Raw genomic sequence first — 261,960 nt, 5'->3', positions numbered from 1 at the left:
AAAGAAGGGGAAAAAAAAGTTAGCCCAGCAGGCAAATCCAAGAGACTCTTATCTCCAGTTAACCAGCCAGAAGTGAAGTTGTGGCTCAAGTGGTAGAGCCCCAGCCTTGAGAGGAAAAAAGCTAAAGGACAGCACTCCAACCTTAATTCAAGCCACAATACTGGAAGGCCAAGGGAGGGAGAGGTGGAGGAGGGAAGGAATGAGGAAAAATTAAAAGCATAAAAGTCTAGGGGTGGGCTGGGAATGTGGCTTAGTGGTAGATTGCTTGCCTAGCATGCATAAGGCCCTGGGTTCGATTCCTCAGTACCACATAAACAGAAAAGGCCAGAAGTGGTGCTGTGGATCAATAGAGCACTAGCCTTGAGCAAAAGTCGCTCAGGGACTGCTCAGGCCCTGAGTTCAAATCCCAGGACTGGCAAAAAAAAAAGTCTAGGGGTGTGACTCAAGTTTTAGAGCACCTGTGGAGCAAGATCAAGATTGAGGACTCAAATTCAAATGATAGTACCAAGAAAGAGATAGAGTGAGAAAAGGAAGGAAGAGAGGAGGGAGGAAGAGAAAGCACACACTTTTAATCCTAGCTGCTCAGGAACTGAAATCTGGAAGATAGAGGTCTGAAGCCAACCCAGGTAGAAAAGTGAGACTCTGCCTCTTAATTAACTAGCAAAATGCTGGACTGGAAACAGGACAGGACTCCAGTGGTAGGGTGCCAGCTGTGAGCAAGAAAGCCAAGCTCAAGGCCTTGAGTTCAAGCCCATCTCCCCCCCCCAAAAAAAAGTTGGGGTTCTGGGACTGAGTTTCAGGTTTGGGGAACCTAACTTCTTCTTTCTAGGGCTTTGGGCTTCTCACCAATATGCCAACACTATAATCTGCTATCTCCACTTTTCACAGATCTAGGATCTATACCCCTTGTAGGCACACTTGTCCCAAAGACTGGGAAAGCAGAAGAATCCAACCTAGCCCCTTGTCACCCCCCAGCAAGGGAGGCCCCAGCCTCTGTCCCAGAGCCCAACCTTGTTGACAAGTGATTTTTGGAGGGAAAAAGTGATTTCTGTGGGATCTCACTCTGCCCAAGAAAAACAAGCCACTGACTCTCCTGGGTCTCTGTCCCTGTCTCTCTGTCTGTCTGTCTCTCTCTGTCTCTGTCTCTGTCATCCACACACACAGTTTTTTTTCTTCCTTTTTATCCTTCTTTGGAATTTTCTTTCAAGCAGAAAATAAAAACATCTCCCACAGATCGGCTCCAGCTTTGAAACCTTCCCTCTTCCATCCCCGCCCCCTTAACATCCCACATCAGTATTAAGGCAAACAAGCTTGAGGGGCCCTCCTCTGCTCCCCTCTTCTTTCCCCTCACCCCGGGGACTGGAGCCCCCCCCCCCAACTTCCTCCAGTGACTGCACATCCAACCTCAAGAACCTTCTTCTACAGCCAGTCACTGGTGACACACCCATGTAATGCTAGCCACTCACAAGGCTGAGATCTGAGGATCGTGGTTCAAAGCCAGCCTGGACAGGAAAGTCTATGAGACTCTTACCTCCCCTGAAGCACCAGAAAAAACAAAAAGCGCTGTGGCTCAAAGTGGTAGAGCCCTAGCCTTGAGCAGAAGAGCTCAGGGACAGCACCCAGGCCCTGAGTTCAAGCCCCAAGACTGGCACTTCCACTACCAACAACAACAAAAAGTAAAATAAGGGGCTGGGAAGGTGGCTCAGTGGTAGAGTGCTTGCCTTGCATGCATGAGGCCCTGGGTTCCATTCATCAGCACCACATAAGCAGAAAAAGCTGGAAGTGGCGCTGTGGCTCAAGTGGTAAAGTGCTAGCCCTAAGCTGAAGAGCTGAGGGACAGTGCCCAGGCCCAGAGTTCAAGCCCTATGACCAACCCCAAAAAAAAAAAAAAGTAAAATAAGATTACTTAAACACAAACACTATGTTACTATGACAATTGGTGACCAAGACAAGGACTGCCATGTAACTACCAGGAGAGTAGCGTGTGCCTCTCGCATGGACCTGCTGAACAAAATGAAAGACAGTGAGGTCCAAGGATCCTGGTTCAAAGCCAGTCTGGGCAGGAAAGTCTGGGAGACTTTTTTTTTTTTTTTGGGTCAGTCCTGGGGCTTGAACTCTGGGCCTGGGCACTGTCCCTCAGCTCTTCAACTCAAGGCTAGCATTCTACTGCTTGAGCCACAATGCCACTTCTGGTTTTCTAGTGGTTTATTGGAGATAAGAGTCTTAAGGACTTTCCTGCCCAGGCTGGCTTTGAACTGTGATCCTCAGATCTCAGCCTCCTGAGTAGCTAGGATTACAGGGGTGAGCCGCCAATGCCCGGCTCCGTGAGACTCTTACCTCCAATTAACCACCAGAAAACCAGCAGTGGTGCTGTGGCTCAAGTGGTAGAGCATTCGCCTTGAGACAGTGCCCAGGCCCAGAGTTCAAGCCTCATGACCAACAAAAAAAAAAAAGGAAAGACAGGACAGCAAAATATTTAATCACACTACCCTCCACAAGCAATTTAATACACAAATAGTTTATTTCCAGAGTTTCTATTTATTATATTCAAACTGTGGGTAACAAAACACGAAGTAGAGCCTGGGGCTAGGGAGCACTGTTATAAACGGAGAGCTCTAAAGTGCTTCATCTTGATTACTTGCACAGCAACACTAAGCTGGCGGCCTGTGGGAGAAATGCTTTACATGGGCAGAGCCAGGAACAGACCAGAACCTCTTTCACTCACCCCACCCCAGAGAATCTGGGAATGGAACCCGCTAGGTTCTGCCCACACTGGAGAGAGGAGGGGCAGAAAGTTAATGAGGAAAGCCTGCTACTACTGTACCCTGGCCTCCCTGGGGGCTGGGGCTGGGGCAGGCTGTGGGCCCTCCCTACCCCCACACCAGCTCACACTCCACACACTGGCCCAGCCTCTGGCATCCCAGACATAAGGTATGGGTCCTAGGGGGAGTCAAGGTAAGAATGGGCCCATTGGCCTTGGCCTCCAATAGAAGTCCCTGGCTTTTGTTGTGTCTCTGGCTGCTCTGATATGTGATTTCACCCCAAGCTGCGGCCTTCAGCCTGCCTGCAGCCCCTCAGAGACTCTCCTGCATGCTCAGCACCCATGCATGCACACACATCCATGAATACCCTGCATGCACCCACTTGTACATTCCTGAAAACAAAAAGGTTATGTGGCTGTTGAATACACCTTGAAGTGGGGGATGGTATACCCCAAAACTATGTCCTCCTAGAACCTCAAAACAGGTCTGGATTTGTTGTGGGTTTTGTTTTGTTTTTTGTGGGGGGTTGTTTTGTTTGTGTGGGTACTGGGGCTTGAACACAGGGCCTCACACTCTTCCTCAGCTGTTTTGCTCACTTGAGCTCTATCACCATTACCAGCTTTTCGGTGGTTCAGTGGAGATAAGTGGCTTTGAACTGAGATCCTCAGCTTTCAGCCTCGTGTGTAGCTAGGATTGCAGGCCCTCTGGATATCAGGGCATCTGGCTGCTCTCCTGGTCAGGGCTGGCATATCTGATTGGCCTCTTTGGTGGCCCCAGATGGAGCCCCTGAGAGCCAGCTCCTGCAGGCAGGATGTTACACAGAAGGTGTTTTACATAAACACTTTTTTGAACCAAATTTCATTTTCTCACCCAACAAGAGCCTGGGAGAAGAGGCCTGGACTCTGGGGTAGGGGAGGCAGGCATCTGCTCCTGGCTGGCTGGGCTTTTCCTTCATCTCCAGCACTCTGTCCTTTCTTTCTTTTTTTCTTTCTTTTTTTGTTTTTTGGAGGTGAGAAGGTAGGAAGATTGAGACAGAGTCTCACTTTGTAGCCCAGGCTGAGCCCAAATTTACAACCTTCCTGTTTCAGCCTCCTGTGCTAGGATTATAGACATGCACCACCACATTTGGCCCTTTTTTTTTTTTTTTTTTGCTAGTACCGGGACTTGAACTCGTGGCCTGGAACCCTCACTTAGCTTTTGGCTCAAGGCTGGTGCTTTGCCATTTGAGCCACACTGCCACTTCTGGCTTTTTGCTGGTTAACTGGAAATTAAGAGTCTCAGAGACTTTTCTGCCTGGGCTGGCTTCAAACTGCAATCCTCAGATCTCAGCTTCCTAAGTAACTAGAATTACAGGTGGGAACCACGGGCTGGCACCCAGCTACCTCAGCCTACTAAGTGTCTGAGGGGACATCCATCCTCCAAGGCTCTGTGATTGGGGACCAGGGCAGGGAAGGTGTTGGTCTCCCTTATCAGGAGCTAGGCCCACCCTGCCCCAGTCAAGACCCCAGAAACCATGATGGCCACCAAGCCAGATGTCCCCAGACAGGTCCCAGGCTCAGGAGAGCCACCTTTGCCATCCAAATCTCACTTCCCTCTGCAGCCTCTTTAATTTGCTTTCTATAGAAAAGAAGCTAATGAAGATGGCGGAGATTTCATTTAGGAAAAGAGCAGGTCTCAGCATTTTGCAGGCATTGGCAGACAGAGAAGGATGGGCACCAGGAAGGAGGAGGGAGGGAAGAGTGGGCCGAGGAAGAAAGGGGAGAGGGAAGTGGTGGGGGGAGATGAGAGGAGAGAAGAGCAGGAGGAGGGGGAGCATTGGGCTGGAGTCCTGCTGGTTCCCTGCCTTCCTCCTCGGATCTGCAATCAACACAATGTGGCCAGCAGCCTAGCTGCAGGGCTTCGACAAGGTCAGGGAACCCTGACAAATGTAGGCATTATTCTGTATCCCCTGTATATACCTGATTTTCAGGGTCAAATGCCTTCTCACCAGAGATGATTCTGAACCCCAAGTTACACAAAAGCAACTCCTATCATTGCTCCCCTCCCTACTCAGTGCAAGCTCTTGGTATGAACTCAAAGAGGGGAGAACTGACACAGGACCTCACAGCGGGAACTTGCGGGGAGAGACACCTCACTTCCCAGTCTGCAGACATGGCTGGCCGCAGGGCCTAGAGGCTGGGAGGGTGGCACCTGAACACAGGTACCTCTCTCCCATCCCCACCACACCTATAACTTCAACAGGCTCTGGTGACACCTGCTGGCCAGGAATGCCATCACCATGGCAATGCCACTGGCATTGAGTCTCCCACCCACCCCCACCTCTGCCCTGCAAGGCTCCAAGGGGGAGAGGTCACCCTGGGGAAGGGGTTTGGGCAATGAGTGACAGGCTTCTTCCAGAACAGCATTCCCTGACACTCATGGTGTCCATTACTCCCTCTCCCTCCTCAGTGACAGAGCGAAGGGGTCCTCAGGTGCTAGTGGCTCACATCTGTCATCCTAGCTACTCAGGAGGCTGAGATCTGAGGCATCTAGGTTCGAAGCCATCCTGGGCAAGAAATCAGAAGTGAGCTAGGCACGCTTTTAGCTTTTATTGATCAAAGCTATCACTCTACCACAGCTCTATTTCTGGCTTTTTGGTGGATCCTTGGAGATAAGAATCTCATGAATTTTTTTTCTGCCCAGGCTGGCTTTGAACCGTGATCCTCAGATCTCAGCCTCCTGAGCAGCTAGGATTATTGCCAGCTCCAGACTTGTCTGGCTCCTTTAGGTCAGGGCCAAAGGGACAGTATTCTGCCTCTGCTGCCCTGTGGTGTGTCACTTCCCCCACACACACACACATACACATACCTTCCCCCAGCCTACTGGTCATCTCTAATCTGAGATAGAATTTACATGTCAGGATTTCTTCGGGAATCTTCTTAAACCCAAGCCCATCTTGTCAGGATTAGTTCTACTAATCTGCAGATCCACTTAGCAGTTACCCCCGCCCCCAACCTCAACGTGTCCCAACCGAGAGTGCCAGGGGACACAGTGGCCCAATCCTCCTCCCCAGAGGACCTGCTTCTCCCAGGGGGAGGAGACCTTCAAGACTTGTTGAAGCCCTACTGTGCACTGAGCACCTATTGCATGCCTGGTGGGGTTGCAAGCACTTTTTTTGTCATCCCAGGTCTTTTCCACGCAGCCCTGTGTGGTGGAGCTGTGACTTCACTTCACACAGAGGTAACTGCGGACTGAGGGACAGCTTGCCTGCCACACAGTACCCCAGCACGCTTCCCTTCCTTTCTCTCCCCTCCCCTCCCTTCCCATTTTGCGTTTTTCTGAGATAAGAGTCTTGCTGTGTAACCCAGGCTGGCTTCAAACTCACAATCCTGCCTTGGCCTCCCTAGTGCTAGGGTTGAAGATGAGCCCTATTTTCTTTGTCTTTCTTCCCTCTCTCCCTTGCTTCCTCTTTGAGATTGAACTCAGGCCTCATGCTTGCTAGAAAGGCATTGTTTGGTTTTGTTTTTCTTATTTGGTAGAAAGAATAAGTTCTTTTAGGGTGTCAGTCCTGGGGCTTGAACTCAGGGATTAGACATTGTCTCTGAGCTTTTGTGCTAAAGGCTGGGTGCTCTACCACTTGGTCTCCACTTCTGGCTTTTTGGTGATTAACTGGAAATAAGAATCTCATGGACTTTTCTGCCTAGGCTGGCTGAGAACCGCAATACCCAGATTTCAGTCTCTTAAGTAGCTAGGATGACAGGCGGGAGCCACCAGGGTGGGCCTTCAGCCTCCCAGCAGCAGCTGCTTCCTGGGGCCAATGTGGGGGCACATGGCTTGGTGAAGCTGCTGTCCTCAGAGGACGTGTCCTGACTATGTCGCTTGGTCCTCCAGGACAATGCTCACTTAACACCCCACCAGATTTCCATCCTGCAATCCAGGGAGCCCACGTGTGGAAGGCAGCCTGGGAGAGCAGGGAGAGACACCGGCAGTGATTCTGGGGGATGCTTTCCTTGCAGCAAAATGAATCAGAATTTATGTAAGGTAACCCGGGCTACCTGCCTCCTTTAGAGGTGGTACTCTCAAGTGCAGTAAATTCCTGAGTAGCAGTGCAGAGTTCTATTGGGTACTTGTATAAAGTACTCTCAGGTACTAATGAGAATGCTGCAGAGTACTGTTGGGTACTTGTGTGAGGTACTGTTGGGTACTAGTCCAGTACTAGTGCAAAGTACTCCCAGGTACTTGGTACTGTTGGCGAGTACTCTCAGGGAACACCCTCAACTCAATGTTCTTGCCAGCCACTGGCATTTCTGATGCAAGAAGCAACTTGTCCAGCCTCATCTTTCAATTTGGCAGGAACATAGTCCAGCAGCTCCCACCCCATCCTTAGAAGGGTCAATCCTTACCTAAAATCCACGCTACTGTTGCTCTTTTTTTTCCCCCAACTATACTAAATTCCCTTCATTGTTGAACTGTTTTGAACTAGTTTTGTGGGGTTTTTTTTCTTAATATTTGCTACCAAATATATCCTGTTAACAAGGACTGGGAGCTGGGCACCGGTGACTCACACCTATAATCCTAGCTACTCAGGAGGCTGAGATCTGAGGATCACAGTTCAAAGCTAACCCAACCAGGAAAAGTCTGTGAGACTATTATCTCCAATAAACCACCAGAAAACTGGAAGTGATGCTGTGGCTCAAGTGGTAGAGCACTCACCTTGAGCTGAAGAGCTCAGGGACAACACCCAGGTTCAGAATTCAAGCCCCACAGACCAGCAACAACAAAAAACACAAAAAACTCAAAAGAGTAGGAGGGAGTTCCTACAGAGACACAATGTAGCAAATGAAGCTTCTTCAGAAGCTGCCCAGAGTGGCCTCCATCAACCGGAGTGAGCAGTTGGCTTCCTAGGAGTCCAGGCCACATCCTGGTGGAATGCCAGCCAGGCTGCCACCATGGAGCCTTCTCCATCCAAGTCTGTCATGGTGGAGTTGCCAACTCACTAAGCACCAGGCGCAGGGCTGGAAAACCGCCTACAAGTTAAAAGGGATTTCTTTCCAACAGACATTGCTGGGATGGATTTGGTCCTTATCTTCCCTTTCCAGAATGAGTGCTGTTCATTTCACTTCTGAAAATTAACACACACAACCCTAAACCCAATAACAGAAAAACAGGTGGGGCTCTTCAGGATTGGCGGAAGGTTTTTCTGAGAGCTGAAGAGTAAGTAGCTGGTTGTCTGGGCAGCAGAGCAGGGACTCTTCTTCTAAAAGGGTTTCACCTACAAGTATTTGGGGGTCAGGAGCAGAGCAAAGATGACGTCAATTAAAAAGACAAACAGGGGCTGGGAAGGTAGCTCAGTGGTAGAGCGCTTGCCTTGCATGCCTGAGGCCCTGGGTTCGATTCCTCAGCACCACATAAGCAAAAAGAAAAAAGCCAGAAGTGGCGCTGTGGCTCAAGTGGTAGAGCACTAGCCTTGAGCTGAAGAGCTGAGGGACAGCGCCCAGACCCACAGTTCAGGCCCCATGACCGGACCCAAAATAAATAAATAAAATAAAATAAACAAAACAAACAAATCCCGGGCACCAGTGGCTAATGCCTGTAATCCTAGCTATTCAGGAGGCTGAGATCTGAGGATCCTGTTCAAAGCCAGCCCGGTCAGGAAAGTCCGTGAGACTGTTATCTCCATTAAACTACTAGAAAACCGGAAGTGGCGCTGTGGCTCAAGTGGTAGAGTGCTCGCCTTGAGCTGAACAGCACAAGGACAGCGCCCAAGCCCAGAGTTCAAGCCCCACAACTGACCAAAAAAACAAAACAAAACAAACAAAAAATAACAACAACAATAAGATATCTTCATGGAGCACAAAAGCCAGTGCTGATGGTTGGGGCATTTCAAAAGCCAATACAGCTGGGTGCTGGTGGCTCATGCCTGTAATTGTAGCTACTCAGGAGGCTGAGATTCTAAGAATCAGGGGTTGAAACCAGCCCAGGCAGGACAGTCTGTGAGATCCTTATTACCAATTAACCACAAAAAGCTAGAAGTGGAGCTGTGGCTCACATGGTAGAGTATGCTCAAGGCTACTTGAGCATAAAAGCTTAGGGACAGACAGTACCCAGGCCCTGAGTTCAAGCCCCAGAACCGACACACAACACATACAAGGATGGCTGCAGCACTGCCGCACACTCATATAGTTTTGAAATGAGGCCTCAACACACCTCCTGGATGGTGGGCTGTCACTCCCTTATCATGAATGTGGCAGACCCTGGGACTTGCCCTTCTTCTGGGTGACACGCAAGGCTACAGTGTGTCCTCTGGGCTTTCTTAGGATGCATGCTGCAAGGAAACATGAGCGCTGCATGGAGGAGCGATGTGGGGTGTTCCAGCCACAGACAAAGTCACAGTCATAAATATCCACCACCAGATGCATGAGTAAGGATGCTTCTAGAAGACTCCAGATTGTAACTGTCGGGTCACTGCCAGCTGGGGATCCAGAGCCAAGGCAAAGGCAGCCAGAGTGTCATGGAATGCTGTCTTGCATTGTGACCTTGGGACATCTGGTCACAGAGCAGCACTGGGTGTATTTCATGGCTGTTTCTCTTCCCCATCCCTAAAGACAGTCAGTAGTGTGCCTCTGAAATAAGGACACATCATAACACAGGCATCCATCCAGTTACTCAACCAAAATGGTGAGGATGTAAAAATAGCCAAGTGCCAGTGGCTCACACCTGTAACCCTAGCTACTCAGAAGGCTGAAATTTGAGGAGTGTGGGTTTTTTTGTTTGGTTTGTCAGTCGTGGGGTCTGAACCCGGCCTGGGCACTGTCCCTCAGCTCTTCAGCTCAAGGCTAGTGCTCTACCACTTGAGCCACAGCACCACTTCCAGCTTTTTCTGCTTATGTAGTGCTGAAGAATTGAACCAAGCAAGGCAAGCACTCTGCCATGAGCCCTTCCCAGCCCCGAGGATTGTGGTTTGAAGCCAGACCAGGCAGGAAAGTCCACAAGACTCTTTATCTATATATCTATAACTAACCAGAAGTGGTGCTGTGGCTCATGTAGTAGAGTGCTAGCCTTAGAGCAAAAATAGCTCAGGGATAGCACCCAGGCCAAGTTCAAATCCCAAGACCAGCACCACACACACACACACACACACACACACACACACACACACACAAACACAGAGTAAAATATAGCTCCACGTGTTCAATGTAGGTAGGCAGGGGCAGCTGGCTCAGCCCTATCTGCCTTCAGTCTGTGACCACACTGTCTCCAAGCCACACAGAGTGCTTGGGCAGTGCACAGCCAGCACCATTGGCCCAGCCTCCCCATGCCCTTACCTCCAGCCTGGCCTTGACACCCAGGCTCTTCCCACCCACCCACCTTGCCATAGCTCACTCAGCTGTCACCGATGTCCCCACTGCCCTGGGGGCATCTGGTCACAGTCTGGATCTCAGGCCTCCATCCCCACATTTTGGGCCCTCAGCCCCCAAGCAAAGCACCTGCCACCCATCTTGGGCGCAGGGAGAGGACCCCAGGGGAAAGGTCAAGGCAGGAAGGACCACTCAGCTGCCTGGCTTTCTAAATCACACCCACTTTATTTGACATTTCCCACATGCCACAAATATACATGAGAATACCCACCCAGGATGTAGCTGTCAGAGGACATCCAATTTGGGGATGAGGGGGGGTCAATGGGAGGGGACCACTGCCCACACGATCCCGCAGCAGGGCAGGGACAGGGAGGCCAGGCCTCAAAAGGCAGGGGTGGTCAGTTAGCACCTGGTCACCAGATATGGCATCACCCCGGGGCCGGCTGGTCTAGGCAGAGTCATTGTGAGTCACAGTAAAGAGGCTAGAGAGGGATGCCATGGCTGGCTGCAGGCTGAGTGCCACTCATATATATATACATATGTGTGTGTGTATATATATATATATATATATATACACACACACACACACACACACACACACATATATATTCTCTCTCTCTCTCTCACACACACACACACACATACACACGCCACATACACACCTTGCTCCTCCAACCTATGGCCTTGAATGGACTTGACCAGGCATCTGACACTGTGATGTCAAGCGTCAGGCCACTCCTGTCAGCCACATGCCATTGGTGGGCTGGACCCACAGCTGCTCTTCATTCCTGTGGAAACTTGTCCGTTCATCACACCCACTAGATTCTAGAAGTTTCAATCCGAACCCTGCACCCCAGAGGCAGGTGAGAGCAGTGTAGGAGGCCCCCAGCATCATGGTCAGGGCCACTGAGGACACAGGCAGCTGTGGCTAACCCCCCCCCCACCCAGTGCGGCACAATCCTCATTAAACCTGGGCCTAGTATGGGCCTGTACCCCTGTAGGGACTCTGAGGACAGCTTATGGGCAGGGCAGAGCCTGTCCCCACTGCTGAAGGTGAGATGCACTCCTCATTCTGGACAATAAGGCTTCTCACCATGGAAATAAGGAATGGCACCCCATGGCAGGATTGGGGCCTGAGGACCATGAATCCCTCATGGGGCAGGTCAGAAGCCCAGAGGTGGCCAGACCAGAGGGCGGGGTGGAGGCCCCAGGACTCCTCTCTACAAAGGAACACATTCCTGCCTCCCTAGTTTCTCACACACACACACACACACACACACACACACACACACACACACAAATGACAGATGCAAACATGGGTACATGCATGTGTCCACACACCCAGGCACTGGTGTGTCTGTGCACACACACACATGTAGACACCGACATGGATGCCAACACACACACTTGAACACATGCATGCACATGCAAATATAACCCATTCAGACAGGCACATGCACACACATGTACACATGTGCATGCATGCACACTGGTGCATGGGGCTCCATGTATGTGCACACGCTCAGATACACAGGCACAGGCATGTGACATGACTGAGCTTTCTGGGCAGGCAGCATATGGCTCGCCCTTTAACAGCCCAGTCCTGCCAACTGGGGACCATGAAGGTGGGTTCCTTTTCCAGCACAAAACGCAGCAGATTATAAATTGCAACTCACACGGGTGCCAAAATAGCACTTAGCGAAAATAAGCACGTTATTAACATCTGGTGCATCCCATCTTGGGTGTGGAAGGAGCAGAAATTCTCACTCTAATTCCAAGGATGGTTGCAGGGAACACTCACATATAAGATCTACTGGGGCGGGGGGGGGGGGTACTGCTCCCTAAGGAGGTGCACAGCCCCTTCCCAAGGAGGAAGCAATGGCTCAGTAGACCAAGCAGAGCCCAATGAAACAACAGATCCACCCTTTGGATAAACTTGAAAAGGAAAGAAGGGCAGAGGCCAGGGCTGCCAGGCAACCTTCTATCCATCTGCCTCCCTCCTGGGCTGCACCCCTGCCTGCAACCAGCCACACCTTCACTTTGGGGACCAGTGATCTGAACTTACAGTGACCTCAGGGACCAGCTTAAAGCTATAAAAGAATGACCTGCCATTGCGATGGGGATATGGTGCACCATCTTCTCGCTGTGGGGAACCCTGGCCTGGCCCTCGGGATGCCTGTCTTGCAGCTGGCAATAGCAGGAAGAATGGGACAGGGCTGTGGCTCCCAAAGGCAGCGTGAGGGCCATAGAGGACCATGAGGTGAGGGCTCCAGATCTCCCTGGCTAGTGGCAAAGGCCCTGGTGCTGGGACAGCTGGGGGCATCCTGTGTCCCAGAAAAGTCATGACTCAGCAGGCAGAAAACCAGGGTAGAAGAGGGGGACCTTGTACTTGTGAGCCATCTGCACCCACGAGCAGAGCCTCAGAACAAAAGCCAATGGAGACAACACAGAAACACAGACAGAAGGACCAGAAGGGCAGGAGGGGTTGACCAGAAGTGCATGGGGGATGGGGCAAGCAGGCCAAGGGCTGCATCCCTTTTGCTATGGCCCCTGAGGTACTGGCTGTGAGCGAGGCCCACTGCAATGACCCTGCCTCAACAGTGCACACTGCCCATGCGGGAGCCATTGCTAAGGGGACCAGAGTATAAGTCTGCGTGGACTGGACCTGCGCACGGCCCCCTGGGAATTCCCTCGCTAAGGCCACCAGCTCCAGCGGTGGTGCTTTGCCCCAGCCCCCTACTTCTGCTCTGGGGTTATTCTGACAAATGCTAATGTGCACACTTCCCCAGCATCGTGGTGCTGGGACCCATTGGGGAGCTGAACCCCCCCCCCCCGCCCACCCCTTCACTGCCATGTGTGACGCTCCCAGAGCCTTCGGTTTGGCCAGGGAAGGTGCCATCCAGCTATCCTTGTCCCAGGGAGCCATGGGCAACCAGCTGTTCTAGTCCCCAGTGGGGATGGGGGTAGAGTTACAGGCCTATAGCGAGGCACAAGGCAGAGATGGGACTGAGTTAAAATGAGTTTTTTTTTTTTTTGGTGTGTGTGTGTGTGTGTGCGTGTGTGTGTGTGTAGAGCTGGGATGAAACTTAGGGCCTTGTGCCACTGGGCTGCAGACCCTCCCAGAAATGTGTCTTGATGGAAAAGCACACTCCAATCCACAGCCACCGACTCATGGGGCTGACCCAGCTTCCCCGCCCTCCCCCAACCCCCGCTCCAGCAGGCCATGGTAACCCATGGTAACCCAGAGCCCCATGGCAGGAGGCCATGGTCACTAGAGCTGAGGGACATGGAGGCTGCAAGGAGGGGACACACTGCCGTCCACCCCCCATCTGTCATCCCCCAGACTTCATGGGTGGGGGAGCACAAGAGGAAATGGGGTATCAGGCGGCCAGGGTGGGGTTGCAGGATGCCAGGAAGATGCTGTCCTCTGTGACATGTCCCCAGGGCCAATGCAGGGCGATGAGGAGGGCCTGTCACCACCACAGGTTTGGCGGCTCCTCAGCCACTCTGCTCTTGAACAAGGTGACCTCGTCCAGGTGCACCATGGGCACGTCGCGGATGACGTCGGCCAGGCCCTCGTGCAGCAGGGGGAAGATGACGACGTTCAACGCGGGCCTCTCAGCCTGGAAACTGAACCCGAGATGGAGAAGCCTGAGCAGGGCTGGCCACAGGAGGCATCAGGGAGCTGCTCATGCCTACCAGGCCTCACAAGCCCAGGGGTGTCTGTAGGAGTCACCCAGGCCCAGGGGCCATCAGGAGCTGCAGAGCCCTGCGTGTCACCCCCATCCCATATCTGCCACAGAGAAGCACCTAACAGTGGGTCTGTGCAGGAGCTATGGGCATGGCCTGGGGTGGCCCAGAGCTCAGTGTCACAGGAGACCCGGGAGGCAGGGGGGTGGGGAGGAGTGGCTAGATAGGGTCCTGCTGGCACAGGTGCCCTGACACCTGATGCTGGGCCCCATCCTGAGAAGCCAGGCCAGGCCTCATGGTGAACAGATCCTCACCCTGACCAGCTGTGCTGGGGGGGAAGCGCCACAACCAATCACGCATGCTCAGACTCAGGGCCCCATGCAGGGGATGGAGACAAAACCAAAATATCCCAGGAAACCAGACATGGCTCTCTGAGATCTCAGGCCCCGAGACACTGTGGCTGCAGGAGGCAGCAGCCCCTCCTCTGTGGTCCTGTCTAGATCACACAGGGGTGCCATGAGGAGCCTGACCCCCATCTTGACCCATGGAACCACCTGTACCCCTGCTCATCCTGGGTGAACTCAGCTGACAGTGTGGTGGGGAGAGGCAGTGGGCTGAGACTCGGGCATGTCTCCACTCACTGGCTTTGAGGGTGCAAGGCTATTAAACCTCAGAAGTTGCATAAAGCAGGGTCTCCAGAAGTCATCAGGAGATGACCAGGAGACCCCCCAGGGTGTGGACATAGGGCTCTCTCCAGCCCAGCCATGAGCCTGGCAGGAAGTGCTCACAAGTAAGAGGTCCCAAGGAGGCCACAAAGGTCCCCTTGGGGGTCTCCATGCAGGGCAAGGTCTGAAACACAGGGGCAAAGCTGGCAGTAGGGGAAGAGCCAGGGTGGGGCCAGGTTCAAACCCATGGCTTGGCGGGTGGGCGAATGCAGAAGGCAGCCATGTATTAACTTGGTTTCCTAGGTCAGCCAGCAGTGGAACCTGCTGGGGTGGCCACTGCACAGAAGCAAGGTCAAGATGGGTGGAAAAACTTCTGCCTCATGAAACCATGCAGGCCTTATGGTTTCTTGCTCACTGAGGCATGTCTCCAAACACTACCATGGAGACCCAGTTTTGGCAAGGAAGGAGGGGTCCACGTAGGGGTAAGATGCAAAAGAAATCTGAGCCAAAGGGCTGGGAAGGTGGCTCAGTGTAGAGCGCTTGCCTTGCATGCATGAGGCCCTGGGTTTGATTCCTCAGCACCACATAAGCAGAAAAAAAAAAAAAGGATAACTAGAGCAGGGTTGGGAAGGTGACTCAGTGGTAAAGTGCTCGCCTAGCATGCATGAAGCCCTGGGTTCAATTCCTCAGCATCATATACATAGAAAAAGCCCAAGTGGCTCAAAGTGGTAGAGTGCTAGCCTTGAACAAAAGAAGTTCAGGAACAGTGACCAGGCCCTGAGTTCAAGCCCCAGGACTGGCAAAAAATAAAAAAAATAATAATAATAATAACCAGAGGGGCTGGGAAGGTGGCTCAGTGGTAGAGTGCTTGTCTTGCATGCATGAGGCCCTGGGTTCGATTCCTCAGCACCATATAAGCAAAAAGAAAAAAGCCAGAGGTAGTGCTGTGGCTCAAGTGATAGAGTACTAGCCTTGAGCTGAAGAGCTGAGGGACAGCGCTCAGGCCCAGAGTTCAGGCCCCACGACCGGACCCAAAAAAAAATAAATAAATAAAATAACCAGAGCAGTACTGGTCACAGTATCTCAAGCTATAATCCCAGCAACTTGATAGGCAGAGATCAGGGAATAGTGGTACAAGGTCAGCCAGGGCAAAAAACTTAAGAGATCCCCATCTTGGGCTGGGAAGGTGGCTCAGTGGTACAGTGCTTGCCTTGCACGCATGAGGCCCTGGGTTCGATTCCTCAGCATCACATAAGCAAAAAAGGAAAAAGCCGGAAGTGGCGCTGTGGCTCAAGTGGTAGAGTGCTAGCCTTGAGCTGAAGAGCTGAGGGACGGCACCCAGGCCCAGAGTTCAGGCCCCACGACCGGACCCAAAAAAAAAAAAAGAGATCCCCATCTTGACCAATGGATAGGTATCATGGATCACGCCTATCATTCCAGCCAACAGAGGCTTCAAAGCAAGACCCTATGCGGAAAATTACCAATACAAAAAGGACTGGATGGGTGGTTCAAGTGATTAGCATCTGCCTAGCAAGCATGAAGCCATGAGCTCTGAGTTCAACCCCCAGTACTACTAAAAAGAAAAAAGAAACTGAAGAATAATAAAAGCAGAGAGAAAAAAGGGGTGCTGCTAAAGTAGTAGAACACCTGTCTGACAAGCATAAAGCTCTGAGTTCAAATCTCACTATTACAAAAAAAAAGAAACAAGAAGCTAGGTGTGGGAAGGGTCAAGTGTTTTTTTCAGGTGCCCCTTGAAAAAAACAGAATTTTTGCCAGTGACAGGCAGAGGGACCTGGCCCTGCTGGCCGGGCACAGGAAACCAGCAGGACCACATGCCACCCAGTGAATGACAGAAGGCCCGTGGTCAGGGACATCCTAAACTTAACAGTTCTGTGTGCTTTTTTTTTTTTTTTTTGGGGGGGGGGGGATTATGGAGCTTGAACTCTGGGCCTGGGTGCTGTCCCTCAGCTCTTCAGCTCAAGGCAAGCGCTCTACCACTTGAGCCACAGCACCACTTTCAGTTTTCTGGTGGTTTAATTGGTGATAAGAGTCTCAGGGACTTTCCTGCCCCGGCTGGCTTTGAACTGCGATCCTCAGATCTCAGCCTCCTGAGTAACTAGGATTACAGGTGTGAGCCACCAGAGCCTGGCTTCTGTGTGCTTTTGAGGCAGAAAAAGGGTGCAGGGAAGAAAGGCAGTAGGAAACAGGACAAGAAACTTAAAGCTGCTTTTCACACCCTCCTTGTACAAGGTGGGTCTGGGGAGGTGCTGGCCACAGCTGGGCAGCTGAGGGCCATGGCGCCATCTGCTGGGACCCTACAGAACAGCAGCTGGCCCAGCTGGACTCCTGAGACCTGGGGACCAGGGAGAAAAAGGAAGGCTTCTGCAGGCCCTGAGTCTGGGCCCACAGCACTTGTTCCTGGAGACCCCACACACCAAATTGGAGGGCCTGCACTTACTCCATCTGAGGCCAGCTCAGACTGGCCTCAAACTCATGATCCTTCTTACTCAGCCTCCCAAGTGCTGGGATCACATGCCTGGCTCCTCTCCCTTCTGACATGAATCCTGTCTTTCCTGATGACTCCTGGAGTTTCAACTTCTCACTTCTTGGAGCCTGTTTCCCCATCTGTGAGCTGGGGCTTTCCTGGAGTTTGGACAACATAGCCCCTGGCTTGAGGAACAGTGCCTGCTCACAGCACACCCCCTGGGCATTGTAGGAACACTGGCAGCTGGCTGGCCCTGCCACCCCTCTTAACAAGCGTCCTGTGTTTCCAGATGCTGTGCTGCGGCAGAACAGAAAGAGAGCCCAGGAGGACTGCTCCCCTTTTGCCCAAGAGTCCACATGGCCACGGCCAGCCTCAGGTCACTGAGCACCACTCCAGGACCACCATGGCACTTCAGGTGTCCCTGTGTCCAGAAGCCACTAAGCCCAGTGAACCTAGCACCACACAGGGCACAAAATGTACACAGACAGATACTGAGTGCCAGCCTCAGAAAAGCAAGGGTCTGAGAGGATGCAAAGATGCTGGGCGTGCTGGCACAGGCAAGGCCCTGTGTTCCGTCCCAAAACTGGAAAAAAAGGTGCAAAGTACTTAACATTCGGTGGGAGGCGCCACACACCCCGGGGAAGGCCAGGAGCCGGGAGCTGCTGGCCACAGGAAGACCAGGAGGCTTCCAGGAGAGGAACTCTCCACCAGGCCGGTGAGCCAGCAGGCCCAGGCAGCAGCACAGCAGACACCATTGTGTGAATGGACCAGGAACAGGCAGCAAGGCCAGGGATGGCACCTAGGCCTGTCACTGTGCTGGGAGGATTCTGAGGATCAGAAGGAAGGCAGCCACCTGGACTGAACTTCCTGGTGATTGTTCTCTGCTTTGGAGAAGACAGCCAGATTACAGAAGGGAAAAAAAATCCAGCAACTTCCAAAACAGGTTCCCAAGGTGTGGGGCGAAGCAATCCCCCTTATAGGCTGGGTCTGATATTTTGTCACTGGCAGTACTGAGGACTGAACTCAAGGCCTTGAGGTTGCTAGGCAGCCGCACCGCCATTCCTTTCTACTTTAGGTATTTTTCAGGTAGGGTCTTGTGCTTTTGCCCTGCACCAGACTCAGACTGTCATCCTTCTACTTATGCATCCTACATATCTGGAATAACAAACATGAACCACCATGCCTGGTTTGTCTGTTGAGATTGGAGGGGAGGGGGGGAGGAGAGGAAATCTATTTGCTTGGGATGGCCTAGAACTGAGATCCTCTGGATCTCCTCCTCCAGAGTAGCTGGGATTACAGGTGTGAGCCAACATACCCATCCAACTCCTGAAGGGAGCCAACAAGTCTGGCCTAAAGTCCTATAGCAGCCATATCCACTAGGGAAGGGGCTGCACCAGGCTGCAGCCCCTCATGCTAGGTCTCTCTGCAGTGGAGGGCCCCGGGCCTCTGCTCTCTGTACAATCACACAGGGAGCACTGCAGAGCTAGTGTTGTGTAGCCGTGCGAATGCTGCACCTCAGCAAACGTCAGCTGCGTCTTCTATCACAAAGACACCCAGACACGGAGCAGCCAGGGGACAGGCTGTGCCAGACCTTCCTCACCAGCCCCTAGGGCTGCTCCCACCCTAGAGCTGGACACGTCAGTATCTGGAATGAAGGGAGGTCAGGGACACAGCAGTTCTGCTGTCCCTCATGGCCCCAGCAGATATAACACCACCACCATCACTGGACACCAAACACTAAAAATGCCACAAGGAAGCCAGGCCAAACTGCCTCACTCCTGTAATCCTAGCTATGTGGAAGGCTGAGATCAAGAGGATCCAGGTTCAAAACCAGCCTAGGCAATAATTCAGGAGATCCCATCTCAACAGAAAGGGCTCAGCATAGAGGTACACACTTACCATTCCAGCTATGGCCACAACTGTAAAATAGGAAGACCAAAGTTCAGACTTTCCCAAGCAAGAAGTGAGACTCCTATCTCAAAAATAATTAATCAGGCTGGGCACCAGTGGCTCACACCCGTAATCCTAGCTACTCAGGAGGCTGAGATCTGAGATCACAGCTCAATGCCAGCCTGGGCAGGAAAGTCTGTGAGACTCTTATCTCCAATAAACCACCAGAAAACCAGAAGTGGTGCTGTGGCTCAAGTGATAGGGCACTAGCTTGAGCTGAAGAGCTGAGGGACAGCGCTCAGGCCAAGAATTCAAGCTCCATGACGGACCAAAAAAAAAAAAAAATAATAATCAGGCCAGGTGTCAGTGGCTCAAGCTTGTAATCCTAGCAACTCAGTAGACTGAGATCTGAGGAACGCTGTTTGAAGCCAGCCTTAGCAGCTAAGTCTATCTTCAATTAAACACCAAAAAGCCAGAAGTGGCACTGTGGACCAAGTGGTAGAACACTAGCCTTAAGCAGAAAAGGTCAGGAACAGTGCCCAGACCCTGAATTCAAGCCCCAGGACAGGGGTGAGGGAAACCTTTAAACCCTACTTGAAAGCAAAAAAACAAGGCTGGAGGCATGACTCAAGTGCTAGAGCATCAGCCAAACAAGATCAAGTGTGAGATCCTGAATTTAAATCCCAGTTCTGCCAAAACCAAAAAACCTGATCAGCTGAGCATTGCTAAAGAGCCAAAGTGAGCTGAGGAGGGCCATGGACTGGAGAAGGCTCAGGAGGGACATCCCCATGAGTGGCACAGGTCAGATCTAAATGCCATGCCAGGACAGAGAGGTGTGACACTTTCAGGAAGCTGCAGGACCTAAGAGGGCTTAGTAGACTACATCATTGTGTTGTTTTGATCACCATATGAGGGATAGACAAATTTTCCAGAATTACTTAAAAAGACAAAGTGGCTGGAGCCAGGCACCAGTGGCTCACGCCTGTAATCCTAGCTATTCAGGAGGCTGAGCTCTGAGGATTGCGGTTTAAAGCCAGCCTGGGCAGGAAAATCCATGAGACTCCTTATCTCCAATTAACCACCAGAAAACTGGAAGTGGCACTGTGGCTCAAAGTGGTAGAATGCTAGCCTTGAGCAAGAAAGCTCAGGGACAGTGTCCAGGTCCTGAGTTCAAGCCGCACACCAACCAAAAAAAAAAAGTTATTGGAGACTTCAGTGTAGGCAAATACTTAATTTTTGTACCTAATGGGGAAGTGCTTGAACCATTCTAAAGAAGAGATCATTGGGAGCTGGGAATGTGGCTTAGTGGTAGAGTGCTGGCCTAGCATGCATGAAGCCCTAGGTTCAATGCCTTAATACCACATAAACAGAAAAAGCCAGAAGTGGTGCTGTGGTTCAAGTGATAGAGTGCTAGCCTTGAGCAAAGGAAGCTCAGGGACAGTGCATAGGCCCTGAGTTCAAGCCCCGGGACTGGCAAGAGAGAGAGAGATCATTGGGTGCTGATGGCTCATACCTATAATTCTAGCTACTTAGGAGCCTGAGATTTGAGGATCAAGTTACAAGCCAGCCTGACCACGAAAGTCCATGAGACTCTCATATCCAATTAACCACCCAAAAGCCAGAAATGGAGCTGTGGCTCAAATGATAGAGCACCAGCCTTAAATGAAAAAGCTCAGGGACAGTGCCCAGGCCCTGAGTTCAAGCCCCAGTACTGGCACAAGAAGAGATCAGGGCTGCAGGCCCACTCCGTCTGGGGACCATGGTGCTGTGTAAAGCACCCTGACCACTTGGAGGCCACCCAGGACTACTCACCTGCGGAGGAGAGACTGCTGCAGGCTCTTGCAGGTGGCCAGAGAGTCACCAGTGAACATGTGGCACACGACAACATGCAGGCAGCGGGCCATGAAGGCCAGCACAGCGTCGGGCTGCAGAGTGCCACTGCGGGACACAAGGCAGAGGCGCTGCAGGGAGGCGCAGTGGCTGAGTGCCTGGAAGAACTGGGCATTGGCACTCAAGTAGGGCTGCTCCAGCCTGTGGGAGAGAGGGCAGCGCGTAAGACACAAGCTGGGCTCCTGCACCCCACCACGCTGCCACCAGGGAGGGCTTGTGGGGGAGGCCTCAGTGCCCTGAGTCTCCCATGGAAATCCTGACTTTGGGAGACCCAGAGGGCCCCCCCATGCAGTGAGCCAGCTGGAAGCCACAGGCTCAAGGCCACCAGCTCCAGGTATGCATACCAAAAATAAATTCTAAACTGAGTACCAGTGGCTCACACCTGTAATCCCAGCTACTCAGGAGGCTGAGATCTGAGAATCGCAGTTCAAAGCCAGCCCCAGAAGGAAAGTCTGTGAGACTCTTACGTCCAATAAACTACTCAGAAAAAGCCTGAAGTAGAGCTGTGGCTCCAGTGGAATGGCACTAGCCTTGAGCACAGAGAGGCTCAGGGTCAGCACCCCAGGCCCTGAGTTCAAGCCCCAGGATGAGCAAAAAAATAATAATTTTTTTTTGGGTCAGTCATGGGGTTTGAACTCTGGGCTTGGGCGTTGTCCCTGCACTCTTCAGCTCAATGCGAGCACTCTACCACTTGAGTCACAGCACCACTTCCAGTTTTCTAGTGGTTTACTGGAGATAAGAGTCTCACAGACTTTCTTGCCTGGGCTGGCTTTGAACCATGATCCTCAGATCTCAGCCTTCTGAGTAACTAGGATTACAGGAGTGAGCCACCGGTGCCTGGCTTTAATTTTTTTTTTTTTTTTTTTAAGTTCAGATGCCAGCGAGGCCTGTGGCAGTGGGTTCTGAGATGCGCCCAGAATGTGGTGGCCCATGGGCTCCTGGGGGATGAGGATCAAAGAAGTAGTAAAGTGGGTTGGGTGGCTTGGAGTACACGGAGGGCCAGCTAGAGCCAGAGGGAGGGGAGAGAGGCCAGCCAGTCCCCTAGTTCCATGCAAGCCCAGGCCCTGTGAGGGCACCCTCATCTGGAAACAGGGTCTCTGCAAATGTAATTGAGATAACTAGAGGTTAGCTCCATACCCAGTGGCTGGTTCTTGATAAGGCCAAGACTCAAGCACAGTGGTGCATACCTGTAATCCCAGTACTCAGGAGACAGTGACAAAAGGATCAGAAGTTTGAGGGCAGATTGGGCTATGCAATGCAGTAGCTACATCAAGTCAAGGAAAGTTGGCCACGTAAAAATGGAGGCAGAGCCTGGGGCAAGGGCCAAACAAGGCCCACTGGGCCTGGCACCTCTGGCCAGAAGCTAGAAGGCACAGGAGAGGCTCCCTCACAGGCTCAGAAGGAAGCAGTCCTGATCCTCAAGTCTGTTCTCACCTGTCCCCAGTGACCCCAGGACCCCAGGTCAGACTCCAAGGAAAGTCAGGGCTGAAGGCACTACCAGCAGAGAACAATGTGTATCTCATACACTGAACATTGAATGGCCCATCCCCTGGACGGCAGGGCTGCAGCCATCATGGCTCTGGCAGGCCCCACATCAAAACAGAAGCCGGTGGCTCAAGCCTGTAATCCTAGCTACTCAGGAGGCTGAGATCTGAGGATTGTGGTTCAAAGCCAACCTGAGCAGGAAAGTCTGTGAAAGTCTTATCTCCAATAAACTACCAGAAAACCAGAAGTGGTGCTGTGGCTCAGAGGTAAAGTGCTTGCTGAAGAGCTCAGGGACAGTGCCCAGGCCCAAAGTTCAAGCCCCATGACTGACAGACAAAAAACAAAACAACAACAACAACAACAAAAAAAAAAAAACAGAAAAAGCCAGCTTGAACTGGGTGTTGGTGGCTCACACCTGTATTATCAGCTGCTCAAGAAGCTGAGATCTGAAGGTCACAGTTTGAAGCCAGTCCAGACAGGAAAGCCCAAGCAACTTTTTTTTCTCCTTATGGGGGGGATGAGGGGGTGTAGTGGGGCTTGAACTCTGCCTCTTCCATCTTGGACAGCAGGTGGCGCTGTAGGTCTGAGCCACCACCTAGGTCTCTCCAGGATGACAGGGCTATAAAAGCCAGGGTGGTGCCAGGGTGTGCACTCCGAAACCTGTTTTCAAAGAGACAGCACCTTTCTTTCTTCCTCTTGCCACAGGCTCTGGGGGAGCCTTACCCTTGGGCTGCTGGCCTTGCTCCTTCCAGGTCAGTCTCTACCTTCCTGCCTGACTTTCCAACACTGCCCCTATGGAGTGACTTTGCAGCCCCTCCCCGTGCACCCCCCCCCCCAGGTCCAGGGCACCAGTAAGTGTTCAGACCCCAGCAGGCCTTCAAAGTGCTCCCAGGGCCATGACAAGCCCAGTTGCTATGGCTCCCAGCTTCCACCCAGCACAGTCTGGTTCTGAGGTGACTGGGCAGCACCCTCCCTGCCCCCACCACCAAGGCAGGCTTGGTCAGGCGTGGGAAAGCAGGCACCCTTCTCTGCCCGCCAGGTGTGCCCAAGCCCACAGCCAGTGAAGCCTGTCCTTGCGGCAGCTCGGAAGCTGGCAAACACTCGGGTCCAGGACAGCAAGGCCAAGCACCGCAGTAGCCAGTGGGGCGGCCTGGGATATCATTCTGTGGCTGTGGGAGCCACTCTGTTCTGTGCACCAGGCTCCAGGAGCTGTGGTGGGACTCAAGGGGCGACCCCCCCCCCCACCATGCTGTACCCTGGCCACAGGAGCCACATCCCAGAACCCCTGTCTCCCCAATCCATACCCAATGATTGTGAAACTAGGCACGGCTGTGCTGTGCTGCGCTGCCTAGCAGCAGCTGAACCTAATGCTGGACTTGCAGGGTGGGGACACATAATGAACACAGCAACTTGCTGGGATCCCCACACAAGCCCGGGCTTTTGCACCCTTGAAGAGCAGCTGGCAGTCCCTGGCCCATCCAGGGAGGGCCCACCTTCCAGTGCCCACTCCATCCCCAGTTCCTGATCACTCCAGTGCAAAGCCGAGGCTCCTGTTGCTGTGCTCTTGGCAGTCCACAGCCACCTGCCACTGTGTAGCGCAGGGGACTAGCATCCTGCGTGGGCTTTGAGCTGGCGGGGCAGGGAAGTGGGATGGCCACTTGGCATGCTCTGCCTTTTAGGGAGCTGGCTGCCGTACTTCATATCTGCTGAGGATTTTGTTGTTTTGTTTTTCCAGTCCTAGGGCTTAAAATTCAGGGCCTGGGCACTGTCCCTGAGCTTCTTTTGTTCAAGGCTAGCACTCTACCACTTGAGCCACAGCACCACTTCTGACTTTTTCTGTTTATGTGGTACTGAGAAATCAAACCCAGGGCTTCATACACCACTAAGCCACATTCCCAATCCATATCTGCTGTTTTGTTCTTGCTTTTTTGTGGGGGTCGGTACTGGATCTCAGTACTTTTTTTTCCCCCCTAAAGCCTAGCACTGTACCACTAGAGCCATAATTCTGTAACTCTATTTCTGGCTTTTCAGTGATTAGACCATAGTTTCATGCTAGGCTGGCTTTGGATTAGGATCATCAGATCTCAGCCTCCTGAGGCCAGGACAATCAGGGCAGACACAAGAAGACAGGGGGGACACCAGACAGGAAGCAGGAAGTGGGCAGGATTTGGGAAAGGTGGCTGCAGGGATGGATGCAGGAGAGGAGGAAGGGGGTCAGGAAGTGGTGCAGGGGCAGGGTACTGCACCCAGCTCTCACATTTCCTCTCCAGATGGAAGGGCAGCTGGAACTGGCGAGACTTGTAAGGTGGGGGGAGCATGGACCCCACAGTCCAGTTCACAAGCATCATGGGAGGCAGAGGACCTGGTGTGGATGCCACCCCTCCCCTATATCCACTCAAGCCCAGGTCTAAGCTATGACCCGGGACAAGGGGCAGACAATTCCGACAACACCTAGGCTTCAAAGCCTGCAACTATTTGGACAGCTGGGCTCTGGCCCCGGGCTTCAAGCCCCAGTGCCAACAGGACCCAGGCAGCCTCAGTGTGACCAGGTTCCAATGACAGGGCAGGGCACAGGCAGTTGTGGAAAGTTCTGGGTCAGGAGCAGGACAGGACGAACGAGCTTCTGCTCAGACCTGGCATACTTCCTGTCATACTGTGACAAAGGACATGCCTATGCCCTATGAGGCCTTGGGGCCTAGGGAAGGGCAGGACTTCAGTTCTGTTCCCAGCTTCCTGCCTTAGTGACGTGGGCTACAGAAGGCACCAACCTCCAGGGAGGGGATAGCCAGCTCAATACCTGGCCCCCAGCAAATGCTGTCTGTCTGTCCGGGGAAACAACAGCCAGGCTCTAAGTGCCTCTTAGCCTGGACTAACTGTGGCCCCGTGTTGCCTGACGGCCTGCCCCAGCAGTTGGGCCTGACAGAAGGAGACGGAGTTCCCAGGCTGCCCTTGCAGCAGCCTGCACCTCAGCATGCACCACTAACCACATCACCTATGTCTGTCCAGATTTTCTAATACATCTGAAGCTGGTGGATACTGGGGAAATACTGAAATACTGGAAAGGAAGCCTTTAACCCTGCAGCACAGTCCAACATCCAGCAAGAAGCCCTCCCAACACTTGGGTCCAGGATCACCAGGAGCCCCAGGCCACAGCCTAGGAAGGAGGCCTTGGAGGCTCAAGCCTATACTTCTTGCAGGCCTCATTCCTGGGAGTCCACATTGAGCTTCTAAACTCATCTGTCTTCTCCTTTTTTTGTTGTTGTTGTTGCCATTCCTGGAGCTTGAACTCTGGCCCTGAGCACTGTCTCTGAGCTCTTTTTTTTTTTTTTTTTTTTTGGGTCCGGTCGTGGGGCCTGAACTCTGGGCCTGGACGCTGTCCCTCAGCTCTTCAGCTCAAGGCTAGTGCTCTACCACTTGAGCCACAGCGCTACTTCCGGCTTTTTCTTTTTGCTTATATGGTGCTGAGGAATCGAACCCAGGGCCTCAGGCTTGCAAGGCAAGCACTCTACCACTGAGCCACCTTCCCAGCCCTGTCTCTGAGCCCTTTTTGTTCAAGGCTGGAGCTCTGCCACTCCAGCCACAGCACTATTTCTGGCTTTTTGCTGGTTAACTGAAGGTAAAAGTCTCACAGACTTTCCTGCTCAGGCTGGCTTTGAATTGCAATCCTCAGATCTCAGCCTCCTGAGTAGCTAGGATTACAGGTATGAGCCACAAGCACCAACCCTGTCCTCCCCATCTTTTGATCCCTGTGGGACACCGGTACCCCCTCCACCCCTGGGTGAAGTAGTACTCAGCTTGTTACCACCTGCCTCTCCCACTTTGTCTCCCCATCGCTCTGGCCTCCTACAGAGTCCAGGCTGCTCAGAGCCAATTGGGTTTAGGTGATTTTTCAATCTGTGCATACTACAAATCATCCCCAACCTCAACCCCATAGCTCCCAGCTTACTGCAACACATCCTCTGAGAATCACCAAGTCAAGGGCCCTGGGTTCAAATCCTGACCACCACACTTTCTGGATCTGGTGTCCAGGAACAGTGGCCTCCACTAGGCAGAATAGTTAAGAGTTACGGAATGGGAGAAGCCTTAGCAAAGTAGATCCCAGGAACTAGCAGATAATTGCAAGGACCTGAGCTCAGAGGTGCATGCTGTGCACTGAGGCTGTGCCTACCTCTGAGGCCCGGAGGACAGGCTGAGGCAGGTCCTGGAGTGTCAGACACATCAGGTCTGCAGGCCAGCCCCAAGTTCCTCCTACCACCCTCCCGTAGGCCTCCAAAGGGCCAGCAGAGGCTGGGGAGGCCCAGGCCCTCACCTGAGGTCCTTCAGCTGCCTGCAGTGCGTCAGCATGCTAGAGAGGGCAGGCATGTAGACTACCTTTCCCATCATGCCCAGGTTGGCCAGTGAGAGAGACTGCAGCTGCTGGCACTGCAGGCCAATGTTTACCAGCCCCGAGCCCGTCAGGAGCCCCGGCAGCTGGGCCAGCGTCAGATGCCGCAGGAAGGCCAGCTGGCCGATGGCAGCCACCTCAGAGTCCCCAACATTCTGCGCCCGGCTGCAGGGTGGAAGGGAGTTACGGATGGCGGGCTCATTGCGTGGCATGGCTGAGGAGAAGTTGGAGCCAATGAGCTCCAGGTGTTCCAGAAAGTGCAGGCTCTTCAGCAGAGACCAGAACACAGAGGCTGGCTGGGGGGCCGCTGGGCCCAGGAAGGGGCCTGCAGAAGTCTGCACTCCGATGCGCACCTTCTTGCCAAAGCCCCGGGGTGCAGCGTGCATTACGGGCTGGGCAGGTGGGCCTCGGGCTGAGTCAGCAATGGAGCAGACGGGCAGGGAGAGTGAGCGCAACTGGCCAAGGCGGGCCAGGAGCTGGCAGAGGTGCCTGCCCAGGCCGTCGGAGCTGTGGTGGTGGGCAGCGGAGAGGTTGAGGTGCCGCAGATTGCAGCAGGAGGCCACCAGTGTCTCCAGAATGCTGCTGTCAATGTCATCCTCAGCCTTGCGGAGCAGAGAGTCTGGGGACAGGCAGTGGACGCAGCCACTGAGGTTGAGGCTGGCCAGGCTGCGCAGGTCCTTCCCACCATTGATGACACGCTGGATTAGGTGGCCACCAGACAGAGTGCAGCGGCTGAAGCTGAAGTAGAAGGGGTTGTTGAACTTCATATTTTGGAGGAGGGCTGAGCCATTCAGCCAGGACCGGGGCAGCTGCAGGGCATCCAGGGCCACGTTCCGGGCCATGGATTCCAGGAGGTTCTTGGTGGCCCCACTCTCAGCAAAGCTGCCTGGGACAGAGATGAGGAAGGCATGCAGGTTTTCTGGTGTGCGGTCGCTGAGCACAGCCAGGTAGAGGCGCACCACCTCCTGGTTGATGTAGCCAGGGGCCAGGCGCGCGTAGAACACGCGCAGGTTCTGGTAGTGGGGCACATTGCTCTGGCCCACCATGAGCTGGCCTGAGAGCACAGCGCCCTCACGTGTGCGGTCCAGGATCTCAAAGTAAAGCAGCAGCTTGTGCAGGCTGGGGCAACAGGGCACCACACCATAGGAGGGTGTGAACAGCGTTTGTTTGAGCTCCCGCACGCGGCTCAGCGTGGCCCGGCACTCACTGCTCAGTTGGCTGGCGTCAAAGCCAGGATTCACATCAATGGCCAGCGAGCGCAGGTGTTCCAGGGCTGACAGAACCTTGGAGAGGCGCAGGGACGTCAGGTGGCAGCCTGAGAGGTTCACCCTGACCAGGTTGCGGCACCGTGCCACATGCTCAATGGTGGAGCCGGACAGCCAGTAGCAGCCAGCCAAGTTCAGCTGCTGGATCTCCTGGCCAATCTCCTTCACCAGCTGCTTCACCTTGTCCTCGCTGGCCTGCGGGGCAGAGATGGGGCAGGAGAGGAAGGGAAGGAGTTGGAGCCACAGCAAGGGCCTCAATGCATGGATACCTCACGCTTTCAAGCAAGCCCAGGGCCCACAGGTGCTATGTGTGGCTGGGGGTGGGGGGGGCGCGGGGGAGCTGCCTGCCCTCCCTTTCCCTCATCCTTGGGGATGGAAAGTGGTACAGCCACCATAGGAAGCAGTTTTCTAGCCATGTGTAGTGGTGCACACCTGTAATTCCAGCACTTGGGAGGCTGAAGCAGGAGTTTGAGGCCAGCCTAGGCTATGTGGTCGAGACTCCATTTCAAAAAAAGAAAAAGAAATACACAAATAAATAAAAAAACACTGCTGGGCACCATTGGCTCACGCCTATAATCTTAGATGCTCAGGAGGTTGAGATCTGAGGATCACGGTTCAAAGCCACCCTGGGCAGAATGTCCATGAAAGTCTTATCTCCAATTAACCACCAGAAAACTGGAAGTGGTGCTGTGGCTCAAGTGGTAGAGCACTCCCCTTGAGCTGAAGAGCTCAGAGATGGTGTCCAGGCCCAAAATTAAAGGCCTATCACTGACATTAAAAAAAAAAAGAAGGGCTGGGAAGTTGGCTCAGTGGTAGAGTGCTTGCCTTGCATGCCTGAGGCCCTGGGTTTGATTCCTCAGCACCACATAAGCAAAAAGAAAAAAGCTGGAAGTGGCACTGTGGCTCAAGTGGTAGGGCACTAGCCTTGAGCTGAAGAGCTGAGGGAGAGTGCTCAGGCCCAGAGTTCAGGCCCCACAACCGGACCAAAAAAAAAAAAAGAAAAGGAAAGAAAAGAAGGGCTGGGAAGGTAGCTCAGAGGTAGAGTGCTTGCCTTGCATGCATGAAGCCCTGGGTTCAATTCCTCAGCACCACATATGCAAAAAAAAAAAAAAAAAAAAGCCAGAAGTGGCACTGTGGCTTTAGTGGTAGAGCACTAGCCTTGAACTGAAGAACCCAGAGAGAGAACCCAGGCCCAGAGTTCAGGCCCCACAACCAACCAAAAAAAAAAAAAAAAAGAAAAGAAAGTGGGGTTGGAGTATAGCTTAAAGGCAGAATACCTGCTTGGCATGCACAAGGCCCTGAGTTTTGTTTTTTGTTTTTGTTTTTTGTGTTTTTTTTTTTTGGGGGGGGGTCCGGTCATGGGGCCTGAACTCTGGGCCTGGGCGCTGTCCCTCAGCTCTTCAGCTCAAGGCTAGCACTCTACCACTTGAGCCACAGCGCCACTTCCGGCTTTTTTTCTTTTTGCTTATGTGGTGCTGAGGAATCGAACCCAGGGCCTCAGGCATGCAAGGCAAGCGCTCTACCACTGAGCCACCTTCCCAGCCCAAGGCCCTGAGTTTCTGACCCAGCAAAGAAACAAAGATAAAAACAAAACACTACAGAAAAACTGGGCACCAGTGGCTCACACCTGTAATCCTCACTACTCAGGAGGCTGATACCTAAAGATTGCAGTTCAAAGCCAGCCAGGACAGCAAAGTCCGTGAGACTCTTATCTCCAATAAAACTGCTCAAAAAAGCCAGAGTGGGCTAGGAAGGTGGCTCAGTGGTAGAGCGCTTGCCTCGCATGCATGAGGCCCTGGGTTCCATTCCTCAACACCACATAAACAGAAAAATCTGGAAGTGGTGCTATGGCTCAAGTGGTAGAGCACGCGCCTTGAGCTGAAGAGCTGAGGGACAGCGCCCAGGCCCAGAGTTCAAGCCCCATGACCAACCAAAAAAAAGAAAAAAGAAAAAGCCAGAAGTGTCACTATGGCTCAAGTGGTAGAGTACTAGCTTTGAGCAAAAAGAGGCTCAGGGAATGCCACCCAGGCCCTGAGTTCAAGCCCCAGGATCAGCAAAAACAACAACCACATAGGAGGAAGCAAGGCAAAAGTCTCAGCTGCTGGCTGGGTGTCTGAAGCTCCTATATGTAATTCTAGCTACTCAGGAGGCTGAGATCAAGGTTCAAAGCCAGCCTGGAGCCTGGCATGGTGGCTCACGCCTGTAATCCTAGCTACTCAGGAGGCTGAGATCTGAGGATCACAGTTCAAAGCCAGCCTGGGCAGAAAAGTCCATGAGACTCTTATCTCCAATAAACCACTCAAAAACCAGAAGCGGTGCTGTGGCTCAAGCGGTAGAGCGCTTGCCTTGAGCTGAAGAACTGAGGGACAGCACCCAAGCCCAGAGTTCAAGCCCCACGACCGACAAAAAAAAACAACAACAAAAAAGCCAGCCTGGGCAGGAAAGTGCATGAGACTCTTACCTCCAATTAACTACCAAAACTCTGGAAGTGGCGCTGTGGCTCAAGTGGTAGAGTGCTTGCCTTGAGCTGAAGAGTGCAGGGACAGCACCCAGGCCCAAGTTCAAGCCCCAGGACAGCCACCCAAAAAACAGTCTCAGCTACAGAAAAGTGGACCACCCCCCAGAGCCTCCTCCAGCTACTCCCGGCACATCTAGGCAGAGGCCTCTCTCACTCCAGAGCCACGCAGCTCACTCAGCTGCAGCAACCCTCTACTTTTCTTTCATCTGAGTAAATACTCCTCAAAAGACTGGCTGGGGCAGGGTGTGGTGGTGCACACCTGTCACCCCAGCTGATCAGGAGGCAGGGGTAGGAGGATCACAGTCTGCTACCACCTGAGCACAAATGTGAGACTATCTGAAAACTAAAAGCAAAAGGACTGGGGGCGTGGTTCAGGAGGTAAGCAAAGGCCCTGAATTCAATCCTCAGTACTAAAAAAACCAAAACAATCCTAGCTACTCAGGAGATGAGATCTAAGAATAGAGGTTCAAAGTCACTGGGCATAGGAAAGTCCGTAAGACTCATCTCCAATTAACCACCAAAAGGCCAGAAATAAAATAATAAACAAAAACAAAAATAGAAATCCCTGGCTTGGACTGGCTTAGGGAGACCTACATCCAGCCACTTATAGGTAGACACTGCCGTCTACAGCACCACCCTCTGATAAACAGGCTGACTGAGCTTTGGTGCAGGCTCTTTGATGCCTGGATTCCCTTGCTATCAAGGTCTCCTCTGGGACTGTGGGCCACAAGACAGCAGTACTTTCCATCCTCCTGAGCACCTTGCGCATGGGCGCTGAGTGTGCCACTTCCTTTGCAGGGCCAAGCATCAGATTTAAATGCAGAACAACAGCAATCCTCACTCACTGCCATGTATACTGCCACACAGGAGAGCCATGGTCCACTGATGGCAAAGCCTAAGCCCCAGTGGCTCCCATCAGCCACGACTCCACTCCTGCCAGCCTCCCACTTTCCCTCCAGAGCCTCTTCCACAATTCCACAACCTCCTCCCCCAGGGACCAAGCACGTAGCTCCCAGCCCTCAGTGCCCCAAAGCTCACCTGATAGTCCTTCTGCAGCAGCACAGTGTGGACCAGACTCTTGTCCAGGCACAGCTCTGCGAGCTTACGGCAGGTGGGCCGCACATTCAGCACCAGGTCTGTGCTGGGCACGTGGCTCAGGATGTGCAGGAGGATCTCATCAGAGAAGCCCAGCAGGTGAGCATCACCCACTACCTCAGCTGCCACGGGAGGCGTGGCAGCATCGTTGGCCATGTCCTGAGAATAAAGTGAGGGAACAGTCAAGTTTCCACCGGATCCCAAAGGGCAGCCGCCAGCCCAGCCTTGTCAGGCACAGAGATAAGCCAGACCTGAAATTCTCCAAACTCCTTTTAGATTTACACACAACACAAAAAGACCAGGGCTGGGAAGGTGGCTCAGTGGTAGAGTGCTTGCTTCGCATGTATGAGGCCCTGGGTTCGATTCCTCGGCACCACATAAGCAGAAAAAGCCGGAAGTGGTACTGTGGCTCAAGAGGTAGAGCGCTAGCCTTGAACTGAAGAGCTGAGGGACAGCGCCCAGGCCCAGAGTTCAGGCCCCATGACCAACAACAACAACAAAAAAGACCAGAAACACAAGAGCTTTTCAAACTAGTGGCTTCCACAGTCAGCAACAAATGTTGTTTATTTTTGTTTGGTTGGTTTGGGTTTTGTTTTTTTTTTGTTGGCCATGGGGCTTGAACTCTGGGCCTAGGAGTTGTCCCTGAGTTCTTCAGCTCAAGGGGAGCACTCTACCACTTGAGCCATAACGCCACTTCTGGTTTTCTGGTGGTTTACAGGAGATAAGAGTCTCATGAACATTTCTGCTCAGGCTGGCTTTGAACCGTAATCTTCAGATCTCAGCCTCCTGAGTAGCTAGGATTACAGATGTGAGCCACTAGCACCTGGCTGCATTTTCTTTTTTTTATGTCAGTGGGGCTTGAACTCTGGGCCTGGGCACTGTCCCTCAGCTCCTCAGCTCAAGGTGAGCACTCTACCACTTGAGCCACAGCACCACTTCCGGTTTTCTGAGTGGTTTATTGGAGATAAGAGTCTCATGGAGTTTCCTGGGAGTTTCCTGCCCAGGCTGGCTTTGAACTGTGATCCTCAGATCTCAGCCTCCTGAGTAGCTAAGATTACAGGTGTGAGCCACTGAAGCCCAGCTTTGTTTTCTTGTTTTTGATGTTTTGTTTTCTTTTGTTTTGCTAGTACTGGGGTTTGAACTTGTGGCCTCAAGCTCACTCAGGCTGCTTATTCAGGCGGTCCTCCCACACTTGATACACACTTCCTGCCCGGCTTTCTGCAGATTATTTTGGAGATGGGAATCTCAGAGTTTCCTGTCTAAGCTGGCTTGGAACCACAATCCTCATATCTCAGCATCCTGAGTAACTACGATTACAGGCATGAGCCACCAGCACCTGGGCTGCGTTTTTGGGGTTTTATGAGCCATGCTATGTAGCCCAGGCTGACCTGGAACTTCAGCTCTTCCTGCACTCACCTCCTGAGTGCTGCGATTACAGACAGGTTCCACCACATCTGGCTACCCACAATCATTTCTACCACCTTTCCCAACAACTGTGTCTCCAAGGCCCTCCTACACTCCATCCTGCCCCTTCTGCCTTTCTGCTTTCCATGTGTGTCTGTGCGAATGGAAGGCCTGAGTTTGGGAAAGCTTCTGTGCTGCCGTGGCAACTGTGCTGCCTTGGAGAGAGCACAGGTCTGCACACCCCAGCGCACCAGAAGGCTTCCTGTCCCACCATGGTGCCCAGTTACCACAGCATGCCACAGCATCCAGGACATTTCATGCCTACTTTTCTTTTTTTTTTTTTTTTTTAATTTTTTTTGGGGTCCGGTCGTGGGGCCTGAACTCTGGGCCTGAGCTCTGTCCCTCAGCTCTTCAGCTCAAGGCTAGCGCTCTACCACTTGAGCCACAGCCCCACTTCCGGCTTTTCTTTTCTGCTTATGTGGTGCTGAGGAATCAAACCCAGGGCCTCAGGCATGCAAGGCAAGCGCTCTACCACTGAGCCACCTTCCCAGCCCCATCATGCCTACTTTTCTACTGTCAGAAACAGAAGGCACAATGTACACCAAAGAACACAGCCAGGTTGGAAAGACACTACCACAAAGGTCACTGGTGCTGGACACAGGTGGGATGTGGCTCAGCAGTACAGCATTTATGGGGCATTTGAAAGGAGGGGATTTGATCCCTGACTCTCCCCTCTCTCTCTCTCTCTCTCTCTCTCTCTCTCTCTCTCTCACACACACACACACACACACACACACACACACACACACACACATACACACACACACACACGGCATCATATAACTTCCACGGGTCCAAGACCACAATGAAGCTTTCTTCTTTTTCTTAATGCCACCTAGAAATTACAAGGACTCAGAGAAAGTGCTCCAGTGCCAGGAACTGAGTCCAATTGATTTCACCCAGCCTCAGCACAGCCCCTGTCATCTCTCTCCCCACATCCCACATCCACGTCTGTGGGGTGTGGAGAAGGAGGAGACGCTGCCCCCCCCCTCCCCAGGCCTACTGCTGGAGGCCAGCTCCAACATGCAGGCTGGGAACTTGTGTCCATCCCTGGCTGCTTGCCCAGCCTGCAAGCCACCATCCCCTGAACTCAGCCTTCTGCGACAATGCCTATAAGTCAATGCACCTTGCTCCCTGGCCAAGTGGCAGGCTCTGGAGAGGCCATGAGCTAAGGATGTGTGCCTAGAGGGAATTCTTAACCCAGAGATTGCCCACCTCCATGCATATCAAAGCAAGTACTGGTTTCCATTTGTCTCCTAGGAGGGTGGGGAAACTGAAGCAGTCCCCTTAAACCCTATGTAATATGGCAGCCCAGAGAAGCAGTGTAACAGGCAGAGCTGACCCAACGTGCTCAGAACTTTCCTCGTGAGAGGATGCCCAGCGACTATTTTCTGGAGTCTCTCAAAATTCCACTGTAGGGGTGAGGGGCAGCCCAGAACTGACTTTCATCTCCCCATAGAGCCACCCAGCTAGAACCAGACCATGGGAAAAGTGGTTTCAGGAGTCAGTGATTTGCTAAAGTCTCTGTAATTTTGCTCTGTTTCCAAATAATGGAGAACTGAAAGCTTGGGGCCTGCAGGGAGGACAGCCTCTCCCAGATAGGACCCTCACCTGTTGACCACTCAGGCATCCAAAAAAACCACAGAATATGCAAAAAAGCAGGTGCAATGTCTAGGGTGTGCTTTGAATCATCTAAAAGGTTAGATTACTTAAGAGATGAGGAGAGGGGGACAAAAGAAATAAGACCACCAGGCACCAGTGGCTTGTAATACTAGCTATTCAGGAGGCTGAGATGTGAGGATCACAGTTCAAAGCCAGCCCAGGCAGGAAAGTCTATGAGATTCATCTCCAATTAACCACCAGAAAAATGTAAGTGGAGCTGTGGCCCAATGGTAGAGCACAGGCCTTGAGTAAAAACAGCTCAGGTACAGTGCCCAGGTCCTGAGTTCAAGCCCTGTGACTGACTAGAAGAAGAAGAAGAAAGAAGGAAGAAGAAGAAAAGAAGAGGAAGAAGAAGAAGAAGAAGAGGAGGAGGAGGAGGAAGAGGAGGAGGAGGAGGAGGAAGGAAGGAAGGAAGGAAGGAAGGAAGGAAGAAGGAAGAAGAGGAAGAGGAGGAAGAGGAAGAAGAAGAAGAAGAAGCAGAGATCTGAGGATCATGGTTGAAAGCCAACCTCAGCAAGAAAGTCTGAGATTCTATCTCTAATAAATGACCAAAACAGCCAGAAGTGGAGCTTTGGTTCAAGTAGTAGAGTGCTAACCTTGAGCAAAAGCATATCATGGACAGTACACAGACCCTGACTTCAAGCCCAGGAAGAGGAATAAGAAAGAAAGAAGACCACTTGCAAACAACCACTGCATAGGCTATGGCTAAAGAGGAAAGATGCTCCCATGCAAGGATGTCATGATGTACACCTGCTGTAAACCCAGCAGTCAGGAGCCAAAGGCAAGAGATCACATATTTGAGGGCAGCCTGGGTTACATAGCAAGGCGATAATAATAATAACAGTAATAAATAATCATAGTAATAATAGTGTAGTGATTCATGTCTATAATACTACTCAGGAGGCTGAAATCTGGAGTATTGAGGTTCCAAGCCAGCCCAGGCAGAAAAGTCTACAAGACCCCATCCCCAATTAACCAGCATTCAGGCTGGGTGCTTGTGGCTCATGCCTATAATCTACTCAGAAAGCTGAGATCTAAGGATCATGGTTCAAAACCAGCCATGTGGGAAAGTCCATGAGACTCTCATCTCCAATTAACCAGCAGAAAAATGGGAGTGGAGCTGTGGTTCATAGTGGTAGAATGCTAGCTAGCCTTGAGTGAAAGAGCTCAAGGACAGCATTCAAGCCCTTAGTTCAAGCCCCATGACCAAACACAAAAAAGATGGATTGAAAATGTGGCTCAAGTGGTATAGCATCAGCCATGAATAACCAAGCCAAGCAAAGGTAAGGCCCTGAGTTCAAACTACAGCACTTTCAAACAACAAAAGGTTCCCCTACGCTGGCACTGGTGGCTCATGCCTGTAATCCTAACTACTCAGGAGGCTGAGATCTGAGGATGGAGGTTCAAAGCCAGCCCAGGTAGGAAAGTCCGTAAGACTCTTATCTCCAATTTACCACCTGAAAACTGAAAGTAGAGCTGTGGCTCAAGTGATATAGCGCTAGCCTTGAACTGAAGAGCTGAGGGACAGCGCCCAGGCCCAGAGTTCAAGCCCTACTACCAACCAAAAAAAAAAAAAAGATTCCCCTACCATTTCTTCACAGATGTATGAGTTCCACATTATAAAATACATTCCTAGCCGGGCGCTGGTGGCTCACGCCTGTAAGACTGTGAGACTCCTATCTCCAATAAACCACCAGAAAACCGGAAGTGGCGCTGTAGCTCAAGTGGTAGAGCGCTCGCTTTTGAGCTGAAGAGCTGAAGGACAGCGCCCAGGCCCAGAGTTCAAGCCCCATGACCGACCAAAAAATAAAAAAAAAAAAAAAATACATTCCTAGAGAGACGTGAAGGGATGTGTCTTCCTCCACTCTGACTCTCTGACCTTCGCTTATCTGGGTGGCATTTTCTGAACTCCCAAAAAGCAGACTTTTTTACCTTCAAACTTTGTGCACACAGTGAGCCCGCCACTCAAGGGTTAGCACTGTTTCTAGGATCGTCAGCACAAAAGCATCCTCCAAATGGACATGATGGTACACAACTGTAATCTCAGCTACTCAGTAAGCAAAGAGCAAGAGGATCCAGGCCAGCCTGGGGTAAAAAGTGACACACCACCCATCTCAACCAATTATTTGAGTGAGGTGGTAAGTGCTTGTCATTCCAGCTAAGAAGGAGGCATTAGATAGAGGATCTTGGGGCTGGGAAGGTGGCTCAGTGGTAGAGTGCTTGCCTTGCATGCATGAGGCCCTGGGTTCGATTCCTCAGCACCACAAAAGCAAAAAGAAAAAAGCCGGAAGTGGTGCTGAGGCTCAAGCGGTAGAGCGCTAGCCTTGAGCTGAAGAGCTGAGGGACAGCGTCCAGGCCCAGAGTTCAGGCCCCACAACAGGACCAAAAAAAAAAAAAAAGTAGATAGAAGGATCTTAGTCCAAAGATGGATACCAGGTAAAAACATGAAACCCTATTTAAAAATAACTCAAGCAAAAAAAAAAGGCTGGGAAGTGTGACTCAAGTGACAGAGTGCCAGCTGAGCAAGCAAGCCAATGAAGCACAAGGTCCTAGGTTCAAAACAAAAAAGAACTAAAGCGAGGCACAATAGCTTGTGCCTGTAGTTTCAGCTACTTAGGAGGCTGAGAAAGGATCATCTGAGCCAGTCTAGGTTTGATACTGGCCTGAGTAACATAGTGAGAAAAAATATAGAGAGAGGTGGGGGGAGGGGGAAGGAAAGGAGAAGGAGGAGCAAGAAGGAAAGGGGAGAGAAGGGGTGGGAAATGAAAGGAGGGGAAGGCAGGGAAGGGGAAAAAAAGAGCAGGGAGGGAAAGGGAGGGAGAGAAAAGAGGAGGGAGAGGAAGGGAAGGGGAGAAGAGAAAGAGGGAGAGGAAGAGGGGCAGGGAAGTTACCCAGGATGCCAAGAACAGCCTGATCATACCCACACATGCTTGTTTTTTCAAGGAAGTTCTCCATTAAGACCAAGTTACCAGAACCCAACCCTCACTCTGGTCATGAACACATACTAACTGGGATCTGCCAACACAGCAATGCTATGCCAGAGTTGGTAGAACTGGAGCTTTCTAGCCCTTCTATCCAGCATCTTCAGTGTGCACGTGGGCACACACCCCCTTCCCTGTCAATGAGAAAGCCCACGGGAGAGGGGGTGCTTCTAGACCAAATTCATTTAACATCAAAGAACCCATCAGCACTTCCCACTCATTCCCCCACGCATCCTACCTCAAACGTTCTGAATAAAACACTTGAACTTCTCACTGCCTGAACCCAGGGAAGCCCCCGCCCATCTCAGCCCCAGCAGATGACAGATGTAAATCCAGAAACACGATGTCACTGGTCTGTACAGCGTTTGGAGCAGGAAATGCAGAGTAAGCCCTAAGTCCCCCTAGGAAAAGAAATGGTTTGCCCTCCTTTGCTCTCCCCCATGACAAGCAAGCGAAGGCTGGGCGCCAGCCAAGCCCAGAGACACCCCCCCCCCCCCAAGAAGGAGGAACGGACGACGTATACCTGTGAGAACCAAGCCAAGACACCAGGGCCATGGGGAAATGGCCTGCAAACTCCGGAAGGGGTGGGGGTGGGGGGACAAGAAGAGAGCCACCCTGGCGACCGCGGCCAGCCTGTGCTTCGGAGGCCGGGCGAGGGGCAGGGCAGTCCAGGAGGCGCCCGGATCAAGGCCAGGGCCAAGAAGGAAGGAGGGGGGCATCCGGATGGGAAGAACCGAGGCAGGCCCAGGTCGCCCAGGCAGGAGCAGACAGGACAGGGGCGTTGTTCTTACCTCCTCGGGGCTGGCCATGTCGCGAACGGGCCGTGCTGCGGCCTCTGGAGCCGCAGCCCCAGGGCCTCTCGCCTGCCAGGTTAGGGATGCTCGAAGCCGGCGCGTCCGCCGCTCCACAGAGACCCCGGCAAGGGGCGGGTCTTCCCATCACTTCCGGCGCTCACGTTACGTACTTCCGCTAATCCTCAGGAGAGAGCTATAGAACCGCCATGTTGGGGGTGGCACCGGCCGGGAAACTGCTAGGTAACGGAAGGAACTAGAAGCTCCCTAACTGTCCTTAACTACCCCTTCGAGCTCGTTCTCCAAGCTACACAAGGCCCTCCTGGTTTTGCATGACCCCTTCCAGCCATACCAGCCTTCTTACCGGTCCAGCACTCTCCCGCAACCAGCCGCTAGACCTTTGTATTTGACCTTCTCGCTGCGGCATTCACACATCGCCTGTCTGTCAAAGCCACCTGTCCGTCAAAAAAACCTCCGTCACTGCGCACGCGCTAAGGTCGCCTGGAAGCGGAGGCGGGGAATGCGGTCGGAGCACCGGTGTGTGCATGGATGCAAATAACAGGAAGCCCCTTTTCTACAATGAACAGGCACTACGGGCTAGGAAAGTGGCTCAGTGGAAGAATGCTTGCCTCGTATGCGTGAGGGTTCGATTCCTCAGCACCACGTACATAGAAAAAGCCGGAGGTAGTGTTGTGGCTCAAGTGGTAGAGCGCTAGCCTGAGCTGAAGAGCTGAGGGACAGCGCCCAGGCCCAGGGTTCAGACCCCACGACCGACAAAAAATAAATAAATAAAAACTACACATAAAAAGCCGGAAGTGGTAAGAGGCTCAGGGGCAGCCCTCAACCCCTTCTTTTTTTTTTTTTGATCCACTCGTGGGGCCTGAACTCTAGGCCTGGGCGCTGTCCCTCAGCTCTTCAGCTCAAGGCTAGCACTCTACCACTTGAGCCACAGCACCACTTCTGGCTTTTTTTTTTTTTTTAATCTGCTTATGTGGTGCTGAGGAATGGAACCCAGGGCCTCACTCATGCAAGACGAGCGCTCTACCACTAAGCCAACTTTCCAACCCAGCCCCCAACCCCTGAGTTCAAGCCCCAGGACCGACAGAATAAATTTAAAAAAGAAATAAGAGCCGGGCGCCGGTGGCTCACACCTATAATCCTAGCTACTCTGGAGGCTGAGATCTGAGGATCGCGGTTCAAAGCCAGCCCAGGGCAGGAAAGTCCGTGAGACTCTTATCTCCAATAAAACCACAGAAAACAGGAAGTGGCACAGTGGCTCAAGCGGTAGAGCACTCGCCTTGAGCTGAAGAGCTGAGGGACAGAGTTCAAGCCCCAGGACCAACAAAAAGAAAAAGAAAGAACTAGTTGCCAGTGGCTCACATCTGTCATTCGAGTTACTCAGGAGGCTGAGATTTGAGGTTGCAGTTCAAAGCCAGCCTAGGCAGGGAAGTCTGGGAGAATATCTCCAATTAACTAGCAAGGAGTCAGAAATGGAGTTGTGGCTCAAGTGGTATAACACTAACCTTAAGCAAAAAAATTATTGTTGAGACCCTGAGTTCAAACAAAACAGTACCGGGGTGGGGAGTGTGTGGTAAGAACTAAGCCAGAATATGAGTATTGACTTCTAGGTAACTCAAAAGTATGCACAGGTTTGCTAGGCCTGCCCTAGTTTGTAACTCTTGTAGCTGTGGAAGCTAGATGTGTGAAACAAAGGGTGGGGGAGCTATACTCACTCCAAAGGCTTAGGAAAGATCCTTTCCTTGCTTCTCCCTAGTTTCCAGTGTTTACAGGCAATCCTGAGTCTTTGAGGTGCAGTTGCATCCCTCCAAGTTCTCCCTTAGCCTTCGCCTGGCCTTCTCCTCACTGAGTGTCTCTGTGTCTTGAACCCAGGACATGTACAAGGCCCTGGTTCAGTTTTCTATTCACAGCAAAAACAAAGACCAAAAAAAAGAAAGAAAGAAGAGGGGCTAGGAAAGTTGCGCAGTGCCTAGGAAGCAAGAGACCTTATGTACCAGCCAAAAAAAGAAAAAAGGAAATACTTATTACAAGTAGATTAATGTTTGTAATCAGGGCTGGGAAGGTGGCTCAGTGGTAGAGTGCTTGCTTTGCATGCATGAGGCCCTGGGTTCGCTTCCTCAGCACTGCATAAGCAGAAAAAGCCAGAGGTGGTGCTATGGCTCAAGTGGTAGAGCACTAGCCTTGAACTGAAAAGCTGAAGGACAGTGCCCAGGCCGAGTTCAGGTCCCACAACCGAGAGAGAGAGAGAGAGAGAGAGAGAGAGAGAGAGAGACAGACAGACAGACAGACAGACAGACAGACAGACAGACAGACAGACAGAGACAGAGACAGAGAGAGAGCCAGCCTGGCCAGGCTTTGGAAGGCCAGCAGCGTTCTGGCCCCAGGCAGGAAGGTGGGGCTAAATGATTCCTAAGAGAAACTGGACTGGAACCTCTGGAGCCTCTCCTTACCAAGGGCCTATTTCTCAAACAGGGCTGAGGACTCTGGCAGGCAGCTTTCTGTGTCCCATTCCATCTTGAGGGTTGGGTTTTATCTCCTGGCCTCTGTCCCCAGACAATCCATGCCTCTGACACAAGCCACACTCCTGACAGACACATGCCATGCACACCCCCACATCACTCTGACCTGTGAGGTCAGCTCCAGTGTCCTTTGCTCAGGAAATGTCTGGGCCTTCTTCCTCTACCAGCAGTGGCTCCACCTCCCCCAACCAGCCCTGTCCTATGATCCTTCATTACCTTTTGTCCAAAAAAGGCAAAATCACAGCTTTTCCTTTTAAAAAAAAAAAATCTGGATTTTTGAGCAGGGCGTGGTCATCATCCTAGCACAAGGGAGGCAGAGACAGAAAAATCTAAGGTCAGCCTGGCCTGAAAACCAATCTGTATTGGTTTAGATTCCTACAATTTACAGATGACACCTGTTCCTGTGGCTTTGCTCCAGGCTCTCCTTATTTGCCCACGTTCAACGTCCTGTCCTCTACCCTTCCAGCTCCATTTACTTAGTGCCTGCTGAGGGTAGGGACACACGTGGGTGAGTGAATCAATGGGTCCACAGAGTGGGCAGATGGAAGGATGGATACTCAGGTGGCCAGGGACTCGTTTCCAATGACAACTCATTCAGGGAAGCCCCAAGACCAGCCCAGTTGACACTCCACTGTCCCATCAGAACTGTCCTGTTTCCCAGATACCTCTGGTAATCTTACAGCTCAGAAGGGTCCATGGCTGCTGGCTAGCTTGTGCACACAGATGATCTGTCTGGATTTGCCAGGTGTCTGTCACACAAGGCCACCCACATAGGACCTGAGTCCTTCCCTCTGCTGGGAGCAGCCAAGCCGCTCAGAACACAGCTGACCCACCAGCAGCTAGCTGGTAGCCTGTATCCTTTCTCCTTTCCTTGTTAGTGGGCCAGGCTGGGACACCGAAGGGAGTCACAAAGGCCTTGGTTTGCTCAGTTCCCCAAGGTAAGCAAAATTATCTCTGGGGGCCTTGTGAACGTGCAGAAAGAGTTCCAGGAGCATCCTGGACAGCATAAGGGTAGGATAACAATTGGAGAGCTCTATTACCCACTCCACTTCTAAGGGGTGGTATCACCCATTCACCTTACCACACTTCTCCCTGCCCCCCCCACACCCAGCTAAGTCCCAAGGCCAGCTCCCCACCTGAGCTGCCATCATAATAACCTCAGCTTCCCCTCCCCCAGATTGCATCCCCACTCCCCTATCCAAGTCACAAAACCACAGCTGTTTTCAAGATGTGCACTTTTATTGAACTGGTCTCAAGTCAGTGTACAGGGGAGTCCTGGCCACTTTCACACCTCAACCCACTCCCAGGGAGATTTGAAAAGCCTTCGTTCATACATCTCATGTTGAGGGGGGGGACAAAAAGGGAGAGAAGGGTCACCATGGCTGACCATTCAAAAGAAAACAAAATAAAAAAAGTATTAAGGCGATTAAAAAAATGTCGCATTACACCATGTACACGAAAGCAATGTTGTCTCTCCCCTGAATGGACTGGGTGAGGGAGGGCTGATAGGCCACCCTCCTTCCCAGGAAGGAGGAGGCTGGGGTGGCTTTTGGGAGGGTGAGGGACTTCCTGTAACAATGCAATCTCACAATATTTGGAATGACTATTTAAAAAAAAAGACAATGTACAATCAAAGTCCTGGCCACATTGTAGAACTTTGGGGGTTGCTTGCTCCTGCTCCTGCTGCCACCTTCACCGTTCCAGTTTTTAAATCCTGAGTCAAAAGCGCCAAAAGAAACAAAATTAAAAAAAAAAAAAAAAGAAAAAAAATGAAGCCATGCCAATCTCATCTCGTTTTCTGCGCAAAGTTAGGTAATTTTTTTGTCAAGAGAGGGTGTATCGCAGCTAGGTAACAGTCCGCCTAGAAGCACTTGCGGTGCACGATGGAGGGGCCGGACTCATCGTACTCCTGCTTGCTAATCCACATCTGCTGGAAGGTGGAAAGGGAGGCCAGGATGGAGCCACCGATCCACACAGAGTACTTGCGCTCAGGGGGAGCAATGATCTGCAGGGAGAAGGCAAAAAAGCAACAGTTATGAATAGTGCTGACATGGTCAGGCCCACAGGAGGACCACCAGGTCCCAGATCAGGCTAGCCATCACCCACCTTGATCTTCATCGTGCTGGGTGCCAGGGCTGTGATCTCCTTCTGCATCCTGTCCGCAATGCCAGGGTACATGGTGGTGCCACCAGAGAGCACTGTGTTGGCATACAGGTCCTTGCGGATGTCCACATCACACTTCATGATAGAGTTGAAGGTAGTTTCATGGATGCCACAGGATTCCATACCTGAGAGGAAAGAGGAGCCACACATTCAACCTTCAGAGTAGACCCAAGGGGTCAATGCTGGGTTAAGAACAAACTAGGCCAAGTGGACTTACCCAGGAAAGAGGGCTGGAAGAGTGCCTCAGGGCAACGGAAGCGCTCATTGCCAATGGTGATCACCTGCCCATCAGGCAGCTCATAGCTCTTCTCCAGGGAGGAGGATGAGGCAGCGGTGGCCATCTCCTGCTCGAAATCCAGGGCGACATAGCACAGCTTCTCCTTGATGTCACGCACGATTTCCCGCTCGGCTGTGGTGGTGAAGCTGTAGCCTCTCTCGGTCAGGATCTTCATGAGGTAGTCTGTCAGGTCCCGGCCAGCCAGGTCCAGACGCAGGATGGCGTGGGGGAGGGCATACCCCTCGTAGATGGGCACTGTGTGGGTGACCCCATCACCGGAGTCCATGACAATGCCAGTGGTTCGGCCAGAGGCATACAGGGACAGCACAGCCTGAATGGCCACATACATGGCTGGGGTGTTGAAAGTCTCGAACATGATCTGTAGGAATAAAGATAGAGCTTGTGATGCTCTGGAAGCCACTAGGGGTGGCCAGACGAGCTTGAAGACATGCAGTGTGCAAAAAGGGAAAAAAACACAGCTAAGGAAGTGCTGGAGAGGCTCAGGATGGGGTTTCTATTCAGGCCTACTGTGCACCTACTGAATACACATTCCAAGGCCATCAGCCTTATTAGCTTTCTCACACGAGCCTGGTTAGTAGCTATACCACCCACAGGGTGGGCTTTTAAACACCTAATTGAAAAGGCAAACACGAGAGAAAGAGCTCATCTGGAAAAAAGCAAATAGAACCTGCAAAGTCCCAAAGGAGGCTCAGGGCAGAGAAGAAAGGTCCTATGGAGAACAGCAGAAGAGAGATCACATGAGAAAAGGGCGTGGCACAGAAAGGCGGGGCGGGGCAAGATGAAGGTGAGCTCAAAGAAAGACAGCGGTGACTGACCTGAGTCATCTTTTCACGGTTAGCCTTGGGGTTCAGGGGGGCCTCGGTCAGCAACACGGGGTGCTCCTCGGGGGCGACACGCAGCTCGTTGTAGAAAGTGTGATGCCAGATCTTCTCCATGTCGTCCCAGTTGGTAACAATGCCGTGCTCGATGGGGTACTTCAGGGTCAGGATGCCTCTCTTGCTCTGGGCTTCATCACCCACGTAGGAGTCTTTCTGGCCCATGCCCACCATCACGCCCTGCGGAGTGGAGAGACGTCCTCCTCAGCACGGGTGGTGTCCCTGGGTGGAGACCCTTGTCCAAAAGCCCCGAAGCCCCCATCTGCGGAGGGTCCACCCGCTGCGAGCCACCTACCTGGTGCCTTGGGCGTCCCACGATGGAGGGGAAGACCGCGCGGGGGGCATCATCGCCCGCGAAACCGGCTTTGCACATGCCGGAGCCATTGTCGACAACGAGCGCAGCAATATCATCGTCCATGGTGAGCTGCGGGACAGAAAGGAGCGCGGTGACCGCGGGTCCCGGGCGCGGCCACCCCCGCCCTGCCCACTTCCGGTGCGCCGCGGCCTCAGACCGCCAGGGGGCGCCGGCGCGCGCCCGGCTCGGGGACAAAGGAAGCCGGGCCAGGCGCGTTATTACCATAAAAGGCAATCGCTAGTCGGAGGCGGTTCCGTGGCGCGCGGCAGGAAGCCAGGCCCCCGCCCCCTCCCCACCAGGCGCCGGCCCCGCCCCCGCTCCGTTCAAACACCGCCGGGTGAGCGGGCGGGCGCGCGCAGCGGCCACACCCAGCGGCAGTGAGCACGCGCAGGCGCCTAAGCGCCGCGGGCACCCCACCCCTTCCGGACGCCGGCCCCGCCCTCACCCCAACCCTGGGACGTAGTCGCCGCCAAGGGTCTCAACGCAAGCGCACTAGCGCCGCGGACTGTGTCGCGCAAGCGCAGTGGCGTCCCTGCCCCCACCCGGCCCGACCGGCCTCGCCGCGCCCGCAGCCAATTCGGACAAAGACCCGAGAGGCGATCGGGCACCTCTCTACAACTCCCAGCCACCAGCACTGGGCATCCCCGGGAGGGGAGAGCATGCAGAGCCACCTGCATACCGAGCGAAGCTCCAAATGCAAAAACACCGTGTTTCTAAGTATTCACTCCGCGGCCCATCTAGACAAGACACCCCCCCCCCACCCCGACCCCAGCTCCACACCGGGACCCGAGCCTACCCCGGGCGTCCACGCCAGAGCTTGACCCCGGGCGTTCACACCGGGGCAAGAGCCGGACCCCGGGCGTCCACAACGGGGCCAGAGCCGGCCCCCGGGGTCCGCTCCGCAGCTCGCCCCCCCTCCCCTTGCGCCCCACGGCGCTGGGCACTCACGGTGGGCCGCCGCCCTTCGGGCCGGGTCGGGCCTTACCTAGGTGTCGGTGCGGACGGGCGGCGGAGTGAAGAGTCTGCGCTCGCGGCTGGACGCGGTCTGGACAGTGGCAGCGCCTCGCGCCGCCGGGTTTTATAGCGCGACGCCGCGGCCGCTCGAGCCATAAAAGGCAACTTTCGGAACGGCGCGCGCTGATTGGCCGCGCGCCGCTCACTCACCGGCCTCGCCGCACAGTGCAGCATTTTTTTACCCCCTCTTCCCCTCCTTTTGCAAAAAAAAAAAAAAGCGAAAACGAGATTGAGGAAGAGGAGGAAGAAGAGTTTGGGCCACCCTGGGGTGCTGGCCCCCATGGGCCCCAGGCTGTGCGCACGGACCCTGCCCTGCCGCCCTGTGCCCCCCCCCCCCCCCGCGCCTGGTACCAGACCTGGCCTGATCATCTGGTGCCCCCCACCCATCACGGGCCCCTCGGGGTGTCGGTGTCGCACGATCGCGGTGTGCAGTCAGGTGGGCGAGGGTCAGCATGGATGCTGGATTGACCTGAGTTTTTAATTAAGGTGCATGTGAGCCCTGAGTGGTCAAGGCATCGTCGCCCCCCCCCCCCCTTGGCTAACTGTGGCTTAGCCCGGGCAGGGTGGGGCGGGGGCCGGGGTCCTCGTTGCTGGGACCCATGTGGCCAAGTGTGAGATCTGGTGTGAAGCATCTACTTAGACCTGGAGGAGTGGGTAGGGTGTGGTTGGTGGAACCAGAGGGCTTTGATTAGGATGATTAGGATCAGTTATCACAATAACTTTGGACAAGTAATCTGGGGGACAGGGCCGGCTCCAGGTGTGGAGGCCCTTAGAAGTACCCTGAAAAGTCCCCAGTCCACCATTGCCCTAAAGGCCCAGGAAAAGACATTGCTCTAGCAAGAAAACTTAGGGAACTAGGGACTGCTGCCTGGTCACACCCAGCCAAGACTAGGCCTGGGCCGTTAGCTGGTGGCCTTGGCAGCTGCCAGCCTCTGCTGGGCTCGGACTGGCTGAGCACAGCTCTGGGCCTGAGCCCACCACCATCCACAGTCTCTGTCATGGAGCAGCACAGCTGAGCTCCTCCCAGGCCATCTGGAGGTGTGAGACTCTTCGGAGGACAATGTATTAGCAGAGTTGGAGGCAGGGAATCACTAAACCACCCAGAGAAGACCCTCTCTGTGACATCCGTTTTGTTTTGTGTGTGTGTGTGTGTGTTTGCCTGTCATGGGGCCTGAACTCTGGCCTGAGCTCTGTCCCTCAGCTCTTCCTCAAGGCTAGCACTCTACCACTCAAGCCAGAGTGACACTTAGACTTTTTCTGCTTATGTGGTTCTAAGGAATCGAACCCAGGGCTTCATGCATGCAAGGCAAGCACTCTACCACTGAGCCACCTTCCCAGCCCCTTGACATCCATTTTGTTTGCTGAGCAAGCATCAAACAAAACCCAGAGGGGCTAGGAATGTTTTGTGCCAGAAGTTGGGGGCCTGGCAAGGGAAGCTGAACCCACAGTTTGCAACAAGGGCCCAAGGGACACCAGAGAGACAGCAGAGATGACAAGAAGCAAGGATCTTGCCAGCAGAAAAATGGCAAAGGAAGGGTGCTCCAGGTGAGTCCAGGGCCTCCTCAGGGCTTAGCCACAGGCAGGTGCTCCAAGGAGCTTGTTCATTCAGACCAGCAAGGGGCCAGTCCATATATGGACTCAGAACAGTGGCCAGGAAAGAGGCTGGACCAGGGCTGGTGTCAGGCACTTTGAACAATGCAGAGGCCACAGCTGAGTGGGAAGTGACACCCCTCCCCCCCCACACACACACACCCCTAGAACACAGTGGAGGCCTTGGTGCCTAGTTCCCACAGAGCTGGAGAAATTTGACAAAGCTCCCCCAGTCACCACCCTGGGCCCGGGCAAACTTTCCCAGCTAGTTTACTCCCTGCCTCCAGGGGACGGGACTGCTCTGGCCCTGGCCTTGTATCTCTCCCTTTTTGGGCGTCTTGCCAACTGCCAATTGTAGGACCTGTCAGTCCTGCAATTCACTACTGAGGTAAAGGTGCCCCCCCCTCCCGCCTACAACCTGTTGATGAGGGCTGCCTGTGACTGTTCACCAGCTCCTCCCCACTCCATGGTGGGGTGTCTGGGGGGATTATGTTGCCCACCAGGGTTGTAGTATGGAGTAGGAAGCTTCAGGCAGTTTACATGGGAATTGGAACAGACTTGATCTCCAAGCTGGACCTGTGCTTCGACTTTTCTTCTCAATCAAAGGCAAGCTGAGGAGCAGGAGCTCCAACCCCACCCGGCCTCTGGCTAAGACAATTCTGATCAGGCCTACTGGTTTATGACTTCCTCATTTGCAATAGCTGTTGGCTGATGCTCTCCAATGCATCCTCCAAGGCCCATTTCAGAAAGTCCACATGGGGAGCCATTTAGCATTTGCAACATAAAATATGTGTTCTTTCACACTTCAGAGAGCAAAGCACATTCATTTTTTTTTGGGGGGGGGTGCGCATGCGCATCTACTGGGCCTTGAACTCAGGCCTGGTTGCTGTCCCTTAGCTTTTTCACTTCAGGCTGGTACTACAAGGTTTGAGCCACACCTCCTCTTACGGCTTTTTAGTGGCGATAAGAGTCTCTCATGGACTTTGCTGCCATTTGAAACAGCAAACCTCAGATCTCAGACTCCTGAGTGGCTGGGTAAAGTTCTTTGAGCGTCTCCATACCACGTTACCCACATCACACACACACCCCAACTCCTCCCTAGTCTCAGCTCTGTTAGATAAATAAATGACTCACTCCCTTGGGGGTCCTCAGCCTGCAGGAAAGACCCCAAAGCAAATGGCAGATTGGAGGATGAGGGGGGTGGGGGATGCTGAGCCTGGAGTTGAATAGAGAAGCCAAAGAGAGAAAGCAGGGGGCTGATGGGATGGGGGGGGAGGTAGACAAGGAAAAGAGGAAGTGGAGGAAGGGGGAGGCGAGGGAGAGGAAGTGAACTGGCTCTTCCTCACTAGGGAACTTTGCCCTTGCAAGGAGTTTTCACAGTTGTGGCTGGGCAGGAACAGGGTCCAGCCGGGCTTAGCCAATGAGAGGCTGCCAGCCCCTGCACTTTCTTTTCTCCCTACTGCCTCCCCGGTCTTGCTCCAGCTGTTCCCCCCCCCCCCCCAGGACCTCAGGGCAAGGGAACATTAACTGTGTACACTCTACTCCCTGGGCTCACACCAGGCTACCTTGCCTGGGGCATCAGTGGAGGGGAGGTGGGGCCTAAGCTCTCTTTTTTTTTTTAAAGAAGGAGAAAGAAACTGCAGTGAAGACTTGAGTTCATCCCCTCTTCCCCAGGTTTCTTGTATACAGCTGGTAGTCCATGAGGAGGCTCACAAAATAAATAAGGGAGGGCCTAGAACATTCCATATGCCAACACACACACACACACACACACACACACACACACACACACACCCTTTATTTATTTATTTATTTAACATGTGAGGAAACGTGTAATGGGGCTCATTTAAAAAAAAAAAAAAAAAATCCCAGAGCTTGAAGTCCAGTGGAAAGGCCTCTACACTCAGCGCTACCCACTCTGGGGCAGAAGCCTGGCCTAGGCCTGGCAGAAGAGGGGGTTGGGGGGGTGGCCTTCCCTGGTAAAGTGACTTCTGGAATGTCCCCAGGGATTTGGTCCAAGAGCTGCTTCAAAGTAAGAATTCCTGGCCCCACCTCACTCCTTACCAGAAAGAATGGCCCCTTAGGACCTGGGTCACACAGCACACAATGATGTATGGTGTGGGGTTTTGAGCTAATCTTAAATTCCTCTCTGAGCTTTGGACCTGGGGGATACAGAGGTGGGAGCTGAGCATGGAGTTCCTCCAATCTCCTGCCCAGTTATTCATCCTTAGGGTAGTTTCAGGCTGCCCCTTCTCAAGACCCCTGAGGTGACAAGTAACACAGCTAGGCTCATCCAGCTTAGAGCTGGGGGCATACACAACTGCTAAACCGGAAAGGCCTTTCCTTCAAAGTAGTTCCTGGATCATGCAATACCTGCGTGCATCCAACAGGCCAGTAGCAACTAGCCAGGCATGCTTTCCTCAGTTTTCCAGGAACTGTTTCAAGCAATGGGAATAAAACAAGGACAATCCATGAGACCAACCTCAAATGATACAAGAGAACTAACTTGCTGGTGCCAGAAGGGAAAGCAATTTTTTTCCTTAAAAAAGGTCTTTGGGGGCTGGGAACGTGGCTCAGTGGTACAGTGCTTGCCTTGCATGCCTGAGGCCCTGGGTTCGATTCCTCAGCACCACATAAGCAAAAAGAAAAAAGCCGGAAGTGGCGCTGTAGCTCAAGTGGTAGAGCTTTAGCTAGGAGCTGAAGAGCTGAGGGACAGCGCCCAGCCCCAGAGTTCAGGCCCCACGATCAGACCGCCCCCTCCCCCCAAAAAAGGACTTTGATGTTTCCATATTGAGATTGAACTCAGGCCCATGAGCTTGCTGGGTAGTTTCTATACTGCTTGGGTTATGCTCCCAGCCCTTTTTTTGCTTGTTTTTCTGTTGTATTGGTGCTTGAACTCAGGGCTTTGCACTCACCCAAGGCTAGTACTCTACTACTTGAACCACAGCTTCAAGTTTGTTTTTTTTTTGTAGGTCGTGGGGCTTGAACTCTGGGCCTGGGCACTGTCCCTCAGCTCTTCAGCTCAAGGCGAGCGCTCTACCACTTGAGCTACAGCGCCACTTCCGGTTTTCTGGTGGTTTGTTGGAGATAGGAGTCTCACGGTCTCTCCTGCCCAGGCTGGCTTTGAACCGCGATCCTCAGATCTCAGCCTCCTGAGTAGCTAGGATTACAGGCGTGAGCCACCAGCGCCCGGCTAGCTTCAAGTTTTAATAGCTAATCACAGATAAAAGGACTTCACAAACTGGATTGGCTTTAAATTGTTATCCTCAGCTCTCAACAGCCTCAGTAGCTAGGATTACAGTCATGAGCCACCAGTCTCTGGCTTTTATTTATTTACTTATTTATTTTTGTCAGTCATGAGTCTTGAACTCTGGGCCTGAGCACTGTCTCTCAGCTCTTCAGCTCAAGGATAGCACTCTACCACTTGAGCCACAGCACCACTTATGGTTTTCTGGTGGTTAATTGGAGATAAGAGTCTCACAGACTTTCTTGCCCGGGCTGGCTTTGAACCGCGATCCTCAGATCTCAGCCTTCTGAGTAGCTAGGATTACAGATGTGAGCCACTGGTGCCTAGCTTGGCTTTTATTTTATTTGTTTGTTTATTGTCAGTCACGGGGCTTGAATTTGGGTCTGGGCGCTGTCCCCGCATTTTTCAGCTCAAGGCAAGCGCTCTACCACTTGAGCTACAGTGCCACTTCCAGTTTTCTAGTAGTTTGTTAGGCTGGCTTTGAACAGTGATCCTCATAGCTCAGCCTCCTGAGTAGCTAGGATTACAAGCATGAACCACCAGTGCTTCCTTCACTTTTATTTTTGAGACAGGTCTTACCATGTAGCCCAGGATAATCTTAAGTGGGAATCCTCCTGCCTTAATCTCCTGAGTACAGGGAATCAGAATGTAGGTGGGGGGGCACTACTATGGCTTCTTTTTGTCGGTACTGGGATTTGAACTCAGGGCCTTGGGCTTAAGCTGGCACTCTACCACTCAAACCACTTTGTCAGTCTCTGAAAGAAGTTCTTTTGAGCAAGTAATCAACTATCAGGGACTTGAGTCTTGAGCTGGTCCAGCATCCAGACCTAATCACTGGCCTGGAGCTTACAGGCGGCCGCTGAAGCTTGTTCCTACCTGGGCCTCCTGTCCTTGGCAAAGGAGAATCCCTACTTCATCGGCATGGGGCCCTTCTGATATTTCTTGGGAACAGTTTTTTATAAATCCTTAAAAACTCCCCTCGATCTTGTTCCCCTGGGGCATTAAGAGAAACGGGGACTTCCCAGACTGACTTATTTCAGTACATTATTCAGAAACAAAAAATAAGCTGGCCTGGGCTTTCCCTGAGCCCACACCACAGGCTAATGTGCTCTACCACTTGAACCACAGTTCCACTTCCAGCTTTTAATTGGAGATAAGGGTCTCTTGGACTTGTCTGTCCCAGTTGGCCTCTAACCATGATCCTCAGATCTCAGCCTCCTGAGTATTACAGGATTACAGTGTAAGCCACCAGCACCCAGCAACCCTAGAGGCCCCAAAAGCAGCAGGCTTCTACCAAGTTGATCAAGCAGGGGTAGTGGAGAAGCAATAGGTTTACATTTAGGCCAAATTAGGGGAACATAGTCACCCACTGCATCCCAGGCTGTGTTTTGAGAGCCCCTAGCACCCAGGTGAACAGCCAGCTGTGATCAGGGAGGTGGCATCTGAGGACTGGGTTGTGTGGGCAGTTTGTGCCCTTCCTGACACCTTTGTGATTGCCCTCAGGACTCAGAAATGTCCTCTGGGAAAGCCAGGCTCCAGTGGCTTACAAATCCTAGCTACGGGCTGGGAAGGTGGCTCAGTGGTGAGCACTTGCCTTGCATGCCTGAGGCCCTGGGTTCGATTCCTCAGCACCACATAAGCAGAAAAAAAAAAAAAAAAAAAGCCAGAAGTGGCGCTGTGGTAGAGAGCTAGCCTTGAGCTGAAGAACTGAGGGACAGTGCCCAGGCCCAGAGTTCAGACCCCACAACTGGACCCAAAAAACAAAAACAAATCCTAGCTACTTAGGAGGCTGAGATCAGAGGATCACAGTTTGTGGCTAGCATAGACAAGAATGTCTGTGGGACTCTTATCTCTAATTAGCCAGCAAAAAGACAGAAGTTCAGGTCTGGCTTAATTGGTATAACACTAGCTAGCCTTGAGCAGAAAGAGCTAAGAAAGTGCACAGGCCCTGAGTTCAAGCCCCAGTACTGGCATAAAATGAAAGAAAGAGAAGGAGGGATGGAGAGAGAAAGAAAATTAAGTTCTGCTGCATGCTGGAGGCTTACTCCTATAATCCTAGCTATTAAGGAGGTAGAGATCTGAAGATCACAGATCAAAGCCAGCTGGGGCAAAAAAGTCCATGAGACTCTTAACTCTAATTAATCACCAGAGAACCAGAAGTGGTGCTATAGCTCAAAGTGGTAGAGTGCTAGCCTTGAACAAAAGAGCTCAGGGGATAGAGCCCAGGTCCCATGTTCAAGCCCCAGGACCAGCAAAAAAGTCCCTGAGATGAAGTACAGGTACAGAAGGGTGGGAAGGAAGGAGTTTGAGGCCCTGGTCCTGGGTGGAGCTGGGTAGACAAGGGTATTTTAGGGCCTGGTAGGTGGGCACCAGCTGACTCACCAGCAGCTTGCCAGACTGACTTCCCAGCAGAGCTTCCCATCCAGTGGAGAGCCCTCAGGGCCTACTACCCTGTAATTGGGAATCTCCCCGTTTCTCAGATGAGCAAATGAGGGCAAGTGAGGATGAGCCTGAGCTCTGAAATTATATAACACAGCCACTGGCCATTGCAAGAAGGGACCAGACCCCTGCCATCCAGGACTGGCACTCAGCCCACATCCATGTGAAACTCAAGGTTCCCAGTCTGAGTCCTGGGGCCTCCTTGGGCTCTGTCTTCCCAGGAGACAACCAAGGCTCAGCCAGTGCTGGCTCCTCCAGCCTTGGGCCTGGAGCCAGCTCATGTGGAAACCTGACCCGACATGGGCACCGTGCTACGTGAACCAGGCCCAGAAATCTCAGCTCACTGGGAAGCTGAGCCAGCTGCTGTGGGGAGAGGGGGGCTAACTGGCCCAACTCTTGGGGTTTCCTGATGTCCCCACCTTACTGGCCCCATGCCAGCTGCTGGGGACTCAAGCACTCCCACACTCCAGTGCACTGACTCCTGGGACCCAAGGCCAGTATGTCCTCACACTCTGAGATAGGGCCTGCACTCTTTCAGATAAGACCTCACAGGAGATTGAGGTCAGGAAAGCTGCCCACAGGCCTCCCTCTCCCCCTTGCCTGCTGCCCACCTGGGCTTCATACAAAGCAACTTTCTTGGCACATTGGCTTTTATTGGGGGCCATAGGCAATGGTTTTGGGGCCCCCATAAAGACTTAACAACTCCATTCAGAGATATGAGGGTGTCATGGGCATTGGTGGATCACGCCTGTGATCCTAGTTCCTCAGGATCACAGTTTGAGGCCAGCCTGAACAGACTCTCTCTCTCCAAAATAATGAAAATAAATCAGGGTAAAGGTGTGGCTAAAGTGGTAGAGTGCCAGCCTTGAGCAAAACAGCCTGGGGACAGCACTAGACCCTGAGTTCAATCCCGCCCCCTCCCACCCAGTACTAGTAAAAATGCAAAATGAAATAAACCTAAGCTGGGTGCCAGTAGCTCATATCTGTAATCCTAGCTACTCAGGAAGCTGAGATCTGAGGATCCTGGTTCAAAGCCAGCCCAGGCAGGAAAGTTCATGAGATTCTTTTTTTCTCTTTTTTATTTTTGTCAGTCATAGGGCCTGAACTCTGGGCCTGGGCGCTGTCCCTCAGCTCTTCAACTGTAGACTAGCACTCTACCACTTGACCCTCAGCCCCACTTCCGGCTTTTTCTGTTATATGGTGCTGAGGAATCGAATTGAGGGCTTCATGCATGCAAGGCAAGCACTCTACCACTGAACTACCTTCCAAGCCCCAGTTCATGAGATTCTTTGTTTTTTTTTGTTTGTTTGTTTTTGGGTCCGGTCATGGGGTCTGAACTCTGGGCCTGGGCGCTGTCCCTCAGCTCTTCAGCTCAAGGCTAGCACTCTACTACTTGAGCCACAGTACCACTTCTGGCTTTTTTTCTTTTTGTTTATGTGGTGCTGAGGAATCGAACCCAGGGCCTCATACATGCAAGGCAAGCGCTCTACCACTGAGCCACCTTCCCAGCCCTGTTTTTTGTTTTTTTTTTTTGGACAGTTGTGGGGCCTGAACTCTGGGCCTGGGCACTGTCCCTCAGCTCTTCAGCTCAAGGCTAGTGCTCTACCACTTGAGCCACAGCGCCACTTCCGGCTTTTTGCTTATGTGGTGCTGAGGAATCGAACCCAGGGCCTCATGCATGCAAGGCAAGCACTCTACCACTGAGCAACCTTCCCAGCCCCTCATGAGATTCTTATCTCCAATTAACCACCAGAAAACTGGAAGTAGAGCAGTGGCTTAAAGTGGTAGAGCACTAACATTGATCTGAAGAGATTAGGGTCAGCACCCAGGCCCAGAGTTCAAGCCCCATGATCAACAACAACAAAAACTAAAAGAAAGAAAGAAAGACAAACCTAGACTTTTGGGAGCCTCCTTCCCCCCAATTTTCCTTCTGTGAACCAGTTCCAGGCTCTGTCACTTATTTACTGGACATCCTTGGAAAGTAACTCAATGTCTCTAAGCACATAGAGACCCTGTGGGAATGGCATAGAGAGATGGGGCCTGCCACAAGACAACCTAGACACCCCACAATCCCCACTGATCTACCACAGGCCCTGAGATGGGCAGAGGCTGGCCAGTACCAGGGTTGTTGGGGACCAGGGGGAGGGGAGGAGACTCTGTGTTTGGGGGGAATCCAAGAGGAGACAAGACCTTGCTCACAAGCTCTGATAGCTGGTTCTCTTCACCCTGAGCTAACAGGAAAAGGAAGAGAGAAATGTTGGGGAACAAGGCCTTCCTGCCTGCCTAATTTCTCTCCAAATAGAGCTGGGCCTCCCCAAGTTGGTGTCCTGGTCTTGAATGTGGTGTAGAGGCTGGGTGCCAATGGCCCATGCCTGCAATCCTAGCTACTCAGGAGGCTGAGATCTGAGGATCACCATTCAAAGCCAGCCCACACAGTGAAGTCCATGAGACTCTTATCTCCAATTAACCACCAGAAAACTGGAAGTGGTGCTGTGGCTCAAGTGGTAGAGCACTAGCTTTGAGCTGAAGAGCTCAGGGACAGTGCTCAGGCCCAGAGTTCAAGCCCCATGACTGACCAAAAAAAAAAAAAAAATGTGGTATAGAGGGTGGCTGGCCTGGAGTTCCACTGGCACCCGCCCACCCACTGGTTGCGTGCTCTCATTGGCCCACTTGCTTGTCACACATGGAACAGGGAAGAGAGTAGTTGTCATGTTGAAGTTCCCCAAAGCTTCCTTCAGCCTTCTAGAATTTTCCACAAAGGAATACTGTTACCATTGGGCATGGAGTAAAGGGGGAAATGAGGGTGGCAGGATTGAATTAAAGATGGGCAGACACTTGTTTTTATGGACTTTTTTTGTATATATGAGTGTGTGCTGGTTCTGCAGCTTGAAATCCCTGAGCTGCTTTTGTTCAAGGCTAGTGCTCTACCACTTGAACCACAGCTCCACTTCCAGCTTTTTTTTGTGTGTGTGTGTACTTAATTGGGAATGAGAGTCTCACAGACTTTCTTGCCTGGGCTGGCTTTAATCCATGATCCTCAGATCTCAGCCTCTTGAGTAGCTAGACTTACAGGCATGAGCCACTAGCACTAGTGTTAGGAAAATGGAGGAGAAAAGAAAGAAACAGGCCGGACTCAAATCTCAACAGGCTAGGACTATTTATTGCCAGCAAGGGACACAGCCTTCCCTCCTATATGGAGGTTGGGGATGGGGGGGGGGAGGGGGAGGGGAAGGAGGGAGGGAGGCAGGCAGGCAGGCAGGGCTGGAGTCAAGGTTTTTATATGCGCAAGGAGACGGGTTACATGAGTTTAGTATAGGGGGTGACTGCAGGTGTGGGCAGAGAATAGGGGAAGTATTCCCTTATCCAAGGTCTCAAGCTTTTTTAATGTTCAAACAGCTCTACATCTGTCATGCCTAGACAGTTTGACCTTCACATGATACAGTTTTTAGTCTTCCAGCCTCTTAACTCTTTCCTGGCCTCACAGCTTGGCCTCAGAGCCTTACAGGCTAGGCCCCCCATGGAATGTTTACAGCCACACTCAAGTCGGAATGCCCAGCCTGTGTCAGGCAGCCTGCCCATGTCTTTGGTGAGTTGCCTGGTATCTGTATGTACCTGGGAAAACAGGGTGGGGGTCAGTCCTTAATATTCCAACTTTGGATACATAGAAAGAATGGGCCTCCTGCTTCAGCCTCCCAAAAGCTGGGATTACAGGCATGTGCCACTATATTTACCAAATATATACTTCAGACAAAAGGATATCCAAATTGTTATTACACATAAAAAAAAATATGTGCAAGGATCTGAATAATTTGGGAACTGCAAACTTAAACCACACTGAAATAGTGTGTTGCACCCACCAGAATGGGTAAAATGTAAAAGATGGACAATAACAAGTGGTAGTCAGGATTACAGCAACTGGAACATTTTTTTTTGGCTGGTTGGGGGGCCTGAACTCTGGACCTGGGCGCTGTCTCTCAGCTCTTCAGCTCAGGGTAGCGCTCTACCACTTAAGCCACAGTGCCACTTTCAGCTTTTTTCTGCTTATGTGGTGCTGAAGAATTAAACCCAGGGCCTCATGCATATAAGGCTAGCACTCTACCACTGAGCCACCTTTCCAGCACCCTGGAATTTTTTATACCCAGCTAGCCAGTGTTGGTGGAAAACTAACTTGGAGAACTCTGTATAGTATTCTTAAAATGTAGTTGGGCACTGGTGGCTCATGCCTGTACGTCTAGCTATTAAGAGGGCTGAGATCTGAGGATCTCAGTAGAAAGCCAGCCAAGGTAGGAAAGTCCATGAGACTCTTATCTCCAGTTAACCACCAGAAAACCAGAAGGGGAACCATGGCTCAAAATGGTAGAGTGCTAGCCTTAAGTGAAAAAGCATACGGACAGTGTCTAGGCCCTGAGTTCAAGCCCTGTGTTCGACAAAAAGAAAGGAGCCAGGTGACTGTGGCTCACACCTGTAATCCTAGCTACTCAGGAGGCTGAGATCTGAGAATCCTGGTTCAAAGCCAGCCCAGGCAGGACAGGCTGCGAGACTTAACTTTAATAAACCACCAGAAAACTGGAAGTGGCGCTGTGGCTCAAGTGGTAGAGCACTAGCCTTGAGCTGAAGAGTTGAGGGATAGAGCCCAGGCCCAGAGTTCAGGCCCCACGACTGACAGAAAAAAAGAAAAAGAAGGAAGGAAGAAGGGAAGGAAGGAAGGAAGAAGGGAAGGAAGACATATTCATAGTAGTTCCTAGCTCAGAACAGGCCAGTGCAGTAGAACAGAAAGAGCCAGAGAAAGGACAGACTTGGATCTGAATCACAAGGATCAGAGTCCAGGACTGTCTGTGTTGTCTCTCAGGAAGCCAGTATCCAGTCCTGTCCAAGTCAGTGTCCTAGGTGTGGGCCTGACCTGGCACAGATCACATCCTAGGGGTGACTTGGTGACAGGATGCTGAGCTTGAGGCAGGGCAGGGCTAGGCCGCTTCAGGCCTCACACCCAGCCAGGATGTTGGCTAAGGGACCTGGGGGTGTGTCACAGGAAGTTCTCTGGTCTATGAGCCAGGGCTGACTCAGTCTCTGGTAATACTCATAGGTCAGACTCCAACCTGTACTCCAGAGGCCCTGAGGGGAAACAACCAGATTTGATATCCTGAATGTGTGAGAAGCTGACCAGAGGGGAGGGGCTCCTCAGCCTGGGGGTGCTAGCAAGGGCTCTCTAGAGGAAGGGATTTTTTTGAGCTGGGTTTTGAAGTTTGAATAGGAGTCTCCCAAGGAAACAAGGGGCCAAGGTTCACTTGGCTGCCATGAACTTGGGCTCTGGAACCAGTAGGGTCAAGAGACAAACCCTCCTGAGGCTGAGCATTGGCAGACACAACTGTATTGAGCCCATGCCAGAGATTCAGTTCTAGGATTACCAGGAAAAAATGTGGCAGAGCCAGGTGCTGATGGCTCACACCTGTAATCCTAGCTACTCAGGAGGCTGAGATCTGAGGATTGCGGTTAACAGCCAGCCCAGGCAGAAAAGTCTGTGAGACACTTATGTCTAATAAACCACCAGAAAACTGGAAGTGGCGCTGTGGCTCAAGGGGTAGAGGGCTTGCTTTGAGCTGAAGAGCTGAGGGACAGCGCCCAGGTCCAGAGTTCAAGCCCCACAAGTGACTAAAAAAAAAAAAAGAATTTGGCAGACACTGGAAACCAGATTAAATACTGAATGCTGGGGTACTTCAGTGACTCCACAGCCCAGAGCTGGACAACTGTTTCTTATCAGCCCCAGCCCGGGCTCAGAGAAGAAAGTGAGCCATGGCATCCCACAGAGAGAATCTGGGGCCAAGCCAGGGCAGTGTGGAGACTAGAGATGCCACTGAGTACCTAGGAACAAGGGTGTTTGTTCTGCTAGGGACTTTGGCTCTGGGACTTTGCTCTGGGCAGCCCCAGAGGGAGGGCGTGTGAGCAGGAAAGGGGCAGGGCTGATATTTCAGGAGATGGCTCTGAAATTATGAAATACCCCAAAAGAGCAAGAAACAAAGTCCATACCTCAGACTTCAGAGTTCTCTTGGTCTGCAGCCAAGTTCCAGTTATTTGTGTTCTTGGCACTAGGGTTACAGAAATACAACCATAAGCACCTGCACTGTGCCTCTAATGAGCTTTGACTTTTGAGAGGCTGTATAGATTGATCTGGTTTCCATGACAACCCAGAGGCAGCGTGGGGTGGGAGGGGACAGATCTCCTGTAGTTTCGGCCTGTGATACGTAGGCCTGGGGTGTGAAGCAGAATTGTTTTCTTTCTCTGTGTGTGTGTGTGAGTGTGTGTGTGTGTGTGTGTGTGTGTGTGTGCATGCATACGCATGTGCTCCAGACCTGGGGCTCAAACTCAGACCCGGGTTCTGTCCTTTGGTTTTTTTGCTCAAAGCTAGTCCTCTACCACTTGAGCCACTTCCTGGCTTTGTGGTGGTTCACTGGAGCGGAGTCTCATGGACTTTCCTGCCTGGGCTGGTTTTGAACCACGATTCTTAGATCCCAGCCTGAATAGCTGGGACAACAGGTGTGAGCACCCTCACTCTGCCTGCAGGACTGTTATCACTTGGAAGGGGCAGGATGCTACTTCCTAACTGGGTTTCTTCTCCCTCCCCTTGGGCATCCCAGGAGGCACAGGCCCTGGCTGTGATTCTCAGGTCACACTGGCCAGGAGAAGGAGACTAAGATGGGCCTTGTCTCCTGCCTAGGTGGCTCCGAGCCAGGCATGTGACCCAGAGCAGGTCTTGGTCTCCCTGGGTCTGTGGGATGGAGGTGTCCAGTGCTCAGAATGGCATCCATGTTGAACCATTCCAGCTCTTCATTTCTGCCTTACTCCCAGGGAGGAGCACAGGCCACACATAGCCTCCAGGGCTGAGCAGAGAGGAAGAATCTGGACCAGTTGATTTCTGGGAGCTGAGCTTCCTGTCCAGTTCCAAGCCCATGAGGCCTCTGAAGCCTAGGGGAAAGGACACAGGGCAGAGGGTGGAGACAGGAGTGTCATCTCCCAAGCATTATCTAGACTTACTCATATGGTTACCCAGCGGCGCCAGCCTGGGGCTCAGCCCTCTGCAGGCTGGCCTCCCTCACCTGCCCCCACTCCCCATCACCTGGCCCAGGGGCAGGAAGCAGGTATCTGCCAGCCTCTGAAAAAGAGGCTCCGGGTTCCAGCTCAAACTCAGGTGTAGCAACAGGGGAGCCAGGACTTGGCTACACCCCTCCCTCTAGTCACATTTCCCAATGTCCAGAGCCCCTCTGCCACAGCCCCTGAAACTTAGGAATTTCTAGAGAAATTGCAGGGTAGAGAGCAAGCCTAGAATGTGCTTGACTTTGGGTGTTTAAAAAAAAAAATGCTGGGGTGGGCACTGGTGGCTCATGCCTGTAATCCTAGCTACTCAGGAGGCTGAGATCTGAGGATCACAGTTCAAAATCAGCCCTAGCAGGAAAGATTGTGAGACTCTTATCTCCAATAAACCACTCAGAAAACAGATAGGGGCACTATGGCTCAAGTGGTAGAGTGCTAGCCTTGAGCTGAAGAGTGCAGGGACAGTACCCAGGCCGAGAGTTCAAGCCCCATGACCAGCAAAAAAAAAAAAAAAAAAAAGCTGGGTGCTAGTGGGACTGGCACAAACACTCACTCTCCCCACCCCCCACAAAGTCAGCCTGTCACAACTCATAGTGTTAGCAAATGAGCTCCCTTCCCATAGCTTAGTCCACTCCTTCCCTTCTCCACAGCTTAGCATGCTCCCTTCCTAGGCAACACTAGGCCCCTGTAGTAAAGGCAGTAAATAATCAACTTCCAGCCCCCTTTACCTTGGGATGGCACTTCTCTGGGGGCAGTTACCACCATATAAAGCAACAAGAGCCCCTTAGAGTGACCTTCAGGTCTGGGCAGCTGCAGGATCCCTTATCTACAGTTTGGATAGCAGCCATAAATCCTAGTCTGCTGTGATGAAGCCCCTGGCCCACACGTCCACACCAGGGTCTCCGCCTCCAGCTCCTTCTAGCCCCTCCTAGACCTCCTAGGTTATATAGGTCACCTCAGACAACAGCTGGTGCTGCTTCTCATTTCTCCCTTGTGAGAAGGAGTCTTGCCTGCCCCATTTCTTGGCAATAAACCTTTTTCTGTTTTTATTTTGTTTTTCTTTTTTTTTTTTTGTCGGTCGTGGGGCTTGAACTCTGGGCCTGGGCGCTGTCCCTCAGCTCTTCAGCTCAAGGCAAGCGCTCTACCACTTGAGCTACAGCGCCACTTCCGGTTTTCTGGTGGTTTATTGGAGATAGGAGTCTCACGGTCTCTCCTGCCCGGGCTGGCTTTGAACCGCGATCCTCAGATCTCAGCCTCCTGAGTAGCTAGGATTACAGGCGTGAGCCACCAGCGCCCGGCCTGTTTTTATTTTATATTTATTTATTTATTTTTGCCAATCATGGGGCCTGAACTCTGGGCCCAGGTGCTGTCCCTCAGCTCTTCAGCTTAAGGCTAGTGCTCTATCACTGGAGCCACAGCACCACTTCTGGCTTTTTCTGCTTATGTGGTGCTGAGGAATCAAACCCAGGGCCTCATGCATGCGAGGCAATTACTCTACCACCTTTCCAGCCCAATAAACCTTTCTTTGTTCTCTTTACCTGGAGGTCCACATGGTTCTCTGGCAAAATCTAATAATCTTTCATTTAATCTTTCCATGGGAACTTTGAGATACTCCAATAGCTGGATAAGAAGGACTTAAAAAATTTTTTTTGTGAGTATTGGGATTTGAACCCAGGGTCTTAAAGGTGCTCAGCTTGTTTTTTCAGCTGGCACTCTGCCACTTGAGCCACACCTCTAGCTCAGCTTTTTGCTGGTTATTTGGAGATAAGAGTCTCAGGTAGCTAGGATTCCAGGCTTGTACCACCAATATCCAGCAGGACTGCTTTATGTTTCTGCTTGGCAGTACTGGAGTTTGAACTCGGCCTTGGAATTGCTAGGGAAGTGGTGTGTGTGTGTGTGTGTGTGTGTGTGTGTGTGTATGTGTGCATCAATCCCACTAGCACCCAGCTTTTTTAACACACGCGCGCGTGCACACACACACACACACACACACACCAGTACTGGAGCTTAAACTCAGGGCGCTGCCCTTAACTTTTTCACTCACATCTGGTGCTCTACCACTTGAACCATAGCTTCACTTCTGGCTTTTTGGTGGTTAACTGGAGATAAGAATCTCATGAACTTTCCTCCTGATCTCAGCCTCTTGAGTAACTAGGATTACAAGCATGAGCCACTAACTAACACTAGGCCATCTTTTTCTTTTTTTCTTTCAGTTCTGAGCCTTGAACTCAGGGCTTGGGCCTGTCCTTAAGCCTCTCTGTGCTCAAGGCTAGCATCTAGAGCTTGAGCCACACTGCCACTTCCGTCTTTTTCTGAGTAGTTTATTGGAGATAAGAGTCTCTTGGACTCTCCTGCCCCCGCTGGCTTCAAACCACAAACCTCAGATCTCAGCCAGGATGACAGGTGTGAGCCCCTGCCTTGTTTCGTTTCTTGAGGCAGGGTCTCACCCTATATTTCCTGCTAGCCTGGAATTCTCTTTGTAACCAAGAATGGACTCAAACTCCTGCTTCCTCTCCCCAGTGCTGTTTACAAGCAGTCACCACCTAGCTAGACTGAAAGAGTACCCCCCTTCCCAAATATAAAATCCTTGCAGGTGGGTCCTGAGGCTGGGTACTGATCGGAGACCCTAGAAGGTCATCCTGTTCCCCACTCCCACCCCCAACCCCGGGCGAGGCGGGCAGACCCCTGCCCCCTTCCCTCCCCTCTGCCCAGGCCTGCGGGTGGATGGGGCTGGAACGCAGGGCTAGGCCAAGGCTGAGGTTGGGCAGCTGAGCTGCGGAGAGCAAGCCGGCTCTTATCAGGGCTCCGGGCTCCGCGGGCTCACGTGGCTCCCGCGTCTCCGAGCCTCTGCCGTGGCCAGGCGATAAGCCTGGAGGCTGGGGGCGAGTCCCGCGCGCGGCCCGGCCCTCCCCGCGCCGGCCCGGCCCACTTGGCCCCAGTTCCTCTCCTTAAAAGGCCAGGTTTGGGGACGCCGGGGAGGGGGCGCCCGGACCCGAGCCGCGCCCCGCCCCCAGCGCGCCGGGGCCCGGCCTGGGGGGCTGTGGTTGAGGGGGGGGGGACAAGGGACTTAGCGCAGCACCCCGATTCTGGGAAATCACTAGCCAGTGGGGGGGGGGGCCAGCTGCCCGCTCCCCACCTGCTGCGCTCGGTCCCCATCACTGCGCGCTTGGGGACGTTGAGGCCCCGCGCTGAGGCGCAGGGGTGCCCAGCCCTGGACTGGGGGGGGCATACAAGAGAGCCGATTGCAGGGGGGGGATACAGGAGAGCCGATTGCACCCAGGTCTTTGAGGACGGCGCCCCACCAACCCTGCGCCCAGGAATTCTCCTGAGACCTGGCTGGAGCAGGCGCGCTGAGCTCGCACGTGATTTTGGCAGCAGCAACTTTTGCTCAGAGCCTCAGTTTCCCCACCTGATAACGGGAGGGGGGGAGATGGGCAGGGGCAGGGCTTGGACACCCCAAGCCGGGCCTGATGCTGGGGAGCGGGGGGGGGGGGCGCGGTGCTTCCTGTCCGCCTCGCCCATTCCCCCCCTCCGTCCCCCCCCAGGAGCGGCCCCGCCAAGACTGGGGGGGGGGCTGCAAACCCTGGGCGCTCAAAAAATGCGTCCCTGCCCTGGGGAGCCTGAGTCACCGAGGTTAGGGGCAGACTGGGCAGCGGGGATTGGCCCCACGCGCCTGGCGCGCACCTCCACACATCTCTGCCTCCAGGGCCTCAGTTTCCCTTTTTGTATTTCTGGGTAGGCTTGGGCCTGGCGCGCCAGGTAGCGGGGATGGGAGGAGCTGGAGGGTGGGGTGAGGGTGGTGCTACCCCCGTGGAGGTCTCCTCTTCCTCCCCCTCCTCCACGGCCCCTTCGCCAGCCCGGGCCCCCGTTGCCCTCCAGGCCGCCTTAAAAGGCAAACTGAGCCCGTCGCGGCCAAACTTAGTCATGGGGCTGCGGGCCGGCCCGTGCGCCCCGGGCGCTCGGCTTCCTCCGCCACTTCCCGCTTAGCCGGCGGCGCCCCTGGGCCGTCCCGAGGTGTGGCCGGGGACTTTCGAAACGCCCCGAGCTTCTCCGAAGGAGCGCTTGGGGACCCGGAACCCCAAGCTGGGGTGGGGGGCGGCCACCCGGAAATACCAGGAAGAAACCTGGGGGAGGATCTGTTAGCGAGAAGAGCTCCCTTCCATAGCTTAGCACACTCCTTCCCCTCTCCACAGCTTAGCATGCTCCCTGCCTAGGCTACCCTGGGCCCTGTTTATTAAAGGCAGTAAATAATCAGCCTCCAAGCTCCTTTACCTTGGGATGGTTTGTCTCTGGGGCAGCTACCACCATATAAGGCCCTAAGCCCCTTAGACTGACCTTCAGGTCTGGGCAGCTGCAGACCCCTTATCTACTATGGGACAGCAGCCATAAATCCTAGTCTGCCATGATGAAGCCCCTGGCCCACATGTCCACACCGTGATCTCCACCTCCTAGGTTATATAGATCACCTCAGACTATAGCCTGTGCTTCTTCTCATTTCTCTCTTGTGAGAAGGGGTCTTACCAGCCCCCTTTCCCAGCAATAAACCTTTCTTTGTTTTCTGTGCCTGGATGTCTACATGGTTCTCTGGCAAAGTTCAAATAACCTAACAGGATCCGTCCTGGGGCATGGTCAGAAATCTGGGTGCCCACCCAAGGGACCGCAGGAACAATCTGTGGGTCCCTCAGGCAGAGGTTTACAAACGCAAGGAATGCATGGCAGAGGATGGTTCCCATTGGAGGGAAGAAGAGGCCCGGGAGACAGGAAGAGAGGCCAGAGATTCTGATCATCTCTTTTTCCTGAAGAAAATAGTTATGTCGAATGTGAAAAGAGGCAGGTGCCAGTGGCTCATGCTAGTAATCCTAGCTCCTCTAGAGGCTGAGATATGAGGCTCCTGGATGAAAGCCAGCCTGCCAGAAAAATCTGAGACTCTCATCTCCAATGAACCAGGAAAATGCTGTAAGTAGAGCTGTGGTTCGGGTGGTAAAGTGCTATCCTTGAGCAAACAACAACAACTCAAAGACAGTGCCCAGGCTGAGTTCAAGCGCCAGTACCAACATGTGCACACACACACCCCACAAAAACAAGGAAAATAAAGTAATTGCTCAGCCAGGTGCTGGTGGCTCATGCCTGTAATCCTACCTACTCAGGAGGCTGAGCTCTGAGGCTCATGATTCAAAGCCAGCCTGGGAAGGAAAATCTGTAAGTCTCTTAGCTCCACTTAACTACCACAAAACCGGAAGTGGCCCCAACAAAACCGGAAGTGGCCCCAAGTAGTAGAGTACTACCCTTTAGTGAATGAGCTCATGACAGCGCCCTGAGTTCAAGCCCCACAACCAAAAAAAAAAAAAAAAGCTCAATCTGTACACCTTAGCTATAATCCTGTTTTGTTTTGTTTTGTTTGCCAGTCCTGAGGCTTGAACTCAGGGCCTGGGTACTGTCTCTGAGCTGCTTTTGCTCAAGGCTAGTACGCTATCACTTGAGCCATAGTGCCATTTACAGCTTTTTCTGAGGAATCGAACCCCGGGCTTCATGTGTGCTAGGCAAGCCCTCTACCACTAAGCCACATTCCCAGCCTCTCCTGGGAATTTTTTTGTGTATATCAAGCTGGCTGCCAGTGACTCATGCCTGTAATTCCAGCTATTCAGGAGGCTGAGATCTGAGAATTGTGGTTTGAAGCCAGCCTGGACAGGAAAGTCTGTGAGACTTTTTTTTTTGCTGGTTGTGGGGCCTAAACTCTGGGCCTGGGCACTGTCCCTCAGTTCTTCCTTCAGCTCAAGGCCAGCACTCTACCACTTGAGCCAAGCACCACTTCCGGTTTTCTGGTGGTTTATTGGAGGTAAGAGTCTCAAGGACTTTCACCTGGGCTGGCTTTGAACCTGGTAGATCACATTTTTGATAAAGGAAGGGGAGAGATAGTAGGATTGAAGGCTGGGATAAAGGCAGTCAACCGCTTTGATCCTTAGTCTTTTGTACACTATGGAGAAGTGGCTTCTCTAAGGCTGGTTTATTATATAAATGATATGAGAAAAGATGGAAACGGAGTCTCAGGTACACTGGTAGTGATTCATCAAAGGATTGTGGAGGAGCTCCCTTTGCCTTACCCCCTGTGGGAAAAGGGGGGCATATTGAAGTGAGGGGGCCAGAGAGGGAGGTGAGGGAGGTGTTTTTCTTTTTGTTTTTTATAAAGTCCGTCAGCTTCTTGTGGCTTGGCTTGGCCTAACTGGGCTGGGAAGGCTTGTGTTTCTGACAAATGGGGCCAGCCAACCTCAGGCCTGTCCTGTCCTGTCCTAGGGCTGGGGTCACTTTGGGTGAGGCCAGCAAACCCAGTAGGACACAGATGAGCAGGTCACTTGGCCTCCAGTTCCAGGCAGCCGGATCCTCAGCAGTCTGTCTGGGCAGTGAGGACATTCAGGGTTGGGGTGACAGGTGCAAAAGAGCCCAGTGCTCCCCAGAAGGCTAGAGGTATGAGAGAGGAAGGGAAGAGGGCACATATAGGGTGGGAAAGGTACCAGGAAGAGAGAAAAATGGTCTGTGTTCTGCCCTGTTACTTGAGCCAGCACATGGGCTGAGTACAGTCCCAGGAACCTGATGGAAATTATGACCCCCAAACACACCACTGTCAAAAATCTTGACCACGGGGACCTAGTTGGGGAGGTTAGGGAGCTATGAACCTGAGGTAGAAAGAGAGAGAGAGAGCACACATTGGGAACGACTGAGCCCTGGTAAGATCTCTTGTGTAGGAGAGGCCGTAGTGGGAGGGCGAAAGGATGGGGCCCCAAGAAGGGTCAGGCGTGCAGAAGCTAAAGGGCCTGGAGGGCAGGGCCCGCTTGAGAACCGCCTCTCGTGTGCCCTCTAGTGGACGCCTCAGCCACTATGCCTAGCAAGGTGGACCTGTGATTTCCCAAAACGTTGTGTCACAGACTGCTGGGAGTTGGGGGTTGGAGACTCACGCCTGTAATTCTAGCTACTCAGGAGGCTGAGATCTGAGCATTGCTGTCGGAAGGCAGCAGAAACAGGAAAGTCCATGAGACTGTCTCCAACCACCGGACACTCGGAAGTGGCGCTGTAGCTCCAAGTGGTGGAGCACTCGCCTTGGAGCCCAGGCCCTGAGTTCAAGCCCCACGACCCACAAACCCACAACAACAACAACAAAGAAAAGCATAGTAAACATTAGAAGGTTAGTTGACCGGAGTACATTGTGCACAGGTATGGAGGTGGCACAGTAAAACCCTTCTTTATATGTAATGCTGATAAGAAGGTGGTAGAGGAAGTGGCCTGTGGCTCCAAGTGGTAGAGCGCTAGACTTGAGCAAAAAGAGCTCAGAAACAGCGCCCAGGGCCCGAATTCAAGCCCCACGACTGACAAAAAGAACAAAAAAAGGTGACAGATATCATATTGTGTCTTTTACTTTTTTTCTTTCTTTTTTTTCGATTCTGACAAAGGAACTCCGCCGAACTAACCATTCCCAGGCCTCCCTAGGCCTCCTATTAGTCCACGCTACCAGGAAGCTGATCGCGGGGAACTCTGGGAAATGTAGTCTTCACTCGGCCAGCCGGAGCCGGCTGGCGGGAAGAGACCAGTGAGCCTGGATCTGGAGAACCAGGGCTTGGGGACCGCCCTGGGTGGGGTCAACAGGGGAATGCGGGGATGTCCGTGTTCCTACGATGCCCGGCCAGCGCCGCACACGGCCACTCGGGTCAGGGAGCATGTCTGTCCACTAGCATCGTGCCATACGTAGGCGTTCAGGGCTTGCACGTGAACGTCTTCGCCAAGTCTTTATGTCTATCCGAGCTGCCTGCCCTGGGGATGCATCAGGTTCGCATGTCCCCTGGCTGGAGCAGAGACATTGGCAGTGGCTACCGATGTGGTGGGAGAGAACGTTGGAGGATACGGTGGAGAAGAAGTATTTGGGCGTTTAGAAGTGACCCGGGCTTCCCAGATGAGCCCTGACCTGGCAGCAGCCTAGGAATAGAGTGACTTAGTGATCTCGTGGTGGCCAGGGGCGTGACGCCGCTGAATTCCTAAGGGGGGGAGGAATGCCGGGGCCCAGCGGGGCGGGGCGTGTCTGCAAGGATCCCGCCCACCACCGGGCCACACCCACCTCGAGGTCTCAGCTCCTCCCCCTGCCCCAGCTTTGCTGGCTCCGGCGGTGGGGGAGGGGATACAGCCTTTGGACCCGGAGTGGGGTGTCTTCCTCAGCTTGGCCTTGGGGTCCCTTGGAATCTGGCTCTGATTTCAATCCCAGAGCTCGACTGGGCGCGAGAACAACTCTCCCTCTGTTCGATAACCTCCTTTCCTCTAAATAAAAACAATCATGGCAAGTCTAGCGCCGGCGGCTCACACCCCCTAATCCTAACTATGCAGGAGGCTGAGATCTGAGGATCACGGTTCGAAGCCAGCCCGGGGCAGGAAAGCTCAGATTAACTGCCAAAAAGGCTCTACCAGTGGTAGAGGCCAGGCAGGGCCTAGCTCCAACGTGCCCTCAGGAAGTGCAACAGTGCAACAGGACTAAAGCTACACACCAGGCAGACACTCTGGGTCCGTACCTTCCTAGAAGTGGGAGAAGAGCCTTACTTTCCATCTCTGTCTCCCTCCCCCAACCGTAGGCCCTCAGTTTCCATATACTCGGTTGGGCTGTAGAGTACCCAGTTGCCGCCAGGTGGCGCTGGAGACTCGCCCTGGCGATAGGTCCCTTTGGGGCCCCATTTAGAAACCCTTTTGGGGGCGACTATTGGTTCAAGAATGCAAGAGGGGTCTGGGAAGGTGGCTCAGTGGTAGAGTGCTTGCCTGAGGCCCTGGGTTCGATTCCCCAGCACCATATAAGCAAAAAGAAAAAAGCCGGAAGTGGTGCTGTGGCTCAAGTGGTAGAGCGCTAGCCTTGAGCTGAAGAGCTGAGGGACAGCGCCCAGGCCCAGAGAATTCAGGCCCCACGACCAGACCCCTCCCCCCCCAAAATGCAAGAGAGGTCTGGGAAGGTGGCTCAGTGGTAGAGTGCTTGCTTTGCATGCATTAGGCCCTGGGTTCGATTCCTCAGCAACACATAAGCAGAAAAAGCCAGAAGTGCTGCTGTGGCTCAAGTGGTAGAGTACTAGCCTTGAGCTGAAGAGCTGAGGGACAGTGCCCAGGCCCAGAGTTCAAGCCCCACCACGGGCCAAAAATTAAAAAAAAAAAAAAAAAGAGTGAACTATTAGTGGCTATCAAGTATTATTATTATTACTTTTTTGGGGGGGGGGTTCTGGTCGTGGGGCCTGAACTCTGGGCCTTGAGCTCTTCAGCTCAAGGCTAGCGCTCTACCACTTGAGCCACAGCACCACTTCCGGCTTTTTTCTTTTTGCTTATATGGTGCTGAGGAATTGAGCCCAGGGCCTCATGCATGCAAGGCAAGCACTCTACCAGTGAGCCACCTTCCCAGCCCCTATCAAGTATTATATATTGCATATTTAGCTTCCATGGTGTGTCCCTTCTGGGTACGGGAAACAGACTAGCAAATAGAATAGATGGAGGGTCCCCAGCAGGGGGTGGGTGGCAGGGTCTCTGAGTGGGGCCTCAGGGAGTTCTGTTACTTTGGCTGGTGTACTTCCTTCATTGCCCTTGCACCTGGCATTGAGACCCACTGGATTCCACTGTGGCTGAGCTTGCCTTCTCTCAACCTATCAGCATCCATAGCTCCCTAGGGCCTGTGGGACAAAATTCCTTGTGATCCTGTGTGCTGAGGGCAGGAACAATCAGTCTTTACCTGGCAAGGACAGACTCACCACTAAGTGGTCAGGGAGTGGCATGGGTAAGCACTGGGCCCTAAGTGACTTCAAGTATGGTGGTTCCAGTGGCCTGTGTGGTCTGTGCCCACACATGCTAGGGAAGGCTGAGCAGGAATTATCTTCAAGGAACCGGGGGGCCTTAGCCCTGACTTGATTGTGTGTGTATGCACTAGTACTAGGGGCTTGAACTTCAGGGCCTGGGTACTGTCTCTGAGCTATCCAGAACCCAGGCCCAGAGTTCAAGCCCCATGATTGACAAAAATAAATAAATAAATAAACTACTATGCAGAGGGCTGAGGTCTAAAGATCAAGACTCAAAGTTGGCCTGGGTAGAAAAATCCATCATACACTAGGAATGTGGCTTAGTAGTGGTAGAGTGCTTCCCTAGCATGCATGAAGCCCTGGGTTCGACTCTTCAGTACCACATAAACAGAAAAACAGAAGTGGCGCTGTGGCTCAAGTAGTAGAGTGCTAGCCTTAAGCAAAAGCAGCTCAGGGACAGTGCGCAGGACCTGAGTTCAAGCTCCAAGATCAGAAGGAAAGAAAGAAAGAGAGAAAGAAAGAGAGAAAAGAAAAAAAAACCCATAATACTCTTATTTTCAATTACCCTGCAAAAAGCCAGAAGTGGAGGTATGGCTCAAGTGGTAGAAAGACAGCTTTGATCAGAAAAAGCCAAGCAAGAGTCTGAAGGTCTGAGTTCTAGTTCTAGAATTGGCAGAACAAAACAAAGCAAAACAAAAAAACAAAAACAAAAACAAAGGGGCTGGGAAGGTGGCTTAGTGGTAGAGTGCTTGCCTAGCATGCATGAAATCCTGGGTTCAATTCCTTAGTACTGCATAAGCAGAAAAAGGCAGAAGTGGTGCTGTGGCTCAAGTGGTAGAGTGTTAGCCTTGAGCAAAAGATGCTCAGGGACAGTGCCTAGGCCCTAAGTTCAAGCTCCAGGACTGGCAAAAACAAAACAAAACAAAAAACACAAAGAAACAAAAGCAGCCACCATGAGCCATGGTTCATGATGGAGTTTAGGGAGTTTTTCTACTAAAGCTGGCTTTGAACCATGATCCTCTATATCTGAGCCTCCAAATAGCTAGGATTACAGGTGTGAGACACCAGCTCTGGCTGCTTATTGACTTTTAATTAAGGTCTCTCTCTGTGAGAAGTTACAAGTTAACTCTCAGCTCCCAAAGAATGGTAATGCCAAAGGTCATTCTAGATGGCTAGAAAGGACACTGCACAGATTGTACCTTGTATAGATTAGTTGTGGAAGGGGAAGTTCATGTGACATTGCCATTCACATGTACAAGATACTTCTTCAACTATGCCCCTTCTATCAGTCTCTATTAGTCCAATAGCCTCCTAACCTTTTTTTTTTTGTCAGTCCTAGGGCTTGAATCTGGACCTAGACACTGTCCCTGAGCTTTTGCTCAAGGCTAGCACTCTACCACTTGAGCGACAATGTAACTTCTGGCTTTTTCTGTGTATGTGGTACTGAGGAAACAAACACAGGGCTTCATGCATACTAGGCAAGCACTCTACCACTAAGCCACATTCCCAGCCCCCCCTCTTTTTTATGCTAGTTCTGGACTTGAACTCAGGGCCTGGGCTTTGTCTCTGAGCCTCTCTGTACTCAAGGATAGCACTCTACCACCTGAGACACAGCACTACTTCTGGCTTTTTCTGGGTAGTTTATTGGAGATAAGAGTCTCATGGACTTTTTTGCCCAAGCTGGCTTTGAACCTCGATCCTCAGATCTGAACCTCCTCAGTAGCTAAAATTACAGGTGTGAGCCACTAGCACCAGGTTTGTTTAAAGAAGGTGAGGAGGCTAATCTTGGGCTGGTGCCTCACGTCTGTAATCCTAGCTACTCAGGAGTCTGAGATCTGAGGATCAAGGTTTGAAGCCAATCTGGGCAGGAAAGCCTTTTTATCTCCAATTAAGCACCTAAAAAATCAGGAATTAGAGCTGTGGCTCAAGTGGTAGAATACTAGCTTTGAGTAAAAAAAAGCTTGGGGGGCTGCGAATGTGGCTTAGTGGTAGAGTGCTTGCCTAGAGTGTATGAAGCCCTGGGTTCAATTTCTCAGTACCACATAAACAGAAAAAGCCAGAAGTGGAGGTGTGGCTCAAGTGGTAAAGGGCTAGCCTTGAGCAAAAGAAGCTCAGGGACAGTGCATAGGCCCTGAGTTCAAGCCCCAGGACTGGCCAAGAAGAAAAAGAAGGAGAAGGAAGAAGAGGGGAGGTAAGGGGAGGAGGGGGAGGAGGAGCAGCAGCAGCTTGGGACAGTGTCTAGGACCTTGTTCAAAGCCCATGACCAGCCTCAAAACAAAAAAAGCAATTAAGCAATTTCAGCAGTCTCATTGTTTTATATTCATACATGCATATCAATTACTTTCAGCACATCCACCCTCAACCCTTATTTACCCTCTGCATTCTTCCCACCCCTCCAGTGGTGCCTGCTCTCCAACAAAACCTGTTTTATTTTTTGTCAGTCCTGGAATTTGAACTCAGGGCCTGGGTGCTATCCCTGGGCTTTTCCCCTGAAGACCAGTGCTCTACCATTTTGAGCCACAGTGCCACTTCTAGCTACTGGTGCCCAGCCAGATCCATGATTTCTTAACCTAACACAGGGTGACCAGTGGATCCTTAAACTGTCACATGCTAAGTTATGCCAAGGAAACTCTTCCTCTTTTCTTGCTGAAGGGCTCAGATCTGATCTTCTATGGAGTCAAGTTCCTCTTCTGCCAGCGTTCAAGATTTTATTTTATTTTTTATTTTTTTGCCGGTCATGCGGCCTGAACTCTGGGCCTGGGCGCTGTCCCTCAGCTCTTCAGCTCAAGGCGAGCGCTCTACCAGTTGAGCCACTGCCACTTCCATTTTGTTCTGCTTTTGTGGTGCTGAGGAATCGAACCCAGGGCCTCATGCATGCAAGGCAAGCACTCTACCACTGAGCCACCTTCCCAGCCCCAAGATTGCTTTTTACTTCCAAATAATATGAAGACATTCACACCATTTCATCCCCACCCCTGCTGTTACCTCACATTGGTTTACTGGACTCCTAGAGCTCTATTTTGGAGCATCCCAGCCCTGACTGCTCAGTCCTTCCCGGGCTTCCCTGTCTCCAGCTGGACCCAGGTGGTGTGGCTGAAGATGGGACTGGGTCTGTCCCTGCTTGCCTGCATCTGGTTTGAATTGGAGAATCCTGTTTTTCCTGCATTGCACTGGATTCTGCAAACCACAACCCACAGAGACTATCAGCATCAGGACCAGAAAATTCCACTGGACTGACCCTGGCCCCACACCCCATACATCCCGCGGAGCTCCCCACCTCTGTCAGCAGAAAACAAAGGTGGGGGGGTGCAGCTGTGACCCAGATCTGCTGACAGAAGGGGGAACTAAAGGAGAAAGGACTTGGGGGACACAGCCTGCTGGAATCACTCTTCCAGAGCAGCCCCGCTCACTCAGGTCTCTCCACTACCCCACCCCCACCCCAAGCCCTGCTTCTCCTGAGGTTTCCAAGGAAACCAACATCCACAGATGCACCCAAGTTGGGACCCCGCCCCATCCCGGAACTCGGCTCTGCTCCCCCCACTCCTTCCCACAGATCAACCATTGGCTTCACAGAAGGTCCTCTCGTGATTGGCCCATATCTGAGAGGCCACGCCCCAAGCAGACACAAAGAGAATGGTCAGCTTCGCTCACCCTCCTCTGCGAGCTCCGCCCCCAGGAACCTGAGGGCGTGGTCTAGGACGTGAGCCCCGCCCTCGGGACGCAGTTCAAGTCCCTGACAGTTACTAGGATTCAATGGGATTCTGCCTAGGGCCTGAAAGTGGGGTGCAGCGTTCCCAGTGGGGTTCCACAAGCAGTTTTTGGATCAGGTTTAAAGTTTATTCTTGGAGCTGATGAGCCTTGGAAGCTTGAGTTATGAGATGGCCTCAGTCAGGAAAGGGTCTCTGCTGCCCAGGCTGGGGGCAGGAGCGTGGCATCCAGGGTTTTCCAGAAGGAGGTGAGGGCAGGAGGGGGCAGAGCCTCCCAGTCCCCAGCAAGCACCTGGGGATGGGTGGCAAGTGTGAGGACCCTAGATTTCCAGAAGCATCTAAACTTTTTTTTTTTTCTTAAATCGGTCCTGGGGCCTGAACTCTGGGTCTGGGCTCTGTCCCTCAGCTCTTCAGCTCAAGGCTAGCACTCTACCACTTGAGACACAGCAGCGCCACTTCTGGTTTTCTGGTGCTTAATTGGAGATAGGAGTCTTACAGCCTGCCAGGGCTGGCTTTGAACTGTGATTCTCAGATCTCAGCCTCCTGAGTATAGTATAGTATAGGTACCTGGTTGCAAACTCTTTCAAAATGTTCTAATCGGGCTGGGAAGGTGGCTCAGTGGTAGAGTGCTTGCCTTGCATGCATGAGGCCCTAGGTTCCATTCCCCAGCACCAGGTAAGCAGAAAAAAGCCAGAAGTGGCGCTGTGGCTCAAGTGGTAGGGTGCTAGCCTTGAGCTGAAGAGCTGAGGGACAGTGCCCAGGCACAGAGTTCAGGCCCCATGACCAACAAAAAAATAAATAAATAGGGGCTGAAAAAGTGGCTCAGTGGTAAGAGCGCTTGCCTTGCATGCATGGGGCCCTGGGTTCGATTCCTCAGGACCACATAAGCAGAAAACAAAAAAAAGCCGGAAGTGGTGCTATGGCTCAAGTGGTAGCGTGCTAGCCTTGAGCTGAAGAGCTGAGGGACAGTGCCCAGGCCGAGTTCAGGCCCCATGACCGGACCCCAAAAATAAATAAATAAATTAAAAAAAATAAAAATGCTCTAATCTCCAGCAGGGGCTGAGAGAGACTAAGTACTCTGACAGAGAAACCCTGGATTTCCCAGCCAGGCAGGGTGGGTGTGATTATGTGTGTGTGTATGTGTCTGTGTCTGTGTGTCTGTGTCTGTAAACAGAACTGGGACTTGAATTCAGGGCTTAGGTGCTGTCCCTTGGCTTTTTCACTCAAGGCTGGTGCTCTTCCACTTCAGCTACAGTGTCCCTCAGCTCTTCAACTCAAGGCTAGCACTCTACCACTTGAGCCACAGCACCACTTTCAGCTTTTTTTTCTGCTTATGTGGTGCTGAGGAATCGAACCCAGGGCCTCATGCTTGCAAGGCAAGCACTCACCACTGAGCCACCTTCCCAGACCTAGCTTTTCTTTTCTTTTTCTTTTTCTGTCCACTGTGGGACTTGAACTCAGGGCCTGAGCCTGTTCATGCTTAAGGCTAGTGCTCTATTATTTGAGCCACAGCACCACTTCTGGTTTGTGAGTGGTTAATTGGAGATAAGAGTCTCAGAGGGCTGGGAAGGTGGCTCAGTGGTAGAGCACTTGCCTTGTATGCATGAGGCCCTGGGTTTGATTCCTCAGCACCACATAAGCAGGGGGGAAAAAAGCCGGAAGTGGCGCTGTGGCTCAAGTAGTAGAGCACTAGCCTTGAGCTGAAGAGCTGAGGGACAGCGCCCAGGCCCAGAGTTCAGGCCCCATGACAGGATCACACCCCCCCCCCCAAAAAAAAAAAAAGAGTTTCAGAGACTTTTGTGCCCTAGCTGGCTTTGAACTGTGATCCTCAGATCTTAGCCTCCTGAGTAGCTAGGATTGCATGCATCAGCTAACAATTCCTGACTTCATTGTAATTTTTATTAACAGTTTATGGATGAGTAATGATATGATATTGAACATAAATTCATACTATTTTGGTCATCTTCTAGGTACTGTTTCTCTTTATGTTCAGGCCGCCCTGGACTGTGATCTTCCTATTTGTACTTCCCCATACAGCTGGAGATGACAGGTACATGCCCCTACCCACTGCTTAAGATGAAGTTTCCTGAACTTTCCTGCCCAGGCTGCTATCAAACTGCAATCCTCATACCTCAGCTTCTTGAGTAGCTAGGATTCCAAGCATGAGCCATCAGCAGCTGGCTCTAGGAAAGTTTATTAGAAAAGAAATATGGAGGTGGGGGGGAGGCTGGGAATGTGGTTTAGTGGTAGAAGCCCTGGGTTTGATTCCTCAGTACCATATAAACAGAAAAAGACAGAAGGGGTGCTGTGGGTCAAGTGGTAGAGTGTCCAAGCCCTGAGTTCAAGCCCCAGGACTGGCAAAAAAGGAGGAGGAGGAGGAAGACGAGGAAGAGAAGAAGGAAGAAGAACGGGGGGGGGGGTGGGAAGCCGGGTACTGGTAGCTCATGTCTGTAATCCTAGCTACTCAGGAGGCTGAGATCTGAGGATCACAGTTCAAAGCCAGCCTGGGCAGGAAAGGCCATGAGATTCTTTTTGTTGTTGTTGTTGTTGGTCGTGGGTCTGAACTCTGGGCCTGGGCGCTATCCCTCAGCTCTTCAGCTCAAATCTAGCGCTCTACCACTTGAGCCACAGCGCCACTTCTGGCTTTTTCTGTGTATGTGGTGCTAAGGAATTGAACCCAGGTTCCTCATGCTAGGCCATGAGACTCTTATCTCCAATTAACCGCCAGAAGACCAGAAGTGGTACTGTGGTTCAAGTGGTAGAGTGCTAGCCTAGAGCTGAAGAGCTGAGGGACAGCACCTAGGCCCAGAGTTCAAGCCCCATGGTTGACTTAAAAAAGAATAAAGAAAGAAATATGGCAGAAAAGGAGATTACATGACATGTTGTATGAAAAGAGGGTTTTAAGAGTACCTTCTGCCATTTTGTGCCGTTGTTAGGGATTCAAACATTGGCTTCTGGTAAAAGAGAGAATTGGGGGGCTGGGAAGGTGGCTCAGTGGTAGAGTGCTTGCCTTGCATGCATGAAGCTCTGGGTTCGATTCCTCAGCACCACATAAGCAGAAAAAGCTGGAAGTGGTACTGTGGCTCTAGTGGTAGAGCGCTAGCCTTGAGCTGAAGAGCTGAGGGACAGTGCCCAGGCCCAGAGTTCAGGCCCCATGACTGGCGAAAAAAAAAAAAAAAGAGAGAGAATTGGGGGCCAGAATGAGAAAGTATGCAAAATTAAAAACAATCTCAAGGGGCTGGGAAGGTGGCTCAGTGGTAGAGTGCTTGCCTTGCATGCATGAGGCCCTGCATTTGATTCCTCAGCACCACATAAGCAGGGGGGAAAAAAAGCCGGAAGTGGTGCTTGACTCAAGTGGTAGAGCGCTAGCCTTGAGCTGAAATGCTGAGGGACAGTGCCCAGGCCCAGAGTTCAGTCCCCATGACCGACAAAAAAACAAAACAAAACAAAACAAAATCTCCAAGTTAGGCTCCATGGGTTCCACCTGTAATCCTAGCTACTCAGGAGGCTGAGATCTGAGGATCACCATTTAAAGTCAATCTGGGCAGAGGCTCTCAAGTTCAATTAATGAGCAAAAAACAAGGCAGAAGTGGAAGTGAGGCTCAATAGGTAGAGTGCTAGCCTTGAGCTGAAAAAGCCAAGTAAGACCACGACCCTGAGTTAAAGCCCCACTACTGGCACACACTCACACCCCAAAAAAGCAGAATTCAGACCCAAGTCACAGCTTCAGACATGAGGTTTAGATAGTCTCTTGGCTCAGGATTGGTTACAGTAAGCATTTCCACCTGGCAGGTGGTCTGATCCTTCCTGGATTCCAGATGGCTTCAGGAGAGAAGGGGTCAGGAGCATGGAGCTCCTCTCCTGGGCCAGTCCACAGAGGACAGCAGTTCACTGAATTACCTGCCTCTAGGGCATGGGTTACCAGCTGAGTAAAGATCTGTTGTCCTGGGAGCTATTTGTTGACATACCTTAGGATGGAATGAGGCCTAGATGCACAGAGTTTTAAGAAAAACACCTAGCTTGTGACATTTTACGACCCTGGTGGCCACCTGGGCTGGTCACATGCAATCTGGAAAGCTCAGTCTCTAATCTTTTCAGCTCAAGTGCTGTCCCTTCGCTTTTTCTGCTCAAGGTTGGTGCTCTACCATTTGAGATACATCTCTGCTTCTGGCTACTTGGCAATTTATTGAGGATAAGAGTCTCACCAGGGCTGGGAAGGTGGCTCAGTGGTAGAGCGCTTGCTTTGCATGCCTGAGGCCCTGGGTTCGATTCCTCAGCACCACATAAGCAAAAAGAAAAAAGCCGGAAGTGGCGCTGTGGCTCAAGTGATAGAGTGCTAGCCTTGAGCTGAAGAGCTGAGAGACCGTGCCCAGGCCCAGAGTTCAGGCCCCACGACCGGATACCCCCCTCACACACACACAAAAAAAAGAGTCTCACCATCTTTTCTTTCCTGCCAGCCTGGACTGGCTTAGGAACTCCATCCTCAGATGTAAGCCTCCTTCATAATTTGGATCATAGATGTGATTCACGAGGACCTGGCTCTAAGCTCTAAGTTGTTTTTGTTTTTATCCTTTTTTTCCCCCCTTGTTTGTGTTTGCCAGGAATGAGTCTTGAACCCTGGGCCTGGACACTGCCCCTGAACTTTTTTGTTCAAGGCTAGTGCTCTACCACTTGAATCACAGCTTTATTTCCAGCTTTTTTGTGGTTAATTGGAACTAAGAGGCTTGTGGACTTTTTTTCTGCCCAGGCTGACTTTGAACTGCGATCCTCAGATGTCAGCCTCCACAGTAGCTAGGATTATAGGCACGTGCTACCAGTGTCCAGCTTGGAACTGTCCTGATTCTGGATTCTCCTAATCTTTATCGCCTAAGAGCTGGGTTGAGATGTGAGCTACTCTGCCTAATCTCTTTTTCCTGATTTAAAGTTTCAGCTGGGGGGCTGGGAATGTGGCTTAGAGGTATAGTGCTTGCCTAGCATGCATGAAGGGCTGGGTTTGACTCCTCAGTACCACATACACAGAAAATGCTGGAAGTGGTGCTGTGGCTCAAGTAGTAGAGTGCTAGCCTTGAGCACAGAGATGTTCAAGGAAAATGCCTAGGCCATGAGTTCAAACCCTAAGACTGGCAAAAAAAAAAAAAAAAAAGTTTCAGCTGGGCACAAGTGGCTCACATCTGTACATTTTCATTTTTATTTTTTATTTTTTTGGTTGTGGGGCTTGAACTCTGGGCCTGGGCGCTATCCCTCAGTTCTTCATCTCAAGGCTAGCGCTCTACCACTTGAGCCACAGCACCACTTCCAGTTTCCTGGTGGCTTATTTGCGATAGGAGTCTCACAGACTTTCCTACCTGGGCTGGCTTTGAGCTGAGATCGTCAGATCTCAGCCTCCTCAGTAGCTAGGTTTACAGCCATGAGCCACTGGCATCTGGCAGACCCTGGCTTTTCAGTATTGGAGAGCAAGGGCTTCCCGGTGTCCTTGGTGCATTGCTCTGAGGCACCCACTTCTCTCCCCTTCTTCCTCTTCTGGCTTTTTTTTTTTTTTTGCCAGTCCTGGGGCTTGAACACATCTGTAATAATAGCTATTCATGGGGCTGAGATTTGAAGATTACAGTTCAAAGCCAGATGAAGCAGGAAAGTCCCTGAGACTCTTATCTCCAATTAACCACAAAAAGCTTGAAGTCACAGGGCACCAGTGGCTCAAGTTGTAATCCTAGCTGTTCAGGAGGCTGAGGATCATGATTCAAAGCCAGCCCGGGCAGGAAAGTCTAGGAGACTCTTATCTCCAATTAACTACAAGAAAACTGGAAGTACTGGAAGTGGTGCTGTGGTTCAAATGGTAAAGTGTTTGCCTTGAGCTGAAGAGCTCAGAGACAGCGCCCAGTCCCAGAGTTCAAGGGCCAGGACTGACAAAAAAAAAAAGAAAGAAAAATGCTGGAAGTGGAGCTGTGACTCAATTGGAATTGGTAGAATGCTAGCCTTGAGCAAAAAAAGTTCAGGGACCATGCCTAGGCCCCTGAAGTATCCCAACTTCTCCAGTCCAGTGGGACTCGAGCCCACAATTAGCAAAAGGAGTTACCAACACTCAATCAGGCTAGAAATTTTTATTAGCTGTGGCAACTGTTCCCCACTATATTGGGACAGTGAACAGTATTAAAGTCAAACAGCTCAGGGTATTTAAAGGCAAGATCCATGGCGGGAGGCCACTCACAGGTGGCCAGTGATAGTGTATGTGATAGCAAGCAGGATTATAGATACGGAACTAGCAGTTAGTAATTATAGATGGTGATTACAATTCCAGTCATTCCAATAACCAAGGCAATAAGTCATCAAGGCAAAGTTCTTATCCCAAATCTTCCCATCAAAGAAGCAAGTTAGTGAAATAGCAATTACAGTCTCAATAAGCAAAGCAGTAAGTCCTCAAAGCAAAAACCACATTCCAAACTTCTTACTTATCACACTCCAAATCAAACCACCTTTCAGGTTTTCTGTTATTTCACTGTTATTTACCAAATTCCAGTACCCCAGTGTTTTTTTTTTTTGTTGTTGTTGATTGTGGGGCTTGAACTCTGGGTCTGGGCACTGTCCCTGAGCTCTTCAGCTCAAAGCTAGTGCTCTACCACTTGAGCCACAGTGCCACTTCCAGTTTTCTGGTGGTTTACTAGAGATGAGTCTCATGGATTTTCCTGCCCATAACCCAGTGTTTAACTCACTAATTTATCTTTGGAATGACTAGCCTAGAGTTTTTCTCTACAGGAAGATCCTGCCTTTGGCCTTTTTTTTTTTTTTTTTCCCCAGTCATGGGGCCTGAACTCTGGGCCTGGGCGCTGTCCCTCAGCTCTTCAGCTCAAGGCTAGCGCTCTACCACTTGAGTCACAGGGCCACTTCTGTTTGTTTTCTGTTTATGTGGTGCTGAGGAATCAAACCCAGGGCCTCATGCATGTAAGGCAAGCACTCTACCAATGAGCCACTTTCTCAGTCCTGTCCCTGAGCTCTTCAGCTCAAGGTGAGCATTCTACCACTTGAGCCACAGCACCACTTCAGTTTTCTGTTGATTAATTGGAGATAAGAGTCTCATGGACTTTCCTGCCTTGGCTGGCTTGAACTTCGATCCTCAGATCTCAGCCTCCTGAGTAGCTAGGATTACGTGCATGAGCCATTGGTGCCCAGCTGGCCCTATTATTATATTTTTTTTTGGTTGGTTGGGGGGGCTTAAACTTTGGGCCTGGGTGCTGTCCCTCTCCCTCAGCTCTTCAGCTCAAGGCTAGCACTCTACCACTTGAGCCACAGCGCCACTTCCGGCTTTTTCTGTTTATGTGGTACTGAGGAATCAAACCCAGGGCTTCATGCTTGCACAGCAAGCACTCTACCACTGAGCCACCTTCCCAGCCCATGGCCCTATTCTTTTTTTTTGGAGGGAGACTTTATATTTCAACTCAGGATCCTTCTCAAAAAGTATAAAAGCAAGCCGGGTGCCAGTGGTTCATGCCTGTAATCCTAGCTACTCAGGAGGCTGAGATCTGTTCACAGCTAGCCCAGGCAGGAAAGTCTGTGAGACTCTTATCTCCAATAAACCACTAGAAAACTTAAAGTGGCGCTGTGGCTCAAGTGGTAGAGTGCTCGCCTTGAGCTGAAGAGCTGAGGGACAGCGCCCAGGCCCAGAGTTCAGGCCCCATGACCGACCAAAAAAAAAAAAATTCTTTATTGTGATTAAGTGATTACATAATTTCTCAAATTTCACAGTATTGTGAGATAGTGATGCTTAAAGTCACAATTCATTCTAGCTTTCATGGGGCAAATTGTCTATCATGGTCTATAACATTTATGAGTTCTATGAGCTTTGCAATACACTTATTTCTTCCACATCGGATGATCTGTACATTTCTTTTGTTTTGCATAGCATCAGCTGTTCCCTCTTTCCCACTTGTTCCCTCCCTCCCATCGCTGCCATTGAGTTGCTTAGTTCATTTTGGTCAATGTCCAGTGCAGCTGATGGGTCCCGCTGTTGTATGTTTTTTCCTGATTCCCTCTAGTTCTGTGTCGTCCTCCTGGTTTCCCTCCGGTGTGCACATATATACCATATATGTGATCAGCAGCATGGGGTTATTTAGAAGTGATTTGAGCAGATGAGTGGAAGTCCTTTGTTTCTTAAGTCTTGTTAATTTTGTCGTTATCACCTTACATTTTGGATTTAACATCCACTTATCAGGGAGACCATGTGCCATTTGTCTCTTTGCTTACCTGCTCAACATGATTTCTTCTAGCTCCATCCATTTCCCTGCAGATACCATTATTTTGTTCTTTCTAATGGCTGTGTAATATTCCATTGTGTACAGATACCACAAGTTTTGGATCCATTCATCTGTGGTGGGACCTCTGGGTTGTTTCCATATCCTGGCTATTGTGAACAGTATGGCCCTATTCTTAATAATCAATAGTTTTGTTCTGTTTCTGATTTCATATTTTATAATTTTGTGTGTGTGTGTGGGGGGGGGTTGTGGGGCTTGAACGCTGGGTGTGGGTGCTGTTCCTCAACTCTCTACCACTTGAGCCACAAGCACCACTTCCAGTTTTCTGGTGTTTTTTTTTTTTTTGTCGGTCGTGGGGCTTGAACTCTGGGCCTGGGTGCTGTCCCTCAGCTCTTCAGCTCAAGGCGAGCACTCTACCACTTGAGCTACAGTGCCACCTCCGGTTTTGTGGTGGTTTATTGGAGATAGGAGTCTCATGGTCTCTCCTGCCCGGGCTGGCTTTGAACCTCGATCTTCAGATCTCAGCCTCCTGAGTAGCTAGGATTACAGGCGTGAGCCACCAGCGCCCGGCTTCTGGTGGTTTATTGAGGATACGAGTCTCAGGATTTTCCTGCCTGGGCTGGCTTCGAACCTCCATCCTCAGATCTCAACCTCTTGAGTAGCTAGGATTACAGACATAAGCCACCAGCACCTGGCCTTTATATTCTTTATGTGGAGGTCATCATACCTCAAGTGTAAGCCCCAGGATTGGCAATAAATAAATAAATATAAGTTCCAGGTCCTGCAGGTGCATAAACATGCATGGGCCTTCATGCTTGTTTTCATGTGTATCTAGGGTAGGACTTTATTCCTATTATTTTCCTCTATAGATAAATAAGTAGCAATATTTGTTAAAGGAATAGCCTTCCTCTATGACATTGTATAGGAGCCTTTGTTAAAAACCAAACAGCCAGATGGGTGTGGCTCATGGGCTAGGCCCTAAATTCAATCTCCTGCCCTGTAAAACAAAAACAAAAAAGAAAACACCACTCAGCTCAATGGTTCAAGTCTGTAATCTTAATTTTCTGGGAGGCAGAGATCAGGGGATTGAGATTCTAAGCCAGCTGGGGCAGAAAAGTTCTTAACACCCATCTCAACTGATAGATAGGTATGGTGGTACCTGCCTGGCATTCCAGATTATGAGAAATCATGCTCAGCTGTGTGAGAAAGCTCAAGAAGGAGGATAAAAGCCAAGGCTGGTGCTGATATAAACTAAAAATCATCAATGCAAAAAAGGGGCTAGAGGTGTGGCTCAAGTGGGAGAGCTCCTGCCATACAAGCCACAGGCCCAGTTCAATCCCTAATATTGCCACACAAAAAAATTAAAATTAAGCTGTTCATTTCTAGCTCTCTGCTCTCTCTGCTCTCTCCGCTCTCTCTCTCTCTTCTAGCTCTTTTCTCTCTCTTTCCTTTCTTTCATTTTTCCTTTCCCAGCCACGTGGAGTGCCAACCTTGCCTGGTCCCAGCAGGTCTACTGAATAAACCTACCCCTTACCTGAAAAAAAAAAATTAAAATTAAATAAAAGCTGGGAGCTGGTGCCTTATACCTTAATCCTAGCTACCCAGAAGGCTTAGCTGAGATCTGAATGTCGAGATTTAAAGCCAGCCTAGCCAGACAAACCCGTGAGACTCCTATCTCCAGTTTACCAGCAAAAAGCCAAAAGTGAAGGTATGGCTCAAGTGGCAGAGCTCCATTCTTGAGTAAAAAAGCTAAGTGACAGCACCCAGGCCCTGAGTTCAAGTTCTAGTACCAGCACAACAAACAAAGAAGCCTAGCTCTAAGGGCCAAGAGGCTGGTGGATCTCTGGCCAATAGATAACTTGTCTATGGGATAATTGTGCTGGCAGCCACCACCCAGACCATCCTGCCCAACCCTGGCACTGATCCACAGCCCAGAGAGGGCAAGAAACTTGCCTAGCAGCACCCACCAAGCCAGGGACATAAGTAAAATGAGCAGCCAGGTGGCTAGCACTGACCGGCCTTTGTATTTTATTTATTTATTTTGTGTGTGCTGCTACTGGGACTTGAACTCAGCACTTGACTTCATGCTTTGCTTTTCGCTCAAGGCTAGAGCTCTACCAATTGAGCCAGGCCTCCACTCCCAGCTGTTTGCTGGTTAATTGGAGATGGAGTCTCTCAGAACTTGCCTTCCTGGGTTGCATTTGAACTGTGATCCTCCAGCTCTTAGCCTCCTGTAATAGCTAGGATTACAGATGTGAGCCATAATGCTAGTCCAGGCTGGTCTTTTCCTTGAGCAGAGCTGAACCTCTGGAATTCCTGGCTGACTGACATACTAGCTCCAGTTCTTCCCATTCTGGAAATGGAATTGTTTGGTTTTCTTGGCTGCTGTGACGGGATGGATGCATGGATTTCTCTATGTCCCAGGAGGCTGGGAAATTAAACACTTTTCCATTTAACAGTCTAGCTAGGTCTTTCCAGGGGGCCAGGGACTAGGGGGTGGGCAGGGATCAATAAAGAGAGTGTGCTTGAGGCTGCTGGGAGCAGGGAGCAGAAAGGAGCCAGCATTGAATTCCTTGTCCTGATTTCCTCACCTCATCCCTCTCCTCTCCAATGCAGCCTGACAGAATACTGAGTCCAGCCAGGGACGCCCAAGTTTAGAAGTGGCTGTGTGTGTGTGTGTGTGTGTGTGTGCGCGCGCGCGCGCACGTGTGTGCGTGCATGCTGGTCTTCTTGGGACTTGAACTCAGGGCCTGGGCACTGTCCCTAAGCTTATTTTACTCAAGGCTAGCCCTCTACCACTTGAGCCACAGCTCCACTTCTGGTTTTTGGTGGTTAATTGGAGATAAGTCTCATGTATAGCCGGGCGCTGGTGGCTCACGCCTGTAATCCTAGCTACTCAGGAGGCTGAGATCTGAGGATCGCGGTTCAAAGCCAGCCCGGGCAGGAGAGACTGTGAGACTCCTATCTCCAATAAACCACCAGAAAACCGGAAGTGGCGCTGTAGCTCAAGTGGTAGAGCGCTCGCCTTGTGAGCTGAAGAGCTGAGGGACAGCAGCGGAGCCCAGAGTTCAAGCCTCAAGACAGACCAAAAAAAAAAAAAAAAGAGTCTCATGTACTTTCCTGCCTGGGATGGCTTCAAACCTCCATCCTCAAATTTCAGCCTCCTGAATAACGAAGATTATAGATATAGGCTACCAGTGTCTGACTTTGACTTTTTTTTGTCCATTGTGGGGCTTGTCCTCAGGGCCTGGGCCCTGTCCCTGAGCTTCTTTTTACTCAAGGCTAGCGCTCTACCACTTGAGCCACAACACTCTTCTAGCTTTTTCTGTGTATGTGGTACTGAGGAATTGAACCCAGAGCTTCATGAATGCTAGGCAAGCACTCTACCACTAAGCCACATTCCCAGCCTTAACTTGTTTTAATGGCAGAAAATACATAACATAAAATTTAAGATCTTAGAATGATGAAAACCATTAAAAACTGTAAGCTGGCTGGCTGGGTGCTGGTAGCTTATACCTGTAATCCTAGCTATTCAGGAGACTGAGATCTGAGGATCAAAGTTCAAAGCCAGCCTGGGCAGGAAAAGCCATGAGACTCTTATCCTTAATAAACTACCCAGAAAACCAGAAGTGTTGCTGTGGCTCAGTGGAAGAGTGCTTGCCTTGCAAGCATGAGGCCCTGGGTTCGATTCCTTAGCACCATATGAATAGAAAAAAAAAGCCAGAAGTGGCGTTGTGGCTCAAGTGGTAGAACACTTGCTTTGAGCTGAAGAGCTGAGGGACAGCACCCAGGCCCACAGTTCAAGCCCCAGGACTGACAAAAAAAAAAAAAAATTGCAAGCTGGGCCCTGGTGGCTCATGCCTGTAATCCTAGCTACTCAGGAGGCTGAGATCTGAGAATCAGGATTCAAAACCAGCCCGGGCAGGAAAGTCCATGAGACTCTTATCTCTAATAAAACACTAGAAAACTGGAAGTGGTGCTGTGGCTCAAGCCGTAGAGCACTCACCTTGAGCTGAAGAGCACAAGGACAGCATCTAAGCCCAGAGTTCAAGCCCCACTACCAACAACAACAACAAAATTGCAAGCTGGATACTAGTGGTTCACTCTTGTAATCACGGACATTTAGGAGGTTGAAATCTGAGCTCTGAGGATCACAGTTCAAAGCCAGTCTGGTCTGTATGGAAAGTCTCATGGGCTTTTCTGCCTAGCTGGCCTGGAAGCATGGTTGGTGTGTCAGCTGAACAAGCAAGCTATGTGAGGGAAGTACTGAGTTCCCCTAACCTTCAAACCCCTCCCTGCCTCAAATAACCTGACAAAGTTGGAAGTGTGAAGATTGGGACACTCCAGGGTCCTTTCCCAGCTAATTTGTTGTTAACCAACCCTGGGAACTCCCCTTTTTGGGATTTCCTGCTATAATTTCTTTTCTTTCTTTTTTTTTGGGGTCCGGTCGTGGGGCCTGAACTCTGGAGCTGAGCGCTGTCCCTCAGCTCCTCAGCTCAAGGCTAGTGCTCTACCACTTGAGCCACAGTGCCACTTCTGGCTTTTTCTACTTATGTGCTGCTGAGGAATTGAACCCAGGGCCTCAGGCATGCAAGGCAAGCGCTCTACCACTGAGCTACCTTCCCAGCCCTAATTTATTTTCTTGCTGGTTGAATCAGAGTTTTCTATTCCTTGGAGAAAGGAGCTTTCTATTTTTATTTATTATTTTTATTTATTTATTTTTGGCCAGTCATGGGTCTTGAACTCTGGGCCTGGGCGCTGTCCCTCAGCTCTTCAGCTCAAGGTGAGTGCTCTACCACTTTAGCCACAGTGCCACTTCCGTTTTTTTAGTGGTTTATTGGAGATAAGAGTCTCAAGGACTTTCCTGCCTGGACTGGTTTTTGAACCACGATCCTGAGATCTCAGCCTCCTGAGTAGCTAGGATTACAGGCGTGAGCCACCGGTGCCCGGCTGGAGCTTTCTATTTTATGCATACTATTTGGCTACTTTGAATGTAAGAAGTGGTCAGACCATCACAAACAGAATCTTGCAGGCCTGCTCAGTGCCTTTGTTTGTTTGTTTGTTTGTTTGGGTCCGGTTGTGGGGCCTGAACTCTGGGCCTGGGTGCTGTCCCTCAGCTCTTCAGCTCAAGGCTAGTGCTCTACCACTTGAGCCACAGCGCCACTTCTGGCTTTTTTCTTTTTGCTTATGTGATGCTGAGGAATCGAACCCAGGGCCTCAGGCATGCGAAGCAAGCACTGTACCACTGAGCCACCTTCCCAGCCCCTGCTCAGTGCCTTTGTATGAACTAAAAAGACTCCCCAGGATACAGAGACAGTGCTCTGGCTGGCAAATCTGAATTACAGCAGAGATAAAAGATAAATATGGCCGAAGTATTTTATGTACATGTATGAAAATAAAACCAACCTGCACCAGTGGCTCACACCTGTAATCCCAGGCAGCTGAGAGCAGAGGATGGAAATTTGAGGCTAGCCTAGGCCAAAAAGTTCGTGAGATTCTTTTCTCTAACCACCAAAAAACAGGAATTTGAGCTGTGGCTCAAGTGGTAGAGTGCCAACCAAGCAAGCTGAGTCAACACAAAGCTCTGATTTCAAGTCCTAGTACCTTGCTGGCACACAAATAAAACAACATACACCCTGGCTGCAACCCACCAAAGGAAGACCTCGAAAGATCTCCAAGGGAGCGAGTGGTGGTAGTGTCCAGGCAGCAGAGGCCAAGGCCTGGGCACCAGCCATACCTCTCTCTCCTGGCAGGCATGTCTTGGCAGGAGTCTGGCTCTGCCCAGGGTGCTAATGTCCTCTTAATTAGGCAGACATGTGCCAAGCACTGGCCACCACAGCCTGTATTATAGGCAGCACACTCAGGCCTTGGAGCTGGATCAGAGGCTGCCACACGTGGGGCAGGTGTGTAGTTGCACAGGCTGTGTCCTGCACGAGAGCCAGGTGGCAGTCCACACTGCCTGGGGCGCGGGTGGGGGTGGAGAGGTGGCCTCTGAGCTGCAGCAGAAGCCAGTCCAGGCTTTTGCTCAGAGCACCCTCATTGAGAGGCTGGGGGCTGGCTCTAGGCCAGCCAGCCTGGCCCTACGGCTCGGACTCTTCTTTTGTGTAGGTATATTGGTACTGCGGCTTGAACTCAGTCTGTCTATTTGTTGGTTCATTGGAGATAAAACTCTTATGGGCTTTTCTGCCTTGGCTAGCTTAGAACCTCAGTCTTTCAGATCCCAGCCTCCTGAGTAGCTAGGATGACAGGCATGAGCCACCACACCCTGCTATGGCGCTTCCCAACTCTTTGCAGGTCTGATGCAAGCCACAAACCTGAGCCACTCCCTCCTTCAAACCTACACATCGTCCTTATAGCTGGTCCCACTCATCGTGCCTCACTTTCCCTGTTTATAACCAAAACACTCTGCAGCCAGAGATGGGCAGGAATGTTCATGGAAAAAACAAGGAGGGGGTCTGGGAAGGTGGCTCAGTGGTAGAGTGCTTGCCTCTCATGCTTGAGGCCCTGGGTTCGATTCCTCAGCACCACATAAACAGAAAAAGCCTAAAGTGGAGCTGTGGCTCAAGTGGTAGAGCACCAGCCTTGAGCTGAAGAGCTGAGGGACAGCGCCTAGGCCCAGAGTTCAAGCCCTATGATTGAGACACACACACACACACACACACACACACACACACACACACACACACACACACACACACACACACAGAGGGTCCTAGCCTGGTCCTCTCTTCTCTTCTGGGCTCTGGCTGACAGTGCTGGACGTGGCTCAAGGCCCTGGCAGCACAGTTGGACTGGGGCCCCAGAAACAGCTGGAAGGGAAGGGAAGCAAGCAGAACTCAGCCTGGAATTGGCTCCTCCCACTCACGAGGCTCTGGGGAGCAGTGCCAGCCGTACCAGGCTGCCTGTAAACGGCTGCAGAGGTGGCAGCAAAAAGCCACAAAGATGCCATTCACAGCCTGTGGGGCTTGAGGCTCCGGCTTTATCCAGAGCCAGAGCTGAGCTATGAACATCTGTGCCATTAATATGGCTAGCATTCCAGGTCCCTCCCTCTTGTTCTCCTTTGAGAACATGTTGACTGAGGTTGATCTGGATCAAGGTCACAGGGTTCGAAGTGACACCAGGCAGGAAGCTTCCAGGATGGCATGTGAAATACAGGGCTACCTCATTCGTGTGTATGTGTGTGTGTGTGCGCGCGCGTGCATGCGTGTTTTGCATGCACATGTACCCCTGTGTGCATGCTGGTCCCGGAACTCAGTTCTTGGGTGCTGTTTCTTTCTTTTTTTTTTTTTGGGTCCAGTCGTGGGGCCTAAAGTCTGGGCCTGGGCGCTGTCCCTCAGCTCTTCAGCTCAAGGCTAGCGCTCTACCACTTGAGCCACAGCACCACTTCCGGCTTTTTTCTTTTTGCTTATGTGGTGCTGAGGAATCGAACCCAGGGCCTCATGCATGCAAGGCAAGCGCTCTACCACTGAGCCACCTTCCCAGCCCTTGGGTGCTGTTTCTGAGCTTTTGTCCTCAAGGCTAGCACTCTATCACTTGAACCACAGCCCCACTTCTAGCTTTTTGGCGGTTTATTGGAGGTTAGAGTCTCATAGACTTTCTTGCCCTGGCTGGCATTGAACCATGATCCTCAGATCTCAGTATCCTGAATAGCTAGAATTACAGGTGTAAGCCACTAATGCTTGACTTGTTTGTTCATTTCCTTCCTTCCTTCCTTCCTTCCTTCCTTCCTTCCTTCCTTCCTTCCTTCCTTCCTTCCTTCCTCCCTCCCTCCCTCTCTCCCTCTCTCCCTCCCATCCTCTCTCTTCTTTCTTTTCTTTTTATTTCTTTTTTTTTTTTTTTTTGGCAGTTGTGGGACTTGAACTCTGGGCCTGGGCACTATCCCTCAGCTCTTCAGCTCAAGGCGAGCGCTCTACCACTTGAGCTACAGCACCACTTCCGGTTTTCTGCTTTATTGGAGATAGGAGTCTCACAGTCTTTCCTGCCTGGGCTGGCTTTGAACCTCGATCCTCAGATCTCAGCCTCCTGAGTAGTAGGATTACAGGCGTGAGCCACCGGCGCCCAGCTTTCTTTCTTTCTTTATTTTTTTGGGTCTGGTCGTGGGGCCTGAACTCTGGGCCTGGGCGCTGTCCCTCAGCTCTTCAGCTCAAGGCTAACGCTTTACCACTTGAGCCACAGTGCCACTTCCGGCTTTTTTCTTTATGTGGTGCTGAGGAATCGAACCCAGGGCCTCAGGCATGCAAGGCAAGCGCTCTGCCACTGAGCCACCTTCCCAGCCCCCTTTCTTTCTTTCTTTCTTTCTTTCTTTCTTTCTTTCTTTCTTTCTTTCTTTCTTTCTTTCTCTCTGTCTCTCTCTCTGTCTTTCTCTCTCTCTGTCTCTCTCTTTCTCTCTCTCTTTCTTTCTTTTGCAGCTGTGGGGCTTGAACTCAGGGCCTGGGCACTGTCCCCTTGCTTCTTTTGCTTAGGGCTAGCACTCTATCTTGAGCCAATGCACCACTTCCAGCTTTTTTTTTTTTTGTCGGTCGTGGGGCTTGAACTCTGGGCCTGGGCGCTGTCCCTCAGCTCTTCAGCTCAAGGCGAGCGCTCTACCACTTGAGCTACAGCGCCACTTCTGGTTTTTTGGTGGTTTATTGGAGATAGGAGTCTCACGGTCTTTCCTGCCCGGGCTGGCTTTGAACCGTGATCCTCAGATCTCAGCCTCCTGAGTAGCTAGGATTACAGGCGTGAGCCACCAGCGCCCGGCTACTTCCAGCTTTTTCTGTATATGTGGTACTAAGGAATCAAACCAGGGCTTCATGCATACTAGGCAAGCACTCTACCACCAAACCACATTCCCAGCCCCTTTTTTTCTTTCTTTCATCCCTCTGGAACTAGAATTTGAACTCAGGCCTGGCACTTGCTTAACTTGCTTAATTGGTGTTATATTACTTGAACCATGTTTCCAGTCTGGTTTTTTTCTGGTTTATTGGAGATACAATCTCTTAGACTCTCTTGCCTGGGCTGCATTTGAACTGTGACCCTCCAGGTCTCTATTCCTGAGTATCTAGTATTATAACTATGAGCCACCTGTGTCCAGCCTTTTGGTGATACAAGGATTTGAACTCAGGGCCCAAGACTTGCTAAGCAGATGCTCTACCACTTAAGCTATACCCTCAGTCCTGTTTGCATTAGTTATTCTTAGATAGGATCTCTTACTTTTGGCCCAAGTTGTTGGCATGCTAGGTGTGGATCACCATGCCCAGCAATATATATTTATTTTTTGTCAGTTGTGGGGCTTGAACTCTGGGCCTGGGAGCTGTCCCTGAACTCTTCAGCTCAAGGCCAGCACTCTACCACTTGAGCCACAGCACCATTTCTGGGTTTCTTCTAGTGGTTTATTGGAGATAAGAGTCTCACAGACTTTCCTGTCCAGTCTGGCTTTGAACAGTGATCCTCAGATCTCAGCCTCCTGAGTAGCTAGGATTACAAGCATGTGCCACCGGCGCCTGGTGTTCTTTTGTTTTTAAGATAGGGTCTGGCTAGTGGCGCTGTGGCTCAAGTGGTAGAGCGCTCGCCTTGAGTTGAAGAGCTGAGGGACAATGCCCAGGCCCAGAGTTCAAGCCCCACGACCGACAAAAAAAAAAAAAAAAAACTATATAAAGATAGGGTCTGGCTATGCAGCTCAGGATAGCCTTGAACTCTCAATCTTCTTACTTCCAGCCAGCCAGCTGAGTGGGAGCTTGCAGGAAGGTGTAAAGTTGAACTTCTAGGAAATCAGGAGGAGGTGTGAGGCTGTAAAATTGGGGTGAGAGGGGGATCCTGGGCAGGAAGCTTCTGAGATAAATGAGGAGAAAAAAGCTGTGCAGTGATTGCCTTTGGGGCGGTCACTCCTGCTCAGCAGTAGCCGTTCTGGGGGCCCCCATAGCTGCCAGCCTGGGCCCTCCCTCAGGAAACTGGGTTCAAACCTGGCTGCCTAAACAGAGTGACCCTTGCTGGTGGCCTCATGTCCCCTCTGGAACTGGTGCAGGACACTGTGGCCAGCGAGGGGTGGCCACAGCCAAGCACCTCCCCTCTCTGGTGCCATGCCCTGGTTCCAACAGAGGTTCAGGTGGCACCTTGGGTCCCGTGGGGCTCAGGGACACAGCGTCCACAGCCCCATCTCTCCCCAGAGGGATCTGAGGTGGGACTGGCAGAAAGGATGGTGTGACTTGTGTCTGCCTGGGTGGGACCCAGAGCGGGGCCCAGGAAAGGAAACTGGAGGAAGGAACAGTGTGAGGTTCCTTTGCCAAACTTGGCTGGTATTTCCTTCCTCCACTGACCTTCAAACAACAAAAGCAACTCCTATGAATAATAATAATCGTCTCTGTCTTCAAAGCTCTGTGTTTATCAGACTCAGCCATCAGAGTTACTTCTCTTTCCTGTCTCTCCTTCATGGCCAAGTCCTCTTCTAGACCAGAACAGGGGAAGTGTTTGTCATCCACTCTGGCCCTGCTCAGAGGCCAGTGTGACCTCTCCGTCACTACAAACATTCAAGCTGAGATTTGACAGCCTTGATGTTTTTTTTTTTTTTTTGGCATGGTACATGGATGACCTAAGTCCAGGCCACCCCCCCATTCTCCCCCACCAAAAAAAAAAGCATAAAAACACATTGGTTTGTGGTTGAAGATTGATTCCTGGGACAGGAGGGTCTGGTCAAAGTAGATCAGCTGCAGAATGGGACTTGTTAAAGAAAAGACAAAATAGGGCTGGGAAGGTGGCTCAGTGGTAGAGCGCTTGCCTTGCATGCATGAGACCCTGGGTTCGATTCCTCAGCACCACATAAGCAAAAAGAAAAAAGCCGGAAGTGGCGCTGTGGCTCAGGTGGTAGAGCGCTAGCCTTGAGCTGAAGAGTTGAGGGACAGCGCCCAGGCCCAGAGTTCAGGCCCCACAACCGGACCCAAAAAAAAAAAAAAAAAAGAAGTGACAAAATATTATGCTGCAGTGAAAAGGAATGTGTTTATATACTTCTGTGTGAAAGCAGGAATATTGCTAATTTACCCATCATGTAAAAAAATAGTGGAGTTTTCCTGGGTGCTGGTGGCTCAAATCTATAATTTTAGGTAGTCAGGAGGCTGAGACCTGAGGATCACAGTTTGAAGCCAGTCTGGACAAAAAAAATCCATAAGGGGCTGGGAAGCTGGCTCAGTGGTAGAGCGCTTGCCTTGCATGCCAGAGGCCCTGGGTTCGATTCCTCAGCACCACATAAGCAAAAAGAAAAAAGCCGGAGGTGGCGCTGTGGCTCAAGAGGTAGAGCGCTAGCCTTGAGCTGAAGAGCTGAGGGACAGCGCCCAGGCCCAGAGTTCAGACCCCACGACCAGACCAAAAAAAAAAAATCCATAAGACTGGGCTGGGAAGATGGCTCAGTGGTAGAGTGCCTGTCTTGCATGCATGAGGCCCTAGGTTCGATTCCTCAGCACCACATAAGCACAAAAAGCCAGAAGTGTCACTCTGTCTCAAGTGGTAGCTGAGGAGCTGAGGGACAGTGCCCAGGTCCAGAGTTCAGGCCTCACAACTGGCAAAAAAAAAAAAAAAATCAGTAAGACTCACCTCCAATTAACCACCAGAAAACCAGAAGCCGAGCTGTAGCTCAAAGTGATAGAGCACTAGCCTTGAGAGAAAAAAGCTCAGGGATACTGCCCCATGACAGACAACAACAACTATATATAATGGTTATAGTGGAGTTTAGCTGGGCTCTGGTGGCTCACACCTGTAATCCTAGCTAATCAGGATGCTGAGATCTGCCAGCTGAGGCAGAAAAGTCTGTGAGACTCTTATCTCCAATTAACTATCAAAAAGCTAGAAGTAGAGCTGGGGCTCAAGTAGTAGAACACTAGCCTTGAGTGGAAAAAAGCTAAGGGACAGTGCTCAGGTTGACAACGGTAAGCCCCGATAAGGACAGATAGACAGACAGACAGACAGACAGACAGACACACACAGTGGCATGAAGGCTGGAAATGCAGCTCAATGGTAGAGTGCTTGTCTAGCATTCTAGCATATGCAAGGTCTTGGTTTGATTCCTCTGCACTGCCAATAGATTAAATAAAATTGAAAAAACAGTAGAGTTAGCCAGGCATGGTAGTGCATGCCTGTAATCTCAGTACTCTTGGAGGCTGAGACAGGAGAATTAAGAGTTTCAGGCCAGCCAGGTTTCAGTTTAGCTGGGCTCTGGTGGCTCACACCTGTAATCCTAGTGCTACTCAGGAGGCTGAGATCTGAGGATCACAGTTCAAAGCCAGCTTGGGCAGGAAAGTCCATGAGACTCTTTCTTTTTTTTTTTGTCAGTTGTGAGGCTTGAACTCTGGGCTTGGGCCTTGTCCTTGCATTCTTTAGCTCAAGGTGAGCACTCTACCACTTGAGCCACAGCGCCACTTCTGGTTTTCTAGTGGCTTTATTGGAGATAAGAGTCTCATGGTCTTTCCAGTCCATGAACTGCTATCCTCAGATCTCAGCCTCCTGAGTAGCTAGGATTACAGGCGTGAGCCACCTGCGACTCTTTTTTTTTTTTTTTTGGGTCCGGTCGTGGGGCCTGAACTCTGGGCCTGGGCGCTGTCCCTCAACAATTTAGCTCAAGGCTAGCGCTTACCACTTGAGCCACAGCTCCACTTCCGGCTTTTTTCTTTATGTGGTGCTGAGGAATCGAACCCAGGGCCTCATGCATGCAAGGCAAGCGCTCTACCACTGAGCCACCTTCCCAGCCCCGGCTCCTGAGACTCTTATCTCCAATAAACTACTCAGAAAAAGCTGGAAGTGGTGCTATGGCTCAAGGGGTAGAGCACTAGCCTGGAGCACAGAAAGGCTCAGAGACAGAGCCCAGGCTCGGAGTTCAAGACCTACAACTGAATAAAAAAAAAAAAAAAAGAAGTACTAGAGAGAATTTAACTTCAGTTAACAAGGGATAGGAAGGGAAATGGATAGTAAAGATCTTTTTACAGGGGCTGGGAAGGTGGCTCAGTGGTAGAGTGCTTGCCTTGCAAGCATGAGGCCCTGGGTTCGATTCCTCAGCACCACATAAGCAAAAAGAAAAAAGCCGGAAGTGGTGCTGTGGCTCAAGTGGTAGAGTGCTAGCCTTGAGCTGAAGAGCTGAGGGACAGCACCCAAGCCCAGAGTTCAGGCCCCACAACTGGACACACACACAAAAATAAAGATCTTTTTACAGACTTTGATATTTGAACTAGGCCAATATATTGTCTATTTGAAAGGAAAAACAAAGAGTGACAAGAATAATAAAGATTTGTTATTTGTTCCTTGGTCATGGAGCTTGAACTCAAGACCTGGGCTCTGTCCCTGAGCTTTTATACTCAAGGATAGTGCTCTACCACTTTGAGCCACAGCGCCACTACCAGTTTTCTGGTGGTTCATCAGAGATAAAAGTCTCATGGACAGCCAGGCACCGTTGGCTTACGCCTGTAATCCTACCTCCTCAGGGGGCTGAGATCTGAGGATCATGGTTCAAAGCCAGCCGCGGCAGGAAACTCTGTGAAACTCTTATCTCCAATAAAACCATCAGAAAATTGGAAGTGGCGCTGTAGCTCATGTGGTAGAGTGCCAGCTTTGAGCTGAAGAGCTGAGGGACAGCACTCAGACCCAGAGTTCAAGCCCCATGACTGACAAAAAATAAATAAATAAAGTCTCATGGACTTTCCTGCCTGGGCTGGCTTCAAGCCACAGTCCTCAGATCTCCGCATCCTGAGTAGCTAGGATTACAGGCATGAGCTGCCATGGCACACAGGTGTCCGGTTTAAAGCTTTACTTCCATCTGCTGAAATCGATCTTAATCCTACACCCTGACCGCTCCCTCAGTTCAGTCCCTCTACTCTGTTCTGTTCATTCCACCCGAACTTGTCCTGTGGGGATTGGGGGGTGGGAGGGAAATCAGCAAGGTCCCCTCCCTCCTACCAGAGTTCCCTTTATCTAACAAGTGGGCTGCAGGTGGGGGGAGGGGCACCAATCAATCCATAAACTTGTTGCAGACCGACTATACCCTCAGGCTGCCCTGGTGATGGGTGATGATGTTAAGTGAATAATCAAACCGAGGTATTGACTGGACTTGACTGGACTCTGACTCAGGCCAAGCTCTGGCTTAATTACTTATTGAGTAAGATGGCCGACTTGTCTAGGTTTGCCCAAGATCTTCCTTGTTTGAACCAGTTTGAACAGTCTCACATCCCAGGTCTAAATTCTTGGGTGTGAACCCCTTTAATCCTCTTGCCTGCTTTCCCATTATCATGGTCCCGCCTCTCTTTTTTCTTTCTTATTTTTTTCCCCCCAGTATTGGGATTTGAACCTTGGGCCTTCAGGATGCTAGGAAAGTTTTCTACTACTTGAGACATGCGCCCCCCTCCCCTTTATCCTTGATTTCATTTCTGTTTTTGAGATAGGGTCTTTAAACTTTTACCAAGGCTAGTTTTTTTTTTTTTTTGGTCAGCCGTGGGGCTTGAACTCTGGGCCTGGGCGCTGTCTCTCAGCTCTTCTGCTCAAGGCGAGCGCTCTATCACTTGAGCTACAGTGCCACTTGCGGTTTTCTGGTGGTTTATTGGAGATAGGAGTCTCACGGTCTCTCCTGCCCGGGCTGGCTTTGAACCGTGATCCTCAGATCTCAGCCTCCTGAGTAGCTAGGATACAGGTGTAAGCCACCAGAGGCTGGCCAAGGCTAGTTTTAAATAGAGACCCTTTTGCCAGGTCCTAGTGGTTCACACCTATAATCCTAAGTACTCAGGAGGCTGAAATCTGAGGATCACGGTCCCCAAGTCACCAAAAAAATGGAAGTGAAGCTGTGGCTTAAGTGGTAAAGCATAGCCTTAAGCAAAAAAAAACAACAACTCAGGGACAGAGCTAGGCCCTGAGTACAAGCTCTAGGGCTGGCAGACACACACACTAAAAGAAATTCTCTTATCTCAGCCTCCTCAGTAGCTGGGATTACAGGTGTGTGTGGCCAGGCCTGCCCAGCCATGCCCCTTTTATTAGAGATGAAAAAAATCTAAAAAACTCTCAGAGATGTGATTTTGTGTGTGTGTGTGTGTGTGAGAGAGAGAGAGAGAGAGAGAGAGAGAGAGAGTATGGGGTGTGAACTCAGGATTAGGGCCTTCTTTCTTGGCTTTTTAGTTCAAAGCTGTCTCTCTACCACTTGGACCCCAGCTCCACTTCTGGCTTTTTGGTAGTTGGTTGGAGATAAGAGTCTCACAGGTTTTCCTGCTTAGGCTAGTTTTGGCGATTCTCAATTCTCAGCCTCCTGAGTAGCTGGGATTACAGTCCTGAGGCACCAGTGCCTGGCTTGGAAGGGGAATTCCTGGTGGACAGTAGTGGACCACCACTGTATGGCACAGGCTCAGGTCTGGCCTTCTTGGTGTCCTGGCCTGTGGCTGGGAAGGGCAGGGGCCCCTGCCTTGTGGGCAGTGTGGTCTTGCAGGCATTCCAGGGGCTGCCTGGCATGCCCGGAATGTCCCAGAAAATGTCTGGGCCTTCCACAGGCTTAGAAAAGAGAAGTGTTCCTCGATGGGGTGGTAGGTGGGTGGGTGGGTGGACAAGCAGAACGTCCCTACTGGGTTGGGCTCATCCAGGGCTCTCAGATCCACCTCATCTATTGGGACAACGTCCCAGTCGCTTGTGCATCACTAGGATGGGGCGCTGGTCAGGGGCTCACTGTCACCATCACTGCGACCTACGGGGCCGGCAGAACCTGGGGAATCTCAGCCATGGCGCACAAGGGCCAGGCTGCAAGGAGACAAGCTGGGTTGGGGGCGGATTGGGGTGTGCAGGCCCCTCCTCAGGTCCACAAGCTGCTCCCAGACCCGGCTCCAGCCAGGCCTGGCTCTGAGGCCACCTGGGGAGGGGGGGGGGCCTGCCCCGCCTCCACCCAGAGCCGATCTGCACAGTGGTCTCAGCTGCTTCGGCACCACCTCGTCCTTCCTCCCCCTCTGGGCTTGGGGTGAGGGGCGTCCGGGGGTGGGGGTGTGTTCACGCGGGAGCAGAGGGCGGGGTGAAGGCACCCGGATGGGAAGCGGATGGTGCAGAGGGAGAAGACCCGGAAAGCCAAGCCGCGCCCTGCGCGCGTTCCGCTCGGGGGCCGAGGAGCGGCAGAGCCCCCTCCCCGCCGAACCCGGGGGCGGGGCGTGGGCGTGGCAGCGCTGACGTCACCGCGCCTATATAAAGCCGCTGGGGGGCCGCGGGCCGGCTTTGTGGAACGCTGCGGAGGGTGCGTGCGGGCGTCGTCCGCCAGACAAAGGAGCCGGGACACCGCCGCGGGGACCACTGCCACCCATCTTCCCTCCCCATCCCCGAGCTCTCGGGGCCTGCGTCCACCCGCCACCATGACCGCCAACGGCACGGCCGAGGCTGTGCAGATCCAATTCGGCCTGATCAACTGCAGCAACAAGTACCTGACTGCTGAGGCATTCGGGTTCAAGGTGAACGCGTCGGCCAGCAGCCTGAAGAAGAAGCAGATCTGGACGCTGGAGCAGCCGCCCGATGAGGCGGGCAGCGCGGCCGTGTGCCTGCGCAGTCACCTGGGTCGCTACCTGGCGGCCGACAAGGACGGCAACGTGACCTGCGAGCGCGAGGTGCCCGGCGCCGACTGCCGCTTCCTAATCGTGGCGCACGACGACGGCCGCTGGTCGCTGCAGTCCGAGGCGCACCGACGCTACTTCGGGGGCACCGAGGACCGCCTGTCGTGCTTCGCCCAGACCGTGTCACCGGCCGAGAAGTGGAGCGTGCACATCGCCATGCACCCCCAGGTCAACATCTACAGCCTGACCCGTAAGCGCTACGCTCACCTGGGCGCCCGGCCGGCCGACGAGATCGCCGTGGACCGGGACGTGCCCTGGGGCGTCGACTCGCTCATCACGCTCGCCTTCCAGGACCAGCGCTACAGCGTGCAGACGGCCGACCACCGCTTCCTGCGCCACGACGGGCGCCTGGTGGCACAGCCCGAGCCCGCCACCGGCTACACGCTGGAGTTCCGCTCCGGCAAGGTGGCCTTCCGCGACTGCGAAGGCCGCTACCTGGCACCGTCGGGGCCCAGCGGCACGCTCAAGGCGGGCAAGGCCACCAAGGTGGGCAAGGACGAGCTCTTCGTGCTGGAGCAGAGCTGCGCCCAGGTGGTGCTGCAGGCGGCCAACGAGAGGAACGTGTCCACGCGCCAGGGTGAGTGGGGACGTCGCCCCCCGTGTCCCCGCACAAAGCGCCCTCCGCATCCTGCCCAGACTCCCGCCCTTTTTCGCCCGCCTCGCCCCTGTGCACCCCCCCCCCGCTCGGCGCACAGGCCACCCCCGCCCCGCCGCGGGACGTGAGGTCCGGCCCCCTCCTGGGGCGCCGCTTGCACAACTCCCACCCCGGGCGGGGGTCACGAGGCGCCCTAGGCCCGACGTGCCAGACCCCCGCCCGCCCTGGCTCCCCTCGCCAACGCGCGCGGAGTCTGACGATCGGCGCCCCACAGCTCCTGGGGAGGGCGCGCCCCTGGGCCCTCTCCGCGTCCCCAGGCCCCGGCCCGGGCGAGCGTCTCCACCGGTTCCCTCCCGGGCTGGGCTGGGGGAGGCTTGGTGGGTGTTTGATCTCGGCGGGGTGCTGGTTTCCCCCCTCGGGGGAGGGGCGCCCGGCCTTTCCGTCCCTCCTCCCGCTGCCGGGTGGGGTCGCGCCCTGCTGGGGGGGGGTGCCCACCGTGTCGGCCCGTCCCCCGGGCCCCGCCTCCCCCGCCGGCCCCGCGCTCGGGGCCGCGGCCTTTGTGAGCAGGGGGCGGGTCGCCGCGGCTGGGCCCTCCCTCGCCCCCTTTGTCCTGCTTCGGCTCTGCAGATGGGAAAACCAGATGCGGCGGGGCGGGGGAGGGGAGCGGCCCTGGCGGCTCCCCCCCTGCGGCGGAGCCCCCCGCGCGGCCCCGGGAGCCGCCCCACGGCCCGATCTCCGTCCCGGGGGCGCCCCGGAGCTGGCCTCGCTCCTCGCACCGCGGCCCGCTAGCAGCGTGGCGCGGATGGCCGCGCGCCAGCCACCCCGCCCTGCGCCCGCCCTGCGCCCGCCGCGCCGGGCCGGGCGACGGAGGGCGGCCTCGGCGCGCGCCGGGAGACCCCGGCCGGGCTCCCTCGGGAAGCCCCTACCCTGGAGTGAACCCGTCCCCAAGGGCCCTGCGGGGAACAGTTGGCTGCAACTCGATCCGTCCCCTCCAGGGCCTCCCACAAGCTGGGCCATTTCCGACAGGCCTGGACGCCAGAAATAAGCCCCTTTCTTGGCCTACTTTCTCAGGTTCTCCCCATCGCCGGTGTCTCGGCCTTCTGTGTATGGTCCTCCTTTGCCAAGAGGCTGTTTGCAGCAAAAAGCCCCCTGGAGAGATTGGGGGAGTTGGGAGGGATGCTGTGAAGTTCTTGTTTCCCTGGATGGGAAATTGGACCCCAGGCCTTGGAGATAGCTGGATGAGAGCCCTGTCCGAGAGCTGCCAGACCCCCGACGGGGTGGGGTTGAAGGTGGAGGACTAGGTGGGGCCTGAGTTTGCTGAGTTGAGTCCTGGAGAAGTGGAGCCACTTGCTCCAGGACACACAGCAAGTCAGCAAGTATGCAAAACTGGGTAGATTTGACGCCCTAAATAGGAGCTGAACCTGTTGTCTTTCAGCTTCTCTCTCCCTGTGTCCCACTGCTGGGTGGAGGGCAGGTTACCCGTTTTGCAGACATGAGGACATGGTGAGATCCAGTGCTAAGTTCCATAGTCTCTTGGGGACAATACACAAGAGGAACAGGACCAGGGTCCCAGATTAGATGAAGGAGATCCTTTTTTAGAGGGCACTTGAGCTGAGCTAGAGGTATATAGAAGGTAACACACACTGGATGTGTGGAATGTGGTTACAAAGCAAATGGTGCAGTCTGTGCAAAGGTCCTGAGGTAGAGCACTGAGAAAGCCCAATGTGGCCCAGAAAATTGGGAGATGAGAATGGAAGGACCTGCAAGGCCCTAGCACCTGATAGGTGCTGATTCTCCAAGGCTCTGTACGTGGGGGGCTGTGTCCAGGGCCTTCTGCCCTGGGGAAGATGAGGCTGGAGCAAGTGGCCAAGGCCCTTGGGGAGCAGAAAGCCTGAAAGTGTTTTGCCAGCCTGAGCTAGTTCACTGGGGTGTCATGGTTATGATTCAAGATGATGGGGCAGGAGGAGCCAAACCTTGGAGCCAGGCAGAGTTGGCTCATCTTTGAGTCTGAAGAGACTCAAAACTGAGGGAGGGAGGGCTGGGAAGGTGGCTCAGTGGTAGAGCGCTTGCCTTGCATGCCTGAGGCCCTGGGTTCGATTCTTCAGCACCACATAAGCAAAAAGAAAAAAGCCGGAAGTGGTGCTGTGGCTCAAGTGGTAGAGCGCTAGCCTTGAGCTGAAGAGCTGAGGGACAGTGCCCAGGCCCAGAGTTCAGGCCCTACGACCGGACCAAAAAAACAAACAAACAAACAAACAAACTGGGGGAGGGGACTTGGGAGGCTGAGGGTGGGCTTCCACTACCTTCAGATCTTGGGGTCCTTGTGTCAGCAGAGCTCCCTGGGGTGGGATGTGGGTGACTCAAGGACTGTGAGCCATAGGGGTGGGTGTGTCTTTGAGGCTATTCTGGGCAGGCTTTCTAGAGGCTCAGGTCTGTGCTTCCCAAATGTGGCTGGGAACTGCTGCCAGAGTGGGGGGAAGGGGGGGGGCGTTCATTATTGGGAGGGAAGGGTGTGAATCTTATGGCTGAGGGCTGTACTTGGTCCTTTTTCCTCCCACTCCTACAGAGTTACAGGCGTGTTCCACCATGCCCAGCTTGTGATTTGAGGTAGGGTCTCACTTTGTCTAGACTAGCCTCAAATGGAGATCCTCTCTCTCTGAGTAGCTGAGATGATAGGCTGGGCTTTGCTGGAGGAGGCCTGGCTTGGGTAAGGATGGAGGGATTTGAAGGGGTGGGAGAGTTGTAAGAACTCACTAGACTGGGATTCTAAGCTTCTCTTTAGATGAGATGGGGTAGACAAAGTCTCCATTTTGAACAAGTTGAGGGAATCTGGGAACCACTCGGTTTAAGTGAAAGGTGGGAGATGGGGGTCCAGGAGGGGGAAGGCAGGCAGACTGGCTGAGAGGCGGAAGCAGGAAGCGATGGGCTGTTGGGCTCTGGTGGGGAGCCAAGCCTTGGCTCAGCCAGGAGCACCCCCATTTCCCGGCCCCCAGGTTCCTGTGAGTCTGACTCAGGTTTTCTGTGCTGCAGTTGATCAAAAGACAAATCCCCGCAGAAAATCTGTTGCCATAGCAACAGGGCTCCAATTAGAGACTCCAAGGCCAAATGTGGTCTTTCCCGCCAGGGCGGGGCCTCCCCCCCCCAGAGGAGGTTGGGGGGGGGGAGGAGTCTGCAGGCACCAGGTCCCCCCTCCCCTTCCAGCATTCCAGAAAGAAACTGGACCTTTATGGCAGGTAGGGAAACTGAGGCAGAGTGAAGTTGAAAGCATCTGCCCAAGGGTACTCAGCCGGGCATGGGTGCCTCACTGGCTGGTCTGGGCCTTTCACCAAACTGATGGACAGAGCTGTGTGGCTCTGGGCAAATAATGCTTCTTCCTCTGTCCAGCTTGGTGTTGGCGCTGGGCATTTGGGCGATGCAGAGGCTGCCTGGGGTGGTGCAGGGCTCAGCTGCAGCGTGGTCCCTTCTGTTCACTGAGTGCCACCTGCAGGGAATCTCCTAGCTCACTGTCCCCCACTGGCCTCTGGATGGACATGTATTGGACAGATGCCAACATGTGGCCGGGGCTGGGCGTGGCTGCGTGGGGATAGCTGCCAGCCTCGGTGTTTCATTTTTCATTTGTGGTGGGTGTGAGGCGATTCAGCTTGGTTTGCGAGGCCTCTGGTTTGGGGAGATGGAAGGAGGGGACCCCAGCCCAGAGCTCTGCTCTTGGGTGCGACTGTGGGGGGTGTCTGCTCAAGTCAGAATTAGATATGGTCTCAGAGTTTTGCCCCAGATTGCCCTCGAATCCAGATCCTCCTACCTAAGCCTTTCCTAGAGCTAAGGTTACAGCCCCATGCCGCTTATATCTAGCTATTGGTTGAGATGGCATCTTTTTTTTTGTCTTCTTTTTTTTTGTCGGTCGTGGGGCTTGAACTGTGGGCTTGAGCACTATCCCTCAGCTCTTCAGCTCAAGGCTAGAGCTTCACTACTTGAGCTACAGTGCCACTTCTGGTTTTCTGGTGGTTTATTGGAAATAAGAGGTTCACGGACTTTCCTGCCTGGGCTGGCTTTGAACCTCGATCCTCAGATCTCAGCCTCCTGAGTAGCTAGGATTATAGGCATGAGCCACCGGCACCCGGCAAGATGGCATCTTATTACTCAAGCTGCCCATAAACCTCAATCCTGATCTCTGCCTCCCAAGTGGCTGGATTACAGGTGTGAACTACTGCATCTGGTTAAGACAACATTATTCCTATAATTTTAATAATAATTTTTTCTCTTTTCTTTGGTCATGTGACCTTGGACCAAGGACAGGCTACTTTGCTTCACTTCACTCTGGAAAGTAGATTCTCCCTTGGGTGGCACATAAACGTGGTGGGTTAGAATGGGGCTGGAACCCTTCAAACCTTCTTCCATCACAGACATGAACTAAGGATAAGGATGGGTCCTACCATGGGGTGTACTGGCCACACCCACCCCTGGGTCCCTGCTTCGGAATGGAGCCCAGAGGCTTGCAAACATCACAGAGAGTGCCCCATGGCTCTGGGCTGGCCATTCCAGCAAGGTACTAGGAGCTCAGGCCTGTCATCCTAGCTACTCGGGAGGCTAAAACCTGATGCTCAAGGTTTAAAGCCAGCCCAGACAGGAAGGTGAGTGACATTCAGCTCTAGCGTTCAGGCCCTGATTTTGAGCCCCAGGGCTGGTGTGCTCGCGTGCGCGCGCACACACAAATCTAGGTACTTTGCTGAGTGGATGAATGGGACTTCTTTTTTCTCCTGTTGGAAGCAAAAAATCTCACTGCAGGTTTTGGCTTGAGGCATCAGTTCAGATATGCGGGGTGGGGGCTGGGAAGGTGGCTCAGTGGTAGAGTGCTTGCCTTGCATGCATGAGACCCTGGGTTCAATTCCTTAGCACCACATAAGCAGAAAAAGCCAGAAGTGACTCTGTGGCTCAAGTGCTAGCCTTAAGCTGAAGAGCTGAAGGACAGTGCCCAGGCCCAGAGTTCAGGCCCCACGACCAACCGAAAAAAACCCCAAACCCCACAAAACAACAACAACAACAAAACCCCCAGATATGCAGGGTGGGGAGCAGAGTTCCCTCCCCCCTTTGGTGGGTGGGGTCAGTGGCTGAGGTCTGTGCAGTTCAGTCGGATTATCTCGTGTCTTGGAAACCTGTGCACAGACAGACGTGAGGCAGAAAGCTGTCTGCCACCTCCCCAAGCTGGGCACATGTGTGTAGACACATGCATATGCTTGAAGCTTGAGCTGGCAGGGTGTGGCTAGAGAGGGCAGGGTTAAGTATGACTTTGTCTTAAAGCTTTTCTTTTTTAAATTTAATTTAAGGGCTGGGAAGGTGGCTCAGTGGTAGAGCGCTTGCCTTGCATGCATGAGGCCCTGGGTTCCATTCCTCAGCACCACATAAGCAAAAAGAAAAAAGCCGGAAGTGGCGCTGTGGCTCAAGTGGTAGAGCGCTAGCCTTGAGCTGAAGAGCTGAGGGATAGTGCCCAGGCCCAGAATTCAGGCCCCACAACCGGACCCCCCCCCCCAAAATAAATAAATTTAATTTAATTTTTTGCTGGTCATCAGGCTTGAACTCAAGGCCTGGATTTTTTGTTTTTACTTTTTTTAAGACTGGCATGCTACCACTTGAGTTACAGCTCCACTTCTGGCATTTTGGTGGTGAATTAGAAGAATCTCATGGGCTTTCCTGTAAGGGCTGGCTTTGAACCACCATCTTCAGATCTCAGCTTCCGGAGTAGCTAGGATGACAGGCGTGAACCACTAGCACCCAGGCCAGGCTCTTGTTTTTTTTTGGTCCGGTCGTGGGGCCTGAACTCTGGGCCTGGGCGCTGTCCCTCAGCTCTTTAGCTCAAGGCTAGCATTCTACTACTTGAGCCACAGCGCCACTTCCGGCTTTTTTCTTATGTGGTGCTGAGGAATCGAACCCAGGGCCTCAAGCATGCAAGGCAAGTGCTCTACCACTGAGCCACCTTCCCAGCCCCAGGCTCTTGTTTTATTTAACCATTTTCACTTTCACAAATCCACACCCCTCCCTGCCCTGTTCTGCGAACTAGCACCATCTGTACTGGTGCCCTTCTCCCTGGTTTAGGTTGTATTTAAAGCAAATCCCTGACACCAGGGCGTTTGATCCTGAAATACTTCCATCTGTAACCAAAAAAGAAAGAGGCCATTTCTTACATAACCACAACAGAACTTAAGAAAAACCAGTCTTGAAAATCGAATCCTTTGGCTCTAAAATGTCTGTTTGCACAATGTTTGAAAATATTACTTTTTTTTTTTTTTTTTTTGGGTCCGGTCATGGGGCCTGAACTCTGGGCCTGGGCACTGTCCCTCAGCTCTTCAGCTCAAAGCTAGCGCTGTACCACTTGAGCCACAGCGCCACTTCCGGCTTTTTTCTTTTTGCTTATGTGGTGCTGAGGAATGGAACCCAGGGCCTCATGCATGCAAGGCAAGCACTCTACCACTGAGCCACCTTCCCAGCCCTGAAAATATTACTTTTGTTCTTGCCTTTTTTTTTTTTGTAATTTGTGGTACTGCGGGATTGAATTTAAGGCTTCACACTTGTTAGACAGGAATTCTTCTGTGTTATTTCCTCCTCCCCTTTCTCTCTTTTTCTCTTTTCCTATTTCTTTTTCTTTCTTTCACTGAGGTTTGAACTCAAGGCTGTGTTTGCTCAGCCTGCTTGTTTGTCTGGTACTCTGCCACTTGAATCACACTTCCAGTCTGGCTTTTTGCTTGTCAATTGAATATGGGAGTCCCATGGCCTTTTTCATACCCTAGTTGGCTTTGAACCTCTATCCTGTGCATCTCGGGTTCCTGAGTAACTAGGATTATAGGTATTAGCCACTGGTACCTAGCTGACTTGGAGAAAAAAGTCTCTTGGATTTATCTGCTCGGGCTGGTATTAAACCACAGCCTTTAAGGATCATCCTCCTGAGTAGTTTAGGGTTAAGGTCAGCTAGTTATTTTCATGATAAGTTCTCATAGTCCAGGCTGGTTGGATTGTGATCCTCCTATTTGTGCTTCTCTGTGTGGCTGGGATGACCTGCATGTATCACCATACCCATTCTTTGGTTGGAGTCCCAAGAACTTTTTCACTTGCCTGGCCTTAGAATCCTCCCAATCTCTGCCTTTCAAGTAGCTAAGTGGACAGACTTGAGCTACCATGTCTAGTGCCTGTTTTTTTTTTTTAATTGAGACAGAGGCTCAAAATGTAGCCAGGCTGGCCTGGAACTTAAGAGTTTCCTGCATCAGTCTCCAGAGTACTGGGGTTACTGAACCACTTCCTTCTGTAGTCAGGAAGTGAGCTGAAATAGCCTCGCTGGCTTTGGCTCTCTGGCCCTGCTCATGTGCTCCCGTTCTGCCAGCTGCTGGCTTTGATGTACTGGCTGAGAGGATCTGAGCCACACTCAGGGTCTCAGCAGTGCTTTACCCCTGTGTGTGGGTATTGTGATGAGGTTGTGGGTCATCCCGCATTAGGGGACAGGGACATGGCCATGGGAGGACCTGACCAGCCTGGGGCTCCTCTGCAGGTATGGACCTATCAGCCAATCAGGATGAAGAGACTGACCAGGAGACCTTCCAGCTGGAGATCGACAGGGACACAAAGAAGTGCGCCTTCCGCACCCACACCGGCAAGTACTGGATGCTGACGGCCACAGGGGGCGTGCAGTCCACTGCGTCCACCAAGTGAGTTGCCCCCACGACTTGCCTGCCCAGGTCCCGCCCACCCCCATTCTGTGAGAGAGAGCTCCCCCTCTTGATGCTGTCTCCCCTCCTCAGAAATGCCAGCTGCTATTTTGACATTGAGTGGCGTGATCGGCGCATCACACTGCGTGCCTCCAACGGGAAATTTGTGACAGCCAAGAAGAACGGGCAGCTGGCCGCTTCGGTGGAGATGGCAGGTAATTTGCTGCCTTGGGGGATGTGCTCACACTTCTAGTTTTCTAATGCTGTTCTTGTACCCTGGGGGTAGGGGCCAGTCACCCCTACACAGTACTCTCTAAATGGTCCCTACTCAGGCTTACTGACCTGCTGTGTGGCTCCCGACTCTGGCTGTCCCAGCCCCCACCCTGCCCTCTGCCATGGGGTTCACTGTCCCTTCCTGTCGTGTGGCAGGGGACTCGGAGCTGTTCCTCATGAAGCTCATCAACCGCCCCATCATCGTGTTTCGCGGGGAGCATGGATTCATCGGCTGCCGCAAGGTCACCGGCACTCTGGACGCCAACCGCTCCAGCTATGATGTCTTCCAGCTTGAATTCAACAACGGCGCCTACAACATCAAAGGCAAGTTCTCCAGCCCCGCTCCTGCCTGGCTCTGGCTTTGGTGTGTCTTGGTTGGGCACTGGGAGCAGCCCCTTTTCTTCCTCTTGTCTGTATGGGTCACTTTTTCCTGCCCAGCTCAGGCAGGCAGAGAAGGTGAGGGATAAGCAGACATCAGAAATCCAGGGAAAACTGGCAGTGGTGACTCAAGCCTGTAATCCTAGCTACTCAACAGGCTGAAATCCTTTTTTTTTTTTTTTGGTCCGGTTGTAGGGCCTGAACTCTGGGCCTGGGTGCTGTCCCTCAGCTCTTCAGCTCAAGGCTAGCGCTCTACCTCTTGAGCCACAGCGCCACTTCCGGCTTTTTTTTCTTTTTGCTTATGTGGTGCTGAGGAATCGAACCCAGGGCCTCAGGCATGCAAGGCAAGTGCTCTACCACTGAGCCACCTTCCCAGCCCTCAACAGGCTGAAATCTAAGGATGGAATTTGAAGCCAGCCCAGGTAGAAAAGTCCCCGTGAGACTCTTATCCTCAATCAACCACCAGAAAACAGGAAGCGGAGCTGTGGCTGGCTCAAGTGGTAGAGCACCAGCCTTGAGAGGAAAAAATGCTCAGGGGCAACATTCAGACCCTGAGTTGAAGTCCCAGTACTGACATAAAATAATGAAGATGAAATCCAGGGAAGGGACCTTCACCATGGACCCTCCCCCCCCCCCCCCCCCCCCCCCCCAATCAAGCTGAATTGATGATGTTCCTGGAAGCTGATGAGGAGATAGGGGAACCATGACCTTGGAACAAATCCCGGCAAGAGGAAGAAGGGGTGGTGGGCGGGAGGCTGGGGCGGGCACAGCCTGACGGGGGTCTCCCTCCCTAGACTCCACGGGCAAGTACTGGACAGTGGGCAGCGACTCCTCCGTCACCAGCAGCAGCGACACCCCAGTGGATTTCTTCTTTGAGTTTTGTGACTACAATAAAGTGGCCATCAAGGTGGGCGGGCGCTACCTGAAAGGGGACCACGCGGGGGTCCTGAAGGCCTGCGCGGAGACCATTGACCCTGCCTCGCTCTGGGAGTACTGAGGGTCACCGGTCCCGTGGGGGGGGGGGTGGGATCCTCCAGGCCTTCCTGCTCACCCTGCTCTCTAGGTGGCCCTGTGGCAGGTGGTGAGCCCCTTGCCTTTCAAACTGGAAACCCCAGAGAATATGGTGCCCCCATTCCCCTTCCCCTGCTTTCCCCCAAGGGTCAGTGGCTGCAGCCTCAGGTCCCTCTGTCCCCTCCTCTGCCATGGGGCAAGGCTGGCACCTCTTTCTGACCTCAGATAACTGTGAGCCTTATTTCCCTGGAAAGTAGCCCAGAAGTAGGGGGGCTGGGAAGCTGCCTCAGACCCCCCCCCTGGAGCCGGACCCTTGTCCCCAGCCTAGCCCTTCCACACCACCCTCCCACCCCCCATCAAGTGGGGAAGTCTTGGGTGATATTGAAACTACACCTGGCCTGAGATATTATCCACAGGTGTGTTTTTTGGGTGTGGTTGGACTGCTGCTTGTATCCAACCTTGCAATGACCCAGCGGCTCCCTGGCTGGAAGTGGGGGGGGGGTAGGGGGAGCCACTGGACAGCCATAGGGTCTTCCCTGCACATTCTGGTCTCAGTTGGGGTACCCTGTTCCCATCTCATTCCTTTCACCCTGGCCTGACTGGAAACAGAAAATGACCAAATCAGTATTTTTTTTTTCTTCAATGTACGGGTGGAAGGCATCCCAGGATAGCTTGGTTGTAGTTCTGAGGGGTCTTGGTGGATGTGTGTGGGGGGGGAGGGGTCTTGTCACCTGCACCTGCTTCCCTAGCTGGTCATCCCTGGTTCTGCCCATCCGCAGCCCTGGGCCCACCCTTCTCAGCCAGAGCCCTGCTGTGATTGGTGCTCCATGTCTGACTGACATCTCGGGTCTTCTGGGCAGGAAGAAGCCATGTGTTTCCTTGGCAGGGCCCCAGCCTCCCATCATGCCTCTCACTCTGGGTGTCTTGGTCTTTTATTTTTTGTAAGTGTCATTTGTATAACTATAAACGCCCATAATAGTAGCTTTGAACTGGAAAGAGCAAAATAAAATAATGCAAGTCTGCAGCCCCTAGAGGTGTCAGTGTGTGTCTTGGAGAGTGTTGTGTGGGCAGGCTGGGACATAAGGAGGGTGGGGGTGTGCAGGGGAGGTGGCAGCCAGACTGAGATGAGCTGGGATTCAGCCCCAGGGCTCATATGGGTTTGGCCAAGAACAGTATGTGTGCCCATGCTGGGCCTTCATCTTGGGCCATTGTATTCTCACTTGGCTTTTTCTCTTAGATCAAGGCTGTCTGTCTTTGTTGTTGTTGGTGGTGGTTATGGGGCTTGAACTCAAGGGCTGAGCACTGTCCCTTAACTCTTTGCTGAAGGCTGGTGCTCTTCCATTTGAGCCACAGGTTCACTTCAGGCTTTTTGGTGGTTAATCAGAGATAAGAGTCTCACAGACTTTCCTGCCCAGGTTGGCCTTGAACCTCAATTTTCAGGTTTCAGCCTCCTGAGTAGCTAGGATTACAGGTGTGTTGAGTCACTGGGGCATCTGTCTAGACTTGGGCAAATTTGCACTGCACCCTAGCAGGCCATCCATCATTTGGAGAGAAGAGGGGGCATGGTGGGCTTGAGTCCTGTAGCCGGATATTTGGAAGTAAGTGGAGGTCAGGGCACCCAGCTGCAGCAACCCTTACCCCACAGGATACATGGGTCCTAAGGGCCACCCTTTCCCTGCTCACAGGGGCCCTGTCTATCCACATCCCTTGACAGCATGTTCTGGAAGCACAAATAGGGAGTGGGGGATGAACAGGTCTCCTGGCTCCACAAGGAGGCTGGCTGCAGCTGGAGGTCAGAGCCACCAAGTCCTCTCCAGTCCCATTTTATGAGTGGGGAAACTGAGGCCAAACAGATGGGGTGAGGACCCGGACCCAGCATATGGCCACCGGCCCTTTGGCAACAGAGCTTGGGTTCTTGGAGTCCCTGGCCACACCAGGCTGCGGCTCCATGGAGCCAGCAGCGAGCCAGCAGCGGAGGCGCTGATTGGCTGCTGGTGAGGAATGCTCTGCGAGTGAGAGCAGAGATTGACAAGTGGCAGATGGCCACAAAGGAAAGTTGATCCCAGCGAGGTCCCCAGGACCGTGCCTGATGGAAGCCAGGCCTGATGTCAGAAAAGTCTTGGTGATCATGGGGGGAAAGATGGACCCTCCGAGCCAAGCTGGGGGCCAGCTGAGGGTTTAGGGGTGGAAGGGGACCTGCCCTTTCCTACCACCCACCAGGCCTGGTCTGGGTTGACGAGTCAGGGATCCCCTGTTTATTCTGGAGTCTGCCATGTGGCAGACTGAGTCTGATGGGGGAGGGGCAGACGATTTAGTGAACACAGTCTGTGCAGGCTGTGACCTGAGAGGCACTAGGTCCCACGGAGGAGGCGCAGGCTATGCTGTAGGCTATGCTGCTGCGTAGGCCCAGGGTTTGGTGGAAGAGGTGGAACCTTGTGATGAGGAAGGCAGTCTGATGGAGGAGGCTCAATGCCGGAGGCGGTGGTGAGGAAAGGCTATTTCAAGGTCAATAGAAGAGGGATAGGTGGGCTCTAACTCAATCACAGGGACAGTGGGCTGGGGATATGTGATCTGCCTGGGTTTGGAGGGCAGAAGAAAACCCTCCAGGCTGCATGGATTCCAGGGCACGGGCACAGGGCCAAGGGGGAGACACTTTCAGAGCTCCTAGGTTCAGGGGGTACCACCAAACAAGCTCCTGGACATGGCTCCCCATTTCCTGGAGTTTTCCTGGACAGACTGGGCAGTTGCAGCCCCTGCTGGGTTACATGGTCCCTCAGCTGTTCCCTGTCCCCAAGGTACACGCCCACAGGGGTGGGGATGGCTTTGGGGAGCTTACACGCACATAGACTAGAGTGCACACATTGAAAAGAATGCACACTCATGTAGATAAGAGCAAGGAGGCCATGTGCGTGCGCACACATGCAGACGCGCCGCGGACTCAGCACCAACCTGCGCCCTGTGCCCTAGTTTCCCCCAGCCAGGTTGGGAATCACCACTACGCCTGCAACGTGGGGGTGCGAGTCCAACTCCCCATCAGAAGAGGTAAAGACAGGCTGGATACAGCTCAGCCTCCAGGCAACTGGTCAGGGTTAACTGTGACCCTAAAAGATCTCCATTCGATGGGGCTGGGAAGGTAGCTCAGTGGTAGAATGCTTGCATGCCTGAGGCCCTGGGTTCGATTCCTCAGCACCACATAAGCAAAAAGAAAAAAAGCCGGAAGTGGTGCTGTGGCTCACGTGGTAGAGCGCTAGCCTTGAGCTGAAGAGCTGAGGGACAGCGCCCAGGCCCAGAGTTCAGGCCCCACGACAGGACCCACCACCCCCCGCCCCTCCCCCCAAAAGAAGATCTCCATTTGGCTGGGTGCTGGAGGCTCACACCTATAATCCTAGCTACTCAGGAGGCTGAAATATGAGGATCACTGTTCAAACCTAGTCCAGGCAGGAAAGCTGTGAGACTTTTTTTTTTTTTTTTTTTGAAGTTTATTTTTTTGACGGTCCTGGGGCCTGAACTCTGGGCCTGGGTGCTGTCCCTCAGCTCTTCAACTCAAGGCTAGTGTTCTACCACTAGAGCCACAGCACCACTTCCAGCTTTTTTTGTTTTGTGTTATTTTTTTTTTGCTTATGTGGTGCTGAGGAATTGAACCCAAGGCTTCATGCATGAGAGGCAAGCACTCTACCACTGAGCCAACTTCCCAGCCTGTTGTGAGACTTTTTTTTTTGTCATTTATGGGGCTTGAACTCTGGGTCTGGACACTATCCCTGAGCTCTTCAGCTCAAGGCTAGCATCTACCACTTGAGCCACAGCACCACTTCCGGCTTTTTCTGTGTATGTGGTACTGGGAAATCAAACCTGGGGCTTCATGCATTCTAGACAAACGCTTTACCACTAGGCCACCAGAAAAACCAGATAATGGCACTATATAGCTCAAAGTAGTAGAGCCCTAGCCTTGAGCAAAAGAGCTCAGGGATAAAAGTACAAGCACCACAGCTGACAAAAATAAAATCCCCACTGAAGAGAAAGGCTTAATGAACCGCATGGGGTTTTTCTGTCCTGCCTGGATCTCACCCTGCCAACTAGGAACGGGGGCAGCTCTACAGTGTCACATTCAAATCCTGGCCTCTCTATTTTGCTCTGCAGGCCTGGCCCTCAGTACACTTCAAAGCAGTTCTGAGCCTATGGGGGTTTGGGACCCCATTCCTTCTTTTAGTGACTTCTAGGAAGGACCCCTCAGACCCCACAGTTCCATTTCCTCCAGGGTCCAGTGACCACACCTTTTTTATTTTGGTCAGTAGTAGAATTTGAAGTCAGGGCCTCCAATATGCTAGGCAGGCAGTGCTCTACCCCTTGAGCCACATCCCTAGCCCTTTTCTGTTTTTTCTTTTTTCTTTTTTTTGTCGGTCGTGGGGCTTGAACTCTGGGCCTGGGCGCTGTCCCTCAGCTCTTCAGCTCAAGGCGAGCGCTCTACCACTTGAGCTACAGTGCCACTTCCGGTTTTCTGGTGGTTTATTGGAGATAGGAGTCTCATGGTCTCTCCTGCCCGGGCTGGCTTTGAACCGCGATCCTCAGATCTCAGCCTCCTGAGTAGCTAGGATTACAGGCGTGAGCCACCAGCGCCCAGCGAGCCCTTTTCTGTTTTAGTCACTTTTTTTTTTTTTTTTGTCATGAGGCTTGAACTGGACCTGGGCGCTGTCTCTGAGCTCTTCAGCTCAAGGTGAGCGCTCTACCACTTGAGCCACAGCACCACTTCCAGTTTTCTGGTGGTTAATCAAAGATGAGTCTTACGGATTTTCATGCCCAGGCTGGCTTTGAACCATGATCCTCAGAACTTAGCCTCCTGAGTAGCTAGGTTTATAGATGTGAGCTACCCTACCTGGCTCTTTCAGTCATTTTCCAGATAAGTCTTGCAGTTTTGCCTAGGACTGTCCTTGGACCTCCATCCTCCTGTCTGCTTCTGGGGTGCCAGGCTATACTACCATACCCCAGCTGTGACCTTACTGGTGTTCTAATGGTTGTCTCTCGGTGATGAGTTCTGGGGGGTGTTGTAGGTAGGAAAGGGTAGGAGGGGGTCTCAGTAGAGACTACCTAGGGGAAGGGCTCTGAGTCTCTTAGGAGAACAGATGAGGTCTCCTTGACAGAGGAAAGTCTGTGGGGGGCTGGGCGGTATATTAGGCCTGAAACCTAAGCCCCTTAGTGGCCCCTCCTGATTTGTGGACAATGAAGACAAAATTCTTTCCCACAGGGAGATTTTGGGAGAGGGTCTGTCCTTTCTCCCCAGTGTGGGAGGGGCAGGAACCCTTCAGGGACCCCCCCCCCCACTTACCTAAAGCTCTAGTTAATCATGATAATATATTGAATGATCATTATTATTTTAAGAAATTAAGCCAGGCTCTAGTGGCTCACATTTATAACCCTAGCTACTCAGGACACTGAGCTCTCGCTGAACAGCCTGGGCAAGTAAGACTTCTATCCACTGTTAACCACCAAAATGCTGGAATTGGAGTTGTGGCTCAAGTGGTAGAGTGCCAACTCAGGTTCTGAATTCAAAAAAAAAAAATAAAGAAATGGGAGTTGTTTCCAGGGTGAGAACCAAAGTGTGTGTTAGCCTTTAGGGTTTGAAGACTCATTTGTCAGTGAGATGCGGGGAGGGGGAGGGGGGTAAGGATTCCTTCCCTAGGGGCACTGTCCCTTAGCTTCTTTTGTTCAAGGATATCATCTACCACAGTGCCACTTCTGGCTTTTTCTGTTTATGTGGTACTGAGGAATCAAACCCAGGGCTTCATGAATGCTAGGCAAGCACTCTACCACTAAGCCACATTCCCAGCCCCGAGGCTGCGAGTTTTGATTACTGGGCACTATTTTCTCTTGAGGCTTTGTGGTCTTCTCTTCCCACCTTGTGATCTTTTCTTCCCTCTCATGTTTGCTATGTAAAAAGTTTTTTGTTTTCCTTTCAGAACTAGAGGCCTTAAATTTTCCATTTTAGGTTTTCATTGCATATCCTTATGGCTCATGACAAATTGCTATGACGTTTTCTTCTAGAACTTTCTCCTTTTTTGGGAGGGCCAGTCCTAGGGCTTGATCTCAGGTTCTAGGATACTGTCCCTGAGTTTTTTTGCTCAAGGCTAGCACTCTACTACTTGAGCCACAGCTTTATTTCTGGCTTTTTTTGGTGGTTTTATGGACTTTCCTGCCTGGCTAGCTTCTGTGATCCTCAGATCTCAACCTTCTGAGTAGCTAGGATTCTAGATGTGAGCCACTAGCTGTGGCCCCTTTTCTTTTTGCTTTGGAGGCAGGGTTTCTTCTTACCCTGGAGACCCAAGATGGCCTCAAGTTTGCGATCCTCCTGCCTGGCCTCCCAAATGCTGGGAGTACAGGGCAGTATAATCACAGCGGACTTTGTGTTGAGGATTCTGAAGGATAGCTCCTGTGCTCCATCTCATGGGACAGCATGTGCCCCACTGTCCCAGCCCCGTCCTCACCTGGCAAGTGCCTTTTCCTTATCTGCAGACAGATCCCCCTGGGTGAATGTCCCATCATATCTCTTCCTTCCCGATTCAGGTCATTCATGCCGTTTTTCATTTGTCACAAAAGCCATGGTGGCTGCACGGGGCAGAGTCTTTGTCCAAGTGTCTGCATAAATCCCTGGAGGACAATTCCCTGGTTACTGAAGGCCTGATGGATGTGGCTAGATCCCCTGCAGAAAGGCCCTGCCCCGGCCACACATGCGCAGTTCTCTATGTTCCAACATTTTGTGTTATTGTGTGTGTGTAAACTTGACTTTGTTGCTTCAAGTTGGAAAAGTGAGCTTCCTGCCTGTGTGAGTGGGTGCTGTCACAGCACTATGGCGGGGGCTCACTGCCCAGGTGTGGCATGTCTGCTCTGGAATGGGAGCTTAAGCTTGGCCGGGTCAGTCTCTCTACTTAGCATGGCCTGAGCTCATTCAGGAAGGGTAGCCATGAGATTGTCAGGCGTGCTGACTGGGGCAGGCTATGTGGTCCAGTTTCTTCCTGCTAGAGCCTATGGCACATGGTACCCTTTACCTAGGAATATGTCCCATGTCTCAACTTTTTCTTTAGTTACTCGTGGGGCTTGAACTCTGGGGCTGGGCGCTGTCCCTGAGTTCTTCAGCTTAAGGTGAGCGCTCTACCACTTGAGCCACAACACCACTTCTGGTTTTCTGGTGGTTCATTGGAGATAAGTCTCATGAACTTTCCTGCCTTGGGTGGCTTTGAACCATGATCCTCAGATCTCAGCCTCCTGAGTAGATAGGACTACAGGCATGAGCCACTGGCACATGTTTTTTTTATTTTTTTGATCGGATGTGGGGCCTGAACTCTGGGCCTGGGCGCTGTCCCTCAGCTCTTCAGCTCAAGGCTGGCGCTCTACCACTTGAGCCACAGTGATACTTCTGGCTTTTTTTTGCTTATGTGGTGCTGAAGAATCGAACCCAGGGCCTCATGCATGCCAGGCAAGCACTCTACCGCTGAGCCACCTTCCCAGCTCCCCGGCTTTTTTTTTGGTCGGTCGTGGGGCTTGAACTCTGGGCTTGGACGCTGTCCCTCAGCTCTTCAGCTCAAGGCTAGTGCTCTACCACTTGAGCCACAGCACCACTTCTGGTTTTTGAGTGGTTTATTAGAGGTAAGAGTCTCACAGACTTTCCTACCCGGGCTGGCTTTGAACTGCGATCCTCAGATCTCAGCCTCCTGAGTAGCTAGGATTATGGGCGTGAGCCACCGGCGCCCAGGCCTAACCCCCCCCCCCCGCACCCCCCCCCCCCCCCACTCTTTTAAGTACTAGAGTCTGAACTCAGGCCTTTGCTCCTGCTAGGCCAGTGCTTTACCACTTGAACCACAGCCTCAAGCCCTTTCTTTCAGATAGTTTCAAGTTTTTGCCCATGGCCAACCTTGGATCTCTCCTACCTCTGCCTCCTACCGAGTTGGTTTAAATAATATATCCCATACAAACCTAGCTTATTGATTAGATGAAGGTTATGGCAAGCGCTCGCCACTGAGGCAGGTCCATAACCCATGGGATGTGTTACTATGGTGCAGCTAGGGCTGAGAATGGCTCACCAGCCTAGCTGACTCTCTGCTAGTCTTTCTATCCCACCACTGAAGCCAAATGGGGGGACAAGAAGCAGATGCTGGTTCAGTCAGGTTCAAACCCTGTTTCTCCCGTCTATCTGCTACTAGATTTATCTACCCAGGTTGGCTTCAGGCCAATAGCCTCAGATCTCAGACTCCTGAGAATCTAGGACTACAGATGTGAGCCACTGGCACCCAGCTACAGGCCTTGTTCTTAGCTTTGGATCACAGATTCATTCTTCAAAGTAGTATTTGTGAGCACTCAGGCCTCTATTTGCTTCTGAGGGTCTATCACAGAGTCAAATAGTACTTCTGGTCCATTAGGAAGGAGGGCATACTGGAAAATAACTGAGATTAGTGGGGGCTGGCCAAAGGCTCGGGTAAGGGAAGAAGAGGTCAGGGCAGGCTCTTGAGATAGGAACTGTGCCCCCAGGGACGGAAACCAAGACTTCATGCTTCCTGTTGCTCCCTCAACTCTGAGGAAGCTCTGGGCTTCCTTGCTGGCCCTTTGCCCTGTTGGCCATCAGAAGGGAGCACTGTGAGATGTCTGATCCTAGGTTTGAAGATGGCCAGGCAGGCTGGGTGGCCACATAGGCCAAGGTCACCCAAATACTGCTTGGGGGCCTGCTTGGAGCCATTTGGGCAATGCCACTCTGTGCCCAATTCCCTAACTCCTTGAGGGCATCACCCACATCCTGTGTGGGACCAGAAGCCACCACAGCTGGCTTTGGTGTAGGCCAGGCTGCAGGTCTTAGGGACATATCCAAGGTGACAGGGATGGGGCAGTCATTAGGCCTTTACCTTGGGCCGCCTCAACCTGGCATGAGGACCTCCCTTTGGATTTAGTGGTGCTCTGCCATTTGAACCACACCTCCACTTTGTTTTGCTGGTTAATTGGCGATGCAGTCTAGCTTTCAATCTTGAGTCTGAGTCTACTGAGATCTGAGGATCATAGCTTGAAGCCAGCCCAGGTGAGAAAGTTCATGAAACTATCATCTCCAATTAACCACCAACAGAGTGCTAGGCTTGAGCAAAAAAGCCAGTGCCCAACCCTGAGTTCAAACCCCAGGACTGGCACACATACAAAATGACAAAATAACAACAACAAACACAAAGAAACACTAGAAGCCTTTGATTTCCCTTATTAGAGCAAAGCTCAAATAACTCTGAGTAAATCTACACAAGGCCTCATGGGAGGCTTGGGAAAACCAGAAGTGCAATATTACAGCTGGAGGTTAAAAGGAAGGCATGACAGAACCCACTTCTTCACTGCGGCTGAGGAGAGCAGTCTAACGACTATGAAGAATGACAAGCAAGGCCACCTGTCGTGGAGGGAGACAGAGAAAAGCAGACACCGGTAGCCAGAGAGACAGAACTGTCCAAGCGTGTGGGAGCAGCTGCCACCCTCTGTCCATGTTCTGTGCTCTGTGGGGCTAGGGCCGCTGGGCACACACAGGACTGTTGAGGACCTTCTATGAAAGCCAAGGCCTGACGTCCCAACTGTGGGCAGACATGTTTATGTGCAGGACCTGGGAGACATCTGCTGTTGCCTGGGGACTAGTGGGGTGGGAGGCCACTCTGGTTGCCTAAGTGTCATGACAATGGGCAGTGGAACATGTACAGGAATGAGGCCTGATGGCCTGGGCCAATTCACTAATCTGCCCACTGACGAACCCAGAATCAAGGTACTGTATACACACCTATCCTCTTGAATGTTCTACTTTAATAATGTATTTTTTCTGCATGAAAAAATTCAGCAAGACTTGTTATTAAAGGGTGCTGTGTGGTCCATTGATACTTGGGGATTCCAGTTCCTCTATGCTTTGATCTCTTCCAGTTCTTAAGGCCAATGATTGCCTAGCCTAGCTGGCAAGTTTGTGTGCTTTCAGTGAGGGGCTGAGGCCCCCTGGCTCTCCCTGTGCTAGGCAAGGTTCTTCAGGTTGCTCTGCATGGAATTGTGCCAAAAATCTAAACCTCCCATCAAAGCCCTTTGTGGGACTGGGAAGGTTACTTAGTGGTAGAGTGCTTGCCTAGCTTGCATGAGTTCAAGCCCCAGGACAGGCAAAAAAAGTCCACTGTGTCTGGGTCTTAGCAGGATTGGCACCTCAGAGGCCCTGCAGGTGAGAGTGCAACCTGGCTCTTCCCTGCTTCCCACTGCTTGTACATGTGCACATTCTCGCATCCTTCTTCTTTAGAGGTGAATGAGTTGGATCTAACCCTCTCAAGGGCCTTGTGTGGGTCTGTTCACCAGAAGGGAAGCCAGGAGAGTACACAAACATTTATTTACAAAAAGTTGAAGTTACATATGATACAGGCTTTTTACATACAGTAGTTTAAACAGATTTACTCCATCTATTTCCACTACCATACGGTAAAGAAAAAACGTTTAAGGAAACTACTTAGTCATATGAAGTGACAGTCATGCGCATTTTCTTCAGCTTGAAACCTTTAGCTAAGTGCAAACACTAGACCCACTCTCCAGTTTTAAGGCAAATAAATTGGGACAGTGGCTGGGCAGCCATGCCCCAGGAGCAGCCTGGGCCCGGGGTGAAGTGCCAGCTGCCTCTGAGACACCAACAGGACACCCGATGGGAAGCAGTCCCTCCCACAGACACGTGTGGCCAGATTGTTAGAAATTCTTGAAGGATGGAGCGCCTTTTCCTGTGCTGGAGTTTCAAGCCACATGCTGGGCATGGGCAACAGGCTCCTTCATCTGGCCTCAGCCCCCCAGTATGATGTTATATCTGGTGCCACTTTACCATCTGCAGGCTCACCGCTGCCCTCTGCTCTCAGGGGAGGTGCAGAGAACGGGAGTTTGCTACTATTTAAGGTACTTAGGGGGTCTTGTCACAGAGGCATGTGGCCCGCCTTTCCAAGGCACTGTCATTCAAGATAGTAGCACAGCTTGCCACCACTGTGTCCCACCCATACCTGGTGATCTTCTCTCCTGCTTGAATCCCTGAAAGACATCTGAGAAGCATATGGCAGTGGGTAACAGTACCTGTGCATCCACCAAATATGGGCAGTTGTCTCCCCATCCTGTGGCTACATGGCCAAGACGAGCCTCTGCCAGGCTGGGTCCCAGCTCAGCAGGGGAAAGCTGTGGGCCTCCGCTTGGCAAATGGGGGATTGACACCTTCACTGTACAAAGACCTGGGGTCATGGTGGGGACCCAGCACACAGGCCCGGAGCTGACTCTCATTAGATAGCAGGGGGTCAGTCGCCTTTATCCTGGCCGCAACCTACTACTCATTACTAAGAGAAACGTGGGCAGGTGCAGAGGAGGGCTGCCGCAACAGGGGCAGCTTCTTGAGGCATCTGTATCCCCAGGGAAGTAACCCTCCAGAAAACCTAGGGAAAAAAAAGCTGTTCACCTGTGTGGTAGTAATGAAATCTCCCCAGCGATAGGGCAGCACAGGGGACCTGTGACCACTATGAGAAAGAACCTCATTTGGTCCAGGTGACAGGCCCACCCAGCCTCAACAGGAGCCTGGTGTGGGAAAACCACCATCAGTGCAGTTTGCAGAGACTGAGAAACTGTCAGTTCAAAGTATGTGAACAGCAACAAACATTTGCAGAAATTGGAGTTTTGCTGCTCTGACCTATTACCCAGGAAGAGCCAGACGGGTCCCCTCACAGTCACCCAGAGGGCATGAGCCTTCCAGGGCAGGAGTCCTTCCTGAGAAACGCACAGGAGGAGGACTAGCCCTCCTTCAAGGGTTCCCAGGGAACCACCTCTTAACGGAGAAGGCAGGGCAGCGTGAGGTTCCGTGTCCCACTGTCCCATACAGGCTTGGTGGGGTCAATGGGCCCTGTCAGAAGCGCCGCCGCGGCTGGGGGCCAAAGTGCATGGGCAAATTGTGCTCCAGTGGCATGTGCACGGGACCGAAGTCAAAGTTGACCCGCACATTGGGCAGCGGGGGCACGTAGGGTGCCGGGACGGGGCCCAAGTTGAGCGGGAAGTTGTTGAACACTGGCCGCACAGGAGGCAGGGGGAAAGGCGGGTGCACGAAGGCATAGGGTGGCATGTGTGGGGGATGGAGATTCTGGGGGACAGGCCGAGGGAGGCCTTCCATCCGCTGCACCTTCTCAGGGGGCTTCTCCAGTGGGGGCCCGATGCGCTTGTAGGTGCTCTCTACAAGGAAGATGGGGTGTAAGTGAAAATAGGCTGTACACATCACCTGGTCCCTGCCAGAGTTGGGAGGCTAGGGCTGGTTAGGCATGGCAGGAAGGGCACCCTCTGCCCTCTCCCAGCCTCTTTCTTCTAGATCCAGAAGGGGTTGTTTCACAGAAGGATAAACAGAACTTCAACAGTGAAACATTCACAACCCTCACATGGGGCAGACAGGGTCAAAACTACACCTCCCCGTGAGCGTCCCTCCACAGCTTGGCAAGGGACACCACTGTCAACTTCCCTTCGCAGCCAGAGCCTGAGGGGCGGCTCACACGAAGTCCAGTCCATTCTTGGTCACTTCAGTGGGCCAGCAGCCAATGTCTATTTAGTCACATTTGGCTTCTCTTTGCTTCCAGAGCCCAAACTCACTTTGGGACCTCCTGGCTATCAACAGGGGCCCAAGCTAACCAGGGTACGAATGGCTTTTTGGGGCCTGTGTGCAGGACCAGGGTGGGGAGAACACTTGCCTCCATTCTTTCTCTTCTGCTCTTCCTCAGCCTCCTTCTGGATTTCCTCGATTAGCTTCTCGTCATCTTCCTAGAGGAAAAGCAATGGCAAGGGTGAGCCTGCAGTGAGACCTGCAGGACAGGGAGGCTGGAGGCATTGCCACCTGCAGAGCACTGCTGCTTAGTTCATCAGCTCTCCCTCCATCATTTGTTGGTTGCCCCCTGGGGAAACCTTGGGGAGGGACCTGGCCAAGCCAGCTAACAGAGGCTGCCTGTGTGGCAGGGGTGAGCAGGGTCCGAGAAACTTTTGGACCTAGTCTGCAAGTTCTGGGCACAGGAAAGGTGACAAGTGTCATGTGGGCCTGCCGGGCTGCAGGGGTGGAATGGCAGCCCTGAGGTTGAACAGGACAGTGGAAGGCATGGACCCAACAAAAAAATCTAGGTTTAAAGGGATGACTGCACTTCAGTCCTTGGTCAGGAAAGACTACCCCACCCCACCCGTGCCACAGGCTTTTCCTCTGCTCCTCAGCAGCACGCAGAGTCTTTCTATGCTACTGACTGCAAGAATGACTGAGACTGGTAAACCTAGGATGGCCAGCTGCCTGGCTGGTCTTCTTTGCAACACAGGGCGACAGGACTTAAGGAAGTAGACACCTTCCAGGGCTGGGGGTCACCTCAGGTCAGGGCAGCCCTGTCAGAGACTAAACAGACCACTGTGAAGGCCTTTTTCCTGGGATCTTCCAGAAGCTTCTTCAAGAGTTAAGAGCAAGCCGGTGGCTCACACCTGCAATCCTAGCTACTCAGGAAGTTGTGATCTGAGAATTGCAGTTCAAAGTCAGCCTGAGCAGGAATGTCTGTGAGACTTTGATCTCCAATTAATCACCAGAAAACCAGAAGTGGCACTGTGGCTCCAAGTGGTAGAGCACTAGCCTTAAGCAAAAGTGCTCAGACCATGAGTTCAAGTCCCATAACTGACCAAAAACAAAACGAAGCAAACCAACTACACACTCAGATTTTCACAGGTACAGTTCAGTGGTAGAGCACTTACCCAGCATGCATAGGGCCTTAGTTCAATCCCTAGTATCACAACAAGCAAACAAACAAAAACTATCTAAAAATAAATTACTGCTAGCTCCTCACTAGAAGAGAACTGGAAACATTTTTGTGTATCTCCCGAAGGTTGTTTTGACTACATTTCACATTCAAAAGCCACCAAAATCTTATCCTCTGTACTTGCTGCCCCCCAAGGCTCAAGTTCACACATGAGGCTGAGGAGAAACTGACACCAGGCAGGCTGTCAGGCTCTGCTCTCAATAAAGGTGTAGGCTAACTGAACCCACCTAAGCCGGGGCCCCTGCACAGCCTGGGACCTCAAATGCAGGGTACTGTTTGTTGTAGGAGCTATATGATGCCTTTGTATCAAGCCAGATTGGGCCACAGTGAATGAATGCATGGACCAAGACAGACATGTTCTCAAACAGGTGATGGTAGGCATCATCTCTCTGGCCTCTAGGCTACAAGAAGGATAAGGAGTCTGTTTGGGTGTGTGTGTCAGTCCTGGGGCTTGAACTCATAGCCTGGGCACTGTCCCTGAGCTTCTTTTGCTCAAGGCTAGCACTCTACCACTTGAGCCACAGCACCATTTCCAGGTTTTTCTGTGATTGTGGTACTGAGGAATCGAACCCAGGGCTTCATGCATGCTAGGCAAGTACTGTACTACTAAGCTCATTCCCAGCCCTCAGGAGTTCTTTAGACTGCTCTTTCTGCACACCATCTCCTACCCCTTGCAAGCTCAGGAAGAACTTTTGACAGATTACAGAGCAGTTCCTTCCAATGAACAGGGTCAGGCTGAGATGAGAGTTAGAAACTGGTCAGTGACTAATGTTATCTCACCACACAGTATGTCTTCAGAGACTGAGGGTAACAACCCATCCATCAGACTGGAGTGGAGGTGAATCACCTCCTTCTGTACTCAGAGCAGTCTAGGCCAGGAACCACGGGACCACATGGCATTCACTGAGAACTGGGAAGGAAGGGCATGAAGCTCCCCCAATGGGCCAGGGTACCTCAAATGTAGGAGGTCTGGACAAGTGTCAAGGACAGAGGATCAAAGCAGAATACAGAGTCTGACCATCCTGCAGATTTGGAAGAGTGATTTAAATAAAGGAGAGGGTGATTTCCTCCCTCGAATTCCTTTGAGCTCAGCAGGATAGAGAGAGCCCTGGCTGACAAAGAAGGTCCTGGCAGGCTCACTTCACCAGCAAGTGGGGGGTGGGGGGGGGGTGGGGGGAAGAAGCAAGGGCCCAGCTGCTCCAGAGACTGGTAGGAAATGAGGTAGAAATTAACCAGAGTGGATTTAATTAAGAATGAAAAAGCAAAAGCAATCCTTCATTTGTCCCTCAACCACAAAGCTCCACAGCTCTGTTACATAGCAGAGTCTGCATTGGAGAAAATGTAGAAGGAGAAACTGCAAGTGGCTGAAGGGGAGAAAGCCTGTTCTGTAGGTCAGCTATTAACAGCAATCAGCAGCCACAGCTCAAAAGTTCTCCCAAGATGGGGGTTTGAGCGCTTGGCACAGAGCTGTTCTTGCCAAAGCTTCCTAAGTCTTCCTCTACCCCATATCCTAACATTGCCAGTCACTGGCTAGTGGTCTTGCTTGCCTGCCCCCTGTGGCATGGGAGGGGAGGGAGGGGGATAGGCGACAGGGAATGGCAAGTTGCCTGCTGCTCCCTCTCTTGTGATTATGGGGGTGGGGCTGGGGCTGGGATCCAGGTCATGTATGGCCACAGCTGTTGTTAATAAACTTGCAATGATTTCATGAAAGGCTTCCAAAGGGCTGAAGATTTAGTTTCAAATTATTCCCAGCTCAGTTGCAGATTGCCCAAGCAACAACGACCCTAACCTCCACTCCCAGCTGTCTGTCTGCAACAGGAAATTGGGGTGGGGGGGTGGGGGGAGCTTGAGGAGGTGGAGGAAGTCAACTCTGAGAGAGGCACATGCTGTGCAGCTGGTGGACTGGCCAGAGGGGGATGGACAATATGTAGGGGAGGAGCAAAGATTCCATAGGCTCCAGGCTGGCCTCTGGTTTCATCTTTTTTCCTTCCTTCCTTTCCTTCCCTCCCCTCCCTTCTCTCTTTCTTTCATGTGTGTGCATGCATGTTGGCTGGTACTAGAGCTTGAACTAAAGGCCTCACATTCTTGTTCTGCTTCTTCAGTCACAGCTGGTATTCTATCACTTGAGCCATACTTCCACTTCTGACTTTTTGCTAATTTATTGGAGGAAAGAATCTCACAGAGGAGGGGGGAGGCTGGGAAGGGAGGTGAAGGGTAAACAAAGGAGGAGGCTGCAATGCTTGGTAAGAAATGTACGCATTATCCTGCCCATGTAATTGTAACCCCTCTGTACAGTATGTTCACAAATAAAATAAAATTTAAAAAAAAAAAAAATCTCACAGATTTTTCTGCCCAGGCTGGCTTTGAATCCTGATTCACGAATTCTCAGCTTCCTGAGTAGCTGTGAAGCACCAGAAACCTCTGGTTTCTGCAGCTGTCTCCTTGGGTTATGAAAGCCCAGCAAATGCTTTTTTTCTGTTCAGAGTGCCTCCTTCACGAGGATCTGGAGATAGAGTGGAATGTGACCATGATAGAGTGGAATGTGGCCATGTTTTGACTCTGGTCAAGGTCAAGTGCTCAGGCCAGGGCCAGCTAGGATCTAAAGATGATCTGTACCAACAGTTCCAATTACTGGTCTACTTCCTGACCTCCTTGGTTAAACCCCTAAGTGACTGGGAATCCCCCCTGGCACACAGTTAAGGCAATGGAGTTGTGATAGCTCCTTCTACCATTTGCAATTTGCCCAATGGGGAAAGAACCGGGCCAGGGTCCCCACACCCACACATTACAAGGTCCACCTGGTTCCCAAGGCTCTGGGACCCTGTAGGCACCTCTAGGCCACTCCTGTATCTGGAGAAGGAGTCTGATGTTAGTTAGAAGACCTGGATTTGTGCTTGGGTTTTATCAAGCCTAGAATCCTGGACAAGTGACCCAGATATTGTTGTTTTTATAGGAAAAATTAACAAAATGATGCCCTTTATCCCATGCTGCCAAAGTCCTCCAACAGTTTCATTATCCAGTGTGTGTGGGTGAGAAAACCAAGGTCAATTTCAAGGACAATTCAGAGATGACACTTGCCCCTCCTCAGAACTAATGGTATTCAAAATAGTGACTATTTCTATACAAAGCCAGGGCTGAGTGTGGAAGCTGGGTTAAGGCCACATGTCTGGGTTACAGCCCATGTCTTTATATTCTTTTTTGTAGAAAATTTAAAGTTAGGAAAAATGGCTGAAGCTGAACATTAATTTCTAGCCTTCCTGGCTGGGTTTCTAGGTCTTTCTGTAGCAGTCTTCCTCCAACACTGCAGCCTCAACTGCCTCCCAGTAGTGCCAGGCTTTCCAGGGTACAGATGCCCAGTTACAGTTTACTGGCCTCAATTTCTACCAAGTTTCTTCATTGACGGAGCAGGAGAACCAGCTGCTGGGAGACCATCACAGAACTGAGCACGTGTAAAACACTGGGAGAAAAGAGTGCACCTTCTAACCGAAGAGTGAAGCGCAGAGGGTGCCATTGAGAGTGGGCTGTATGAAGCCATACTTCCTTTCAACAGAACAGCTTCAGATTCTTATAGTCACAAACAAGTTGAAGAAAACAATTCTGTTTTCTCACAGCCCAAACCTAAGACAAACGCTGTCTTGTTTTGTATGTAAAAGGCACATGCTGTCATGTACACATTTCCAGAATACAGCCTAGGTGAATTTCTATGAGCCCTAACAGTGACATAGCCCCATAGCTGCCAATCAGTGGCCACATGTGCACAGGCGCCAACATATTGGGGATAAGAGACTCAGCCTACCGCAGAAGAAGGTCTGTTCCTTTATATGCTGAGACTCAGCACTGCATTCTGTCCCCTGATCCAGAAAACTGTGGTTTGCTCTGTCTGCATTTGCTTCTGTTTTTTCTTTTTCCTTCCTAAAGAAGTTAGCCTGTTTCATAAGACTTGGTTTTGGTTTATTTTTGGTAAGGAACAGAGAAAGTTACTATTCACCATTTGAGGCTCAGTACAGAGTTAGCTGAAGCTCCCAGCAGTCTCAGTTATTAAGGACTAAGCACACTTCTTCTCACACCGACGACGACACCTCCCTTCTTTGCTGACAATGGGAGATTCTTCCCTTCCCGGCCAGCCCATTAATGAAGAGCAGGCAGGACAGGGCGAGCTTTGTTTCCCAGCTCTGCTGAATAGCTTTGTGTTCTCAGAAGCCCCAGCAGATGCTGGGGTGCAATTCAATTGGCCTCCTGGTGAGAATCAAGGAGACTGGGCTGATCCCTGGTTTGATGGGAACAGGACAAATGGAACAAAATCTTGGGCTATAGTGACCAGAGGAAATTGGAGGGATCTGTTTGCCTGACCTTCCTTTCTAACTTCATTTGAGCCACCACAGACCCTTCATCAGGATAGAAATGAACCATTCGGAAAGAAAAAGGGGCAAGTGCATACTGTGGCAACCAGACAAAGAGGCAGTAGTAAGGCAGTTTTATAGTCGATTCCACGTGAGTGAGAAAGTGAGGTGTCCAAGGACAGGACAGCAGGAGCAGAGGGAGAGACAGTGCTCTCACGGGCTAGCCAATGCCTCCTGTGCTCATATCACCTTGCTCTTTGTTTCCGTGGCTAAACACAGTTTGGGAAGACTTGGGAGCCTGAGCTGAAGGAAAAGGCTTATTTCCCCAGAAAGTTCTGGAGGTGCTGGCTGGACAGAACATAGAAGGGAAGAGAATGGCTAGGTCCTTCAGAACTGCTTGATACCTGACAAGTATGCACAAGTGGGGGCTATATTTTCCCCAGCCATACAGGAGGGCAGGATGGTTGAGGGTCTCAACGGACTGCCAGTTGTGCCATCAGAGTCAGCCCATAGGTCCCTTTAGGCAGCTTCTCATCCAGTGAGGAACCTTTACTGAAAAATAGTCCTAACATGGCTGCCTGGCCTGCAGCAGGCTCTCTCCTTTTCCACTGAGGTACTCTGAGGATGGATGACACTTTAACAATGACTGAGGTCCATTTCTAGGGAGCCCCACCGGATCTGGGTACTAGACCTGCCAACCTGTGACCCTTTCATCTTCTTATAGCAAGCATGCTAGAGATTTCCATACCAGAGGTAGAGACCTTTTCTTTGGCTTAAAAAGTACTGGTCTGAGCGGCTACCAGTAGCTCATGCCTGTAATATTAGCACATTGTGAGGCTGAGATATGGAGTATGGCAGCAAAAAGCTGGGCTTTCTTTGTCTCTTCTGCTCCTAACAGCCAGGACTCTTTCTAGATAATTGGTACATGGGCTCCTAGGGGCATGGTTTCCATGGATAGTGGGGTTGGGTAGAATGCTGGAAGCAACTAGGTTCCTGGAAGACCTACTATCCAATGCTTGGGCTGCCATCTCTGCACTCACCCATGGGAAAAAAGCATTTCTGCCTTGTTTACACTGATCTTTTTGCCTTTTGTGTATGTGTGTTGAAGATGGAACTGAGGGCCTCCTACACACAAAAGTGTTCTACTTCTAAGTCAGCCTTAGCTACTATTTTTAGGCTTGCTCTTGTTTGCAGCCATAATAATCCTTTTTCTTTGTGTGTAGGTCCTAAGGGCTTGGGGCCTGCGTGATATTCTTGAGCTTTTACTCACAGCTAGCACAATTTTCAGATCTCAGCCTCCTGAGTAGCTATGATTAGAGGTGTGAGCCAACAGCATCCAGCTTATGTTCCTTGTTTTTTTTTTTTTTTTTTTTGGGGGGGGGGGGGGGAGGGGTCTGTCATGGGTCTTGAGTTTAGGGCTTAGGCACTGTCCCTGAGATTTTGTGCTCCAGGCTAGTGTTCTACCATTTTGAGCCACAGCTCCACTTTCAGTTTTCTGGAGTTAATTAGAAGTTAAGAGTCTCACAGACTTTCCTGCCCTGGCTGGTTTTGAACCCAGGACCCTCAGATCTTAGCCTCCTGAGTTGATAGGATTACAGGCGTGAGCCACCAGTGCCCAGCCTGTGCTAATATTGATATCCATATCTGTATGTGAGAGTCATGAGTAGCTTGCAGCTTCTTTGTCAGGACAATATGTCAGGTACTGGTGGGAGCATTATGTTGGGCAACTCTCCTCACCGTTTTATGCTCTGAAATACTTCAGATGGCATAGAAAGTTTACTCCCTAAAGCATGAGAAGAATTTGCCTTTCTATATCTCCTTTTCTTTTGAGATGGGGTCTCACTGTGTTGCTCATACTGATCTCAAATTGTGGGCTCAAGTGATCCTGAGAAACTCTTAAGTAGCTGAGACTAAAAGCATGCCCTAATCACACGTCTTTTGTTGTTTGTTTTCTCCATTTTTTTTTTTTTTTTTTGGTTGGTTCTAGGGGCTGAACTCTGGGCCTGGGCGCTGTCCTTCAGCTCTTCAGCTCAAGGCTAGCGCTCTACCATTTGAGACACAGCACCATTTCCGGCTTTTTCTGCTTATGTGGTGCTGAGGAATTGAACCCAGGGCTTCAAGCATATGAGGCAAGCACTCTACCACTAAGCCAACTTCCCAGCCCTTGCTTTCTCCATTTTTCCTGTGGTTTTTGGTCTATGTAATTTCCTGCATCTTTTCATGAGTCAAGAGTTTGTCATGTATATACAAAACATTTTTCACTATGGGAAACTATGGCTCTCTCTCCCTTGTGTGCACTCACAGTGGGGTCAGTCCAGAGGGAGCATCGTGAGCACTCCTGGCAAGGGGCTCCTGGTGAGCGAGGATGCTGGCAGAAATGGTCATATCCATTTATAGATACCCGACAGAGGTAGCACATTTGGGCACCACAGCGGCAGGACATGCGGTTGCAGCCTTCGGACTTGATGAGGCCAGTCCCACACTTGTGGCACTTTCTAATGCGGGCAGCAGTCATTTTTTCTTCACTGAAAATAAGAACATATGATTGGAGTCGGGAGGAGAAATGGAGAAGACAGGCAAATATTATAGTCATTAAATACTTTTTTCTTTCTCTATGTAACAATTGCCTGTGGCTTTGGTGACATTAAAGGGAAGAGCCTACCTTTTAGAGTCTGAGTTCAAAGTGTGTTGATTATATATGATCTTGGGCAAAGTTCCTAGCTACTTTAAGACTCAGTTTCATCATTTTATTTATTATTAATTAATTTTAGTTTTTCCCATTTTTTTTTGGGGGGGTCTGGTTGTGGGGCCTGAACTCTGGGCCTGGGCACTATCCCTCAGCTCTTCAGCTCAAGGCTAGCGCTCTACCACTTGAACCACAGCACCACTTCCGGCATTTTTCTTTTTGCTTATGTGGTGCTGAGGAATCGAACCCAGGGCCTCAGGCATGCAAGGCAAGCACTCTACCACTGAGCCACCTTTCCAGCTCCCAGTATTTCCCATTTTTGAAATTGGGAAAACATAACTTCCTCATGGTTTTTCACAGATTACAGATATAAGATATAAAAACCATTGGCACAGCATCTAGCATTTAGATAAATAACTTCCCTGTTATGGAACCCCAAAAGCTTGAAATGGAGAGACAAAACTTGGTGTCTTCCAAAACAAAACTATGTGTTTTACATATAGAGAACTTGGTTTTGAAAACTTGGCCTGTGGGTAGGTGACTCATTAGCCAATCTTTATGTCCTCTGTCAGAGTCCCACACTTCCAGAACCCCTCACAGTGGGGTTGTTTCTAGAATCATCTGACCTGATTTGAAGGGCAGACAACTTGAACAGAATGACAGATGGCTGTTTGCCAGGAACTGCCTGCGATGCTAGGCACTTCCACAGTGCTCTGCTCCAGCCTACAGAGTAACACTTTTCATCTTCTTCTTTAGGCAGGAGGCACTAAGGGTAGAAGACAAGGGCTGTGCATTGTACCCTCGCTCCTAAGTATGGTGTAACAGGAAATGATTCTAGAGGTTTGCTACAGATACCTGTGGAGGAGTGCAGAGGATCTAATAGGTGCCAGCTGCAAGCTGGACTTCTACCCCTCCCCCCCAAGCAGCAGCCCCCAGTGTCAGCAACTGGGAGGAACTGCTGTGGCCTGGAGGTGAGTCAGGACAGGGAAGTGCTTAGACTACTGATATTTCAGAGATGGCTACAGTGTGCTTCTTAGAATCCAGATCACATATCTAAAAGTAAGTAATTGCATTAGAAAGCTATTTATTTAGGTCTCATTTGTTGAGTTGCTTGAAATAAAGGAAAGTACAACTTTGGCCTGAAAAGAATTTATACTTCATTCAAGTTACAGACAGTCTGAATAGGAAACACCATCAGGAAGTCAGAGTTTAAAAGTGAATTTAGTACAGTCAACTTAGGCTGACAATTTTCGTTATTGACACAAAGTAAAAACCTGAACCTCAAGGTTCTGATGACTAAGCTTCCAATTTGAAAAGCCATTTCCAAAACCTTGCTGCAATTCTGAATAGCACAAACTATGTAAGAGTCCCTCTGAGATAGGACTGTCTGGCTTTTTCCTTGGGCAGCTACCTAGCTAGGGCTCAGCATGACAAAGAATGGGATGGAGAATTGAGGCTATGCAGTCCTTTCCCGAAGGTTTGATGACAGGATATATTTGCTTACTCTATTCAATAAATTGTCTGTCACTATGTGAAATAATAATGGGTGTGGCAGAAAAAGAAAAGGTTCTCCCCTAAAACTGATGAAGAATGCTTACAGTTCATAATGTTCAAACAGCTGTTCAATACAGCTTGAAGAGCTAAAAACATTACCAGACAGGGGCCAAATGGTCTTGTACCAAAAAAAAAAAAAAAAAGGATTGTGGGGGGCCACTGCTGTAGTAACACAAATGTAAACACCGGGACTGAGAAGAGCACAGTTGGGCTTTTGAAGAAAGGGAGTGGAGAGGGTGTCTGGCAAACAACATCTAAACTAGGCAGGAAATAGCCCACTGGATGTGTTCCTAGGGATAAGGCAGGAAGGGAAGCCTGAGCTGTGCGCGTCTGCTAACCTTGTGTTCCACAGGAAAGCTCATGGCCCTCCCCCAGGTAACCAGCTGACATCCCATGAGTCCATTACTACTTCAGCTACCCAATCCAAGTTCAAGGAAATTTTCCTTTTTTTTCCTCAAGGCTAGAGTTCTAGCACTTGAGCCACAGCTCCACTTCTGGCTTTTTGGTGATTAACTGGAGTGAGGAGTCTCAAGGATTTTCCTGCATGGCTGGCTTTGAACTGCAAAGGATTATAGGCATGAGCTACAGGTACCCAGAGTCTACAGTGCTGTCTCTGCCCATCTTTTTTCACTTCTGTTTGACCAGTACAGAAGATGGTGTCCTGGAGAACAGTTCATTACTGAGCAGGTGCTAACTAATTGGAGCTACTGTTCCAGATGCTGCTCCTTCTCAGAGCAACAACATAGCTCCTGGCAATTGGTATGTAACTACTGATCTGTAACATGCTTTTGTTTTCTGTCCAATGCCAGAGACTATTAGCAGTTGACAAGGATCTTGTCTGTCATCCACCAGGACAATAGTTTACTATTCAAATGTATGCAGATAGATAGATTTGACCTTGTGAACAGAAGCAGCAAGTGCTCTAGAATGCATGAATGTGAAATATGAATATACAAAGTGGAGGTGGGAGCTAGTGGCTCACACCTGTAATCCTATCACTCAGGAGGCTGAGATCTGAGGATCACAGTTCAAAGCCAACTCTGGTAGGAAAGTCCATGAGACTCTGATCTTCAATTAACCAACAGAAAACAGGAAGTAGAGCTGTGGTTCCAAGTGGAAGAGCTCTAACCTTGAGTAAAAGACCTCAGGGACAGTGCTAGGCCCTGAGTTCAAGTTCTATAACCACCACCACCACCACCAACAACAAAAAGAAGAATACACAAAGTGGGAAAAATCTCTGTGTGAAAATATAGTTTATATTATCTCTCAATTTTAGGTGGCCTAGATTATCCTTTCCTTTTTTTTTTTTTTTTTTTTAGTCTGTTGTGGGACCTAAACTCTGGGCCTGGGCAGTGTCCCTCAGCAATTCAGCTCAAGGGTAGTGCTCTACCACTTGAGCCATAATACCACTTCCAGTTTTCTGTGTGGAGATAAGAGTCTCATGGACTTTCCTGCCCAGGCTGGCTTTGAACTGCAATCCTCAAATCTTAGCCTCCTGAGTAGCTGGGATTACAGGCCTGAGCCACCAGCACCTAGCTCACACTGGTTATTTTTGAGATAGCATCTCACTTCCTGACTGTGCCTGAACTGTGATCCTATGTACCTGGGATAACAGGCACATGTCATTATGCCCAGCTTCTTCTGTTGAGACAGAGTGTTATAGATTTTTCTTTTTTTTGGTCAGTCATGGGGCTTGAACTCTGGGCCTGAGCGCTGTCCCTCAGCGCTTCAGCTCAAGGCGAGCGCTCTACCACTTGAGCTACAGCACCACTTCTGGTTTTCTAGTGGTTTATTGGAGATAAGAGTTGCATGGACTTTCCTGCCTGGGCTGGCTTTGAATCTCGATCCTTAGATCCCAGCCTTCTGAGTAGCTAGGATTACAGGTGTGAGCCACCGGCGCCTGGTAGACTTTTCTATCCAGGCTGGCTTGGCATGTCAATTTTCTTGATTTGATCTCAGTCTCCCTCTAGTCAGTTACTGGTGAATAAGAAAGGCCTGGAAAACTTTTTGCCCAGGTTGGCCTCCAACTGTAATCCTCTTGACCTTAGTGTTACAAGTAGCTGGATTATAGGTGTGAGGTGCCTGGTTCTTCTCATGTTTTTCTCACTTATCATTGTCACTTTTCTCTATAACATCTAGCTAGGAAAGGCTTTAGTTTTTACTAGATTGGGTCTACTTTGATAATTTTCCCCATCAAGCTCCATAACCTTAAAAACATCTGCAGAGTCTCTTTTGTTATATAAGATAGACATCTTTGGGAGCCATTATTCTGTTCACTGAAGTTGAGGCACAGAGCATAGTCAGGAAGCCCAGTGCCTGGGTGACCCTGGGCAAACTACTTGGGCTCACTCTCTGGGTCTCACCTGCCTCATTTGTGAAGTGAGGATGCTAGTACCTACCTGTGCTGGAGAACTCAGAGATGGCCAAAGAACCCAGACACCATTCTCTGGTTCATCGCCTGTGTAACAAACTTCCTTCCTTACCCATCTTATTTAAACTGAACATAAAGTCCCTTGGCTAGAGACTCCCATAGTGCCTGCCTTGCCTTGGAGCTAGGTTGTATTCATATGATAAACATAATTTCTGAATCACTTACAACTTTCTACTTTTTTTTGCTGGAGTATAAATGTGGCCATGCCCCAGGAACAATTATGTGGGCAAGAATATCACACTCAGGAAATGGTGAGGCAGGCAACAGGATAAAGGAACCTGGATTTCTAATAACTTTTTTTTTTTTTTTTGCTGGTTGTGGAGCTTGAACTCTGGGCCTGGGCACTATTCTGAGCTTTTCAGCTCAAAGCTAGCACTCCACCACTTGAACCATAGCACCTACTTCCAGCTTTTTCTGTGTATGTGGTGCTGAGGAATTGAACCCAGGGCCTCATGCATGCAAGGCAAGCACTCTACCACTGAGCCACCTTCCCAGTCCCATGGAACCTGGATTTCTGAGTGACTTCCTGGGACAGATCAGCTAAATCAGTTCAGCAAGGCTAGACTGCTACATGAGAGAGAAATAGACTTCTACATATTTAAGCCACTATATTTTACTAAGTTAATGCATGTAAAGTGTTCAACCACACAGAGAAATATTTTAGAAGTAATGGTTACCATTATTACTGATGGATCATTTTGCACTCTGGAGGCTGGAAGTTCTACTTAATGTTTCAGGCCACCAGAATTCTCTAACACAAATAGAAGTAACATTAGTGCAATCTAATCTAATTAAAATGTGTTATGAATGCTTATTTATTTAGACAATAAGGAGAAGGGGGGGCCAACATTTATTGAATGCATGTGGGGCAGGCATTTTCTATGCACCATTTCACTTCCAGAATGGCTCATGAGGCTGTGAAGAGGAAACAGGCCAAGAGTTTGGTTCCTTTTCTAAGATCACTCTGGACTGGAGAGGCTTAACCCCTTGTCCCCTCTGCCAAAGGCAGCTGAGAGTCAGCCATACATGCCTGGAGTCATACTACTCACATAGATGTTCGGTACTTGATGTCATCCTTTTCAGCCAGCTCTTCACAGGTGAGGCCATTGTGTTCTTTCCAGAGTCCCTGACATTTCCTACAAGTCTCCTGGTGACAAATGAAAAATCAGAGCTCTTGGTGAGTAGATAGCACTCAAGTTTCTATTCACCAAAGGCCTATGAAACACACTTCACAGGGCTTGGAATCTCTCAGAGGACCAATTTCTCTTCAGCACCCTGTTTCTAAAGAATATTGCAATAGCAGAGAGAAGAAGCATCAGATGGTGGTATAGGACAGTTTTCTCTCTTTAGACCAAAAGAACCTGCTTGCTCCCTATCAGTACTGCATTCATCACTATAAAGCTTTCTGCAATGCTATAGGACACCTGGAAACAGCACAGGAGATTGATATGGAGTCTTTAAAAAGTGAAGGAAGTGTAGGCTGCTTGAGGGCAGAATCTGTCAAGATCTTACTTTGCCAGCTCTATTTCCCAATCCTCGGAAAGGAGTTGAGGAACAGTTTAGATCAGTATCACCATGGGCCCTGAGGGAGACTGTAACCCATCACTGATAAACATGGATGTCATCCTCCAAACTTGAGCTTCATTTATACAAATAGAAATGAAAAATAATCATCACTTTTAATCTAGACTGTGAATATTTTCATAGGTGCCAGAATCTATCCCATATCAATAAGAATATAAAGAAACAACTCAATAATCATGGACACAAATGGAAATTGCAACTTCAGAAAGGACAGCAAGTCAGGCAGGTGACTCATACCTGTAATCCCAGCTATTTGGGAGGGTGAGATAAGTATATTATGGTTTGAGGCCAGCCTCGGTAAAAAGTGAGAACCCTATCTCAACAAGTCAGGTATAGTGGCATGCGCCTGTGAGCCCAATTACATAAGAGGTATAGACAGGAGAATTGAGGTTCAAGGTTGACCCTAGGCAAAAAATTAGGGTATATCTGAAAAGTAAATAAAAAGGAAAGGGTTAGCCAGGTGCTGGTGGCTCACGCCCGTAATCCTAGCTGCTTAGGAGTCTGAGATCTGAGGATCACGGTTCAAAGCCAGCCCGGGCAGGAAAGGCATGAGACTCTTATCTCCAATAAACCACTAGAAAACCAGAAGTAGTGCTGTGGCTCAAGCAATAGAGCGTTCACCTTGAGCTGAAGAGCACAGGGACAGCACCCAAGCCCAGAGTTTAAGCCCCATGACTGACAAAAAAAAAAAAAAAAAAGAAAGGGTTGGGGCTATGGCTCAATGGCAGAGCACCTGATCTAACAAGTTAAGAGACTTTGCAGTTCAAACTCCAGTACTATCAAAGAGAAGAGGAAGGGGAACAGAGTAGAGGGGAAGAGAGGGGGAGGAGGGAAAGATGATAAGGTAAACTAGGTCTGAATGATGAGTCGGTAAAGAACACTCATTCAACGCAGAGACCAACATATGAGATGCTAGGGGACAGAATTGGGCCAAGCAGGGTCCTGCAATTGGCCTATACATAGTGCAAACAGGTACTGCTAGTTCAGGGCCTTGAGGGCCTGTCTACTTGGGCCTTGTGGAGTCTATCAGTTTCAACTTGGTCCCAGAGCACCAAAAGATATCTGATCAGAATGCCTCCAAAAACATGGAAATGGCATCAGCTTTGTGATTTCTGGGTGGGAAACAGTGGAAGAAAGAAAGAGCAAAGTAGAGAAGATAGCTGGGAGCTGGTAGAAATATCCAGGAGAGGGATCAAAGAGGTTCAGACTAGGAAAGAGAGCAAGGACTTGAAGAGAGGCTAACTGGCTTGGGAGAAACTGAGGAAGCAAGCCTGGCAAGCTTGAGTGTGGGGAGAAGAGGCCAAAGATGAGGCCTTGGGCATTAGTTTGTGCAACTTAAGAGTGGTAAGGGTAGAACTCTGGGTGGAGGGAGGCAGGTGTGAGGATCTCATCTGACAAGGCTGCGAAGACACCTTTGGGGATAGGAAGGAAGAGGAGGAAAGGTTTTAAGGTAGGAGAGGGCAGGCTAGAGGCCTCTCCATGTGGGGCAGCAATTTTAGAAATGGGTCCCCTAGCTAAACTGTCCACTATCTGTTCTGCATGCAGCTGAGGTGAGTCTGAGGAGTCAGGGGCAGTTGGTAAAGCACAGTGCTCTCATTCTCTCTAAGCAAGGTACTAAAGAGTGGGTGAGACAGAGCAAGATCACCAAGGCACTGGCAGGATTCATGACCTCAAAGAGCTGAAAGGTAGATGATGCAAGACTCAATATTTTGTACTCTAACCTTTATATAACACATATATGTGCTATTTAACAAAAACATAAAGAAAGTTTAAAAAGAAAAACTAGAAGGACTGCTTAGGGAGTTAATGAGTAGTTGCACAAAGGCTCCAATCAATGGTGTAGGAGGGGTGGGATAGAGATGAGCTCATGGGAATCTGCACTTCAATGCCACTGCTTCCAAGGGACACAGATGTTCTTTGGTCTACTATTGGCATCCCGTTCAGCAAACAGAGGCTAGACCACCATTGTACTTAATTATTAGCTACCAGAAAAGTAGAGCAGCACAGAACTTTTCTTAAAAGGCCTTGTGCCTGACTATTCCAGGAAGCTGGTGGATAAACAACAGCTGGAGAATAGATGAGCTGGTGTTTGGATTCTAACCCTTCCAAACAATGCTACCCTAGCCACCCACCAGGAAAGGCAGCTTGGAAACAATACTCTGCCTTGAGGTAGTGCTTTTTTTGCATTCTTGGTGACTCAGTTATTAATTCATAGGCCCTTCCTCCTAAGGAAAGAAGCTCTGTACTCTAGTGAGGGCCAACCCCACCAGGGAAGAATGATCTGGCTAAGCTGGTGTCCATGGTGCACAAAGGCATAGGGAAAATTCCAGTTCTTTCTACATCACAGTGCTCAGCACATGGTTTTTCAGCCATAGTAATTTCCTTCTCACTGAAGGGCCTAAGGGTCCCAGAGAACAAACCCCATCTGTCTTCTGAAAAGATGATGTAGCTAGATTATTGAAACCCACAACTGAAACAATGCAAGCAAATAGCAGGCGGGGGGAAAAGTTAACACATGGAGCTCTCTGTTGTTGTTTCTATATTCTAAACGTGGTATGTGTTTTACTAAATTGAAATTCTTTCCTTTTAAGCACTGTTAGGCTTTGTTCCAACACAACAGTATTAAACAGAAATGTTCCAAGTGCTTCTATTACATGCAGATAGCCATATCCCTCCAACAGAAGTTAATGTGTAAAAGAGCCATTATGGAGGGTAGAGCACCCTGGAACTTCCTGACCTGAGGAAGACATTGCATCCTGATTCCCCAATCCGGCCGGGCCCACACTTTCCATCACTTCAGGTCAGGGGAAAGGTTAACCAGCTGGTTAACCTGGATAGCTAAATGCAAGCCATTTATCCATGTTTTTCCTGCCTAAACAGTGTTCAATGGGCAAAGTAGGAAGTTAAATTTAGGTCAAATTTGGATGACCAAAGCAAGGAGTTGAAATTTCTTCACATAACTACAACTTGCACAAAAACCAGTACAGCTGGGTGTGGTATTGTATTCCAGTACTTGGAAGATGCACATAGAAGGATGCTGAGGATTCTGAGTTCTAGGCCAGTGTGGGTTATGAGATCCTCTCTCACAAACCTAAATGCCCTCCATCACCAACAAAACAACAAATCCTCAGCAGACAAATGTGTCTTACAAGGGTCTCGAGGCCTGTGAGTTGCTGGCAAAGAAGATTAAGTGGAGGCCATGCACTGATGCTGCTTGTTCCTTGGCATTCAGATTTACCTGACTGATGTTCAGCTTACTTCCAAGACAGAACACAGTAGAAACTGCTGCCTTACTTATTATTTTTTTTTTTTTGTCGGTCGTGGGGCTTGAACTCTGGGCCTGGGCACTGTCCCTCAGCTCTTCAGCTCAAGGCGAGCGCTCTACCACTTGAGCTACAGCGCCACTTCCGGTTTTCTGGTGGTTTATTGGAGATAGGAGTCTCCCGGCCTCTCCTGCCCGGGCTGGCTTTGAACTGCGATCCTCAGATCTCAGCCTCCTGAGTAGCTAGGATTACAGGCGTGAGCCACCAGCGCTCGGCGCCTTACTTATTTTTAATCTCTCTTTTTTACAGGCACATACTAGGTATAGCAGAGGGTTTTACTGTGTGATATTTCCATACATGTATACCTGACTATATTTACTCCGACATTCCCTTTTCTCTTCTGCTGCTTTATTTTCAACTAATCCCTCCAGCAAAATCTTAACTCACTCTCTAGAGGGATAGAAGTTGCTAAGACACTGATAGGGTATAAGGTATAAGGGTATAAGGTATAAGGTTGACCCAGATCTAACTTCAGGAATTCCAGCTTTCTGCTCCCTCACCTCACTCAAAATAATACAAATATAAATAAATAAAATATAATGGTGTGGCTGCAAATGTCCAAAGACCTCTAGGGGACAGATGAAGCACCCAACTGTTCACAATTGCTTAACAAACTCTCCAGGGACCACAGGGCCTCAGGCTTTCAGGCCATCTGTGTTCTCTGGCTGTCCAAGTTGCTAGTCTTCCCTGCTCCAGGCCCAAATAATATGTGAACACCAGCTAGAAAGTACACAAAAGCACTGATTTTAAAGCACTAAAACAGATGCTGGAAGTCCTGAGAATCAACTGAGCGCTGCAAAAACCAAAGCCTGGGCAGATTTGATGTGATCTCTTTTCCTCACCAAGAACACAAGGCTTCCTTTCTTCTAGGTCAGCCAAGGAGACTGATTCTTGTCCTCAAGGAGCTTGGTCTACTGAGGGAGGGGCTGAATACTTTAACAAACAAATTATAGCACAGTGGAGGGAAATGGCATGTACACACATACAAGTGTGGGGGCCAGGTGAGACAAGAATTCTAGCAAGCCGGGCGCTGGTGGCTCACGCCTGTAATCCTAGCTACTCAGGAGGCTGAGATCTGAGGATCACGGTTCAAAGCCAGACTGGACAGGAAAGTCTGTGAGACTCCTATCTCCAATAAACCACCAGAAAACCGGAAGTGGCGCTGTAGCTCAGGTGGTAGAGTGCTCGCCTTGAGCTGAAGAGCTGAGGGACAGCACCCAGGCCCAGAGTTCAAGCCCCACGACCGACAAAAAAAAAAAAAAAGAATTCTAGCAAGACTCATGAGCAATGAGCACATCCATGCAATCAATAATGTACTTGCCCTATTCTTCTTCTAAGTACCTTTCTCAGTTTTTTTTTTTTTTTTGGTCGGTCATGGGGCTTAAACTCTGGGCCTGAATGCTATCCCTCAGCTCTTCAGCTCAAGAATAGGGCTCTACCACTTGAGCCACAGTGCCACTTCTGGCTTTTTTTTCCCTGCTTATGTGGTGCTAAATTGAACCCAGGGCCTCCAGCATGCAAAGCAAGTGCTCTACCACTGAGCCACCTTCCCAGCCCCTGTGAGACTCCTTATCTCCAATGAACCACCAGAAAATCGGAAGTAGTGCTGTGGCTCAGGTGGTAGAGTGTTAATAACTTTGAGACGAAGAGCTGAGGGACAGAGTCCAGGCCCAGAGTTAAAGCCCAATGACTGACAAACAACAACAACAACAAAAGGTTTCATCATTAAATAAAAGTATTAGCTGGGCGCTGGTGGCTCACACCTGTAATCCTAGGTACTCAGGAGGCTGGGATCTGAGGCTCAGTGTGCAAAGCCAGCTCAGGCAGGAAAGTCTGTGAGACTTTTATCTCTAATAAACCACTAGAAAACCAGAAGTGGTGCTGTGGTCCAAGTGGTAGAGCTCTAGCCTTGAGCTGAAGAGCTGAGGGACAGCGCCCAGGCCCAGAGTTCAAGCCCTACTACCAACAACAACATAAAAAGAGGTGGGTGCCAATGGCTCTGTGCCTGTAATCCTAACTACTCAGGAGGCTGAGATCTGAGGATCACAGTTCAAAGCCAGCCCAGGCAGGAAAGTATATGAGACTCGTATCTCCAATAAATCACTCAGAAAACCGCAAATGGCACTGTAGCTCAAGCCTTGAGCTGAAGAGCTGAGGGACAGCACCCAGGCCCAAAGTTCAAGCCCTACAACCAACAAAAGACAAAAACCAAAACAAAAAACAGCCCAAACTCAAAGTAACACAAAACCCAGTAGGATTTATGTCACCTCCCCTTTTATATTTTATGTATGTATGCATATTTGTAATGTATGTTAAGACAGTAGTACATACATCTAATTTTTTTTTTTTGGTGGGTTGTGGAGCTTGAACTCTGGGCCTGGGCCCTGTCCCTGCACTCTTCAGCTCAAGGTGAGCACTCTACCACTTGAGCCACAGCTCCAGTTCCAGTTTTCTGGTGGTGTATTGGAGATAAGAGTCTCATGGAGTTTCCTGCCCGGGTTGGCTTTGAACCTCGATCTTCAGATCTCAGCCTCCTGAGCAGCTAGGATTATAGGCATGAGCCACCGGCGCCCAGCTCATACATCTAATTTATAAATAAGCATAGATATTGGGGTATGTTGTGCTCCACAGGACTGTCTAGTACAGTGAGTAACTTTTAAATTGCTGCTAGGGAGACTAGAAGGTTGAGGACAGGGGTGTAGACAGGGCAAAGCACTGGGCTATATTTCAGGACACTTTGAAGTACAGACTGAAGAAACTGAGAGCAAAGGCAGGAAGACAATTACAAAGCAAGTGACAGAGGCCAAGAGAGACTGGGGTGAGAGAAATCTAGAAGGACTTTCAGGATTCTGCCAGGGATATTAGCTAGGCTGGGAAACAGGAAATTGGGTCAGGGGGCTTAGCGTGAACAGCACACTGAGTGTGATAGGAGGGAGAAGGTTAGCCTGAGAGAATGGCTTTCTTAGCCACTCTTCAGTTGTGCTTCTAGGGGCTACAGCAACAAACAAGCTACACTCATGTGTGGAAATGTCACAATGAAACTCCCCTTTGTACAACTAATGTTTTCTAATAAAAAATAAATGAACAAGTTATACACATCTCTACCTTAGAGTACTGTTTTAGTTAAGAATGTAGATGAATGAGCAGAACCTAGAGCTGCAACTATAATGGGAAAAGCATGGCTCTGTGAGCATGCAGTGCAGGCTCTGTGGACACATCTCAGGTGATTTGTTTACTGGAAACCCCAAGGTCACAATTACAAGGAGCAAGGAGACCACAGATGAAAGCTGACAAAGGCCTCAAGCAAGAGACCATCAGAACATCCAAGGCAACAGTCTGCTGCAGCTTGGCAGGATACCTGCTTCCCCGGCTTCCTGGAAGCTGTGAATGAGCTGCTAAGTACCAGGATGGCAGATGACTATATTAAACCTCAGGCTACTTTTTTTTTTTTACATGATAGGAACTTGCTAATCAGAGTGATCTTAGCCTGGCCACATGCAAGGAAGTAGCTGTTCCTTCCACCTTTGGCCAGTTGCACATCTGGTGGAGTAGCAGAAGGAAGCACATTTTTAGATCTCATGACATGAATAAACAGGCTCTAAGAGAGCTTTCCACACTAGAACCAAGTATCGCTCTTTCCCTCAAGCAGGAATCACTAGATCCTTCCTGGTAACTATTAGCATGAAGCCCAGCAAAGGTGGTTGGACTCTGCTATGTTAGGATTTGCTAAATTTTGCTTGGAGTGATTACTGGTACCAAACCCAGTTCTGTTCAGAGTGATGGTGCTAATGGGGACAATTTTGGCAGTTGTTCTCCCAGGCAGTGGATCCACTCATAGGCTTTGGTGTATTCTGAGTGAATTAAAGTTAAGGGAGGACAGGGTGTGTGGAGAAGGTTGGGGTTCATGTTGAGATATATCACAGGTAGAGGAAATGTGACTGGGGATTGGAGTGATCTGGAAGAGGGAGGAGCAAGCTGCTTGGAGAACCAGCTGGCACCCAGTGCCAGTTCCATGTGCCCTGCCAGAGACCACAACTCCTACTCTCTGAATAGCAAAATGCTCACCCTAGAGCATTCTTCCTAGACTTCCTTTCCCCTGTGGCAATGACTGCTCATCATCAGTGCTAGTGCTAGTTTCAAATACCAGGGGCCCTGAGAAACCCTGATGCCTTAGGTGAAAGCTGGTGTTCTTTCACTGAACTCTGGGACATCCAGCTCACACTCACATTTAATGGTGGTGTCTTGAAATCATCTGGTTTCACTATACCTCTCCAACAAGCCAAACACTCTTCAAGGGTAGAGACTATAGCCTGCCATTAAGGGTTCTATTCATCTTTTTTTTTTTTTTTGCCAGACTTGGGGCTTGAACTCAGAACCTGGGCATTGCTCCTGGCTTTTTTTTTTTTTTTTGGTCAGTTGTGGGGCCTGAACTCTGGGCCTGGGCACTGTCCCCCAGCTCTTCAGCTGTACACCAGTGCTCTACCTCTTGAGCTTCAGCACCACTTCTGGCTTTTTCTGCTTATGTGGTGCTGAGGAATTGAACCAAGGGCCTCATGTATGCAAGGCAAGCACTCTACTATTGAGCCACCTCCCCAGCCCCCTTGGGCTTCTTTTGCTCAAGGCTAGCATACTACCACTTGAGCCAGTGACACTTCTGGCTTTTTCTTTGTATGTGGCACTGAAAAATCGAGCCCGGGCTTCATGCATGCTAGGCAAGCACTCTACCACTAAGCCACATTCCCAGGCCCTCATCTGTTTTTCAAAATAATTTTATTTATTTATTTGATCGGTTGCGGGACCTGAACTCTGGGCCTGGGCGCTGTCTCTCAGCTCTTCAGCTCAAGGCTACTGCTCTACCACTTAGGCCACAGTGCCACTTCCAGCTTTTTCTGCTTATGTGGTGTTGAGGAATCGAACCCAGGGCCTCATACATGCAAGGTAAGCACTCTACCACTGAGCCACAGTCCCAGCCCCTATTTTATCATTATTATTATTATTATTTATTTATTTTTTTGCCAGTTCTGGGACTTGGAACTCTGGTCTGGGGCTGGGTGATGTCCCTGAATTTTTGTGCTCAAGGCTAGTGATCTATCACATGAGCTATAGCTCTACTTCCAACTTTTTGTGGTTAATTAGAGATAAGAATCTCTCAGATTGCTGGGCACGGGTGGCTCACATCTGTAATCCTAGCTACTCAGGTGGCTGAGATCTGAGGATCAACAGGCAGGAAAGTCCGTGAGACTCTTAGTCTCCATGAGACTCTTAATTTCCAGTTAACCACCAGAAAACCGGAAATGGCACAGTGCTCAAGTGGCAGAGCACTAGTCCCCAGGCCCAGAATTCAAGCCCCATGACCGATTAAAAAAAAAAAAAAATGGGGCTGGGAAGGTGGCTCAGTGATAGAGCGCATGCCTTGCATGCCAGAGGTCCTGGGTTCGATTTCGATTCCTAAGCACCACATAAAGCAAAAAGAAAAAAAAATGCCAGAAGTGGTGCTGTGGCTCAAGTGGTAGAACGCTAGCCTTGAGCTGAAGAGCTGAGGGACAGCGCCCCAGGCCCAGAGTTCAGGCCCCATGACCGGACCCAAAAAAAAAAAAGTCTCATAGACCTTCTTGCCAAAGCTGGCTTTGAACTGTGATCCTCATATCTCAGCCTCCCGAGTTGCTTGGATTACAGGTATGAGCCTGGCTCATTCATCTGTTTAAACAATAGTTCTAAGGATCTGTTTTTACCACATGCAGATAGATGTACTGGTGAAAAAGCCAGCAAAATTCCTGACCTCAAGGAGCCATACTGTGTCAGTATTAGCTACCTTTGTCCTAGTACTAGGCCTGACCCACACATAGGACTGAAAAATGGCAGAGAGATGAGAGCTGACAAGACAAAATGCATCTTTCTTCAAGTAGTCAAGAGCTGGACACTTCAGCATTTTACATGGTAACAAAAGCACACAAGACCTTTCATCCCAACCTCTTCTCCCAAGAACATTATTTCTTTCCTGTCAGGTCTTCATGTTTATAATTACACAGTGTATTTCATGAGAAAAATGAGGCTGGGTTCTTTCCACGGTCTAAAATGAGTTAAACTGAAACAGCATTAATTTGTTGTGTAGCTGATGACTAAATGGCTATAGCTAGTATAAGAACTGTCCCCCCCCCCCCTCAAAAAAAAAAAAAAAAAACAGGGCTGGGAAGGTGGCTCAGTGGTAGAGCGCTTGCCTTGCATGCATGAGGCCCTGGGTTCAATTCCTCAGCACCACATAAGCAGAAAAAAAAAAAAGTGTGGCACTGTGGCTCAAGTGGTAGAGTGCTAGCCTTGAGCTGAAGAGCTGAGGGACAGCGCCCAGGCCGAGTTCAGGCCCCATGACCAGACCAAAATAAAAAAAAACAAAAACAACAACAAAAAAAACCCCAACAACTGTGTAATTCAGGCACTCCTGTAATCCTAGTTACTCAGGAGGCTGAGATCTCAGGACTCTGGTTTGAAGTCTGCCCCAGGCAAGGAAGTCTGTGAGACTCTTAAGTGGTGGAGGTGTGATTCAAATGGTACAGTGCTAGCTTTGAGCAAAAAGCAGCTCAGGCCAAGTTCAAGCCCTAACACCAGAAAAGAAAGTACTGCATATTATTCCAATTAAGATATGCACAGGTACCCGTGGGCCCAGCTACTCAGGAGGCTGAGGTAGGAGGATCTCTTCAGCACAGGATTTTGAGGCTGAAGGTTTTCTTCGCTGACTTCTGCACAGCTGCAGATAATGAAAAAAAAAGGAGCTTCATAGTCATAGCTCTGGTGAGAAGAGCCAGAGAAACTTTGGTGCAAAGGTCAGGACAGGAAAGCTTAAACTAGCTGGCCTGCTGCTCTGGCTTGGACCCTCTAGCATTCTCCACAGGTTCCATTACAGTACAGCCTTCCTGACTCCCAGTTTTTGCAGTGCTGAGGGTTGGACCCAGGGCCTCCCATTTGCTAGGCAAGTCCAGTATGAGTTTTAAATGCTGCCAGGCAATCTGCTGCTTAGCTCATATCATTCATTCATTCATTTATTTATTTATTTGGGTCCGGTCGTGGGCTTGAACTCTGGGCCTGGGCCTGTCCCTCAGCAGTTCAGCTCAAGGCTATTGCTCTACCACTTGAGCCATAGCACCACTTCCGGCTTTTTTTTTCTGCTATGTGGTGCTGAGGAATTGAACCCAGGGCCTCATGCATGCAAGGCAAGCGCTCTATCACTGAGCCGCCTTCTCGGCCCCAGCTCCTATCTTTTAGAGAAGCTAAGCTCTCTTAGTTTACAGGGAGTTTAGCTTTTGCCCTCAAAAAGAACCATCCCTCAGAGGCAAGAGAAACTTTTTGTATTTGAATGCAGAAACTTCAATGTGGGTGTGGCTAAGCAAGAGAACCTAGTCCTCTCCAAAGCCCAAAGGAAAAGGTTTCTTTGGGGAAAGATTTCATATTCTTTTTATTTTCACACACATGTGCATGCACTATATTTTACAAATGTGTACACTTAGATGCACACTCCTCCCTATCCTCATAGAGGTCTGAGTGAATGCCTCTTGCTACTTTACTCCTGCAGTAAAAGTCAGATAGTTCTTTTAGGGAGATCACTGGTGACCAATTGGAGAGGGTGGCTTTTAATTTGGTTTTTGTGCTAATGCTGCCCTCTAGGGACTGAAAGTTACAAGAGCACTATGGTCTGCTTCAGGCACAGCAGCATGGCAAGATATTTAAAAAAAAAAAAAAAAAAAAAAAGGGCAAGATATTTTTTGCTGACTTGTAAGGGGTGCACCCCTTATGAAGAAAGGAGCCCGTCAGAGACAGCTCTGGTAATGGGGGAATGTGAGATGGAGAGAAGCACTAGTTTATAGAGGTCAGAACAGAACCTGTCGAACCTGTCTGCTCTGACCCAACCTCTCCAGGGCTCTCTAGAGGTATAGTTGGCCTTGGCTTGTAAAGTAGGAGGTAAAGTTTTTCTGGAATAAATTAAGGTTTAGCTTATTACTATTACTGTGTGTGTGTGTGTGTGCTCGTGCGTGTGCGTGTACGTACTAGGGCTTGAACTCAGGGCCTGGAGCTCTTGCTTTTCACTTGAGGCTGGTGTTCTACCACTCTAGCTCCACTTCCAGCTTTTTGCTGGTTAACTAGAGATACATAAGAGTCTCATGGTCTTTTCTGCCTGAGCTGGCCTTGAACTTTTTGATCCTTAGGTCTTCAGTCTCTTCTAGAATGGCCCTAGTCCTTCCCTATTAGGTATAGCATATTTTGATCAGAATGACTATGAACAAAGCCACCAATCTGGAGAGAAGGCAGTCACCAATTCAATGTATATCTTACAAAATTAAGAAAAGTGAGAGGAGTAGGTTTGGAGGGATGGGTGAGAAGCCTGAAAAGGCTGACACTAATCAAGATGTACTGTATTCAGCAGGGCACTATGGCTCACACCTATAATCCTAGCTACTCAGGAGGCTGATATTTGAGGATCAAGGTTTGAAGCCAGCTCACTCAGGAAAGTCCATGAGATGATGATGATGATGATTTTTTTTTTTTTTTTGTGGTCTGGTCGTGGGGCCTGAACTCTGGGCCTGGGCTCTGTCCCTCAGCTCTTCGCTCAAGGCTAGCGCTCTACCACTTGAGCCACAGCACCACTTCCGGCTTTTTTCTTTTTGCTTATGTAGTGCCGAGGAATCGAACCCAGGGCCTCAGGCATGCAAGGCAAGCACTCTACCACTGAGCCACCTTCCCAGCCCTGATTATTATTTTTGTAGGTCATGGGGCTTGAACTATGGGGCCTGGACACTGTCCCTCAGCTCTTCAGCTCAAGGTTAGCGCTTTACCACTTGAGCCATGCTACCACTTCTGGCTTTTTTCTATTTATGTGGTACTGAGGAATTGAACCCAGGGCCTCATGCATAAGGCAAACACTTTACCACTGAGCCACCTTCCCAGCTCCAAGTCCATGAGATTTTTTTCTAATGAACTACTCAGAAAAAGCTGGAAGTGCTGCTGTAGCTCAAATGGTAGAACACTAGCTTTAAGCACAAAGAGGTTCAGGGACAGTAGCACCTAGGCTCTGAGTTCAAGCCCCAAGACCTGCAAAAAAAAAAAGAAAAAGAAAAAGAAAAAAGAACAAAGCACTGCATTAATAAACTGCTTTTTTAAATGGCAACTCCTTTGTACAACTACTTAAAAGATAATATTATTATATATACCATAACAAATATATATATATATATATATATATGTATGTATGTCAGAGAAATTAAAAAACAATAATCCCAATTTCCTCACATCGCTTATTCAACAGTGATGACTGTTCTCCAAGCCCTTTTAACAGATCACTGGGCTATAACAGCAAGATCGTGACTATACCAGGAGATGCACATTTATATAAAACTCGAAGACTTAACATCTAAGTTCCTACTATGGACTCTGAATCCTGCTTAGAGAACAAAATAAATGCAACCAAACCCTTGCAGGCCAGAAACACATAGGAGGAGAATGGTGACTAGGTTGAATAAATAAAACACATAGGAAACTAGGATTGTAAGTACTAAGGAGAGAAATATAAGGATGAAGAATGTCTGTACTTGGGGCAGGGGGGAAAAAAGGGAGAAGAGGGCAAAAGTTCAGTCATGAGGTGGGTGGTCAGGGAATGCATGAGAAAATGTATTTAAGTAAAGATTCACCGAAGAGCCTTATGATGTCTGGGGAAAAGAATTCCAGCAAAGGGAACAGCAAGATGGAGGTGAGAGACTAGCTAGGGCTTTAAGCATGGTGCTGTGTGGGTGAGAGATTTGCCTGGCAGGTGATGAAAAGGCCTGACTGGCACCCAGAGTGGGCGAAGGGTGAAAAATCTCCCCACATGGTTCTGACTTGGTTCTACATGAGCTAATTCCAAAGAACTCTATTGCTGATTCCCCTTTCATGGGATGCTCTCAGGCCTCCCTTGGAGCCATACCTCCACAGGCTGAGGTCTCATCCACCTCCACAAGCACTCAGGGTTTAGTTCTCAGAGCCTTGAAAGGGCCTGAGGGCAGAGGCTGTGAGTCAGCCCTTCCTAAGGTGTCTGCTCACTACAGATGTTCCATATAACACAGCTTGTTGAGCCAAAGTCACTAGAACCATGACTTTGAAACTATGAATCCATAGCCTTTGGTGGATTGTAAAATCATTTAAACAGGTTATAACCAGATTAGGGAGGGGGAGGTTTGCTGTTTGTGGGGCTTGAATTCATTCAGGTCCTGGCAGTTGTCCCTGAGTTTCTTTGCTAGTACTCTACCCACTTGAGCCATAGCTCTACTTCTGGCTTTTTGCCAGTTAATTGGAGATAAGAATATCACAGACTTGGGCTGGGAAGGTGGTTCAGTGGTAGAGCGCTTGCCTTGCATGCATGAGGACCTGGTTCGATTCCTCAGCACCACATAAGCAAAAAGAAAAAAGCCGCAAGTGGCATTGTGGCTCAAGTGGTAGAGTGCTAGCCTTGAGATGAAGAGCTGAGGGACAGAGCCCAAGCCCAGAGTTCAGGCCCCACGAACGGACCCAAAAAAAAAACCAAAAAAACAAAAAAACACAAAAACCAAGAATATTACAGGCTGGCTTTGAACTTGCAATCCTCAGATCTCAGCATCCTGAGTCATTGTTTCCCAAGTCAATTTTTTTTTTTAAAATTAGAACTGAAAATACTGGGGTACATTCCACATGTGTAACAATTGTTTTGCAGAACTTATTGTTTCGGTTACACATACTTTTTTTTTTGTGTGTGTGTGCCAGTTTTGAGGCTTTGAATTCAGGGCCTGGGCACTGTTTCATGAGCTTCTTTTAGCTCAAGGCTAGCCACACACCACTGCCAGCTTTTTCTGTTTATGTGGTACTGAGTGCTAGGCAAGCACTCTACCACTAAGCCACATTCTCAACCATGTGGTTTACTTTTTACTTTGTGTTTTGTATTGTAAATGAAGAAGTTCAAAATCCAATTTAGGATTCATTCATTTGAAAATGAGAGTTTCTTTAAAAAGTACAGAGGCTCCTTTTTCCTTCCTTTCCTCCCTCGCCATACCAAGTAGAGTGCTAAAGTGGTCCTAAGGGGAGGGGCATATGGGTAGGTGGGATCTGAAACAAAAAGGAGTGAGTAGGGGGTCTTTTTTTTGTCACTTGAACTCAGGGTCTGGGCGCTGTCCCTGAGCCTCTTTGTGCTCAAGGCTAGCACTCTATTACTTGAGCCACAGCATCATATCCAGTTTTTGAGTGGTTAATTGGAGATAACAAGGATTTTTCTCTCTGGGCTGGCATGATCCTCAGATCTCAGCCTCCTGAGTAGCTAGGATTACAGGTGTAAGCCACTGTGAAAGCTGGGGTCTTGAGGTGGAGAGCAAGATTAGCTTAGATTTACAGGTTTGGGTCTAGCCTACACCCCAACAAGAAACACACTGCCCATAAGCCCCAGGCTCAAAAACAGCTGTTGCTACTACTTCCTCCCAAGAATTTAAAAAAAAAAGGGGGGGGTGGTCAGAAGGCAAAGCACTACCTAGGACATGCTCACAGGAGTGTGTACTCTGGGGGTACAGCTTTCCCTAATACTTCTATTCTGGCTATGTTTATAAACTGGTTGTATTTGATTGATTGATTCATTCTAAATAGTACTGGGTCTTGAACTCAGGGCCTAATACTGTCATTTACCTTTTCACTCACAGCTGGCACTCTACTACTTGAGTCATGCTGCCAGTTCTGGATTGGTTTTACTGAATGTCTAAAAGTTACACAACTTCAGGATATTCAGAAACACTTTGAAAATAATAGAACATGCTCAAAAGGATGGTTCCTGCTAACTGCAAGAGAAGCTCGTGGTCTTAGGAACATGTGATGTACATTTATTTGGTGGCTATACATGCATTATAGGTATTAGGACTGCTCATTTTTTTAAAACCATTTGGGATGAAATTCTTTAAGGGTGGGCCTACAATCATATCTTTTCCCAAAGTCTCAGGGCTTTGGTGTCAGTACAAGCTGATGAATCCTCCCAGCTGTGACCTGGGGCAGCTGTTGCAATCCATCCTGATGTTTGGGGCAGTCTGTCCCCACCCTGCTTATCTGCAGGCTATTGGGCCTTGTGTTCTCATGACTGTTTCAACAAAACTGTTCCCTTTCCCACTTACAAGTGGCTTACTGTGGCTGCTGTGCCTGCATGGCTATACACCCTTGCTTTCTTCTCATTATCTGCTGAGGATTGGGAAACTAGATAGCTGAGCGTGTCAGAATGGGGCTAACATGATAACAGCTCCGGCTTACACCAGGCCCTATGAGGTTAACCATCTGAGGCTTCAAAGGTTGTTTACACTTGTGCAGTGTGGAGTGAGATAGTCTCTCCAGAAATGACGGTGTTGGCCCAATCTGCTCTATTTCCTAGTCTTGTGTGCAGATACTCTGGGGTACATCTTTCAGCCCAAGCAGAACAGTGTGCAGTTGGACACTGTCCTTTAGCTGGACACGAGGAAACTGGACAGTTTTCTGCTGAGAGTATAGTATACTCCACCAGCTCTTCTCTCAGCACCAGCCACAAGGCATGCTATAGGAGGTGGGCACATCAGTTCTCTTACGTTGTGACCAGGCTTTGTCAGATACACCCTTCTTTCCTAGGGCTCAAGCTCATCTCACTGTGCTTTCAAGAAACACCTTACTGCCAGACACAGGTGGCTCATGCTTGTAATCCTAGCTACTCAGGAGGCTGAGATCAGAGGATCACAGTTCAAAGCCAGCCAGGAAGCAAATTCCATGAGACTTTTTTTTTTTTTTTGGTCAGTCGTGGGGCCTGAACTCTGGGCCTGGACGCTGTCCCTCAGCTCTTCAGCTCAAGACTAGCACTCTACCACTTGAGCCATAGCTCCACTTCTGGCTTTTTCTGCTTATGTGGTGCTGAGGAATTGAACCCAGGGCCTCCTGCATGCAAGGCAAGCATTCTACCACTAAGCCACCTTCCTAGCCCCTCCATGAGATTTTTATCTCCAATTAATCACAGAAAAAGCCAGAAGAGGTGCTGTGGCTCAAGTGGTAGAATGCTAGCTGTGAGCAAAAGGAGCTCAAGAACAGCACCTAAGCCCAGAGTTAAAGCCCCAAGGACTGTAAAGAGAGAGAGAGAGAGAGAGAGAGAGAGAGAGAGAGAGAGAGAGAGAGAGAGAGAGAGAGAGAGAGAGAGAGAGAAGCCCCTTCCCCATCTTATCATCCAGGGTAGACAAAAAATATTCTTGAAAATCTGGCCATGTAGGTTGGGGAGTGTGTGTTAGGGCTAGAGGCTTAGTAGTAAGAAAGCGTTCATAGTACGAGGCCTGCACAAGATCACCAGGATGGGTGGGGGACAAATGTAAGGGAACAAAGGAGAGAGAGAGAGGAGAAACTTCTGAGAGGGTGCTGAGTCTGTAAGGTCCCAAAATGTCTATCTGTCTGACTGTCTCTCTCTCCCTTGTTGGTTGTGGGGCTTGAACTCTGGGCCTGAGTGCTGTCCCTCAGCTCTTCGGCTCAAGGCAAACATTCTACCACTTAAGCCACAGCACCACTTCTGGTTTTCTGGTGGCTAATTGGAGATAAGAGTCTCATGGACTTTCCTGCCCAGGCTGGCTTTGAACCATGATTGTTGGATCTCAGCCTCCTGAGTAGCTAGGATTATAGGCATGAGCCACCAGCACCCAGCCCAAAGTGTGTTTGTAAAGCAGGAATGGGGGGCTGGGAAAGTGACTTAGTGGTAGAATGCTTGCCTTGCATGCATGAGGCCCTGGGTTCAATTCTTCAGCACCACATAAATAGAAAGAGCTGGAAGTGGCGCTGTGGCTCAAGTGGTAGAGTGCCTTGAGCTGAAGAACTGAGGGACAGTGTCAAGGCCCAGAGTTCAAGCCCCATGACCGACCAAAAAAAAAAAAAAGGAATGGCAAAGGAAAGAGAAAGAAGGGCAACTGCAGGGCTCTAGGGAGTTAGTAACATCATCATGTCCACCTCTTCCTGAGGAAGAGGCAAGTCACACTTGCATCGTACTCTACCGAAACCCAAGGCTCTAATAGGATTGGCTTCCTAGAACCCAGAGAGACGAAGTAATTGGCTTAAATTTGAACCCCATTCAATCTCTGAACATTCTTGGCTCAAATATTGCAATTACTGATTAATTAGAACAGCAAAATTCATGTAAAATAGAACTGTAATCTAGAACCATAAACTTCAGTCTAACTTGCAAAAAAAAAAAAAAAAAAAGAGTGCATAGGTGGACATTCAACTGATAGGCTACTACTACTAACATTACCCTTCTGGAACAGCTGGGCCTCCATACCCATTTATGCCTGAAAGGTTTTTTGTTTGTTTTTGGGTCCAGTCGTGGGGCTTGAACTCTGGGCCTGGGCGCTGTCCCTCAGCTCTTCAGCTCAAGGCTAGTGCTCTACCCACTTGAGGCACAGCGCCACTTCGGGCTTTTTTTCTTTTCTTTTTTTTTTTTTGGGTCCGGTCGTGGGGCCTGAACTCTGGGCCTGCGTGCTGTCCCTCAGCTCTTCAGCTCAAGGATAGCGCTCTACCACTTGAGCCACAGAGCCACTTCCGGCTTTTTTCTTTTTGCTTATGTGCTGCTGAAGAATTGAACCCAGGGCCTCAGGCATGCAAGGCAAGCGCTCTACCACTAAGCCAACTTCCCAGCCCATTTTTTAAATATTTTATTTATTTTTTATTTTATTTTTTTTTGTCGGTCGTGGGGCCTGAACTCTGGGCCTGGGCGCTGTCCCTCAGCTCTTTAGCTCAAGGCTAGCACTCTACCACTTGAGCCACAGCGCCACTTCTGGCTTTTTTCTTTTTGCATATGGGGTGCTGAGGAATTGAACCCAGAGCCTCATGCATGCAAGGCAAGCGCTCTACCACTGAGCCACCTTCCCAGCCCTGAAAGGTTTTTTCTTTCTTCTATTGCTCAAGGCTAGTGCTTTACAGACTTTCCTCCCAGGCTGGAACCTTGACCTTCAGATCTCAGTCTCTTGAGTTGCTAAGGTTACAGGCATGAGCCACTGGCACCTGGTCCTAGTGTTATACACAGGAGGAACACAGATTCCATGTAGCTGTACAACTGGCAGACTAGCTAATGTTTTCTGGAAAACCTGGGGGCAGAACAATGAGCTCTTAAAAGAGGTGTGAGGCACGAACACATTCCCCAGGGTATTCTTCCCAGGTGGCTGCTGTCTTTCTGTACCTTCAACAGACAGCTGTGCATACATCCTGCATTCCCTCTCTGCTTTTTCCAGTAGTAGCCTGTTCTCTTGCATAAATGGGCTTTAGGAGGGAGAGACTGTAGCAGGGGATAAGTCAGCTGTGGCATGGGATAAGTCAGCTGTCCTGTTCCTGACCATATACCTCCACTTAATTCTTTTTGCTAAGGCTGGAAAAATTGAGAACTTATCTTAAATTTGTATGTGTGTATGTTAGTTCTGGGACTTGGACTTGGGGCTTAGGTGCTCTCCTTGAACTTTATTTGGTCAAGGCTAGCACTCTAGAGCCACAGCTTCACTTCTGGCTTTTTGGTGGTTAGAGGTAAGTCTCATGGACTTTCTGCCTAGGCTGGCTTTGAACTGCAATTCTCAGATCTCAGACTCCTGAGTAGCTAGGATTACAGGTGTGAGTCACCAGCAACTAGTAGGTGCTATCTCAAAGAAAAAACAGCCAAAGCAAGAAGGACTGGTGGTACAACTCAAGTGGTAGGATGAATGCCTGCCTAAGAAGCACAAGGTCTTAAGTTCAAAGTTAAGTATGGCCCTACCAAAGTGAGAATGATCAAGGATGGAACAAAGCAAGGTACTACCCATCAGGACAGTTGCTGGGGAACCTCTCAGAAGCACTTACGTGGGTGACTAAGGTCAACCTGCTAGCCTTGACTTCTTCACCGCCTCCTCTCCTATGTCACCAATGATCCCCTAGGGCTCTTGGAACATCACACATCTGGCCAAAGTGGGGAGGGTGAATACACGCTCCACTGGAAAAAGTAGCAGAACTGGAAAAAAAAAGTAGGTTCTACCTACTCCATTTTTATGCAAGAATGGCATTGCAGGACTAATAACTGGTAGAGAAAGAAAAGACACAAACATCTGGAACAGCATGAGCCATGACATATACAAAAAGAACTGGTCTCAGGTTCACACACACACTTCCTCTCCAGTCAGAGTCCCACACTGTGAATTCCAGGCTGGTCCTAGCTCATGACCAGGTGTGAGTCCAGCTGGGAATAGTGGGTATGGACATAATAACCTCATCCAAGGTCACTATTTCCTGTAGGTAAAAGATACTATTTCTTAATAACAAAACCAAACCAAGGCAGATCATCTGCCTGAAATGACCTGCTTAGGAGACTTAAGTAGGGACATAATTTAAGATAATGCTACAGACTATGTGTTTTTAAGATACATGGTATGGAAAGCAGAAGTGATTCAACACAGGATCTTGTTATGTCGTCCAGGCTGGCCTTGAACTCATCCTCCTCCTAAGGAGGGGATTACAAGCATGTAGCATAGTGCTTGGTTTAACTATTTCATTTTGTACTGGCATTATTTCTAAACAGTCAGGGCGTTAATTCCAGAGTAAATATACATGACTTGGGGACTGATCAGCCTTAGTAAGGGAGGCATTCTTCTGCCACCCTGCTTGGAGACAGCACAGGCGATGTCATCCACATTTACTATAAAAGTGGGCATTAGACAAATCTCACCCATTGCAGAATGTGATTGCTAAACTAGTTATTTGTATGTGTGTGTGTGCATTTTCTTACACTCTCCTCTATAAAACAGGTAAAAAAAAAAAAAAAAAAAAAAGAAAGGAAATTTAGAAAAAAAGAGAAATGACATTTTTGTGTTTGCCTGTCTTTCACATCTATAGTCAGCATCCCAGGATGGGGAAGAAGTTATTATGAACAGTTCTGGAATTTGTCCCACCTTCACACACCTACAACCTTTACTAGGTGATTTCTACCACCTCCTCCTCTACCCCCTCCTCCTCCTTTTTTTTTTTGTCAGTCATAGAGCTTGATCTCTGGGCCTGGGTGCTGTCCCTGAGCTCTTCAGCTCAAGGTAAGTGCTCTACCATTGGAGCCACAGCGGCACTTCTGGTTTTCTAGTGGTTAATTGGAGATAGGAGTCTCATGGAAAAAAAGAAAAGAAAAAAAAGTCTCACGGACTTTCCTGCCTGGATTGGCTTTGAATCCTCAGATCTCAGCCTCCTGAGTAGTTCGGATTACAGGTGTGAGAGCCACCAGTGCCCAGCAATTTCTACCTTCTTTTGACATACTTATCTTCTCTTAGCTCAGGGAACACACTCTGGAATTGAAGGGCTGTAGGAGCAGGGATTTGCCAAAACCCAAGCTTCAGCCAGTACTTAGGTTTATTTGTGAGGCTCTGGGGCCCTCTGCTGGCTGCTAGTTCTATTAGCTCTTCACTAGACTATTAAAATATTCATATATATAATAATTATTATTTTGCTATTAGGCTTTCAACTTTGTTCAGGTGGCCAGAAACAGCAAGAACAGTTACAATAATAATAAATGTATCCACATTTCATAAATAAGATCCACAGAACATGAAAGCTGTGACAGGCTTCGAAATTGTCAGGAATGAATATATACAACTTTGCCAAGCATACTAGCGACTGCGGCCTACAGACACTTCTGAGCCCCACAGTGTTGTGGTCAGTAAGCTGGCTCCAGGCATAACCAGTGGTCCTCCTGGGTAATTTTCGAGGCTGAATGGCTAATACTCAGCCAGTAAGGCTAGCAGGAAGGAGTAGTAGTTAGCTGCTAACAGGCACCAGTGGCTCATGCTTGTAATACTAGCTACTTAAAAGGCTTAACGTGAAAGGATCATGGTTAACTCAAGGAAGAGAGAAGTCCATGAGACCTTATCTAAAAAATAGTAAAAACAGCACTGGAGGGATAGCTCAAGTGGTAGAGCCAGAGCAGAAAGCACAAAGACCAGAGTTCAAACTCTAGTACTGCCCCTTCCCCCTTTGCCCCCCAAGTTAGCCACTGCTACTGTTATCATAGCTAGCCTGAGCTACTGGCCCTCTTATCCTCTAACTATGGGGATATAAACCAAAATCTTGCCCTGTAGGTGGAGCTAGATTGGCCACTTGGCACAAAGCATAATTCTGGAAACCAGCTAACCAGGGAAGATGTCAGAGCTGGCCTGGAAAGAAAAATTTAAAGGATAGGCATAGTGAGAATGCTAAGGAACTGAGGCCAGTTCTGCAGACTGAGGGCCCAGCCCATAAATACAGCAGGAGCAGGCCTGGTTTATTGTTGGCTTTCAGAGATCAACAAGCAAGTATATGGAAACCACAGGAACAGAATATTGTGGGAATCCAGAAGAAGGAAAGATAAGGAAGAATGGTAAGAGTGTAACTGTAATTTCTGAGGGGTGCTTAGGGGCTATATACCCCACTCAATGAGTACCCTGATACGCAGGCCTCCTTCAGGAGGTACTCTGTGGTCACAGGGAGGAACTGAGGTAGAGAGGTTAAGTGCTGGAGACAGTCATTGAGCTGACAAGGGTCAACAGAGTATTCAACATGGGCAATAGGGCCCTGACCAGCCCTTGGTGAGGACTCAGGATGAAGGCCCTGTTCTGTCCCACCTGGTGACATGAATTGGAGTAAATCCATCATCCTAGAACAGCATGGAACCAGAATGTGGCCTGGCCAGCCCAACACGAAGGGCAGGTTAGAGCATGCAGCCACATGTGAGGAGACAGAGTAAGCATATGGCTGCTGGGGCACAAAGAGAACCCGGGTAAAGCCTACTGCAGCAGCAAAGCTGCCCAGGGAGCCCCTTGAGAGTCCTTTCTGCCTCCTGCTTCTGGAGTCTTAAGTGTTCACTGGATCTGTAATTATTTGATAAGGCCTGAACTCCAGCACTATGGCAACGGACCACAAAATCAAACCGCTGAAATCCAGCAAGCAAGGGAGGGAACATCCTAGTCATCGAATCTGCCCCTGGAATGTGTGGCTATAGGGAGGGGAGGATGGGGAAGGAGAAAGAAGGAAAGAGAAGAAGGGAGGACACATACCCAAGTGGTGCATAGTGCTGACAGAAGGCTGGTATCGGTGAGCATTGGCATTCTTAACTGGTCTCATGGGAATAAGGGCAGCTTTAGAATTGCCTGAGGTAGGCCAGATTGGAGCAGACAGACCATTAGTTACACTTTTCTCTTTCCACAGGCTAATCAGCTCAGGCCAAGGAGCTGTGTTTGCTTTTCTCTGAAGAGGTCAATCAATGATTCCAGGAAGATGTTTAAAACATGTTACAGATACATGTCTGAAACCCATCTCTGATCCTCTGGCCTTCCCAGCAAGTTGCCCTTCATCTCCTTTGGATTCTCAAAGGACACAACCACCTACTAGCTGCTCAAGCAAACACCTGAAAACCTCCCTCCTCCTCCTCCTACTGTACTAGCTAATCCTTTTTTTTTTTTTTTTTTAATATCTGTCCTGGAGGCCTGGGCACAGTTCATGAGATTCTTTTCCTCCAGATTCTTTTCCTCAAAGCTAACTTTCTATCACTTGAGTCACAGTTCTGAGATAAGAGTGTCAGACTTTCTTGCCTAGGTTGGCTTCAAACCTTGATCCTCAGATCTCAAGCTTCCTGAGTAGCTAGAATTACAGGCATGAGCCACCAACACCCAGCTGGCCAGTCCCTTTCATTCTACCTCTGTGTTCACCTCAGATTGTCCTTTTTGTTTTACCTCTGCATATGCCTCAGATTCTTCACTCTTGTCCAGAACCAGAACCCATACCATGTCTGGCCTGGAGCACAATGAGCTTAGACTGGGGTCTTTCCCAGAGGAGTATGTGAACCTGGGTAGGGCCTGGCCTGTTTCATTCACAAACTAAACCAAACCAACAAAACTCTATCCTACCCCTCAATAAGAAACAATAGAGAAAATTAAGAGCTGGTGGGACTCTTGTAAAGACTAAGTGGGAAAATGCTTGTTCAGTCAACAATAGCTGCAGTTTTTATCCAACAAGAACCCAACTAGTAGCACTGCCAGACATGTGAGGTAGGTTCCCATGTCCCCTTCTCCTTGAGGACAGACCAAGTAAGACTGTGGGCCCAGGACACTCCCAGTTTAACCTCTTAACTTGTGAGTGTGCAAAGCATACTCATTCCTCAATCCCAGCTCTGCCCCAGCCTTAAGGTCTCATGGAAGAGTATGAGGACAGAGACAATGGCACAGCAGCAATCAATGAGCCATATTATCATGGAGCTATGAGGTAGTGAAAGCCAACTGGTGTCTTTGGATAAGCCACAAAGTCTCTAGACTGTTAACTGTGCTCACCACTTAAGAGAAGAGACAAAGACAGGCCTTTATGGTTTGTGCACTGATGAGGGTATAAGATGCTTTTGTTTACAGGGAAATAGTACTATTCTGTGACTAGTTACTTCAAATGTGAGGGCTGAATCAGGGACAAGGTCAGAGTAGATGGTGGTGTGTGAAAAACATGATGGATAGCAGGCAGCATAGCAATTTGGTTTGTCCTGGTCCTGGCTGTGAGGCACATGTGTGCAGATGCTTAGGTTCAGAATTTCTGAGCCATGTCTCTGCACCCATGAAAGAACTCAGAGGTTCAGACTTCCATGGGATCCAGGACCTGGAGGTGGGGCAATTGCAGACCCTAGCGTTTCTAGAAGCTAAGCCTGGCTGATACATGGGCAGCAGACCACCCACATGCTTAAACTGGCTTCCTATGGAAGTCTGTACCTCTGAGTTCTTCCCTTGATGCAGAGACATGGCTCACAAATTCTAAGCCTAACCATCAGCATACGTGCTGCACACGATCACCAATGACTACAGACATATGGACAGAGTGGGGAAAAAAAAGTGAGCTCCAGCAAACTCTTCTTATGCTCACAGGGTTCTAGACTTCTTTGTACTCAGAATGAGATGGGTGAGTGGGGTTGGGCCTGCTGCTCTCCTGCCCTCCACACAGGGCCACAGGACTCAAGCCAGGGTACAAGAGGATTTCTGAGTCTTTTAGAACAGACTCAGGGATACAGAAACTTCTGCTGCCTTGTTTTCTTCTTTTTGTTGGTCATGGGGCTTGAACTCTGGGCCTGAGTACTGTCCCTCAGCTCTTCAGCTCAAGGTTGGCACTTTACCACTTGAGCTAGAGTACCACTTCTGGTTTTCTGGCGGCTTATTGGAGATAAGAGTTTCATGGCCTTTTCTGCCTGGGCTGACTTTTGAACGGCGATCCTCAGATCTCAGCCTCCTGCGTAGCTAGGATTACAGGCGTGAGCCACTGGCACCCAGCTTGCCTTGTTTTTTTGAATGCCAGAGATCACATGTTAAACATGACTACTGTGAAAACAGAGCAAGCTACAAGATAGATCACACCAAGTCACATCCTATTACCTTTCCTCTTTCCTCCCCAGACTGGAAAGACAGAGATAAGCTAAAAGCCACACGGAAGGGGCAAAGGAAGGAAGTAAAAAGTCAAATGCTGAGCCTGTCAGAAGTTACGGTTTCACCTCCTCTCCTCTCACATATCCAAATGGCAAGTCACCAAGGCTACAACCACCTAGCTCAGGAATAATTAAATCAAATTAATCTTTGGAGAAGAGCTTTAAATATTCAAAGCCCCATTAATCCTCATGCCTTATAATTAAATATGTATGCTAAGAAGGCTTGGACAAAAGTAAAACATTTTCAAAATGTGCATTATTTACATTTATAGCTTTATGATACATTTCTCAGTCCTGACCTTGTAGAAAAGTATGTAAAAAAATCCCATGAAGCACACACTATAAAAAATAGTAGGAAGAATACAGAGACAATCTTAGCCCATATTAAGCTTTAAAATGTGCCTGCATAAACAGCTTTTTTTTTGCACTGTATTTGGGATTAAGCCAATAGCTTCATGCTTTCAGACAAACTCACTACTGCTGAGTTACACCCTTAGCTCTAACAGCTTCACTTAAAATTTTTTTTTATTATTATCTTTAAGTAGTTGTACAAAGAAGTTCCCATTCTACAAAACAGTATATGACTATATTGTCACGCACTGCTCCTAACCTATTCCTTCTCTCACTTTTTTTTTAAAATTGAGATTAGGTGATTACATAAACTTCACATATTACACAATATTGTGGAATAGTGATAAAGTCACAAACACATTTTAACCTTCATAAGGCAAATTGTCATTATCATGGTCTATAAAGTTTGTGAATTCTATGAGCTTTGACAATACAATTATTTCTTCCACTTTGGGTGACGTTTACATATCTTTCTTTTTGCTTAGTGTAAGCTAACAGCTTCACTTTTAAGACCCTATATAATTTAACCTAGTAGAGCAGCTTTTACCTCCTTTCATTCTTTTATTTGTGCCCTCTGAATTTTGGGAGTTTGCTTCCACTGTACCAGGATTCTCTCACTCACTTGAGCCCCAATTAAATGTATACCTTTAGGTTGGACATGGTGGTAAAATGACTGTAATTTCAGCACTGAGGAGGCTGAGGCAGGAGAACCACGAAATTGAGGCCAGTCTGGGCTACACAGGAGACTGTATGTCAAACAATCAAAACCCAAACCAAAAATCAACTGAAGGGGGCGTTGGCTAGAGAGGCAGACTAGTGATTAGAGTCCTCTCCTGACTATATTCCTTAGTAGCTATCTGCTATTCTCCAAGCATACTTCTGTCACAGTAACCTCAGCTCTCCTAATCACGTATGTGCACAAATGAAAAATGTACTAATTAATCAAAGAACTATGATTTGAGGGCTAGTGGAAACCAAACTTGCAATGAATCAACTCAGCTCTGGAGGTCACAGGCTTATCCAAGCACCCAAAGCAACAAAGGTATACAGCTTCATTGTGCCCTGCCTGTCATACCTGGCTTGCTACTTTCCTCTTGGCACAGAACTCAGTCCTCATGGGCTGTTCTGTGATGCTGCAGGTCCTTTTATTATTATTTTTTATTATGAAAATACCATACAGAGGGGTTACATTACATGAGCAAGGTAATGAGTACACTTCTTATCAAGCATTGTTGCCTCCTCCTTTGTTTCCCCTTCCCATCCCTTTCATCCCCCCATACCCCACCACTCCTCCCCCCCTCCTGCCCCGCCCCCAACTAAGTTGTAGATTCATTTTTCAACATAATGTCTTGTACATCTCATTGTTGCAATGGGTCCACCTGTATCCCTATTTAAACAATTTGTTTTTTTTCCCCTTCCCCTCCGCAAATTATACCAACATCAAATATAGTCAAAACAGGGGTTATACCGTGGGAGAGGGACATACAAAGCAACAAAGAAATCATCTTATAAATATGTTAGAAACAATAGCAAGAAAGAAAAACATGTGAGTCCTTATCTTGGGGTTCATTTCACCTAATATCAACTTATCTGACTGTTTCTGCTTGTCTTAGACATATACTAGTTATTGCAAGTAAGAGAAACCATGGGACTTATGTTTCTTTGTGCCTGGCTTACTTGACTTAATATAATTTTTTCCAAGTCTTTCCATTTCCTAACAAATGGGGCAATGTCATTCTTTCTGATGGAGGCGTAGAATTCCATTGTATATATATACCACATTTTCTTGATACATTCATCTACTGAGGGGTATCTGGGTTGGTTCCATATCTTAGCTATGGTAAATAATGCTGCAATAAACATAGTGGTACTGGTAGCTTTAGTATGGTCTTGATGCTGCAAGTTCTAATAGAAGTACATCTCTTTCTCTAACCATGTCTGAAGGGTGTCTCACTTCTGCCTGTAGGGTGCTCTGCTGGGTCTTCCTGCACTGAGGGGGAAAACTCAGTTATACTCCATACACACAGAAGAGAGACTTTGCCACTCTGGCCAAGAGCAGGGTTTTATTGTCAAAACAGTATCTCATGCCCCACTCTGCTCCCTGCTCCTCATTTCTTGGCTAGAAGCAGTAATTAGTAGTGTCAAGGCTCTGACTGGATTGCTCCAGACCATTAATAATGCAAGAGCAGGAGCAGGATGAATGCAGGCGTGCTCAACAGAGGTTTCAAGGTTAAAAGCATCAAAGGAGAGAGCTGCGGTGGGAGATGTGTTGCTGGTGATGGGAGGCAAGGAGAAGTGTGAGTATGACTGTGTTAGAGAAAGAGAATACTAGTTTTAAATCTAATCTTTAAAATGCCCACTTTCCCTTTAGGGGTAACTTGTATGGCCATGCCCAGCCTTTTTTCCATGTGAGAGAAGTGGACACATGTCCCTGGCACCTGAGAGTCTGACCAGCACAGACTCCATGACACTGGACAGAGGAAACTAGAGCAGCATCTTTCAAACAGATTTCTGATGTTCTAAATGATTTCTCATAAAAGGCGAGGCCTGCTTGTTCAGCATAACTTGTTCACCGAAGGCTTTTTACAGCCAAGGCAAGGAAGCAATGCCGAGCAAGCTGGGCTTGGCAGCCAGGCTCCCTCCTTTATGGAAGAGAATGTATTGTAACTGCCTGTTTTTCAAGAAAGGATTTTGAAAGCTACCATCTCTGACATTCCTACATGGAGCTTTGTAGAGAAACTGAATGATGGCAAATAAGCTTGTGAATTATGCCCAGAAAAAGCTTAGTTTGGTTATTTGAAGAGTATCTGCTTGGGAGATGGGGGAGGATGCCACGGATGAGGCTGACAGGCATCCGTGAATTCCTCAGTTGTTTATCTCCACACTGCCTCCTAAGTAGAGAGGGATTTGCTACTAAATCTCTTGCTGGTTCTTCACATACCAAAAGTGAACTGCTTTACATACTAGAAAAGCAATGACCCCATCGGCTGGTTCTACCACTCAAACCAGACATTTAAGAACCAGTCATGGCAGTGCTCAGTGAATCAGAACCCTCCTTACTTGTTAGTCAGAGAGAGCCTCTGTGGGAAAAGAAAGCAGTTGGAAGCAGCCTTGAATCCTAATTACTAAAAGCTGTATTGATTCCCATGGGACTGACTTCTGGGCTACAGTTCCACTGGCTATATTTTGTCCAGTGGCTCTGGAGTGGGGATGGGAAATGGGGCTTGTGCAATAAGAACAGCAGGAGGAAAAGCAACACTTTTTCCTGCTCATGGCACCTCCTCATCCCACCTTCAAGTCAGACCCAGTGACCTTTTTGGGTGCTTATATAGGCCTTCGTTGGGAACAACCCAAGACAACACAAGTCCATAAAACACAAACATGTTTTAATAATTATGCTTTTAAAAAAACCCTTTTGCTCTGAAAGTTTAGATATGATTAGATTGAGACAATAGAGAATTCTTTGTCATCTTCCTAAACAATTTTATGTATGTCAAAAAACTTACCCTTTTTATTCTACTTAAGACCCACATGTGGAGCTGGGTGTAGTAGTGCATACCTGCAAGCCTAACACTTCAGAGCATGAGGCAGAAGGATTGAGGGTTTGAGAACAATCTGGACTATACAAATACAATCAGTCTAAAAAACTAAACCAAAGCCGGGCGCTGGTGGCTCACGCCTGTAATCCTAGCTACTCAGGAGGCTGAGATCTGAGGATCACTGTTCAAAGCCAGCCCAGGCAGGAAAGTCTGTGAAACTCTTATCTCCAATAAATTGCCAGAAAACCGGAAGTGGTGCTGTGGCTCAAGTGGTAGAGCGCTAGCCTTGAGCTGAGGAGCTAAGGTACAGCACTCAGGCCCAGAGTTCAAGCCCCACAACCGACAGACAAACAAACAAAACCAAACCAAGCCAAACAAAGTCAGATGTGAACTTACTGTGCCCACCATTCTACATTATGGTTTTATCACTTAAGATGTTCTGCAGCCAGCTCCACATTAGCATACCAGTTCAGAAGCAATAACTGATCTTGTTGCCTATTCTTACTATTCAATATTTTAAAAATTGTTATTATAAGGTAATATACAAAGAGGTACTGTTTCAAAAATCAGGTAATGAGTACATTTCTTTTTAGACACCCCTTTCTTCCTCTCTCCTAGTTTTTCCTTTCCTCTGTTGCCAATTTTTATAAATATAATTATATGGGAACACAGCCACATTCACTTGTTTACATGTTGTCTATAGCTTCTTTCATGCTAAAGGCAGAAGTGAATAGCTGGGAAAGAGAAAGCATGGGTTGGGAAACTTCAACTATTGATTCTCTTGCTTTTTTTTTGCTGACCCCTGATATAAGCTGTAGTATCAATGTACCTAACTGTATTTAATTGTTCCTTGACCGTCAAGGTGGAAAGTAAATACAGTAAACTTTGCTTCTCTCTCTCTCTCTCTCTTTTTGTCAGTCGTTGGGCTTGAACTCTGGTCCTGGGCACTGTCCCTCAGCTCTTCAGTTCAAGGTGAGCGCTCTACCGCTTGAGCCACAGCACCACTTCCGGCTTTCTAGTGGTTTACTGGAGATAAGAGTCTCACGGACTTTCCTGCTCCGACTGGCTTTGAACTCAATCCTCAGATCTCAGCCTCCTGAGTAGCTAGGATTACAGGTGTGAGCCACCAGCGCCTGGCTCCTGAGCTTTTTTGCTCAAAGTGAGCACTCTAACACTTGAGCCACAGTGCTACTTCTGGTTTTCTGGTGGTTACTTGAAAAGTCTCACAGATTTTCTTGCCTGGGCTGGCTTCTAACTCTGATCCTTAGATCTTGGCCTTCTAAGTAGCTAGGATTACAGGGGCCTGGCTCCAATTGGATATTTCTAAGTATAAAATGAACTCTTCACATGTTGTAGGCATTAAGAAGGATAAGAAAGGGAAAAGCAGGAACTAGTTAGGCAACTGCCAACCTTAGAGGGAACTTCAAAGCAAGCTACAACCTCTCTAAGAGTCACTTCCTCTTTTTAGAGGAAGTAAGAAGGGAACTGTAGATCTTTTGATAAGAGGAATTTCCCCTTTGCTATGTGGGAGATACTCCCAGTGTTTGTGTTTTTCTCAAGTTAAGCAACACTGCCTGAAGCATGCTGTGACCAAATTAGGAAGCAAGTCGTCTGATGTCTCTTAAGCTGGACACATGGCCAGGATGCCCAGGCATGCAAAGACAGTGATAGATGGGCAAGAATAGATTCTCCGACCAAGACGGAAATGCTATGTGCTTGAGAAATTAGCCTTAAAGATTACAACTAATTACAATTAATAATTATTCTGCAACAGATGTACTTGTCCCTGACAAAAAGTGCTTCCCAGATTTCCACAAGCGAAGAGGGCTTGGGAAGCAGTGAGATGACTCTCCATGGGTACAACCCTTACATTCCACAACAGCCCCCAAAAAGGCCAAGGGCCATGCCAGTCAGTTCTTCCATCGATTGGAAAATTCACTTTTAGACAAGTAAGAAAGAAATCAAGACATCTTACTAAAAAAAGAGCTTTGTAAACTTCACATCGTAAGGATGCTTGCATGGTCTTGCAGTGTGGACAGAAGGTCCAGACATGCACTTCCACAGGCCTCACTCCACTGAGCCTGCTTCAGCTGCTTCCATTTAATGATCCTCTCTTTCAGGAATGACGTGTGAGTCATTGCTGAATCTGAGCTTGTGAGCCTAGAGCTCTACCAACCAGCACTGCCTGGTACCAACATTCAAACATACAACCTTGAAGAGTCCTGCTTTCTCTCCCAACTTTCCAGATCAGCAAGATTATTGGATAGGATTTTTATTCCCTCAGGAATGTGCTCCACTCAGTTTCAGCTTCAGCTATGAAATCAGATGTGCAGTTAAAATAAAGGTAAGTTTAAATGACAAAGTAAACTTCTTCCTTCCTTCTTTCCTTCCTTCCTGTCCTTCCTTCCTGCCGTCCTTCATTCTTTCCTTCCTCTCCATCCCCCCTCCCAACCCTTTTCTGGTGTCACTGGAGATTAAATTTCATTTCTTTATAGGAAAACATTTGCAAGATGCAGACACAGCAAGAACCTGCTGAAACAGCTTTCCCTTTCAGACACCTGCCCAGTTTGTGTTGGAATATCATCCTGGCCACGTTATCAGGGTACATAGGGTAGGAATTATGTAGCTACTGTCTCAATATTCTAATGTTAAAAAGGTAAGCTTTTTTTCCCTTATTACTCCTGTGTTGATTCTGAACAGTTCTAACAGCTATTTACAATCACCTAAAGGACCTGTGGGTTTTGTAGGTAACACTACAAAGATTATGTACTTCCTTAAATACCCTGGTTTGAGCAACACCAATTAAGGTCCATAAATTAAGACTTGGAATTCTATTAGTCAAAGTTCCCAGTACTCACCTTTAAATGAGTCAAACTGTACATTAATGGGGACAAATTAAGAGGGCCAATGCTGAACCTAAGTTCACAAATAATCAAAAGATGAAAGTTGAATTATCTCTGAGCTCACTGATCTCAACAGTGGGGTATAATCTAAGTCCACATTATAATTATAGAGAACCAAGTGTCAACATTATAGAACGACCTGGGGAGGCTTCATATATCCATATGTGTCCCTCTAGATGAATGGAAGCTGAGAATTACACTGCTGCCTGTCCTTGGCCCACAAGCCCCAGTCTGAGGGCCTGGACCAAGGGTATACCTTACTCTCCTTTTGCACTATGGTTACCTGTTGCCCTGGAGCCCAGATTGACTGAGGCTTGATTCCTGTGAAAGTGGCTCTTACTGTTGGTCTTCTGCTTTCTCCTTGCAATGCAGAAGGCTCAGTGGCTATAGACAAGTCTTGTTGCCCTTTTATGGTAGAAAAATGAATTGCTTGCCCAGCAGTGGAGCTGAGAGAGATGACAGAACGGAAAGTTGTCATTTGTTGTGGTTTTGGCAGCCACAGTAGAGAGTGTTTTCCCCACTGTCACTCTTGGACAGGAGAAAACAAACCTGGCCAATTGCTCCCAGATGCATCCTTCCTGCCCTGCCTGCAAGTGGACATGCTGTTTAGGAGGAGCAGTGAGCTCTAGTTTTGTGGAAATGTTCTTTTTAGAAGAAAGAGGTGCCCCCCAAACCCAACTCCAGGCACTGTGCTAGAGGAACAGACCCTTGATTCCTTGTCAAAGGGTATAGGGGCTAGAACTGGGCAGGGAGGTCACTCACATGACCAGTAGAGTCTTGTTCCCTGTCTGTAATGAGGCATGGAGGGCTCAGAAAATAGCTACTAACTTCAGATAAGCCTATCCCAAGAAAACATATGGATGTCTGCCACCCATGTGTTTGTTAGTAGGACAGCAGTTTGTATCACAGTGCCTTAAATTGTTTGCATTTCTGTTGGGAGGCCCATGGAGAAAAAGCAGGCTTCCCAGCAGCTGGGGAAACATGTTGCAAAAGGAGAATTAAGCAATTCTCTGTATGCACATCAAGAGTTAGAGAAATTAAGCTTATCTGAGTGAGAGAAATTAAGCTTATCCAACATACTTTCGGCTGGAAAACAAGCCTTTTTAAATGAGTGGGGAAAAAACTTGTGATGATTAACACAGTTTCTTTCATATTTAAAGCACCCAAGGACTAAAAAAATATGCTGGGCTGTGGAATTACAGCAAAGCACCAACTGCCAAATGATCTGCTCCTGGAACAGTAAGCCACAGGAAGCCATAAAAAGGAGGAGCAATGGCAGGGAAGGGTGGGAGGAGGTACTGGACATATGTGTCTTGAGAACTTGGCTCTGATGGCCATGGACTGGCTTGTTCACTTGTTTGTCCTTAAAGCTTTCTTTTCTGTCCATCTCTAGAGACCATCTTGACCATTCTTAGGCCAGCTCTCAAAGGCTGAAGCTTCTAATCCCACTTCAGCCTTCTGGGAAATGGTAGAGTGGCTGCAAATAGTTACAGCTTTGTATGAGTGGGCTTCAGAATGAGGATTGGTTCATGGGGGACTGCAGGAGAACTGTGGACCCCAGGTTACTAGAAATGGTTTGCATGGTAGTAACTACACTGAGAAGGTATGGTAGCTCTCCCACTGTTCTCATTCTGCTTCTCCCAATGCCCCTTCCCTTTCATGGATTGGCAAGGATTATCCTCAAAGCAGCAGGTGAGCTCACTGTCACTGTGTTAGGCCCATGCCAGCACCTTGGGTTCTCCAGAGTCAAATTCATACTCCTTGTTCTGCATTGTGAAGTCCTCTACAATCTGGGGATGATTTATCTTCCTATTCTTCCTTCTATCTGCTCTGGTCATATGTCCACTGGCTGACCCTGTACACAGCTTGACTTATCTCATTCTCTGGCCCCAAAGTAAAATTCTCCCTGTCTCCACCCATTAGATCAGGCCAAGGCCATCTCATTTGCAGTAATCTATTCCTCAGCTGAATCCAAGTAATCCTTTCTTCCTCAGATTCTACCTCCTATATTTCATCGTTTAACTGTCTGGATGAGTTGGCATTTTCCTAGACTAAGTTAGGGCCAAGGTTGCCCTTTCTATATTACTTCTGGAACAGCTTCTCTAATTAAGTAGCTGCTGAATGAATGACCAAATTGAAAGCAGAACAGAGACTCATAAAGCCTATACTGAAGGAGCAGTGGATGTCTGTGTTAAGATGAGAAAAAGGCTAAGAAGTAGAGAGGCAGGAGCCTTGCTTACTTTTATGGCTGGGCAAAAGTCCTAAGGGAAGAATGGGTCCAGGAAAAGATTAAGAATTGATAGCAGGGCAAAGTGGTAGTAGTAGTGATCAGGGCCCAAGGGTTAGGAAGAAGGGAGGTGCTCACCTGGAGGAGAGTTACAGGCTGGAGACAGAAAGAGAAAGAGAAAGAGAAAGAGAGAGACAGAGACAGAGACAGAGACAGAGAGAGGGGACAGAGTAGAGACAGAGAGACAGAGAGAGAGAGAAAGAGAGAATGTTAGAGAGAGAAAGAGAGTGTTAATAAAGAGCAGGTACTGGTCTTGAGGGTGAAGGGGAGATTTTCATGGAGGTGAAAGAACTTGGAAGACCACAGGACAAGCTATAGTCAAAGAGAAGAAAAAATTGTGATCTATTTCATTTGCTTTCAGCTAGAACCCGGATCAGCTTCTTAGACATAGAAAGCTTTTGAAATTTAAAATGCTTTTCAAGAGCCTCTGATGGGAAATAAAACTAAAAAGAAAAAAGTGCTTTTATGAGGCTATAGGGATTTGATCTGAGAATCTCTTAGTCTATTTCTTTTTTGAAAATCAAATGCCAATCTCAGGCTGAAAATCTTCAGTTTTCTAGAAATCAACAAATTTAGGTTGGAAGGACACTGATAGGTCATTTGGTCTCTCTTCTAACCTTGAAGTGGGATGGCTTCATGCAAGTTGTCCCCACGACAGTCTGTTGGAGTTGGTACCAGAGGATCAGGATCAGGATCAGGAGCAGCAGCAGCAGCAGCAGCAGCTGTTGCAGCTGCTGGGGGGAAGAGATGTCGTAATGGACTGCAGACTGCACTTAGTGCCATCTTTCACTGGCTACATTAAGACCTAAACAGCCATCACAGATTCAAATGTCATTTTTGTTAGTTTCCCTAGGGGGAGGAGTGTCAGAGAATACTAGGTCTCCTCATATAGAAGGTTCTTTACAAACAGAAAGGATACACACAGAACCTTCCTTCTATGAGGATGACAGTCCTTTACTTTTCCACTGGTATTTTCCTGTTATGTTACAAATTTTCTCTTCTTAAAAAAAAAAAAATCAATACAGCCTTCCAAAAGGACATTTTTAATTCCCAGGAATAATACACCCTCCTCACATCAGCAAAGCAAAGCAGGTACAAGGGCAGAGACAGCTAATACCAGAAGACTTGGTGTTATTTAGTTTTGGACATGGTAAATAAATCCTGAGCTACTACTAAGCTACACCTCTAAAGCCTCTCGTTTTTGTGTTTTTTTTTTAAACTTTTTTTGTTATTATGGTAAGCTTTAGGCATATACAAAAGAAGCTATGTTAAGAATCCCATGTACCCATCACTCATATGTAACAATGATCAACTCAAAGCCAATCCTAGTCCATCTTTCAGCCTCCTCTATCCTCCTACCTTGGCATAATTTTGAAGCAAATTCCAGATTAATTCTTTCATTTATAAACATTTTAGTTTTTATCTCCAAAAGATAAGGCCTCTGAAAAGTATCCTAGCATACCAACACCACACCTAAAAACACACAAGTAACTCAGGTCCAAGATCTGGCACCTGCTGGTGTATGACTCTGAGCAGATAAGAGTACAAGGCCCCTAGGAACCACCCAGTTAGGTACAATTACCAGGTCCCTGGACTTCAGCCTGTGCTAAGGATGATGCCAAATCCCTAACACCAGGAATTCTGACAGCATTTACTTTGATTATCTGAGGAGCTGCCACTAGCTGTTTCACTGAGCTCCTTCAGCACTGACCTCAGCCCATTGGATTTTGTTTCTCTTTACTCCTCTGAGTTACCAAGGTTACTTTGAGTCTATTTTCTCAGGGGACATTAGCATGTAGTACAGACACAGAGCACACAAGTGTAATCTAATTTCAAAGAGGCAGCAGGAATTGGTGCCTTTGCCTGCTGTGACAGGCAGCGGGGTTTTCTGAACCTAGGTGATAGAATGTTGTGGCCACTGACACAGACTCTCATTTTAAACTGTGGTCTGTGGGCAAGCTACCTCTGGGGATTAAAGAGGTAACAAAGTCTTCCTTATTCTTGGTTCCCTTGTTTCAAAAGTCAGAGAGGATACTAAGGAGTAAAAGGCCATTTCTATTTCTTGGCTACCACACTGCAATTGGGAAAGGACCTTGAATTCAACAGAAAACACAAGAAATAGCACTCAACAGCTCTGGCCTGGCTTTGGTCTCATTCTGCTCAATGCTCTGAACACTCCCCTTTGCTACGTATTCTCCTTCTACATTGCTGTGTCTTGACAGACACCCACAGGATGGGGAGTTTTCATGCTGGTGGTGTTGCCCTAGCAACAATTTCTCTTCTACCTGGCAAGGCTAGAAACCCTGCAGTGCTCTGTGCTAGGAATGCAAAGAGGGGACATGATCACCCAGCACTTCAACATACAAGCACAAGATGCCTGCATGCGCATGCGTACTATCTCACACAGTGCCTTTTCTCAAGGACATCCCAATGTGATCACTAAAACAAAGTAAATGCTGACAACAGAAATACACAATTAGTGTAAAGATGAAAGGAAGGATAAACCACTCTTATAAAAAGATATTTTGTAGATATCAATTCTTGAGGGATTTTTAATATGAGATTTTAAAAAGCAGAATCAAAATATATCTTTTCTCTAGGGAGAACACAGGCATAGAAAAATGCCATCAAGTTATTTTAGCAAAACATATAAAAGGGCTAAACAAATGGTGAGTGGTTTCTAGAAAGAGCCACTGAAAGCTTATGAGCCCCATAGAACTTGCCAATAAGATGAGGCTGCAATGAGTCTGATGAATGATGCTAACTGGAGATCACAAAAAGCATGGAACAAGTCAGAATATGTTTTTTTTTTTTTTTTTCTGGGTTGGTTATGGGGCTTGAACTCTTGGCCTGGGTGCTGTCCCTGAGCTCTTCAGCTCAAGGTGAGTGCTCTACCGCTTGAGCCACAGTGCCACTTCCAGTTTTCTGGTGGTTAATTGGAGATAAGAGTCTCTCGGACTTTCCTGCCTGGGCTGCTCTGAACTGGGATCCTCAGATCTCAGCCTCCTGAGTAACTAGGATTACAGGCATGAGCCACCAGCGTCAGCAGAAAATCTGTTTTAATAAAGCAAAACCTTAAAAAAAAAAATCCACAATATTTTTAAGTACTGAGAGGCAAGTATGTCCTAACACTCCAGGGACAGTAAGAGGTGAGCACATTGCTCTTATCACTAGCTCCTGTTAGGGCAAGTATGGTGGCTAGGACTGAGTAAACAAAGGTCAGGGCCAGTAAGTCAAAAAGCCATTACAAATGAGTCAGAGACAAATCACACATTTTAATCACTACTCTGTGACTAATTCTGATTTCTCTAACAAAATGTGCCACTGATTTTGTTTTGAGGTCATTCCTATATCATTTTAAAAACTATTATTCCCTGAGATTCCAGTACTGAGTATGGATGAAAAACTCCTGAGAACTTGAGGAGGGGCATAGTCAAGCTGATGTCAGAAGTACCAGCAGAGAGCAACTCATATGCAACCGTTTTTAGAACACAGAGATCATTTCATGTATTTGTTGGCAAAAAATGAGCTGCAAAAGTATCCCCATCAGGTGTGGTGGTGCACACCTGAAATCCCAGCTGAGGCAGTAAGATTTTGAGTTCAATGCCAGCCTGGGGATACAGGACCTTAATCTCAAAAAACAAACAAACAAAAAACCAAACAACAACAACAAAAAGCTGATCCCTTATACTTTATATCACACTGGAGTGCTGGTAAGAAATGAACGTTTCGAGTACATGACATGATGTGTTATTTTGTTCCCCAAAGGGGTTTTATATCAACTTAGTTTAGAAGAATTCTGTGGTATCATAGCAGCTTTAGGAAGTCCTTTTATCACCTGTGTCTGCCCATCCTGAATTTGGGGTCAGCATCAGTCTCTTCAGTTATTTTTTGTTTAGTGACATGAAGCACAAGGCACCGGACAATGCTGCACTTACACTGTGCTTTTTACTTTTTTTTTTTTTGTCATTCATGGGGCTTGAACTCTGGACCTGGGCTGCCCCTGAGCTCTTCTGCTCAAGGTAAGTGCTCTACCATGTGAGCCACAGTGCCACTTCTAGTTTTCTGGTGGTTAACTGTAGATAAGCTCATGGACTTTCCTGCCTGGGCTGGCTTTGAACCGTGACCCTCAGATCTTCACCTCCTGAGTAGCTAGGATTACAGGTGTGAGCCACTGAAGCCTTTTACTTTTTTTTGGGTCCGGTCATGGGGCCTGAACTCAGGGCCTGGGCGCTGTCCCTCAGCTCTTCAGCTCAAGGCTAGCACTCTACCACTTGAGCCACAGCGCCACTTCCAGCTTTTTTCTTTTTGCTTATGTGGTACTGAGGAATCGAACCCAGGGACTCATGCATGCAAGGCAAGCACTCTACCACTGAGCCACCTTCCCAGCCCCGCTTTTTACTTTTTATAACTGTTATTGGGATTTTTTTTTGTGTGTCGGTTGTGGGGCTTGAACTCTGGGCCTGGGCACTGTCCCTGAGCTCTTCAGCTCAAGGCTAGTGCTCTTCCACTTGAGCTACAGCACCACTTCTGGCTTTTCCTGCTTATGTGGTGCTGAGGAATCAAACCCAAGTGCCTCATGAATGCAAGGCAAACACTCTACCACTGAGCCACCTTCCCAGCCATGTTATTGGGATTTGAACTGAGGGTTTCAGGCTTGCTGTCAGGTACTAAACAATGTGTGGCTCTAGCTCTGTTGTATGGTTATTATTTTTTTTTTAACAGATCTTTAATAATCATTATTTATTTGTCCTTCTACAGGCCATTTGAAGTGGGTCACTCAGTAATCAGATACCCACCTCCCTCATTTTGTAGCTTATGTGGGCAGAGCTGGTGTCTCCTTCTGGATGCTGGCAGAAGGGAGGAGGTCCTGGGCATACTCATAAAGGTGATTACACCCAGGAAGGTTGATTATCAGACTCGTAGAAAAAATCCTCCCAATAAAGGCTCTTTTATCATAACAGGGGGCTGGAGAGTTGCTTGGCAGGGAGTGTTGTGGGCTGAGAGGAGTTTTTCCTATAGAGGAGTGATTTGCAGAGTGCAGTGAGTGAAGTTCACCTACATGGGACCATCTGTGGGGTCTGTGGGGGCTGCTGTGTGTCTTTGCTGCCAAAGAAGGAAGGTGAAGTAGGCATCATAGCCAAAAAGTAAAGTAGCTATTAGGCCCAGTACTCCAGCAGTGATTTTGGAATGGCCTTCCCTCTCAACAAGGACCACAATGGAGGTGACCAGGTAGAGGATGGCAGATATGGGGCCTCAGAAGAAATCACTCCAGGGCCAGTTGATGAATGGTATCTTGGTGTGCCAGTCACACATATAGATGACAAACAGGACAGCAGCAATGATAATCTCAATCACCGACAGGGAGGAATATGCTGATGTAGAAGCACTGAAGCAAATCAGAATCACCAGGCAGAATAAAATCTCAGCGAACAGAAGTCCCTTTCGAGTATGCCAGTAGTTGGTGCAGGCTGTCCAGCAGCCAGGGGCCAAGTAGCACTCAAACCTGCCATGGTGTGGACTAGTGTCCCTAGGAGCGCAGAGGAGCTGCTCGTTGGCTCGTTGTATGGTTATTTTTGAGACAGGAACTTGTTTCCTGCCTGGGTGTGGTCCTGAACCTCAATCCACCTATTTAGGCTTTCCATAGCTGCTAGGTTGTTCAGTTTCCTTCCAATGAAGTCATGGAGCTTGAACTCGGGCCCTGGAAGCTGTCCCTGAGCTCTTTTGCTCAAGGCTAGTGCTCTACCACTTTGAGCAACAGCACCACTTCTGATTTTCTGGTGGGTAATTGGAAGTTAAGAGCCTAGGTTGGCTTTGAACTGTGATCCTCAGATCTCAGCCTCCAGAGTAGCTGGAACTACAGGAATGAGCCACCAGCTTCTAGCTTTTTTTTTTTTTCCCTTTTGTTGTTCTTTTTTGGAATCATGATCCTGCCAACCTTAGCCTCCTAGGTAGTATTGAGTGACAGGTGCATGCCACTAAACCCAATTACGGTTTTAGAAGAGGTCTTATCAACTTATATGCTCAGGCTAGCCTCAAACTGTAAATCCTTCTATTCTTATCTTAGTCTTCCAAGTACCTAAGACTACAAGTATGAGCCACCACATCTGGCACTACTCAAAGGTAAGTATGACTGTTCTCATATAGCTGGGGGAATTTTTAGGTCATGCTACTAAAGAAGCTAGAGTTAAAGCATAAACAGGCTAAAATGTAAAAGCTTCTCAGGTTAACCACCATGCTGTTATTTTCAAGGCTGCAGGTAGGTGACTGCCATGTACTTCACTAATGATTATGACTGCACAGTACTCAGCACAAAGCTGGACACACAGCAGCAAGCACATCAATGCCCAGACCACTGCTCACCACTGGTCTTAAATACAACTCCCCATATAAAAGAGAACTCACAAGAAAGCCCAGTCCCAAGCAATGTTGACAAAGAGAAAAACAAGATCTCATCTGAACACAACACAAGATTATGTAATTTGTCTCCTGGGAAATGATATATTTTAACCATCACCCAGCTTCCTGGGCATGAGAGAAGTACCAGAACATTCTCTTGAGGACAAGGCAGAGTAATGCCAAATTCCTGGAGATCAGGAAGGTGAGAAAACAGCTGAGGCCCAGACCAGTTGCTACTAGGTCCTTAGATTTCTCAGAGTGACCACTGAGCCTGTCTAGACAGCCATGGCTCAGAAATTTGATCAGGTTGACATGCGCTCTGCCACAAAGTCAGCCTCTAAGTTCTTTAAGGAGAGAAACCCAAGAGCTATAGCAGCTCTGCAGAGGACTCCATTGACCAGCTTCTAGCCTCCCTAACAGCAGGCCAACAGAGTGAGATAGTTTTTTTTGTTTTTTCCTTTTCTTTTCTTGGTGCAGGTCCAGAGGTTTGAACTCAGGGACTAGGCACTGTTTCTGAGCTCAAGGATAGTACTCTACCACTTGAGCCACTACTCCACTTCTGGCTTTTTTTTTGGTAGGTAATTGTAGATAAGAGTCTCATTTTCCTGCCTGGATTGACTTTGAACCATGAACCTCAGATCTCAACTTCCTGAGTAGCTAGCTAGGACTACAGGTGCCCAGTGATAGTTGCTTTTCTACTCAGTGTTTCTTATCATGGGATGAAGTAGATAAAATAGAAAACAAACTTTTTTTTTTTTGGTTGGTTGTGGGGCCTGAACTCTGGGCCTGGGCACTGTCCCTCAGTTCCTCAGCTCAAGGCTAGCACTCTACCGCTTGAGCCACAGAGCTACTTCTGGTTTTCTGGTAGTTAATTTGAGATAAGAGTCTGATGGACTTTCCTGCCCAGGCTGACTTTGAACCTTGATCTCAGCCTCCTGAGCAGCTAGGATTACAGGTGTGAGCCACCGGCTTCTGGCTCCTGAGCTTCTTTTGCTTAAGGCTAGTACTCTATCACTTGAGCCACAGGGCCATTTCTAGCCTTTTCTGTTTATATGGTACTGAGTAACCAAACCCAGTGCTTCATGCATGCTAAGCAAGCACTCTATCACTAAGCCACATTCACAGCCTACAAAAGTGTTTCTTTAGTATGAAGGGATTCAATCAACTTTTTATTTGGGTAGTTAGATCCCTCCCTTTTAGTCACTATAGGGCTAGAGGTATGGCTCAAGTGGCAGGGTATCTATCTAGCAAGTGCCCAGCTCTGAGTTCAAACTTCAGTAGAGAGAAAAAAAAAAAGTTACTGTAAACAGTATTAATTCAGTTTTAATGGGTAAGTAGAATGGGAAGAGAGATAAGCAATATTGCCCACTGTAGCCTTCTATCCTTTTGGAAATAAAACATCTGCTGAAGTGACTAGGTTCTCTGTTCTGGGTATGCATGGAGGTGGGTACTAAGATACTGGATAAGGGTGTGCTCATGTGTATAGTTATTAGTCAAACCACTTCTAAGATTAAGAAACCCATTGCAGACTGAAATATGGTGCTTTTTACTACAGAAAAACTTAAAAAAGAGAAAACTGATGAAAATACTAGATAAAAACTGAGTTCTGAAACCACTGTGCTCAAAGTAAGTTCTGCTCAATAGCTCATGGAAGGAAGGATGGACTGCAGACATGGTGCTTGGGATCTACCTTGGGGTCATAACGAGCCAAGTACCACTGTTGGCAATTACCTAACATTAAACTTCAGTGTCTACTCCCCTGTGCCACCCCTCCCCTTGGGTTGTGGGGCTTGAACTGTGGGCCTGGGTGCTGTTCCTGAGTTCTTTTGTTCAAGGCTTGTGCTCTACTACTATAAGTTCCACTTCCGATTTTCTGGTGGTTAAGACTCTTACCTCTATGAGTCTCACATGGACTTTTCTGCCAGCCCGGGCTGGCTTTGAATCACAATCCTGAGCAGCTAGGATTTATAGATGTGAGCCACCAGAGACTGGCATCAGTGTCTACTTTGTATGGTCTCTGTGAGGACCAGCAGGAGCCAAGGGCTCTCTGGCAGGCACTCTCCAAGATGGACTGATAGAGGTACAACCCAAAGCATCTCAGCAAGAACCTCTCTTGGAACAAGAGATCCCCTTGCAAAGAGCATGTCACACTACATGTGGAGGAGAGGATTTCTCCCCTCCTCTCCTCTTTTTGGACTTCAACAACCCAGCGTGGACTTCCACTCCAGTGAATGAGCCCTCATCCTTGGGCTTAAAAATCTTTTTGTCACCCAGACATTTGGTTCCTGTCAACAGCACTTCCTGAACAAAGGCCCTCCCTAATAATGGGAACAAGAAAACCAAGCTTCATTCATCTCTAGATAATGTGGAGGCCTGGCTCCACCCAGGAGCCAGTTAACTGGCTGGGCCCCCGATTAAGAGTGTGGCTTATAAAGTGCCAACTATCTGCCATCACAGCTGGAGCTGCCTTGGCACTGACAGCTGGTCCAGCTCATTTATATTCCCCTCACACATCCCTTCAGATACTGCAGGCGGCTGCAGATGCCTTTTTTCTTTTTCTTTTTTTAAGCAATAAACCAGTTTGTTACAGATGTGAATTTTGGTTATATTTCACTAGTGGAAAGCTAGCAACACTGAATGTCACTGAGGATAGAAAGGACCTAGTCCCAGAAAAAAAATGATCAGGGATAGTCTATGTGTGGAAAAGGACAAAAAAAGCAAATACAAATGACCTGGGGGAGCCATGGGTGATTACAAAAATCACATTCACATTCTCAGTTTCCATTAAGACTTCAAGACAGACATTCTTCAGTTACTCTGGTTATACTGTCACTGTCTGATGGTCTCTTTCTCAGATTTGCATCCTGAGAGTTCCCAAAACTCTACCTCATGGCCCTGGCTAACTTTCCAGAAAGTTCTATGCATACTGCTGAATTCATAAGCAAAGTGATGATTCCAGGAAAGCAGAAAGAAAAATGTCTGACCCTAAGAATAAATATTCTGGAATTATCACTTCCAAATCTCCCTAAAATCTCTCAAACCCACCATTCTTCCATCCCCAAACCAAAAGAGAGCCAATGTTCCCTGCAGAATAAAAAAACTGAGAAATGCTTTATCTGAGAACACATAAGGAAGAGGAGGGTCTCAACAAAGCATTCCAACATGTACAAGAAACAAAACTGTGTTCTATCTCAGGAGAGACAGTATCTTACCCTGAGAACTGTGGACACCAAGTCCTCTTCCAGATAATACATTAATATACACCTTATTTCAGCTTCTGGCTACTGGTAGAGACTGTAAATGCCTTAGTCTTTTACATGGGCCAAAATCAGCTTGACAATCATTTCTTTCTTGTGTGTGTGTGCCAATCTTTTGTTGTTGTTGCTAGTGGGGCTTGAACTCTGGGCCTGGGTGCTGTACCTCAGCTCTTCAGCTCAAGGGTAGTGCTCTACCACTTGAGCCACAGCACCACTTCCAGCCTTTTCTGCTTATGTGGTGCTGAGGAATTGAACCCAGGGCCTCATGCATGCAGAGCAAGCATTTTACCACTGAGCCACCTTCCCAGCCCCATGTGTGTCAATCTTGAACTCAGAGTTTGGGTGCTGTCCCTGAGCTTTTGTGCTCAAAGCTAGTGCTCTATCAACTGAGCCACAGCTCCACTTCTGGCTTTTTTAATGGTTACTTGGAAATGAGTCACAGACTTTCCTGCATGAGTTGGCTTAAAATCACAGTCCTGGGCTGGGAAGTTGGCTCAATGGTAGAGTGCTTGCCTGGCATGCATTAGGCCCTGGGTTTGATTCCTCAGCACCACATAAGCAGAAAAAAGCCTAAGTGGTGCTGTGGTTCTAGTGATAGGGTGCTAGTCTTGAGCTGAAGAGCTAAGGGACAGCACCCAGGCCCAGAGTTCAGCCCCCACAACCGACTGCCCCCCCTCCCCCCAAAAAAATCACAGTCCTTAGATCTCAGCCTCTTGAGATCTCTTGCCTAGAGAGGCTCATTTCATTTCATTTTTTTTTCTTTTTTTTTTGCCAGTCATAGGGTCTGAACTTTGGGTCTGTGTGCTGTCCCTCAGTTCAAGGCTAGTACTCTACCACTTGAGCCAAGTGCCACTTATGGCTTTTTCTGCTTATGTGGTGCTGAGGAATGGAACTCAGGGCCTCATGCATGCAAGGCAAGCACTCTACCACCGAGCCACCTTCCCAGCCCGGCTCATTTCTTAAATGTGAAGATTCCTCATGGATTAATTAGCTGGGTTAGCCACCTTGCTGATTGTTACACAGAGAAACAGTACAAGTGAAACAGAAAAAGCAGCAAAAAGCAGCTGCTAACAACCCTGTCATCTTTAGTGTTAAATTCTCAATCCATATAGTGGTTTGCTTTATCTCTAAGCTTGAATATATTGTCAATTTTGCTTCCAAGACAGTTGTGGTGATGCAAAAACTTTTGAAATATCTGAGAAGGAACTTTTGTTGTGGAGCATCAGTGCCACCTAATGGTGACTAACGGTTATACAGCTTATGCAGGACAGCGTTCGATTCTCTGCAATCCTGCATCACTGGGGCTGTTAGGGTCTTGGTTTTCATTTAATCCTCAACACAGACTTTCCCTGACAGCAGAAAGGAAGCCTAGAAAGTGAGTGTCATCAGCAGGTAAAGGCAAAATTATAAAACACATGGCCCTGTTGCCCATAATGCCATTACATTTTCTTTGCTGACAGTCCTATAGGGTAGAAGATGAGAATAAAAGGAAGTCCTTCTTTTTGTTGTTTTCTACCAATCCTGGGGCTTGAATTCAGGGGCTGGGCACTGTCCCTCACAAGGCTAGCACTCTACCACTTGAGTCACAGTGCCACTTCCAGCCTTTTTTGTTTATGTGGTATTAAGGACTGGAACCCAGGGCTTCATGCATGTTAGGCAAGCACTCTACCACTAAGCCACATTCCCAGACCAGACTCCAAGTTCTTTTCAACCTAAGTGTCTCAGACCATGGACAATAGCCAGTGAGTATTTAGTCTCTGAGAACCTCTGTCACACACTGGAAAAATAGACTGGATAATGCCACCTTGGAGTTTCAACATGTCCAAAACAAAATTAATGTTAATTTCCAAATCCTCTTCTGGATTTTATCTCTAGTTTTGTGAACAACACCATGTATGTGGTGGCCCAAAGCAGAGGAGTCATTTGTACCTTGTCTCACTCACATGCAGCCTCTCTCCGCCTCTTATCTGTGATCCTCCAAGTCTATTCCTTCTCTAGTCTCAAAGCTGCTTCTGTTTCTCTGAATATGTAGCTAATGGACTCTGCTAGGCTATGCTGTGGGACAAGGTTGAGCCTGCATAGTGCTAAAAGCATTTTTTTTTTTTTTTTTTGTCAGTTGTGGGGCTTGAACTCTGGGCTTGGGCACTGAACCTACACTCTTCAGCTCAAATTGAGCGCTCTAACCACTTGAGCCACAGAGCCACTTTCCGTTTTCTAGTGGTTTATTAGAGATAAGAGTCTTACATACTTTCCTGCCCAGGCTGGCTTTGAACCGTGATCTTCAGATCTCAGCCTCCTAAGTAGCTAGGATTACAGGTGTGAGCCACCGGCACTAGGCTCACTAAAAGCATTTCTTGCTCATAGTGAACATCTATCTTGGTAGAGGAACAGAAAGTGGACTGTATATTCCTTTTTTTTCCCCCCAGAGTTGTATAGAAAACACAATATGAAACCTACCCTATTGAAAAACTTCTAAGATTAACTATAAACAAAATCTGTACAGATGTCATCATACCTGATTGAAACTACCCATAGCACAGTGGTTACTAAAATCACCAAAACGCTTTCTGCTTCTGGAGTGTGACAACTTTGGATACTGTACATAAGTGATATCATGTAGGATCTAGCCTTCTGTGGCTAATTTCGTATAATGTTCATCTATGCAATGTCATTGTAGATTTCCCCTTTTTTATTAAAAAAAATTTTTTTTCCATCGTGGGGTTTGAACTCTGGACCTGGGTGTTTTCCCTGAGCTCTTCAGCTCAAGGCGAGTGCTCTACCAACTCTGGTTTTCTGGTGGTTAATTGGAGATAAGAGTCTCATGGACTTTCCTGCCTAGGCTAGCTTTGAATTGTGATCCTTAGATCTCAGCCTCCTGAGTGGCTAGGATTACAGGTGTGAGCCTCCGGCACCTGGCCTCTTTTTATTTTTTTTTAAAAGGGTGAGTAATATCCTATTATATATAGTACTTTTTTTGTTGTTGTTGCTGGTCCTAGGGCTTGAACTCAGAGCCTGGGCACTGTCCCTGAGCTTTTTTTCAAGGCTAGTACTCTATCCACTTGAGCCACAGCACCACTTTCAGGTTTCAAGTAGTTAACTGGAGATAAGAGTCTCGCAGAGACTTTTCTGCCCAGGCTGGCTTTAAACCTTGATCCTCAGATCTCAGCCTTCTGAGTAGCTAGGATTACAGGTGTGAGGCACCAGTACCCAGCCACTTCTGACTTTTTGCTACTTTATCAGAGTGAGAATTTCATGAACTTTTCCTGCCTAGGTTAGCTTTAAACCATTATCCTCAGATCTCAGCTTCCTAAGTACATAGGATTATAGGCATGAGCGACCAATGCCCAGCTTGAGTTGCTGTTTGTATGTGGTATGAGATGGGCAATCCAATTTCATTCTTTTTTTTGTATGTGCATAGCCAGTTTCCCTAACACTAATTACAAACTGTGTTGTTCTTTCCCTTTTGTGTATATTAGGCATTCCTGTCAAAGATTAGCTAATCACAATAGATTTACTTCTAAATGTATGTTGTCTTCATGACAGTACCATACTGTTTTGATTACTATAGCTTTGTAAAAGATTTAGATGTTAGCAAGAATGAGGCCTCTAGTTTTGTTCTTTTTCAAAGGTGTTTCTGTCCTTTGGAGTCTTCTCAAATTCCATACAAATTTTAGGATTGCTTTTTCTACTTCTGCACAAAATACCAATTGCCACTGGGCAAAATTTAGCTAAAGACTGCATTACATGTATAAATTGACTACCCTCAGGTATTTGGCACAGTAATGGAAAGCTAACATAGTGGGCATTTTTACCTCATTCCTAATCTTAGTAGAGAAGGTCTCTAGTACAGTTACATACATTTGTGATTTTTACCTGTTTTCTTGCTGCTAGTGATACCCAGTTTCATTCCATTGTGATCAGAAGAGATACTTGGTATGAGGTTGATCTCAAATTTGTTAAGACTTGTACTATGATTTTAACATGTTATAGGCTAATATTCTCTATCCTGGAGAATGTTCCTTATACACTTGAGAAATGTATTTTCAGCTCTTGTTTAGGTAGAATGCTCTGTATTGTCTATTAGGTCCATTTGGAGTATAAGGTTATTGAAGCCTACTGTTTCTATATTAATCCAAGTTTTCTGTCCATTATTGAAAGTGCAGTACTGAAACTTGTTTTTTTTCCCTTTCAGTTCTGTCTGCCTCATGTACTTGGGCACAGTGATGTCTGGTGTATATTCAAATCATTCCTTGGATGTCATAGGTAAATGGGTCCAAGAACCTGTATTGGATACAAACATCTGTAGATGTTTTAGTCCTTTATATGAAATGATACAGTATTCACACATGACCCATGCACATCCTCCCATACACTTTATATCATCTCTGGATTATTTCTAATACCCAGTACAATGAAGATGCTACGCATAGGTGATACACTATACTTTTTAGGAATAATTACAAGAAAAAAAAGTCTGCATGTATTTGGTACAGAGGTACTTTTTCCAAATATATGAACTTAGGGCCTGCGCTCTGTCTCTGAGCCTCTCTGTGCTCAAGGCTAATGCATAACCACTTGAGCCACAGCACCACTTCTGGCCTTTTCTGTTTATGTAGTACTGAGGAACTGAACTCAGGGCTTCATGCATGTTAGGCAAGCACTTTACCACTAAGCCACATTCCTAGCCCCTCCCTCGACTATTTTTAATCTGTCATTGAGTCCATGAATGCAAAACATATGGATATGAAGGTCAACTGTTTTATATTTATAGTTGGTGTGTATTCCAGCTGAATCAACCCTTTCATCGTAATTTCTTCCTGTATGACAGTAAATGACTTAAGTATGGCTACTTGCTTTTGGTTATCATCTGCCCCACAACTGACCAAAAATTAAAAAAAAAAAAAAAATCAAATCACCTACTCTGTCTTTTGATTGGCGTTTAGGCCATGTGCATTTAAAGCAATTATGTAAAAAAGAACTTACATAGTCTTTTGTTTTGTTTTGTTTTCCATCCATCTCATACTTTTTTGTTTTGTTTTTTGCTTTTTTTTTTTTTGGGGTGGGGGGCCCGGTCATGGGGCCTGAACTCTGGGGCTGGGCGCTGTCCCTCAGCTCTTCAGCTCAAGGCTAGCGCTCTACCACTTGAGCCACAGCATCACTTCCGGCTTTTTTCTTTTTTCTTATGTGGTGCTGAGGAATCGAACCCAGGGCGTCAGGCATGCAAGGCAAGCGCTCTACCACTGAGACACCTTCCCAGCCCCTCATACTTTTTTTTTTTGTAGACAGGTTTTCATTTTTTTTGTTGGTCATATGGCTTGAACTCTGGGCCTGGCCACTGTCCCTGAGCTATTCATAGCTCAAGATGAGCATTCTATCACTTGAGCCACAGCATCACTTCCCGTTTTCTGGTGGTTTATTGGAGATAAGAGTCTCATGGACTTCACTGCCCGGGCTGGCTTTGAACTATGATCCTCCAACCTCAGCCTCCTGAGTAGCTAGGACTACAGGTGTGAGCTACCAGCACCTGGCCAAAACATCCTATATTTTAATAACAGCTTTTAAGGTGATAACAATTCAAATTGTATGCATGCTACTTCTTTTGTATCTCTCTCTCCTCCCCTACTATGACTAATATCAAAATAAAAATCACACATTTAAGTGTGGATCCATTATTACTTTTTCAAATCTGGAAATCAAACTTGGCTTTCAGGCTTGCTAGGTAGGCACATTATCATTTGAGTCATGCCTCCAAGCCCCTTTTTGCTTTGTTATTTTCAAGATGTGGTTTGCTTTATGCCTGTGCTGTTCTGGGCTGTGATCCTTCCTACTTGTACTTCCTCATATTGGTGTGTATAAGTGTGTGTCACTGCTTCCAGCCTTTGTGCTTTGCCCCTAGCTAGGAAAACAGGTGTGTGCTATGATGCCCAGCCACTGGTTAGGAACATCTTTTTATCCAGGCTGGCCTCCAACCATGATCCTCTGATTTCCATCTCTTACGCCGCTAGGCTACAGGCTTGAACTACTGTGCCTAGCTTAATATTTTTGTATATATTAAAAGAACTTTTGTTTGTTTCCTAGAGTTAAAACTTGTTTATATATAACTATTGTGTATTGCAGATTTTTTTGTTCTCAATGGCCCCAGACACCTAGATCATGCCAGATCATAACAGCACTCAATTGGGTGACACAAAAATTAACTGCCCTGGGTGGGCCAAAATGTTGGGTTTCTATTCAAACTTTTTCCCTCCTCAGGGAGGAGCAGAAATAACTCCCCATTACTTGCTTCTACACCGAGCTGGGGAGGATAATGTAAGTGAGCATATTTCAGTCCCATTAATCTCAGTGGCTTTTTCTGCAAGTGATCAGTGTGCTCACACTCACATTTCATTGGCTAAATGAAACAAAAAGGCCATCTCCAAGTTCAACAACAGTGTAGTATAGTCCTTCCATAGACAGGAAACAGAATATTTGTTGTTCCTATTTGGGATCTTAAGCTCCACAAATATCCAAAGATTTAAGTTCTAAACACATTCACTGGATGGAGTTTCACATTAATGTGGGCCATTAGTCTATTTCTTTTTTTTTTTTTATTGTAAAGCTACTATACAGAGGGTTACAGTTACATGAGTGAGGTTATGAGTACACTTCCTCTTGAACATTGTTACCCCCTCCATTGTTTTCCCCCTACCATCCCCTCATTAGTCTATTTCTAAATGTCCTTGGAGAATAATGGCCTCTGTTTCTCCTTAGCCTTCCAAATTGTATATAAGCATTTCCAGTAGCTATTTGGAATCATAGAAGGAAATGGAGATCCAGCTCTTTGCATACATACTTCTTGATATGTATTTACTTGAAATACTCAACACAACAGCCTGTCAGAAAACAGAGGTTTAGAACTTAACTTTACTCTTTCTGCTTTTTCTTTCCTGACATCAGATGGGTACTCAAAGTCCTGAAGGTCTGACACTATCTAGCTTATTAGTCAGCTTTATATTCCTGGTATCAGTCAATGTCCTGGCTGCTTCTACTTTGGAAGCCTTGAATACGCTTCCAGCTTCATTCTACCTCTTCCCTTTCTTTCCTTTGCTCTGTTCCCACTGCTCCCTAAGCAGGACCGCCACCCCCCACTCCTACCCCCCCATCAGTTGCAGGGCTTAAACTCAGGGCCCAGGCACTGTCTCTGAGCTTTTTGTTGTTGTTGGTGGCTGTGGGGCTTGAACTCTGGGCCTGGGCGCTGTCCCTCAGCTCCAGCTCAAGGCTAGTGCTCTACCATTTGAGCCACACTACTTCTGGTTTTCTGAGTGGTTTATTGGAGATAAGAGTCTCCTGTCCTGGCTGGCTTTGAACCGTGACCCTCAGATCTCAGCCTCCTGAGTAGCTAGGATTGCAGGAATGAGCCACCGGTGCCTGGCTTCCCTGAGCTTTTTTATTCAAGGATAGAGCTCTACCACTTTAAAAGCCATAGCACCACTTCCAGTTTTCTGGTGGTAAGGTGGAGATAAGTCTCACAGACTTTATCCTGCCTGAGCTGGCTTTGAACAAATGATCCTTAGATCTCGGCTCCTGAGTAGGTAGGATTATAGGCCACCAGTGCTCGACCAGCTCTGTTCTCTTTGTGCTCTGTATCTTATAGCTCAGGTATTGTTTTCCCAGGCATTCCAGTGTTTGACATACTAGACACACACAAGGACAGTCAGTTAGTATGCTTTCTTAGTTCCAAGATTCCAAAGATTAATTAGGATTTTTTTTTTTGGTTGTTGTTGGTTGTGGGGCTTGAACTCTGGGCTTGGGCACTGTCCCTGCACTCTTCAGTCAAGGTGAGCGCTCTACCACTTGAACCACAGTGCCACATCTGGTTTTCTAGTGGTTTATTGGAGATAAGAATCTCATAGGCTTTCCTGCCTGGGCTGGCTTTGATCCTCAGATCTCAGCCTCCTGAGTAGCCAGGATTACAGGCATGAGCCACCGGTGCCCTGCTAGGACAAGTTTTATAGTAACAACCTAGGGTGGGGATAAATTATTAAATAGCTACATCAGTCAGTTATAAGAATACATACAAGTTTTATACAGAAATATTAATGGTGAACACAAAAGCTGCAAAGTTTCACACTATTAGTTTAGTTTCTTCTACCACCTCTACCTCAATTCTACTGCTCTCCCCAAGACATTGTAATATTCAACTCTCATTATGTGGTTTTAGAAAAATGACCCTAAACCCATTTGTCTGGGTGGATATCAATATTCACTAAAAACTCTTAAGTGACTTATAAATAGCAGGCATATTTGAAGATTGTCAGTTTAGAGTAGAAGCCTAGTTAGAGAAAAGAAAGATTTGCAGCACAAGGGTGACTATACAGATTTGGCCTCACCTTAGAACAGAACTGAAAAACCTACCAGACATCTCAGAGATGTCAATATAATACCCAAGTGCTATTAGAATTTTGGAGGCAATAAGAAGTGTTGTGTATATGGGTAGTATTTGAGTACAGGGTAAGAAAAAGGGCAAGCAAGAAATATGACACAGGAAAAAAAACGAAGTTCCTATCTTATATTAGTATACATTTGTCCTTACAAAATGTCATAGAGCAGGGACTCAGAGAGCTCTGTAACTGGAATCCTACAAGTGGCTCCTACTTTGTAACCATGACAACCACCAGCACGCAGTACTCTTCTTCACATGATTTTACTAAAAGATGGCATTCATACTTCTCAAATAGCCGCATGTAGTCACACAGTACACTCTGGGTGAACCATCAGGGAAACTGACAATACCAAAACTCAGTACAAGTGTAGGAAAAATGTTGCTTCCTTACCTTTCGGCACCGAGGATTAGGACAGCTGAACCTTTTCACATCACTGTCCAACAGAGCAGGAAAGCTGCAGGAGGGGCACCTGGAATCAGACAGCATAAACAGTATTATTCAAAAGGTGACAGCCTGAAGAGGTTCAAGGGACTGTTCATATGGAAAGTTAATCTTGAGCTGGACAGCTACAGTGTTTTTTTTCTCATCAGTCCAGGGGCTTGAACTCAGGACTTTGGCATTTTCCATGAGTTTTTGTGCTCAAGGCACTATACTACTTTGAGCCACAGCTACACTTCTGGTTTTTAGGTGATTATTAGAAGTAAGGGTCTCCTGGACTTTCATGCCTAGGCCTGCTTCAAACTGTGATCCTCAGATCTCAGTCTCCTGAGCAGCTAGGATTACAGGCGTGAGCCACCAATGCCAGTAGCTACAGTGTTTTTATACTCATTACTTTACATTAAAACATGTACTGATGGGCTGGGAAGGTGGCTCAGTGGTAGAGCACTTGCCTTGCATGCTCGAGACCCTGGGTTCGATTCCTCAGCACCACATAAGAAAAAAGCCGGAAGTGGCGCTGTGGCTCAAGTGGTAGAGTGCTAGCCTTGAGCTGAAGAGCTGAGGGACAGTGCCAGGCCCAGAGTTCAGGCCCACGACCGGACCCAAAAAAAAAAAAAAAAGAGAAAAGAAAGAAAAAAGAAAACATGGACTGAGCCTCTTTTCTGTCCTGGCCCTTCTAGAATATACAGGTGTCAGCTAAGTCCTGGCTCAGTGTTAACCACTCAGTAAACATAATTTCTTTCTTTTTTTTTTTTTTGGTTGGTCATGGGGCTTTGAACTCTGGGCTTGGGCGCTATCCCTTAGCTCTTCAGCTCAAGGTGAGTACTCTACCGCTTAAGCCACAGCGCCACTTTCAGTTTTCTAGTGGTTTATTGGAGATAAGAGTTTCATGGACTGTCCTTGCCCGGGTTGGCTTTGAATCGTGATCCTCAGATCTTAGCCTTGTGAGCCACTGGTGCCCAGCAAACATAATCTCTTGTACACATTTCTTCTCAGCAATTGTACCTACAGGCCAGAAGATTAGGGAGCTCAAGTAACGCGGATGAGTTTTTCACTTAAAACTGACTACTATATTTCTGAGCAAGAAATGTACAAAACCCTGGCAGATACAGCTTTGTTATAGAATTTTCTCACTTGGAGAGAATTCTCAGGCAGTCCTCACATTCAGGCAGGAGTAGTGTTAGAGAACTCACCTGACAAGTTCGTCAGCATAGGCTGCAGCAACTTCTTCTTCAGCTTTTCTCTCATAGTATTTATATAGAATGGTCTGGGGAAGCACTTTCTCCAGTTCACTGGCTGGGAATGAACATGTGCAGCTGCCTTCCATGCAGCTGAGATCTGACTAGAATGGTAAGGTAAGCAAACAGAAAAAAGAAAAGTCAACCAAGGTTCCAGAGCTGAACTGCATTTTTCAATGAATATGAAGAACAGACCCTGAGGTGTCAGAGCAAGCATCTTTGTCCTCTTTCCTGAGAAATCACACTTCAAACAAAAAACCCATGAGAACAAGAAACCCAACTTTGATACTAGTAGCAGCCTAAATTACAGTCCATAAAGATGAAAAGGGGATGGAGGAAGAGCACCTGACTTAGTAGATCAGAAAGCCCTGGTTCAGTGTATGAAAAAGAGTCAGAAGAGAGTACAAGCTGCTCCCCTCAATGAATCTGCAAAGCTGTAGACCCCCCCTACGAAGGCAGTTTAGTGTGAGGAGGGCTAGAAATTAATCACTCATTGGGAGTTGTTTGGGCCTTTAGTTCCTACTCCCTTCAGACAGAATCAGCTCCCAGGACAAAGGAAAAAGGCTCAGGGACAGAAGGAGCAGCAGTGATAGAAGAGGGCAGAGCTGAGGAGTGCCCTCAAGTGAAGTATGCACACTGAGAAGAACATTCTCCAACTCCTTCCTTCCATTCAGCTCCAGACTTCTGGAGACAGGATTCACACCCAAAACCAGCGAGAAAATATAACAGAATGCAATTTGAAGTTCACCATATAAAATTGTATTAACAGGCACCTAAATCAATCTTACTAGCCTATACTCTCCAAAAGCTTTCAATATGAACAAAAAGTGCCAGACATCTAAGGAACACTTCTTCAGATTAGCAGACACCAAAGCAACTACCAGAAAAACATTTATTAAAGTTAACAATAAAGCTGGGTGCCAGTTAGGAGGCTGAGATTTGAGATATTGTGGTTCAAAGCCAGTCCAGGTAGGAAAGTCTATGACATTCATATTTCCATTTAGCCACCAAAAAGGTAGAAGTTGTGTCGTGTGGCTCAAGTGGCAGAGCTCTAGCCTAGACCAAAAAAGCTCAGGGATAGCACCCAGGTCCTGAATTTAAGCCCCAGAACTGGCACATGCATAGTACACACTCGTACATGCAAGCACGCATGCACACACATACACACACAGACATTAACAACAGCTAAAATCTATTAAGTATCATGTGTCAGAAAATATATGCTTTAAACACATGATACCTCACTTAATGTTCCTAACAATATTATGAGCATTTCCTTTGTAGAGAGGAAAAAGCTGAGACCTAGAATTTGACAAATCTGTTTAAGATACAAAGCCAAGTGGAAAGCCAAAAGCCCAATATTCTCTGCCAGATTCCAAAGGTCATACTTTTGGAAAACATAATTCTTCCTAAAGCTTGAATTCAGGGCATGGGCACTGTCCCTTACCTTTTTGGCTCAAGGTTAGCACTCTACTACTTGAGCCACAGCTTTCTTTCTTGCCTTTTAGAAGTTAATTGGAGCTAAGAGCCTCCTGGACTTTCTTGTCTTGGTTGGCTTCAAATCACAATCCTCATATCTCAGCCTCCTGAGTAGCTAGAATTATAGGTGTGAACTGCCAGTACTTTTGTATTATGCTTATGTTTTTCAATTACACTTTTTTTTAAATGGTACTGGGGTTTGAACTCAGGGCCTTGTACTTTCTAGGTAGTAACTCTACCACTTGAACCACCAACATCAGTGTTAGGGCTCTTTAGGTTTCAGAAGGCAAACTGTCCCTCATTGACCTTCACATTCCCTTCTTTCATCTCCTCTTCTTTTCTCCTTAAGGCAGCCATAAAAACTGTAATTCCTCTTCTTCAAGGCTTGTCATAAAGTTAAAAATAAACTCCCAATTTTTTCCTGCCTTTTGGTCTTGGATCTGGCCAAAAAGCAATTCTTTGACCTATCTTATCTGATAGTATAGCTTATGACCATTTCAGAAGGCCCTGCCCTACCCCCAGGGGAAAGAAAGCTGCACAAAGGTCAAGAACCATGTGAACTGACAGTTCTTTCTCAGGTTTCCCATCTATTAGCCTCAGATCATACTCTTTCTGTCCAATTACATTTCTACTTTTTTTTTTTTTTGGGTCAGTTGTGGGGCCTGAACTCTGAGCCTGGGTGCTGTCCCTCAGCTCTTCAGCTCAAGGCTAGAGCTTTACCACTTGAGCCACAGTGCTACTTCCGGCTTTTTCTGCTTATGTGGTGCTGAGGAATCGAACCCAGGGCCTCTCATGCATGCAAGGCAAGCACTCTACCACTGAGATACCTTTCCAGCCCTCCAATTACATTTCTATAGAAGCATTCATGCTCCAGTTATGTCTATGAGGACCAGTGGTATGCTTTGAGTGGCAGAGGACTCATCTAGAAAACATGAAGTCTTGAGTTTAAAGAGCTTCTAGACACTGAACACATGGTTACTTATTCACATGTTGAAAAGGGGCACACTCCAACACCATTCAGACAGAGCTTCTGTGCTTGAGACTTCACCCTATGTCTCTATCTATTTATCGGTACCCATTGTAATAAACCTGTACATTTAAGTGCTTTCTTAACTTCTGAGAACTCTTCTAGAGAACTGACACCGAGTAGGTTGCATGAACCCCAATTTTTAGCCAAACAGTCAGAAGTTCCAGAGATTTGCACTTGTTCAAGGGGCTAATCCTAATTCCTCTAGGTAAACAGTGTCAGAACTGTCTTGCTTGCTGATGGGGAGACACCCTCACATTTAGGGTTACAGAAGTGAGCTGTGCTGTGACTGAGGCTTAGTTTGTTTTTCCTTTAGGTTTGCAGAAATACTTTCTTAGTTACTTTATAATCATTTATGATAATAGAAGAATACTGGTCAGTAATTCCTTATGTTTCTTAATTGGATTTCAAATTACTTAAATTTGAAGTCTACTTATTTTTTTTCTTTTTTTGGTGTGTGAAAGTACTAGATATTAGGGGGTGTAACTCAGGACCTCCTCTTGAATTTTTTTTGGGGGGAGGGTCAGTCATGGGGCTTGAACTCTGGGCTTGGGAGCTGTCCTTGCACCCTTCAGCTCAAGGTGAGCACTTTACCACTTGAGCCATAACCCATTTCCGGTTTTCTAGTGGTTTATTGGAGATAAAGTCTCATGGACTCTCCTACCTGGGCTGGCTTTGAACCGTGATCCTCAGATCTGAACCTCCTGAGTAGCTAGGATTACAGGTGTGAGCCACCGGTGCCCGGCTTGAATTTATTTATTTATTTTTTGAGAGGTTGAATTTGGAGCCTTTACTGGAGTGCTGGTGGTCTACAGATGGCCTCCTGTCACATCTGCAGCCCAGTGAATACACTTAACATTGTTAGAAAACTGAGCCATGAGAGCTGGAGAGGAAAGAAAGAGCAGAAAAACACCAACAAATCATATCAGCTCCAATGGAGAGCTGAAGTGAGACACCATGTTGACCAGGAGGAACTCCAGTAGACACAGAGACATGAACATGGAAATAGGAGACATGGTGTTCCTCTTGAATTTTTTGTTTTTGTTGTAGGGCTTGAAGTCAGGGACTCAGCACTGTCCCTGAGCTCTTTTGCATAAGTCTAGCACTCTACCCTTTGAACACAGTGCCACTTCTGGTTTTCTGGTGGTTAATTGGAGATAAGAGTCCATTGGACTGCCCTCCCTAGGATGGCTTTGCACTGTAATCCTAAGATCCCAACCTCTTGAATAACTAGGATTATAGGCATAAGCCACCAATGCCTGGCTTTAGGCCTGCTTTTTGATGGTTATTTTGAAGATGAAGTCTCACAAATTTTTCTACTCAGGCTTTATTTGAATTTTCATTCTCCAGATCTCAACCTCTAAAGTAGATAACCAGTACCTGATTATTTACAGCAACGTTTCAGTGTACCAACAGGAAGTATATGATGCCAATTCATCTGATGACAGGTGATGCCATGATGGTAGTACACGTAACCCTAGTTCTTTTGCTGCTAGTGTGTTTTTCAGATAGAGTCTGGCTAACTTTTGCTTGGCTTTGAGCTGTGATTCTCCTTTCTCTCCTTTGTAAAAAGCTGGAATTTCAGGCATGAACTACTGCTCTTGAACATATTAGAAGTTTTCTATTGTTGTTGAAATAAAATACCAAAAATATAATGGTGTAAAAATTTTCTTTCCATATTGCTTACATTGTTTAAGAGAAACTGACTTTGGAAAGAGTAGTAAAATCTTTCATAAGCCACACTGGCAAGCTCACAGCTGAAATCCTAGCTACTCAGAAGTCAGAGATCTAAGAATCATAGTTTAAAGCCAGCTCAAGGCAGAAAAGTCAATGAAACTTTTTTTCTTTGGTTGGTAGTGAGGCTTGAACTAAGGGCTTGGGTGCTGTCCCTGAGCTTTTTCACTCAAGGCTAGCATTCTACCACTTTAAGCCATAGCCTCACTTCCTGTTTTCTGGTGATTAATTGGAGATGAGTCTCTGACTTTCCTGTCAGGACTGACTTTGACCTGTGATCCTCCAACCTCAGCCTCCTGAGTAGCTCTAGGATTACAGGCATGAGCCACCAGCCCACAGACCAGTGAAACATTCTCCAATTAACCAGCAAAAACCAGAAGTAGAGGTATGGCTCAAGTGGTAGAATGCTAGCTTGGTGTGAAACAGCCAACTGAGAGTGCAGGGTTCCAAGTTTAAGCCCCAGTTGTGGAACATTAAAAAAAAAAAAGAGAGATCTTGCATGAAAGTCTAATATTCACTTTAATCCAACTATAAAATCCTTTTAAATATGTGTGAAACTTACTAATGCACTCTCCTATGTTCAAATAAGCTGAAAGTTCTAAGTTCATCCTCAATCTAATGATGAACAGGAAACAGTGTTCAGGAATGCCCTGTGGGGTTAGGTGTGGGGAACAGAACACTTCTACCATTCACAGAAAAGAAACTGCTAAACTCAGAACCAACAATCCCGTAAGTCAGGTCACACAAATACCACCTATCATCAGAATTCTACAAGTGGCCCTTGCCTATCTGCATAGTTACTTTAGACTGTGAATGTTTCCTACATAATGTAGAATATTAAGCAGATCTTACCTTTCCAGATCCAAAGACTGCCTCTTGGGCATATCTGATAAGACACTCTTTGCAGAATAGGTGAGCATCAGCACACTGTGTCAGCTCCTCAAATGGAAATTCTCCATAGCAACAGCGGCATTCAATCAGCTGGCCGTCCTGTAGGCCAACAGACACATATGTGAATTAGCTTAAATGCTCACTTTATATATAGAGAGAGAAAGGCCTTGTCTCCTAGCCATATACCTCCCTGCACAAGACACATATTCTGAGGCCCAAAGGGATCCCTAGAAGATACTAAATGAGTTGTTTCCTGCTATCTAACCACAGTTCAGAAAAGCTAGGTATGGTGGCACCTGCCTATAATCCCAGAATTTGGGAGATTGAGACATTAGGATTATGAGTTTGAGACCAACAAGGGCTGGCTATCCAGCAAGATGTAGTCTGAAAAAGGGAGTGAATAAGTAAAAGCAGCTCAAGGTAGCAAGTGCAACATTAATTCACAGCTAAAGAGAGCAAGGTTTTTCCCTTCTTTTTGGACTAATTCTTTGTATAAAGCTATCATAGACCATCAATTCCTGGCTCTAGGGGAATTGTATTTGTACTCAGATGCTAAAATAATATGGCTATAAAAAGGATAAGTTCCAAAAGTTGTATTTGTTTTTTGTGTGTGTTTTCAGACAAGGAATATGAAGGTATCATAACTCAGCCTGAGTATTCTTTTGCCTGTATGGGGACTTGAATTCAGGGCTTTATGTCCCTGGTTGGTGAACTACTAATTGCACCATGCCTTCAACCCTTTTTTGTGTGTACCAGTAATGGAGTTTGAACTCAGGGCTCTCACTCTTGCTTAGCTTTCTTGTGCAAGGCTGGTGCTCTAGATCTACCATTTGAGTCATAACTCCACTTCTGGCTTTTAGCTGATTAAAGGCAGCAGCAAATAGAGTCTATGTAGCATATTCCAGCTATCACTAACTCCCCACTGCAGTTCTGATTCCATGTGGTAGTTAGAATGACTATGCTAGTTCCTGTAAGCTGGTTGTAACCTAGGTAAACTCAGCAAATGAAGAGGAGGTTAATTAGGAGAAGTTTGCTTTGAAGATGTCAAGGAAATGTGATTTAAGAAGGGAAGCCCATGAGATCACTCAGAATAAATGAATTAGATGAGATTTCAAAATACCTCCCACCACCACCCTGCCTTTTTTGTTTTTGCTGGTACTGGGGCTTGAACTCAGGGCCTGAGCACTGTCTCTGAGCTTTGCTCCATTACTTGAGCCACTGCTCCACTTCCAGATTTTTGTGGTTAATTAGAGATGAGTCATAAATTTTACTGCCTGGGCTGGTTTTGAATCACAATCCTCAGATTTTGGCCTCCTGAGTAGCTAGGATTACAGGCATGCGCCACCAGCACCCGGCTCAAAATACCTTTTGATACTGTTCTTCATTCATCTGCAGGGCAAGCAAAAAGTCTTCATGCTGAGGGGGGAAAAAAGTCATACATTCAGATACAAGTTAAATAGTAAAGGTAATACAACAGTATTTATTTCTGTGAATGTTACTCTATTGTTACCATGCATCTCTACATAATTTAGTCATTAAAAAAGATACTGAGAGGGCTAGGAAGTTGGCTCAGTAGTAGAATGCTTGCCTTGCATGCATGAGGCCCTGGGTTTGATTCCTCAACACCACATAAGCAGAAAAAAGCTGGAAATGGCGCTGTTGCTCAAGTGGTAGAGTGCTAGCCTTGAGCTGAAGAGCTGAGGGACAGCACCCAGGCCCAGAGTTCAACCCCCATGACCAAAAAAAAAAAAAAAAGATACCTAGAACAACTTGTTGAGTAAGGTAAATGAATAAAAACCAAGTATGACTACACAATGTGCAGGTGAGCCTGTGAGACAACAGTGCTGAGAATGCAAAACAGCAGAGCCAGGAAGGTATGCTCATCTACTTTTAAGAATCTGGCCCAAAGATGTCTTGGGCTAGAAAGATGAAGCAATATATGCACAAACTTAATTTACCACGGTTCTTTTTTTTGGTAGCAAAACAGCAACATAAATTTATTCTCTCACAATATGGAAGCCAGAAGCTCAAAATCAAAGTGTCAGAAGGGCTGCTTCCTGCTAGAGGTTCTGAAGGAGAAATCACTCCCTGCTTTTCTCATAGCTTCTGGACATCTGTGACAATCCTTAGCGTTTCTTAGTTTATAGGCACAACACTCTAATCTCTGCCTTAAACTTTCCCTTTTATTACCTATCTCCTTCATTTCTTAATTTTTTATTACTATAATGGTGCTGTACAGAGGGCTGCAGTCACATAGGTCAAGTACATTTCTTTTTGGACAGTGTCAGCCCTTCCCTAACTCTCTCTCAATTTTTCCCTCCTATCCTCACTCACAAATTGTAGAGTTCATTTTCTTTTTTTTTTTTTTTTTTGTCGGTTGTGGGGCTTGAACTCTGGGCCTGGGCGCTGTCCCTCAGCTCTTCAGCTCAAGGCGAGCGCTTTACCACTTGAGCTACAGCGCCACTTCTGGTTTTCTGTGGTTTATTGGAGATAGAAGTCTCACAGTCTCTTCTGCCCGGGCTGGCTTTGAACCGCGATCCTCATATCTCAGCCTCCTGAGTAGCTAGGATTACAGGCGTGAGCCACCAGCGCCCGGCTTAGAGTTCATTTTCAACATAGTGTCCAGTGAGTACCATTGCTGCATTTGTTCACCCTTTGTCCCTTCACATCTGTGTTTTCCCTTACACTCCCAAAGACATGTAACAAGCAGAACAAAGAGAAAACAAAAACAGCAAAAAAGAAAAACCCTCTTGTTTTTATTTTCTGGAGTATATGTTGATAAATATTATTTTGTATGATTAGATGTACATAGGCATTGTACCTTTCAACTCTTCTCCTAAGAATATCCTCCTTTGGTTTCACTGTGTGTGAATGCCTAGAGCCAAGGTCCTATTTATAAAAGCAAAAACCCAGAGCCAGGTATAGTGGTAGCAAGTGCCTGTAATCTCAACATTTGGAGGTTGAGGGAGGATGATGAAGAGTTTGAGGCCAGACTGAGTTACACAGCAAGACCCTATTGCCCACCACTAAACAAACGAGAATTTAAAAACAAAACAACAAACTCTCCCATTCCCTGAAACTTCAAAACAACCCTGAAGATATGGCCAAAAGAAAAATGACTGAGGGGCTGGGAAGGTGGCTCAGTGGGAGAGCGCTTGCCTTGCATGCATGAGGCCCTGGGTTCGATTCCTCAGCACCACATAAGCAAAAAGAAAAAAGCCGGAAGTGGCACTGTGGCTCAAGTGGTAGAGCGCTAGCCTTGAGCTGAAGAGCTGAGGGACAGCGCCCAGGCCCAGAGTTCAGGCCTCACAACTGGACTCAAAAAAAAAAAAAGACTGAGTATGCTCTAATATTACAGATACATGAGGCAGTTTTACAAAGGAAAGAGAGAACAGATGCTGGTGTCTCACACCTGGCAACCTTAGCTGTTCAGGGGACTGAAATCTAGAGGATCTCTGAAGCTAGCTCTGGCAGGTAAGTCTGTGAGACTCCATTTCCAATTAATTAGCAAAAAGCAGGGCTGGAGATCTGGCTTGAGTGGTAGGGGGTCAATTGAGCAAGAAAGCCAAAGCATCAAGGTCCTGAGGACATTTTTGGTAAGTACTGCCATGCCCTGCTTCTACCAACCCCACCCCTCAAGGGAAAAAAGGAGAGAAAATTATCTTTCAATGGCTATAAAGTCATCACTAGAACACACAGGTTTTTTTTGTTTTTGTTTTTTTGGTCGGTTGTGGGGCTTAAACTCTGGGCTTGGGTGCTGTCCCTATGTTCTTCAGCTCAAGGTGAGTGCTCTACAGAGCCACTACTGGTTTTCTAGTGGTTTATTGGAGATAAGAGTCTTTCCTGCATGGCTGGCTTTGAACCGTGATCCTTAGATCTCAGCCTCCTGAGTAGCTAGGATTACAGGTGTGAGCCACTGAAGCCCAGTACCTGTTGGGTTTTAAAAAGGCAGGGCAGGGCTGGGAAGGTGGCTCAGTGGTAGAGTGCTTGCCTTGCATGCACGAGGCCCTGAGTTCAATTCCTCAGCAACACATACACAGAAAAAGCCAGGAGTGGCACTGTAGCTCAAGTGGTAGAGCGCTAGCCTTGAGCTGAAGAGCTGAGGGACCACGCCCAGGCCAAGAGTTCAGGCCCACAACTGACAAAATAAATAAATAAATAAATAAATAAAAATAAAAAGGCAGGGCAGAGGACTGTAAATCTTATTACCTTCTAGATAAGAGTGGTAAATTAAAAATCCAGAAATATACTTGTTTTTATGTAAAATAAAGATAAAAACAAATGAAAACCTAATTCCCCTAGGGGTGTTGGTGGCTCCAGCTATGATTAAGCTCTACTCAGAAGTCTGAAATGGAGCTGAGACTCAAAGTGGTAAAGTGCTAGCCTAACCTTGAGCAAAAAAGCTCAGGCTGGCTTTGAACCTCGATCCTCAGATCTCAGCTTCCTGAATAGCTTAGGATTACAGGCGTAAGCCACCGGTGCCTGGCTAATATATATATATATTCTTATTGACCATTTGACACTCCATTTGAGAATATCTTTAGCTAAATAGAAGCTGTTTTTCCATCACTAAAACCTCAGAGAGGTGAAATATATATTACAAAGTTCCAATTCAAATTCTCTAACAATCTAATTGTTAGAAAACTTTAGTTTAAATCATTATAAAATCCAGTTTTGTTTCTTGTTTAAAAATCTGTCATGGCAGGGTGCCAGTGGCTCACGCCTGTAATCCTAGCTACTCAGGAGGCTGAGATCTGAGGATCGCAGTTCAAAGCCAGCCCAGGCAGGAAAATCCGTGAAACTCTTATCTCCAATAAACCACCAGAAAACCAGAAGTGGTGCTATAGCTCAAGTGGTAGAGCACTAGCCTTGAGCTGAAGAGCTGAGGGGCAGCACTCAGGCCCAGAGTTCAAGCCCCATGACTGACAAAAAAAAAAAAAAAAAAGCATTTGCCTATCATGTACAAATTCCAGGGTTCAATTCTCAGTAAAAAAAAAAAAAAAATCTGGGGGGCTGGGAAGGTAGCTCAGTGGGAGAGTGCATGCCTTGCAAGCATGAGGCCCTGGGTTCGATTCCTCAGCACCACAGAAGTGGTGCTGTGGCTCCAGTGGTAAAGCGCTAGCCTTGAGCTGAAGAGCTGAGGGACAGCGCCCAGACCCAGAGTTCAGGCCCCATGACCGGCAGGAAAAAAAAAAAAATCTGTCATGCATCGTCCAAAAAGAAATGTACTCATTACCTTACTTATGTAACTGTTAAGCCCTTCCTATGTTACCTTTATAGTAAAAAATTTTATGCAGAAAAAAAAAATCTGTCATGGTTGGCACTGGTGGCTCATGCCTGCAATCCTAGCTACTCAGAAGACTGAGATCTAAGGATTACAGTTTGAAGCCAGCTTGGGCAGTAAAGTCCATGAGACCTTTATCTCCAACAAACCATTCAGAAAAAGCTGGAAGTGGAGCTATGACTCAAATGTTAGAGTGCTAGCTTTGAGCACAAGAAGCTCAGAGGCAGTACTCAGGCCCTGAGTTCAAGGACCACACCTTAAAAAAAAAAAAAATTCTGTCATATAAGCCAAACACTAGGCCCATTCTTGCTGCAATCCTAGCTACTCAGGAGGCCAAGGACTGAGGTTCCAAACCAGCCCTGGAAGAAAAGTCCACGAGACTCTTAACTCCAATTAACCACCAAAAAGCAGGCATGCATACACACACAGGTCAGGGTTTTGCTATAGCCTAGGCAGATCTTGAACTTATGTTCTTCTTGTCTACCCAGCTTAAGGGCTTCATGTATGCTAGGCAAGCACTCTACCACTAAGCCACCTTCCCAGACCCCCAAAAAGGTAAATCTTAAATGACAGATTCGTATCAAGCTTAACACGGAGCAAATGAAAACTACAGAAACATACTCTAAGCCCAAAGCATAGCTTCCTACCTCTGCCATTTCTTTGATTTTCTGCTCATAGAATTCTTGCTCTTGCTGCACAGCTGGAAGGAGGGCTCTCTGGTCATAGGACCTACAATGTCGTCGTTTATTTTCCAGAAAGAACATCCGCTTTTCTATTTTTATGTCACCTATAAGACACATAAGAATTCAAAATCATGTATATAACTGTGTGCTAGGAGCCAGGTTAGCCATTCCCTGTCTCCTGCAGCTCCGCCCCCTTACCAGTTTCTATAACACGCTGCTGCTAGAAATTGTGCCTTTCACCAATCCTAACCCACTTTTCACCTTCTGGCCTTCCTTTGTGTATACCAACTGAAACCTTTGCTACCTCAACTGTTCTATTTTACAGCTTTGGATTACTGTTCTATTTTACAGCTTTGGATTATTATGAACAGAGTGACCTATAACTGCTTATTTACCAACCTGCAATTCAGTTGGGTATATAGGGAGACAAGGAAGTGTCAAATAATGGGATGTTTACTACAGAAAATAATTCCAGATTTCCAAAGTTGTTGTTTCGATTTATATCCTTCTATCAGCAATGTGTAGGTTCTAGTTGCTCCACATGCTTGCCAACATCTGATATGATCAGTTTTTTTTTATTTTAGCCATTCTGGTAGGCGTAAAAGCTCTGTATCTATTTTCCTTTAAATTTCCATTTGAAAATCTTCACATATATAAAAAAGCTGAAAGTATTGCTTAGAGCTTATTATGCATGTCAGGCCGGCCTTGAATTGATAAGTTCTGTATTACAGGGGTGAAAAAGCATGCCTGGCTTCTGCATCCTGAATTCTGCACAATCATGCCAGGCAAAAATAACATTCAGAATTGAAGATAGCAGAAGAGAAAATATCAGACATATACTATCTGTTCAGATTTTATATACCTTGTGTAGATTTAGTTGTCTTCTAGAAAACTGTATTTTCCACTGAAAAATTTCAATTTACTCACTGTTTGTTCTCTCATACGAGAGTACGAATGCAGAGCCTTGTATTTTCTAGGTAGGCCCTTTACCACTTGAGTCACGATACTATCCCAAGGTTTGCATTTTGATGGTGCCCAGTCTAAGAACTCTTTGCCTAGCCCCAAATCATAAAGATTTTTTTTTTCTGTTGTTTCCCTAGAAGTTTTATAATTTTATGCCTTACTTTGATTTTGAGATAGGGTGTGAGACCTGAGATAAGGTCTTTTGTTTTAGGCCTCCAGATGTGTAATTACTTTAGAACTGTTTGTTTAAAAGGTTGTTTCCTACAACAAGCTAGTTCTTTGAAAAAGTTACTAAAATTGACTAACTCCTACTAAGAAGAGATGAGATTCAAATCAATAAAATCAGAGATGCCACAAAAACATTACAATAAACATCCAAGAAATCCAAACAATTATAAAGGACTACTTTCAAAATCGAAACCCAAAAAAGAAGGAAAATCTAGCAGAAATGGACAAATTTCTAGAGATGTACAAAGTGTCTAAACTGAACCAAGAAGATACAAACTAGACAAACAGGCCAATAACATGTAATGAAAGGGCTGGGAATGTGGCTTAGTGGTAGAGTGCTTGCCTAGCATGCATGAAGCCCTGGGTTTGATTCCTCAGTACCACATAAACAGAAAAAGCCAGAAGTTGTGCAGTGGCTCAAGTGCTAGGAGTGCTAGCCTTGAGTAAAGAAGCTCATGGACAGTGCCTAGGCCCTGAGTTTAAGCCCTAAGACTAGCAAAAAAACAAGTCTTCCCACAAGGAAAAGTCCAGGTCCCAATAGATTCACCGCTGAATTCTTTTTTTTTTTGTCAGTCGTGGGGCCTGGTGCTGTCCCTCAGCTCTTCAGCTCAAGGCTAGTACTCTACCACTTGAGCCACAGTGCCACTTCTGGCTTTTTCTGCTTATGTTGTGCTAAGGAATCGAACCCAGGGCTTCATGTGTGCGAGGCAAGCACTCTACCACTGAGCCACCTTCCCAGCCCTCATCACTGAATTCTGTAAGAATTTTAAAAATGAATTAACATCAATACTCCTCAAGCTTTTCCATGAAACAGAAACAGAGGGAGCAATTCCAAATTCGTTCTATGAAACCAGTATTACATTCATCCCCAAACCAGATAGGGATCCAACAAAAAAAGGGAATTATAGACCAATTTCTCTAATGAACAAAGCTCTTTAATAAAATACTTGCCAAGATGGGCTGGGAAGGTGGCTCAGTGGTAGAGTGTTTGCCTTGCATGCCTGAGGCCCTGGGTTTGATTCCTCAGCACCACATAAGCAAAAAGAAAAAGCCGGAAGTGTGCTGTGGCTCAAGTGGTAGAGCGCTAGCCTTGAGCTGAAGAGCTCAGGGACAGTGCCTAGGCCGAGTGCAGGCCCACGACTGGACCAAAAAAAAAAAAAGAAAATACTTGCCAAGAGAATCCAGAAACAAGTAAAAACAAAACAAACAAACAAAAAAAAAAACCCATTATGACCAATTAGGCTTCATCCCATAGATACAAGTCTGGTTTAACATGCAAAAATTAATAAATGTAATTTGCCACGTCAACAGAGCCAATGACAAGAACCACAGGGTCATCTCAATAGATTCAGAAAAAGTCTTCAACAATATGTAACATCCATTCATGTTAAAAGTTTTGGAGTAGGGCTGGGATGTAGCTTAGTGGCAAAGCGCTTGCCTAGCAAGTGCAACACCCCCAAACCCCCAAAATTTGGAGAAACTAGGAATAGAAGGAACATTCCTTGAAATAATAAAGGCTATATATAAAAGACCAACAGCCAACATAATACTGAATGGGGAAAAATTTAATCCATTTCCCTTAAAATCAGAACAAGGCAAAGATTTCTACACTCTCTCCTCTTCCATATAGTTCTGGGATTCCTACCCAGACCAATATGGCAAGAAAAGAACATAAAAGGGATTCACATAGGGAAAGAAGAAATTAAACTATTCCTATTTGCAGATGACATGATCGTATACCTAAAGGATCTAAAAAAACTCCTTCCCCAAGCTCCTAGAGCTGATCAACCATTTTGACAAAGTAGCAGCTCACAAAATTAACTCACAAAAATCAGTAGCCTTTCTGTATGCCAATAATGTACAAGCAAAAAGGGAAATCTTATCCAGGAGCCGGTGGCTCATGCCTGTAACCCTAGCTACTCAGGAGGCTGAGATCTGAGGATCACGGTTAAAAGCCAGTATGGGCAGGAAAGTCCGTGAGACTCTTACCTCCAATAAGCCACTAGAAAACTGGAAGTGGTGCTGTAGCTCAAGTAGTAGAGTGCTCGCCTTGAGCTGAAGAGCTGAGGGACAGCACCCAAGCTCAGAGTTCAAGCCCCGCGACCAACCAAAAAAAAAAAAGGGAAATCTTGAAAACAACTTCATTTCCAATAGCCTCAAAACAACAACAACAACAACAAAAACCTAAAAAACACCTTGGAATTAACCTAACTAAAGACATAAAAGATCTTTACAGCACAAACTATAAGAATCTGAAGAAAGAAATCAAAGAGGAGACCAGGAAATTGAAAGAACTTCCATGTTCATGGATAGGTAGAATCAATATCGTGAAAATGGCCATACTGCCAAAAATGACATACAAATTCAATGTAATCCTCATCAAAATCCCAATGATACTCTTTACCAATATAGAGAAAACAATCAAAAAATTCATATTGAACAACAAAAGACCTAGAATAGCCAAAGAAATTCTAGGCAAAAAAAAGCAATGTGGGTAGTTAAAAGTATGGCTCAAGCGGTAGAGTGAAAAAGCCAAATGAGAGCATGAGGCCCCGAGTTCAAGTCCAAGTACTGGCACACAGACAAGACACATACACAAAAAAATGAGTTGGGCAATCAATCAAATATCTATCACTTAATAAATAAGACAAATTCAGACAGTTTACATAATAAAAAAGGTAATGTCAATAAAAAGAATAAAACAAACACATTCTGCATAGATAGACTTTGAAAACATTTTGCTAGGATACCAGTTACTTAAGACTACATTTACATCATGTAATTGTAACCCCTCAAACCCCTCTGTACAGTATTTTCACAATTAAAAAAAAAAGAGTACATTTACATTCCTTTTTTTTTTTGTTGTCAGTTGTGGGGCCTGAACTCTGGGACTGGGCACTGTCCCTGAGCTCTTCAGCTCAAGTCTAGCACTCTACCACTTGAGCCACGGCATCACTTCCAGCCTTTTCTGTTTATGTGGTGCTGAGGAATTGAACCAAGGGCCTCATGCATGTGAGGCAAGCACTCTACCACTGAGCCACCTTCCCAGTCCTTTGACTCCATTTTTATGGAATGTATGATGTGCTGACGAAAAAAGCAATGCCTTGCAGGGGTGAGAGGCATGGATCAAGTAGTAGAATGTCTATGGAGCACAAGTCCTGAGTTCAAACTCCAGTATTGCCCAAACAAGCAAACAAACAAAAAACAAACTTAGTCCTTGTCAGTCATGTATGATACAGCATGGCCCTCTAATAAAAGCTGTAAACCCCCTCAATGACCATGTGGAAGGGAAAGGCTCAGCCTAGAGCTTCAAGCACTGTCAGCCACACTCAGCTCATTACCTTGTTCAAATCTGAAATCTATGTAGGAATACTGATTCATTTCTTTCCTCTTTTTCCTTTTTCCACTAGTTTCTGGTGAAAGCTCCTGCCATTTTTTAATGGCGTCAGAAAAGGCCTAAAAATTGAGAAAGGAAAAGGTTATTTACTGCTGCAAATAGAAAATAAATATAAGTAAAACATATAGAGTTAGGGGTCATGGCTCAAGTGATAGAGTACCGGCCTACCAAGAAAAAGGCCCTGAATTATATCCCCAGTACCATGAGAAAGAAAAAAAAAAGTAACACATAGTCAGTTTTTAAATGTCATCTTCACTAAGTATCAGCTCCCTTCCTTGCATGTCTCTCCAGTAGTAGGCAGTGGAAAGACAGATAGCATTCTGCTATCTTCATTTCCTAGTACTTTCAGTAATAGCCTCAGAACCAAAATGCTTAATAACAGGTTTAGAGGACAACAAAAGGGTTAGGTGCCGGTGGCTCATGCCTGTAATCCTAGCTACTCAGGATCCTGAAATCTGAGGATCGCGGTTCAAAGCCAGCCTGGGCAGGAAAGTCCATGAGACACTTATCTCCAATAAACCACTAGAAAACTGGAAGTGGCGCTGTGGCTTAAGTGGTAGAGCACTAGCCTTAAGCTGAAGAGCTGAGGAGCAGTGCCCAAGCCCAGAGTTCAAGCCCCATGACCAACAGATAACAAAAAAGGACAACAAAAGAAAATAAAAACTGCCTAAGTATCCTCAGATGGACATAGAGGTAAATTCTGTGCAGCTGTCTAGTTGGCTAGCAACACTGACATATTTTTGTTGTTACTGTTGGTTGTGGGGGACTCAGGGCCTGGGCACGGTCCCTGAGCTCTTTTGCTCAAGGTTAGTGCTCCACCACTTTGAGTCACAATACCACTTCTGATTTTCTAGTGGTTAATTAATTGGAGCTAAGGAGAGATTGAGGAAGAAAATAAAAAACTCTGAAGGAGGTGGCAGTTAGCAGAAAACTAGAAAGAAACCCAGAAGGCAACTAGGAGTTCTAAGCTAGTCTCTGGCTACTCAGTCTCTGGAAGGGAGAATGAGAACTGCATTACAAAGTATAAACAGAAGGCCCTGATGTTGGACTGCCAACATGAGCTGTGGAAAAGCTCACATAATGCACATGCCTTAATCACAGTAGGAGGATTTGTGAGGCAGCAACTCTCTCAGTGTGGAAGACTGGCCATAGTGAGGAAAGATATTCTAGTGAGAGGGGATGGCTCGCTATCACCCTTTCAAAAGGAAGGTTTTTATTTCTTCTTTAATTATGAAGAGTAGCTTCATGGGGTACACAAGTTGACAACTGTTATATTCCAGGTTTGTCCTTTCTATATATATATTCTTTGCATTAGAATTATATTGAGAAATTTGTTATGATGAAATTTAAAAGATTATTGATGACTAGTTTTTTTTTTTTTGCCAGTCCTGGGGCTTGAACTCAGGGCCTCTGTCCCAGAGTTTGCTCAAGGCTAACTAACACTCTACCAATTGTAGAGTGTTAGAAGCACCACTTCTGCCTTTTTCTATTTATGTGGTACTGAGGAATCAAACCCAGGGCTTCATGAATGCTAGGCAAGCATTCTACCACTAAGCCTGGTTCCCAGCCCAAGACTAGGTATTTTTAAGAGAATCTGCTGAGCTTCAGTTTTCTTGTTGTGGAGAGGGAACAACCTTCACCTTTTTGTTTTTGTCAGTTGTGGGGCTTGAAATCTGGGTCTGGGTGCTGTCCCTCAGCTCTTCAGCTCAAGGCAAGTGCTCTACCCTTGAGCCACAGCGCCACTTCTGGTTTTCTGGTGGTTTATTGGAGATAAGAGTCTCACGGACTTTCCTGCCCGGGCTGGCTTTGAATCGTGATCCTCAGATCTCAGCCTCCTGAGTAGCTAGGATTACAGGTGAGCCACCAGTGCCTTCCAACCTTTACTTTTCATGCATACGATGATTACAATAAAAAGTGAAAATGAGATTCAGCTGCAGTGAAAAAAAACTCCTGAGTGACAGGGCAGTGTTAGACAGTGCTATTGACATAATTCAAAATCATCCCTGCATATGTTTTCCAAAACCCTGTCCACATAGTAGTCCTATCCTCTGGACAGAACTCGTATGCACCACTCACATACAACAAAGAAAGATCATCCATCTGAACTGGCCACATCATGTTTTAGCTCTGTCTAAACGCTCCTCTTCAGTTCAAACAGTCTGGAATCATCTTATTTCAAAGTATGCTGAATTTTCCAAATTAACTACCCACTGAAACAAGAAGATGCCTTTATAAACAAAAATAGTAAAGAAAAACATGAAGAAAGGCACAAGAAGGAAGAGCTCTTTTAAAAAAAAAGTTATTAAAAATCACATAGGTAAAGCTGCAGAAAAGAGCTCAGGAGATCATTTAGATTAAAATCCCCATCTTTAAGCTGCCTTAGGACCACAATGGACTCAAGATGAGCCACAAAACCCTACAACCTCTCAAGTGAAGAGGCTGTGGAATGACCAGACCTTGCCATGCAGTCCCTCCCACCTTCCCAGGACAAGGATGCTGATCTCTGGAAGTGAGGGATTGGGATGCTGGAGATGGAACTGAGAGCCTCCTACATGCTAAGCACATGCTCTATCACTTAGCTATGATGCTAACCTCTGCCCCTTATTTTTCATTTGAGCCCTTCTGGAGCTCAGAAAAAGTATAAATAAAATCCCAGGGCAGTGAAGGACAAGGCAGAGTATAAACACTAGACACCAAAGAGCCCTTTCTGCCTTGTAGTCATTACTTTGGGGGATATTCCACTTTTTAATGAAAGTACAGACATTCTCTATTATATAGAATGAAGAATAAGAGTAAGACATAGAATTATTCCTTCAGAGTGATTTTACCCCAAATCAATCAATTAGGAATTTTCTGACAATTGCCTCAATCAGCAATCTGAAAGAAGGGGCTTGGCTCAGCACAAGCCACCTTCACCTGGGCCTCACTTGAAATATCCTCACTTAAAATACCTGGTGCACATTTTAATCATTAAAATAACTCTACACTTGTCATCTGGGAAAAATAACAGTGTTAGCTGAGCATCACAACCACTTGAGCAGTAGGAAGAGTTGAAGGCAACAGGGAGCAAGAGGTGTGAGCAAATTATCACTACTCATACTGTCCAAGCTGAGTCACAATTAACAGGAGCTGCACAGCCTTGTTAAACATGTATGTCTCTGCAATCCACTAACCGCAATACCTGCCTAAGCACCAGAACCGGGGCCTTCACATGCTATCTTCCCTGAAACCTTTAGGGAAAGCATAGGAGCTTTCAGGAGGGGACTATTTTCTTCTGGTAAAGCATCCTCCCTGGGGCACAACTGTGTTTCTGTCTTCTTACACACTTTCCCTCAGGTAACAGAAAACTAAACTACCTGGGGCATGGTATGTCACTGTCCCAAATTAAAGCAAGTCAGGGAGGAGCAGGATTGAGACATCTTTCAGACTCTAGTCATCCTGCATTCCACAATACAGCTTACCACTCCAAAGGTCTTATGATCAAACTGGAACTTCCCTGATTCTAATGCAGTTTTTGTTTTAGTGCTAATAGTGGGGTTTGAACTCAGGTCCATGACACTATCCCTTAGTTTCTTCCATTCAAAGCTGGCACTCTACCACTCAAACCACACCCCCTAGTTCCAGCTTTTTGCTAACTAGAGATAAGAGTCTCACAGACTTTCCTGCCAGGGCTGGCTAAGGAAGTTCAATTCTCAAATCTCTTGAATTGCTGGGATTACATGTGTGAGATACTGGCAGCTGGGTTTAATGTAGGATTTTTACTCATTTGGTTCTATCTGACCAGCAAACATATTTGTCTGTTTATCTTTACCCTGACAAACTTCTTAGCTCTTTGCTATCACAAAATGGTCCCAATCTCCACTGTTGTCCCAGAAAGAAGAGGTGTGACCCAATGGAAAGACCAGAGTGCACCTTTCGGGTTATTGCATAGTGTCCTTTGAGCTCATGCAGGGCCCACTTGATGTCTTGACTGCTGAGCATCTTGAAATCAGCCATCAGGAGGTCAGCAGCCTGGATGAAGCAGCGCTGGTCAAGAGGAGTCAACGTGGAGAAGTCAAAGAAGTCTACCTTAGGCAGCTAGAATGAGAGAAGCACAAAGTTAGAGGCCAATAGTTCATGTCCCCATGACAGTCCATGCACCCAGGAAGAATTATTTTCAAAATCAAATATTACAGAAAATAATAATTTTGTTTCATCTCAGAATTACTCTGTAATTCTCTGTAATTACTCTGTAATTCTGTAACACAGACAAAGAAATGGTGGTCACAGAGGATAAACTACTTTCTGGAGTCTACAGACTAGTTTTACTAGTTAGAGTAGTAAAGAATTATTACTGGGTCCTGAACTCAAACTTTCAGCCATTTTCTTCAAAATATAAATACAAAATTTCTCCTCCCCAGAACATATAACAGAGAAAGTTAAAACAATCTGTGGGGAATAGGAGAATCAAGTGTTAGACCTTAATATCATAGGTCAGAACCATCACTACTGCACAGCATACTGCATGCTAGTTTACATCACAAATGAAGACAATGATCAAAGGTCTAAAGAACCAGACTTCACATTTGACATGGATTTGGTTAAACAGGCATAAGCACTCTATGCAAATCTTATACCAAGACAAAAATACTTTAAGTAGATATTAAACTCCTGGTACTGATTTGCACACTGAAGTATTTACAAGGAGGTATACAAATGCTTTTGCAATTTACCATGAAAAACATTATAATGAAATGAAATACAAAGATGTGCTGCTAGGAAGACAGACAACAGAGGTGTGATAAAGTGAAATTTATATATTTTTTATTAGCATGAGTGGTAGGTATAAAGGTGGTTAATGTAAAAAAATTCATTTTTTGTGTATGTTTGAAAATTTCATAATAAAATGTTAAGGATAGTTCTGAGACAAAGAATCATGGACAATTCTGTTCCACTTTAGGAACCAGCTTTGTTGGATCTAAGCCGAGACTTACTTGTGGGCAAGGGAAAAGAGTAACAGTGAAACAATACTCCTTTGAGTCAAATCTAGAGTTCAAAGAGGTATAGGGAGAGGGATTCCATTGAAACACTACATTCTGAAATCTCATTTTCCTTTCTGGTCTTTAAAATCATATCCTAACTATGCACTTCCTTTGATAAAGATGACGAAAAAGGCAGAGCAGTTCCAGGTACAGATGGCAAACCCATACAGGACACTTGCCTTTATATCATCTTGGCTGGCGAGCAGACTACTGCTGGGGTTGATAATGATTCTATCTTCTCTCTTTGGATAATCTGGATTTTCCAGAAGAAAATTGCAAAGTCTGCAAAAACACATGGTGTTACTTTTGAACTGCTTTCAAATCCCAAAACTGCCCACTGATTCAAATGCACTGTTTTGAAAATAAAGTCCCTAGATACACAGGAGAACTAGTCCATCAAGGATGCACTGGGAGTGGTAGTGCCCTCTTCTAATCCCAGCACTTGGGAGGCAAAGGCTAGAAGATTTCGAGTTTGAGGTCTGGCTGGGTTACACAGTGAGACTGTCTCAAATAAAACAAAAATAGAAGAAAAAACAAAACCAAACAATCAATTTTTGTTTGATAGTTTAAGTAGCAATGAACATGCTGATGAAAGTTTATCTATTTGTTGGTTGTTCATGCAAGGGAATCACTGACATTACTACTGGTTAAACTTTTGAACTAGAGAATTCAAAAGTAGCTATTCTTGCAAGATGCCTGAGACTTACACCTGTAATCCTAGCTACTCAGGAGGCTGTGGCTTAAAGTTGGCTTGGGCAAGAAAGTCTGTGAAACTCTTTTATTTTTTGGGGGGGGTCCGGTCATGGGGCCTGAACTCTGGGCTTGGGCACTGTCCCTCAGCTCTTCAGCTCAAGACTAGCGCTCTACCACTTGAGCCACAGAGCCACTTCCGGCTTTTTTCTTTTTGCTTATGTGGTGCTGAGGAATCGAACCCAGGGCCTCATGCATGCAAGGCAAGCGCTCTACCACTGAGCCACCTTCCCAGCCCAAGTCTGTGAAACTCTTATCTCAAATTAACTACCTGCAAGCAGAGCTGTGGCTCAAGTGGTAGAGTTCTAGCCTTGAGCAAAAAAAAGCTCAAGGACAGTACACAGGCCCTGAGCTCAAACCCAAGTATGGGCATCAAAACAAAACAAACAAAAAACCCCACAACGCTACATTAACTCTGAGTTTTCTTATTTTGTTTTTGTTTGAGAGGGTCTCAATGTATAACCTAGGCTAGCTCAATATATAACCCAGACTGGCCTTGAACTCATGATTATTCTGCCTAGGCTCCCGCTTGGCTAATTTTTCATTTTTATTCTTTAGGATATTTGTACATTAAAAATATTTATTACATTTACACAGGCAGGGTAGGTAAAGAACACTTTCTGTTAAAATTATGGCAAGAAAATGTTTTCAACATCTTGACTAAACACAGGCAGTATTGAAGGGCAAAAACAACTAAGCATCTTAATTCCATAATAACACATGATTCCTTTAGAACCAAAAGAGATCTACACATAACTAACTCTAGGACTAACAGTATCATTATTAGGACATGGTGCTATGTGAAACAAGCCAGTCAGAAAAGGACAAATGCTATATGATTCCACTTACGTCAGATACCTAGAACAGTCAAATTGAGACAGAAAAAATAGTGGGTTCCAGGGGCTGGGAGAGTAGAGAATGGGAACTTAGTATTTAATGGGGACAGAGTTTTAGTCTGAGATGGATGGTGGGGATGGCTGCACAATCATGTGAATGTGCTTTGAACCATGTACTAATAAAAATGGTTAAAATGACAAAATTTAAAAAGCATAGGATACTTACACATTTAAATCATAGTAATTTTTCGAATGAATTATCTCTTCAATATACCCATTTGCTACATCTGGAAATCTTGCTTCCTAGAAGATATAACATCATACATCATTCTCCTTTTACAATGAGAATTCAAATGGAAAAGTACATAAAGACTGCAAAAGGCTGTAAAGTAGCTGTGTCTGGACTCCAGATTCAGTCTATACAGAAGGTAAAGACTGGAAAGATCCTAGAGGTCATCTGGCCTTTGGTCACATTCTACATACCCATTTTGCATGCTTTCAACAAATACTGATCACCCCTGTGTAGACAGATAAGGTGCCATTCCCTGCTTGCTTCTCGGAAAGCTCAGAACTTACTGTGCCAGATGAGTAAACCTGGGTGAAGCAGAGTTAAAACAGATTTTTTTTCTTCTGTCAGCCGTGGGGCTTGAACTCTGGCCTGGGTGCTATCCCTGAGCTCTTTAGCTCAAGGCAAGCACTCTTACCACTTGAATCACAGCACCATTTTCTAAAATAGATTTTGTTTTTTTATTTATTTTTTTTTGTTTGGTCGGTCGTGGGGCTTGAACTCTGGGCCTGGGCGCTGTCCCTCAGCTCTTCAGCTCAAGGCAAGCGCTCTACCACTTGAGCTATAGCACCACTTCCGGTTTTCTGGTGGTTTATTGGAGATAGGAGTCTCACAGTCTCTCCTGCCCGGGCTGGCTTTGAACCGCGATCCTCAGATCTCAGCCTCCTGAGTAGCTAGGATTACAGGCGTGAGCCACCAGTGCCCGGCGTTTTTTTAGTTTTTAATAGGTATTTTGCACATAAACAAAAATCAAAAGGTACAAGGTGAACATATCATGAAATGTACCTTCTACCTTTTTTTTCTCCTTTTTGTTGGTTGTGAGGCTTGAACTCAGGGTCTGGGTACTGTCCCTGAGTTCTTTTGCTCAAGGCTAATGTCCGACCACTTTTGAGCCACAGCTCTACTTCCAGTTGTTTTTTTTTTTTTTTAAATTAACTTACTTGTTATTATAGAGGTGATATACAGAGGGATTACAATTATATAAGTCAGGTAATAAGTTCATTTCCTTTTGTATATTGTCTTCTGTTCCCTCATTCTCTTCCAGTCCCTCCCATCTACCTCCATTCGTGAGTTGTATAGTTCACTTTGATCAATGTCCAATGAGTTCCATTACTGCTTTTTCACCCTTTATCCCTTGAGTTCTGTGTGTTCCCTCAATCCTCCGGAAGATTTACATGTGAATACAACATAAGGTAAAGAAGACAGAATCATCAAAGACTAAATTTTTTTTTTTTTGGGGGTCCGGTTGTGGGGCCTGAACTCTGGGCCTGGACTCTGTCCCTCAGCTCTTCAGCTCAAGGCTAGCACTCTACCACTTGAGCCACAGCGCCACTTCCGGCTTTTTTCTTTTTTCTTATGTGTTGCTGAGGAATCGAACCCAGGGCATGCAAGGCTTAGGCATGCAAGGCAAGCACTCTACCACTGAGCCACTTTCCCAGCCCAAAGACTAAATTTTTTTTTTTTTTGTCATGGGGCTTGAACTCTGGGCTTGGGTGTTGTCCTTGTGCTTGTGCTCTTCAGCTCAAGGCGAGCGCTCTACCGCTTGAGCCACAGCACCACTTCCAGTTTTTTTCTAGTGGTTTATTGGAGAGAAGAGTCTCACGAACTTTCCTGCCCAGGCTGGCTTTGAACCGCGATCCTCAGATCTCAGCCTCCTGAGTAGCTAGGATTATAGGCGTGAGCCACCGGCGTCCAGCTCAAAGACTAAATTTTTTTTTTTTTTCTTTTGGTCGGTCGTGGGGCTTGAACTCTTGGCCTGGGCGCTGTCCTTCAGCTCTTCAGCTCAAGGCGAGCGCTCTACCACTTGAGCTACAGCGCCACTTCCAGTTTTCTGGTGGTTTATTGGAGATAGGAGTCTCATGGTCTCTCCTGCCCGGGCTGGCTTTGAACCGCGATCCTCAGATCTCAGCCTCCTGAGTAGCTAGGATTACAGGCGTGAGCCACCAGCGCCCAGCTTAAATTTTTTTTTTTTAAATTAATTATTTATTTTTGGTCCGGTCGTGGGCCTGAACTCTGGGCCTGGGCGCTGTCCCTCAGCTCTTCAGCTCAAGGCTAGCACTCTACTCCACAACACCACTTCCGACTTTTTTCTTTTTTGCTTATGTGGTGCTGAGGAATCGAACCCAGGGCCTCAGCATGCAAGGCAAGCACTCTACCAGAGCCACCTTCCCAGCCCCTCAAAGACTAAATTTTTTAAAGTCTTTTGTTTCCATATCTTGGAGTTTGTTTCAGTATTCATATTATTTTATATAAGTATGCAGAGGCACTTAGGCATTGCACCTTGTGTTTCTCTCCTAAGAGTATACTCTTTTGGTCTCACTGTGTGTATCTAGGGTCCTGTGTAATTTGTCACATCCCACTGGATTTTAGATCTAACTTCCCCATATCAAAGAGAACATGTGCTGTTTGTTTGTTTTTTGTTTTTGGGGGGGTCTGGTCGTGGGGCCTGAACTCTGGGCCTGGGCGCTGTCCCTCAGCTCTTCAGCTCAAGGCTAGCGCTCTATCACTTGAGCCACAGCGCCACTTCCGGCTTTTTTTCTTTTTGCTTATGTGGTGCTGAGGAATCAAACCCAGGGCCTCATGCATGCAAAGCAAGCGTTCTACCAGCCACCTTCCCAGCCCTGAACATGTGGTGTTTACCTCCCTGATATTGGCTTAACTCACCTAACATGATTTGCTCTAGTTCCATCCATTTTCTTGCAAATTACATTATTCTCTCTAATGGCTATGTGTACAATTCCACTGTGGATAGGGATCACATTTTTGGGATCTACTCATCTATTGTGGGGTATCCAGGCTGTTTCCGTATCTTGGCTGTTGTGAATAGTGCAGCAATGAAGATGGATTTTAAAGTGTCCTTATCATAACCTGTCTCATGATGTTCAGGGTAGATGCCTAGGAGTGGTATGGCTGGGTTGTAGGGAAGATTTATATTTAGTTTTTTGAGGAACCTCCAGATTGCTATCCAGAGTGTTTGTACTAGTTTACATTCCCATTAGCAGTGCAGTAGGGCTCCTTTTTCCCCCACATCCCCACCAACATTTGTTGTTTGAATTCACAATGTTGGCCAATCTTACTGGGGTGGGATGGAATCTCAAGAGTTGTTTTGATTTGCATTTATGGCCAGGGGTGATGAGCATTTCCTCATGTGTTTCTTTGCCATTCTTATCTCTTCTTCTGAGAGGTCTCTCCTTAGTTCCCTTGCCCATTTAGTGATTGGTTTATTAGATCTGGGACTTAATTTCTTGAGCATCTTGTATATATTGGATATTAGGCCTTTGTCAGATATATTGCTGGTAAATATCTTTTCCTAGTTGGTTAGTAAAACAGATTTCTTTTTTTTTTTTTGGGAGGGTCCGGTCGTGGGGCCTGAACTCTGGCCCTGGGCACTGTCCCTCAGCTCTTCAGCTCAAGGCTAGCACTCTACCACTTGAGCCACAGCGCCACTTCCGGCTTTTTTCTTTTTTGCTTATGTGGTGCTGAGGAATCAAACCCAGGGCCTCATGCATGCAAGGCAAGTGCTCTACCACTGAGCTACCTTCCCAGCCCATAAAACAGATTTCTTGAAAGGCAGATCATAATTACTTTGGACATTGTGGCCTGCTTCACTCCTCATAGCAGCTATCCAACAGAAATTTGTTGTGTTGATGGAAATGCTCTATTCTGTGCTTGTTAGCCACATGTGTATACTGACACTAAAGTGTGACTGATAGGCTGGAAACAGAATTTTGTGATTTTGTCAGACATTTAAATGTAAATACCCACACAGGACACTGGGTGCCACAACTGACAGCACAGGTCTAGGTCACACCTAATAAACCTGCTTTTATGTTTTGAATTTGGAAAGCCTTTGAGAAAATTATGGGGTTTGTAGTGATTTCAGTGACATGATATGTAGCTTAGTACCCAGGGGACTTTCCAGAGGATACAGATTGAGGAATCCTGATTCCATTTCCCTTTTGGTTTCTCTTCTTTTATTCTATTCATCTAAATATATATTTCTTAGGAAAAACAAACTTCTTATTTTTGAAAAGAAAAAAAATAACAATAGTGCCTATAATTATCTAAATCATAATAAAAATAAATAAAACTTACTGTTTCTTTCACTAGTAGTGCAATGAGTTCTTGATCAACTTCAACAGGTTCTTGCCCCCAGAGGTTTTCCAAATTGGCCTCCTGAGATTCTTGTAGAGGGAATGCTGGTCCTGGTTCTTCATTGTCAATTGCTAACTGTTGGTCTTCCAGCCCTTCAAGAGGATGGGCAGGCTGAGGAGAATCAGGGCCTGGAATGCTGTCCTGTTGGGGCTCTGGTCTTGGAAAAACTGGCCTTGGAAAAGCTGGCTCTGGGAGTTCATGCTGAAACAAGGGACCCAGCTCTGTTTTAGGGTGCCGATCCTGTGGGACAACCTGGTTTGTTATCTCCAGGGGGGGTTGGTTAAGAGCTTGAAAGTAAGGATGGCCTATCCAGTAGTCTTCGATGGCCTGATCGTCTACTGAGGCAGCTGACTCTCCCAAATTTGGTAAGAACTCTGACTCTGAGTCATCAGATGACTGATTCTGAATTTCCAAGTGATCATCCTTAGGGAAATGAAGGCTACTTTCTTCCAATATAATGACTTTTTGCTTTGATCTGGGGTTGATGATATCGTTTGCTACTTGGTTATGACTTGGTCCAGGTTTGGGTTCTCTTTCTCTGTGGCCATTTGACTTGGTAAATTTGGAGACTTCAGGAGGCTCAAGATCCAGAAATTCACCATAGTCATCTTCAGAATCATCCTGTGTCCCAGAATTAAACAATGAGTTGTTACATAATGAAAAATAGCTGTTATCTGATTCACATGCTGTTCTAGATTTTTTAGGCCTCTCTTCTCTCAATATTTTCAGATCTTGCCACTGGGCAGCTGGTTTGATGAGATTGGATCGGGATGCCTGAGGTCTATTTCTCTAAGGAAAAAGGAAAATTTAATAATAATGACTAAATTTCTTTCCTATGTCTGTGACTCCTTATATACTTAAACTGAGCTTCCAATAGGACAGGAAGCAAAACAAAACCCAAAACATCCTTCCCCTTAATATGCTCTTTGCATTAACACTGAAATTTGATCATGCTATGCCATCTATTAAAAAATCAATGTAGCTATTCACGGATAGAAGCTTGTGTTACAACGTGAATTATAATTTAATATCTGAGACAATTAAAATAAAATTAGTGGCAGAAGAACTAATGAAAGAACAAAGAAGAAAAGGAAACGTACAAATGTGACAAGAATATGATACGAGCAAGAAATCAGAAAAAAATTAGAAAACTAGGAAAGTTGATAGGAGCAACAAGTTCTGGGAGTACTAGATATTGATGAGATAACTATTACATACTTCACATTTCAAAAAACTGGAAGAAAGAATTTTGAGCTAGATGCTGGTGGCTCATGCTAACTACTAAGGAGGCTGAGATCTGAGGATTGTGGTTCAAAGGTGCCTTGCCAAGAATGTCTGTGAGACTTTTAATCTCCAACTAACCACCAGAAAATCGCCAAAGTGGAGCTGAGGCTCAAAGAACGCTGGCTTTGAGCAAAAGAGCTCAGGGACAGCATTTAGGTCCTAAGTTCAAATCCTCTGCCTCCCAAGAAAAGAAAAAGAAAAACAAATTTTTTTTTTTGGTTTGTTGTGGGACTTAAACTCTGGGCCTGGACCCTGTCCCTGAGCTCTTAAGCTCAAGACTAGCACCTCTACCACTTCAGCCACAGCACCACTTCTGGTTTTCTAGTAGTTAATTGGAGATAAGAGTCTTGCAGACTTTTCTGCCCAGGCTGGGTTTGAACTGCGATCCTCAGAGCTCAGCCTCCTGAGTAAGTAGGATTACAGGCGTGAGCTACGAGCACTTGACAAGAAAAAGAATTTTGAAAGCTTTCACCACTAAGAAATGATATTTAGGGAAACAGGTAAGTTTAACTCTACTTAAACATTTCATGCATAAATATGTATCAATCATTACATAATAATGGGTATCATTAGTAAATGTATTGTATATTAGTTAACAATAACAAAAAAATCTAAATCTCTAAAGTAATCAGCAAAATTAAAACTAAAGCAAGGCAGTTCCTCTCCCCTTGATCCCACCAAAAGAAAAAAAAGACAAGGAACTTTTTTTCATTACTGCTACTATTAAGGAGAGCAATTTGGCATAACTAAAGTAAAAAGTAAAGAGAGGGCTGGGAAGGTGGTTCAGTGGTAGAGCGCTTGCCTTGCATGCTTGAGGCCCTGGGTTCGATTCCTCAGCACCACATAAGCAGAAAAAAAAAAAAAGCCAGAAGTGGCGCTGTGGCTCAAGTGGTAGAGCTCTAGCCTTGAGCTGAAGAGCTGAGGAACAGCGCCCAGGCCCAGAGTAGTTCAGGCCCCATGACTGACCCCCCCGCCGTCCCCCCCAAAAAAAAGTAAAAAGAAAATTCACTACTGCACTGTTGGTACTATTAAAAAACAAAGAACCCCCCCCCCCCAAAAAAAAAAAAACACACACAACTCCTCAGCACTATCACCAATAAAAACAAAAAACAGGGGCTTAGAAGATGGCTCAGTGAGAAAGTACTTGCCTTGCATCTTGCATGCATGAGCCCCGGGTTCCATTCCTCAGCACCACATAAGCAGAAAAAGCTAGAAGTGGTGCTGTGGCTCAAGTGATAGAGCACTAGCCTTGAGCTGAGGAGCTGAGGGACAGTACCCAGGCCCAGAGTTCAGGCCCCATGATTGGCAATAAGTAAGTAAATAAATAAATAAAACTAGAAACAATTTCAAACATGTCCCTAAGAGATTGCAGCTCAATGTTCTAGGGGTTTTTATGGAAAGCTTACCAAGAAAATGCCATTAGGTGAAAACCAAGTTGTAGAACAATACATATACGGAATGACTCTATTTATAAAACAAAAATGTAAAAGACAAACACAACCATTTCCAAAGGATATAATCTATAGAAACATACCTATGTAAACTCAATAGAAAAGAGCTGGGAGGACACATTAGACTACTGACAACAATTCCTTGGGAACAAAGTACTAGTAAAGAGGAACTGTAGCTTTGTTAGTACTGCTTCCGTTTCTATACAGATTACAATCATATGAACTTAAAAAAATTGAAATGGATGTCTCATTTGAAAAGAATACAATAAGGGTATGTCTGACCCTTCTTTTATAACTGAGGGATGGCAATGTGTCAAAGAATGAAAAAAAATTTTTTTTTTTTGTTGGTCGTGGGGTTTGAACTCTGGGCCTGGGCGCTGTCCCTCAGCTCTTCAGCTCAAGGCGAGTGCTCTACCACTTGAGCTACAGCACCACTTCCGGTTTTCTGGTGGTTTATTGGAGATAGGAGTCTCATGGTCTCTCCTGCCCGGGCTGGCTTTGAACCACAATCCTCAGATCTCAGCCTCCTGAGTAGCTAGGATTACAGGCGTGAGCCACCAGCGCCCGGCTAGAATGAAAAATTTTTGATGAACAAGTAGACATTTCTAATTCCAAATTACATTATATATAAGAAGCTAGATAGCAGGCAAGTTCTGATACACTCTGCAGGCAATGCTAACCACTTCATTTTGGGAAAAGGGAATAGGAGATTGCTAGCTATACTCACTGGCATCAGGGAGGTTCTGTGGTTAGACTGAATGACTTATCTCTGTAGGGGGTAAGCTGTCAGGGAGGCAGGATAAAGAGAACTTGGAGCTGTTTTGGAAATGTTATGGAAAATATAACATAACTTACTTCTGTCAGGATGATATCATCATCGAGGTCCTCCTCTTCATGCTGCTGAGGAGCTGGGGTGACCAGCATTGGAATCCCTTCTTCATCAGAAGAGTCAGATATGGTGATAGGCCCATCTCTAAGACTGATCCAGTCTAAAAGGAGGCAAAGAACATTGTTACTGGGAGATTGGCACAATCACATTCAGTCTCATAAATTCAATGTTGGCCCAAAGAGTGTCAATAGCCTAAGGTTCATGGCAGCTACTGTTTTATTTATTTATTTATTTTTGTCGGTCATGGGGCTTTAACTCTAGTCCTGGGCGCTGTTCTTGTGCTCTTCAGATCAAGGCTAACACGCTCTACCGCTTGAGCCACAGCACCACTTCCGTTTTCTGGTGGTGTATTGGAGATAAGAAGTCTCATGCAAGCCAGGTGACAGGCGCCGGTGGCTCATGCCTGTGATCCTAGCTACTCAGGAGGCTGAGATCTGAGGATTATGGTTGAAAGCCAGCCCGGGCAGGAAAGTCTGTGAGACTCTTACCTCCAATAAACCACTAGAAAACCGAAGTGGCGCTGTGGCTCAAGCGGTAGAGCACTTGCTTTGAGCTGAAGTGCGCAGGGACAGCGCCCAAGCCCAGAGTTCAAGCCCCATGACTGACCAAAAAAAAAAAAAAAGAGTCTCACGGAGTTCCTGCTAGGGCTGGCTTTGAACTGCGATCCTCAGATATCAACCTTCTGCGCAGCTAGGATTGCAGCTAGGATTACAGGCATGAGCTACCAGCGGTGGCTACAACTACTGTTACCTCCTCAAAGCACATGCACTCAAGCAATAACACTTATGTTTCCATGCTGATTTTTTTTTTCCCAATAGTGCTAAAAAAAATGCTGAAGATTATCAACTTTTTCTTTTCTCTCTCTTTTTTTGGTGCTGGTACCAGGGCTTGAACTCAGGGTCTGGTTGCTGTCCTTGAGCTCTTTTTTGCTCAAGCTAGTGTTCTGCCATTACTGGCTTTTTTGTTGCTTAACTCATGGCCTTTCCTGCCCAGGCTAGCTTGGAACTTTGGTCCTCAGATCTAGGATTATAGGCGTGTGCCTCTGGCACCAGGCCCCACCAATCTTCTTAATTACCAATTTCTTTTCCTTTTTTTTTGGTGGTGGTGGGGGTGGTCCGGTCGTGGGCCTGAACTCTAGGCCTGGGTGCTGTCCCTCAGCTCTTCAGCTCAAGGCTAGCGCTCTACTACTTGAGCCACAGCGCCACTTCCGGCTTTTTATTCTCTGCTTATGTGGTGCTGAGGAACTGAACCCAGGGCCTCAAGCATGCAAGGCAAGCGCTTTACCACTGAGCCACCTTCCCAGCCCTTAATTACCAATTTCTTTAGAAAGAAGTCATAACCATTCATTCATCTTTATTTTAGGGAGGAGGAAGAGAAAAGAAAAAGGAGGAAGAAGAGAAAGAAGAGGAGAAGAAGAGGGAGAAGACTTGTTTTATTTCATAAAACTGGCTATATCAACTTTTTTCTTGTATTAAATTGGAAAAACATGTGGATAAAAATCTTTGCTGGATATAGTGGTTAATGCCTAAATCTTAGTTACTCAGAAGGCAGATAGGCAGGAGTACAGTTCAAGGTGAGCCCAGGCAAGGTCATGAGACCCATTTCATACTATAAAGTTGGTCATGAACTTTGTCATCCCAACTACTTTAAAAAGTATAAATATATACTGGATGGTCTATTAGGCTCAGGCATAAACCAGAGACTCTATAAAGTACAATGAAAGCAAAAATGACAAGGTATGGCTCAAGAGGTAAGGCATCTGCCTAGTAAGTGCAAGGTTTTAAACCATAACCACTTCCTACCCCCACCAACCAATCCTTTTGTTGTTGCTGTTGTTGGTTGTAGGGCTTTTTGTTGGGCATGGGGCTTGAACTCTGGGCCTGGGTGATGTCCCTGCCCTCTTCAGCTCAAGGCTAGCACTCAATGGCTCGAGCCACAGCACCACTTCTGGTTTTCTGCAGATAAGAATCTCATGGACTTTCCTGCCCAGGCTGACTTTGAACCCGGCCCAGTAGCTCACACCTGCAATCCTAACTACTCAGGGGCTGAAATCTGAGGATTGAGGTTCAAAGCCAGCCTGGGCAGAAAGTCTGTGAGACTTTTTTTGCGTGTTTTTGTCGGTTGTGGGGCTTGAACTCTGGGCTTGGGCACTGTCCCTGCACTCTTCAGCAAGAGCTCTACCGCGTGAGCCACGGCGCCACTTCCAATTTTCTAGTGGTTTAGTGGAAATAAGAGTCTCACAGCTTTTCCTGCCTGGGCTGGCATTGAACCATGATCCTCAGATCTCAGCCTCCAGAGTAGCTAGGATTACAGGCATGAGCCACTGGCTCCATGAGACTCTTAATTCAAATAAACCACCAGAAAACGGAACGTGGTGCTGTTGCTCAAGTGGTAGAGTGCTCGCCTTGAGCTGAAGAGCTGAGGAATAGCACCCAGGCCCAGAGTTCAATTCCAATGCTGACAAAAACAACCAAAAAACCAAAACACTCAAAAACTAAAAATTTGGGCTGAGAATGTGGTTTAGTGGCATGCATAGCATGCATGAAGTTCTGGGTTTGATTCCTCAATACCACATATACAGAAAAAGCCAGAAGTGGCGCTGTGTCTCAAGTGGTAGTGTTAGCCTTGAGCAAAAGAAGCTCAGAGGCAGTGTCTAGGCTCTGAGTTCAAGCTTCAGGACTGGAAAAAAACAAACAAACAAAGAACAACAACAAGAACAACACCTAAAAAATTCTCTTAAGATTTAAAATATTTGAGTTTTTTTTTTTTTTTAACAAGAGACAAACTCTAACCAAACATATTTCAGTATTTAGTCAAGCACCCATTTAGCATCACTCAAGAACTCATTTAGCGGGCTGGGGAGGTGGCTCAGTGGTAGAGCACTTGCCTTGCATGCATGAGGCCCTGGGTTCGATTCCTCAGCACCACATAAGCAAAAAGAAAAAAGCCGCAAGTGGCACTGTGGCTCAAGTGGTAGAGCTCTACCCTTGAGCTGAAGAGCTGAGGGACAGCGCCCAGTCCCGGAGTTCAGGCCCCACAACCGGAGCCAAAAAAAAAGACAACTCATTTAGCATTATGTCATTAAGAAATTTAACTTGTTTCCTTTTAAATGGAACTATGATTAATTAAATTAATGAACTGTTTAAAAAAAAATTGGGGGGGCTGGGAAGGTGGCTCAGTGGTAGAGCGCATGCCTTGCATGCCAGAGGCCCTGGGTTCCATTCCTCAGCACCACATAAACAAAAAGAAAAAAAAAGCTGGAAGTGGCGCTGTGGCTCAAGTGGTAGAGCGCTAGCCTTGAGCTGAAGAGCTGAGGGACAGCGCCCAGGCCCAGAGTTCAGGCCCCATGACTGGACCCAAAAAACAAAAAAAAAAAAAATTTTTTTTTTGGTCTGTCATGGGGCTTGAACTCTGGGCTTGGGTGCTGTCCCAGGGCTCTTCAGCTCAAGGTAAGAGTTCTACCGAGTGAGCCACAGCGCCACTTCTGGTTTTCTAGTGGTTTATTGGAGATAAAGAGTCTCACAGCCTTTCCTGCCAGGGCTGGCTATGAACCATGATCCTCAGAACTCAGCCTCCTGAGTAGCTAGGATTACAGGCATGAGCCACCAGCGCCTGGCTTGAACTTTTCAAAGTCTGTTCAAGGTTTCTACTTCCTTTTATCTGTATGAGACAGATCATGTTTGATAAAAGAAAATTTAAAAACCTGTACTTTTCATGTCTGCTTCCATAAGAATGCTGAAAGGTAAAGAATCTAATGCATGATACATCCAGAAAGACAGGCTGAAGCAGCATCAAGAAAGCAAAGTGGCATCATCACCATCATGTCTGAAACTCACACTGACTGAAGCTGGACTGTCTCTCTCAAGGTTAATGGCTCATATATTTTTTGGCACAATTAGAAAAACAATTTAAAAAATCAGTGAGGACTGGGAATGTGGCTTAGTGGTAGAGTGCTTGCCTAGCATGAATGAAGCTCTGGGTTCAGTTCCTCAGTATCACTAAATAGAAAAGCCTAAAGTGGCACTAGAGCTCAAGCGGTAGAGTGCTAGCCTGGAGCACAGAGAGACTCAGAGACAGTGCCCAGGCCGAGTTCAAGCCCCAGGACCTGCAAAAATAAATTAATGATCTTACTTTATGAGATGCAAAGATTCCAGGGACAGCAATTAGAAAAAACAACAACAACAAACAGATGTGAGGTCTATGTCTTGCTTTGAGTCTTGACATGAATGTCTCTTTACAAAGTTGATAACTAAGAATAAAGTTTTAATTAAGAAAAATGAAGCGGGGCACTGGTAGCTCATACCTGTAATCCTAGCTACTCAAGAGGCTGAAATCAGAGGATTGCAGTTTGAAGCTAGCCTAAGCAGGAAAGTCTGTGAGACTCTTATCTCCAATTAACTACCAAAAGCAGTAAGTAGAGCTGTGGATCAAATGGCAGAGCAATAGCCTTGAGAAAAAAAAAAAAAAAAAGCTCAGTGGGGTGCAGGTGGCTTAATTGGCTTAATGTCTATAATCCTAGCTACTCAGGAGGCTGAAATATGAGGATCACAGTTCAAAGCCAGCCTGGGCAGGAAAGTCTATGAGACTCTTTTTTTTTTTTTTTTTTTTTTGGTCGGTTGTGGGGCTTGAACTCTGGGCCTGGGCGCTGTCCCTCAGCTCTTCAGCTCAAGGCGAGCGCTCTACCACTTGAGCTACAGCGCCACTTCCGGTTTTCTGGTGGTTTATTGGAGATAGGAGTCTCACGGTCTCTCCTGCCCGGGCTGGCTTTGAACCGCGATCCTCAGATCTCAGCCTCCTGAGTAGCTAGGATTACAGGCGTGAGCCACCAGCGCCCGGCTGTCTATGAGACTCTTATCTCCAGTAAATCACTAGAAAACCAGAAGTGGTGCTGTGGCTCAAGTGGTAGAGTGCTTGCCTTGAGCTGAAGAGCTCAGGGACAGCGCCCAGGCCCAGAGTTCAAGCCCCAGGACCAAAAAAAAAAAACTCAGACACAGCTTCTAGGCCCTGAGTTCAAGCCCCAGGACCAGCACAAGAAAAAGTAAACAACAAAACAATGGTATATTCCTAGGATCTCAGGATCATAACCACAATATATTATTAATAAAAGAAAGCAAAACTAGAGCTGGGAATATGGCTTAGTGGTAAAGTGCTTGCCTAGCATGCATGAAGCCCTGGGTTCGATTCCTCAGTACTACATAAACCGAAAAGGCCAGAAATGGTGCTGTGGCTCAAGTGGTAGAGAGCTAGCCTGAGTAGAAGAAACTCAAGGACAGGGGCTGGGAAGTCGGCTCAGTGGTAGAGTGCTTGCCTTGCATGCCTGAGGCCCTGGGTTCGATTCTTCAGCATCACATAAGCAAAAAGAAAAAAGCCGGAAGTAGTGCTGTGGCTCAAGTGGTAGAGTGCTAGCCTTGAGCTGAAGAGCTGAGGGACAGCGCCCAGGCCCAGAGTTCAGGCCCCACGACTGGACCCCCCCCCAAAAAAAAAAAAACAACAACTCAAGGACCGTGCCCAGGCAAGGCCTTGAGTTCAAGCCCCAGGACAAAAAAAAAAAAAATTTTAAAGGCGGGGGTGGGGGTGGGGGGGTGGTGGCATGCGTAGCTGAGAAGGTGGCTCACTGGTATAGTGCTTGCATTGCATGCATTGAGGCCCTAGGTTCGATTCCTCAGCACCACATAAGCAGAAAAGGTCGGAAGTGGCACTGTAGCTCAAGTGGTAGAATGCTAGCCTTGAGCTGAAGAGTGGAGAAAAGCACCCACGCCCAGAGTTCAAGCCCCATAACTGACAAAAAAAAAAAAGAGAGAAAAAGCAAAACTAGTATAGCTCTTCCATTAAATTTGTATTTACAAGAAATGAATACAAAAACAAAAAACTACATATTGGCTGACTTGGAGAAAACAGAAAATAAAAAAGAAATGAATATACTAAGATCTTTTCCTACTCACCAGCATTTTTTTCCAAGTGAAAAAGTGAATTTTACAAGAAATTTCAAACACATTTAGGAATGTTACCAAAATATATGCACTTTTCCCTTGATGAATAAGTGACTTGCCAAAAATTTAAACACTGCTAAGAAAAAAAAATTGTGTCCTCAAATTCTCCATGAGGCTAAAAAGTAGGCAAAAAAAATTCAGAGCCAGGTGTGGTAGCACATACTTGTAGCCTCATCACTCTGGAGAATGAGGCAGGATAATAAAGAAGCCAGAATTTGCTGGGTTATGCAGGCCAATCTACCCTTCATAGTGAGACCCTGTCTCAAAAAAAAAACCAAATTAGCTAGGTGACAGTGGTTGACACCTATAATTCTAGCTACGTAGGAAATTGAGATCTGGAGGATAGAAATTTGAAGTTAGTCCAGTACAGAAAGCCCATGGCATTCCATTTACAGCAAAAAGCCAGGCTAGGGCTGGGAAGGCTCAGTGGTAGAGCGCTTGCCTTGCATGCCTGACACCCTGGGTTCGATTCCTCAGCACCACATAAGCAAAAAGAAAAAAGCCGGAAGTGACGCTGTGGCTCAAGTGGTAGAGCGCTAGCCTTGAGCTGAAGAGCTGAGGGACAGCGCCCAGGCCCAGAGTTGAGGCCCCATGACCGGACTCCCCCCTCCCAAAAAAAAAAAAAAAAAAAAAAAAAGCCAGGCTAAAGGTGTGGCTCAATGGTAAGAGTACAAGGCTTGAACAGATAAGCAAGAACGGAGGCCTGGTGTTCAAGCCTTGGTATGGGGAAAGTAAGGAAAAGACAGGAACAAAAGGAAAGGAAGGAGGGGAAAGGAAGGAAGGGAGGGAGGGAACGGAGAGGAGAGATCCAAACAAAGAGACAAGAAATTAAGTATCATGTGAGAGCAAGCAAGCTTACCAGTACCTATCATGTTTTAGATATAATAAACCCAGAGGAATATTCCTTTGCTGTCTTCTTAATCCCATCTCTGTAGATCCAAGGATTTTACTCACAAGTTTGATTACTAACATATTAATCTACTTGTGATAAGTATTTCCTTTGTTCTTTTTGGCTGGTACAAAGCACCTCTTGCTTCCTAGGCAAGTGGAGTACCTGAGCCATTCTCCAGCCCTTTTTGTTTTAGTTTGTTTTTAGAAAGGATCTAACACTTTTGCTCAGGATGTCTGGGGTCGTGATTTTACTTTTACCTCTTGAGTAGCTGAAATTATAAGCATACAATAAATAATAACATGCTTCAACCTTTTTTGGGGGTTTTAACTTCTTCCAGTCTAGCCTCAAAACACTGTTCTCCCATCTCTGCCTCCGGATTAGCTGGGATTTTAGGTTTATGCCACTATGCTTGGTATGATGGAGAATTCATGTACTTCACTCATGACTATATGCATCATCATTTGGCATAATCCTAGTCTGACAAATACTTTTATTTATTTACTTATTTATTATTTTTTTTGGGGGGTCCGGTCGTGGGGCCTGAACTCTTGGCCTGGGCACTGTCCCTCAGCTCTTCAGCTCAAGGCTAACGCTCTACCACTTGAGCCACAGCGCCACTTCCGGCTTTTTTCTTTTTGCTTATGTGGTGCTGAGGAATCGAACCCAGGGCCTCATGCATGCAAGGCAAGCGCTCTATCACTAAGCCACCTTCTCAGCCCTGACAAATACTTTTTATGTCTGATGTTCTCAGATCTAAAAATGGAATATTTCTGGATTCTAAATGGGGCAAAACAGATTCATGACCAAGTAGAATAAACAACTTACCTTGTCTCCGGTGGCAGTGAAAGTTGTTCAAGTGAATTACCTCTTCATTATTGTTTCCCTCTGCCATTTTCAAATGTAGTCATACATATATACATATATATATATATATATATATATATATATATATATGTGACTTAGTATCGAGACATGATGACCATCTGTTCAAAGTATATGAAAAAGAAGAAAAGAGCATTAATAGTATCAAAATGGATTAAAGACCTTAACATCAAACCTGAACCTCTGAAACTACTGCAGGACAGAGTAGTAGAGACACTTGAACTTATAGGCACAGGCAGGAACTTTCTGAACAGAGTCCCAGGGTCACAACAAATTGGAGATAGACTTGACAAATGGGACTACCTTAAAATAAAAAGTTCCTAGACACCCAAAAACATAGATGCCAAACTAGAAAGACAATCAACCAATTAGGAAAAAAAAAATTTGGGGGGGGGGTGTGTCCAGTTGTGGGGCCTGAACTCTGGGCCTGGGCGCTGTCCCTCAGCTCTTCAGCTCATGGCTAGCACTCTACCACTTGAGCCACAGTGCCACTTCTGGCTTTTTTTTTTTTTTGCTTATGTGGTGCTGAGGAATCGAACCCAGGGTGTCAGGCATGCAAGGCAAGCGCTCTACCACTGAGCCACCTTCCTATCCCTGGGAAAAAATATTTACCAGCAATATATTAGACAAGGGCCTAATATCCATTATATACAAGGAACCCAAAAACTAATCCCTCCCAATTCTAACAAACCAATCATTAAATGGGCAAGGAACTAAAGAGAGACTTCTCAGAAGAAGAGATAAAAATAGCAAAGCAACACATGTTCTCGTTATCTCCAGCTGTAAAGGAAATGCAAATAAAAACAATCCTGAGATACCACCTTACCCCAGTCAGAATGGCCCACATCCTAAATTCAGCCAATGATAAATGCTGGCAAGGATGTGGAGAAAGAGGAACCCTATTGCATTGCTGGTGGGAATGTACACTAATACAAACACTTTGGAAAGTAGTCTGGAGTTACCTCAGAAAGATAAATATAGACCTCCCCTATGATCCAGCCATACCACTCAGGCATCTACCCTGAGCAACAGAAACCAGGATACAAGGACACAGGCTCCTCCATGTTCATTGCTGCCCTGTTCACAATAGCCAAGATATGGAAACAAACCAGATGCCCCATTACAGATGAATGGATCCAAAAATTGTGGTACCTATATACAATGGAATATTATGCAGCCATTAGAAAGAACAAAATAATAGCATTCGCAGGGAAATGGACGGAACTAGAACAAATCATTTTGAGCAAGGTAAGCCAAGAACAGAGAGGTAAATGGCACATGGTCTCCCTGCTATATGAATGTGAAATCCAAAATGTAAGGAGATATGACAAAGTAAACAGGACTCAAGAAACAAAGGATTTCTACTTAATTTGTTGTATCATTTCTAAATGACCCCCCCCCCCTTTTTTTTTGCTGTTGTTGTTGGTTGTGGGTTTGAACTCTGGGCCTGGGCACTGTCCTTCAGTTCTTCAGCTCAAGGCTAGCACTCTACCACTTGAGCCACAGTGCCACTTCTGGTTTTATAGTGGTTAATTGGAGATAAGAGCCTCATGGACTTTCTAGTCTGGGCTGGCTTTGAACTACGATCCTCAGATCTCAGTCCCGATTAGCTAGGATTACAGGAGTAAGCCACTGGCACCCGGCTAACTTCCTGTTCTTGACCTTATATATGGTATATATATATGTGCACATCTGAGAGAAGCTAGGAGGGGAAGACAAAGAATCAGAGGAAAATGGGAAAAAACAAACAACAAACAACAGAGAGGCCTATCAGCTGCACTGGACATTGATGAAAACGAACTAAACAGCTCAAGGACAACAATGGGAGGGAAGGAATGAGAGGGAAAGAGGAAACAGCTTACACTAAGCAAAAAGAAAGAAATGTACATATCACTCCATGTAGAAGAAATAGTTGTATTGTCAAAGCTTATAGAATTAACGAACTTTATAGATCATTATAATGACAATTTGCCTTGTGAAGGTTAAAATGTGTATGTGACTTTAAGTATCACTATTCTACAATACTGTGAAATTTATGTAATCTCAATAAAAATTATTTTTAAAAAAGAGTGAGAATATTTGTCAGGTGCTGGTGGCTTACACCTATAATCTGATGATCACAGTTAGAAGACAGCCCAGGCAGGAAAGTCCATGATACTCTCATTTCCAATTAACCACCAAAAAGCCACAAGAAAAGTATGGCTAAAGTGGTAGTGTCAGCCTTGAGTAGAAAAGCTAAGGAATAGTGTCTAAGCCCTGAGTTCAAGCCCTTGTACTGGTACGTACATACGTATGTGTACAAGTACCACACACATACACATGCATGCATGTACACATACATACACGCTCGCGCACACATGCACGTGCATGTGCACATACACAAACACACATGCACACACATGCGTGCGCACACGCGCGAGTGCGCGCACACACACACACACACACACACACACACACACACACACACACACACACACACACACGAGTATTTGCCAGGTGCTACTGGCTCATGCTTATAATTCTAGCTACTCAGGAGGCTGAGATCTAAGTCATGGTTTGAAGCCAGCCAGAATATCTCCAATTAACTAGTTAAAGGCTTGAACTGGTAGAGCCAGTGGTAGAGCACCAGTTATGAAGGAAAGGGTGGATTGAGACTTGGAAACACTGAATTCAAGCCTCAGAATTCAAACTCTTTCCCACACAGATTTAGCCAAGGTAGCATTCAAAGCTGGCTCTCAGCTTATGCTGAGACTCACAGGATGACCATGGTCTAGGCCAAGCAAGAAATGAAACCCTATCCCTAAAATAGCTATACCAAACTGGGTATGGTGGCTCATACCTGTAATTCTAGCTACTCAGGAGACTGAGATCTGAGGACCACAGTTCAAAAGCCAGTCTGAGCAAGAAAGTCCATGAAACTCTTACTGCCAATTAACTACCAGAAAACAGGAAGTGGTGCTGTGGCTCAAAGTGGTAAAGCGCTAGCCTTTAGCTAAAGAGCTCAGGGACAGTACTTGGGCCCTGAGTTCAAGCCCCATGAGAGACCAAAACAAACAAACCCAAACCCCAAACCCCAACTTCACTAAAAAGAAGCATATATTTAGAGGGAAAAGTAGTGCTGTAGACTGAACTGTGTCCCCTGTCTGGAAATTCCTATGTTGAAACCTTAACAGGGCAATATGATGGTTGCTGCAGGTGAGGCTTCTGGAAGATAACTAGATACAGAAGAAGCCATGGAGTGGGGCCCCATTACAGACTAGCACCTTTAGAAGAAGTGGCAGCAGAGATCCTTCTTTGTCTTTACTGTTTGAGGACAAAGGAAAAGGCAGCTGTGGGCCATTTTGGAGAATAGCTCTCAGAGCTTAACCTGGCCATACTGGATCCTGTTCTTAGGCATCCAGTCTCCAAACTATGAGAAAGCAAATCTCTGTTAAATGCCAACAAGCTAATACACATAGAACTATACAATCAACCTACAGCACAGAAAATGATCAGTCTTAATTTTAAGTAACCAATGAGCCGGGTGCTGGTGGCTCACACCTGTAATCCTAGCTACTCAGGAGGCTGAGATCTGAGGATCGCAGTTCAAAGCCAGCAGGAGCAGGAAAGCCTGTGAGACTCTTATCTCCAATAAACCACTAGAAAACCAGAAGTGGCACTGTGGCTCAAGTGGTAGAGTGCTCATCTTGAGCTGAAGAGTGCAGGGACAGTGCCCAAGCCCAGAGTTCAAGCCCCAAGACTGACCAAAAACAAAGAAAAAAAAAAAGTAACCAATGACTGGCACTAATTAAAGTTTCTGAATAGGTGAAGTTAAAATTCCATACAGTTGTCAGGGAAAGATGTTATATCGAGGGGGTGACATTTACCAAACAGTTCAATTGTGATAATGTCTTCAATTTCATTCTTGTTAGAAAGAATAAAAGAGATGACAAAGTACAATAAACATGGATGTGCAAGTGTCCTTACTTTATACTGAATTGTAATGCTTTGGGTAGATATCCAAGAATGGTATAGCTGCAACATGGGGTAATTTTATGCTTAGTTTTTTAAGGGACTCTACACTTTTCAATCATAATTTCCAGGTTCTGATTTTTTAAAAAAATCACAAGGTCACATAAGACCAAAAACATGCAGTTAGGCACACATAGCAACACACTCACATCTAAAAGGAACAAGGACAAAGCACAAAGGCAAGACTAAAAACTGAAATCAACTTAGCTATGATTCAGACCAAGTTACTTGGGAGAAGAGACACAGATACATATTTCCAACAGAAAATACAGTATAGAAGGAATTCGGGGGGGGGGGGGGGGAGGATAAAAGATGATAAATTCTCTGGCATCAAAAAAGCAAAAGATGGGGGCTGGGAAGATAGCTCAGCTGTAGAGTGCATGCCTTGCAAGCATGAGGCCCTGGGTTGGATTCCTCAGCACCACATAAACAGAAAAAGCCGGAAGTGGAGCTGTGGCTCCTGTGGTAGAGCGCTAGCCTTGAGCTGAAGAGCTGAGGGTCAGCACCCAGGCCCAGAGTTCAGGCCCCATGACCGGCAAAAAAAAAACCAAAAAACAAAAAAAACAAAAGATAGGGCTGGGAAGGTGGCTCAGTGGTAGAGTGCTTGCCTTGCATGCCTGAGGCCCTGAGTTCGATTCCTCAGCACCACATAAGCAAAAAGAAAAAAGCAGGAAGTGGCTCTGTGGTTCAAGTGGTAGAGCGCTAGCCTTGAGCTGAGGGACAGCACCCAGGCCCAGAGTTCAGGCCCCATGACCGGACCCCCCCCCCCCCCCTACTCAACTTCAACAAGTTTATAGACAATGAATGGTATAGCCAGCTCCAGAAGCAACAGGAATGCCTCCAGACATAACTTCATTAATGCCAGATGCTCTCTTCTGATGCTAGGCATGCACCTGGATGGTGTTAACAATGACAATACATTCAGCCATCACTAGGTATGACTCAGCATATCCTGCAATCCCTCCAATGAGCCACCACAGGCTGTCTCAGAACAAAGTATTCTCACTAGACCACCCTTACCAAGAGCAACAGCACCTGCCCACATCCTATTTTTCTAGTGCTGGACAGATTCAGACAGCTGTCAAAGGATCTGTCAGTACAGATTTCAAGCCCTTAAACAGCAGCTAACACTACAGAACTCGGAAAGCCTACATTCCTGCTTATAAAGTCATCAGGTTCAACCACTATTACCACAAATAGTGCTAAAGCAAAACCAGAAATGTCCTTAACAAGTAAACCTGCTACATTTATAACCACCCATGTAACCAGTAAGCTGATTCATCTAGATAGCGCTGTATCAATGAAGGAGAGAAGGGCAGTTACCTAAATATCAACATAATTTTCCTTGACTCAGACAGGCCCAATTGCTAATCCACCTGAGAATTAACTGGGGACATCAAAGCTAGGATCCCACAGCAGCACACCACCTCACCATCAGTATGTGGAAGTCAATCATCAAGCCATTCCTGGGCTCTGCTGCTGCCTGGGCAGGCACTAGCAATGGTACCTACCCTCTTATCAAGGTGGGCCTCCTCCACTTCCAATGGGAATGAGACCTCCTGTAATGCTGCACGGTGGCTGTTACTGATCTTAAACTGTGTTTGCAAAGCCAAACTTTAAGGCAACTTTAACAAACATTACTTTCTCATACACTAGGAGCTACTGGATATTAATGTGGAAAAATTTATTTGGAATAACAGGAATTTTTCCTAAGGTTGTAATTTATACTGCATAGTTTGTATGTTTCATCTAGGTTTTTAGTAGTAAATTTGGCTCATTAAATTGTCTAGGTGCTGGGCTTATTGAGCATACTACCTTAACTAAGGCAAGTTCTGTAAGCTTTTTTATTTTTTTCTAACACTGTTACTTATTTTTTGTTTATGTGAGAGCAAGGAATTGAACCCAGAGCCTCATGCATGCTAGGCAAGCACTCTAACACTAAGCCACTTTCCCACCACCCAAATAACAGATCCTTTTGTCAGTAGTGGGGCTTGAACTTAGGGACTGGGCACTGTCTCTGAGCTTTTTTACTCAAGGCTGGTACTTTATCTCTTTGAGCCACAGTACCACGTATAAGCTTTCAAAGCTATTGGTAAAATTATGCCTTCACAGTATTTCAGATGCTGCTGGTCTCCATATCCCCAACCAAGCAAGATGAGGGCTGTAACTGTTTCCAAGTATATATACAATGAAAAGTCTGCATATATCTACACTTAAATGTGCCCTCATGTTGCAGAGTAGAAGAAATGTGACTTTTCTGTAATATTAAACTTCATTATAACAATATTAAGAGCAAAATGTTTTTCCCCACTCAGGCACAATGGCTCATCCCAGTTATTTGGGAGGTAGAGACTGGGAGGACCATAATTTAAAGCCAGTTGGTAAAGAAAGTGCGATTCCATCTCAACAAACAAGACAAGCATTGTGATTCACACCTGTAATCCCAGTATGTGGGAGGTGTAGGGAGGAGGATCACAATCCAAAGCTGCCTAGGCAAGTACAAGATACTCTCTGAAAACTAACCTAAAGCAAAAGGGATACAGGCATGGCTCAAGTGGTAGAGAGCTTGACTAGCAAGCAAAAGCCCTAATTCCAAACCCTAGTTTAAAAAAAAAGTTGTCAGATACTGGTGGCTCACGCCTATAATTCTAGCTACTCAATAGGCTGAAATCTGAGGATTGTGATCAAAGCCAGCCCGAGCAAGAAAGTCTGTGAGTCTCTTATCTCCAATTAACCACCAGAAAACTGGAGGTGGTGCTGTGGCTAAAGTGGTAGAGCGCTAGCCTTAAGTTGAAGAGCTCAGGAATAGTGCCCAGGCCCTGAGTTCTAGCTCCAGGACTGGCAAAAAAAAGGAAGGGAGTATCTTTTATCTGATTAAAGGCAATTCAAAAACCCTCCAGCAGATGTCATCCCTATTCTGGGACAAATACCTTTCTCTCCAAGATTGAATGAAAAGAAATACAATATCAGGTAGAAAGGAAGACATAAAAGTGTCATCAATTATTGAAGCAGATGATAAAAATGTCACTGCAAAAGCAAAGACACAAAGACTAAAAAGCAGAATAGAAGGCTCTGATAAGGGCCCACATATATTCATTTATCAACATTAATCAAAGATGCACTGCCGTGTAGGAGTGGAAGGAATCCACATGGGGAAAAAATGAGCCTGGATTTATTCTTCAGATGGCACATAAAAGTCAATTCTTGGTGCTGGGAAGTTGGCTCAGTGGTAGAGGGCTTGCCTTGCATGCCTGACGCCCTGGATTCAATTTCTCAGCACTACATAAGAAAAAAGCCGGAAGTGGTGCTGTAGCTCAAGTGGTAGAGCGCTAGCCTTGAGCTGAAGGACAGCGCCCAGGCCCAGAGTTCAGGCCCCACGACCGGCCGCCCCCCCCCAAAAAAAGTCAATTCTTGATAACAAAGAAAGACAAAAACAGCAAAATTTCCTTAAACTTTTATATGAGAACTCAATTGTTCTCATGGGACACAACTGTGTATATCTGTAGGTACAATTATTTTTTCAGTACTGGTATTTGAACTCAAGGCCTCATTCTGGACCACATGAAACACAGCTCCAGCCCCAACTGTGCATTTTATATATTTAACTGTATACAGAGATACCACTAGAATGAATAAACAAATGAATAAATGAATCAAGAGGTCTCTAGACATAAGGCTAATATACAAACATGAACAGTTCACCAGTAAGAAATAATTTTAAAAATATTTCAAAAGAGGGGCTGGGAAGGTGGCTCAGTGGTTAAAGCGCTTGCCTTGCATGCCTGAGGCCCTGGGTTCCATTCCTCAGCACCACATAAGCAAAAAGAAAAAAGCCGGAAGTGGCGCTGTGGCTCAAGTGGTAGAGCGCTAGCCTTGAGCTGAAGAGCTAAGGGACAGCGCCCAGGCCCAGAGTTCAGGCCCCACGACCGGACCCAAAAAAATAAATAAATAAAATTAAAAAATTAAAAAAAAGAAAATGTGTGTGTATAAAACTGAGTATCATCAAGAATAAGAATATTGTCATTTGCAGGGAAATGGATGAACCTGACAAAATACCATACCAAGTGAAGTCAGGCTGAGAGACAAAGAATACCTTCCTTCAATGTGTATGTTTAGACCTAAAATAAACACACATTTGAAAACACCTACAAGTTACCTTTGGACAATTAACAGTTTAACAGCATAAGTATCAGGAAGCTAAAATATGTCTTGACTGGAGGTGGGGAACTACTGGAAGGGGAGCAGATAAATAGAAAGAGGAACAGTGGGCAATTACAGTCATAATAATGTACGTATGTGAAAATGGAACTAGGAAACTTGAGAGGGATGAGATGGGATAGATGGGGGAGGTGATGAAAGGGGTGACACAGACTAGGTGTGAGCCACTAGAGCCTGGCGTGTTCAATATTTTGAGACAGCAGAAACACACAAACAATCCACAAGGGAATTCTGAAAGATGGCAATAGTGGCAGCAGCATAATCTTTGACCTTTCCATTCTTACATAAAAGTAGAAAAAACTCAGCAAACATCAGTTTCAAAAACAAAACAAGCCAAGTGCTAGTGGCTCATACCTGCAATCCTAGCTACTCAGGAAGGCTGAGATCTGAGGAGTTTAAAGTCAGGAAAGTCTCTGAGACTCTTATCTCTAATTAAGCACCAAAAACAGCCAGAAGTGTGGCTCAAGTAGATCACTAGTCTTGAGCAAAAAAGCTCAAGGATAGTGCCCAGGCCTTGAGTTCAAGCCCTAGGACCTAAACAAACAACAACAGCAAACACTAACAAACAAAAAAACTTAACCTAATTAGTTTCCACACACTCATAAATGTAAGCAGGTGATACTCCTGAATTACAAGATCACTAAAGTATTTGTGTTTGTGCCTTAGAAAGCACAGAACACCATTTGGATCTAAGAATGAGAAATCTGAAATAACTAACAGACCAATCTGAGAAAGTAAAGGCCAGATGGGCTTTTGTTTTGACAAAATATACAGCAGTCCAATTCAAAAGTGCAAGCGGGTGGCTCATGCCTGGAACCCTTGCTACTCAGGAGGCTAAGATCTGAGGAGCATGGTTCAAAGCCAGCATGGGCAGGAAAGTCTGTGAGACTCTTATCTCCAATAAACCACTAGAAAACCAAAAGTGGCACTGTGGCTCAAGCAGTAGAGTGCTTGCCTTGAGCTGAAGAGCGCAGAGACAGCACCCAACCCCAGAGTTCAAGTCCCATGACCGACAAAAGAAAAAAAAAAGTGCAAGTCTTTACGATAGGACAGAGAGATACACTGATCTAAGACAGAACTGTTATAACTGATGAAACAGAGCTCCTTTGCAGCTAGGACCTACAACTAAGAAAATGAAGTCACACAGACTTTCCTGCCTGGGCTGGCTTTGAATCATGATCCTCAGATCTCAGCCTCCCATGTGAGCTACTGGCAACAGCTAGAAATTTTTATTTTTTATTTATTTAATTAATTTTTTTTGGTCCAGTCGTGGGGTCTGAACTCTGGGTCTGGGCGCTGTCCCTCAGCTCTTCAGCTCAAGGCTTGAGGCACAGCTCTACTTCCGGCTTTTTAATTTTTTCTGCTTATGTGGTGCTGAGGAATCGAATCCAGGGCCTCATGCAAGCACTCTACCACTGAGCCACCTTCCCAGTCCTAGAAATTTTTAATTACTGGGCATTGTTGGGACTTAAACTTAGGGCCAGTGCTACTTCCAGCTTTTTGGTAATTTATTGGAGATAAGAGTTTTATTGCCTTTCCTGACAGGGCTGGCTTCAAACAGATCTCAGCCTCCTGGTTAGGTAGGATTACAGGAAAGATCCACAAGTACCTGGTTCATAACTTTTTTTAAAAAAGGCATGTTCAAAGGATGACAGGTAACAAATACATTATCTTTAAAAAATTGGTAAATTTTGCCCATGTAATTGTAACCCCTCTGTAAGGTATTTTCACAATAAAATTTTTTTTAAAAAATTGGTAAATAATGTTAAAAGCATTTTCTTGCCTTTTCTATATGAATTGTATCACGGAGTAACTAAATAGACAAGGAATGGCTTCTTTTCCCTTTTTTTTTGTCTAACACCAGGACTCAGACTCAGAACCTGACACTTCTGCTTACTGGCTGGTGTTCTACCACCTGAGCCATATCTCTAACCCCAAGGAATGGTTTGTTTATATAGGTATTCTAACTAAAAAAAAAAATCAAGAAGATCACAATGAATCATTTCCCAACCCTCAATGAATTACAACATCCAGACACTAAAGTCTAATCAGTCTTTAACATCAGAGACATACTCAACGCCTTCTAAAGAAAAAACTATGGAGGTCTCACCAAAATCTGAGCCTGAAGGAGCTAAACCTGGGAGACTTTTTTTTTTTTTTTTTGTGGGTCATGGGGCTTAAATTCGGAGCTTGGGAGCTATCCCTAAGCTCTTTTGCTTGAGGCTAGTGCTCTACCACCAGAGTCACAGCTCCAATTCTGGTTTATGGTGGTTAATTGGAAGTAACAGTCTCACAGACTTTCTTGCCAAGGCTGGCTTTGAACTGTGATCCCAAGGTCTCAGCCTCCTGAATAGCTAGGATTACAGGCTTAAACTACCAATACCAGGCCCAGGAGACAAATTCTCAGACAGAAGTCAAAGAAAAATTTTAGTCCTCAGTATTTAATGGAAGTGATGCAGTTAGAACAAAACTGTCTTAAGCTCTGTAAGGGGAATATATTTTTAAAAGACTGATAAACATAATCACTGAGAAACTATAGGTCAATAGATACAAGTTCAGTAACAGATAAACTATAAGAAAAAATGGACAAGGAACCTCAGGAGACTTGAAAACTATTTTTTTAATGAGTGCGGGTAAACTACTGTACCTAGGGAAATACTTAGGTGATAAAACCATCAACACTAAAAAACAATTATAAAAATCAGAGTAGCCAGGTGCCAGTGGCTGAGATCTGTGGATTGCAGTTCAAATCCAGCCTGGGGAAGGAAAAGTCCCTGAGATTCTTATCTCCAATTAATCACAGAAAAAGCTGGAAATGGTTCAAGTGGTAGAGTGCTAGCCTTGAGTAAAAGGTGCCTTAGGGTCAGCACCCAGGCCCAGAGTTCCACTGATTATAATGAGGATGAAGTCTTGACAACTGTTAGCTATTTCTTTTTTTTATTTTTTATTTTGAGGGCGGGGGGTGTCTGGTCCTGGGGCCTGAACTCTGGGCCTGGGCGCTGTCCCTCAGCTCTTCAGCTCAAGGCTAGCGCTCTACCACTTGAGCCATAGCGCCACTTCCAGCTTTTTTCTTTTTTGCTTATGTGGTGCTGAGGAACCGAACCCAGGGCCTCAGGCATGCAAGGCAAGTGTTCTACCACTGAGCTACCTTCCCAGCCCCAACAGTTAGCTATTTCTTGACCAAGGTGGTAGATATAACTTATAATTTACTAAGCTATCCATGTGATTTTTTTTTTTTTTTTTTTGGTCAGCTTTGAGGCTTGAACTCTAGACCCGGGCACTGTCCTTCAGTCTTCAGCTCAAGGCTAGCACTCTACCACTTGAGCCACAGCACCACTTCTGGCTTTTTTGCTTATATGGTGATAAGGAGTGGAACCTAGGGCCTCATACATGCAAGGCAAGCGCTCTACCACTGAGCTGCCTTCCCAGCCTGTTTTGTGAGATTTTAAATATTGGTATTTTATTTCAAAACAGTAAAAGCCAAAAATGTTACTAGATATTACCACATTCAGTCTAGAAACTGATCATACTAAATATTGTTAAGTATATAAAGCAACGGGGACTTTCATATACTGTCAGTGGGAGAATACACTAGTATATACGGACAAAAAATGTTTGATGCTTATCAATTCTAGTGAAAAGATCAACTCTACTGCTTTGTCTATTCTATACAAATGTGTGCTTGTTTACACCATGTATACGTGTAAAGAGTGCTCAGAGCAACATTATTTATAATAGCCAAAACTAAAGCCAATCAAGATGAAATAAACAATATTACTGTTACATTCATACAATATCCATATAGAAATAAAATAGAAGCAATTATACTCATGCAAACAAATAATATTGATGGATTTTTTGTGTGTGTGCCAGACCTGGAGCTTGAACTCAGGGCCTGGGCATGAGCTTTTTCTCTCAAGACTAGCAGTCTACCATTTGAATCATAGCTCCACTTCTGACTTATTCTTTTTTGTAATTAACTGGTGATGAGTCTCATGAATTTCCCTTTTGGGGCTGGCTTTAAATCATGATCCTGAAATCTCAGCCTCTTGAGCAACTAAGATTATAGGTGTGAGCCACCAGGACACCACTGGACCTTAAAATAATGGTTGAATGAAGGAATCCAGACATAAAAATATATAAACTAAATAATGTTCTTTACATAAAGTTTAGGCAGTAGGCAGCATAATACTTAGTTACATGGAATAAATCTGTGTATTTCAAAACAAAAATTAGGAGAAAATGTTAATGTAAGAAAAAATTACTGTAAAACAATAGGGACCAACAAAATTTTTTGTTAAATGTGTATGATTTGATTTTTAAGATATTTTCTTACTTTGACTAAAAATTAGGAGAAATGAAGCTGTTAACCATGGCTTATGCCTATAATCCTAGCTACTCAGGAGGCTGAGATCTGAGGATCAAGGTTCAAAGCCCCAGCCCAGACAAATTCAAGAGACTCTTATCTCCAATTAAACAGCAAAAAACTAGAAATGGAGGTGTGACTTTAAATAGTAGAGTGCCAGCCTTGACTTAAACAAAAAAGCTGAGTAAAAGGGGCTAGGAAGGTGGCTCAGTGGTAGAGTGCTAGCCTTTAGCAAAAAAAGCTCAGAGACAGCACCCAGGCCCTAAATTCAAGCCCAAGGATTGAAAAAAAAAAAAAAAAATCAAATCATAAATCATCCACCTCTTCTCCAGTCTACTGGTAACCTATTCCTTGTCCTGCTCTTTGCTTTCCCTTCATGATGATATTTGTCTTTGTAAAATCTTATGAAGCCTATCAACAGGAAACAATAAAATAGGGGCACCTTGATTTATCTGGAATCTTTTGTAATTAAGAACTATTAAGCAATGGTGAGTTTAGGTCTTTTCACTCAAAATAATTCGGAATAGGACAAACTGTCATCTAATCTGGCTGTACCAAGTGTGCATTTTGGTGACGATAACACAAAGTGGACAGTATCAGCTACTCAGGCTGGGAAGGTGGCTCAGTGATAGAGCTCTTTGCCTTGCATGCCTGAGGCCCTGGGTTCGATTCCTCAGCACCACATAAACAAAAAGAAAAAAGCCAGAAGTGGTGCTGTGGCTCAAGTAGTACTAGAGCGCTAGCCTTGAGCCGAAGAGCTGAGGACAGCACCCAGGCCCAGAGTTCAGGCCCCATGACCGAACCCCCCTACCCCCCCCCCAAAAAAAGACAACATCAGCTACTGAGGAGGCTGAGATATGAGGATCAATGTTCAAAACCAGCCCCCAACAGAATGTGAGATTCTTATCTCCAGTTAATCACCAAAAAGCTGGAGGTGAAGGTAGAGCACCAGTGGTAGAGCACCAGTTTCGAGCAAATATTACTATTTTCCTTTATATCTGTCCAGTTCAGTTCTAACAAAGAGAAGGCAATTTCTAGAGGTTCTGTCTGCCTGAGGCTGCTGCTGTGTGGAGACTTTCAGGTGAAGCCACTGTCAGCATGTCTGACCAGGAGGCAAAACTTCCAACTGAGGACTTGGGGGATAAGAAAGAAGGAAAATACATTAAACTTAAAAGTCATTCCATGGTCTAGGTATTCTTTTTCTTTTCCCTAGATATTTTATTTTTAAAAATAGTTCTTTTGTAATGTGGTGTTTAAAATGGAACTCAATACTGGCACTCTATTCTCTTTAAAATATATGTTAATTTGAATTCTACTGTTCATTATTCACTATCACTTGTTTTCATTGTGCTGACTTTTGATGGTCAAACCTCAGCTCCCTTCACACTGCCCTCTCATTTTAAAAAATGATGGTGCACAGAGAGGCCACATTTTTCAAGACTACAATTTTAGGTACAATCAATCAATCAAAGACTTTCCAATTGGCTCTGAAGTTCTAACATGTGATTGTGTCACTCCTGGACTATGACTTTCAAGTGGTAGATGGAAGTTTTTCATAGAACTGTAGAAAAAGACCTTTCCTCAACTTGGGGGCTTCTTAAAGTCTGAGGGTTTAGACAAAATGAAGAGAAATATATCAGAACTGTAATCAAGCTGGCAGATATGGTAAGAGTGATGCTTAACTCCAAAGATGGCTTCACTGATGAGAAAGTAAGATTTAAAAAAAAAAATCTTGTCAGGAGAACCCAGAAAAATTCTAATTTTCATTGTAAGTTAATAAAGTTGTCCATACAGAAGTGTATAAAACAGAATACTGTTCCTGGCTGGGAATATGGCTTAGTGGTAGATGCTTGCCTCGTATGTACACGGTCCTGGGTTTGATTCCTCAGCATCACATAAACAGAAAAAGCCAGAAGGGGCACTGTGGCTCAAGTGGTGGTAGAGTGTTAGCCTTGAGCAAAACAAGCTTAGGGACAGTGCTCAGGCCCTCAGTTCAAGCCCCAGGACTGGCAAAAAAAACTTTAACTGAAAGTTACTTAAGTGCCTTCTGAATCAAAGATTTAATTAAGACCATAGTATCTTTTAAAATACTCGATGTTTTGCTTTTGAAAATTTGACATTCCTATATGGTGCCTATGATAGTTACCCAATAAATCAGCATGGCAAAAAAAAAAGACTATTGCACCACTTCCATTTTTCTTCTATGACTAGAGATATGAGTTTAACAGACTTTCCCACCCAGGCTGACTTTGAACTGCGATCCTTAGATCTCAGCCCCTTAGGATTACAGGGGTGAGCCACCTCTGACCAGTAGCATGAAATTCTTTAAGGGAAGCAAAATTTTACATATATTCTCTGAGGGCCTAAAAATTAAACTGTTATAACATATTAACAGAAGAAACCAATACAAATTTATTCAATTGTTTTTATGTGAGAGGACCCTTGAGGAAATGAAAGATGAAGCTCTGCAGTAGAATATGCATGTGCGCAGGTGTGGTCCTGTGTTTCCTAGCACCATAAAAAATAAAAATTAGGCATTGCTTTTTGTCAAAAAAACTCAGGATCTGGGTGCTATCCCTGAGCTTCTTTTTGCCTGAGGCTTTTCTGAGTAGTTTATTGGAGGTTAGTCTCAAAAACTTTCCTGCCTGGGCTTGCTTCAAGTCATAATCCTCAGATCTCAGCCTTTCAAGTAGCTAGGATTACAGGTGTGAGACACCAGCACCCAGTTCCAATTAGGTTTTTAGGAATTATTTTGAGCACTAATTACAATAGCCAAATTTGTGTTTTTTAAAAATTCACTAAAACTAGCTTCCTTCAATTTTTCACTAGGAAGCAAAGAAAAACAGGTCATTTCCATTAGTTAAAATGCCAAGCTGTAAACAGTTCTAGTGGCAATATAAAAGTCTTCCTGAATACACATCAGAGCTCCTATACCGTGGTAAGAAATAATCTGGTGAAGGTATTTCTTCTGCTGCCTGGAAAGACTCTGTATCAGAGCAGTTAATCTCCCAACATTTGGTCCTCTCACCTGGACTTCAGATCAGATGGCCTCAGTCTGAATTCTGGCCTCGCTGCTTAATATATCAGTACCTTTGGGTAAGTCGGTTAAATTCTTCAGAACCTAGTTCCCTCACCTATAAAACAAGAAAAACATGGTTGTTTAAAAATAATTAAGTTGTTGTTTAAAAATAATTAACTTGCATAAATACCTAGCAAGGCACCTGGCACACAGCAAGCAAGACATCATGGCTATTTCTCCCACTGAAATGCAAGCTGTCTTCTTACCTTGTGAAGTCAGTTGATGACTAAATGTGAGAAACCACTTTACGTATGGTAAATGCCATCATAATAAGGAGTTCTGTTACCATTTCTCAGCAGTCAAATAGGAAAGAAATCTGTCTTTTCTTTTTCCTGGTCCTGGGGCTTTAACTCTGGGACCTAGGAGCTGTCCCTGAGCTCCTTTTGCTCAAGGCTAGCATTCTATCACTTGAGCCACAGCTCCACTTCTGGCTTTTTCTATGATTAATTGGCAAAAAGAAGTCCCACAGCCTTTCCTGCCCCGGCTAGCTTCAAACTGTGATCCTCAGATCTCAGCCTCCTAAGTAGCTATAAGGTGGGAGCCACCAGCACCTGCCAATCTTTTTTTTTTTTTTTTTTGTCAGTCGTGGGGCTTGAACTGTGGGCCTGGGCACTATCCCTCAGCTCTTCAGCTCAAGGTGAGCACTCTACCCCTTGAGTTACAGTGCCACTTCCAGTTTTCTAGTGGTTTACTGGAGATAAGAGTCTCACAGACATTCTTGCCCAGGCTGGCTTTGAACCGCAATCCTCAGATCTCAGCCTCCTGAGTAGCTAGGATTATAGGCATGAGCCATTGGCGTCTGGTAGCACCTGCCAATCGTATGCCTTTTAAGTTACTTGTCACTACTACAAATAACTACATACAGGAAAAATTTTACTTCCTACTATTAACTTCATTTTCCCTATAGAAGTAGCAAAAAGTTTCATGATCAGACAGTTAAAATTAAGAAATGGAGTATAGAAACAAGAAATGCTTCTCATGAAAAAAATGTTTCACTTCTTTCTTTTCCCTTTTGGACTAACCCATCATTGTGATGAAACACCCAAGAGAAATCTGGTGCTGGTGGCTCACACTGTAATCCTATTTATTCAGAGGCTGAGATCTGAGGATCAAGGTTCAAAGCCAGCCCTGGCAGTCTGTGAGACTCTTATCCCCAGATAAACACCTGAAAACCGGAAGTGATGCTGTGGCTCAAAGTGGTAGAACACTAGCCTTGAGCAAAATGAGTTCAGGGACAGTACCAAGGCCAGGTTCAAGCCCCACGACCATCACCACCACCAAAATACCCAAGAAAAAAAAAGCAACTTAAAAGGCTCTAGATCTAAGGTGACAAGGTATCTCAGTTGGAGCATACAGTGGATAATGCTCTGTCACCTCATGCTGGTGTCAAATTTTAACAAAATCAGATGACAGTCCCATGTTCTCTTCAAACTTTTTTTTTTTCCCCCTCGTCAATCATGGGGTCTGAACTCTGGGCCTGGGTGCTGCTTCTCAGCTCTTCAGCTCAAGGCTAGTGCTCTACCAGTTGAGCCATAACTTCTCTTCCAGCTTTTTCTGCTTATGTGGTGCTAAGGAATCAACCCAGGGCCTCGTGCATGCAGGGCAAGCACTCTACCCCTGGAGCCACCTTCCCAGCCCCTCTTTAAACTCATACAATTGTCCTAACCATCTTTTTAAATCTCATTTTCTTCTTGGCTACCAGCAAACAGTATGTATGTATCAGAGAAAAATAATCAAGGGAACTTTTTTCAATCTCCTGATTCATAAATCTGTTAAGTTGGGCACCACTGGCTTATGCCTATAATCCTAGCAACTCAGGAGGCTGAGAGCTGAGGATGGCAACTGGAAGCCAGCCTGGCAGGAATGTGCATGAGACTCTTATCTCCAATTAACCACAAAAAGCCAGAAGTGGAGCTGTGGCTTAAGCAAGAGGGATAGCCTTGAGTACAAAAGCTCTGGGACAGCACACCCAAGCCTATAGTTCAAGCCCCAGGATTGGCAAAAATATAACAAAAAATCTATAAAACTGTTAACAAATAAAATTGCTGTATGGCCAAGCACTGTAATCCTAGCTATTCAGGAGGCTGAGATTTAAGGATTGCGGTTCAAAGCTAGCTCATGCAGGAAAGACTCTTATCTTCAATTAATCCCCAGAAAACCAGAAGTGGAGTTGTCACTCAAAATAGTAGAGTACTAGAGCTTTGAGCAAAAAAGCTCAGGGACAGTGTTCAGAGTTAAAGCTCCATGACCAACCAAGAAAAAAAATTGCTTTATGAAGCCAGTAAGTTTTGGGATAGTTTGGAATATATTGATGGATAACTGACGTAGAGGTCAAATTTTCTTTTCTAGCCAATGGGAAGCAATATAAAAAGTTGTACATTAGTTGCAATATGTAAGAAGTCTATAGAAGATATTTGGAGCCAGGAAACAGAATCTAGCAAAGCCTGAACAAGTGGAGAAAAAAAGTGCAGGATACTGACAGAATTAGTTTCAGTGTGATTTTGTATATAATTAGTCATCATATGCAAGAGGAAAAAAGGAGTCCAAGTTGACCTAGATGCTGAAATCAGGTGACTAGAGAAGGACACGCGAAGCATGACTTCAGAATAAGACAATGCAGTGTGTTAATTTTATGTAAAGACAAAATAAGTAATGTTTAGTAACATCTATAATTACAGATATAACTACATATTATTAGTCTGGAATTTACTGAAATTTAAGCAAAGTTTAAACAGCACTAAAAATCCTATATTGGTCACTTTCTACAATAGGAAAGGATTTAAACCAGAAATTAAATCCACAATCTTTAAGCTGGTTAACGATTTTAAGACTGGTTGAGGATTTTGAAAACTGATCTAGAAATGAGACAGGTAAGTAAGCATATTTTAATTCATAGCAGGTATAATACTTTCTTTGTGTGTGGTGGGGGAATTGAACTCAAGGCCTCACATAAATGTTTTTATGTGGTCAGCAAGTTGCTGTATTAGCTGACCCTTGCTGATACAGGCAGAGTAACTTCATATTTCATCCCTCATTCACCATTCTCCAGTGACAATGGCTTGAATCTTTGATCAAGTTATTCTCTGGCTGGATTACTCTTCTTCACTCCCTCTCACTGACCCAATTACCTCTATTCATCCTTAAGTTCTTCATTCCTGAGAGGAAAACCTTTCCTGAGTCTATACTTAGATGCCCTTTACCAGGTTAATTCACACATCCCTCATTTCGTGAAAAGTACTTATATCACTAATATCACAGTTATTTAGAAAACCATGCTGAATATGTCTCCTCTGCTACAACTTAAGTTGAAGAACATAGGACCATGTACCTTACTTATTCATTTCCACAGCCTTGGGACCCAGGGTAAAACCAGGCACAAAACAGAGGATCACAAGTACTTTCTGAATAAATAACATGGACAAATGTAGCAGGATAATTAAGAGCAAGAACTGTGCACTCAAGCTGAGCTTACAAGCTTTGTGACTAGGTATGTTCTTTTTAAGCATCTCATTGTTATCCCTTTTAAGATAAAAGTGAGTAAGAGAACCTACAACATTGAACAAGATTTACAATTATTATTACGTGTGGGTAAAGAAATGTATTTTTTACTTGATTTATGTAACTGTAACCCTTCTGTATATCGCCTTTATAATAACAGTTTTAGAAAAGAAAAAATTAATATATGGAATAGCTTAGATGTCTGGAAAGTTAGGCGTAGTAGTACTGAAGAGGTGGATGTAGGAGGATACTGAGTTTGTGGCCAGCAGAGGGAAGTTAGTGAGATCTCAAAAAAAAAAAAAACAAGAGTGTGGTGCAAGTGGGGAAGAGCTTGTTTAGTATGCCCAAGGCATAGGGTTCAATACCCAGAACCCCCTACAAAAAATTAGAATATAGCAAAACCATGAAGACAGTAAACATGCTAGGTGCAGGTGGCTCACACCTATATATCCAGATTGAGGTCTAAGAATCTTCAAGACAAGTCCCATTAGAAAGGTCTATGAAACTCTCATCACAACTCAACCACCTAAATAATTAAATAAAAAATTAATTAATAAAAAAGCCAAAGTAGAGCTGTGGCTCAATTGGTAAAGTGCCAGCCTTGAGTGAAAAAGCTCAGTAACAGCACCCAGGACCTGAGCTCAAGCCCCATTACTGGCACACACAAAAAGTAAATATAGTAAGCTCCATACTGTAGTTATCACCATGCTCTTCTATCTCCTACTTCATAAACTGAATTTCAGTCCCTCTGTTTTGTTTTTTTTTTTTTGGGTCCGGTCGTGGGGCCTGAACTCTGGGCCTGGGCGCTGTCCCTCAGCTCTTCAGCTCAAGGCTAGCACTCTACCACTTGAGCCACAGCGCCACTTCCGGCTTTTTTCTTTTTGCTTATGTGGTGCTGAGGAATCGAACCCAGGGCCTCACGCATGCAAGGCAAGTGCTCTACCACTGAGCCACCTTCCCAGCCCCTCAGTCCCTCTGATTCATGTGGTGTGTGTGTGTGTGTGTGTGTGTGTGTGTTGCTTCTGGGCTTGAACCCAGGGCCTGGGTGTCTTCCCTGAGTTGTTTGTGTGCTGTGCTTTTTTTTGGTCGGTTGTGGGGCTTCATCTCAGGGTTTGGGCACTGTCCCCACGGCTAGTGCTCCACCACGTAGAGTCACAGTTCCACTTCTGGTTTTCTGGTGGTTAACTGGAGATTCAAGTGTCTCGGGCACTTTCCTGCCCAGGCTGCTATGAACCTTGACCCTCAGATTTCAGCCTCTTTAGTAGCTATGTTCACAGGCATGAGCCATTAGCAGCCGGCTTCAACCTTTTTTTTTTTTTTTGGGGGGGGGGTCCGGTCGTGGGGCCTGAACTCTGGGCCTGCGAGCTGTCCCTCAGCTCTTCAGCTCAAGGCTAGCGCTCTACCACTTGAGCCACAGCGCCACTTCCGGCTTTTTTCTTTTTGCTTATGTGGTGCTGAGGAATTGAACCCAGAGCCTCAGGCATGCAAGGCAAGCGCTCTATCACTGAGCCACCTTCCCAGCCCTTCAACTTCTATATTAGGTACTTCTACAGGGGCTTTCAGAGGTTTCTTTTATTAGCTGCTGCTAACCTTCATGCTACAAATCTAAAGCCTCTAAGGAAATTTACAAGGTTCTAATAGCTAGGCTCGGTGTTCTCCCATTCTCCAAATTCACTTCCTCTATCCTCAGGCACCATAAATTTTGCACTGCAACGGAAAGCCAGGCTACTTAGCTGTTTTTCCTTACTAACCTGAGGTGGGTTGGCTGGTGATGTAGCTCAGTCCTGGATATGATTCCCAAGATTACCAAACTGGTCAGAGGGAGAGGGGGCGGGGACTGGGATATGGCTCAATTGGTAGAGATTCTACAGCTCTTTGATCTTTGTAACGATCAAAATACGCACACACTCATCGCAAAGTCTACTAGGTTTGTAAGCGGCCCCCCCCCCCTCCCTCCCCCGGCAGCTAGGAAACTCGCGGACACGGGTCCGAAGTTTCTAGAAGTTTCCGATGACCCAGCGTTCGGGGGAGGGGGGGGGGGTCCCAGACCTCGCGAGCCAGCCACCCCACGCTCCAGCACGTGCCAGGCCCCGCGTGAACGCCGGCAGCACCAGCACTCTGGGCGCTGCACCAAAGACTGACACCGAGGCAAGGATCGAGAGTGACAGACGCCAACTCAGTCCCAAATGCTTAAGGCGAGACAGGGCGGGAGGGGGGGGGGGGGGAGAGGGAGATACCGAGCGAGCGGCGGCCGTTACTCAGCCCGGGCCGGAGTTCAGTCAGCGGAGTCCACCTCTTCCGCGTCCAGGCCGCGGACACCGGGCGCCTTCGGGCCCGGACACAGAAAGCGACCTAGCGGCAGCCGAAAGGGACTCGGTCTCTCGGGAAACTGACCCGCCAAACTTCCCCAAGTACCGGGTTCCGGCCGGACCCCCGGCGCCTCGGCCGCTCCCGCCTCGCTGTTCTCTCCGCCCCCCCCCCCCCCGCCGCACCCCGCTCCCACCTCAGTCCCGGACCCCGGCCCGTGCCCCTCAGCTCGGAGCCCCCAGCGGCCTCACGGCCCGGCCCCGCGCCCACCTCCTCAGACCAGAGGCCCCCCCCCTCCCCTTGCGACCCGGGGTCCGCAAAGCAGCCCGCCTGTGGCCGACACCTACTCGCCGCTCAGCGAGCCGAGCGACGCCACCTCCTCAACCGGCCGTTTAAGCACCTCAAGCGGCCCCCCCGGAAGGTGCCGCCGCCGCCGCCGCCGCGCAGCACTGCCGCCGCAGCCGCCGCCGCCGCGCTCCTTCCGGCGTCAACTCGCGCCTGCGCGTAGCGCCCCCTCCCGACTAATGACAGGAAGAACCATAGAGGCACGCAGGGTGCGGGGGAGGAGGGACCCTGGGAGGGAGACCATAGAGAGAGGCGGCTAGCTCGGCTCACCGTCTCGGAAACTTGACTTCCCCATGAGGTCGGAGGTCGAAAGGAACCAAGGGCCGGAAGGTCCTCCTTCACTCAAGGGAAACAAAACACGCGCTCGCATGTGTGTGTATACCTTTATAGTGGTAGAAAAATGTGTGCCAAGCCAGGCGCTGGTGGCTCATGCCTGTAATCCTAGCTACTCAGGAGGCTGAGATCTGAGGATCGCAGTTCAAAGCCAGCCCGGGCAGGAAAGTCCGTGAGACATTTATCTCCAATAAACCACCAGAAGTGGCACTGTGGCTCAAGCGGTAGAGTGCTCGCTTTGAGCTGAAGAACAGAGTTCAAGCCCCCCATGAGTGACAGAAAAAAAAGAAAAATGTGTGCCACGCAGACAGCTCTACAAGCCTGGGTCACCCTTGGGCTTAAAGAGATTTTTAATTTTTTTTTTTTTTTGGTTGGTCATGGGGCTTGAACTCTGGGCCTGGCGCTGTCCCTCAGCTCTTCAGCTCAAGGCTAGCACTCTACCACTTGAGCCACAGCGCCACTTCTGGCTTTTTCTGCTTATGTGTGTAAGGTCCATTCCTGGACGGCGAACAGACCTCGCCCAGTACCTACCTTACCTGGGCAACTGGGACACCTGGAAGAGGTCACATCCACATCCGCTGAGGTCACATCTTAACCTGATGTGGCCACACCTTTCTCCCACCTGATCCCACTTCCCTTTACCTGGACACACCCTTCCCCACCCCCCCTACCCTATATAAGGCCTAAACCGGGGCCAGACGGCCTTTTCTTATTCTTATGCCAGCCGGGTGGAGTGCTAACCTTGCCTGGTCCCAGCAGGTCTACTGAATAAAGCTACCCCTTACCTGAATACCACGTGCGTGGTGCAGTTCTTACTCGGATACCTCTTTTTAAAAACCTAACAGAAACCTTACTTTAAGCCCTTTATCCGAGTCACTGCACCATTTGCACTCCTTAAGACACAACTTACTGCGCTCACCCGCTTATGTGTTTCTCCCCGCAGCCCCTACTTTCCTCAGCCCCTTTGAGTTAATGTATGGAAGACCTTTTCTCCTAGGTTATTTCCCTACTGACAATACCAAGACTCCACTAATAGACTACCTTCCCGTCCTAACCTTTCTTAGGCACACGCTGCGCCAACATGCTGACCAGTGTCTCCCTCAGCCTCATCAAGGCCCCTTTCCCACTCCCCCAATTTTGCCTGGTGATCAACTGTTTCTCAAGACCCTTAATCCATCTGGTTTACACCCTAAGTGGACAGGCCCTCACCAGATTCTGCTGATCACCCCCACAGCAGTCAAGCTCAAGGGACAGCCACAGTGGATTCACCTGTCAAGAATAAAAAGGGCTCCTGCTCCTGCCCCTTCTATACCAACACTGACTTCAAGGTACACCTGTTCCCCCCTTGGGCCTACCAAGGTAAGGCTATCTCGCATCCCTGAAGATCCGGGTGAGTAACACTGAGCTAACTGCTCTCCTCCCCAAAGACCTCACTACCTCATCCCTTAGGTGACCTCCAAGCCATGGACATCCAATCTTTTCTTTCCAGTAATATATTTGCTTTTCATCTTTGTTCAGCCCCCTGCCTGAGAAGACTTCCTCCAGACTTCATCTAAGAGACTCGCTTCTTGCAGACATCATGGAACTGGCAGACCTGGAAGCAGTCACCTTCTCCTACTAGGTCACCCCTCTACCTCCCCCCCCTTTCCTTTTTCAGCCATGCTTCTCCACCATGCTGGGTGGGGGCAGCAGTTCAGTCAAATTAACTTCTTTTCCTGCCTGAATAGCGCGTGGTGTTCTTTTCATCGGCTACCCAATAAAACCTAGAATTTCCTAACCACCCCTTTTTTGTGAACCGAACTGCCTTGACACCATGCGAGATTTTTCACCAATACCATTTCTGGCCTTCACATCCACGTCCACACCACTTCTCTACTCTGGTGAGTGAAACTACTCTCTACGGCTCTCTGTCACTCAGTCTCTGTCCAGACATGGCGCCACGCCAGAGAGCTCCTACGGCCTTTAGCTGAAAGGCCGATCACCTCTGAAGCCGAGGACGCTTGGCTTTGGGGGCTTGGCCATTTCTCTCTAGAGGGCTCTGGGGGAAGTCGGGACGCCGCTTCTGCCTGGTCAGCTCTCCTTCACTCACCAGACTGACTCTACAACTTTTTGGCTTGTGCCCTGAAGAGTGCGACGCAGGCTGGGTCCCGGGGACCCCCCTCTAGGTTCCCTCTCAAAGGCTAGCCATTCTAGGTTTAAAAATTGTCAGAAGGGGCTGGGAAGATGGCTCAGTGGTAGAGCGCTTGCCTTGCATGCCAGAGGCCCTGGGTTCGATTCCTCAGCACCACATAAAGCAAAAAGAAAACCCCCCCCCCCAAAAAAAAATTGTCAGAGTTTCCATTTGTTCAGGTTTCCGTCAATGCTTCATGAAACTTCTCCAGACTTCGTCCAAGAGACTTGCCTCCTCCAGACTTCATCGAAGGACTCAACGCCCAAGTGACATCTGCAGCCTGCTGCCTTCTCCCAGCATGGACCACATCCCAGCCTTTTACCCCTACGACGCCCCTTGCCAGTAGGAAGTAGCCAGAGAGTCTTCGCCCTTTTTCATAATTATCAAAAGGCTGGAATATAAGGTCCATTCCTGGACGGCGAACAGACCTTGCCCAGTACCTACGTTACCTAGGCAACTGGGACACCTGAGTTCAATTCCTCAGCACCACATAAGCAGAAAAAGCTGGAAGTGGCGCTGTGGCTCAAGTGGTAGAGTGCTAGCCTTGAGCTGAAGAGCTCAGGGACAGCGCCCAGGCCCAGAGTTCAGGCCCCATGACCAACAAACAAACAAAAAAAAAAACCTAACAATGTGGTGCTGAGGAATCGAACCCAGGGCCTCATGCATTGGAGGCAAGCACTCGACCACTGTACCACCTTCCCAGCCCCACCCTTTGACTTTTGGGTGACTTTTGCACCCATGATATCAACCTGCAGCTGCCTCTCTGAGCTCCCCCTCTAGCGTTTATAGACCCAGTGGTCTCTAATTCAACAAAAAAAAAAAATGAACTGGAAGCTGGGCACCATTAGCTCATGCCTGTAACCTTAGCTACTCAGGAAGCTGAGATCTGAGGATTGTGGTGTGAAGCCAGCTCTGATAGGGAACCATGAGACTTTTTTTTTTTTGGTTGGTAGTGGGGCCTGAATTCTGGGCCTGGGCGCTGTCCCTCAGCTCTTCAGCTCAAGGCTAGCACTCTACCACTTGAACCACAGCACCACTTCTGGCTTTTTCTGCTTATGTGGTGCTGAGGAATCGAACCCAGGGCGTCATGCATGCGAGGCAAGCGCTCTACCATTGAGCCACCTTCCCAGCCCCCCAGTCCATGAGACTCTTATGTCCAATTAGCTAGCAAAAAGCTAGAAGTGGAGCTGTGGCTTAAATGGTAAACAGCTAGCTGTTAGGAAAATGGAGGAGAATGGAAAAGGAATAGACCAGACTCAGTTCTCAACAGGCTAGGACTGTTTATTGCCAGTGAAGGGTTTGGAGGTTGTATAAGGGGCTAGATTTGGGGTCCTGCTTATATGGGTCTTAACAAGGAAATAAAGGAGTAAAAAAAAAAATCAGGCTGTAATTACTCTGGGGCTAGTGATGAGTACTTTTGGTTAGGTCCAGAGTGGAATGTCTACCCTGGTTTTCAGCTAAGCTCAGGTCCTTGTGGCCTGCCTGCGGACAAGCAGGTGAGTGCTTGCCTGGTGCTTTGCTTGACCTAGCTGGACTCAATCCTTTACTAGCCTTGAGCACAAACCTCAAGTACAGTGCCTAGGCCTTGAGTTCAAGTCCCATGACCAGCACAAAACAAAGCCAAAAAACCCCTCTATTAAGCTGTAAGATGTATCAAGTTTATGAAATCTAGAGCCCCAAGTACACATCTATTTATTTTTTTGAATAATGAGATGGAGGCATGCAGGAAAGGTGTCAAGGAAAAGCCCTGTGTAATTGTCTGTGTTCAGTGAGTGGAATTGGCCCCTGTCTTTGTGCAAGAAGGGTCTAGAAAGAATAACTTGCTAATTTAGACTTGGGGATGTTGCAAACATTTTCTCAAAATGAAACAAAGTATAACTCTCCTTGTAGGGAAATAACTATGTATTTTGCTGCCAGAGATAACATTCATGCTTTCAAGAGAAGATAGAATTTGAGAAGATTTATGTCCACCCCTGTTAACTTGACAGTTTCTAATTACTTGATAACTTTGCTGTGAAGATGGCTAATGACAGAAATGGCTGTGATTTTTCTGATGTTTTCTGAAATGACATTTCAGAAAAGCTGCTTGATCAATGGTGACAGAATAAGAAGTATCTTGGTCTTCTAGCCTAGCCAGACCTCCTGAGCAGTAAGGAGGATTGGATTTTTTTTTCTTTTTTGGTCCATTGTGTGGCTTAAACTCATGGCCTGGGTGCTGTCCCTGAGCTTTTTTGCCCAAGGCTAGCACTCTATCACTTTGAGCCATAGAGCCACTTCTGTTGTTGTTGTTGTGGTGGTGGTGGTGGTGAATTGGAGCTAAGAGTCTCATGGGGTCTTTTCAGCCTGTGTTGGCTTTGAACCTTGAACCTCAGATCTCAGCCTCCTGGGTAGCTAGGTTGACAGGCTTTAGCCATCAGCCCTGCTAGGATTGGATCTTTTGTTAAGATACATTTGCGTTTGTTTTCTGTCCTTGAAGAAATGTAGTTCATCATTTGCAACAAGTCACTTTCCAAAGGTGGGAGCTAAAGTAGCAAAACTCACATCTTTAGAAAGTCCAATTTAATTCCTAATGGCTGATGAGAATCAATTATCCCTAGGTAATAAAGTTTTTTAAGTTAAAAAAATAAATAAAAAACTAAAAGAAGCAGGGCACTGCTAGATCACAGTTGTAATCCTAGCTAAACAGGAGGCTGACACCTGAGAATCTCAGCCCACCAAGGCAGACAAATCTGAGGGACTCATTTCAAATTATCCAGAATAAAGCTTGAAGGTAAGATAGTGGTTCAAGTGGTAGAGTGCAGCCTTGATTAAAAAGCAGAGTAAGAGGCCCTAAATTCAAGCCCTAGTAACAGGAAAAAAGACCAGAGTTCAGATTAGCACACCCTAAAAAGTCCCAGAATCTCCTTGTACCCCTTGCCACAAGAATCACCTTATTCTTTGTAGCATTTCCATTTAGCTATTTCTGAGTTGTATCTTTTCATCTTAAATGTACAAATAGAAGTAGAATGTTTCCCTGAGTTCTATGGGCCATTCCAGTGAATTCTGGAAACTGAGGAGGGGGAGTCCTAGGAGCTCTCAATTTATAATAGGTCCATCATTTACTGAAGAAGTCTGAGCTTGAGACTAACATCTGAACTGGGGGCAAGATTTGGGATCAAGCTGGAACCCTGTGGGCTCTGCTGACTGTAGGCAGATAGTATCACGAATAAGTTGGATTGAATTGTAGGACATGCTGGTGGGGTCTGTGTAGAATTGGAGAATGGCTTTGTATAGGAGGTAGAAGTGGAGTGGGGGCGGGGGCACATTTAGTCTCAGAAGTAATGCATGAGTAGACCAGAAAACATCCTTGGGTTTTTTTCTTCCTCCCTTAGCTGCAAAACTCAAAGCTCCAAAGCCAACAATGTGTCTCACACCTGTCATCAGAGCTACTCAAAAGGCTAAGATCTGAGGATTCCAGTTCAAAGCTAGCCTGGGCAGAAAAGTTCCTGAAACTTCTGTTGCCAGTTAACTCACAATAAAGCCAGCCCAAGCAGAAACATCCTCCATAAGACTCTATCTCTAACCAAACAACAATAATAACTTCAACAAAAAAGCCAAACTGGAGGCTTGGTTCAACTGGTAGTACACCAAGTGTGAGCAAAAAAGCTGAATGAGAGTTACAGGCCCTGAGTTCAAATTCTAGTACACATAAACATATGTATAAATTTGAAAAATGAACAAAATGAACCTTTAAAAAATTATTGTTGGAGCTGGAAGCTGTTGGCTTCCGCCTATAATCCTAGCTACACTGGAGGCTGAGATCTGAGGATTGTGGTTCAAAGCCAGCCTGAGCAGGAAAGGCTGTGAGACTTTTATCTCCAATTAACTACCAGAAAACTGGAAGTGGCACTGTGCTCAAGCGGTAGAGCACTTGCCTTGAGCTGAGGGACAGTGCCCAGGCCCAGAGTTCAAGCCCTACGACTGACAAAAAATAAAAATAAATATAAAGATATATATGGGAATATGGTTTTTAGTGGTAGAGTTCTTCCCCAGCGTTCATTAAGCCCTGGGTTTAATTCCTTAGTACAACAGAAACACAAAAGCTGGAAGTGGTTTTGTGACTAAAGTGGTAGAGCACTAGCCGTGAGCACAAGAGGCTCAGGCCATCAGTTCAAGCCCCAGAACCTGCAAAAAAATAAAATTAAAAAAAAAAAAATATATATATATAGTTGTTATAGAGATGATATACAAAGGGGTTGTATTTACGTACATCAGATGAAAGTACATTTTGTTTTATACAGTGTCATCTGTTCCCTCATTCTCTCCCACATCCTCCCTCCCATCTCCACCCACGAGCTGCAGAGTTCCCTTTCATCAATGTCCAGTGCACTCCACGGCTGCACTTTCTCACCCTTTTTCCTCAGATTCTGTGCTCTCCTCTCACCCTCTCACAGATGTGCATGTGAATACACTGTAAAGAATAATAATAAGGTAAAGAATACAGAATCATCAGAGAAAGAAAAAAACAAATTAAGGAAAAAGCCTTTTGCTTCCATATCTTTGGAGTTAGTTTTAGTATGTATCTTATATATACATATCTTTATATACACATGAAGAAGTGCTTCGGTATTGCACCTGCAATACCCAAGTACTCTACCATTTGAGCTACAGTGTACTTCTAGCTTTTTCTGTTTATGTGGTACTGAGGAATGGAACCCAAGGCTTCATGCATACTAGGAAAGCATTCTACCACAAAGCCACATTCCCAGCCACCTTTTTCAACCCTTTGGTTTCTTTTTCTTTTTTTTTTTTGGTGGGCCGTGGGGCTTAAACTCTGGGCCTGGGCACTGTCCCTCAGCTCTTCAGCTCAAGGCGAGCGCTCTACCACTTGAGCTACAGCGCCACTTCCGGTTTTCTGGTGGTTTATTGGAGATAGGAATCTCACAGTCTCTCCTGCCCCGGCTGGCTTTGAACCGCGATCCTCAGATCTCAGCCTCCTGAGTAGCTAGGATTACAGGCGTGAGCCACCAGCGCCCTGCACCCTTTGGTTTCTTTCAGGAATTTTTCTTTATCTTTGATGCACCTTGATATGGTGTGTGTGTGTGTGTGTGTGTGTGTATGTGTGTGTGTGTGCGTGTGTGTTTGTATTTATCTCCTTTGTATTCTGATTTTTTTTTTCAAGCACTAGTGCTTGAACACAGGGCATGGCACCTGTCAGGTAGGTGTTTTGCCACTTAAGCTACACCTCCAGACCTTCTTGTGTTAGTTTTTCAAATAGGAGATTACATTACTGCCTGGCCCAGCCTGGACAGGCATCACTGAGCAGCTGGGATGACAGGCTTTTTTACTACACCCAGCTTTTTTATTAATTAAAGTGTAATCTCATTAAGTTTGTGCCCAGGCTGATCTCAAACTGTGATCCTTCTCATTTCTACTTCCCACGTTGTTGGGATTACAAGGATAAACTACTTATAACCAGCTCTGAGCTTCTTAGTCTGTGATTTCATGATAGATGTTGCTCTAGAGGAAATTCTCAGCTGTAACAGCTTCCAATATTGCTTCTGTACCTGTCTTCTCCAGGTATTCTCCCATTAGTTCACAGATGTTCTTTTCCCCTCTGTTTTTGCTTTCAGTTTCCTCCTTTCCTTACCTTATTACTTTCTAGTTTCAGAGATTTCAATTGTAAATAAAGAAATAATAAATGAAGTTAAAATAAGACAGTTTAAAAAAAAAATTCCGTGTGTCTGTGTATCTGTGTGTCTGCGTGTGTCTGTGTGTCTGTGTCTGTGTGTCTGTGTCTGTGTGTCTGTGTCTGTGTGTCTGTGTCTGTGTGTCTGTGTGTCTGTGTGTCTGTGTCTGTGTGTCTGTGTGTCTGTGTGTCTGTGTCTGTGTCTGTGTGTCTGTGTGTCTGTGTCTGTGTCTGTGTGTCTGTGTGTCTGTGTCTGTGTGTCTGTGTGTCTGTGTGTCTGTGTGTCTGTGTCTGTGTCTGTGTCTGTGTGTCTGTCTGTGTTTCTGTGTGTTCTGGGGCTTGAACTCAGGGCCTGGGTGCTGTTTCTGAGCTTTCTCACTCAAGGCTAGTGGTCTACCATGTTGAGCCACAGCTCCACTTCTGGTTTTCTGGTGGTTAATGGGGGATAAGTTTCATGGACTTTTCCTGCCCATACTGGCATCAAACTGAGATCCTCAGATCTCAACCTCTTGAGTAGCTAGGATTACAGGCGTGAGCCACCAGTGTCTGGTTCTGCCATTTTTTGGTTGTTAATTACTCACCTCTGAGCCTCCAGTAATTCATCAATGGCAGTATGGACTTTCCTGCCTGGTAGGTTGTTACTTTCATCCCCTGTGCTTTGGGGGTGAGTGGTTTGTCCCCTGGCTTCCCTCCTCTGACAGGTCTAAGGAAAGTAAATTTTTTTTTTTAGTAGTTGGTTTTTTAAATCTTGTTTGCATTAGGTGGCAACTTCCCAGATCCTTATTTGTTAGATTGGAACCCAGAAATCATATCTCCTTGGTTTGGGAGTGTGTGTGTGTGTGTGTGTGTGTGTGTGTGTGTGTGTGTGTTGCTTTTTGGGTTGAGGATGGAACCTGGCACCTACATGAACTCTACCATTAAGCTATATTCCCAGTTCTCGATCTGCCTGGTTTTAGATACTTGATCTCTTATACTTACCTAGATGCTGTATTCCATCCCTACTTTTCTCCTGTTTTCTTTATTTGTTCCTTTTTCTTTTTGGCAGTACTGGGATTTGAACTCAGGGTCTTGTGCTTCCTAGGTAGGTGCTCTATGAGCCATGACTTATTTCTTTTTTGCTTTAGTTATTTTTCGTAGATAGGGTCTTGTGCTTTTGCCAAGTTATGCTCCTCCCTATGCCTTCTACATAGGTGAGATCTTAGGCCATTCCACTGTTAGAAAAATGGAGGACAAAGGAAAAGGAATAGACCAGACTTGATTTTCAACAGGCTAGAGCTGTTTATTGCCAGCAAGGGGATGGGTATGGAGGTTGTGCGAGGGACTGGATTTGGGGCCAGGTGTATATGGATCTTAACAAGGAAGAAGAAAATTTTTAAAAAGGCTAAGGTCTCTTGGGGGCCAAGGGCGGTGTCCTTGGCCAGGCCCAAAGTGGAATGCTCTCTGCCTGGGATGAAGTGGCTTTCACCTAAGTCAAGGTCTGAGTGACTTGCCTGTGGACAAGCATGTGAACATGCACTTGGTGCTGTGCTTGACCTGGGGGAATGAAGGAAAAAAATCTATATTCCATCTTTAGATACATAAAAAAGATTGGGCTCAGAGGGGAGAGGTAAATTATTCAGTGAGAACAAAACAGATTCTCATCATTTGAAAACCTGAAGGGGTATAAAAGGTTGAGAGATGTTGTGGTCTTTTCTGGCTACTTCCTGCTGACAGGGGGGCATCGAGGACTCACTGGGGCTGAGGTGTTAAGGGTCCAAGTCTATGCTGGGCAGGGCAGAGCAGTATAAGTAAAGCTTCCAGTTGCCTGCAGCAATAGGATGTCCTGAGTAAGAACTGTTATCCTGTTAAAAAGAAACTTGAAGAAGGTGACATCAGGCAAAAGACTGACAAGGTGGCAGGTCAGTTGATATGAATGGCAGAGGAAAATACACCCTGGGCACAAGCCAAAAAAGTTCCATTTGGAGCATAAGCCCAGTTGTAGCCCATTACAGAGAAGGTAGAATTTCCATGTAACTGGACTGGGAGGCAGGAAGGGAGTGTAGTGTTTCTGGTGATTGAGTAAGGGAGAGCATAGTGGAATAATAAAGAATAAGCAGTCAGAAGCTGGGACTGGATTGGAATGATGAAAGGCCTGGTGAGGCCTTGATCATTTTCTGTATCTGGACTATAGAGTATGGATGGGAGACCCAGTAATGTGCCAAGGCAAACTATCCTGAGTCCAAGATTCACAATAAATAGAAATAGCAGGTAACAAAGGCAAGAATATAAGTTCCTGTCCAGTTAGAAGGTAGTCAGGTATAAACATTAGATAGGCATGCTTAACTATTTTCTTTTGATCTGCCAGCTCTGGTTAATTTTGAAAGGTGAGCACAAAGTGACTCCATCCTTCTTACTCCAAGACTAGCCTTGTCCTGGGGGTCTAGGTGCTCATTGCTAGAATGGCTTGTCCCAGTTGCCATCTCTTTTGTCAGTCACAGGGACTGAGCTCAAAGCCTGGTCACCATCCAGGAGCACTTCTGCTCAAGGCTAGTACTCTCCAACTTTGAGCCACAGCACCACTTCTGCTGGTTTTTTAGAGATGAGCATCTCACAGGGATTTTTCTGCCCAGGCTGGCTTTGAAGTGTGATCCCCAGATAACCCCTTACTCCCAATTGAAGCAACAAGGAGATCAAATAGAAATATAGTTATTCTTAATTGCATTTAACACTTTAGGATACTAATTGAAGTTAAGACATTGTAGGTGTCACTAAGCCTTTGTGATTACAATGAGGAATGCAGGAGTTAATGTCCTTTTATATCTCCATATCCAAGGCAGCTTACATATTAAGCAAGGAAAATGGCATTCAAGTTAAAAGGTGTTCATTTGAAGGACATTGACATAAACAAACACTAAAGGGAACTTTGGTTTGCACAAACAGTTACTTATAAAGAATGAGATGCTGATTTTACATGTGTATTAATTTTGACCTTATTTAAACCACAGCCAGCTTAATTACACAACAACAAACTATACCATCTGCTACAAACTTGAACCTTCTGGGATTTGTCTTCCTCTCTTTTTGGAACAACCATTTAAGACAATTCTTACTTTCCAAGTCCTTTCTTATCCAGAGAAAACTATTTTTTATTTCCTAAATTCTTTTCTCAAGGATTTCTTTACTAACGTTCCTCTTTCTTTATATTTCTCATTATTGATTATCTTCATCACAGCTGGTTAGGAGCAGATCTTTGTCTCATTCCTTTTACTACTTCTGTTGATGAAGATTTCTCCTTTTAACAAGCAGCACAACTGACAATTAACTCTGTTAACAGAAGATTTCCAATTTCAGTCAAGAAACAAATAATTTCAGGAGATATCAGTACCAAAACTTGAAAAGATTACTTTTTATACCATGATGAGCATTTATGTATTACAACATGATTACTTTGTTTTTTGTTTTTTTTTTGTCGGTCGTGGGGCTTGAACTCTGGGCCTGGGCGCTGTCCCTCAGCTCTTCAGCTCAAGGCGAGCGCTCTACCACTTGAGCTACAGCGCCACTTCCGGTTTTCTGGTGGTTTATTGGAGATAGGAGTCTCACGGTCTTTCTTGCCCGGGCTGGGTTTGAACCGTGATCCTCAGATCTCAGCCTCCTGAGTAGCTAGGATTACAGGCGTGAGCCACCAGCGCCCGGCTAACATGACTACTTTGAACATGCTCTCACACATACACTTCTGCCCAAAGGTTTTAAAGTGCACTTCAGTTTTTATTTTGGGTCCGGTCGTGGGGCCTGAACTTGGGGCCTGGGCGCTGTCCCTCAGCTCTTCAGCTCAAGGCTAGTGCACTACCACTTGAGCCACAGTGCCACTTGTTTTTTTTTTTTTTTTTTTGTCGGTCGTGGGGCTTGAACTCTGGGCCTGGGCGCTGTCCCTCTGCTCTTCAGCTCAAAGCGAGCGCTCTACCACTTGAGCTACAGCGCCACTTCCGGTTTTCTGGTGGTTTATTGGAGATAGGAGTCTCACGGTCTCTCCTGCCCGGGCTGGCTTTGAACCACGATCCTCAGATCTCAGCCTCCTGAGTAGCTAGGATTACAGGCGTGAGCCACCAGCGCCCGGCCCACAGTGCCACTTGTAAGGTTCACTCCTGGATGGCTAGCAGACTCCACCCTCCTCGCAGCAAAGTCTCCACCCAGTACCTGCCTTACCTAGGCAACTAGGACACCTGGAAGAGGTCACATCTGAATTTGATGTGGCCACACCTTTCCCCGCCCATACGCTAGATAAGGGCTAGCTCAGGCCCAGACTCTCTTTCTCTCTCTGTTCGTTTCTAGCTCTCTGCTCTCTCTGTTCTATTCTAGCTCTCTCTGCTCTTTTCTAGCTCTTTTCTCTCTCTTTACCAGCTCTCTCTCTTTCCCTACCACGTGGGGTGCCAACCTTGCCTGGTCCCAGCAGGTCTACTGAATAAACCTACCCCTTACCTGAATACCATGTGCGTGCTGGTGCTGTTCTTACTCAGCTACCTCTTTTTAAAAACCTAACACCACTTACGGCTTTTTTCTTTTTGCTTATGTGGTGCTGAGGAATCGAACCCAGGGCCTCAGGCATGCAAGGCAAGCGCTCTACCACTGAGCCACCTTCCCAGCCCTGTTTTTGTTTTTTAAAAGAAAATTGCCCATAAGTTTAGAACCACATGGTCAATGATAGAAAAACAGGCTAAACCAAACAAAATGACCAGAACAGAAAAACCTTCAAGGCAATTTTGGTATTACTTGGTGGGAGAGTGGAGGTCACATGAAAATCCACTGTGAAAGCCTCAGTCCAGAAAAACCACATGGACATCAAGTCACATCCAACAAAGGAGTTTATTGTCAGTAGGGGCTGACAGGCTAGATCTCATGGGATAGAGAGTAGCAGCCTGTCATTGTGTAAGGGGGTCTAGAAGCAGGAAAGTTTCACTGGGGGCAGGAGTAATCTATATTCTGGTTCATGTGAGTTGTGGAATACAGGAGACCTGAGCATTGTGATGGGTCTATTATTATGATTGCAGCTGCAGGCTAGAGATAACATGTGGCTCTGGGAAGTGAAGTGGGAGGAACAACAGGACAGGACAGCTAGTTGTGTTTAGGCCTGGTTAGATCAATTGGTTTTGGGGGAGGGACTGAATACATTGAGATGGAACACCCACCACGTGGCCTTGGTCTCTTCCTAGGTGGGTGTCAACCTCCAGGGTCTTTAGAAAACTGGGGTAGGGAGGGGTTCCTCCTGGGGGCATTTATCAGTCTCTAAGAGGAGTTCATTTTTAAGGGAGGAATTAGGAAACCACATTTTGAAGTGAGTAGACTCAGAAAAGAGAAAAGGAATAGATTAGTATGAGTCCTGAAGACAAGTTGTTTATTTTTGGGGGGTGGGGAATAATACTGTTTTAACTGCTCCCATTATGAGAGTTTTGGGTGGGAAAAGGAGAGAAGTAAGAGAGAAAAGCTAGCCCCAGTGTGTTTTTTTGGCCAGCCACTGAAAGTGTTGAAGTTTAAGCAAGGCTGTTAGATTGTCACTGTGACTGCATTTACAAGACAAAGAAAGTTGCTCTACCTTTGGAGGCTTGCACCCACCCTACACCTGT

The 261,960-nt window shown here is 47.6% G+C and overlaps 4 protein-coding genes, 1 long non-coding RNA gene and 1 pseudogene across 8 annotated transcripts in view; 1 reads left to right on the top strand and 5 right to left on the bottom strand.

The window, feature by feature from the left end:
* Positions 1-2,518: 2,518 nt before the first annotated feature.
* Positions 2,519-38,790, bottom strand: Fbxl18 (F-box and leucine rich repeat protein 18). Of its 2 annotated transcripts, none has more exons than XM_042686965.1 (5): positions 38,365-38,790; positions 31,410-31,625; positions 26,514-28,048; positions 20,642-20,860; positions 2,519-2,664 (listed from the first exon to the last, which is right to left on the bottom strand). In XM_042686965.1, exons 1-5 carry the CDS (start codon positions 38,380-38,382, stop codon positions 2,652-2,654), a joined length of 2,001 nt encoding a protein of 666 aa, XP_042542899.1. In that variant the 5' UTR covers positions 38,383-38,790; the 3' UTR covers positions 2,519-2,651. The 2 variants fall into 2 exon arrangements, with proteins under 2 accessions (XP_042542899.1, XP_042542898.1); XM_042686964.1 differs by lacking the exon at positions 2,519-2,664 and adding an exon at positions 13,167-13,729.
* Positions 38,791-42,121: 3,331 nt separating this feature from the next.
* Positions 42,122-45,686, bottom strand: Actb (actin beta). Of its 2 annotated transcripts, none has more exons than XM_042686650.1 (6): positions 45,578-45,686; positions 44,533-44,661; positions 44,178-44,417; positions 43,282-43,720; positions 43,008-43,189; positions 42,122-42,906 (listed from the first exon to the last, which is right to left on the bottom strand). In XM_042686650.1, the coding sequence occupies exons 2-6, from the start codon at positions 44,653-44,655 to the stop codon at positions 42,763-42,765; spliced, it is 1,128 nt and encodes a 375-aa protein (XP_042542584.1). In that variant the 5' UTR covers positions 44,656-44,661; positions 45,578-45,686; the 3' UTR covers positions 42,122-42,762. The 2 variants fall into 2 exon arrangements, with proteins under 2 accessions (XP_042542584.1, XP_042542585.1); XM_042686651.1 differs by having other exon boundaries at positions 44,533-44,664; positions 45,581-45,652.
* A 52,222-nt stretch (positions 45,687-97,908) lies between these two features.
* Fscn1 (fascin actin-bundling protein 1) lies at positions 97,909-109,261 on the top strand. The gene is made up of 5 exons (XM_042686957.1): positions 97,909-98,872; positions 106,419-106,575; positions 106,669-106,790; positions 107,005-107,172; positions 108,021-109,261. The coding sequence occupies exons 1-5, from the start codon at positions 98,041-98,043 to the stop codon at positions 108,221-108,223; spliced, it is 1,482 nt and encodes a 493-aa protein (XP_042542891.1). The 5' UTR covers positions 97,909-98,040; the 3' UTR covers positions 108,224-109,261.
* A 9,320-nt stretch (positions 109,262-118,581) lies between these two features.
* Rnf216 (ring finger protein 216) lies at positions 118,582-248,306 on the bottom strand. Of its 2 annotated transcripts, none has more exons than XM_042686695.1 (18): positions 248,195-248,306; positions 241,992-242,097; positions 226,312-226,469; positions 218,571-218,704; positions 214,921-215,769; positions 210,766-210,842; positions 209,133-209,235; positions 207,845-208,009; positions 203,877-203,991; positions 199,309-199,448; positions 194,743-194,793; positions 193,339-193,476; positions 188,202-188,350; positions 186,961-187,039; positions 134,112-134,209; positions 128,694-128,916; positions 120,960-121,029; positions 118,582-120,453 (listed from the first exon to the last, which is right to left on the bottom strand). In XM_042686695.1, exons 3-18 carry the CDS (start codon positions 226,376-226,378, stop codon positions 120,134-120,136), a joined length of 2,778 nt encoding a protein of 925 aa, XP_042542629.1. In that variant the 5' UTR covers positions 226,379-226,469; positions 241,992-242,097; positions 248,195-248,306; the 3' UTR covers positions 118,582-120,133. The 2 variants fall into 2 exon arrangements, with proteins under 2 accessions (XP_042542629.1, XP_042542630.1); XM_042686696.1 differs by having other exon boundaries at positions 214,921-215,601.
* LOC122113633 lies at positions 173,511-186,870 on the bottom strand (annotated as a pseudogene).
* Positions 248,307-257,576: 9,270 nt separating the features above from the next.
* LOC122113540 overlaps positions 257,577-261,960 on the bottom strand; it is a 17,125-nt gene continuing 12,741 nt past the window's right edge. Inside the window, exon 3 of the long non-coding RNA XR_006148451.1 lies at positions 257,577-257,632. This is a non-coding gene — a long non-coding RNA (uncharacterized LOC122113540). The remainder of the gene's footprint in view (positions 257,633-261,960) is intronic.

The sequence above is a fragment of the Dipodomys spectabilis genome, unplaced genomic scaffold (assembly GCF_019054845.1).
Source record: "Dipodomys spectabilis isolate Male_0828 unplaced genomic scaffold, ASM1905484v1 ptg000098l, whole genome shotgun sequence".
NCBI lineage: Eukaryota > Metazoa > Chordata > Mammalia > Rodentia > Heteromyidae > Dipodomys > Dipodomys spectabilis.
Note: the sequence above shows the minus strand (reverse complement) of the source record. Positions and strands in the feature narration are given on the sequence as shown.

What these genes read in the sequence shown, in the direction of transcription:
- Fbxl18 (XM_042686964.1), bottom strand. An exon ending in TGCTGCAGAAGGACTATCAG is followed by an intron (nt 28,049 to 31,409) that starts GTGAGCTTTGGG and finishes TCTGCCCCGCAG; the next exon opens with GCCAGCGAGGACAAGGTGAA. An exon ending in AGGCAGCTGAAGGACCTCAG is followed by an intron (nt 20,861 to 26,513) that starts GTGAGGGCCTGG and finishes TCTCTCCCACAG; the next exon opens with GCTGGAGCAGCCCTACTTGA.
- Actb (XM_042686650.1), bottom strand. Translation starts at nt 44,655, where the DNA reads ATGGACGATGATATTGCTGCGCTCGTTGTCGACAATGGCTCCGGCATG. An exon ending in CTTCCAGCCCTCTTTCCTGG is followed by an intron (nt 43,190 to 43,281) that starts GTAAGTCCACTT and finishes CTTTCCTCTCAG; the next exon opens with GTATGGAATCCTGTGGCATC. An exon ending in CCAGCACGATGAAGATCAAG is followed by an intron (nt 42,907 to 43,007) that starts GTGGGTGATGGC and finishes TTCTCCCTGCAG; the next exon opens with ATCATTGCTCCCCCTGAGCG.
- Fscn1 (XM_042686957.1), top strand. Translation starts at nt 98,041, where the DNA reads ATGACCGCCAACGGCACGGCCGAGGCTGTGCAGATCCAATTCGGCCTG. An exon ending in GAACGTGTCCACGCGCCAGG is followed by an intron (nt 98,873 to 106,418) that starts GTGAGTGGGGAC and finishes GCTCCTCTGCAG; the next exon opens with GTATGGACCTATCAGCCAAT. An exon ending in CGCTTCGGTGGAGATGGCAG is followed by an intron (nt 106,791 to 107,004) that starts GTAATTTGCTGC and finishes GTCGTGTGGCAG; the next exon opens with GGGACTCGGAGCTGTTCCTC.
- Rnf216 (XM_042686695.1), bottom strand. Translation starts at nt 226,378, where the DNA reads ATGGCAGAGGGAAACAATAATGAAGAGGTAATTCACTTGAACAACTTT. An exon ending in AAATCAAAGAAATGGCAGAG is followed by an intron (nt 194,794 to 199,308) that starts GTAGGAAGCTAT and finishes TTCCCCCCTCAG; the next exon opens with CATGAAGACTTTTTGCTTGC. An exon ending in ATCAAGTACCGAACATCTAT is followed by an intron (nt 128,917 to 134,111) that starts GTGAGTAGTATG and finishes TCTTATTTTCAG; the next exon opens with TGAAGAAAAAATGACTGCTG.